The 217,592-nt window shown below is 53.4% G+C and overlaps 2 protein-coding genes across 20 annotated transcripts; one reads left to right on the top strand and one right to left on the bottom strand.

Annotated features, from left to right (window-relative positions):
- Window positions 1-33,737: 33,737 nt before the first annotated feature.
- Window positions 33,738-48,056, top strand: SMLR1 (small leucine rich protein 1). Its single transcript, XM_064170258.1, has 2 exons — window positions 33,738-33,870; window positions 47,984-48,056. The coding sequence occupies exons 1-2, from the start codon at window positions 33,738-33,740 to the stop codon at window positions 48,007-48,009; spliced, it is 159 nt and encodes a 52-aa protein (XP_064026328.1). The 3' UTR covers window positions 48,010-48,056.
- Window positions 41,869-183,792, bottom strand: EPB41L2 (erythrocyte membrane protein band 4.1 like 2). 19 transcript variants are annotated; one of them, XM_064170237.1, is made up of 24 exons: window positions 183,205-183,792; window positions 178,451-178,523; window positions 118,078-118,550; window positions 116,618-116,833; window positions 100,628-100,732; window positions 95,266-95,308; window positions 86,706-86,781; window positions 82,928-83,146; window positions 82,433-82,520; window positions 81,909-82,061; window positions 80,712-80,809; window positions 75,535-75,707; window positions 70,886-71,064; window positions 66,563-66,625; window positions 62,138-62,284; window positions 60,556-60,660; window positions 56,980-57,126; window positions 55,945-55,998; window positions 55,177-55,737; window positions 52,948-53,070; window positions 51,819-51,917; window positions 49,614-49,694; window positions 45,962-46,100; window positions 41,869-43,123 (listed from the first exon to the last, which is right to left on the bottom strand). In XM_064170237.1, exons 3-23 carry the CDS (start codon window positions 118,534-118,536, stop codon window positions 45,993-45,995), a joined length of 3,297 nt encoding a protein of 1,098 aa, XP_064026307.1. In that variant the 5' UTR covers window positions 118,537-118,550; window positions 178,451-178,523; window positions 183,205-183,792; the 3' UTR covers window positions 41,869-43,123; window positions 45,962-45,992. The 19 variants fall into 19 exon arrangements, with proteins under 19 accessions (XP_064026307.1, XP_064026306.1, XP_064026308.1 ...); XM_064170236.1 differs by lacking the exon at window positions 183,205-183,792 and adding an exon at window positions 182,998-183,124; XM_064170238.1 differs by lacking the exons at window positions 62,138-62,284; window positions 183,205-183,792 and adding an exon at window positions 182,998-183,124.
- Window positions 183,793-217,592: the final 33,800 nt, after the last annotated feature.

Here is a 217,592-nt window from a genome sequence, read left to right on the forward strand (position 1 = left end):
AGAGCAGCTGATCTGCAGTGCTGCCCTTTGCAGGGTGTGCCTGTTAGGAAGCTCTTTGCTCAGCTGCAGCCTTCCCAGTGTGCAGCATTCATTCCACACCAGAATCCTTGGCTGGCTGGCACAGAGCTGAGCTGAGCAGCACTAATAACAACCATTGCCAAGAAGGCTAATTATGGTACCCCTTAATTAGGAGCTAGTCAGTGAGACATGCTCATAGGTGCTCCTCAAGGATAAGGCACCTAACATGAAATATGATTTCAATTATGGCAGTGGGAAGCTGCTGGACTGCTGCAAGGTTCCTGCTCAGAGCTCGGGTGAGCAAACTCCACCTTTGCCTTTCTGCATCCAGGAGATCAGAAGCTGCCCAAGGACTTCCACACTGCTCTGGCAGGGGCTTGCTGATCTCCAGAGGTCCCTTCCATCCCCTGTCATTCTGTGACTGCCTGATTCACCATGTGGGAACAAAACAGGGGGAAAGTGTCCTTACAGAAACACAGGATAGGAAGGTTTGAAAGGGACCCCTGGAGATCACTGAGTGCAGCCCCCTGCCAGAGCAGGCTCACCCAGGAACACATCCAGGTGGGTGTGGAAAGTCTCCAGAGATTGAGACTCCACAACCTCTCTGGGTAGCCTGCTCCAGGCCCCCAGCACCCTTAAAGCAGTTCCTCCTCATGGTTAGATGGACCTTCTTGGGTTCCAGTTTGTGCCAGCTGCCCCTTGTCCTGTCACTGGGCACCACTGGGCACAGCCTGGTCCCATCCTCCTGACACCCTCCCTGTAAGTACTGATCAGCACTGATGAGCTCCCCTCAGGCTGCTCTTCTCCAGGTTAACAGCCCCAGGGCTCTCAGCCCTTCCCCATCAGAGATGTTGCAGTCCCCTCAGCATCTTTGTAGGCCTTTGCTGTGCTCTCTCCAGCAAGCCTCTGTCCTTGAACTGGGGAGCCCAGAACTGGACACAGCACTCCAGGTGAGGCTGCACCAGGGCACAGTAAAGGGGCAGGAGAGCCTCCCTTGACCTGCTGGCCACGCTCTGCTGGATGCACCCCAGGGCACCCTTGGCCTCCTCGGCCACCAGGGCACGTTGCTGGCTCCTGCCCATCCTGCTGCCCACCAGCACTGCCAGGTCCTTGTCCTGGTTGGATTCCATTGGATTTCTCCAGCCTGGCCAGGTCACACTGGGTGGCAGCACAGCCTGAGGGGTGTCAGCCTCTGCTCCCAGTTTGGTACTGTCAGCAAACTGGTTGAGGGTGCACTCTGTCCCTTCATCCAGATCAGTGATCAATGTACTGCATGCAGAAGGAAGAAAGGAGCATCCAATACTCCTTCCATGTTACTGCACTGGAATCTAACAGACCAGAACCTGGAACAAAATGAAGACAGTTGTGAGGAGCATTGGGAGTCCTGTAAACAATGAAGCCAAAACTGATCAGTTGTAAGTGTCTCAGGAAGGAAAGACATTGAAATAGCTCCAGAGCAAATCATCTGTGTGCTGGATCAGTCCAGCCCCTGGCCTGCTCTCCTAACCACACCCAGCAGCTCTGCTGCCTGCCCTTTGCTTGCTCAGCTGATTGTATCCACATCTCAGAGTCACAGCACCATGCAGGCTGGCACAGCCCCTCAGCAGCACCAAGCCCAACCTAGAGCCCTGCTCTGCAAGAGCCACCTTAAACCACAGCCCCAAGCACCACAGCCAAACCACCCTGAAACACAGCCAGGATGGGGGACTCCAGCACCTCCCTGGGCAGCTCACCCCAGTCCCTGACCACTCTCTCCATGAAGAACTCTTCCCTTAATGTCCAGTCTAAACCTCCCCAGCCTCAGCTTGAGGCCATTCCCCCTTGCTCTGTCTCCAGTTCCCTGTGAGCAGAGCCCAGCAGCAGCCTCTCCACAGTGTCCCTTCAGGTAGCTGTAGACATCTCCCCATGCACTGCTAAGAAGGGACTGTGGAGTGCTGAGGGTCAGGGCAGCACAGTGCCCCAGGCTTGGGGCAGGGGGGCTGGAAAGCTGCCAGGCAAGAAAGGACCTAGGGTGCTGGATGACAACTAGGTGAAGATGAGCCAGGGTGTGCCCAGGTGGCCAAGAAGGCCAACAGCATCCTGGCCTGGGTCAGCAATACTGTGGGCAGCAGGACCAGGGCAAGCATTGTGCCCCTGTACGTAGTACTGGTGGGGCCACACCCTGAGTACTGGGTTCCATTTGGGTCCCTCACCACAAGAAAGACACTGAGGGGCTGCAGCAGGTCCAGAGCAGGGCAACAGAGCTGAGGAAAGGTCTGGAGAGCAGGGCTGGGGAGGAGCAGCAGAGAGAGCTGGGGGTGTGCAGTGCTTAGCAGGGGAGGCTGAGGGCAGAGCTCAGTGCTCTCTGCAGATCCCCCAGAGCAGGCTGCAGTGAGGTGGGGGTTGGGCTCTGCTCCCTAGCATCAGGTGACAGAAGAAGAATTGGCCTGGAATTGTGCCAGGATGGGGTTAGATAGGAGATGTGGGATTCTTTTTCCTGCAAGAGTGGTCAGGAACAGGCAGAGGCTGCCCAGGGAGGTGGTGGAGTCCCCATCCCTGGAGGTGTCCGGAAGCTTGTGGCCATGGCACATGGTTTGGTGGCCATGGTGGTGCTGGGTTGCTGCTCAGACTGGGTGATCTCAGAGGGCTTTTCCAGCCAAAACAATTCTATGGTTCTATGATGCCAGGATTTTGGCACACTGAGCAGAGGGAGCGAATGTTAAGTGTAAAAGGTCTGTCAGGAACCCAGGATGCTCCTTGCAATCCAAGGGGAGGATTTGCCCTCTCAGAAGTCTGGGAGGTGGCTGCTGAGAACAGGTGTTCCAGTGGCAGAACACTTGCAGGCACTGCTTCTCACTGCAAACACACTGCATGAGTTCCACAGGCACAGGAGGCAGAACCAGGCCTCCTTGCCCTTGTGCAGGGAAAGGATTTCTCTGCTTCTTCTTCTGTGCCATTCCCGACGCAGCTGCTCCGTGCCGGAGAGGTTTCCATAGCAACAGAAGCACATCTTCTACAACAGCAGCTGCTTTCCCCAGGTATTCTTAGCAGCTGGGCATAGCTTAGCCTTTGAAATGAAGCCTCCTGTCTTTATGGAGCTGCACATCCAGAATGAGAAACTCTTTGCACTTGGCTGAGGGGAGGCAGTGGCGATGCCTCCACTCCAGCTAGCAGCTGGATTGCCAGCGGCAGGAAGCTCCTTGCTGTGCCTAGGTGCTTCAGGAGCTTTGAGGCATGTTGCCACTTCTCCCTCTCCTCCCCTCAGGCATTTATTAACCTCACGCCAGCAGAGGCAGGGGGAAGGCAGCAGCATGTGGAGAGGGAGAGCCTTGCCCAACTCATACAGAGAGGCTGTGGCGGAGCAGACTGAGACGAAGGTTTACAACTTGGAGTTAGAAAAGTAGCTGGGGGTGCTGCCTGGCAGCCAGCTGAAGATGAGCCAGTGTGTGCCCAGGTGGCCAAGAAGGCTCATCCCGGCCTGGATCAGCAATGGTGTGGCCAGCAGGACAGCAGGAGTAGGGCAGTGACCATGCCCCTCTACTGGGCATGAATACTGGGTTCAGCTTTGGGCCACTCACATTGAGGAGCTGGAGCAGATGTAGAGAAGTGCAGCAAAGCTGGGGAAGGGTCTGGAGAACAAAGCTGAGGGAGCTGGGGGTGTGCAGTGTGGAGGAGGCTGAAGGCAGAGCTCATTGCCCTTTGCAGCTCCCTGAGAGGAGGCTGCAGTGAGGTGGGGGTTGGGCTCTGCTCCCTGGGATCAGATGATAGGAGAGGAGGAAATGTCCTGAAATTGTGCCAGGGAAGGTTTGGGTTGGAGATGAGGAACAATTTCTTTGCTGCAGGAGTGGTCAGGGATTGGCACAGGCTGCCCAGAAACGTGATGGAGGTGTTCAAGAAATGTGTGGCCATGGCACTTGGGGACATTGTCTGGTGGCAGTGGTGGTGCTGGGTTGATGTTGGACTGGATGATCTCAGAGGGCTTTGCCAGTCAAAGCAGTTCTGCAGTGCTGTGATTCTGTCTGGCAATGCTCCTGCAGGGCCCCCCTGAGAAGGAAATGATCACTTCAGTTTCATCCCCTCCTTGGCGAAGGGATGGCTCCTTGGGCAGTTTCTGAGCACCAAGCCTTTTCTCACCTCTGCTTTAAAGAGTCACTGTAATCCCACCCCTACAGCAGCTCCTTCCCAAGACCTTCCACTCTCTGCTTCCTTGGGCTCACCTCTTTGCCCAGCACTCTGCTAGACTCTGCTGACCTTGTGCTCAGCCTCCACCAGCCACAGCCTTTGGGAGCAGAGGTTTTTGCAGAAGATTTCTCTCTAGAAAGATTTCTTCATCTTCTATTGCAAATGTTTCTTTTGCTCTCATTCACACAGTCTCTCCCCAGGGCAAAGAGCATTTCCTGTTGTGTTTAGCTGCAGCATACATTAACGCTGCTGGAACAGCACAGAAGTCAGGGCAGAGGTCACTGTCCTTGGTTTGGGCAATGAAAACAAAAGGAAAGCACTAAAAACTGTTGCCTGTTCTTTGCCCTTCTCTGGTTTATTCTGAATTCAGGCTGCTCTTTATACTAAGGCTCTTAACCATAAAGGAAGAGAGATTTTCAGTCCAGTCAGCCCTCAGGAGGCAAGAGGCACAACTTCTGCTTGCTGCAAGATGCTGGGTGTGCACAGCCTGGGAGGCTGAGTCCAGACAAGCCCCACACAGCAAGCAGAGCTGGGCCAGTGGCACTGTGGCTCTGCAGACAATTGTCCTCAAGTGTCACAGAACCACAGAACTGTCAGGGCTGAAAGGGACCCCAAGGATCATCTGACTCCAACACCTCCCCCCCCATGGTTGGCCAGAGCCAAATCCAGCCTGGCCTTAAAAACATCCAAGGAGAAGGCTTCCACCACTCCCCTGGGCAACCTGTGCCAGGGTCTCACCACCCTCATGCTGAAGAACTTCTTCCTAGTATCCAAGCTCCATGTGCCCTTCTCTAGCTTGGATCCATTCCCCCCAGTCCTATCACTACCTGACACCCCAAGAAGTCCCTCCCCAGCTTTCCTGTAGCCCCCCTCAGATACTGGAAGGCCACAAGAAGGTCACCTGGGAGCCTCCTCTTCTCCAGACTGAACAGCCCCAACTCTCTCAGCCTGTCCTCAGAGCAGAGCAGCTCCAGCCCTCTGCCCATCCTCGTGGCCCTTCTCATGTTCCAGAAGTCAAAGAAATCAAAGCTCTGCTAGGACCTACCCAGCCTGGCCCAGAGAATTTGACGCTTTTCCTTCAGCTCTAAGAGAGTTCTCCATTGCAAAGCAGCTTTTCCAAGGCTGCTGATGTAACAGGGAGTGCAGATGGCTTCACAACAGACCACCCTGTGCCATGCAGTGTTTGGTAAGTCCCTGTCATGGTTCAACCCCAGGAGCAGCTCAGCCACTCCCTCCCTCCCTCCCTCTCCTCAGATGGGATGGGGCAGAGAATCAGGAGAGTAAAAAGGAGAAAAGTCATGAGATGAAGACATTTTAAGAAGCAAAGCAAAAGGCAGGTGCACAAGCAAAGCAGAGCCAGGAGCTCGTTCACTCCCTCCCACGGTCCAGCAGGTGCTCTGGAGAGCAGGGCTCCATCATGCTTAAAGGTTATTGGGAAGACAAACCCCAAATGATCACCCTCCTCCCTTCTTCTTTCCCTGGTTTGACATCCTGTGGTCTGGAATGTCCCTGTGGTCAGTTGGGGTCAGCTGTCCCAGCTGTGTGTCCCCTCCAGCTTCTTGTGCAGCCAAGGCCACTGCTGGTGGGATGGAGTGAGAGGCAGAAAATAGCTCAGCTCTGTGTCAGCTCAGCAACGGCAAAGCATCCCTGGGTTATTAACACTGTGGTCAGCACAAATTCAAAGCATAGCTACTACAAAGGAAATTACTAACTCTATCCTAGCCAGAACTAGCAGGGTCGAAAGGTCAGAGCTCCCCAGCATCACAGCATCAATCAATCAGATGGGAAAAGAGCTTCAAGATCATCAAGTCCAACCTATCACCTAACTTTATCTAATCAGCTAAACCCTGGCACTAAGTGCCTCATGCAGCCTCCTCTTAAACACCAGGGGTGAGGACTCCACCACCTCCCTGGGCAGCCCATCCCAATGCCAATCACTCTTAGCCATAGAATCACAGAATCAGCCATGTTGGAAGAGAGCTCCAAGCTCAGCCAGCCCAACCTAGCACCCAGCCCTGGCCAAGCAACCAGACCATGGCACTAAGTGCCTCATCCAGGCTTTACTTCAACACCTCCAGCCACAGCCACTCCACCACCTCCCTGGGCAGCCCATTCCAATGCCAATCACTCTCTCTGACAACCACTTCCTAACAACATCCAGCCTGAACCTGCCCTGGCACAGCTTGAGACTGTGTCCCCTTCTTCTGTCCCTGGCTGCCTGGCAGCAGAGCCCAACCCCACCTGGCTACAGCCTCCCTGCAGGCAGCTGCAGGCAGCAATGAGCTCTGCCCTGAGCCTCCTCTGCTGCAGGCTGCACCCCCCCAGCTCCCTCAGCCTCTCCTCACAGGGCTGTGCTCCAGGCCCCTCCCCAGCCTTGCTGCCCTGCTCCAAACACCTTCCAGCACCTCAACATCTCTCTGCAATGGAGAAGCCCAGAACTGGACACAGCACTCAAGGGGTGGCCTGAGCAGTGCTGAGCACAGGGCCAGAAGAACCTCCCTTGTCCTGCTGCCCACACTGCTCCTGAGCCAGCCCAGGATGCCATTGGCTCTGCTGCCCACCTGGGCACTGCTGCCTCAGCTTCAGCTGCCAAGCAGCACCCCCAGGGCCCTCCCTGCCTGGCTGCTCTCAGCCACTCTGGCCCCAGCCTGCAGTGCTGCTTGGGATTGTTGTGGCCAAAGTGCAGAACCCTGCACTTGGCCTTGTTCAATCTCATCCCATTAGCCTCTGCCAGTGCTGAAGCAGCTAGGAAAGAGAGAGGCAGGTTCTGCTGCTGTCATCTGCCTGCTGCTATGTCATGCTGCATGTCTCACCAGGGAGCAAGGACTGCTTTAATTATCAACTCATTAATGCTGAATACTTATTGTGGAGAGCTGGTGCTGTGGGATGTTCCCTAATGGAAAACTGGAGATGAGCCAGCAACGTGCACTGGCAGCCTAGGAGCCAGCTGTGTCCTGGCAGGCATCAAAAGAGGTGTGGGCAGCAGCTCAAGGGAGAATGTTCTGATGCTCTACTCTGCTCTGGTGAGACCTCACCTGGAGTGCTGTGTCCAGCTCTGGAGCTCTCAGCACAGGAGAGACAAGGACCTGTTGGGGGGAGTGCAGAGGAAGGGCACAAAAGTGACTGGGGTCTGGAGCACCTTCCTGGTGAGGGAAGGCTGAGAGCTGAGGCTGTTCAGCTTGGAGGAGAGCAGGAGCCAAGGAGACCTTATTGTGGCCTATCAGTACTGAAAGGGCCTGTAAGAAAGATGAGGACAATCAGCAGGGCCTGTTGTGACAGGACGAGGAGCAATGGCTTTAGTCACTGTCCCTGGAGGTGTTGCAGCCAAGCCTGGCTGGGGCACTTAGTGCCATGGTGTGCTGATTGGCCAGGGCTGGGGGCTAGGCTGGGCTGGCTGAGCTTGGAGCTCTCTTCCAGCCTGGCTGATTCTATGATTCTCTGATAGAGGAGGTTTAGACGAGCTGGGAGGAAGGCAGCTCTTACAGTGAGGGTGCTGAGCTACTGGAAGGAGTTGCCCAGAGAGCAGGGAGATGCCATCCCTTGGACTACTCCAGGTCAGGTTCTCTCGGGCTGTGAGCAACCTGCTGCAGCTGCAGGTGCCCCTGCTGACTCCAGGGGGCTGGACGGGATGAGCTTGAGAGCTCCTTCCCCCCCATTGCCCTCGGCAGCATGACAGTAGGATCAGCTCTGGCCCTGGGGCACGGCTCGGGGGGGCTGGTGGGGAGGCAGGCAGGGAAGGCAGGAGGCACTGGCACCTCTTTCACTTTCAGAGGGTGCTGTCGTGCAGGTGGAAGTGGGTGATGGAGTTCAAAGTGCTGCTGAGCTGGAAGTGAGCAGTCTGTCAGGATTCCTACAGCACCCAGCAAACACAGGCTGGAGAAGAGCTGCAGGACCAACCGATGGCTAACAGCTTCTGATGAGCCAAACCCTGGCACTGAGCCCCGCGCAGCCTCCCCTCAAACACCTCCAGTGGGGTGCAACTGCTGCGGCAGGAGGGGAAGGGTTATTCCTTTGACTTCTGCTTTCCCAAGTGCTACTCTGACCTGTCAGCATCTCTGATGGCCTCATGTGGGTAGTGCAGCCTCTGCAGGGGAGGCCACTCCTCAAACACCGGGTTCGGTTTTGGGCCACTCACTTCAAGGACATTGAAGGGTCCAGAGAAGGGCAACACAGCTGGTGAAGGGCCTTGAAGAACACAGTTCCTGTGAAGAATGGCTGAAGGAGCTGGAGTTGTACAGCCTGGGGAGGAGGAGGCTGAGGGGAGACCTCTTTGCTTTCTACAGCTTCCTCAGAGAAGGCTGGAGCCAGGTGGGGTTGGGCTCTTCCTACATGCAACAGGTGACAGGACAAGAAGAAACAACCTCAAGCTGTGCCAGGGGAGGGTCAGGTTGGGTATCAGAACAGTTTCTCCCTAGCAAGGGTTCTCAGGCACTGGCACAGGCTGCCCAGGGAGCTGCTGCAGTCCCCATCCCTGGAGGGGTTTCAGAGCTGTGTGGATGTGGTGCTGAGGGAGGTGGTTGGGTGGCAGTGGTTGGCAGCAGTGGTGGGGCTGTGAGCTCTGGGGACTGGATGAGCTCAGAGGTCTCTTCCAATGCCCAGAGCTCTATGACTCTACGAACTGAATACACTTACTGATTAGAGTCTGATACCACTCAGGCAGATGATGCCTCCTCTCTGCTCCTTGCTGCCCAAAGCTAAGCCCAGATTGTTCCATCTGCATTAGACAGAAACCCAAAATAAAACTCAGTGTGAGCTTGCTTTTTTGGGGTTGTTTGTTTTAAGCTCTCAGGAGCTCAGTGATGCAGTTTCCAGTTCAGCCTCATGGAAAGCTGAATCAGCTCAAGTGAGGAAACTGAATCAATGACTGAGGGAAGAAACCTCCTGTTACCTGTGCCCAAGGTGCTGTACAGGAGCTGCATGGTAGCTCAGAAACTGCACACTGATCTCTCTTGAGACTGCAGAGCATTCAGTGCCTCTCTTGGTTGGTACAAGCAGCATTTTTCCAGGCTAAAATAACTCCAACCAGAAGTTGCTAATGAGGATGTTTCTTATCTTGTGAACCTGGAAGAAATAAAGCAAGTGCAAAATTCACCCCCTAGAACTCTTCTGAGTTGTCATTTCCAACTAGTTCAAGCAGAGGCTGGAGCTGACCTGGGGAAGGTCAGGCAGCAGAAGCACTCTCTGGCTTTATTTTCTGCTCCTGTCTGGAGGGCTCATGCCAACAGCTGGCCCAGGATGCTGCTGTCACAACCCTGAGATAGGAGCACTTTGCTTTGCTCTGGTGAGACCTCCCCTGCAGTGCTGCATCCAGCTCTGGAACCCTCAATACAGGAAGGAGATGGAGCTGATGGAGCAGGCCCAGAGAAGGCCATGAAAAGATCAGAGGCTTGGAGCACCTCTGCTACGAGGACAGGCTGAGGGAGCTGGGGGTGTGCAGCCTGGAGAAGAAAAGACCCAGGGAGACCTGCAGCCTGCCAGTACCTGAAGGGGGCTACATGAAGGATAGAGAGAGACTGCAGGGACAGGATGAGGGCAATAGCTTCAAATTACAGCAGAGCAGATTGAGGTTAAATGTGAGGAACAAGTTCTGAACCATGAGGGTGTTGGAAGACTGCAGCAGATTGGATCAGGTTGCCCAGAGAGGTGGTTGAGGCCCCTTCCCTGGAGATATTCTAGATGAGGCTGGATAGGGCTCTGAGCACCCTGACCTAGCTGAGGATGTCCTTGCTGAGTGCAGGGCTTGGACTGAACGAGCTTTGGAGGTGCCCTCCAGCCCAGCCCATTCTGCGGTTCTATGATTCAATGAAGCAATGATTCAATGAGTCAGTGATGCTATGATTCAGGGATTCAAAGATTCAATGATTCAGAGATTCAACAATTCAATGATTCAGAGATTCTATGATTCAAAGATTCAATGACTCAAAGATTCAATGACTCAAAGATTCAATGATTCAAAGATTCAGTGATTCAAAGATTCAGTGATTCAATGATTCAGTGATTCAATGATTCAAAGATTCAGTGATTCAATGATTCAGTGACTCAATGATTCAGTGATTCAAAGATTCAATGATTCAGTGATTCAATGATTCAGTGATTCAATGATTCAGTGATTCAGTGATTCAATGATTCAGTGATTCAATGATTCAAAGATTCAGTGATTCAATGATTCAGTGATTCAATGATTCAGTGATTCAATGATTCAGTGATTCAGTGATTCAGTGATTCAGTGGTTCAGTGGTTCAATGATTCAGTGATTCAGTGATTCAATGATTCAAAGATTCAGTGATTCAATGATTCAATGATTCAGTGATTCAGTGGTTCAGTGATTCAATGATTCAGTGATTCAATGATTCAGTGATTCAATGATTCAGTGATTCAATGATTCAGTGATTCAGTGATTCAGTGATTCAGTGATTCAGTGATTCAATGATTCAGTGATTCAGTGATTCAGTGATTCAGTGGTTCAGTGGTTCAATGATTCAGTGATTCAGTGATTCAATGATTCAAAGATTCAGTGATTCAGTGATTCAGTGATTCAGTGGTTCAGTGGTTCAATGATTCAGTGATTCAGTGATTCAGTGGTTCAGTGATTCAATGATTCAGTGATTCAGTGATTCAGTGATTCAGTGATTCAGTGATTCAGTGATTCAATGATTCAGTGGTTCAGTGGTTCAGTGATTCAGTGATTCAGCAGTTCAGTGATTCAGCAGTTCAGTGATTCAGTGATTCAATGATTCAGTGATTCAGTGGTTCAGTGATTCAGTGATTCAATGATTCAGTGATTCAGTGATTCAGTGGTTCAGTGATTCAGTGATTCAGTGGTTCAGTGGTTCAATGATTCAGTGATTCAGTGATTCAGTGGTTCAATGATTCAGTGATTCAGTGATTCAGCAGTTCAGTGATTCAGTGATTCAGTGATTCAATGATTCAGTGATTCAATGATTCAGTGGTTCAGTGGTTCAGTGATTCAATGATTCAGTGATTCAATGATTCAGCGATTCAGTGATTCAGCAGTTCAGTGATTCAGTGATTCAGTGATTCAGTGGTTCAGTGGTTCAGTGATTCAATGATTCAGTGGTTCAGTGGTTCAGTGATTCAATGATTCAGTGGTTCAGTGGTTCAAAGATGCTGTGATTCTATGATCCTGTGACACTGGCTGCCAGGTCCTGTTTGCCTGCAGCACCACAAACACCTGTCTCCGATTAGCCAGGGCTCTGATGAAGCCTGGGTGGCAGGTGGGTGGCAGGTGGTGTGTGTGCACCTCTGCCCTCAGTGGGCAAGCCCCCCGGAGCTGCTGTGACACTACACCTGCTGCACCCTCACAAGCAGGAGCTGTGCCTGGCTGCTGCATTTCTTTCTTGAGCTGCTGCTGTGAGAGCAATGAATGTTTGTTTCCTGCAGGCTTCTGCGCTGGTTTGTTCCTCTTCTCAATGGAGGCAGAAAAAAGCAGGCCTGGAGCATTACAGCAATGACAGCAAAACGCTCTTCAGACAGTACACTTCCCTTTTAAGGCAGCTCTTTGCAGACAATTCGCTCCCCTGAGACTTCAAAGCCAGAGACGCTGTGAGCTGGATAACACCAAATGCCACCAGTGCAAGCCACAGGTGTGCTGAGCGTTTGCTGCCTTCCTTCCCAGGCAGCTCTGAAGGCAGAGAGGCTTTTATTGGCAGCCCTCAGAAGAGCTCCAGGCAGTCTGGAGCAGAAATGCAACCCTGACTTCCACCAGCACTGCCTGCAATCAGTAACTTCAGATATCTCTCTTGCTCCAAGCCAGGCTGCATTGCAGGCACTGTGATGAACTGCCCAGGGAGGTGGTGCAGTCACCTGTCAGTGCCAGGCAAGGGCATGGAACAGGTTGTCTTGAGTGCCATCACACAGCACCTACAGCATGGCCAAGGGATCAGGCCCAGGCATCAGGGGTTTAGGAAGGGCAGGTCCTGCCTGACCAACCTGAGCTCCTTTCATCATCAGGCTCCTGCCTGGTGCATGTGGGGCAGGCTGTGGATGGAGTCTGCCTGGACAGCAGCAAAGCCTTTGGCACTGTCTGCCACACGCAGCTCCTGGCACAGCTGGCAGCTCCTGGCTGGGACAGATACACTCTGGTATGGGTAAAAAACTGGCAGCAGGGCAGGGCCCAGAGAGTGGTGGTGAATGGTGCCACATCCAGCTGGCAGCTGGCACTGGTGCTGTGCCCCAGGGATCAGTGCTGGGCACAGTCCTGTTCAATGTCTTTAGTGATAATCTGGAGCAGGGGATTGAGTCCAGCATCAGTGAGTTTGCAGATGGCACCAAGCTAGGAGCAGCTGTGGAGCTGTTGGAGGGGAGGAGAGCCCTGCAGAGGGACCTGGCCAGGCTGCATGGGTGGGCATAGGCCAAGGGGATGAGATTGAACAAGGCCAAGGGCAGGGTTCTACACTTTGACCACAACAACCCCAAGCAGCACTAGAGGCGGGGGACTGAGTGGCTGAGAGCAGCCAGGCAGAGAGGGAGCTGGGGGTGCTGGGAGAGAGGAGCTGAAGAGGAGGCAGCAGTGCCCAGGTGGGCAGCAGAGCCAATGGCATCCTGGGCTGGCTCAGGAGCAGTGTGGGCAGCAGGACAAGGGAGGTTCTTCTGCCCCAGTGCTCAGCACTGCTCAGGGCACACCTTGAGTGCTGTGTTCAGTTCTGGGCTCCTCAGCTCAAGAGAGATGTTGAGGTGCTGGAAGGTGTTTGTTGAAGGGCAGCAAGGCTGGGGAGGGGCCTGGAGCAGAGCCCTGTGAGGAGAGGCTGAGGGAGCTGGGGGTGTGCAGCCTGCAGCAGAGGAGGCTCAGGGCAGAGCTCATTGCTGCCTGCAGCTGCCTGCAGGGAGGCTGTAGCCAGCTGGGGTTGGGCTCTGCTGCCAGGCACCCAGCACGAGAAGAAAGTGACACAGCCTCAAGCTGTGCCAGGGGAGGTTCAGGCTGGATGTTAGGAGGAAGTTGTTGTCAGAGAGAGTGATTGGCATTGGAATGGGCTGCCCAGGGAGGTGGTGGAGTGGCTGTGCCTAGAGGTATTCAATGCCCCTGGCTGGGGCACTTAGTGCCATGGTCTGGTTGGTTGGGCAGGGCTGGGTGCTAGGTTGGACTCCATGATCTCAGAGGTCTCTTCCAACTTGATTGATTCTGTGATTCTACAAACTCTTAGGTGCTTAGGGAGATGGTTTAAGGTGACTCTTGTAGAGCAGGGTTCTAGGTCAGGCTTGGTGATCCTGAGGGGCTGTGCCAGCCTGCATGGTGCTGTGAATCTGTGAAATGTTGTGCCCCATCTGCTCTCTTTGTTCTCTACTTCCCAGAGTTTTCCAAGGTGATGCTAACCAGGAATCCATCCGTGGAAAGCATTTCTCTTGCCATGTCTGAGCAGTGTGCAGTTTGCCTCTTCCTTTCTTAGCTCCCAACTATCCAGATGCTTCTGGACATAAGAGTCCAAGAAACGATTTAATTTCCAGAGTGCCTTTTCCTGCTCTGCCTGCCTGGTACCTGAGGGGAAGGTGGATTGCACACAGGCTAAGCAGCTGTGTGTGTTTAGCCCAAGAGCAACTTCTTCCAGCTCGAAGATCTATGCCAATTCAACAAGTTCTTTCCCAGGCCTGTTTAGCAGGTTGGCATCTTCATTTTGGTGAGCAGCTGTGGGTGCACTGTGGTCTCTCAACAGTAAGTCTTGAAGCAAAGCAGCTTGAGAGCCAGAGCTGTGCTGTGACAGCATCTGATGTCATTCCACTAAGGGGCACAGTGGTGGGGGTGGAGTGGCCTAAGAAGGGCAGACCCTTCAGACCCCTCAGACCCTGCAATGGCTACAGGAGCTGCACGTGGTTGTGCCTTTGACACTGGTCCCCACAGAACCCTTGGGGCCAAACTGGCTGCAGCTGGCTTGGATGGGCACAGCTCTGCTAGGTAAAGCACTGCTGAGCAAAAGGGCCCAAAGGGAGGTGGGCAGTGGAGCTAAATCCTGCTGGCAGCTGGGCACAAGTGATGCCCTCAGAGCTCAGTGTTGGGACCACTTCTGTTTAACATCCTGACTGATGCCCTTGATGCAGATACAGAGTGTGCCAGCAGTGAGTTCACAGATGGCACCAAATTGGATGGCAGTGTTGATCTGCAGGAGGGCAGGGAGGCTCTGCAGAGGGACTTGGGTAGATTGGATCCATGGCCAATGTCAATGGGATGAGCTCCAACAAGGCCAAATGCCAGGCCCTGCACTTGGGCCACAACAACCCCAAGCAATGCTACAGGCCTGGGACAAAGTGGCTGGCACCTGCCTGCAGAAAGGGACCTGGGGGTGGTCATGGACAAGTGGCTGAACTTGAGCCAGCAGTGCCCAGGTGGCCAAGGAAGCCAAAGGCATCCTGGCTGGGATCAGAAATGCTGTGTCCAGCAGGAGAAGGGAGGGGATTGTGCCCTGTGCTGGGCACTGGTGAGGCCACAGCTTGAGTGTTGTGTCCAGTTTTGGGCAGCTGAACACAAGAGAGCTGTGGAGGTGCTGGGGTGAGAGCAGAGGGGGGCAGGGAAGCTGAGGAAGGGCTGGAGAATAGATCTGATGAGCAACTGAAGGAGCTGGGGATGGTTAGCTTGGAAAGAGGAGGCTGAGGGCAGAGCTCATTGCTGTCTGCAGCTGCCTGAGAGGAGGCTGTGGAGAGGCTGCTGCTGGGCTCTGCTCATCGGTGATAGAACAAGAGGGAATGGCCTCAAGCTACCACTGGGCAGCTTTAGAATGGACATTAAGGAACACTTTCTCCCAGCTCATTCCAGTGGTCAGGCACTGGAACGAGCTGCTCAGGGAGGTGGTGCAGTCACCAGCCCTGGATGTGTTTAGAGGTGGTTTGGACATGGTGCTTGGGGCTGTGGTTTAAGGGCAAACTTTGCAGAGGAGGGATATGGGTTGGGCTTGGTGTCCCTGGGGGGTTTCCAACTGGAATGTTTCTGTGATTCTGTGCCTTGACCCACACCTAGGGAGCATTGCTGGGCAGGATGTGTCCAAATCATGCACTCAGCCCTTCTGGCTGGGTAAACATCTCTCACACTGGGAAAACTTAATCCATGAACTTCACTGCAGGTCCTGGCAGGTTTTGGCCAATGACAGCAGTCTAATAAACAGGTTTTTGGGGGGAGGGAATGCAAGAGGAAACAAGCAAGCAACTAACTCTGAACCAGATGCTGTGAGGATGAAGTTCTTGGCATGGTCTGCAGAGTGGATTATTTGCAGCTCAAGTAAGAAGTCCTGGCAAGACCTCTCTTTGCCAACAACTTCCTCCTCACATCCAGCCTGAACCTGCCCTGCCACAGCTTGAGACTCTGTCCCCTTCTTCTGTCCCTGGGTGCCTGGCAGCAGAGCCCAACCCCACCTGGCTACAGCCTCCCTGCAGGCAGCTGCAGGCAGCAATGAGCTCTGCCCTGAGCCTCCTCTGCTGCAGGCTGCACACCCCCAGCTCCTCAGCCTCTCCTCACAGGGAGATTATAAAAAGAGAGTTCAAAAACCTTTTGCAAAATTACTGCTTGGGAGTCTGACAGGTTCCAGGATCAGCCAATAAGGTGAATCTAAATGCTACAGGAGAGCCATTTGGTGACATTCCTGGACAGCAAAGTGGCTGAGAGCAGCCAGGCAGAGAGGGACCTGGGGATGCTGGTAGAGAGGAGCTGAACATGGGACAAGGGAGATTCTTCTGCCCCTGTGCTCAGCACTGCTCAGGCCGCCCCTGGAGTGCTGTGTCCAGTTCTGGGCTACTCCATTGCAGAGAGCTGTTGAGGTGCTGGAAGGTGTTTGGAGCAGGGCAGCAAGGCTGGGGAGGGGCCTGGAGCACAGCCCTGTGAGGAGAGGCTGAGGGAGCTGGGGGGGTGCAGCCTGCAGCAGAGGAGGCTCAGGGCAGAGCTCATTGCTGTCTGCAGCTGCCTGCAGGGAGGCTGTAGCCAGGTGGGGTTGGGCTCTGCTGCCAGGCACCCAGGGACAGCAACAGAAGAAGGGGACACAGCCTCAAGCTGTGCCAGGGCAGGTTCAGGCTGGATGTGAGGAGGAAGTTGTTGTCAGAGAGAGTGATTGGCACTGGAATGGGCTGCCCAGGGAGGTGGTGGAGTGGCCATGGCTGGAGGTGTTGAAGCCAAGCCTGGCTGGGGCACTTAGTGCCATGGTCTGGTTGGTTGGGCAGGGCTGGGTGCTAGGCTGGGCTGGCTGAGCCTGGAGCTCTCTTCCAACCTGGCTGATTCTGTGATTGTCTTGTTATTAACATGGAAAGAACTGGAAGAGGCCAGAAGCCTTGAAGGCAGCTCAAGAGCCTGGTGAATTCCCCTGGAAAGTGCACAGTCAGATTGCTCTGCTGCTCATTGCCCTCCAGTTGGGCTCTAGCTGCAGGTTAGTCCTCTCACTAATTCTCTCACTCCAAGAAGGACAACAAGGGGCTGGAGCAGGTCCATTGGGGGCAATAAAGCTGGGGAAGGGTCTGGAGAACAAGTTGCCCAGGGAGGTGGTTGAGTTCCCATCCCTGGAGATACTCAAGGTGAGGCTCAACAAGGCTCTGAGCATGGGTGCTTCTGATCACATTGGGTGCTTCTGTGCTCCACAACCTCCCTGGAGATGTTCAGCACCAGGCTGGATGAGGCCTTGAGTGACCTGTTCTAGTGGGAGGTGTCCCTGGCTATGGCAGGTGGAAGTGGCTGAGCTTTGAGGTCCTTTCCAACCCAAACCTTTGATTCCTTGGCTCTGTGACAAAGCTGTCTGGCAGAGAATTTAGATGGAAGGGTTTCATTAGAAAGCTTTGGTGGGAAGAAGCTGGTGACAGATAGCAGCACTGTAATGTTCTGCAAAGGGAAGCAGCCAATGTGCTAAGGGAGGTGGTGCTAGACTGGGTCTTTCCAGTTCATCTGATCATTCCATTTGCTGCTCTCCTGAAAGGAGACTGGAGTGAGGCTGGTCCTGACCTCTTCTCCCAGGTAGCTAACAAGAGGAAATGGCCTCAGGCTGTACCAGGGGAGGTTCAGGTTGGATGTTAGGAAAAAAATGTCTTTGGTGCAAGAGTGGTCAGGGATTGGCTCAGACTGCCCAGGGAGGTGGTGGAGTCCCCGTCCCTGGAGGTGTTCATGAAACCTGTGGGCATGGCACTGTGGGCTGTGGTGTTAGTGGTCATGGAGCTCAGAGGCTCGCAGGGGTTGGAAGGGACCCAGGGAGATTGCAGCAGAAATCAGTAATTGGCTATGAATTATGGCTGTGAGTTTCTGTGTGAAGTTTGTTATTACTCTTCAAAGCTGGGGAAAGGTCCCTGAGCCTCTTCAGGTTTTCAGGGGCAAGAATCAATTGCACAGAACCAAACAGTTTGAACAATCAGAGCTTGGAAAGCAGCAAGGCGAGAACAGGAACCATTCTAACGCCTGTGGAGCCTGGTGGCCACTCCAGCCTACACTCACGGCTCTCCAGTCCCTCAGGAAGAGAGAGGCTTTCAAACCCACCATGGCCCCGGGGTAAAGCACAGATACCTCAGCCAGAGGGCAGAGATGCTGCTAAGCCTCCCCTGGGAGCTGCCTGCACGGGGCCGCCTGGAGCGAGCCGCAGGCGAGGAGAGGCAGCAGGGCTGATGCAGACACAGGCTCCTGGAGGAAGGCTAAAGGCAGCAAGGCTAAGGGCTAAAGGCAGGTGCAGGAAGGCTAAGGGCAGGGGTAGGAAGGCTAAAGGCTAAAGGCAGGTGTAGGAAGGCTAAAGGCAGGTGTAGGAAGGTTAAAGGCAGGGGTAGGAAGGCTAAAGGCAGATGTAGGAAGGCTAAGGGCAGGTGTAAGAAGGCTAAAGGCAGGTGTAGGAAGGCTAAAGGCAGGGGTAGGAAGGCTAAAGGCAGGGGTAAGAAGGCTAAGGGCAGGGGTAGGAAGGCTAAAGGCAGGTGTAAGAAGGCTAAGGGCAGGTGTAAGAAGGCTAAAGGCAGGGGTAGGAAGGCTAAAGGCAGGGGTAGGAAGGCTAAGGGCAGGTGTAAGAAGGCTAAAGGCAGGTGTAGGAAGGCTAAGGGCAGGTGTAAGAAGGCTAAGGGCAGGGGTAGGAAGGCTAAAGGCAGGGGTAGGAAGGCTAAGGGCAGGTGTAAGAAGGCTAAAGGCAGGGGTAGGAAGGCTAAAGGCAGGGGTAAGGAAGGCTAAGGGCAGGGGTAGGAAGGCTAAAGGCAGATGTAGGAAGGCTAAAGGCAGGGGTAGGAAGGCTAAGGGCAGGGGTAAGGAAGGCTAAGGGCAGGGGTAAGGAAGGCTAAGGGCAGGGGTAGGAAGGCTAAGGGCAGGGGTAGGAAGGCTAAGGGCAGGGGTAGGAAGGCTAAAGGCAGGGGTAGGAAGGCTAAGGGCAGGGGTAAGGTAGGCTAAGGGCAGGGGTAAGGAAGGCTAAGGGCAGGGGTAGGAAGGCTAAGGGCAGGGGTAGGAAGGCTAAGGGCAGGGGTAGGAAGGCTAAAGGCAGGGGTAGGAAGGCTAAGGGCAGGGGTAAGGAAGGCTAAGGGCAGGTGTAAGAAGGCTAAAGGCAGGGGTAGGAAGGCTAAGGGCAGGGGTAGGAAGGCTAAAGGCAGGTGTAGGAAGTCTAAGGGCAGGGGTAGGAAGGCTAAGGACAGGTGTAAGAAGGCTAAGGGCAGGGGTAGGAAGGCTAAGGGCAGGGGTAGGAAGGCTAAGGACAGGTGTAAGAAGGCTAAGGGTAGGGGTAGGAAGGCTAAGGGCAGGGGTAGGAAGGCTAAGGGCAGGGGTAGGAAGGCTAAGGGCAGGGGTAGGAAGGCTAAGGACAGGTGTAGGAAGGCTAAGAGCAGGTGTAGGAAGGCTAAGGGCAGGGGTAGGAAGGTGGTTTGCAAAGCATCCCCCTTTACACACTAGGTTTCAAAACCCTCCTGGCCAACAGGCACTGGCACCACCGTCCTGGCCAGCGAGGTCAAAGCTTGGTGCCTCCTTTGCCTGGGCAGGCAGGGTGAGGGCAGCACCAGACACCTGACACGAGGTGCTTACCCCCTAGCCCTCAGGGCTTTGCTGGGGCCAAACCCTTATTGTTTGCTCATTGCTCACTCCCCACAGAAGGAGGAGAGCAAGGGTTAAACCTGACTGGCAGGATTTATACCCTACCAGGACAGAGCTCATCCAGTCCAACCTCCCTGCCAGAGCAGGACCACACAATCCAGCTCAGGGCACACAGGAACACATCCAGACAGGCCTGGAAAGGCTCCAGAGAAGGAGACTCCACAGCCTCTCTGGGCAGCCTGTGCCAGGGCTCTGGGACCCTTCCAGGCAAGAAGTTCCTCCTTGTGTTGAGCTGGAACCTCCTGTGCTGCAGCTTCCATCCACTGCTGCTTGTCCTATCCCAGGGAGCAGTGAGCAGAGTCTGTCCCCCCCTCCTGACCCCCAGCCCTCAGATAGTTATAGACATTGATTAAGTCCCCTCTCAGTCTTCTCTTCTCCAGCCTAAGCAGCCCCAGGTCCCTCAGCCTCTCCTCACCAGGCAGTGCTCCAGTCCCCTCATCATCCTCACAGCCCTCCCTTGGGCCCTCTCCAGCAGATCCCTGTCCCTCTTCTTCTGGGGAGCCCAAAAGTGAAGGCAGTGCTCAAGATGAGGTCTTAGCAGGGCAGAGTAGAGGAGGAGGAGAACCTCCCTTGATCTGCTGGACACATTCTGCTTAATGCCCTCCAGGATCCCATTGGCCTCTTGGCCCCCAGGGCACATTGCTGTGCCATGGATGTTCTCCACCAGCACCCCCAGGTCCCTCTCCTTGGGGCTGCTCTCCAGCAGTCACCTCCCAGCCTGGACTGGTGCAGTTCATTATCCCTGTCCAGATGCAGGACTCTGCACTTGTCCTTGTTGAACCTCATCTGGTTCCTCTGTGCCCAGCTCTGTGCCCAGGTCTCTCTGGATGGCAGCACAGCCTGCAGCTGTCTCAGCCAAGCCTTCAGCTTGGTGTCATCAGCAAACTTGCTGAGCAGACTCTGTCTGGCTGTGCCCTCACCAATGGCATTGATGAAGATGTTGAACAGGACTGACCCCAGCTCTGACCCTGGGGGACACCACTGGTCACAGCTCTCCAGTTGGACCTGGCACCATTCATCACCACCTTCTAAGCTCTGTCTTGTAACCAGTTCCTAACTCACCTCACTGCCTGCTCTTCCATCCCACACTTCCTGAGGTGTCAGGTATGAGGTTGGACTGGAAGGCCCTGGAGGGCTTTTCCATCCTTAATGATCCTATGACTGATTCTATGGTGCAAGCTGATGGCTGATCTCTGGAGCTCCCTCCCAGCCTCTAACATTCTGTGATTCTCTCTAAGGCAAAGCAGTGGGTGCCAAAACTTCAGTGAAGTGCAGAGGGAGCTGAGTGATGGCCATGAGAGAGCAGAGCTGTGTGCTGCCCTCCCTTTGCTCACCCAGCTCCTACCAGAGCTCACTGGCAAGTTGTCCTTCTGACCATCTTAAGTGCTCTGGAAGCCAACAGTAAGTAACCAGCAGACTGAGCCCCATGGAGCTCAAAAGCAGCTGTCCACACTGCCTCTTGGTTTGGCACATACTGCAGGAGGAGAGAGAAACTGATAGGAGGTCCTCTGGGACTGGTGTGGCTGCAATGCAGTAGTTGCTGTTCCCATGCCTGTGGTCAAGATTTTGGTGTAGGGATGCTACAAAGTTATGGTTTTCAGCTTCTAACAGCTGGAATCACAGAGTCACAGTGTCAGGGCTGGAAGGGAACTCCAAACCTCAGCCAGGAGAGCTCCTGCCAAAGCAGCAGCAGCCAGAACAGATCACACAGGAACACATTCAGATGGTCCTTCAATATCTCCAGAGAGGGAGACTCCACAGCCCCCCAGGGCAGCCTCTTCCAGGCTTCTGTCACCCTCACAGGGAAAAAATTCCTGCTCCTGTTTCCATGGAACTTCCTCTGCCTCAGCTTCCAGCACTGCCCCTTGCCCTGTCCCTGGCATCACCCAGCAGAGCTGGCTCCAGCCTCTGGCACTCACCTGCACATCTTTATCAACATGACTGAGGGCTCAACAGGGCTCAGGCTCCTCATCTCCAGGCTAAAGAGCCCCAGCACCCTCAGGCTCTCCTGAGGGTTCCACTGCCTTCAGCATCTTTGTGGCTCTGTGCTGGACTCTCTCAAGCAGTTCTATGTCCTTGACCTGAGGGGCCCAGAACTGGACCCAGTACTCCACATCCAGGTTTGTACTGGATCCAGGTCCAGGTGCAGGCAGGTTTTGTAGCCATTCCAGAATGGAACACTGCAGTCAATGCAGATCATAGAATCATAGACTCAGTCAGGGTTGGAAGGGACCACAAGCATCAGCCAGTTCCAAACCCATTCCAGGCTCTCACCACTCTCATGCTGAAGAACTTCAGGGAGAGTTTGCTTTAAAGCCAAGACCTTAACCAAAGAAAAAATTCCACCCCCCAAAAAAACCTAAACCAAATCAACAAAACAATGAGAACAGAACCAAAGGGAAGAAGCAGAGCAGAGTCAAGCAGCTCCTGTTGGCAGTTGCACACATGGGAATGAAGTCCTGCCATAGCTTGGGAGCGTTTTGCACTCAGAGGTGGCAGAGCAGGCTGCTGCCGCCGGGCACACTGCCAGAGCTCTGCGATTCACTGCCAGCTCCTTTGCGTGGCAGTGGAAAGCTCTGCTGGTGGTTGAAAGCAATATGCACGTCGTGTGGGAGCTGGGCCAAAGCAAGGCAGGGCAGAAGGCTGCAGCAGCAGCTCTGTTCACCATTCTCCTCCATTCTCAGCATGTCATCCCCGAGGCGTTTAGCAGAGCGGTTGTGCTCTCCCCGCTGGGCAGCTGCAGCGCAGGCAGGGGATGCTCCATCGGTGAATGTTCATGGGACAGGAGCAGTGAGGAGCGAATTCCTCTCCTTCCAGAGGGAGCCAAACCCCATCTTGTCCCTGGACTGCAACCAGAAAACTTGGCACCTTCTGGGGAAAGCTGAACCTGCAGCACAGAAAGGCAGAGCCCACTCTGCAGTTTGCTGTGTGGGCATTGCACAGCAGTCACAGTTGTCGAGGGATGTTTTCTTGGCATGTCCCTTGGAGTTAAAGGTAAAGCCTAAAGGATCCCTCTGTGAGATCTCAGCTGGCTCCTGATCTAGCAGTGAAGTGCAAACCTAGCACTGTGAGCTCATCTCGGCCTTGATGGTCCCTCCAGTGGCAGGAGTTTAATCCACGAAAGATTACTGAGCCACCTGAAGTCTGCACTGGAAGCTGAGAGCACCCAAGGAGGCAGCTGTGAGGCTGTGTGCAGAACTGGAGTGGGAGGCTTCACTGCCATTCTGTAACCTCCTCTGCAGCTCAGCCAGGCCCAGCCATGCTTCCTCCCCATCTACAGTCACAGAAACTTGGAACTATTGACTTTGGAAGAGACCTTGGAGCTTATCCAGTGCAGCACTCCCCCAGAGCTCACAGCCCCACCACTGCTGCCAACCACTGCCACTCAACCACCTTCCTCAGCACCACATCCATGCAGCTCTGAAACCCCTCCAGGAAAGGGGACTGCAGCAGCTCCCTGGGCAGCTTGTGCCAGTGCCTGACTGCTTTTGCAGCAAAGAAATTGTTCCTCATCTCCACCTACCCCTCCCCTGGCACAATTTTCTCTCCTTCTGTCACTTAGGGAGCAGAGCCCAAACTCCACCTCACTGCAGCCTCCTCTTAGGGAGCTGCAGAGAGCAATGAGCTCTGCCCTCAGCCTCTTCTCCACCTAATCCCCCCCACCTCCTTCAGCTGCTCCTCCCCAGCCCTGTTCTCCAGACCCTTCCCCAGCTTGGGTGCCTGTGAGAGGGCAGAGTTGTGTGTGATAAGAGCCGGGGGGAGCAGGGCTTGCAGCTCTGCGCATGGGCAGCAGGGAAGGAAAGATGGGACGGAGCAGATTCCCAAATGCAGGAGGAGTTTGGTTCTGCCTGGCTCAGAATCCCGGGATGCACTGGGCACACCTGGCAGAGCTCTGGACACATGCACACTGAGCGCACGGCAGAGGAGTCGAGCGGCACAGATGCGCACGGCGCTGCCGCGGCTGCGTCTGGGGACGCCTGCCCTGAGCCGGCGGCACCCAGCCCTGCCAGCTGCACACGCCGGGAGGCCTGCAGCCAGGGGCATGGGGCGAGCACAGCCTGCCCTCTGACCCACGGAGCTGCTGGCACTGCTCCTCCTGGCTTAGCACTGCAGTTTCTGCCTGGGGCTGCAGCAGGTGAGCCACAGGTATCGTGCATAGGCCTCCCTCCTGATGGTTTGCCTGCCTAAGCTATAATGAAAGCATTGAGTCTGCACCCAGAGCAGGTACCCACGTGTGAGAGTGTTCCCTGCTCCCCAAGAACTCACTGGAGCAGTGCCCTTCTCTGGGCCTGCTCCAGCCCCTCAACAGCCTTCGTGGAGCAAGGGTCCCAGATCTGAACCCAGTACTCAAGGAGTGCCCTCAGCAGTGCTGAGCAGAGGGAGACAGTCCCTTCCCTAGACTTGTTGGCCACACTACTGCTGATCCAGGCCAAGATGCCCTTGGAGCTGTTGACACCTGGGCACTGCTGGCTCATCTTCAGCCATCAATCAACACTCCCAGGCCCTTCTCCACCAGGCTGTTCCCAGCCACTCTGCCCCAGCCTGCACGGTTCGTGGCACTGCTGTGGCCCAGGTGCAGCACTCAGCACTTAGCCTTGTTGAATCCCATACCTCAGCCCATGGATCCAGCCTGTCCAGGCCCCTCTGCAGAGCCTTCCTCCCCCGCTCAGACACCACAGCCACCCAGCTGCACACAGTCCTGCAGCCTTAGTCAGGATGCACTCCGTCAGCCAAGGTGACAGCCCAGGTCTGTTGCTGCAGGACAGGGATCACTAATCCCAGCATTCCCAAGAAGTGCTGGAGTCCCCAGCCCACTATCAGTGCTTTGCACAGCACTTGGAGACCCTTCCAAAGCCCTGCTACCACCTGGAAGGTGGTGGTGCCTACACAGGCACTGCAGGAAGAGAGGAGAACACAGCTCCATGGTGCGGGTGAGTGCTGCGCATCGTCCCAGCACCCTGCCTGCAGGCTGCCCCTGTGACCCCCTGCCTGAGGAGGAGCCCTGGGTGATGGCTGCTGTAGGGAGCCACTGAGACTGCTCACACAGCCAGCTGGGAGTGCAAACAGAGACTGGCAGCAAGGCGACCCCAGCACGGGATTGGCAGACAGAGCTGCAGAGGGGATGGGGGAGAAAAACCACCCAGAACCCCCCCACACGTTTCTATTTGCTGAGGTCTCTGCAGCCTTCCAGCCCAGCAGAGAAGCAGCTTGCTGCAAAGATAAGGACAGAGGAGTGCAGCTCTGCAGCAGCCCTGTTGGCCCTGCAGTGCACACAAGGAAGCTGCCCAGACGCTGCAGGCTGCTCAGCCCTCTCCAGATCCCGGCACGCACCCCGCAGCTGCACAGCAGCACGGCACAGGGGAGGCCACGGAGGCACAGCACCCCTGGCATGTGCTGGCCAGCAGGCTGAGCAGCTACCACATACTGACAGGGCAGGGAACACTGCCTAGGGACACCCACCCAGTACCTCAGAACCACAGCATCACAGAATGGATCAGGCTGGAAGGGATCTCAGAGATCATCTCCTCCAACCCCCCTGCCATGGCCAGGGACACCTCTCAGCCAGATTCTGCTGCTCCAGGCCTCATCCAACCTGGCCTCCAACACCCCCAGGGAGGAGACAGCCACAGCCTCCCCGGGTATCCCATTCCAGAGTCACAGTATCCCAGTATCCCAGTATCACAGTATCACAGTATCACAGTATCACAGTGTCACAGTATCACCAAGGTTGGAAGAGACCTCACAGATCATCAAGTCCAACCCTTTAGCACAGAGCTCAAGGCCAGACCATGGCACCAAGTGCCACGTCCAGTCCTGCCTTGAACAGCTCCAGGGACGGCGACTCCACCACCTCCCCGGGCAGCCCATTCCAGTGTCCAATGACTCTCTCAGGGAAGAACTTTCTCCTCACCTCCAGCCTAAATCTCCCCTGGCACAGCCTGAGGCTGTGTCCTCTTGTTCTGGTGCTGGCCACCTGAGAGAAGAGAGCAACCTCCTCCTGGCCACAACCTCCCCTCAGGTAGTCTCACCACCCTCCTACTGCAGAACTTCTTGCCCTGTCCAATCATCCAGACCATGGCACTAAGTGCCCCAGCCAGGCTTGGCTTCAACACCTCCAGGGTTCTTGTTGTAAAAAACTTCCTCCTGACATCCATCCTGAACCTGCCCTGGCACAGCTTGAGGCTGTGTCCCCTTCTTCTGTTGCTGGGTGCCTGGCAGCAGAGCCCAACCCCACCTGGCTACAGCCTCCCTGCAGGCAGCTGCAGACAGCAATGAGCTCTGCCCTGAGCCTCCTCTGCTGCAGGCTGCACACCCCCAGCTCCCTCAGCCTCTCCTCACAGGGCTGTGCTCCAGGCCCCTTCCCAGCCTTGCTGCCCTTCTCTCAACACCTTCCAGCACCTCAACATCTTTATGCAATGGAGGAGCCCAGAACTGGACACAGCACTCAAGGTGTGGCCTGAGCAGTGCTGAGCACAGGGGCAGAAGAACCTCCCTTGTCCTGCTGCCCACACTGCTCCTGAGCCAGCCCAGGATGCCATTGGCTCTGCTGCCCACCTGGGCACTGCTGCCTCAGCTTCAGCTCCTCTCTCCCAGCACCCCCAGCTCCCTTTCCTCCTGTCTGCTCTCAGCCACTCTGGCCCCAGCCTGTAGTGCTGCTTGGGGTTGTTGTGGCCAAAGTGCAGAACCCTGCACTTGGCCTTGTTCAGTCTCATCCCCTTGGCCTCTGCCCACCCATGCAGCCTGGCCAGGTCCCTCTGCAGGGCTCTCCTACCATCCACAGCTCCACAGCTGCTCCTAGCTTGGTGCCATCTGCAAACTCACTGATGCTGGACTCAATCCCCTGGCCCAGATCATCAATAAGGTGGGATAGGTTGGACTGGATGATCTTGGAGGTCTCTTTCAACTTGGTTGATTCTATGATTCTGATTCTTCCTCAGCTCCAGTCTAACCCTGCTCTGCCTCAGCTCCAAACTATTCCCCCTTGGCCTGGCTGTAGTCACCCTGATGGGAAGTCCCTCTGCAGCCTTCCTGCAGGGTCCCTTCAGGAGCCAGCAGGCAGCAGCTGAGTGCTGCTCTGTGTTCTTACCCTTTTCAACCCCTGGGAACCAAGGTTAGCTTGAGGGCACACTGTGAGTTGGAGCCCTCAGTACATTAAATGCATCTGCAGCTCTTCCTGCCCACCCTTTTCATTTGATCTTGGCTCTTCTGGCTTCTACTCCTCCAAAGGGCCAAGTACCCAAATAGAGACCAGAAATCTCTGCAAGGGCAGCCCCAGGCCAAGCTTGGTGGACAAGGGTGAACTAAACTAATCCCTTTGTAAGTCCCTCCCTGGAGGGAAGCAGGGAGACTCCCATTCTCCTTGTGGAGGGCAAGGGGGCAAACAGTTAACATTTCATGTGGCTGTAGCAGGAGTCACTGAACACTAACACATCCCATTACTGCCTGAGGAGTCCTGAGAGCGATCAAGGCTGAGTGGTGAGTGGTGAGAATTCCTTGGAGAGCAGGAGAGGCTGCTTGGCAGTGGTGGAGCCCTGGAGCAGGCTGCCCAGGGAGGTTGTGGTGTCCACTCTAGAGTCTTTCAAAAGCCACCTGGACATGTTCCTGTGCCACTTGAACTAGGTGAGCCTGCTTTGGCAGAGGAGTTGGGCTCCAGGCTCTCCAGAGAGCCCTTCCAACCCCTGTGATGCTGCAGGGTTTGGTGGTGCAAAACCAGACCCTGAGACCTCGAGAACAACAGGGTAAAGAACTGCTAAAGCTGAGCTCTCTGTTAGGCAGACAAATGGCATCACTGCCAAAGGGAGACAGGGGCAGGATGGCTCAGCTGCTGGTACACAGAGCCTGAGCTGGCAGAGCCATCCTGGCTGCTGCAGGGGCACAGAGTCTTACAGACCTCTGAGGTGCCCACACAAACCCACAAGAAGCATTTCTGTGGCTTCTGCTTGAGCTGCAAATCAGTGTCTCTGGGCATGGCAACAGCAAGAGGCCATAAAGGGAAGGAAGGACCCAAAAAGGCATCTTTTTTTTTTAGGGATTCTTAATTTTTCCTGCAAGAGTGGCCAGGGACTGGCACAGGCTGCCCAGGGAGGTGCTGGAGCTGGCCAAGAAAGGTGTGGCCATGGCACCTGGGGACATAGGATCATGGAATGGGCTGGGTTGGAAGGGACCTCCAAAGCTCATCCAGTTCAACCCCTCTGCAGTCAGCAGGGACATCTCCACTGGACCAGGCTGCCCAGAGCCCTGTCCAGCCTCACCTTGAATATCTCCAAGGATGGGGCCACAACTACCTCCCAGGGCAACCTGTAGCAGTGCTCCAGCAGCCTCCTGGTGCAGAACTTGTTCCTCACATCCAATCTCAATCTGCTCTGCTCTCATTTCAAACCACTGTTGCTTGTCCTGTACCTGCAGGCCTTAGGGAGCAGTCCCTCTGCAGCCCTCTTGTAGCCCCTCCAGGTACTGGCAGGCTGCCCTAAGGTCGCCTTGGAGCCTTCTCCTCTCCAGGCTGAACACTCCCAGCTCCCTCAGCCTCTCCTTGTAGCAGAGGTTCTGCAGCCCTCTGATCATTTTTGTGTCCCTCTTCTGGACCCACTCCTCAGGTCCATGTCCTTCCATGGTGTCCTAGGCTGATGGTTGGAGTCAATAACCTTCGAGGTCTTTTCCAGATGAAACAATTCCACCCTCCTATGACTCTGATTCCTTATTCAGGGAAACAAATGCAGCTGCTGCTTTCTCAAAACACTGCTTGAAGGTCCCAAGGCAGAACATTGCCAGCAACTCTTCCAACTCACCACACACTGCAGGGGGAAAGCCTCTGACAGAGCTGCATGTGGAACTCATCATCTGTTGATGCCAGAGTGAGGGCTGAGCATGAGGTTCTGTGGGTCTGCTGCAGTGTAAGGAAGAGCACCAAGGAGTGTCTGGGAGAGACAGACCCAAAAGCTCATCTCACGCCAGCAGATGGCTGCAACTCGTTACTGCCTCCATGCACAGCATGGAGAGTGCAAAGACAACTCAGCATTTGCCAGGGCTCCAGAGCAGAGCATGCTGAGTGCTGCTGCCTTTGACTTCAGCTCCCACGGCAGGAGGAGATGAGTGCCAAGCGGCACTGACCCAGCCGCAGCTCCTGCTCATGGCGCCAGGGAAGCTGAGCGCTGCTCTCAGAGATCCTCTCTCCGTGGATCTCTCATCCACTGGCAGAGGATGTAGCTGTGCCCACAACACTGCTGAGCACTGCTTGCTAACCTACCACAGCACGGGTGGCTCCGTGGCCAAGTGGAGACCAGACACGAGTGGTGCCCCTCAGGGGTCGGTGCTGGCACCACTGCTGCTCCACATCTCTGCTGGGGACATGGGCAGTGGGACTGGGGCACCCTCAGCAAGTCTGCAGATGACACCAAGCTGTGTGCTGTGGGTGACAGTGCTGCAGGGAAGGACTCATCCAGAGGGGCCTGGACAGGCTGCAGAGCTGGGCCCAAGGCCAAGAGCAAGGTCCTGCAGCTGGGTCAGGACAACCCCAAGCACAAATCCAAGCTGGGCAGAGAATGGCTGAGAGTTGCCCTGCAGAGAAGGCCTTGGGGGTGTCAGCTGGTGCCAAAGTGCCCAGGAGCCAGCACTGGTCACTGGCAGCCCAGAGCCAGCTGTGTGCTGGCTGCAGCCAGAGCACAGGGAGGGGATTCTGCCCCTCTGCTCTGCTCAGCCCTCACCTGCAGCACTGCCTCCAGCTCTGGGATTCAGGTGTAGGGAGGGGCTCTGTAGCACTGGGCTGTGCCAGGCATCAGCCTCCTCCTCTCCACACTGCACACCCCCAGCTCCCTCAGCTGCTCCTCCCCAGCCCTGCTCTCCAGAGCCTTCCCCAGCTTTGTTGCCCTTCTCTGGACCTGCTCCAGCTCCTCAATGTCCTTCTTGGATTGGGGGCTCCAAATCTGACCCCAGGGCTCAAGGTGGCCTCCCCAGTGCTTATTCATTTCACCTCTGCTAGCTTTTGCAAAGCCTTAAGCTCAGTAGGGAGGGGAGCAGAAGCCTCTGATGCTCACAGCAGCACTCAGCTGCTGCAGCCTAGTTAGAGGTAAGGAAAATAAAGGCAAGGCAGGAAGAACACAAAGATTGTTGAAGCAGATAGGAGCTGGAATACAAATCAGCTCCTTAGCATGATTTATGCAGAACAGCTCTTACTTTGGGAAGCAGAGCAGAAGTTTGTCTGATAAAGGCAACCACAGCCTCAGTGCACTCAGGTGTCCTAAGGCACTCCAATTAATCACACACAAAGTGCTCATTAACAAGTAATCACTTTATCAGTAGAGCAGGATTAATGAACTAGCAACTGCTGCAGGGCTCCTCAGCCTCAGAGCCACAGGGCAGTCACTGCTGAGTGCTTCTGAGTGCTTCGTGGCTTGGGTCAGAAGCAGGGTGGGCAGCAGGGACAGGAGGTGCCCATGCCCCTGTGCTCACCACTGCCCAGGCCACCCCTCCAGTGCTGTGCTCAGCTCTGGGCCCCTCACTGCAGGAAGGACACTGAGGGGCTGCAGCCTGTCCAGAGCAGGGCAGTGAGGCTGGAGAAGGGCCTGGAGCAGCTGGGGGTGAGGAGGGGCTGAGGGAGCTGGGGGTGTGCAGGTGCAGAAGAGGAGGCTGAGGGCAGAGCTCATTGCTGTCTGCAGCTCCCTGCAGGGAGGTTGGGGCGAGGAGGGGGCAGCCTCTGCTGCTTGGTGGCAAGAGACAGAAGCAGAGGCAATGGTTCCAAGCTGCCCCAGGGGAGGCTCAGGAAATATCTCTGCACTGGAAGGGTTCTCAAACCTTGTCACAGGCTGCCCAGGGCAGAGCTGCAGTGCCCATCCCTGGGGGTGTGCCAGCAGTGTGGAGCTGGTGCTCAGGGACATGGTTTGATGTTGGCCCTGCACTGGGTCAGGGGTTGGGCTGGATGAGCTTGCAGGGCTCTGCCACCCAGCTGTTTTCTGTGACTTGGCAGCAGAGCCATCTCCATGGTGGAAGAGGCTCCTTCCTAAGCAGCTCCTCACCACCACCCCTCTGTGGCTGTGGTGGAGGGTTGCAAAGTCCTCTTGCAAAGCCCTCATTTATACAAAATTATGGCTCAAAAGGTCATCCATCGAGGAGCCAAAACATTGCCTTCGTCTGCCTGTGTGAGGGCAGCCGCTGTCCCAGCAGCCGTCACAGCCCCTGGGAAGATTCCTCCCCAGAGGGGCAGAAACTGCAAACATGAGCCATTGTTTTGGAACAAAAGGCCTTGGTTCTCAGGCTTTGTGAGCACCCTACACACACCTGCTGGGGGCTGGCCCCTGGGTGGCACCGCAGGTTGTTTGGGTGAAAATGAGCCAATGTGTGAACTAATTATAGCTTTGAACCAATCTGCATTGTTCGCCTATGCTCGCCCGAGTTGGGCTACCACACCTCTTCTGGGCGTTATAAGGGATGCTGCATCTGCCTTAACTGAGCACCCTTCGGGGTCTGCCCTTGCTCACTCACTCACACACGCACGCATTGGCGCAGCCGGGCGCTCGCTCGGCATTCGCATCGCATCGCATGGCATCGCATGGCACCGCATGGCACCGCATGGCACCGCATGGCACCGCATCGCACCGCATCGCACCGCATCGCATTGCACCGCACCGCATCGCACCGCACCGCACTGCACAGCATGGCACCGCATCGCACCGCATCGCACAGCATCGCATCGCATCGCATGGCACCGCATCGCATCGCATGGCACCGCATCGCACCGCATCGCACCGCATCGCACCGCATCGCATTGCATCGCATCGCATCGCACCGCACTGCACCGCATTGCACCGCATCGCATCGCATGGCATCGCATGGCACCGCATCGCATCGCATCGCATCGCACCGCATCGCACCGCACCACACCGCATCGCACCGCATCGCACCGCACCGCACCGCATCGCATCGCATGGCATCGCATGGCATCGCACCGCATTGCATCGCATCGCATCGCATGGCATCGCACCGCACCGCATCGCACCGCATCGCACCGCACCGCACCGCACCGCACCGCATCGCACCGCACCGCATCGCACCGCACCGCACCGCACCGCATCGCACCGCACCGCATCGCACCGCATCGCACCGCATCGCACCGCACGGCATCGCACCGCATCGCATCGCACCGCATCGCACCGCATCGCACCGCACCGCATCGCACCGCATCGCATCGCATGGCATTGCATGGCATCGCACCGCATTGCATCGCATCACACCGCATCGCACCGCATCGCATCACACCGCACCACATCGCATCGCACCGCACCGCATCGCATCGCATCGTCGAAGCCGCAGGCGGCTGGGGCCAGCACGGGTGCAGGCAGCGCTGCCATCCTCGCCCGCCTTCGGGAGCAATGCCCAGCTTGGCCCCGACCTGCAGGAGCTCGGACAGCACCTCCTGATCCACGGTGTTTAGAACTTTTCAGAGCTGGATTCGGGCAGTGAGTAACTGAAACTTGATCTAAGGACTGAGTGATCTCTCAGAGCCTTCCAGTGGAACTCCATCTCAAGCCACAGACTCTCTTCATAAATCCCCTTCAAGCTTGTTGCCAAAAGGTCATTCTGGGTTTGAATTCACAACCACAGACGAAGAACTAGGTGGGGTAGTCACAAACAAGTGTGGGGGAGGGGATCCCTAGTGTTTATAGTAACAAATCATTGACTTTCTTTCAAACTCGGCCTCACATTCCATTCCCCACACCCAAACTCCCCTCCGTGACAGTGGCCTGCTGGCTGTGCCAGCATCCTCCTGGGGGGTGCCCTCACAACAAACTCCATCAGAAAATGGATCCAGTTTAAAAATCATCTTTCCCTCAAGGGCCAGGAGCAGCTTCTGCAGCCTGTCAGCTGGATCAATAACCTGGATCCAGTTTCCAGCTGAAGACACAAATGCTTGTAGTAGGAAAGCAGCACAGCAGAAAATGGGCAGAGTGGAAATTGATGTGAAGTCACCACCCTTGAGAAGTGCAGATGGTCAAAGGCTTGATGCTGATGAGGAGAGCACAGCAGTCAGGCTGTGGGAGCTGGGAAGTGCTCACCAAGCCACTTCCCATCATCTACCAACTGTCCCAGCTGAGAGGAGACTGGCAAGGCCATGGAGCAGGGCATCCTGAGTGCCACTGTGCAGGGCAAGCAGGGCATCAGGCCAGCCAGCCTGGGCTCATGAGGGGCAGGGCCTGCTTGACCAGCCTGACCTCCTTCCACACCAAGGTGCTGCTGAGTGGCTGAGGGATGGGCTGTGGTGGTGTTCACCTGCACTTCTGCAGAGCCTTTGGCACTGTGTCCCACAGCAGCCCTCTGCAGGACCTGGCTGTTGATGGCTGGGCTGGGTGGAGGCTTTGCTGGGATAGGCACTGGCTGGATGGGCCCAGAGCCTGCTGGGGAATGGACTTAAATCCAGCTGGTGACAGTCACCATGGTGTCCCCAGGGCTCAGTGCTGGGCCTCTTCTCTTTAGTGTCTATCAGTGAGCTAGGTGAAGGGTCTGAGGCACCCTCGAGTTTGCAGGTGCACTAAGCTGGGAGGCAGTGCTGATCTGCCAGAGGGCAGGGAGGCTCTGGAGAGGCACTTGGACAGGTTGCATCCATGGGCTGAGGCCAACTGCATGAGGTTCAACAAGGCCAAGGGCTGGGTCCTGCACTTGGATCACAGCAACCTCATGAATGCTCCAGAGTTGGGGCACAGTGGCAGGGGACTGCTCAGCAGGGAAAGACCAGCAGGAGCAGGGCAGGGATTCTGTCCTGCTGGTGAGTCCTGGGGTCAGTTTTGGGTCCTTATGCCAAGAAGGACATTGAGGAGCTGGAGCAGGTCCAGAGAAGGGCAACAAAGCTGGGGAAGGGTCTGGAGAACAGGGCTGGGGAGGAGCAGCTGAGGGAGCTGGGGGTGTGCAGTGTGGGGGAGGCTGAGGGCAGAGCTCAGTGCTCTCTGCAGCTCCCTGAAGGGAGGCTGGAATGAGGTGGGGGTTGAGCTCTGCTCCCCAGTAACCAGTGATAGGGTGAGAGGAAATGGCCTCAAGTTGTACCAGGAGAGGTTTAGTTTGGACATTAGAAGAAACATCTTCACTGAAAGGATTCTCAAACCCTGGAACAGGCTGCCCAGGGGGTGGTGCAGTTCTCATCCCTGCAGACACTCGAGATCAGATGTGATGGGGGCCTGAGCACCTGCCTGGAGCTGCCTCTCCTCACCACAGAGGGGGTGGACAAGGAGACCTGCGAGGGTCCCTTCCTACCTGATGCATTCTGTGGTTCTGGGATCTAGCCAGGAGGTGCTCATGGTCCAGAAGGGCTGCCCAGAGCTGCCACGGGGCAGTGAGCCCTGCCCAGCCCAAGGTGCCAAAGCTGCAGGTGACTTCAGTTGACTGTCCTGGACTCCGTGGTTGGGTAACTTTGCCAGTGGACTCCAGTCCCACGGGAGTCACAGCCTAACAAACAAACCAGAGTCCAGAGGAGATAGCAGCCTGAGCAAAGGGCAGAGAGTGGCTGCACCCGGGGAGACCTGCAGGCTGCTGCTCAGCACAGCTGCCAGCAGGGAGGATGACCCTGAGCTATGTGTTCTCAGTGTTCCTGAAGGAGCTGCCTGGCTACGTGCTCTTTGCTGGGATCTTCATGCCTGTGACTTTACTCCTGCTGCTGCTCATTGCCTACCTCAGGACCAAACTGTCAGAAGGTGAGTCAGGGTTTGGGGCAGACAAAAGTGCTCATTCAGCAGCCTGCCCTGTGCTGGTGCCATTAATTAACATGAAGAGAACTGTGTCCAGTCCTGGGCTCCTCCATTGCAGAGAGATGTTGAGGTGCTGGAAGGTGTTTGGAGCAGGGCAGCAAGGCTGGGGAGGGGCCTGGAGCACAGCCCTGTGAGGAGAGGCTGAGGGAGCTGGGGGTGTGCAGCCTGCAGCAGAAGAGGCTCAGGGCAGAGCTCATTGCTAGTTGCAGCTGCCTGCAGGGAGGCTGTAGCCAGGTGGGGTTGGGCTCTGCTGCCAGGCAGCCAGCAACAGAAGAAGGGGACACAGTCTCAAGCTGTGCCAGGGCAGGTTCAGGCTGGATGTTAGGAGGAAGTTCTTCACAACAAGAACCCTGGAGGTGTTGCAGCCAAGCCTGGCTGGGGCACTTAGTGCCATGGTCTGGTTGGTTGGCCAGGGCTGGGTGCCAGGCTAGGCTGGGCTGGGTGAGCTTGGAGCTCTCTTCCAACCTGGTTGATTCTGTGATTCTATGACCATAAGTGTTGGAAAGCCAGGCTGGATGGAGCTGGAGCAGCCTGTGCTGGTGGGAGGTGTCCCTGCCCATGGCAGCAGGGCTGGAACTGGAGGCTCCTTACAGACCTTGGTAAGAGCTGCATGAAGCTGTGCTGCGTTTTACAGCAGGCTCTGCTGGAGAAAGGTGGCAGGAACTTGCCTAGAGATTGGATTCAGGTCTCAGCTGAGGCCCCCAGTTTCACACAGAACAAGATTTCCCTTGCTCTGCTGCAGAGAGGCAGGCAGCACGGAGAGCAGAGCAGGCAGGGTAAAGTCCAGCTCATTGCCCTCTGCGCTTTCGCTGGGAGCAGGGAGCAGGGAGCAGGGAGCAGCAGCTGCGCTGCAGCAGGAGGTCACTGAGCGCACAGCTGCCTGCGCCCAGGGCACCTGCTCTGGCTCGGGGCGGCCGGGAGCTGCCCTGGTCTGACAGCTGCTTATTCGCACGCAAGAAGCCTGTCCTCAGGCAGAACCACAGCAAGGAGCCGGTGCAGAGTCAGGGCAGCACATCTGGGCGCTGCAGCCCGATGAGCGCACAGAGGAGGCGCAGGGCCAGGGGCAGAGCCGGCAGGGGAGCCCTGAGCACTGCGTGCCCAGTCTGGCCGGGGTGAGCTCTCTGCCCTCCGGGCTCGGGGCCCAGCTGCAGCAGCAAACTCTGCTCTTAGGTGAGGTTTCCAGCTGCCAAGGTCAGTCCTGATGGATGTTCAAAACAGAGTCCCCAGCCAAAGCCCTTCTGAAACACCTCCTGGCACTGTGCCAGGCTTGCTCCCCAGAGCAGCTGCCTCTGGAGCCTTTTCTCCGTTGGCAGTGCCAGGGGAGCCAAGATGACATCCCAGATGCTTCTTGGCACACCTTGGTGAGAACCCAGCCTGGGACAATGCTGTATGGCTGCAGCAGCTCCTCCATGAGCTGGAAGGCAGGGAATGGTTCAGCAGGCAGCCACTCACCCAGAGCTGCCCCAGGCTGTGCCAGCCCAAGGCAAGGGCAGATTTGCCCACCGGAGCAAGGCCAGGGAGGAGACCTCAGCTAGGTGCCAGATGAAGCACTGCAGTTTGTACACTGAGCTCACTCTCCTGAAATCCTGCACACTGGGCACTTGAGCACAGTGCTGGCAGTGAGGAAGGCCTCAAGGATCCAGAAACATGGAATAGATTCACTCCCTGCCCTGTACAGCATCTCCAGCAGATCAAGGGAGGTTCTCCTCCCTCTCTACTCTGCCCTGCTGAGACCTCATCTTGAGCACTGCCTTCACTTTTGGGCTCCCCAGCTCAAGAGGGACAGGGATCTGCTGGAGTGGAGGGCTGGGAGGATGATGAGGGGAGTGGGGCACTGCCTGATGAGGAGAGGCTGAGGGGCCTGGGGCTGCTTAGTCTGGAGAAGAGAAGACTGAGAGGGGATTGGATCAATGTTTATAACTACCTGAGGGCTGGGGGACAGGAAGGGGGGGACAGGCTCTGCTCACTGCTCCCTGGGATAGGACAAGCAGCAGTGGATGGAAGCTGCAGCACAGGAGGTTCCAGCTCAACACAAGGGGGAACTTCTTGCCTGGAAGGGTCCCAGAGCCCTGGCACAGGCTGCCCAGAGAGGCTGTGGAGTCTCCTTCTCTGGAGCCTTTCCAGGCCTGTCTGGATGTGTTCCTGTGTGGCCTGAGCTAGGTCCTGCTCTGGCAGGGGGGTTGGAGTTGATGAGCTCTTTGGGTCCCTTCCAACCCCGGACATGCTGTGAGCCTGAGATCTGTGATCTGTGATCCAGGCACTTAAGCTCCAGGCTCTAATGGAGCTGTTGCCATACAACTGGACACCAGAAGCTACCTTCAGGCTGCTCAGACTCAGATATTTCCTGCTGGAGATGTGCTTGCAGATGCTGGATTCATCACCAAGGAGGCCTGCTCCACAAACCCAGCTCTGCCTGCAGGTAGAAATCATCCTTAGAGCAAGTTGCTGACCTGACTAACATACAACAGCCAGAAAGTGGTATGGTGCCAGCAGATCAGAGTGGCACTGCTGAGAGGGGCAGGAGGGCTCAGTACTGAAAGGGCTGCCTTGAAAAATGTTGAAAGGGAAGCTGCAGAAATGACTGCATCAGGCTTTGGCCAGAAGTGGCAGCTGGAGATCAGTCAGCATGGAACTGCACTGAGGTGGAGCTGAGCCCATTGGAATGGGCTGCCTGGGGAGCTGCTGGAGTCCCCATCCCTGGAGGGCTTTCAGAGCTGCATGGATGTGGTGCTGAGGGAGGTGGCTGAGAGGCAGTGGTTGGCAGCAGTGGTGGGGCTGTGAGCTCTGGGGGAGTATTGGACTGGATAATCTCCAAGGTCTCTTCTAACCTCAACAGTTGTATGATTCCACAAGTCTAAGTAGCTGGAGGAGTAACTTGCCAAAGGAATATTGCTCCTGTGCTTCTCTTTCACCACTGAGAGAATGCCTGAATGGAAGCATCTGGCTGCTCAGCACCCCATGGAGGAGTCTCAGTTTGCAGCCCCCAGGTGTTCTGGCTGGGACTCAAAAGGCTGTCAGATGAATTCCTCTCTATTTAATACTTCATGAATCTCAGTCCCAGCTCTGCCTCTGCTTGATTTGAGACTGTCAGTGTCCAGTCTACCACAACCTCCAGCCAGCTCCACAAAGCATCCCAGCAGCTTTTCCTGTTGAGGCAAGTGGAGCCAGCTTAAGACCATCAGGTGAGCAAAGGGACTCACCACAGCTCAGCCTGGGGGCAGAGCCCTTTAGATGCCAACCCTCCCTCCCTGACAGAACCTCAGGGGTCCTGCAGGCTTTCAGTGTCTGTTTCATAGAATCAGAGAATCAGCCAAGCTGGAAAAGACTTCTAAGATATCAAGCCCAACCTTCCACCCAGCACCTGTGACTGCTGGACCATGCCCCCCAGGCCACAGCTAGTCATCTTCTGAACACCTCCAGAGTGACTCCATCACCTCCCTCTGCAGCCTGTTCCATGCCTCACCAACTCTTAGAGCTCTTAGAGTAACACAAAGATTGCATGACTGAAGCAAGGCTGCTTTGGTTCATTGTTTCTGTGCCACCAGGGGCAGGCTCCATGTCAAAACATCAAACCCCACCTCAAGGTTCCTCACAAAGACATCTGAAGCCAACAGCCGAAGCAGCAGAGGTTTCTCATCAGAGCCAGCAACAAGGGAAGCTAAACCCTTGTGACAGTGTTTGCTTCTAACTGGGGGGGTTTGCTTCTAACTGGGCCCCTCCCCCCCCCGGTTCTCCAAATACTCTCCAAGCCTTGGACACCACCACCCTGAGGATCCTTCTCCTGTCTGGGGAGGGGCTGCTTGCCAGGGCTTGCAGCAATAGGCCCAGGGCAATGGTTTGGAACTGGAGCAGTGCAGATTCAGGTTGGGCAGCAGAAGTTCTGCACAGGGAGGGTGGAACAAGTTGCACAGGGATGTGGTGGAGGCTCCATCCCTGGGGGACATTTAAGATAAGACTTGATGTGGCCCTGGGCAGCCTGACCTAGTGGGAGATGTCCCTGCTACCTGCAGGGACAGTGGACAAGATGACCTTCAAGGGTCCCTGCCAAGCCAGTGTGCCCCTGGGATCTGTTTGCACCACAGGCAGCATTGGGAGGACCAGGGCAGTTTGAAGCTCTCCTGCCCCTGCTGCAGTAAACCAGAATGGGAGCAGCCAGGACGCGCTCAGTGCTCTCCTTGCCATTGCTTAAGGATTTCATCCTGGCTGAAGGCTGCTGGGGGCAGATAAGGTCAGGGTATTTCTGAGTCTACCAACAGAGTGTGTCAGTGCTGCACTGGTCAGAGGCCCAGGCCCAGTTTCACACTCTGAAGACTTCTGGGATCATAAGCAAAGTGATCCTGAGGTGCTGCTTAGGCAGCTTCACTGTACTGAGTTCTTACTGACATCTGCCAGCTCCTTGCCTTTGTGCAGGTGCTCTGCAGGAGCCAGCATGGCTCAGATCCTCATGGATTTGTATGCTCTTGGGTTTATGTTTCAGCTGATCAGGAACTGGCCATGGAACAAGACTCCAGAAAGGTCCTCCTGCATTACTGTGGCCAGTGGCAGAAGCCCAGGAGAGCTGGAGGGAAAGAGAAGAAGCACAAGCACTGAAGGACATCTAAGAGTCATGTCAGGAGGCAAGCTCAGCAGGTCTGAAAAGAACCAACTGCAGATAAACACCAGAGGGGACCAAAAGGGAGAGGGGAAATCAGTGCTGCGATGTGCAAGCAGAGCAGCTGCTGCTGCCCGAGAAGGGCTCCCAACAGTTCTGCTTCCTGACACCAAGCCAAGGGAGCAGAACTTCAGCTCAGGGGGCGCCAGACACCTCCTGCAGTGTGCTCTGCCAGCTCCCCACAGCCACACAAGGCTTGGGGCACACACCTTGCTCACCAGCCCCTCCTTGCCCTGCTGGGCTGTGCGAGGAGGGCAGCCTCCCCCCACTGCAGGGGCACCGAGACCCAGGGAACTGAGCAAGGGAAGGGCAGCTGCTGGCTCTGCTCAGCTTGTAGGCTTGCAGGGGGCTCTGGGTTTGCTTCCATGCTCTGCACCGGGCATGGAAGCAAAACGTAACAGTAAAGGAAACAAAAGGTGTGCTCTGTGCTGCCTGAGACCACAGCAAATGCCCAAGCTGTGACAGGATTCAGTGTTCTGTAAGCCAGAGACTGGTGCAGTGAGGGCAGATGGATGATTGGCTCAACATGGCAACAAACAGGGGCCTGCATCTGGGCCAGGCCAACCCCAGGCTTAGCGTGGAGCGGGTGAGGGAGCTGGGAGCTGGCAGCAGAGCAGCCTGAGGGCTGCCCTCAGTGCTGTGCTAAAGATGTGCAGGGCAGTGTGGGCAGGACACAGCCAGGCTCTGCCCAGGGGTGGCCAAGGGCAGCACGAGGGGCACTGGGGGCAAGCTGGAGCAGAGGAGGTGCCACGGGAACAGGAGGGGAAACTTTGTCAGTGTGAGAGCAAGAAAACACTGGAGCAGGCTGCCCAGGGAGGCTGTGGAGCCTCCTTCCGTGGGGACTTTGAACACCTACTTGTATGTGTTGCTGTGTGCCCTGCCCTGGGTGATGCTGCTCTGGCACGGGCTTGGACTCAATCTCCAGAGGTCCCTTGCCAATGCCTAACCCTGGGTTAGGGGTTAGGATTAGGGTTTAGGGTTATGGGTTAGGGTTCCCAGGGACTGGCACAGGCTGCCCAGGGAGATGGTGGAGTCACCATCCCTGGAAGTGTTTAAAAGCCATTCAGAGGTGGTGCTTGGGATACAGCTTAGTGGTGGAGTAGGGTTAATGGTTGGAGTGGGTGATCTTGGAGATCCTTTCCAAGTGAAGCCATTCCATGGTTCTGCGCTGCAGATATTAAACCAGTAACAACCAAACCTCATCATAACCAGAGAGTGTTCCAGAATCTGCTACTCTTGACTGTCTTCAGCACTGATCACACTTGGGGCTTGCATTTTTTCTGCCTGGCATTGGTTGTTTAATTAGCAGAGTTTTAACCAATGTAGTGAGAGCTGTGCACAAGCAACACTGACCTGAAAGCACTACTGAACAGAAGGCTCTGGTTAATGTTTGAAGAGAGACAGCCCTGAAGGAAAGTGTCTTTGGCTTACAGTGTCTTATACTTGCACTTTTAAGGATCAAATACATCTGCGTTCAAGGCCAGTATGGATCCAGCGCCAAGTAACACACCAGAGCGGCCCAAGCCAACAAGGATTTGAAGCACCAACACTTAACACTTTCCTCCCCTCAAACGAGTTCTGCCTCCCTCCCAACAACAGCTGGAGGACTTCATAGAGCTCTTCCTCACGCACTTCTGTTTGACAAACCCATTCAGACACTCTCCCAAAGGCCTGGACCTCCACTTACACCTCCCAGACTCGCCACCTCCTCAGCAGCCTCCCTGCCCATGCTGTGCTGTGGCTGGGGCAGGGTTCTCCCCTTGCTGAGGGGCAGAACGTCTCTGGTGCTGGAGGGAAGAGCAAGATCACTGCTGCTGTGCTGGGTGTCACTGTGTGCACACGGAGATCACTGTCTGGGTTACTGCTGCTTTAAGTTACCCAAACCAGGAGGCCAACACCCAGGAACTTCTGCTACGCAAGCATGCTGCCAGGTGAGAACAGCGCCAGCAGAAGTGATAAAGGAGGCAGCGAGCAGCAGTATGGGTTGTGTCCCGAAGATCACCGTGCAGCCCAGCTCAGAGCAGCAGAACCTCCTGCAGACTGAGGGCATATTACCTCCTGCTGTGCATCTGAAGGCTGCTTCTCTGCAGCACGGACACCAGGCTGCTGATTGGAACGTGCCTAAAGCCACTGATGGTGTTCAGAACCAGAAGACTGTGCCACCCCTCTGGCAACCCTGCAGATTTCTTGTACCAAATCCTTGCTTTGCAAGGTTCTATGGCCTCTGGAACTGCAGTTATCACAGTATCACAGTATCAGAGTATCATCAGGGTTGGAAGAGACCTCACAGATCATCAAGTCCAACCCTTTACCACAGAGCTCAAGGCCAGACCATGGCACCAAGTGCCACGTCCAGTCCTGCCTTGAACAGCTCCAGGGACGGCGACTCCACCACCTCCCCGGGCAGCCCATTCCAGTGCCCAATGACTCTCTCAGGGAAGAACTTTCTCCTCACCTCCAGCCTAAATCTCCCCTGGTGCAGCCTGAGGCTGTGTCCTCTTGTTCTGGTGCTGGCCACCTGAGAGAAGAGAGCAACCTCCTCCTGGCCACAACCTCCCCTCAGGTAGTTGCAGACAGCAATAAGGTCTGCCCTGAGCCTCCTCTTCTCCAGGCTAACCAATCCCAGCTCCCTCAGCCTCTCCTCGTAGGGCTGTGCTCAAGGCCTCTCCCCAGCCTCGTTGCCCTTCTCTGGACACGCTCAAGCATCTCAATGTCCCTCCTGAACTGGGGGGCCCAGAACTGAACACAGTACTCAAGGTGTGGTCTGAGCAGTGCAGAGTACAGGGGCAGAATGACCTCCCTGCTCCTGCTGGCCACACCATTCCTGATGCAGGCCAGGATGCCACTGGCTCTCTTGGCCACCTGGGCACACTGCTGGCTCATGTTCAGGTGGGTATCAATCAGCACCCCCAGATCCCTCTCTGTCTGGCTGCTCTCAGCCACTCTGACCCCAGCCTGTATCTCTGCATGGGGTTGCTGTGGCCAAAGTGCAGCACCCTGCACTTGGAGCTATTGAAGCCATCCCCTTGGACTCTGCCCATCTGTCCAGGGGGTCAAGGTCCTGCTGCAGAGCCCTTCTGCCCTCCAACCCAGCCACATCTGCCCCCAGCTTGGTGTCATCTGCACACTTGCTGATGACTGACTCCATGCCCTCATCCAGATCATCTATGAAGATGTTAAAGAGGATGGGGCCCAGCACAGATCCCTGAGGGACACCACTAGTGACTGGCTCTCACAACTGCCTTGCCCACCTTCGACATCTTCCAAGTTGATACCTGAGTACTAAAAGGTCATACAGAGAATAAACAACTTTATTTTAGAACAGAATTACAGAAAGCAAAATATCACTTAATACAATTTCAAGCTGCTATAAATCTAATTTGGCATTTTAACTATACACAGAGTCAACAGCAAAAAAACCCAGACCCAAACAGCCCCCTCCCCACAAGAGCAAAGTAACAGTAAAATCCCAGATAATTACCAGGGTTTCTCAGTGGCAGTCTCAAGGGATGGTGCTGCCTGCTTACTTTCTAGAGCCTGCTGGCCAGTATCCTAACCCCCTGCATGGACCAGCAGGCCAAGCCTCTGCCAGGTGCCCTCACTGAGCAACAGGGCAGCTCGGACCTGCAGACAGCTTTCATGGGAGCATTCTACAGTGGGTTCAAGGAATGGAAGTGCTCAAGTTTAGACACAGTAAGAAAAGAAAGCACTAAGGTTTTAAGCTGCCTAGGTCACCTCTTAGAAGAAGAGAAGGAGACTGCTTTGCCTGCCTCCTTCCCTTCCCTGGAATGCTGCAGACAGCAAAAGGTCTGCAAGGAGTTGAGCATTGGCACCCAAGTGCAAAGAGAACACAGTGCTCAGTCAGAAGAAACTTGTCTGCAGCTCCTTCTCCTGCCTGCCGCTCCCCTCTGCTCCACAGAGGAAGGAGGCTAAGTGCAGAAAGAGTTACAGAGAGAGCAGTATAAAATTGACCCAAAGAAGTACAAGTTCTGTTTGTTTCTGTTTCAAAACGCCAGGAAGTGTTTTTATAAAACTCTTAGTTCTGTGATAGCAAAGATTTACCTGAATCACCTGAAAAAATAACAACCACCAGAGGATCTCTAAGTTCCTCCAGCCAGAGACTTCACTTGAAATACTTAGGACAAAAGCCTCTCTACCTCTAAATTAGTCAAGATCCCCTTCCTGCACAGCTACCACGTGCTCCAGTGAACAGTGCCTGCCAGGCTCCTTTTGGTTGGTGTATTGGTGCTGTCCACTTTCATACAGCTAAGAATCAGCTCCACAAATCCCAGTATTTGTGCAGGAGAAGATCATGCCCTCCAACTGCATCGGATAAAAAACAACTCTAAGAAGGTTAACAAGTGGTTATTGGGGGGGGGGGAAAGGAGAAAGGTTGTAAGGGAGAATAGAGCAAAGCTGTAAAACTGGAGTTTGGTGTTGGCATTGAAGGCTGAACAGCTGCAGATGGCTGCCAGGCCTGGGGAGCTGGGTGGAGTGGTGATGGCTTGGAATGGTTACAGTTCTTCACGGGCAGTGTTGCTTTTACTTCTGAAAGAAAAAGGAGAGGGACAATTAGAGAGGCATTCCTAAAGGACACAAGGAGAGAGTCCAACAGGCACTTTCCCCACGTTTGTTCTTCGTAGGAAGTGACCTTAGGCAGGAACCACGAAACACAATTGAGTGAAGCCCACTTCAGTCACTGAGACATAGAGCCACTAAGGCTGGAAAAGGCCTTGAAGATCACCAGGTCCAGCCATAACCCAGCCACCCTGACCGCTGAGCTGTGTCCTGAAGCACCACTTGTACAGCTCCTTGAACACCTCCAGGGACAGGGACTCCAGCCCCTCCCTGGGCAGCCTGTGCCAGTCCCTGACCACTCCTGCAGCAAAGACATTTTTCTAAATGTCCAACTCAGACCTCCCCTGGCCCAACTGAGCCATTTCTTCCTCTTGCCAGATCCCTTCTTGTCTTGTCACTGGTTACTAGGGAGGAGAGACCAACTGCCACCACACTCCAGCCTCCTGGAGCAATGAGGTCTCCCTTCAGCCTCCTCTTCTGCAGCCTAACCAACACCAGCTCCCTCAGCCTCTCCTCATACGATGCCCTCCAAAGCCCTCACTGTCCTCGCTGCTCCTCCCTGGATGCCCTCCAGCACCTCGGTATCTTCCCTACACTGCTGTGCCCAGAACTGCACCCAGGGCTCCTGCAGCAATTCAGTTTCTGTGAATGCTTTCCTTCCCGCAGTGACTTTTCTCCCTCCCCCACCTTCTCAGGGTGCTTTAGCAGTCACCTCTTGCACAGTCTACTGAAAACTGCAATCCACAATCTAGAGCATAAATAAATAAAACCAAAGGGTATTTGATGACTTAAGAACCCCTCAGAGTGCTGAGTCTGTCACTTCTATGGCAGAAAACAAGTCCACACAAGCAGCACTGCCCCAGTCCCTGGGGCAGAGCTTTCATCCCCTCATGAGTAACTGCTCAAAACCTGTGCCATGACTCCAGTGCCTGAATGCCCTGTCCAGAGCCATGTCTGCAGTCCCACCTGCCCTTCACTTTCTGCTGCAGGAGGACACAGGGCCCCAGGTGGTCCCAGCTGCAGGCAGATGTTCAAGGCAGTTCAGGTGGCCTGGGTTTAGAGATCTCAGTTGCCCTGTTAGGGCATCAAAGCTGGGAAAGGGTCTGGAGAACAGGGCTGGGGAGGAGCAGCTGAGGGTGTGCAGTGTGGAGAAGGGCAGGCTGAGGGCAGAGCTCATTGCTCTCTGCAGCTCCCTGAAAGGAGGCTGCAGTGAGGTAGGGGTTGGGCTCTTCTGCCTACTATCAGGTGATAGAAGTAGAGGAAGTGTCCTGACATTGTGCCAGGGTGTGCTAGTTTGAGCACACAGCTCACAGGGGAGGATTAGGTTGGATATGATCTGCAGGAGTGGTCAGGGATTGAAACAGGCTGCCCAGAGAGGTAGAGTCCATCCCTGGAGGTGTTGAAGAAACCCCTGACCATGGCACCTGGGGACATAGCTTAATGGCCATGGTGGGGTCGGTTGACAGCTGGACTCAGTGATCCAGCCCAAACAATTCCATGGTTCTGTGACTTTTTAAGTGACAGGCATCAGCAGACCAACAAGTCAGCAGGCCTCAAATCCAAGAGCAGCATGGTGACATGTCTTCATATTAGTTCTCTTTTATCATCTCATAAACATTTCAGCCCAAAAGCTAAAGAGGACTCAGCCAAACCATCTGACACTCTCTGACACACTGCGAGCACCGTTCCACAGCTGTGTGCTCCATAAGGAAACCTGCAGGAAAGCAGTTTTGCCTCTTGAGATGTGTCAGAACCATCTCTGCTTTTCTAGCTAAGCACAGACACAGCAGCAGCAGCAAAGGTGTCTCCCAACAAAGGCTTAAAACACTGCTTTCAAAAGTTCAATTTTTAATCTCTCCCACTGCTATTTAACTATTCCAAACAAGTCAATCATCAACCAAGTTCAAAACCTCTGAAGCTTCAGTTTGAGGATATCAAGCAGTGTGAGGAGCAAAGGAAGCCTGAAGCTCCACTGATCTCTAAACCAGCAGCGTGTAACCAGTGCCCCAGCAATTTACTGAGTGATCTTTCTGTTGGATCCACCAAGCAGAGTAGGTCTGAGGGGTCTTCTTTCCCCTTTATGAAATGAGAGCTTACTAAACTGACCTGCTTTCAAATACCTCTTTCAACTGGTAAGAGGCTTTAAAGCTTGAGTTTGCAATGCATTTGCCTCCTTGCCTGAGAGAGTGATAAAAGGTTAAGTATTTCTTTGTGTTTAAGGATTAAGAATTAGTTGACTCAATTAAAATGTGCAAGTGTTCACTGCTGGGAATGGCACACAGCACATGCAAGATGTAAGGCAAGGCTGCAACTGGACAGGAAAATGGGACACATCCTTCATGCTCTGCTGAAATAGCCCAGAAGCCCTCCAACATAAATGATAACTTGATATAATAAACAACAGAAACTGCAACTTGATATAATAAACAATATAAACTACAACTGGACATAAACAATATAAACTACAACTCTCATGGCAGAGGGTTGGAGCAGATGACCTCTGAGATCCCCTCCAACCTAAGCCATTCTACGACTGACCAAGCACTGCAGGCTATGCCATGAGAGCACTGTGGCAAAAATGAGACATATACACAGGAACATCTGCAGTGAAAATCAACATCAAACTGGATAGAAGATAAAAAAATCTTAGAGCAGGAGTCCTCTGCAAGTGCCTGTTTGGAGTCACCATGCTGTGGCAGCAGGTATCATCCTGCACTCTTCAAGCTTTTCATTGCAGAGTGCAACAGAAAACTGCTGCTCCATTTTCCTCTGTGAAATGTATCTTTGTACATATTTATATAGGCTTACCTAAAATCACTGCTTGAGGGCATTTTGTATTTTACTCTTCATCTTCCTCAGCAAGTTCAGTTTCTTTGTGCACCACCACTCTTGTCACAGACATGTCTGGGTGCTGTTCTTTGGCTTCTTTTATTGCCTGTGCCAGGGCCTGTAAATGTGTTTGAAAGATGTAACTCAGCAACAGCAAGAGGACATTCATGTGGGGCCACAGAACAAGGGAGCAGCACTGGAAGTTCTGGTATAGTTGTTCAGAACAAAGGATTCCTAAAGCCTGGAAAGGCTCAGGGTAAAAACCAAACCAACAAAAACTAATAACAACAATGGGAAAAAAACCCAAACATATGAAAAAACAACCAACCCAAACCAACCAAACCAACCCAAACCAACCCAAACCAACCAAACAAGAAACCAAGCCAGAAAAAAACCCAACCCAAGCCAAAACAAAGCCCCAACCCAAACCAATAAACCAAGCCAAAACAAAACCCCAACCTGAACCAATAAACCAAGCCAAAACAAAACCCCAACCCAAACCAATAAACCAAGCCAGAACAAAATCTCAACTAAAACCAACGAACCAAACAAAAACAAAACCCCAACCCAAACCAATAAACCAAACAAAAACAAAACCCCAACCTGAACCAATAAACCAAGCCAGAACAAAACCTCAACCCAAACCAATAAACCAAGCCAGAACAAAACCCCAACCTGAACCAATAAACCAAACAAAACCAAAACCCCAACCCAAACCAATAAACCAAGCCAGAACAAAACCTCAACCCAAACTAATAAACCAAGCCAGAACAAAGCCCCAACCCAAACCAATAAACCAAGCCAGAACAAAAACCTGACCCAAAGAAACCCCTCCCCAAAACCAACCAATCCCCCCAAACACAAAATCCAACCATAAGACCCCAGCCAAACTACTGTGTTAAAAATGTACCCCAAATTTCCAGTAGATAACTATCCATAACATTACTCTGGAGCTTACCTAGCCCATTCCAGGGGGCAAAAAGCATTCTTACACCTCAGGGGGTTTGGCACTTACACAACAGCTCTAGCAAATAGAGGCTTAAGAAGAATGCACACTACAGAATGTTAAGATCATGGTACTGAAGCTCTGGGGGAAGAGCAGCACAAAAATGTCTCTCTCAGTACTAGAATCTCCCTTTTCTCCTCTCACCAGGTCAGGAGATCTTCCCTGGCTTAACTCAGGGAAATGCCAATGTAATTACTGCTGTTTCTTACAATCTCTCCTCCACATTTCAAGAACTGAGGGATGTAGCAATGCAAAGAGCTGGCAGTTAGGCTGCATGGTTCCTGCAGGGCCCTGTCCTGGTCTATTCTATACAAGCCTTTACAGGCAACCACAGAAAAGCACCTTCCAAGGCAGAACAGGAGAAAGAGCACTTGGGACCTGTTATTTCCTCCCCAGTCTCAATGTGGTCTCAGTCAGCTGTGTTACTGTTGGAAACCAACATATGACAAAAAAGAGAAGAAACTGGGAGGCATTCTGAGGCAGCAGCAACCTCCCTGCTCACATTAGGATCAGCCACAACTGAAAACAACAATACACTAGGGGCAGGGAAAGTACAGTGCAACACAGAGGTTTATATTCATGTAGCAAAGTGAGGGCTGCACAGAATCACAGAAGGCTTTGGGCTGGAAGGGACTACAGAGATCACCTGCTCCACCCACCCTGCCTCCTGACTACAGCTTGCTCAGGGCCTCATCCAGCCTGGCCTTGAACACCTGCAGGGAGCAGGCATCCACAGCCTCCCTGGGTAGCCTGTGCCAGTGTCTCAACACCCTCATATGGAAGAGCTTCTTCCTCAGCTCCAGTTAACTCTGCTCTGCCTCAGGTTCAAACCATTTTCCCTTGTCCTGTCTCTAGACACCCACATGAAAAGTCTCTCCACAGCTCTCCTGTAGCCCCCTTCAGGTATTGGGAGGCAGCTCTAAGTCCTTCCAGAGTCTTCTCCAGGCTGAACAAGCCCAGCCCCCTCATCCAGTCCATGTATTGTATTTCCTAAGCCACAGGTGGGAGAAGAAATCACTAACTGAAGAGAGCCTGGAAATCCCAGCAGCAGCTACCTGAACAGTTACAGGGTACTGCATTTGACAGCCTAGGAAGGAACTAAGCACAGGAGGTCAGAGAGCATGAGCATGCCTACAATGCCGAGGGCTGCTGAAGCATTCATCCCAACCATTCCTCACTGGCTCCTCCTCCACAGCAGGCCAAGTGCAAGCTCTGCAGTGCGAGTGAGGATTTAAAAGGAAGTGGCTGTTAAGATTTAAACATTGGTGTTTGTAATCAAGCCCTGAACAGTGACACCGACTGAAGCCTCTGTGAAGTTACAGGAAGCAGTACAAGCATTTGCACTCTGGAACTGCAAACTGAAGCATCATTTCCCTATTGAAAACTGTTTTTCTGATGTAGAGAGACAAAAGAATAAACACCCAGCATGTAGTGTGTGCATTTAAAGAGCTCCACATTCACTGCAGAAAAAGTGGTAACAGCTGCTCACTGCTGCTGCTCACTTCAGTGATCAAAACTCCGTTTGGTACTTTTTTATGGTTGACTTTTTTACATCATTACCCTCTTAACTCCAGTCAAAGACAGGCTTAGAGCACGGTCTGGCCTACTCAAAGCAGCCTGTGACCTTTCCAGACATCTGTGCACGGAAGTGCATTGACCATGTCTATGTCCCACAGCAACCAAGAGCCATCTCTGATGCTGAGCAGCCCCAGCATTTAATCATGAGTTTCAAGAAGAGCTTCAACTTGCCAAAAGCCACCTTCTGGATGCAAAGCACAATGTGAATTCAATTGCTCAAGAGCTCTCAGGACATTGCAATCAAGAAGTGCAATGAAATTCTGTCTGATTGAGTTGTGTAGCCTTCACACAGGTGTAAAGTAAGGGAGCTTTGTGCAGCAGGTTGGCTTTTCCATCTGACTGTCAACTCTGTTACTGTCACTTCTTAGGTCAAAATCAGTAAGAACTGAGTAACCATCACCACAGAGAACAGACAACTGCACTTGACTAATTATTTTCCTCTGTGCTGCTTAAATTCAGCCTTCTTAATGGGGCAGGTAGAAGTGATTTTAACCTTGCTTTGTGAGACATGGCTGGAGATGCAAGGTACTTAGAAAAGATGCCAGCAGATCACTGATTGCTTTTGCTGTACAGAACTCTATAAACACAAGGCAAAACCTGTTTTGGATTCCAGCTTTCCTGTGTTTCATGGTTTAAACTCATGCTTTGGTGTGTTTCAAAGCTTGCAGCCAAAAGGAGTGCTGCAGGCAGCTGCTGCTGACACAACACAGCAGACTCTCATCTATGCAGATGCATGTACTGAACCAAGGTGATTTTAGTAGTCCAAATGGCAAAAGCAGCACTAAACAAATGTAGCCTCCTCCAAAAAAAGCAATCCCTGTAACAGCCTGAAACCCCCTCACATATTACCATACAAAGTTACAGGTGGTGCTTGCTCCATTCTCCTTACTCAACAATCACCAACGACTTTGCCACAGTCTCAGGGCCTTTCTATGCCCTCTTACACAACTTCTCTGCCTCCCTCTTATTTCAGGTTTCTGGACTATGCCCCAGGCCTCCCTAGGCCACAGAAGGCACATTCCAGGTGCTGGGAGGTTGCACACTTACCTCATCGTGGTCAATATCTGCATCTCCAGTAATGACGATGCGCTTCTCAATCCTTGTTTCTGACACTCCACCCTTCACCATCTACAGAGGACACACAAGCAGTGAAAACAACACCCTTGTAATCACAGAACACCTTGGCTTGGAAGGGACCTCAGCCATCACCGAGTGCCAGCCTCCTGCCGTGAGCAGGGACACCTCCCACCAGGCCAGGCTGCTCAAGGCCCTGTCCAACCTGGCCTTGATCACCATTTCCCACTGCTCCAAACCTCCCCTCCCTGCTAACAGTGCTGCATCACCCTTTGCATTTGCCACTGTGCATTCAGCCACACTCCAGCAGCTGCTAAACTTGACAAAAAGCAACAGAGAATTCCTTCTGTTAACTGGAGCCCAGGTTTGAGCAGATCCAGATATACAAACTGGAATTCCAGCTTCTTCCATCATCTAAATCTGGCAACAGAGAAACTCCAGGAGTCTCTCCTTTGATTTCAGCCCATCTCTCATGGGCTTCTGAAGAGCTGCACTAGATACAAAGGTAGTCTGGTTTTCAGTTGTGCTGTTCATGAGCCTCAGTGAGATTTCCAACACCCTTTGTGTGGTTGATGGATAAGAGCTTTGTGCTTCGTTTCTTTGCTTCTTACTCTAAGGATTACATTTAGCTGACAGGGAAGCTAACATTTCAGCCTACAGAAAAATCCCCACAGGTGCAGAGTCCTGCCCCTGGGCAGGAATAATAAACTGCAGCAGGACAGGCTGGGAGCTGACTGCTGGAGAGCAGCCCTGTGGAGAGGGAACTGGGGGTCCTGGGGGAAAACAACCATGGCACAACAATGTGCCCTGGGGGCCAAGAGGGCCAATGGGATCCTGGGGGGCATTGAGCAGAGTGTGTCCAGCAGATCAAGAGAGGTTCTCCTCCTCCTCTACTCTGCCCTGCTAAGACCTTGTCTTGAGTACTGCCTTCAGTTTTGGGCTCCCCAGAAGAGGGACAGGGATCTGCTGGAGAGGGTCCAGCAGAGGGCTACGAGGATGATGAGGGGACTGGAGCACTGCCTGGTGAGGAGAGGCTGAGGAACCTGGGTCTGAGGGACCTGGGGCTGCTTAGTCTGGGAAAGAGAAGACTGAGAGGGGATTTGATCAATGTCTATAACTATCTGAGGGCTGGGGGGCAGGAGTGGGGAGCAGGCTCTGCTCACTGCTCCCTGGGATAGGACAAGCAGCAGTGGATGGAAGCTGCAGCACAGGAGGTTCCAGCTCAACACAAGGGGAACTTCTTGACTGTAAGGGTCCCAGAGCCCTGGCACAGGCTGCCCAGAGAGGTTGTGGAGTCTCCTTCTCTGGAGCCTTTCCAGGCCTGTCTGGATGTGCTGCTGTGTGCCCTGAGCTGGATTGTGTGGCCCTGCTCTGGCAGGGGGGTTGGACTGGATAAGCTCTTTGTGTTACTTCCAACCCCTGACACCCTGTGAGCCTGTGAATTGTTTTGGTTGGAAAACCCTCAGAGAGCATCAATTCCATCACCAACCTAACACCACCATGGCCATAAATTAACAGCACAACAATCACCACCACACTTTGGTAGTTCTTCACACACTCTGGCATGAAAGGCAAGACTGAAGAGATGTCTTGCTGGCACTGAGATTCCTTTTCAAGTGTGGAATGCAGAGCAACTCATTCAGCACCAAAAGATGTTTACAAGACAATGCAGTGGTATAGTCTGATTTTAAATGTGCTCTACACATGGGCAGCCCAAAGATCATCAACATAACGATGAGAAAACACTTCAGATTATCCTTACAACTAATGCCATCAGCAGGGCTCCAGAGGAGCTCAGACAGATCACTTACACTACACTTGTAGTCAGTGAATGGTGACAGGGCCAAAAGTATCTTAGGCACATACTCAATTATCAAACACAGAACAAAGTATTAAAACCCCTAAGTATTAAAAAGCCTAAGAATATTTTTCTTCTTCTCCCTGTCCTGTTCCCAGGCAGGAATTTGGGAACAGGGCAGGGAGAAGAAGAAAAATATTCTTAGGGCATCTCTGTTCAAAATCTGTGTACAGAAGGATTAACCCTCACGTAGCTGGAACGAATCCAACCCATTTCCAGTCAGTTTTCTTCAACAGATTAGCAGATATGTGAGAGGAACTTCATGAAAGATTTTATTTTGGGGTGTTGTGAGGGTTTGTTTTTTAGTTCAGAGACTTCACCTTTGTGATGTGTGTAGTTGTGGTAGTAGAAATAGGCTCCGCTGTAATTGTCTGTGTGCTCAGCATCAAATCAGCACCGTCACCAGTACCACCATCAAACTGCAAGGAATTAAAAACATCAGAAGTGCTTCAACACTTTGAACATTGTGCAGAACTTCCTCCTGATGTCCAACCTAAACCTCCCACTCCAGTTTCAAACCACTGCCTCTTGTCCTATCCCCACAGGCCCTTCTGAACAGTCCCTGCCCAGGCTGCCTGTAGGACCCTGCAGGTCCAAGCTGGGCAGCCCAAACTCTCCCAGCCTGTCTTCATAGGAAAGGTTCTGCAGCACTCTGATCATTTTTGTAGTCTCCTCTGGACCCACTCCAGCAGGTCCACACCTCTCTTGTGTTGGGACCCAGAACTGCACAGACTGCTCCAGCTGGGGTCTCAGCAGAGCAGAGGGGCAGGATCCTCTCTCTCCATCTCTGCCCACTCTGCTTTGGATGCAGCCCAGGCTGCCCTTGGCCTTCTGTGCTGCCAGTGCCCACTGCTGGCTCCTGTCCAGCTCTTCACTCACCAGCACCCCCAAGTCCTTCTCTGCAGGGCTGTTCTCAATCTCATCATTCCCCAGCCTGGACTGATACCAAGGATTGCCCCAACCCAGGTGCAGGCCTTTCACTTGGCCTTACTGAACCTCACGAGGTTCTCCTCAGCTCACCTCTCTAGCCTGTCCAGGTCCCTCTGGCTGCCATCCCATCCTTTAGTTCAGTCAGAACTAGAACAGAAGCCATCCAAGCTCACTGAGCCCTGCAAGACTGCTGTTCGGGTTCATTCTTGTGGAAAATGTGTTCTCAAAGTTGCATCTTCCCTTCAGGAGCAATGAGTTAATCAAGTTCTGAGAACTAAAAAAGAGCTCTCTCTATACAGAGAGCCACTAAATCCTTATGTAACCCCCCTGGAACTGCAGAAGCAATGCCATTTGCTCTACAAACACTGCCCTCTCCTAATTCATAGCCAAGGCATCATCTCAGCTGCTAGAAAGAACTTAAAGGCTTTTGAAAAATATCTTTTGGACATTATCTGTTTTGATCTACAAATAACTGGAATAGAACTGAGACTGTAAGCAATAAAACTCCAGACACAATACCTGTGGAGACTCATATGTGATCGTTTTAGTTTCTGTCTGAACAATGGGGACTTCTTTAGTGGAGATTTCAGTTCTCTGTGTGGCATCTGAGATGGTTATCATCTCTGTTTTCACTACTGGAGGCTGTGGTGCAAGAAAGAAGCAATTAACTGAAAAGGCAGGAGGTGGTTTGTAAAGTGGACCAAGATAATAACCAAGTACTCAAGAATATCATAACGAGAAGACAACTATTTGACTGCATTCTCAACCAAAAAGCATGCAATAAATCAGGAAGGTGAAATGAAGATTGACACCAGCCCTCTAGCACCTACAGAATGTGGCAGAATGACTCAACAGCCCAGCCAGCTTGCCAGAGTTCTGTTTCAGCCACCACTACGTATCACAGAAGGCAACTACTCCAACCAAGCTGCACCAGAGAAGAAAATGGGCACGAGAGCAGCACTAGGGGAAAAAAATACCCCCCTAGTTTGCATAAAGAAGCTGATAGTTGGCTCAGATCTCTAAGCTTCATCTTGGAATCAAGCTGGGAAAACACCTATCTCTGCCCTGTCAAAAGTACAAATAAGGATGAGGAATTCCAAGGGACTCCTGTAGAAGTTTAACTTTTTAACATGCACTATTTCTGGAGCAGAAAACCAACTCTGACGATTGGATCTGAAGCAGTCTCCATTCAATGGGTTCTTTTATCCACAAGCCTGAGGAGCCGTTTCACAGAGCTAGCTAGTTAGTGGTGCTCTCTGCAGTGTCACCCAGAGAGCCAGAGAACCTTTCACTCACCCTGCTGCAGCAGACTCCCAATGTACTGAGGAACTTAAAAACATGCGGTAAAGCCTTTCAATATTTCCCTAGACACATCGGTTGCTGTCTCCTCCTCATTTTGTGTGCACACAGAGGGAAACCCAGGACTAAACCCCTTCCCCTGCACAGCAGCCCTTCCCCCAAAACAGCTGCTTTTAGGAAGTGTGAGAGCCTGCAACTTCTCAAGCCTCAGACACTAACTCTTTGCCAGCATCAAGCAGAACAACTGCCTATGCAAACGACAGCTAAGGAAGGACACTGGATTGCAGTGCAAAGAAACAAAGATAAAGTTGCCACCATTACAAGAACTAGCAACTACCCATCCAGCTGCTGGAAAGCTCAGCAGAAGATCAAGCCAGCTCTGCAGAGAGGTGCAGTCCTCTGCTTCGTTTTTGCCCTCTCTGCTGCTTCATGAAGTTTGCCCAGTAATGAACCCTGGAACCTTCTTTAGCAACAAGCCACTGTGACTGGAACCTGGGCATGCTTCTACTGCACTAGAAGACTTCAGAGTAAGATTCACAGAATGGTTTGGGTTGGAAGGGACCTTTAAGATCATCCAGTTCCAACCCCTGCCATGGGCATGGACACCTCCCACCAGCCCAGGTTGCTCAAGGCCTCATCCAGCCTGGCTTTGAATGCCTCCAGGCAGGGGCATGCACAATGTCCCTGGGCAACCTGTGCCAGTGTCTCCCCACCCTCACTCTAAAGAACTTCTTCCTAATAACCCAGCCTCAATCTGCTTTCCTCAAGCTCCAATCCATTGTCTCTCATCCTGTCACTCCCAGCCCCTGTCAAAGTCCCTCCCCAGCTTTCTTGTAGGCTCCCTTCAGGTACTGGAGGCTGCTATAAAGTCTTCTCTACTCCAGGCTGGTTGTGATACCTGCCTCATCCCTTGCCAACACAGTGCTCTGACTGTGCCATCTCTAGCCATACTTATTCCAGCCTCTAAGCCAAAACACTTTCTTGAAAGACAAAAAAAGCAAGAAAAGCAGTGAGTTATGGGGGGTGGGGGGAAATTTGTGAAGGGAGATTTCTTATTTCCATTGCCAATAGCCTTCCAATCACAATTATGTGTCCTGGACGTGTCAAAAACAAGTGACAAATAGACAAGACAAGACTGAGAACACTGGAAACATGTAACTAATAAATATACATCATGTATGTGCATATAAGATTAGGGGGCAGAAAAGGAGATGTCAGTCTTCGGAAGGTTTGCCTTGCTGATCAGTCTCAGTTCCAGCACAAAGTCAGAAACCATAGCTGAAGGAGACAGAACTGCACTGCTCATCAATGGTTTCCCCTTCCAAATGATCTGAATCTTGGTGGATGCCTGAAGAGTTGAAGGGATAGGAGAAGAAGAAAGGCAGGTCTATTTTCACCCCCAGCAGTATCTCTGCTTAATCTACTTGTCAAACTGTTTGTACCATTTACCTCAGAACAACAAATTATTTGTGGTGCAACATCAATGTCAACATGAGACACATCTCCATTGACTTTGAGCTGTTCTTCCTCTTTTTCTTCACCTAAATCTTGCTTAATTTCCTCTGACAAATTCTTCTCTTCTGTAGCTATGGTAACTGCATTTTCCTGGACCACATCTTCAGCTGTACCTGGTGTCTGCTCAACTGGTACATTTAGTGTACTGCCTTCTGGCGTGGCTTCCACAGGCTGCATTTTCTCTTCGTGCTCTTTTCTTTTCATATCTTCCTCTTCTTCCTGTTCTTCCCTGATGACTTCCTCAATTGCCCTATGGTGTGGTTGGTATTCTCCCACCTCTTCATCCTCACTCTCACTACTACTGCTGCTGCTGCTACTATCTGATGGTAATGATGAAGAGTCCTTTTTTGACAGATGCTCCACCTTACAAGTCTCCCCAGCATCAGTGGCAACTTGCACTTTCCCTTTGTTGGTCTCCTCTACGACTAGAGTTTCTTCTATCCCAACCTCTGCCTGCTTCTTCTCCTCCACTATGGCCAGAGTCTCATGTGAACTCTGCACAAAAAACATGATGAGGAAAAACAAAAAGTAGAGTGCATGAATAAATTAAAATGATGGAGACAACATTAGCTGATGGCTGGTTCATGTCATGTAGAAGACAAAAGATGGCTGTGATGGTTAACTGAAAAAGGAAGCAAAGAAAGAATGAAGATGGGTTGGGAGTTAAGAGCCAAACTGAGCTATAGAAAAAATCAGTAGAACCTTATCAGCATCGCTGACTCCAGCACAAGGCCCTTCTGCTCTGGAAGCATGTCTCTGTGAAACAAAAAGCAATCAGAGGACACAAATCAATGCACAACCCTTTGCAACAGCACAACACCCTCCAAGCAAGCTCTGAGCAGATACACAGGTGATACTAGACAGGTACCTGCTAGTCCCTGCAACACACAGAACTAGGCTCATCTGCTGCCACTTCACTGTAACACTCCACAGGGGGTAGGAATTATGGACATAATTAATTGGGAGGATTTAATTACGAAAGGCTGAAAACAGAAGTGTGAATGCAGTGCCCAGCAATGCTACTGAGGAAGTGACTGCTCCGGGTTAAAACAGCAATTAAAGAGCAATAATATTAAGGGAAAAAATTAATTACTTAGCATTCTACAATCAGTTTATTGCCACACAAACCCAAAAGACTTTTCTGTGAGATTGGATTAGTTCTTCACCTTTGCTCTGCTCCCTCAGCAAACCTGACAGAGGAGGGAGGCTGTTCTAGGGGGGTGCTGTCAGAACAGCAGGACAGGATTACCGAGATGATCCCACTAGGATTTAGTTTGCAGTCAAGATGATGCGGTGAAACCAGCTCTGTTAGTGCCTGTCCCACAGCAAGAGGGACCTGAGCTGGGTAGCCCAGGGCGGCCCCCACGCACCCCGCCGCGGGGTGATCCAGTGCATGCTTAGAGAACGGTCTGAAGCCAGAGTCTAGTGCGCAGAAGCCTTTAGTTCAGGTGGTGAGAACACAAAAAGCAGCACATCATCTGCGACTTAATGCTGGCTCCTAGGGCTGCTCACCAAGCCAAGTGCCTGCACAGCACAAGCGCCGGCATCGGCTGACAGCTGCGTGCTGCCCACACCGAAGCGGGCTCTCCTCCCCGGCACAAGCAGCCGGCTTGCCGGCCCTGCCACGGCACAGGGGCGCGGCACAACCCCCTGTGGCCCTGCCTAATCCCTTGAGGGCAGCCGAGCCTCCCCCCACGACCCGCTCCCGGCCCGGCGGCGCCGTGGGGCGCGAAGCACCTGGGGCGGCGGCGCGGCCGAGCCGGCGATCTCCTCCCGCGCAGCGCCCTCTGGTGGGGCCGCGCCGGCGGCGGCGAAGAGCCGTGCGGAGCCCGCGCAAAGGCCCTCCTGACTACACAAAATGGAGGCGATCTCCTCTGCCAGGCTCTGCGCGGGAGAGGCAAGGGAAAGCGTTAGACAGGGGCGGGCGGAGCGGCAGCCACCTACAAAGGAAAGGTTCGGCAGGAGAGAGACGAGACAAAGAGAAAGCGCCGGCTGGGGGAAGGCTGCAGGACAGCGGCACAGCGCTCCCGGGAGCGGAAACGAGCGCAGAGGGTCCGAAAGTGCTGCCAGCACCGCGGTCAGCTGTACGGCAGGCGCCCCCCAGCGAACAATGAACAACATCCACATTCACGGGGTTTTGGAAGGGGACAGACAGCTGCTGTCACCGCCGCACGCAGCCCTGCAGCATGCACGCCCCAGCAGAACGGGCTCCGCGCAGGGCAGCGCGCTGCGGGCACGCACCGGGCACCGCGCACCGGGCACCGCGCACCACGCACCGGGCACCGCGCACCGCGCACCGGGCACCGCGCACCGGGCACCGCGCACCGCGCACCGGGCACCACGCACCGCCCCGCAGCCACAGCAGCAGCCGCAGCGCAGCAGCCACAGCCAGGCCCTGCTCACTGCTCGGCTTTCACTCCTCCCTTTCCAAAACCCATTTTAACATTTCATCCATTTTAATTGAGAGCCTCGGGGCACTCCCACAGGTTTGCCTGGCAGAGTAGGTCCCCACAGCGCTGAAACAAGCTTTGCTCTCTGCTTGGCTCCTAGGTGCTTTGCAAAGTGCTTCAGTAACCTCAGCGAGGTTGTTCCCACTTAAGATTTCTTTTTTCCAAAAGACTTTCCCCATTCTGCTGGGAAAATGTGTTGTACTCACACACACCCAGAGGGTACACATTGCTGTAAAGCATCAATAATCACAGAATCAACCAGGCTGGAAGAGAGCTCCAAGCTCAGCCAGCCCAACCTAGCACCCAGCCCTGCCCAACAAACCAGACCATGGCACTAAGTGCCCCAGCCAGGCTTGGCTGCAACACCTCCAGCCACAGCCACTCCACCACCTCCCTGGGCAGCCCATTCCAATGCCAATCACTCTCTCTGACAACCACTTCCTAACAACATCCAGCCTGAACCTGCCCTGGCACAGCTTGAGGCTGTGTCCCCTTCTTCTGTTGCTGGCTGCCTGGCAGCAGAGCCCAACCCCACCTGGCTACAGCCTCCCTGCAGGCAGCTGCAGGCAGCAATGAGCTCTGCCCTGAGCCTCCTCTGCTGCAGGCTGCACCCCCCCAGCTCCCTCAGCCTCTCCTCACTGGGCTGTGCTCCAGGCCCCTCCCCAGCCTTGCTGCCCTTCTCTCAACACCTTCCAGCACCTCAACATCTCTCTGCAATTGATAATGCTCTTAGTCTACTCTGTCTGCTGTACTCCATTTTCTGTACCTCAGTGGACAATTCAGTGCCACAGATGCGTAAGGGCAGAGCAAAGTTGTAACAGCTGTGTGGGTACAAGCCTCTGGAAAGGCTCAAGTTCTTTGTTCCAGTTTTCCTCCCACAAGCTGCTGTAGGGAGTTGGAAGTAAAGCCTGTTGCAGTGACAAGGCAGCGATGCATTTAACAGCTCACGTGGACATGACACAGACTTGGACAGCATTCACTGATAGATTTGTCCCAGAGAAGAGCACTGCAGAGAGTCACAGAGCAGAGGGAAGCCAGGATGCCATGCGGGCAGCTGCCACCTCGAGGGCTCAGCATCTGAGCAGCAGCTGAGAACCCAAACTGACACAGCTTAGTTGTGCTACTGTGCAGATGCTACAACACTGCTGGCATGCAGAGAACAGAGCAGGAAAAGGCTAAGAGTCCTTTGTGGATTTTTTCCCTGCACTAAATACTTAGAGGTGTCCAGGGAAATTTAACCCGAGTGCAAGGTACAGTTTTGCATCCATGCAGCATTCGCTACCCATCAGGGATCCATCAGTGTTCCTCAGCCTCTCTACCCCTAGTTCCCCATGCCCAACAAACAGTCAAGGATTACATCAAAAGGCAAAAATGTCCATGATGCTCCTTCTACCATACTCTGGTACTGCAGAGCAGATCCACAGGTGGATCTGGTACCAGAGCGTGGCAGAAGGGTCCACAGGGGGATCTGCTCTGCGGTACCAGAGTACGCTAGAAGGGTGCACAGGCAGAAAGGAGTACGCTGAACATTTTTGTGGTAGCACAGTGCAGATCCACCTGTGGTGCCACCTGTGATGCTGTGAGAGAATCACAGAATTGCTCCAGCTGGAAAAGACTTCTAAGGTCACTGAGTCTGTCAGCACCACCATGGCCATTAAGCTATGTCCCAGAGTGCCATGGCCACACATTTTTAACCATGTTTTCTAACTACTCAGAGCAGGAAAAACAAACAAATAAGCTAGGGGAAAAAAAAATCTGTGGTCCACCTGTGCATCTCTCTCCCCCCACCAACGTGCATCATCGAGGCAGGCACATGCTGCCCTTCTTTCTGCAGTTCAGGGACACTGTGCATGCACCTTCTGAAATTTGAGATTTGTAACCCCCCAGTCCCACAAGTTGTTTGCTGATGTATAAATGTAGCCTGCTCCCTGAGGAGGTGTTTAGTGAAGATGATTACATTTCTCTCCAGCGCTGGCATTTCCCCATCACATTACTGCAGTTACAGTGATGGATCAGGGCTGAGAAGGTGTTTACGTTCCTGGCAAATTCTTTCTGGTGCACAGTCAGATGCACTAAGATGAAATCCTCTTTACAAACACAGAGGTGGGATGGATGTAAAGAAAAAAGAAACCCCTGTGACTATTCCTAAGCTAACACTTCACACATTTAGGTGTGACAGGCAGCAAGGTGTCACAGTTGCTGTTAATTAAGTCACAGATGCTGTGTGTTTTCAGAGTACGGAGATGCAGACGTGCAGGAGGGCACATGAGATACACCCACTTCTCATACACAGTCACTCCCAGCCCTTGTCAAAAGTCCCTCCCCAGCTCTCCTGCATCTCCTTCAGGTACTGGAAGGCTGCTCTAAGGTCTCCCTGAAGCCTTCTCTTCTCTGGGCTGAACAGCCCCAACTCTCCCAGCCTGTCCCTCCAGGGGAGTTTCTCTAGCCCTCTGTCAAACATCTGCAGTTACTTCCATCTGGAATGGAAGTAGAGGGTTTGCTGTCATCCCATTCACGTAAGGTCCAAGAACCTCCTGGAGAAAAGCAGTTTATCCTCTCAACAAGCAGCCATTCAGAACCTGGCAGCTTCTTAGCTGCTCAAGCAGAACATCCAGAGAGCCATAAATTGGCTCAGGTTGGAAGGGACCTCAGAGATCATCTACTCCACCCCCCCTGCCACAGGCAGGGGCACCTCTCAGCTAGCCTTGGCACTCGTGTCTGTCGCTGTGTCCTGCACAACCACACATACAGATCCTGCCTGCCAAGTCCTTGTCTTTCAGGGGGAGAAAAAGGAACAAGAAGCAGTGCCCAAGCCAGCCCAGAGCAGACACAGCAGAGAGGCAGTAGGTTTCAGGGCAGCCACCTTGTCAGCTTCCTCTGGTTTGGCTCCAGCAATCCTTGGCATTGCAGTCCATTGCTTCTCCTTCCCAGGCAGCGCCTTCACTTGGAAAATGTGGTCTCCTTTTTTCTATTTGGTTTTCGTTGTATAAAACCAGTGTGAATCAACAAGCAATGAGACAGACACAAACTAGACATCAACATCAACCCACCTGAAACTGACAGGGGGAAAACCAGAACAAGTGATAGAAAAGGACCTGGGGGGTGGGCCCTCAGCTTTGAGACAAAGCAACCAAGACAGAAAATACAGACAACCAGGTAACAAAAATCATGTCACACTTTCACATAAACATCTAATATAAGCAAAAATGGAATGGATCTTTATAGCTCTGAAATGATGTGACAGAGACACAGGAAAACTGGACCAGCATTTATACCTCGGTGTATAACACTATGCATAGGAAGGTTCAGCTCCTACTCGGAAGCCTGAGGATTCCTTTTCTTGGCAGTAATCATAAATTAACAAGAGAGTCATTAAAGAAGTGACCTATAGAGTCAGTGACTGCGTTACCTGTGTGCACATCCTCCCAGCTCAGATTGCTTAAGTGGCTCACTGAAATAATAACTTATTAACAAAAGTCATTTGGCAGCATCCAGCAAGCGTCACCGAGAGCTCACCTCTCTGGGGACCAGAGAGAATAGATTCAGAGAAGGGTTTGGGTTGGAAGGGACCTTAAAGACCACCCAGTTCCAACCCCCCTGCACAGAAAGGGACATCTCCCACTAGCCCAGGTTGCTGAAGGCCCCATCCAGCCTGTCTTGAACACCTCCAGGCAGAGGCATCCACAGCCTCCCCTGGGCAACCTGAGCCAGTGTCTCACCACCCTCATGCTAAAGAGTTTCTTGCTCATCTCCAGGCCAGAAGACCTTCTGGGGGCCAGGACCAGCATACACTTAAGGGGGAAGGGCAGCAGCAGTGGTGAAGGAAAAGGATAAAAAGATGAACAGCTTGCTTTCAAAGACTGATTTGCTCTTCTGCTCCATGAAAGCAGCAAGTAACTCCCCACAGAATGAGAAGCTGCACAGCAGCATGAGGAATGTAGCTGGGTAGTTTCCTTGCCATAAGGATTCGAGATGCTGTTTGTTAAAAAGTGCTGCTTTAAGGTTCAGGTGGGAAGGAGGTGAGAGAAAGAAGCAGAGACATCCATTTCACAGGCTTCTGGAGAGGAAATGTTAACACCTACGTTCAGTGTGTCCCGAAGGAGTCAGCACTGAGGTGTGCTGAGCATCGAAGGTCCTCCTGAAGCTCCACACAGGCTGTGTGGCTATGCACAGAAAGACAGGGGAGAGGAGGGACAAGTTCTGCTGCCACTGAGAAGCTACCTACATCAGGCTATGTAAAGCAGAGTGAAATTGAAGCTGTCCTCAAGACACAGGACAATCCTGCCATCACCTCCTGTTCCCTTGGGATTCTAATGCCGTTGTTCTTGGCACATTAAAGTCGAGTGGTGAGACACTGCTGTGCACTTCATACAAGGACTCTCCCAGGAGCTAGAGAGCAAGCAGAGGGCCGCGGGGCAGCGTGCAGAGGAGCTGAGGTGACATACCCCTGGTGTCTGCGGGGACAGAGCAGTGATGCGGCGCTTCTCCCACGCGCTGGGGCGCGGCTCGGGCGTGGACTCCATGAAATTGCGCTTGAGCTCACTAATGCTAGCCTGGTGCTTCAGCACGTCCTCCTGGGCCTTATCCAGGTCCTGGCAACCACGGCGTGAGACACAGCAGGACAAAACACGACAACAGAACCAAACTTCACTGGACAAAACGAACACAAAGGGGAAAAGAAACGGAAAGCAAACCAAGGAAAGTGCCTTGTGTCTGAGCAGCTGCTCTTTGGGCTGCCTTAGGACAGCTGAAGGCTATGGGGAGAACCAGATTGGCTTAGTTTTGTTTCTGAGGAGCTGCTCTTTGGGCTGCCTTAGGACAGCTGAAGGCTATGGGGAGAACCAGATTGGCTTAGTTTTGTTTCTGAGGAGCTGCTCTTTGGGCTGCCTTAGGACAGCTGAAGGCTATGAGGAGAACCAGACTGGCTTAGTTTTGTTTCTGAGGAGCTGCTCTTTGGGCTGCCTTAGGACAGCTGAAGGCTATGGGGAGAACCAGATTGGCTTAGTTTTGTTTCTGAGGAGCTGCTCTTTGGGCTGCCTTAGGACAGCTGAAGGCTATGGGGAGAACCAGATTGGCTTAGTTTTGTTTCTGAGGAGCTGCTCTTTGGGCTGCCTTAGGACAGCTGAAGGCTATGGGGAGAACCAGATTGGCTTAGTTTTGTTTCTGAGGAGCTGCTCTTTGGGCTGCCTTAAGGCTGTAAGCAACACCGGCTGTTGTTGGGTTTGTTTTTGTAATGAAGGGCCTCTCATACGCTGTTCCTGCCCTATTTTAAAGCAAAAGAAATGTTGTGAATGGGCAAGCCAGAGCTATTTTCATCCCAAACACTGAGCTGCCAGCAGTTTAAAGCAATCAGAGTCTGCAGTAGTTGCTTGCTGTTGTGCTGAATTTGTAAGCACAGAAGCAAACATTTGGGGATATTGCACAAATAAGATGACTGAAGGCAGCTGTAAGGAAGATCAGACCAAAAAGGAACTGGGAAATTGGATCTTTCTTGTTTTTCACTGAAGTGTGACCAAAACCTGCTTAACTTCAGAGGGACAACTCGTTGTGCCTATAATGTAGGCTTCAGCTTACTGGAAGGATTCAGCCCAGACCATTCTATGATTCTATGCTTTAGAAACTTAATTGCATGTTAAAGAACCTGACAGCAGACACAGCTCTGAAGTCCAGATAGGTTTTGTGCATGCCAGTGCTCAAGAGATATTCTGTCTGAGTTGCACTTACATACAGGCAGGTGCCAGAGTGGACAACCACAGTGTACTCACTGAATTCAGGCACTGGAAGAGGCTGCCCAGGGAGGTGGTGGAGTCACCATCCCTGGAGATGCTCCAGAAATGGGTGGGCATGGCACCTGGGGACATGGTTTAATGGCCATGCTGGGGCTGGGGTGAAGGTTGGACTTTTCCAACCCAAACAATGAATTAGATTTTGGGATGATCCTTTGAGCCTAAGCTGCAGCACCTTGTATCAAGTCACTGCAGGCCAGTCTGTAACTTTAGACCAGATACAGAAGCAGGCATAAGGATCAAGAGCTACACAGAAACACAACTGCTCTGGTAAGCAGGCAAAAATAGACTCAGAGAGTCATTAAGGTTGAAAAGCCCTTCAAGATCATCCAGTCCAACCTTCTATGCAACACCTCCATGGCCACTAGACCACGTCTCCAAGTACCATGGCCACAGGTTTCTTGAACACCTCCGGAGAGGGTGACTCCACCATCAACCTGGGCAGCCTGTGCCAGTCCCTGACCACTTGAGCACCTCCAGGGTAGGAGCCTTCACAGCCTTTCTGGGCAACCTGTTCCAGTGCCTCACAGTGGTCATGGTGAAAGTTATCTTCTAATGTCAGACCTTAAACCAAGCTTCTTCCAGTGTGAAACCATCAGCTCCTGCCCTGTCCCTGCATGCCTTTGTAGAAAGCTTTCCTGTAGCCCCCTTCAAATACTGGAATGGCAGCTCTAAGGCCTGCCCAGAGCCTTCTCACAGGGCTCACAGGATATTAGGGGTTGGAAGGCACACAAGGAGATCATCGAGTCCAGCCCCCTGCCAGAGCAGGACAATCCTGTCATCTATACTGTCATCTCATTCTCCTCTCCATCCTTTCCAGGCTGAACAAACCCAACTCTCTTAGCCTGTCCTCACAGAAGTCCTGCAGCCCTCTGGTCATCTTCATGAGACTCTCCTCTGGACCTGCTCTAACAGTTCCATGTCTTTCTTGTGCTGAGGGCTCCAGAGCTGGATACAGTACTGCAGGTGTGGTCTCACATGAGCAGAGCAGAAGGGGAGAATCATGTTCAGGCTCAGGAGCTGTTTGGTGCTGCACACCTGACTCCTAGAGGAGTTTGGGTTGGAAGGGACCTCCAAAGCTCATCTAGTCCAACCCTGCCCCTGCGGTCGGCATCCTTAGCTAGATCAGGCTGCTCAGAGCCTGACGCTGAGTACCTCCAGGGATGGGGCTTGAGCTAGCTCCCTGGGAACCCTGCTCCATCACTGACCACCAAGAACCTCTCCTCTTCTGAAACTCAGTGCTCTCACGTTGTGCCAGGCTCAGTGCTTCACTTTGTGTCCAAGGCTAACAAAGGAGACATTAAGGATGTCTGCATGAAGTCTTTGAGTGACGTTAAACTTTATGCCAGAGAGCTTCTATCACAGCAGTGCTGCTCACAGCAGCCACGACATGACTGTGAAACCTGGCTTGACACAAGGCACCTTTCTTGGACTTGGTGAAGCACATTTAGGCAGTGCACAGTTTCAGGGCTTTACTAAGCAGAGTGTCAGTAGTGATTAAAAGCTGCAGAAAGCCAAAAACATGTTAGTTGGGTTACTGTGAGGTGGGCAGCTACTTGGAGCTGACCAAAGGTAGTGCCTGGGGGTTGTGACACAGGGAATGATCTGTAGCCCCATCTGGATGAACACAACAGAGACAGTGTAGGACAACAACTGTTTGGTTGCTAGCTTCTGTTGTTAACCAGGAGGTAAATGGCACTGCTTCCTGCTACAGACAGCCTGGGTAAGATAGTCCAGACTGACAGAAATGGAGCTCTGTCCGTCAGTGACAAAGCACTGTGCATTAACATGCTGCTCAAAGCTCCCTGCTGCTGCGCAGCTTCAAGGAAAGCCAGCCTTTAGGAAGCATGAATTACTTCCTTTTTAAAGGAGAGATATAAACCAGGGCTTCCAGAACCACATCTGAACGTCCCCTTTACAAGTTTGATCCTGACACATACTTCTCACAGCTCCTAAAATCAACGAGCATCAGATCCAGCATTCATTTTGTCATGCTTCTCCCAATCCTTGTACCTTATTCACTGTTTACTCAGGTAAAGCATTTGATAAAGGTTGGTTAATTAGTCAAAAATAGGAACACTGCTCAGCAGAAGATGCAAATGTTGAGGAGCAATGCACAAAGAAATCCCATTTAGGATCATGAACTGGACTTGTGTGCTTGCTTTATCTAAACAGGGCTAATATTCCCAGCTGCCATCTCAAAAACATCTGGCAAAGACAGAGAAAAGCTTCATTCTGCATTCAGCTGGAGGCCTTGCAGTGGTTTGCTTCTTTCAATGTTAGGTTGGGGATTTTTTGACAGGTGTTTTTTTTTGTTTGAGTTGTGTTTGATTGGTGGGCTTGGGCTGTTTGGTTGGGGTTGGTTTGGATTGGTTGGTTGGATTTTGGCTGGTTGGGTTTGGTTGTTGGTTGTGTTTTGGGTGGTTGGTTGGGGTTTGTTGGGTTGCTGTTGTTTGGTTGGGTTTTGGCTGGCTGGTTGGGGTTTGTTGGGTTGTGGTTGGTTGGGTTTTGGCTGGTTGGGGTTTGTTGGGTTGCGGTTGTTTGGGCGGGTTTTGGCTGGCTGGTTGGGGTTTGTTGGGTTGTGGTTGGTTGGGTTTTGGCTGGCTGGTTGGATTTGGTTGGTTGAGGTTTGTTGGGCTGTGGTTGGTTGGTTGGGTTTTGGCTGGCTGGTTGGGGTTTGGTTGTAGTTGGTTGGTTGGGTTGTGGTTGGTTGGTTGGGTTTTGGCTGGCTGGTTGGGGTTTGTTTGGTTGTGGTTGGTTGGTTGGGTTTGGGCGGGTTTTGGTTGGTTGTGTGGTAGTTGGGTCTGGATGGGTTGTGGTTGGTTGGACTGTGGTTGGTTGGTTGGGTTGTGCTGTGGCTGGCTGGTGAGGGGTTCTGGGGATGGTGTGGTGTCTCTTTTGTTTCTGTGTTGTCGTTGTTGGCTTTAAGCTCAGGAACTGTCATGCTAACATGCAACACTTCCAAGCTGGCTTTGCCCCATGCACTTCATGCACTGTGTGCACAGCAGCCTGCAGGTGACCTCCCATCCCATGCAGCCTGGCAGCCCGTGAGAGAGGAGAGGGTTTCTTATACTACATACAAACCTCCAGCATTAAATTGCTATGTCTGACATAAATATTTTCCTCGTCTACTCTCAAGGAATTGCTCTGTGAAATTAAGCCACATACAAACAAACAAACAAAAAAAATGGATTAAAACAAAATAAATGGAAAACCAAACAGGAAATGCACCAGCAAGTAAAGAACCCCTCACAGTCACAGCTGGATGGAGGAACAAAAGGGTGAGGTGAAAAGGCACTCAATCCACGGCAGGGTCAGGCAGCTCCAGCCAGAGTAACTTGTAAATAAACAAGCAAGCACCTTCTGCTCTGCTTCCTCCTCTTCAGAGCCCACCTACGGGAGCACGTGGCAAAGGACCAAGAAAAGGAGCTGTGAGCAGAGGCTCCCAGAGCAAGGCAGAGGCTTCATCTCTTGGCAGTGCTGCACAGGGTGCTGCATGTCACAGACCTTCGCTGGCCCGGCCCCGGCTGCTGACACTGTTAACCACTTTGGTCTTCCTTCACCTATATGGGCGTAGAATGGCTGAAGGCATACTTGGCATAAGTGGCATGGAAAATGGAAGCTTCACACTGGGTCCCCTTTCTTGCTCTATTTTTCAGTGTTTTCCCAGATGGAAGTTTAAGAATGAGTAAAGAAAAGAAACCAATGATATGTGTAACATCGATGGTAAGCACCTTCAACTCTGTAACAGGCTGATGGGGAGATGGAATCCAACGCACGAGTTCCCTGGGGGAGAGAGCTGGGGAGTGGAGGCAGGCACCTAAATGCTGGATTTACAGACTGCAGGCATTGTTCCAAGAGTGCTGCTCTCTTGGCATGAGTCCTTTGCAATCCAGCCCTCTTCTTAGGTCAGCGGACTCCTCGAGCTGCAGTGCACTCTGCTCTTTTCCCTCTCTTTCCTACAACTGCTCTGCACACCTTAAAGGAGCAACCTTCTATGAAAAGCAAAGCACCTCCTGTTCTTTCCAGAGCTGCAGACACCATCTGCGCAGCTTAGGAAAAGATGCACTGAGAAGTCCACCCTGTGCAAGCACAGGAGTTTGAGGAGGTGTTCCCTTGCTGCCCTTGCTGCTGCAGTTTGGGTGCTGTGTGAAGCACACAGGGTGGCACAGAGCACATTCCTAGGCATTTCTCTCCGATCTGGGGTTCTGCTTTACATCTATCTCACAAATGATGGACTGAATGAGGTGACAGAAAAAATGAGGAAGGCTCTGAAGTGGTGGTTTTCATCCTTTGAGGCTTAGATTGGTGTTTTAAATGACATCACCTTGTACTTGGCACGTTTGCAACATGCAGGTTGCATTGATTTCAGCAGGGTAACAAACGTTGTTCAATGTAGCGTTAATCCCTGGGTTTGATGTTGCCTTGGGTTTGGTTTTCCTTTTAAGATCAAAATAAAAGATTTTTTTTTCTGGTGACACTAAGGACATTTTGTCAACCCCTGCAGGTGATCAGAGCAATCTGTCAGTGTGACTGAGGCTTCTGCACAGCAGTCTTCAAAGTGAATCTCAAAGAATGCTCTGAGACTGCAGTGATTAAAGTCTGACAGGATCTTGCAATCCCAGCTAATGAAGGCAATCAGTCTCCTCGGTTGCTTCGAGAGATTAAGCAAAGCATTGAAAAGCAGTAAATAAACAAACAAAAAATATTAAACAAGATCCCAATGAGGAATAACTAGAAAAAAAAAGGGGCCTTGGATAGCCTCGAGTTTGCACACACCCTTGTGGGGCAGAAATGGCTGAAGTCTGTAACGAGAAGGAAGCTGATTGTAAAACATTCCCTGTTTTGTTTTTTGAGTTCAGCTGTTAGGAATTGCCCTTTTCAGATCTGTTTGGAAGCTTGGAGATGTGCATTTAAGGCAAGCAGCACATCTGGCACAGAGTGCCTGGGACTAACCTCTCCATCGTTGCACAGCACTCTCACTATTCAGATTTAGGTGCTTGGAAACATTTGGAGCTGCAAACTGACTCTAGCTGCAGGGCAGTATCTGGGATCCAGCGAAAGGATGCATGCTGCAGGAACCCAGGCAAACAAAGACAGCCAGCTGCTGACTGAAACTCTGGCAGTGGCAAGTTTCCACGAGCAACACAAGTAAGGAAGATGCAGGGTGTGCTTACAGAGATGCAGGTGTGGAGGAGGAGGTGTGCAAAACTGAGCAAGCCTCTGGGAGAAGGAGCAGAAGAGCTATATGCAAATGTCAGCATTCAAGCAAGAAAATTACACAGCTCCTCTTCCTCTGCTTTGTCACTGAGGTCATTGCCATTAGAGGCACTAAAGGAAGTGACCTTAGGCTCCAGGTAGCAGAGGGACAGAGCGAGAGGAAGGGAAAAGGTGAGCGAGAAAGGAATGGACTGGAACGCAGAGAGAAGCAGCACGAAGATGAGGAGAAAAGAGGGGATGAAGGAAGGAGAGGTAATAGGAACATAGTGCTGGAGGGCAGGTGGGAGGAAAGAGATGCAAACATCAGGAAGGCTGGGGAAAGTGATGTAGCCGTCCTCATCCAGGAGCGAACGGCAGCGGAAGGAGAAGCATCTGATGAGGCTGAGCGAGACGCACAGCTCAGTGCCTCGGTAGGCATCTGGGAGGACCCTGCCCTCCGCAGCAGGGGAGCCTGCGCTAGCTAAGGGCCGCAGAGAGCCACAGGCGTTCGGCGGAGCTGCCTCATTTGCTTTGTGCTCTGGTGTTTCTTTCATGGAACTGCACTCCGAGGTGTCTGTGACGGTAAGGGGGGGCTCCCCTAAGGCATCTTCTTCTGAAATATCTGAAAGCATGTCCACCTCGGGGACAGGGGACAGGTTTCTGAGGTGGGATGACACAGGATGGATGGGCAGGGACGAGGCATGCAGGTGACTGAGCTGAAGAAAAAAATTCTGTGCACAGTGAAAAATGGAAGCACAACAAGATGCAAGTTTGGAGGCACAAGAAGAGGGAAAAAAGAGAAAGTATTGGTTAGTGAAAATTCTACTTGGAAGCAGGAGTAGCTCTGCTCAGACAACAGAAATGCCAGATAAAAACAGAGTCCCCCTGGTGTTTCACAGCAGCCAGCTTGTTCACTTCACTGGCTCATGAAGGGAACCCATCCCCAGTGCTTTGTTCTCAGGCTGCATAAAACTCTGCACTTCTGAACTCCTGAACTTTGGAAGGCCTCCCCCTTCCAGCAGCTGGGAGCACACAGGCATTCAGAGCTTCGGCAGGGAGGGCAGGGCACAGTGCAGTGCAGGCAAGAGAAGCTGGCACTTGGATTCTTGGGTTTGCAACCATTTCCTCTTAGACTGGAAAAAAGCCAGAAAGGGAAAGTCTCTGTGCTAGAGGAGAAAGCAAACTGCTCAGTGTGCCACAAAACTTCACTGAACAGCTTCCTGGAACAACATCCCAGAATAATGGGGGCTGGGTTTGGGGAGTTTTTTCTTTCCTTGGTTAAAATATTGATAGGTGTTGCCACTTTGGAACCAAGCAAGTATCACCACTTCAGCAATCCACAGTAAACTCAGAGCTGTTTGCTTTACCATTCTGCTCCCATAATAAAACTCTGTGTGCCTTTTTCCTGGGCTACTTCAAAATCACTTCAACTGCCAGCAAGCAACAACCAAAACAGTGACTGTCTGAATTTGCTCCTCTCCTAGGCTTGAGTGCAGTGGGAACTGCACAGAGGTACCCCAGGAATCATGGGGAGGTAGCTTGCAAAACTGCTTAAGAACAAAAATCACTCTGTAAATGGGAAGGAAAATTGTAGGGAACTGCTGAAAAGAAAAAGAGAGGAGAGAAAAAGAGAGGCAAAGACAACCCAAGATAAAAGCCAGGTAGCAGAGTTCAGCTGGTAATTTGAAGGAAATGTTTCCCTCAAAGCCTACAAGACCTCAGTGTAATTATTTCTAACTATTCCCCCAGCAGCTTGAAGAAACAAAGCTAAGTGAGGGTTTGCAACAGGATAGCCAAACCCCAGCTGTTACAGGATGAAATAATTCTGCCCTGGCTCCTAAAACAATGCTGCTCCCTCTGGTAACTGAGGGCTCTCAGAACACAGCTCACAGATGCAGTGTGGATGTTAACAGTGTTTGTTTGCAAGTCTAGAACTGGAGGCAATGGCTCAGACATTATTTACCTGTTCAAACCTTTTTCTTCAGCAACTGCTGCAGGCTTACTGAGAATCCAAGTGAGATGTACAGCAATAAAAGCAAGCCCAGGCCAGTGCTGCATCCTCTTTTGCTCACACACACCTCAGGCAGGCCTACAGAAAGCACCTGCCAGTTCTCCTGCAACATCTGTGTGAGGGGCAGGAGTGCAGGCACTGAACACACAGACACACACCACTGCAGCAGAGAACTCTGCTGCCAGTGCCAGCTGTACCTTTCCATCCTGAGTCAGCTCTAACTGGGGGGTTTTGAGTGGGCTTCCATCTTCTTCTTTGCCACCTTCTTTCAGCTTGGCTTGACCAGCAGCTTCAATGTCAAGGATTTTTACTCCAGCAGCCTGCCCTCCTGTAGCAGGGAAGTCTCTTAGACTTAGGTCTGAGATACCCATGGGAGCTATCAGAGAACAAAATAACTTTGGTTAATGGAGGTTAAGTTGCCACTTCTTAACAACATGATTTTAAAGTAACAGAGGGGAAAAACTGGCCCAGGCTGCCCAGAGAGGTAGGAGATGTCCCATCCCTGGAACCATTTCAGGTCAGGGTGTTTGGGGCTTTGAGCAACCTGCTCTAGTTGCAGATGTCCTGCTGACTGTAGGGGATGGGACTAGATGGCCTCTGAAGGTGCCTTCCCACTCAACCTATCCTATGATTCCAGGTGATGCCAGGCACGAGCAGTCCAGGGTAGTTACTGAGTGACTTCTTTCATCTCCTTTGCTTTGCAAAACTCCGGTGGTTCTCACGGCCCTGCTATGAGCAGCAGTGCAGCCTTGCCATATAAAGTGCACTTACTGGGCCGAGGGAAAAACTTGACAGCATCAAGTAGGTATTTAATTATCAACTTTGATTAGTCTGGGAAGGGGAGCCTAAGAGGTGACCTCCTTCCTGGTGACAGAGATGTGCAGGGCAGTGTCGAGAGGACACAGCCAGGATCTGCTCAGGGGTGGCCAAGGGCAGCACCAGGGGCACTGGGGGCAAGCTGGAGCAGAGGAGGTGCCAGGGGAACAGGACGGGAAACTTTATCAGTGTGAGGGTGCTGGAGCCTGGAGCAGGCTGCCCAGAGAGGCTGTGGAGTCTCCTTCCACCTAGGTGGTCCTGCTGTGCTGGGGAGTTGGACTTGATGATCTTTCAAGGTCCCTTCCAACCCAGGCCACTGACAACAGAGGGCATTGCTGTTGGAACTGCATGAACCACCAGAGCAGAAAGGGCAGGAGGCAGCAGTGCTGTGTGCAAATTGCCTGTTCTGAGAGCAGTTTTAATGGAAACAGCCATGCAGAGAACTGTCACAACCTGTGCATTCTGGGCCTGAGCATGACTGCAGAAACAGAAGCTCAGCTGAAGCAAGGCTCCTCCTCCTGACAGGGTTGCGAAAGGTGGAGGGGGGGAGATGGTGATTGTGTATAGGTGAACGTAGTCAAAGCACACGAGTGAAAGGCTTTCAGTTAGGGTTTTTCTCTTACATCATGAATCACAGAATGATAGGGGTTGGAAGGGACCTCCACAAATCACCCAGTCCACCCCCTGCCAGAGCAGGGCACCCAGGGCAGCTCACACAGGAACACCTCCAGATGGGGCTTGAAAGTCTCCATAGAAGGAGACTCCACAGCCTCTCTGGGCAGCCTGCTCCAGGCTCCAGCACCCTCACACCAAACAAGTTTCTCCTCATATTGAGGTGCAACCTTCTGTGCTCCAGTTTGTGTCCACTGCTCCTTGTCCTACCCCAGGACAGCACTGCACAGAGCCTGGTCCCTGCTTCTTGCCCCCCAGCCCTCAGCTATTTGTAACCATTGCTCAGATCTCCTCTCAGCCTTCTCCTCTCCAGGCTACCCAGCCCCAGGGCTCTCAGCCTCTCCTCATAGGAGAGATGTTTCAGTCCCTTCATCATCCTCATAGCCTCTGTCAGACTCTCTCCTGTCCCTCTTGAACTGGGCAGCCCAGAGCTGGCCACAATCCTCCAGATGCTGCTTGTTTCAGAATGTACAGGCTGGCTCAGTCACCACAGCAGGGATGGAAAGGAGAATCCACTCAATACAGCAGCTTCAATAAACACAGCTTTGAGAGAAGTTTACTCCATTTTAGCTTCCTTTACCTTAACTCATCATCCTCTGCACCACATGCAGGTGCCTTTGCTACCTTTGAGGGGCATCCTCTTTGGAAAACACTCTCAGCTTCACATCAGAGACTTCTAAAGGTGCTGAGCAGACAAGGCCAGCAGATGGCAAATGTGGGATTTGGGAGGTCAGGCTTACAGTGCTGATTTCAGCTTCTGATCCCTTCTCAGGCAGCAAGCAGAGGTTTACAGCCTTTATGTTACACAGATTTCTGACTGCTCACAGCAGGTCCAGTTAGAACAGGCTGTTCAGGGACTTGTCCAGTTGAGTTCTGAGCATATCCAAGGTCTTTATAAACAGAGAAAATGAATTCTGAGATGTGTTGTGCCTCGAAGTGAGGGCAGCCCTCACTGCCTCACAGCTGGGCACCTCCAGGAGAAGCGTGACTGGCCTCTTCCTCCCCTCTCTGCAGGTAGTTGTAGACAGCAGTATCTCTCTGAAAGCTTAAGGACCACAGTTCCCTCAGCCTCTCCTCATATGTCATGGGCACCAGGCCCTCTGGCCAGCTCAGTGGCCCTTAGTGGTCTCACTGCAATATGTCAATGCCCATCGAACTCTGGGGAGTGCAACAATAGACACAGTACTCTGGGCAGGGCCTTCAGGAAGTGCTCCATAGACAGGAGCCATTTCTTCTGCTGTGCTGGCTGTGCTCTTGCTAATACAACCCAGAACACAGCTGGGCCTTCTTTGCTCCAAAGGCACACTGGTCACTCATTCAGCTTGTCCAGCCAGAGTCCCCAGACCCTTCTCAGCAAAGCTGCTTCCAGTGCAGGTGTCTCCCAGCACCAGATGGTGCCTGCTGTTCCTCCTCCTCAGCTGCAGGACTTCACCATCATTTTTGTGGAATTTCATAAGATTCCTTTCCCTCCAGCATCCTGCAGCCCCTGCAGTGAGGGTGAGGTGGGAGTGGAGCAAGAGCAGCCCTTGCGAGGCCAAGTATGGGGCTCTGGGTGTGTGGAGGAACAGCGGCTTGGGACAGGCTGCTCACAAGGGGCAGGCAGTGCAAGAGCATCCCCCACACAACTGCTTGGATGAAGTCCACACTCACAGTGTGAACCCACACCTGGGCTGCTTCTTGAGGACACAACAGGATTTGACTTTGAATGAACACAGGTTGGAACAGTGACAGAGCCTGCAGATGACAACAGCAGTGAGATGCCTTCCATGCTGCCAGAACGAGCTGGTTTCACTCGAGATGGAAGCAAAGATGACAGAGGAAACACCAACAAACTAAGAATGATGCTTTAACCTGCCCCAAATGTTGACTGTGATGGTTCTGTAAGAGCAAAAGTTTGGGCCTGAACAAATGTGTGGACACATCTGTATGCATGGAGCCTCAGAAGTGTTTTGGTTGGAAAACGTCTCTGAGCCCATCCAGTCCAACCAGCAACCCAGCCCCACCATGGCCACTAACCATGTCCCACAGTGCCATGGCCACAGGTTTCCAGAACACCTCCCTGGGCAGCCTGTGCCAATCCATGACCACTCTTGCAGCACAGACATTCTCCTCATCTCCAACCTACCCCTCCCCTGGCACAATTGCAGGACATTTCCTCTCCTTCTGTCACTTGATCCTGGGGAGCACAGCCCAATCCTTGCCTCACTGCAGCCTCCTCTCAGGGAGCTGCAGGGCAATGAGGTCACCCCTTAGCCTCCTCCACACTAAACACCCCCAGCTGCTCCTCACCAGCCCTGCTCTCTCACTGAACATCAGCTGCTGGAGGATGCAGTGCTCTAGGTGGGGTCTCACCAAAGCAGAGGGGCAGAATCCCCTCCATGGCCTGCTGATCTCACAGCTTTTGATGCAGTGCAGCACACAGCTGCCTGCTGGGCTGCCAGTGCATAGAGCTGCCTCAAAGACAGGAAAAACAACTTATCTTGCCTTTGCTTTTTAGTGTCAGAGACCCTCTGAGGCCAAAGCAGAGCCCAAAAGACAATACTGACTAAGCAGTTCTAGTGCAGAGTGCAGGCCTGTCCTGTGGAACAGAGAGGAGCAGCAAACAGATGCTGGATGTCCTGCAGGGAATGCCCCACAGCACTGCCACACCATTTCAGCAGTGACCTCACTGAATCTTTAGGGCACCCACACCTAACCAGTAACCAAAGTGGCTGCTCCTTGGATCATTGAGCAGAAATGTGTTGCCAGCAGACTGAGTGAGGTGGTTCTGGCACTTTGCTCTGCTCTGGTGAGACCTCACCTGCAGTGCTGCGTTCAGCTCTGGAGCCTGCAGCATAGGAAGGCCATGGAGCTGATGGGGCAGGTCCAGAGGAAGCCATGAAAATGATCAGGGGATTGGAGCAGCTCTGCTCTGAGCACAGGCTGAGGGTGCTGGGGGTGTTCAGCCTGAAGGCTCCAGGGAGACCTAATAGCAGCCTGCCAGTACCTGAAGGAGGCTGCAGAGAGATTGTTAGCCAAGGCCTGCAGTGACAGGATGAGGGCAATGGCTTCAAACTAGAGCAGAGCAGGTTTAGACTGGATGTTAGGAACAAGTTCCTTACTATGAGGGTGGTGGAACACTGCAGCAGGTTGCCCAGGGAGGTGATTGAAGCTCCTTCCCTGGAGATATTTCAAGGTGAGGCTGGACAGGCTCTGGGCAGCCTGACCCAGCTGCGGCTGTCCCTGCTGAGTGCAGGGGCTGGAGTGGGTGAGCTCTGCAGGTGCCTTCCAGCCCAGCCCACTCTGTGATTCCATGACAGCACCTACAGCATCAGCAGGCTGACTGCTGGTGAGCTCAGAGTGAGAGCAGCCCCCATACCTCCATCCAGGCTCCTGGAGACCCTCTTGCTGGAGGTGCGCTGGAAGTGCGGGGCAGGCCTGTCGATGAGGCTGCTGGCCTGGCGCGACTGCGCCTGCGTGCGCCCGCTGTAGCGGAACTTGGAGCCCAGCGTCAGGAACTTGGCTCTGGGGGGCTGCTCCGGTGACACCAGTCTGAAACACAGCAGAGAGGAGGGAAGTCAGCTGCAAAGGCTTGATTTTGGGTACGTAATGAGGCACTGCAGAGCCGCTTCAGCTGCAGCAAGCTCGCACAGCTCCAGCTCGCCGCGCCTGCCCTGCGCACCAGCTCCGACAACTCTTGTGTGCCCTCAGTTACTGTTTGCAGCTGGACTGCTGCTGGTGGCCACCACACTGCCCACCTGGGATGCTCAGCTGTCACTGCCATCCTGCCTACAGTGCACTTTGTTTGGCAGAAGGCTGAGGCCTTTCCAGGCCTATGAACAGCACCTCTTGGTTCTCTCTACTTGCAGTAGAGGCTGCACATGCCACATCCCTCATGCACTCCGAGGTAACACTACAGCAGCTGCCACCCCTCAGTTAGGGAATGGCATCCCACAGCTACATGGAGAGCTGGATCAAGTGAAAAGAACAGACTGAGGTGGCTGGAGAGTTGCTAGCCAAGTGTAAGAAGTTTTCAACAACTCACTCCTCTCTCCACCTGCAGCTGCAGCAGCTTTTTGCCATCCCACATCTGTTGTCCCTTTGGTGCCAATGGGATGGCAACTGGGTCTGCTTTGCAGCCAGCTGGCATTGGCTGTGTTGGACATGAGGATTCAATCACCTCCCTGGGGAGCCTACTCCAGCCTTGGACAACCCTTTCAGTGAAGAAGTTTCATCTCCTATCCAACCCAAACCTCCCCTAGTGCAACTTGAGGCCATTGCCTTGCCCTGTCACTTGTTACTAAGGAGAAGAAACCAACACAACCTGGCTCCAGCCTCCTTTCAGGGAGCTGTAGAGAGTAATGAGGTCTCCCTCAGCCTCTGCTTCTCCAGACTAAGCTGGAGGTCCCTCAGCTGCTCCTCCCCAGCCCTGTTCTCCAGACCTTCCCCAGCTTGGTTGCCCTTCTCTGGGCCGGCTGCAGTCTCTCAGTCAGTGTCTTTCAGGACTCACCACCAGTGGTGAGTACAGGGGGAAAAATCACTTTCCTCCTGCTGCTGGCCACACACTGCTGATCCAGGCCAGGATGCTGGTGGCCTTCTTGGCCACCTGGGCACAATCTGGCTAAGCTTCCTGGCTGCTGACCAACACCTCCAGGTCTTTCTCTGCTTTGCCCCAAGCCTGAAGTATTCCTAGGGCTGCAGGACCCAGCACCTGACCTTGTTGGACCTCATCCCACTGGCCTTGGCCCATCTCTCCATGCTGTTTCCAAGAGGGTGCATTATGCATTAAGAGGAAGGAGGCTAAGAGGTTTTTTCCAAGGCTCTTTCTGTTCTTTATTTTCCAGTCTTGGCAAGGCTGCAGCATTAACTGCCATTTTTATCCTCCACCCTGCTGAGATAAACTTTTAATCTTTCAATGTGGAAAACCAAGAGGACTAATTACCTCCTTATTAAGGGCTTTTGAATGGGCTTTTTGTCCTGCAAGCTTTATGACACCAAATAAGTGAAGGCTACCATTTTAACATAATCTAGGGAGACACTGAAACATGACAATTTCCAGTAGAGCATCCTAAGCACCATTACCAGCAGGTTTCTGCAGCCATGGGTTAAAATCCAGTTACAGTCTAAAGTTTCCTTAATTAAAAGGTGAATGTAGATACATTCCAGTCACCAATGCCTCTTGGCTGTAACTGTCAATGTAGAATCACAGAATGCTTGGAAGGGACCTTAAATATCATCTACTCCAACCTCGATCCCCCACTGCAAGGCCATCTTCAACTAGATCAGGGAGCTCAGAACCCTGTCCAACCTGTCCTGGAATGTTTCCAGTGGAGCATCTATCATGGCTTTGGGCAACCACTGGGACAAGGGAGGGCATGGAGATGCCACAGAGAAGTCCACACTGAAGGCTACGCAGCAGGTCCGTGGCTGAGCAAAGACCATAGGCACAGATCCCTATTTTGGGGTACCCAGCCAGCTCTGCATCAGCATTGTGTCAGCATGACAGGGTCTGTATTGGTTTGGAGGGGGTTCCAGAGGAGGACAGTAGAAGCACACTGTATGAAAGAGCCCATCCCAGAGCCCCCAAGCTGCTGCAGGCAGGGGAAGCTCTCCTGTGAGGCCAGGCTGAGGAGCTGGGGCTGGGAGCTGGCAGCAGAGCAGCCTGAGGGCTGCCCTCAGTTCTGTGCTAAAGATGTGCAGAGCAGTGTGGGCAGGATGCAGCCAGGCTCTGCCCAGGGGTGGCCAAGGGCAGCACAAGGGGCACTGGGGGCAAGCTGGAGCAGAGGAGGTGCCACGGGAACAGGAGGGGAAACTTTGTCAGTGTGAGGGTGCTGGAGCCTGGAGCAGGCTGCCCAGAGAGGTTATGGAGTCTCCTGCTCTGGAGACTTTCAAAGCCCACCTGGATGTGTTGCTGTGTGCCCTGGCCTGGGTGCCTCTGCTCTGGCAGGGGTTGGACTGGCTGATCCCTGGAGGTCCCTTCCAGCCCCTAAGGTTCTGTGATTCTGTGAATCACTGCACAGCTTCTGGTAAGAAAAACGACTGGATTTTGGTGAATCATTTTGATACATAAATAAAGAGAGGAAAAAAGACCAAGCTCTTGGTGCCCACTGGGCAAACTAAATATCCAGGCTCTTTATACAGGATGGTCTGAAGTTTAATTTGTGTAATTTATCACAGTATCACAGTATCACCAAGGTTGGAAGAGACCTCACAGATCATCAAGTCCAACCCTTTAGCACAGAGCTCAAGGCCAGACCATGGCACCAAGTGCCACGTCCAGTCCTGCCTTGAACAGCTCCAGGGACGGCGACTCCACCACCTCCCCGGGCAGCCCATTCCAGTGTCCAATGACTCTCTCAGGGAAGAACTTTCTCCTCACCTCCAGCCTAAATCTCCCCTGGCACAGCCTGAGGCTGTGTCCTCTTGTTCTGGTGCTGGCCACCTGAGAGAAGAGAGCAACCTCCTCCTGGCCACAACCTCCCCTCAGGTAGTTGTAGACAGCAATGAGGTCTGCCCTGAGCCTCCTCTTCTCCAGGCTAACCAATCCCAGCTCCCTCAGCCTCTCCTCGTAGGGCTGTGCTCAAGGCCTCTCCCCAGCCTCGTCGCCCTTCTCTGGACACACTCAAGCATCTCAATGTCCCTCCTAAACTGGGGGGCCCAGAACTGAACACAGCACTCAAGGTGTGGTCTAAGCAGTGCAGAGTACAGGGGCAGAATGACCTCCCTGCTCCTGCTGGCCACACCATTCCTGATGCAGGCCAGGATGCCACTGGCTCTCTTGGCCACCTGGGCACACTGCTGGCTCATGTTCAGGTGGGTATCAATCAGCACCCCCAGATCCCTCTCTGTCTGGCTGCTCTCAGCCACTCTGACCCCAGCCTGTAGCTCTGCATGGGGTTGTTGTGGCCAAAGTGCAGCACCCTGCACTTGGAGCTATTGAAGCCATCCCCTTGGCCTCTGCCCATCTGTCCAGGCGGTCAAGGTCCTGCTGCAGAGCCCTTCTGCCCTCCAACCCAGCCACATCTGCCCCCAGCTTTAATTCCTGTGCTGTCTGAACTTCCCTTACATTGCAGGGTTTTCATGTCATTTGGGGAAACCTGAAACACTGCAAGAGACAACACAAAAAATGCTACAGTGTTCTACAGGCCATATGAAGAGATCTGGAAGCCAAGTGGTACATCCAGATTGAGTAGAGTTTCTTGCAGGCTTTACACAAGCTCTGCCAGCCTCTTGCACTGTAGCAACTGCCTTCTGCTTTTTTACCCTCTTGACAAAAACAGAGCTGGATTTGTTTTAGCACTTTTAAATCAGGCTGGGAGGTTCTGAGGATTTTCCATGTGGTGACAGCAGCTGAGCATATGACTTACAGAATGGTTCAGTATTTGTCACATCATTCCCACTATGATGTTATTCCTGCTTAGGATAAACCACTTCTGATTGGAATAAAACCCAATTGTTTTGATTATCTCAGAACTCCTCTAGAAAGATTATTTAATAGATCTTAGCACTCCCCACAACTTTCATATTTGCAAATCACAGAATGGGCTGGGCTAGAAGGGACCTGCAAAGCTCATCCTGTCCAACCCCCCTGCAGTCAGCAGGGACATCCTCCACTACATCAGGTTGCTCAGAGCCCTGTCCAGCCTCCCCTTGAGTATCTCCATGGAAGGGGCCTCAACCACCTCCCTGGGCAACCTGCTGCAGTGTTCCACCACTCTCATAGTAAAGAACTTGTTCCTAACATCCAGACTAAATCTGCTCTGCTCTAGTTTGAAGCCATTGCCCTCGTCCTGTCACTGCAGGCCTTTGCAAACTGTCTCTCTGCAGCCTTGCCCCCTTGGCTAAGGATTTGAGTTTTCCCTCTTCAGGTCCACTTTATTCGAGCTTGCCAGCAGAGGAAATCACTGCAGGAGTATTTGAAGAGCACTGATAAACACCTCACTCCTGACAGGGCTGTTTGCTGATTGTGGTAACAGACAGCAGCAGCCAAAGCAGAGTTCAAGTGTTACAAGAATAATAAAAGGGTGGACTATGCATCTTAATAAACTCAACTAATTAATGCAATCAATCATGAAGGAAAAGAATAATCCTCTACCAACATTTACAGTAGAAGGGGACCACAGCAACACCTCCAGGTGTGTTTGAATGCCTCCAGAGATGGAGACTCCTCCAGCTCTCTGGGCAGCCTGCTCCAGTGCTGTGTCACTGAGTCTCAGAATGGTAGGGGTTGGAAGGGGCCTCTGGAGATTGGGTCCCACATCCTCCTCATGTTTGTGCCTGCTACCCCTCGGCCTGTCACTGAGCGGTACTGGCCCTGCCCTGCTGCCACCCATCCCTGAAGTCCTGAGAAGCATTGTTTCAGAGTGAGCACTCTGAAAATGTCACTAAGGCAGTTCAGTGTCCTGGAGACTTTCACAACTGGGAACATGTGGTTAATGAGTGTCAGTGTCTTCAGCCTGAGCTGTTCCTGCCCGGGGAAATGAGAGGCAAAGATCCCTTAAAGCAAGGCCTGAGCACAGCTGGCAGGTGTGGGGGCAGCAGAGCACTCTCACTTACCTGAAGAAGGTATGGTGCTCCACACAGACCTTCCACAGCCTTTTAGCAGCACGATGGTTTGGCAGCTTGAACCCAATAGTGCTCTCAAACTGCTCCAGCTGGAAAGAAGCCACAAAGAAACGAAGCCATTTCCTTAAGCTGCCTCCTGACCAGCAAGTGGAGTTCAAACGGTTCCATTACTGTCACAAGCTGCAGTTCTCCTCTCACAACACTTCCAAAACTCAGTAACAAAAAGGAAATCAGAATTTCCAGCCTAAGAAAATGATACTTGTCAGGCAGCCAGGAAGGGCAATTATCACATTAGCACTTCCTGCCTGCTCTAAGGACTCTTTTGAGAAGTCCAACACTACTTTACAGTTCCTTGCAGATTTTCTGCCCCATGTATTTATTATTAAACTCCAGGAAATAATTGTCCTGCAGCTTGTGCTGCATGTCCTCCCTGGATGCAATGAGATCCACACTGCAGTACTGAGCTTGCCTGGTCTGTTTCACTGCACAATAGTTCCTTAGCAAGAGGATGACATTTCTGCCCCATCAGAGAGCTCAAGCACAATGGATCTGTGCTCTAACACTGACCAAACTACAATGTTAGTACTGCAATATTTGGCTTCAGAAGTCTCTTCTGCTGTATTTATACACACAGTAAGTGCTACCTCCAACATTTCACAGCATCACCTGTAAAAGCATTGCAGTGGTTGGTGTTCTGTTCTATGTGGAGTCACAAGGTGCTCAAATCCTAATGCCCCTTCCCTCAGCTACTCCCACAAGCTTCTAACAGCATTAGAGAAGAAAGCTGAGTCCACTCTTTCACAGCAGCTCACAGAAGGAGTTACCTTGTCCTCCAGGATGGCTGAAGCCTTTGGGTACAGCCTAGCCTAGATGTGCTGCCATTTAGGGAGCAATCAAACTCAGAGAAAAAGAGAAGCTGGCACATTACAGCCAGCAAGAAGCAGGGCAGTGTAACTGATTGTCCTTGGTAACAAAGCCCAAGATTGCTTTTCTGAGCAGAAGAGCAGAGATCTGCTGCTTTGGGCTTATGTCTCCTACAGACCAGCGATTCCTACTGGCAGGAGAATCTGAAGAGGACATTAAAACCTAAGTCTGAGAGGACATCTGGGGAGAAAGAGTGAGGCTGTTTCCCTGTTGCTGGATAGAAAGGAGCTCAGAAAAGAAAGAAGCCAGAAAGGGGCTACTCACTTCTGCTGGCCTGACTTTGATGTAGAAATTACTTCGCTTATAGGAGATCTTCAGGATCTTTGGCCAAGCGAAGCGGTTGATCCGGAGTCTGTCTTTGTAAATGAGCAGCCCGTTAGCACACACCCCCAGCATGATGTCCACACCTTCAGAGTCCTGCCACGGGTGAGACAAGGTCAGAGCGAGCAATTCTCACTGCCATATCTTCAGGGGATAAATCAGCTGGGACTTGCTCCATATTTGAAGCTGGGAGCCCCTGAAGTGTGATGTGACAGTGAGGGGAGGGCTGGAGCACCTCTCCTATGGGGACAGGCTGAGGGAGTCTGGTCTGTTGAGCCTGGAGAAGAGAAGGCTCCAAGGAGACCCTGTGACTCTTAAAGCAGAAATGGACAAGGGAAGGGCCTTGGACTAAGGAACGGCTTCAGATGCCACTGCACATCTCACTGAGGGCACGAAGAGCTTCATTATCTGTACAAATGATGCTCTTCAACACTAACCCAAGCCAAACCCAGCCCAGTCCCCAGTACCTTGGCGTGATGCAAATCCACTCCATACATGGAGAGTCTCTTAGCGTTTTCTAGGAACTGGGAATCCGCCTGTGCTGGAGTCAGGCCCCTAAAAGCATTGAATGAGCCTTGAGTTTGCTGACAAAGGAACTGAGAATCAGAACTGAGCGGAGTCTGCACTTCAGACACAGCAAACCCTCTGCTTGTTCGGCACCAGCAGCAACTGGACCTTGCAGGAAACGTTCTTTTAGAGCAGATTATATCCCCACCTTTGCTCTCCAGTGTTCTAGCTGTGCATGGCTTAGCCTAACGCTGGCGACCAGATCACATTTTCTCCAACAGCTCTCTTCCTAGAAGCTAATTCAAACTGAATGCTTTAAATCATGAAAGGCAGAGGCTGTAGTCACCCAGTGAAAGCTTTCCAAAGTAATGACAGCTCAGCTTAGCAGTTCTGCACCTGCTCTTCAAAGAGCTGACAGAACCATGGCAAAGCAGCAGCATTTCAGCTTCTCCCACCTGTGTGTTTTGTGGAGCTCAGCTACTTTCTCTTCCATTTCTTGAGTCTGGTTGGGTGCAAACTGGAATTCACTGATATAGTCACTGCGGTGCTCCTCCGGGTCATGGTCCCCCAGCTCAGCCTGCAGAGTGTAGGAGCCCAGGAGGGCATGAGTCACAAAGGAGCAGGGCAGGCGGCCGGAGACGATATCCTGGCGGAGCTGTAGGCACAAGAAATATCTGCAAGACAGGGGGGGACAAAAGCCAGAGCAAGACAAAACCAGAACAAGTGTTACCAGCAGCAAGTGTCTGAGAGAGATGGCAGAAGGCAGCAGCATGCAGGTGCCCATAGCAGTGTTTCACATTAACAGTGCACTGCTCATTCGTTGTGCCTTGCACTCTGTGAGGGTTACTGCCACACTTCAGTTCCCTCTGTAAGAATCAATGTCACTTTCACAGCAGTGAGGGGAGCAGGACAAACTCTGATTTCCAACTGGAATGAATGAATAACTGTGTCTAGTTTACAACAAAGGCTGACTCAGGATCTCCCATTGTAGCCTGCAGGTGCCTAATCAAATCCTCATGCATTTCCTTTGACATTTCCCCTTGGCTTCAGAACTGACTTTTTTATCTCCCATGCAGTTCATGAGCTAAGCAAGTTCTGTAGGACACAAGAAATGCTTTTTAGCACTGAACCCATAACTGCCTGCCTTAAACCATGTACGGATAACAGGTTACTATTGCAGGTACTGCAGAGCCTGCCAGTAATTTAACAAGTTAACAATCAGCAGACATGCAGTGCCAGCACAGACTTCAATGAAAATGAAGCCTGACAAGTGAAGCTTAGACTTTAAAGAATCAGCTTTAAGCTATAAGCATAAAAATGCTTTCATCAGGTGAGCACAACTCAAAACCCAACCAACTTGCTGAAGATATTCACACAGAACAGACAGCCTCTGCCCATGCTCTGTGTGCTATGGGTCTCAGCTCTTTGTGGGAATACACAGAACAGTAGGGGTTTGAAGGGGCCTCTGGAGACCAGAGAGACCAACCACCCTGTCAGAGCAGGGGCACCCAGGGCAGCTCACACAGGAACACATCTGGATGGGGCTTGAAAGTCTCCAGAGAAGGAGACTCCACAGCCTCTCTGGGCAGCCTGCTCCAGGCCTCCAGCACCCTCACACCAAACAAGCTTCTCCTCATCTCAAGGTGCAGCTTCCTGGGTTCTAGTTTCTGGGTTCCATTGCTCCTTGTCCTACCCCAGGACAGCACTGCACAGAGCCTGGCCCCTGCTTCTTGTCCCCAGCCCTCAGCTATTTGTAACCATTGCTCAGATCTACTCTCAGCCTTCTCTCTGCAGGGTAACCAGTCCCAGAGCTCTCAGCCTTTCATCCTCACACATGTTCCAGCCCCTTCAGCAGCCTGCTAGCCTCCCTTGAACTCTTTCCAGTAGTTCCCTTTCTCTCTTCAACTGGGGAGCTCGGGAGAGGGCACAACACTCAGTCGTGGTCTCCCTAGGGCAGAGTAGAGGGGGAGGAGAAGCTCCCTAGATCTGCTGGCAGCTCCTCTGAACGCACAGCACAGCTGCGCTCCTGTGCTCTCCCTCTGTGCAGCAGACGGAGCTGATGTGGTGTGCACAAACAGCCTCAGCAGTCTGCTAGCTCCAAAGCAGCACTGCAGAGTTTCAGTTTCCCATCACTCCTGTAAAAATGAGTGCCCCCTCCCTGCCTGGTACCCACTGCTGCTCTTCAGCAGCCTTCTACCCATCATAATCTAGGGATTGCCTAGCTAATACCTAAACCAGCTTTAAGCTCCTCTCCAACCCTACACATTTCATTCTAAGATTTTGGGGGTTTATTAAGGTCTATGTTTTTATCTACTGCCAATGTAACTGTGCTGGTTTGAGGCTAGTTGGAATATTTTAATGAGAGACATTAGATTATTGGCTGTGAAAGAAAAGTAAGGTCTATGTTAGCCACTCATTCTGCTGGGACATAAACAAAGCTAAGGACACAAAGCTAAGTCAGTCTCTGCCTGGCTCTCGCAGTATTAACTCTTCTGCCTGAACCTGCACATTCCCAGCTAATCATTCTGCTCCTAACACCTCTTGCTGACCTTTCCAGAGCACCCTGCATGTAAGGGAGATTCTCAGATAAGGGAGGTGGTGGACAGAAGGTGGAAGGGTGGTTGGGAGCCCCTCCTGAGCACTCTGGCTGCTGGGAGGGGCCTTGCACTTCTGTATCAAGTTGTGTGCTACTGTATGCAGCTGTAAATGTCTGTAAGGTATTGGATATATATGCTTGCAGTTGTCCTAAGCTCTAAAGATAAAGCTTCATTCCTTAACTCCCAGCCACCTGAGTTAGTCTGCCTAATCCAGTGTGTGTGAGGAACTCCAAAACCATCACAATAACATAACTACCTGTCCAGCAAGCCAGCTGACATCATGGCTGCAGCACCTTGGATGCCCTGAGCTTAACTCTGATATAAAAACTGCCCCACCTGCATTTCCTGTCTAGTTAAACAGCAGCCCAACCAGAAACCAGTGGCTTCTCTCAAACACGACTACTCCCATCAACCTCCTGCCCAAATCACATCCTCACTTGCTCACAGATTCAGAGAATGCAGCTGCAGTACCCTGCCATGGGCAGGGACACCTTCCACCAGCCCAGCTTGCTCAAGGCCTCATCCAACCTGGTCCTGAACACCTCCCTGGGCAACCTGTGCCAGTGTCTCTCCACCTCATGCTAAAGAATTTCTTCCTCACCTCCAGTCTCAATCCCTTCTCCCAGCTCAAAGCCAGTCACAGAATCACAGAATCACCCAGGTTGGCAGAGAGCTCCAAGCTCAGCCAGCCCAGCCTAGCACCCAGCCCTGGCCAAGCAACCAGACCATGGCACTAAGTGCCCCAGCCAGGCTTGGCTGCAACACTTCCAGGGTTCTTGTTGTGAAAAACTTCCTCCTAACATCCAGCCTAGACTTGCCCTGGCACAGCTTGAGGCTGTGTCCCCTTCTTCTGTTGCTGGCTGCCTGGCAGCAGAGCCCAACCCCACCTGGCTACAGCCTCCCTGCAGGCAGCTGCAGGCAGCAATGAGCTCTGCCCTGAGCCTCCTCTGCTGCAGGCTGCACACCCCCAGCTCCCTCAGCCTCTCCTCACAGGGCTGTGCTCCAGGCCCCTCCCCAGCCTTGCTGCCCTGCTCTGGGCACCTTCCAGCACCTCAACATCTCTCTGCAATGGAGTAGCCCAGAACTGGACACAGCACTCCAGGGGTGGCCTGAGCAGTGCTGAGCACAGGGGCACAAGAACCTCCCTTGTCCTGCTGCCCACACTGCTCCTGAGCCAGCCCAGGATGCCATTGGCTCTGCTGCCCACCTGGGCACTGCTGCCTCCTCTTAAGCTCCTCTCTCCCAGCACCTCCAGGTGCCTCTCTGCCTGGCTGCTCTCAGCCACTGTGTCCCCAGCCTGTAGTGCTGCTTGGGGTTGTTGTGGCCAAAGTGCAGAATCCTGCACTTGGCCTTGTTAAATCTCACTCAAGTCATTGTCCCTCATCCTACCTCTACAAGTCCTTATCAAAAGTCCCTTCCCAATTTATTTAATTCTTATCTCTCAAGTTTCTTCCTGAAATTCTCACCTTGCCTTTTCAACCAGAATCCCAAAAGCAATTGGTGTGAGAGCATCTGTAGTGTGCTACAGTAACAGCCAAATCTGTTATGGCACCCAGAAAGTGAAGAAGATATTTCACATGGCCTTCAAATTAGAGTAAGAGTGAATTTAAAGCTTGAATTCAGGAGCTCTGCATACCTAGTGATGTCTTCAGTCAGCTGTGAAGGGTCAGGAGGATAAAACTTCACATTAAAGCTGAATACCCAAGGCAAACCTAAACATGGAAAACATCTGGTCATTAATGCCAACCAGCTGAAGCAAAGAGCCTTTCTGCAACAGGCAGCCAGATATATCCTGAAGCACTGAAATCTGGAGGGAAGTGCTTTCCCCTCTCTCTTCACAGTCTGTTAGGAAGAAGCAAGGATTGCTTTCAGTATCAGACAGAAACTCACCTCTGCAGACAGTGCAAGGTTAGCTTTGTAAAGAATGGTTTCCAGTGAGTCACAGCAATATCAGAATCAGTTTTTACTTTGAAAACAACCACAATGTAGGAGCACTCTGGAGACACTCTGTGTTCAAGGACTCTTGCACTGAATTTGTGTTTATTTCCCACTCCTCCATGGCTGACAGTTGTAGAATCACAGAAGTTAGGGGTTAGAAGGGACCTCTGCAGCCCAAGTGCACACCACCCCCCACCAGAACAGGATCATCCAGGGCAGGTCACACAGGAGCACATCCAGATGGGTCTTGAAAGTCTCCAGAGAAGGACTCACAGTATGACAGTATCATCAGGGTTGGAAGAGACCTCACAGATCATCAAGTCCAACCCTTTACCATAGAGCTCAAGGCCAGACCATGGCACCAAGTGCCACGTCCAGTCCTGCCTTGAACAGCTCCAGGGACGGCGACTCCACCACCTCCCCGGGCAGCCCATTCCAGTGTCCAATCAAGATGCTATCCCTAGACAGCAATGTGCCTTGGTGGCTAAGAAGCCAATGTGATCCTGGGGTGCTCTAAGAAGAGTGTGGCCAGCAGATCCAAGCAGGTTCTCCTCCCTCTCTACTCTGCCCTGCTGAGACCTAACCTGTAATACTGTATTGGACTCCCGAGTGCAGGAGGAACAGGGATCTGCTGGGGAGAGTCCAAGGGAGGACTATGAAGATGATGAGGGGCCTGGAGCACTGCCTGGTGAGGAGATGCTGAGGGACCTGGGGCTGCTTAGTCTGGAGAAGAGAAGACTGGGAGGAGATCTAATCAATCCCTGAGGGCTGGGAGTCAAAAGGGACAAGACAGGGACAGGCTCTGCTCACCTGTGCCCTGGCACAAGACAAGAGGCAAGGGATGGAAGCTGCAGCACAGGAGGTTCCACCTCAACATGAGGAAGAACTTCTTGACTGTAAAGGTCCCAGAGCCCTGGCACAGGCTGCCCAGAGAGGCTGTGGAGTCTCCTCCTCTGGAGCCTTTCCAGCCCTGTCTGGATGTGTTCCTGTGTGAGCTGCACTAGATTCTGTGATCCTGCTCTGGCAGGAGGGATGGACTCAAAGATCTCCAGAGGTCCTTCCCAACCCCTAACATTCTGTGAGCCTGTGACCTCAGAGATTATCTAATCCAACCTCCTCACTATGGGCAGGGACACCTCTCAACTGAACTCAGCTGCTCAAGGCCTCATCCAATCTGGCTTTGAACACCCCCAGGGGGGAGTCAGTCACAGTGTCCCTGGGTGACTTATTCCAGTCTCACCACCTTCCTACTGCAGAACCTCTTCCTTAGCTCCAGTCTAATCCTGCTCTGCCTCAGCTTCAAACCATTCCCCCTTGGCCTGGCTTTAGATGCTGTAACAAAAAGTCCCTCTGCAGCCTTCCTGCAGGATCCCTTCAGGCACTGGCAGCAGCTCTAAGGTCCCCTGGAGCCTTCTCTGCAGGCTGCACCCCCCCAGCTCCCTTAGCCTGAGCTCACAGCAGAGCTGCTCCAGCCCTTGTGACTCTCCCTGTACTGTAACAGTGCAAGAGGAATACTCTGAGTGTAAAGCACTGGGAACTTGGCAAAAGCAGAACTTCCCCAATTCCAGCAGATTTTATTCTACAGTGCAAACATACACATGGACAAGTCTGAGAAAGACTTCTACTGTTGCATGAAGCAAATGCAGCTGTGCTTTGCCATGTCCTTTCCAAGCACAAAGCAGGAACACTGCACTGCAGATCTCCTGAACGTTCTGAGGAAATGAGAAGAGAAAGAATGCTCTCAACACTCTGTTTTCTTTCTCTTGCTTCTTTTCTCTTGGTGAAAGATTCAGCAAAAATACTCTTTGGTTAAAAGAAACAAAGGTGAGCAGCCCTTCAGTGCTGAGAACAAGTCCTCAGGAGCACAGGCTATGTGAGCAATTCCAGATGCCTCCTCCTGAATTCCACAGCTAACCCATGTGAAAACTCAAGCAGCTGTAGTTGAGTCTGTGCCAAGTGTTTTCTGAGCAGTTGCTAACCTGGGCAGGCTGCAGAGGTGTGCCCAGGTGAACCTCAGGAGGTTCAACTAGAGCAAGTGCAGGGTTCTGCACATGGGCCAGAACAATCCTCACTCAGAACAGGCTGGGGGAGGAGGTGACAGAAAGCAGCCCTGAGGAAAGGACTTAGGGGTGCTGGTGGGTGAGGAGCTGGACAGGAGCAAGCAGTGTGAGGCTGCAGCACAGAAGGCAAATCACATCCTGGGCTGCATCCAGAGATGTGTTCCCAGCAGATCCAGAGAGGGGATTCTGCCACTTTGCTCTGGTGAGACCTCCCCTGCAGTGCTGCATCCAGCTCTGGAGCCCTCAATACAGGGAGGACACGAAGCTGATGGAGCAGGGCCAGAGAAGGCCATGAGAGTGATCAAGAGGTTGGATCACCTCTGCTGTGAGGACAGGCTGAGGGAGCTGCGGGTGTGCAGCCTGGAGAAGAAGAGGCTCTGGAGAGTCCTTAGAGCTGCCTTCCAGTATCTGAAGGGGCTACAGGAAGGATGGAGTGAAACTGTGTGCAAAGGCCTGCAGTGACAGGACGAGGGCAATGGCTTCAAACCAGAGCAGAGCAGGTTTAGATTGGATGTAAGGAACAAGTTCTGCACCGTGAGGGAGGTGGAACACTGCAGCAGGTTGCCCAGGGAGGTGGCTGAGGCCCCTTCTCTGGAGATATTCAAGGTGAGGCTGGACTGGCTCTGGGCAGCCTGCTCTAGTGGAGGATGTCCCTGCTGACTGCAGGGGCTGGAGTGGGTGAGCTTTGCAGGTGCCTTCCAGCCTGGCCCACTCCATGACTCTGTTTTGCCTGCTGACTGACAGCACATTTATGCCTTGCACAGAGACCAGCAAGGCCACAGCAGAGTGCAGCCTATGTCTGTACTGCTCACTGCAGCATATTGTTCAGAGCTGCAGAGCAGAGGCATACAAACATTATTGTCCTCACACAATATCCATACTATGAGTGGCTGAGACAAAAACTGAGTAAGTGCCTCTGATATTTAAAATGATCTTTAACATTCAGCCCCTGCTAAGGCTTCTCTGTTTTGATGTTTAATAATATGGGCTATAGAAATGTCAGAAGCTTTTCCTAGCCCCCTTGTTACCTTCACAACGCTTCTGTGGCAGCTTTAGGCACATGCTTAGGGAAGAAGAATGCAGCAGACCCAAGCAGCTAGCAGCATGTAATTCATGAGCTTCACATCCCACCCAGACTGGGCAGTCACTGAGGGGGGGTCCAGTAAAGACTTTTTCTGCCTTGAGCTCATGACCATCTCCTGTGTCTCAGCTAACATTCTGGGGCACTGTGTGACTGGACAGATGCAGCTGGCAGAGGCAGATGTAGAAGTGGCTCATGAAAACTAAGAAAACTGCTTAGGTGATTTGTCTTAAACTGCCCTCAAGAAAACTCCAGGCACTAACAGATCACAGGACTGCTTCAGGTGGAAGAGAGCTCCCAGATCCAGTGCAGCCATCACCCAACAAACCATCTCCCACACTGCCATGTCCATGAGTTTCTTGAACCCCTCCAGGGACAGCCACTCCACCACCTCCCTGGGCACTTCCCAGGGCTTGATTTCCTCCAAGCTTGCAGGCTTGGCTGGAGGCCTTTGTCCCTGCAGTGCATTCCAGCACCTGCCAGTTCTAACCCTCTGCTGGTGAGGAACACACCTGAGCGTTCCCTGCTTACCTGCAGGTTGGCATAAGCAGGTTCCAGCTACAGACCCTCGCAGGGGGCCCTTACTGGGCCGCCTGCCTTACCCCCCATGCCTACACCCTTTCTCTACACCTTCAGCCAGGCCAGTTCAAAATGCAGAGTACAGACAGTCCTGCTGGGACTGATCCAGCTCACAAACTCACATGCCTCCAAACTCCAAAATCATTCCATAGTACTAGCAGACACAGAAGCACTTCTGCATCACTCTTCCCTGGGCACAGGTGCTCAGCTCTCCTCACCAGCTACACTCTGGGGTAGTTAACCTGCACCAAGATTAGCTACAACTTGTACAGATCTATAGCTCTTTACATGAAATAGGTGGACAGAGATTTCACCAGGCTGGAGGGAAGGGAAGCTATCCAGAGGGACCTGGACAGGCTTGGGAGGTGGGCCCAAGCCAACCCTATCAAATTCAACGAGGCCAAGTGGGCAGACTCAGAGCTGGACAAAGAGGGACTTGATGAGGTTCAGCAGGGATCAGTGCAGAGCCCTGCACCTGGGAAGGAAAATAAACTGCACCAGGACAGACTGGGAGGTGACTGCTGGAAGCAGCCTGTGGAGAAGGACCTGGGAGTGCTGGTGGGCAGCAACTTCTGCATGGACAGCAATGAGCCCTGGTGGGCAAGAACACCAAGAGTGTCCTGGGAGACATTCAGAAGAGTGTGGCCAGCAGATCCAGGGAGGTTCTCCTGCCCCTCTGCTCTGCCCTGCTGAGACCTCACCTGCAATATTGCATCCAGGTCTGGGCTCCCCAGTTTCAAGAGGGACAGGGATCTGCTGGAGAGAGTCCAAGGGAGGGCTGCAAGGGTGCTGAAGGGACTGCAGCACTGCCTGCTGAGGAGAGGCTGAGAGCCCTGGGGCAGAGAGTCTGCAGAGGAGAAGGCTGAGAGGGATCTGAGCAATGTCTGTCACTAGCTGAGGGCTGGGGGTCAGGAAGGAAGGGATAGAGACAGCCTCTGCTCACCTGTGCCCTGGCACAGGACAAGAGGCAATGGATGGAAGCTGCAGCACAGGAGGTTCCACCTCAACGTGAGGAAGAACTTCTGGATTGTGAGGGTCCAGAGCCCTGGCACAGGCTGCCCAGAGAGGTTGTGGAGTCTTCTTCTCTGGAGCCTTTCCAGCCCTGCCTGGATGTGTTCCTGTGCGACCTGTGCTGGATGCTCTGCTCCTGCTCTGGCAGGGCTGTGGGATTTGATGATATCCAGAGGTCCCTTCCAAGCCCTAACATTCTCTGTGTGAAGTGTAGGTCCTGCATCCAGGCTGGGGCAATCCCAGGCACAAATCCAGGCTGGGCAGAGAACGGCTTGAGAGCAGCCTTGAGAAGGACCTGGGGGTGTTGGCTGATGAATAATTCAGCATGAGGCAGCAATGGTTGCTGGCAGCCCAGAAGGCTCTAGGGAACCCTTAAAGCACCTGTGGTGAGGCTCTAGAACAGGCTGCCCAGGGAGGTTGTGGATGGTGTTCCAGACCACTGGACAGGGCCTTAAGCAACTTGGTCTAGTGTGAGGTGCAGCAAGTGAGCCCTGGATATTGACGGTGGAGCAGAACCATCTGCTTTGTGAGCACTGCAATCAGCCAGGCAGAGCCCTTCCCTAACTCTAACTTCTCTCAGCACTCCAAATCCAAGCTTCCAGACTTCCCAAGTGTTTCACTGCAAAACTCCTGTTACATTATTCTCACAGAATGGGGTTCAGGAATTTACTCCTCTGTGGTCTACTGTGCAGTTTGAAAACAGACCTACTGAACTACAGAGTTATTCTTCTGTACCCTCCTCTTTCCTGAGCAGCTGATTAGGCTGCAGAATACACCACAGAACCAATGCATAAAACCCCAGCAGCAACCAAAAAAGCACCAAAAAACCCCACCAAAACCAACAAAAAACCCACCATAAAATCATGGAATGGTCTGGGCTGGAAGGCACCTCCAAAGCTCATCCAGTCCAACCCCCTGCAGTCAGAGGGACATCCTCAACTAGATCAGGTCACCCAGAGCCCTGTCCAGCCTCGAGTATCTCCATGGAAGGGGTCTCAACCCCGTCCCTGGGCAATCTGTTGCAGTGTTCCACCACTCTCATAGCAAAGGACTTGTTCCTAACATCCAATCTCAATCTGCTTTGCTCTAGTTTGAAGCCATTGCCCTCATCCATTCACTGCAGACTTTTGGATACAGCCTCTCTGCAGCCTTCTCATAGCCCCTTTAGGCACTGGCAGGCAGCTCTAAGGTCTCCCTAGAGCCTTCTCTCCTCCAGGCTGACCAACCCCAGCTCCCTCAGCCTGTCCTCATACCAGAGCTGTTCCAACTCGTTTCAAGTCCATGTCATTTAGTTGGCTAAATATGCCTGCAAGTACCAAAGCCCTACCCAGCTACTATGCTGAGGCCCAGCCTGGCTAGCCCCTCTGGCTGGGTCTCAGTCCCCAGTCTGACCCACTGGATGCCCATTAACAAGAGGATATTGAGAACCATCCTCAGCACAAAAGAGAGAAAGGTCTAAATGCAGAGCCCAAGCTCTGTCACCAGCTGCCTTCCCTGCTGTACCATTTCATCTGTTCTAAGCCACTTCCAAAGGATTACAGAGCACTTCCTCACCTCCCCCAAACTGAACCAAGTCACAAGCACAAGAAGTTTACTCTCTCATTACTCCACTTACTCCTTTCTAAAAAGGCCATGGCTTTCCTGTCACCATAATCATTGTCTCCTCTGATGCCAGTGAACACAGCTGATCCCAGCCCTAGCCAGCCGCAGTGTGATTATATCCACCAGACACCATGGAATCCAGTGGGAGACTAAAGTGCTCTTTGGTTCTCCTCTCAGCCCCCTCTTCAGCATGCATTCACCTCCTGCATGTGCCTGTTCCTTCCCACGCCAGCTGTACTCCCCTTAGGTGGGCACAGCTGACCTCAGATAGACCAGACCAGTCCCATGCTGGGTGCAGAGATGAGCATCCTGGGTGCTCCAAACCATTCCCCCTTGGCCTGGCTCTAGACACCCTCAGCAGAAGCCCCTCTGCAGCCTTCCTGCAGGATCCCTTCAGGCACTGGCAGACAGCTCTAAAGTCTTCTCCTCTCCAGGCTGCACACCCCCAGCTCCCTCAGCCTGTCCTCACAGCAGAGCTGCTCCAGCCCTTGGCTCATCTTTGTTGCCTCCTTTGGACACTCTCCAGCAGCTCTGTGTCCTCCTTCTGCTGGGGATTCCAGAGCTGGAGGCAGGATTGGAAGTGAGGTCTGAGCAAAGCAGAGGAGAGCCAAGGGGCAGAATCACAGAATGTCAGGGGCTGGAAGGGACCTCCAAGCTCAGCCAGGCCAAGCCCTGCCAGAGCAGCAGCACCCAGAGCAGGTCACACAGAACACATCCAGGCAGCTCTGCAATGTCTCCAGAGGGAGACTCCACAGCCCCCCTGGGCAGCCTGTGCCAGGCTCTGGCACCCTCACAGGGAAAAAATTCCTCCTCCTGTTTCCATGGAACTTCCTCTGCCTCAGCTTCCACCACTGCCCCTTGTGCTGTCCCTGGCATCACCCAGCAGAGCTGGCTCCAGCCTCTGGCACTCACCTGCACATCTTTATCAACATGACTGAGGGCAGCCCTCAGGCTTATCCTCCTAACAGAGATGTTCCATTTCCTTCATCTTTGTGGCTCTGTGCTGGGCTCTCTCAAGCAGTTCTACATCTTTCTTGAACTGGGGGGCCCAGAAATGGACACAGTACTTCAGATGTGGCCTCAGCAGGGCAGAGCAGAGGGCAGGAGAACCTCTCTGACCTACTACCCACAGCCCTTCTAACTCACCCCAGGATGGCATTGTCCCTCCTGGCCACCAGAGCACATTGCTGGCTCATGCTCACCCTCCCATCCACCAACACCCCCAGGTCCTTTTCCCCTTTGCTGCCTTCCAGCAGCTCAGGCCCCAACCCATCCTGCCCCCTGGGGTTGTTCTTTCCCAGCTGTCAGACTCTGCCCTTGCCCTTGTTGCATTCCATTCCATCTCTCCCTGCCCACCCCTCCAGCCTGGCTAAGCCTGGCTGAATGCCAGCACAGCCTGAGGGCTCTCAGCCTCTCCACCCAGCTCTGTGCCAGCAGCAAGCTTGCTGACAGTGCCTCTGTGCCCTCAGCCAGGGCAGTGATGAATGCATTGAACAGAACTGGTCCCAGTACTGACCCCTGTGGGACTCCACTAGTTACAGGCCTTTCTTGCCCTGCTGCCTTCATTCCTCTGGCCACAGCTCAGCACACAGCTGCCTCCTGGGCAACTGCTCAGCAACCAATACCCCCAGGGCTTTTTTCTTCAGGGCTAAGATCAGGAGCGTTGATCAATGAGGAGCTCAAGTTTAACAGTGTGGTAATTAACTTCCACAGCACAAGGCTGAGCCACTCTCGCTCTCCTCAGACAGTGCTGAGAAAGAAAAGCTTTGCTCTCTGTTCCAGGGCTGAACACATCACTGCCAGGTACAAGATCATTTTCCTGCTCTAAGTATACAATTCAGTCAACACCCAGGCTGCTCATTTCATGAAGAACAGCTCTGAGAGAGGATAAAAGGAGCAGAACATCTGAATACAGAAGTACTTACTTCGAATTTGTCTCTTGATCTCCTTTGCAGAATCTAGCCAGTTCTGAAAAACAAACACAAAGCAACCAGCAGTCAAAATCTCTTCACCCCAGGATGAAGTCATTTCATGCAGTGCAGCTAAAATGTGTAGTGTTACATAACCAGGCAACTGTGGGCTCTGCTGTTGGAGACAGAACAAGGGAGAGTGGCCTCAGGCTGACACTGGGGGGGTTTAGACTGGACATGAGGAAAAAGTTTTTCATGGAGAGAGTGGTCAGGGAATGAGCTGCCCACGGAGGTGGTGGAGTCACCCACCCTGGGTGCGTTTAGAGGTGTTTGGATGTGGTGCTTGAGGATATGGTTTGAAGTGACTCTTGCAGAGCAGGGTTCTAGGTTGGGCTCAGTGCTCCTGAGGGGCTGTGCCAGCCTGCATGTTTCTCTGTGTGATTCTGTCATTATTATGGTTGGAAAAGACCTCTAAGGTCATCAAACCAAGATGGTTGAGACTTGCTCTATTTAAAACTACCTAGAGAATGCTAAAGCCGAGCACATGATTTGCCTGCACACCTCCCCTGCTCTGCACACAAATGAACCTGGGCAGTGCCACTCCCTTGCTGGCTGCTGCATCCTTCGGGCTCCTCGTGGCCTGCTGCTCTGCAAGGTGGGGGTGAGCTGCAAGCTCCAGAGGACAGAAGCAGCTCTCTCTCATCTCCTTTCACCAACATCAGCAGACTTTGCAGGAATGGCTCTGTAATCTCTGTGACTCTGCTCACACACACAGTCACTCAGGGTGATGCTGCTCTTCAAGTCCAGACTTACAATCCTCACCATTTGTCTTCAGACACACACACTGTAGTTCTGGTACCTAACTGCTAGGGAGAGCCTAAAAGCCAGGCCTTTATCTGACCTCCCCCGAAGCAAAGCTCCCTATGCACATGCAGGATGTTAGCAGTGACACACTGGGCACAGCTCGACCAGAGCATCACAGAGCATCAGGCATTGGAAAGGACCTCTGGAGATCAAGTCCAAACCCCTGCCATAGCAGGGTCACCCAGGAACACATCCAGGTGGGACTTGAAAGTCTCCACAGAAGGAGACTCCACAGCCTCTCTGGGCAGCCTGCTCCAGGCCTCCAGCACCCTCACACCAAACAAGTGAGGTGGAGCTCCCTAGGTTCCAGTTTGTGTCCATTGCTCCTTGTCTTATCCCAGGACACCGCTGCAAAGAGCCTGGCCCCTGCTTCACGCCACCTCAGGTATTTGTAACCACTGCTCAGATCTACTTTCAGCCTTCTCCTCTTGAGGCTAATCAGCCCCGGGGCTCTCAGCCTCTCCTCATCGCAGAGATGTGCCAGGCCCTTCAGCAGCCTCACAGCCTCTGTCTAGCCTGTTCCTATCTCACTTGAACTGGGGAGCCCAGAACTGGACACAATACTCCAGCTGTGGCCTCACCAAGGCAGAGCTGAGGCAGTACAAATGAAGACAGTTTCCAGATGTAGTTGCCTCACCAATAAACCTCAAAATCAGAACTAGTTTGTATCACCTGTGTCTAAGAAGTGGCTCAGAGCATTTCAGTTACTATTCGCCTGTGCAAAGAGTCTGTTTTGTGTCTGATCATCCAAAAACACAATTTGGGGGAATAAGACTTAGGAGAAAGCAGTAACTCAGATAATCCACTTTACTTACTGTACCCAGAGGGGTCAGCAAATAGACTGGGTGAGGGACTGGACACATGAGCCCTTTAACCACAGTGAATGAGAGTTTATTTGGGCAGTGTCTGAGCCTTTACTTCCCCCAGCCAGACCCACAGCAGAGACCCAGGCACACAACCTGCCTGCCAGCAGGACTCAGCACTCTGCAAAGGCAGATGTGCCAAGTGGGAAAGAATTAGCAACTGAGTGGTGAAGCCAAGGACAAGAAGGAGCTCAGTGCCAGCACAAGTGTTGCCAAAGGTGTATCTGTTGGTGTTTCTTAACCTCACCAGGCAGTGCACTCCAGCAGGCAGCTGTGTGCTGGCTGCAGCCAGAGCAGTCAGGGCAGCAGAGCAAAAGAGGGTATTCTGCCCCTTGAAATCTGCTCTGCTCAGGCCTCACCTCCAAACCTGTCCCCAGCAGGAGGAGGACACAGAGCTGCTAGAGAGTCCAGAGGAGGCCACAAAGATGATCCAAGGGTTGGAGCAGCTCTGCTGTGAGCAGAGGCTGAGGGAGCTGGGGGTGTGCACAGCGGAGAAGAGAAGGCTCCAGGGAGACCCTAGACCTGCCTTCCAGTACCTGAAGGAGCTACAGGAGAGCTGCAGAGGGACTTCTGACAGGGCTGGGAGTGACAGGACGAGAGACAATGGCTTCGAGCTGGGAGAGGGGCAACTGAGGCTGGAGATGAGGAAGAAATTCTTCAGAGTGAGGGTGGTGAGACACTGGCACAGGCTGCCCAGGGAGGCTGTGGATTCCCCCTCCCTGGTAGTGTTCAAGGCCAGGGTGAATGAGGCCTTGAGCAACCTGTGCTGGTGGGAGGTGTCCCTGCCCATGGCAGGGGGCTGGAACTGGCTGATCTTCAAGATCCTTTCCAACCCAAACCATGTAGCTGAAGTGAGCCTCAGCTAAAACCATCAGAAGGCTCCTGTGGTCTTCCCCATCTGGGCTTTTCCAGCAGACAGCAGCTTTTCTCCTTAAGCAGAACAAGTGCTATCCAGATTTTCTGGAGCAGTGTCCCAGATCTCTTCCTTTGTAGCCATGTTCTGCACTGCATCTCTCTAAGAACTACGGCAGCTATGAAAAGCAGAGGTCACAGATGTCTTAAAGCAGGAGAAGTTACATACATATCCATATATATATAAAAACTGCCCCTGTAAAAACTGATTTTTTTGCATTTAATCTGTTAACAGCACTTGTCTAGTACAGAGGCTGAGGGAGCTGGAGCTGGGAGCTGGGAAGAGAGGACTTATCCTTGGTTTTCAGTATTGGTATAAACCATATTGCAAAACAATACACAGCTGTATTAGTACAGTCCCAAAGACAATCAGAAGTAGCTTAAACTCCTAATTTACTGCACACCACATCTAAAGTAAGCATTAGGCCATGCTACCTTCTATGCTAGCAGAGAGCCAGGGCTCCTCAGTACATGCTGCTCTCTGTTCCTTAGCTTTCATCGCTATAAAGCAGTACAGAACATGAGAACAATCTCTTCTTTACAGAAGTCAGGCAATTCATTCTGTGATATTCCAAACCTAGGCTAAGCCTACTGGAAGCTGACTTTGTCCCCAGCTTCCATTCCCCCTCTATCAAATAAAACTTGATGCTTATACTCCCTTTAGATGCATAACAGACTGGAGATTAGGAAGAAATTCTTTAGAGTGAGGGTGTGAGACACTGGTAGAGGTTGTCTAGGGAGGCTGTGGATGCCCCTGCCTGGAGGTGTTCAAGGCCAGGTTGGATGAGGCCTTGAGCAGCCTGGGCTGGTGGGAGGTGTCCCTGCCCATGGCAGGGGGTGGGAACTGGATGATGTTGAAGGCCCCTTCCAAGCCAAAGCATTCTGTGAGAATTACAGGGATTGTGTTTTTTACATCCATGGCTTTTGCTATGGATAAAACAAACACTGCTGAAAGAGCCTACCCTGAAACAGACCTCTGCATTCAGGATGGACAGGTCTGCCTTTGGGAACAAAAGTGTCCATGCAGCACTTTGCTCCAGCAGAGTTTGTTTAGTTTGTGACTGGTGAGGTTACAGATGAGTGAAAGCAATGAATTGTCAGAGAACAACAAAGCCTCCTCGCCCTGGACAGAAGTATTTAGTAGAGATCCAGAGGAGCAGCCTTTCCAGCTGCTGCCCAGAGCAGAAGAGCAGAAGCTTTCCAACACTCCTGCAGAGCAATTACCGTGTGAATGGAACATTCATGAACGTCTGAGGGTGCAAGGCAGTGAAACCACTCACTGAACTCTAGAGCAGCAAATCTAGCATTTGCAAACTGAAAGAAATCATTAATGAGCAGTTTGGCCCAAGTGGTCTTGACCTAAGCAGCTTGGACATGTGCACTAAAGCTAACAGAACCCAGTGTGATCTGCAGACAACGACTGCCAGCTGCACACAGCCCTGCCAGAGAGGAGCCAATGGGACTCCTCCTCCAATGGTACCCTGGGGCTGCAGCAGGGAGCAGCTCTAATTCAGCAGGGTGCCTGGCATTCAGTCTCCACACCCCACAGCTGCCACCAGCTTCAACAGCTGGGTCATAAATGGGTGGCTGTGAGGAGTGCACAAGAATGAAGCATTTAGTGCTGACTGCTCCTGGAGGTCGAGGGTTGGTGCTGTGTTCAACTGAAGAGGAAGCAGTTGTAACAGGAGGAAAAAAGCATCACAAAGAGCAGCTACTGAGATGGGAAAAAAGAGAAACATGAACTGGTTTAGGTTGGGACTTCAGAGATCATCTCGTCCAAACTCTCTGCCATGGGCAGGGACACCTCTCAGCTAGACTTGGCTGCTCAAGGCCTCATCCAACCTTGCCTTGAACACTTCCAGGGGGGAGGCATCCACAGCCTCCCTGGGGAGCCTGTGCCAGTGTCTCACCACCCTCATATTGCAGAACTTCCTCAGCTCCACTCTAACCCTGCTCTGCCTCAGCTTCAAACCATTCCCCCTTGGCCTGTCTCAGATCCCCTCAGCACAAGTCCCTCTGCAGCCTTCCTGCAGGATCCCTTCAGGCACTGGCAGGCAGATGTAAGGTCCCTCTGGAGTCTTCTCTGCAGGATGCACACCCCCAGCTCCCTCAGCCTGTGCTCACAGCAGAGCTGCTCCAGCCCTTGCAGCATCTTTGTGGCCTCCTCTGGACTCACTCCACAGCTCTGTGTCCTTCCTCTGATGGGGACACCAGAGCTGGAGGCAGGATTGGAGGTGAGGTCTGAGCAGAGCAGATTCAAGGGGCAGAATACCCTCTTTTGCCCTGCTGCCCACACTGCTCTGGCTGCAGCCAGCACACAGCTGCCTGCTGGGCTGCCTGGGGGCACTGCTGGCTCCTGGGCAGCTGCTCAGCACCCAGCACCCCCTAGGCTCTTTCTTCAGGACTGTTCTCAACCCACTCTGCACCCAGACTGGATTTGTACCTGAGGTCGGCCCAGCCTGCTGTGGGACCTTGAACCCCATGCAGCTGGCACTGGCTCACTTCTCAAGCCTGTCAAGCTCCTTCTGGATGCCATCTCTGCCCTCAAGTGAGTTCCCTGCACCATACAGCTTGGTGTCATCAGCAAACTTGCTGAGGGTGCCTCAACGGCACTGCCCATGTTGCTAACAGCAACATTAACTAGCACTGGACCCAGGACAACAGACCTCAATTGCTCAAGTCAGTGGCAACGTAGAAAGACAGAAAATAAAGCAACCAAGCCCTGCTTGCAGGCTTACCTTCTGTTCTGCATTCTCAAAGAAGAGCAGCCCAAAATAGTCCTTCTCCAGGAGATTGAGATGCTCACACACTTTGTCAAACAGCACTTGGCCTTTTGCTCTTTTCTGAAACACAAACCAAACCCAAATACCATCAGCAAGAGTCTTCATTAAACATACTGCAGCTTTGTGTTCATTTGACCAAAAGAGTGGACTTGAATGCACCAGGGAAACTCAGTCTCTACACTGGTTGAGAGACTTTGCACCACTAAGGAAGTGTCACGAAGTGTTTCTTAGTTTGCCTGGGCCTTTAGTTTTAAAACACTGGAAGACTCCTCCATGGGAGCCAGCTTCATGCCTTAGGATTAGGGAGCAAAGACAGAGCTCTTTACACCTCTCAAGAGGAGAAAAGGAAACACTTGAAAAGAGCTGGAAGTTTAATGGAAGTACTACTCAGAACAACATAAACCACTACAGAAACATCCATAAAGACACAAATCCATAGTCAACCCTGGCCACGGTTCTCCAGAAGAACCTCTTTAGGCTTTCCATAACCTCCCTCTGAATCAGGCCAAAATCCCAGGCCTCATATGCCTCCCCCCACCTCCTCCACCATAGAATCATAGAATCACCCAGGTTGGAAGAGAGCTCCAGGCTCATCCAGCCCAACCTAGCACCCAGCCCTGGCCAATCAACCAGACCATGGCACTAAGTGCCCCAGCCAGGCTTGGCTTCAACACCTCCAGGGACAGTAACTCCACCACCTCCCTGGGCAGCCCATTCCAGTGCCAATCACCTTCTCTGCCAGGAACTTCCTCCTGACATCCAGCCTGAACCTGCCCTGGCACAGCTTGAGGCTGTGTCCTCTTGTTCTGTTGCTGGGTGCCTGGGAGAAGAGACAGCAACGAGGTCACCCCTGAGCCTCCTCTTTTCCAGGCTAAACAAGCCCAGCTTCCTCAGCCTCTCCTCATAGGGCTTGTGCCTCTCTGTCCCCCCCATACCTGAGTGACACAGCTACAAATTCTGCTTGCCAGCCCCAGGGCAAGCCAGGATGCTCCAGGCACAAGCATACAATGGTGGTAGCATTGCTAAGGCTGAACCAGGCCTCAGTCCCCCACAGCAAAGCCAAGGTAAAGCTCTGTGCATCCTCCCGGGAGCAGAGAGGGAGGAAGGAGCAGGAGAACAGCCAGAACTGTCTGTGTTGGTAGAGCTGCAGGGCTCGGGGGAATGGAGTAACAAAAGATTACACTTTCCAGGCTCTCCTGGGTCTATGCAGCTCTGGAGGCCTGCACTCTACACTTGAATACACTGCAGTGCCTGCAGCCCACGACTCTTTGCTACATGATGATCTGCTACAGATGAAAGGACTCCCAGTGTCCACCCCTGCTCCCTGGCACACGCCGAGCTCTGTGCATTCATCTCAGTGACTCTGGCAGACTCCTTTCAAAGAAGACCAAAGCACATCAGCATCTTCAGGAGACAAAAGGAGCAACAAAGCTGCACAAGTCAGTGACGAGACCACAGAGGGAGCACACAAGTGTAAGCAGAACAGAACCAACACAGCCAGCTGCTGACAGTGCAGAGGTTTTGAGGAGCAGAACTTAAGAGGGCTGCCTTCTATGTGTACATTTAGTAACCCTCTCAGTACCAAACAAACCCATCAGATACCCCAAAATCAGGCCCAGTATTAAAGAAGTTCATTTTCCTTCACAGCAGTATTTGTGGAAGCCACTAACAACATCAAGAAAGCGAAGGTGAGGTTATCCCAGGAGGGCAGTTTCAGTAGCACAGTCTGCTGCTGACAGTCACTGCAGCCTCATCACCAGTGTGAGCTCCAGCAGGGTCATGGGGGCAGTGCTGCACCTGGGCCACGACAACCCCACGGATGCCACCAGCCTGGGGCAGGGTGCCTGGAGAGTTACTCAGCAGAGAGGGCCCTGGGGGTGTTGACTGATGGGCGGCTGAAGATGAGCCAGCAGTATGCTCAAGTGGCCAAGAAGGCCAACAGCACCCTGGCCTGGGTCAGGAGTAGTGTGGCCAGCAGACCAAGGGATCTTGTCCAGATCTTACTGTAAAGCCTCCCTCTAGCAGATGGACACAGTCACACAGATTGGTGTCATCTGCAGACTTACTGAGGGTGCCTCAATGCCCTCACCCAGATCACTGATAAAGACAGGCCCTGGTGCTGAACCCTGTGCCCCAGCCAGACTGAGCTCCCCTGGCACTGAGTCTCCCAGCCTGAGCCAGCCCCTTCATGGCTGCTCTGCTATTTGTGGCATCCCCAGTGGGGCCACACCATGGCATTTGCAGAGGTCTGGCAGCTTAAAGGAATTTCTGCAATTGCTTATCCTACAGATTTCAGTGGATTCCACACACCAGTGTGATTCCACAGTCACACCATCAACTGGCCCTGTGTAGGCCCTGGTGACACTGTGGCCATTGTCCCCTGCAGACCAGAGCAGAGTGCTCACAATGTGCCCCAGCCCGGCGCCTGCCCGCGGCTGAGCTCTGCAGCACAAAACACTGAGGCTGGTAGGGAGGAGAGAAAAAGCTATGTGCTGAGCAGATAGCTAAGGCATTGTTGTCTTATTGCCCAAGACCCCAGAGCTTGCCTTATGCAGCATCAGGCTGCTCAGCAGACAGTGCAGCCTCAGAGATCAGAAGATTTCCAAAGAAACAAACCTCCAGAATTAGCACCACTGTGAGGCTGTGGCACAAAGAACTGAGTCACTTTTGAAACCATGGAATCAGAGAACCAGAGAGACCTTTGGGATCACAAAAATGGCCTGGGTTGGAGGGGACCTCCAAAGCTCACCCAGTCCAACCCCTTCTGCAGTCAGCAGGGACATCCTCCACTAGATCAGGTTGCCCAGAGCCCTGTCCAGCCTCAGCTTGAGTATCTTCAGGAAAGGGGCCTCACTACTATGCATGCAGCCCAGGCTGCCATCAACCTTCTGTGCTGCCAATGCCTGCTGCTGGCTCCTGTGTGGCTTCTCACCCCCCAGCAACCCTATGTCCTCCTCTGCAGGGCTGCTCTCAACTTCAGCATCCTCCAGCCTGGACTGATATGAAGATTGCCCTGATCTAGGGACAGGACCTTGCACTTTGCCTTACTGAGCCTCATAATGTTCTCCTGAGCCCACCTCTTCAGCTTGTCCAGGTCCCTTTGGATGGATCCCATCCCTCAGTCTCATCAAGCACACCACTCAGCTTGCTATCATCATCAGACTTGCTGAGGGTGCCCTCAGTCTGCCTGATGAGCAATAGAGGTTGATGCTAATGTAAGGCACTTGTGTACCCAGGAGCAGCCCAATGCACTCTTCAGTAGAGCTTGAGGAAGCCATTGCTTGCAGTCTGGCAAAGGCAAGTCACGAAGCAGGAGCATTCCTGTTTCCTGAGGAATGAGAACTGGAAGAATGAAGGTCAGTACTGGCCACAGACAGGACAAGAAGAGGTGTGTGGTACCCTGGGCTACTTTCAAGAGTATGACCCATCAATGGCAAGCAGATTTTTTGGCTTCAGACTGTTCCATTCTGCTTGGGCAGTGGTGCACGAAAAGTGTCTGCCCAGCACTTGTACTGCATGCATGGAGAGCGGAGAGGTGGCATGCAGCAAGCCTGGAGCTCTACCAAGCACAAGCTACTTGGCTCAGGCAGGAACACCAGGGGACATGGAAGCCAGGGAACGCCAGAGTCCTCTCATCCTACAAACTTGCAACAGCAAAGGCAGCCAGAAAGAGCCAGAGCATGAATGGGCCCCTGGAGGTGCAAGAGCCGCAGGCAACAACCTAGCCGAAATGACACGAAGGAGCCCTGCAAGGGACTGTGCTTAGTGCTAGGGAAGCAAAAAGCACCCAAAAGTGTTGCTACTCCATCCTGGGGGGGAAACTTCCTGTTCTCAGCTGTAGGGCAGATGAGACCATCTTTGGTTGTGCTGGTGCCAGAGGCAAAAGAAACGTTGGTGCCCTCTGCAAGAACTGTGCAGGTATCTAGAGAGCATTTCTGGCTTTTGCGATGGTTTGGGTGTTCCCTGCCCCCCCCCCCCCCCCGTAAGAAAATCACCCAGACTGGGCTCAGCTGATCTGGAAATGGACCACAGCTTTCTATTGACAGCTTAGCACAAGGTACAAGCAGGCATTGACAGTCTGTCCAGAAATGTACCAGTTAAAAGGAATGGAAACACAGCAGCCCTCCCAGAAACCTGAGTCCCCAGGAGGGGCTCCCAACCACCCTTCCACCTCTCCCCACCCCTCTACCGTATGGTAAGACTTTGCCTTACACTCAAAGTAGTTTGGAGGGACAGCCAGGGGGGTTAGGAAGCAGAAGGATTAGTCACACAGATGGCAGGTCAGGTTAGAGAGAAGTTCTTGCAGCCCCAAGAGACAGAGAGTGACTCCCTTAACCATGTTTATGTTCCTGTTCTTACCCACCTCAGCAGGTTTGAGTGCAGCAGACATCACCACTGCTTCCTTTTCACAGCCTAGCATCTCATTCTTCTTATCAAAACATTCTAGCTAGGCTCAAACTAGCACACCTTTGAGACTGCTTCACAGAATCACAGCATGCTCTCAGTTGGAAGGGATCTTGAAGATCACCCAGCTCAAATCTCCCTGCCATGGGCAGGGACACCTCCCACCAGCCCAGCTTGCTCATCCAGCCTGGCCTTGAACACCTCCAGGCAGGGGCATCCACAGCCTCCCTGGGCAGCCTGTGCCAGTGTCTCACTTCACACAAGCCTTACTTCCAGCAGTGTCTGTTGTATTTGGACCATGTGCCAAACCTGAAGCCATCCAGGTCTTTTTTCTAAAGAAAAGATGTTGTGCTTCAAACAGACACCCAAGGTGGTTCAAACACTTGTCTGCACTTGTGACTACTTGGGAAGAAAGATTTGCACATAAGAGGAAAGCAGAGAGAGATTTTTGATACGGGCTGGGACTGACAGGATGAGAGGCAAGGGCTTTAAGCTGGAGGAGGGGAGGTTTAGACTGGAGATGAGGAAGAAATTCTTGAGACTGAGGGTGGTGAAACACTGGCACAGACTGCCCAGGGAGGCTGTGGATGTCCTCTCCCTGGAGGTGTTCAAGGCCAGGCTGGATGAGGCCTTGAGCAGCCTGTGCTGGTGGGAGGGGGTTGGATGCTCCTGAAGGTCCCTTCCAACCCACCCCACTCTGTGATTCCCTGAGAAGCTACAACAAAACATCTGCTCCACGTGAAGCTCAACCAGACATTTCTTCATTTACCATTGAAAGCTGATCTGAACTGTGCAGGAAGCAAACCTCTTCTCCCTTCGCACTAGCAGAGGGAGCGAGCAGAGAAGCTGTGTCAGCTCCGATCCCTTTCACTTGCTCAGACGTGCAGAAAGCGCAGTCCCTGCTGGCAGCTCTTCAGCGCCTTTTGTTGTGAGCATTTCATTAGAGCCTGACTGAACGCAGTAAACAAACCCAACAGATCTTCATCGCTTCTAAGCAGTAATCATTATCCACTTGGCACCTCTTTTTGTTTGTTTAAACTGTGGTAGCCTCTACTGAAACCCAGAGTGGATTTAAAGCAGGAAAACTCAACAATCACAGAAGCCAAATTCAAGGGCAAAATTCCCTCTCAACTACCTAAGAAAGCATAGAACAAGAGGAAAAAATGCAAGTTGCTTTCATGAGGGAGATGAAAATCAAGAGGCACATGTAGGTGACCCAGAAATCATGGAGTGGCTCAGGCTGGAAGTGACCACACAGATCATCTACTCCAACCTCCCTGCCATGGGAAGGGACACCTCTCAACCAGACTTGGTTGCCCAAAGCCTCATCTAACCTGGCCATAAACACCTCCAGGGAGGGGGCATCAACAACCCCTGAGCAGCCTGTTTCACTATCTCACCCTCAAAACAAACAAATGCTACCCAAGGTACAGTCTGAACCTGCTCTCACTCCGCTTCAAGCCATTATCCTGTCGCTAGACACCCCCACGGGTTTCAGTTGTGCCAGGGGAGCTTTAGACTGGGCACCTGGAGAAACTTCTCTCCTGAGAGAGTAGTATGGCACTGGAACAGGCTGTCAGGAGGGGTCACCATCCCTGGAGGTGTTCAAGAACCTGTGGAGCGTCAGGATATGATTTAGTGGTTAACAGTAGTTGGTTTATGGTTGGACTCAATGATCTGAAAGGTCTTTTCCAATCTTAATGATTCTATAATCCCATGAAAAGTCCTTTTCCAGCCCTCCTGTAGTTTACTTTTGGGTATTGGAAAGCTGCTCTATGGTCCACTTGGAGTCTTCTCTATGAGGATATGCTCCCTTAGCCTATCCTCAGAGCAGAGGTGATCCAACCCTTGTGGCTCTCCTGGACTCTTTAAAGATCACTAAGTGACATCTGCTCCCACAGACAGCAGGTATCAGGGCAAAGCCCCAAGTTATGTTATTTGCAGCATGCTAGAAGGTAATGTTTTAATTGCTTCTAGAAAGTTGATCTCAAACATTCCAACCATCTGCTCAGTCAGCTGCCATCACATCTCACCAGTATCACACAATTAATTCACCATCAGCCTCAGTGACCTGACCCTTTACTATGGGTCTGTCACCCCAAGTAAGCACAAAACCAGGGTAATCTACGATTTTGGGGCAGTAAGATTCAGAGTCTTTCATCCTTCCCTACTCTGACAAGTCTCTCTGATACACTCACATGTTGTAACCCCTGGAAGTGAATTGAACTCTTTAAAGAAAGCAGTAAAAGGGAACTACAAGTTCCGAACAGCTCACAGCCCCTGCAGGTTGTTTTAAGTCATGATCCTCCGGAACTACTCCAAACAGTCATCTGCCTCTTCAGTTTAACTCCTCCAGGCACTCATCTATGCCTCTATAGGATCCGGGGCTACATGGATGTTATTTCTGGGCCACTCAGTGCAAGAAAAACTGCAGGGAACTGCTTGGGAGAGTCCACCACAGAGCCACAGAGCTGCTGCAGGCAGTGGAAGCTCTCCTGTGAGGCCAGGCTGAGGGAGCAGAGCAGCCTGAGGGCTGCCCCCAGTGCAGTGCTAAAGATGTGCAGGGCAGTGTCCGGAGGACACAGCCAGGCCCTGCCCAGGAGTGGCCAAGGGCAGCACAAGGAGCACTGAGGGCAAGCTGGAGCAGAGGAGGTGCCATAGGAACAGGAGGGGAACCTTTGTCAGTCTGAGGGTGCTGGAGCCTGCCCAGAGAGGCTGTGGAGTCTCCTTTTGTGAAGGCTTTCCAAACCCACCTGGACGTGTTGCTGTTTGCCCTGCCCTGAGTGACCCTACTCTGGCAGGGGGGAGGTGGGCTTTGTGATCTTTAAGGGTGCCTTCCAACCCCTAACATTCTGTGACATTAATAGCTCTAAGGTTAAGATAAATGAATTGGAGTAATTGCTTCTGCTCTGTGTATGCTTACATGCATAGCATCACAGAATGCAGCGGTTTGGAAGGGCTCCTCAAAGCTCAGCTTGTCCAAGCTCCCGTGCATTCTGCAGGGACACCTCCACCTAGAGCAGCTTGCTCAGGGCCCCGGCGACAGGTCCACATGCAGCCACTCAAATCCACTAACTGCTGCTGCTGCCTCCCTTTCCTTCCCAGAAATGAAAGTGAGGCCCCTGAGCTCTCAGCCAGCCAAAGAGTTCAGTGTGAACATGGGACACAGATGTTTACTGTCCCTTCCAGAGCAGGCTGAGAGACCTCACTGATCACTATGGCTGCCTGAAAAGAGGCTGGGGCCTCTCCTCCCAATTAAATAACAACAGGGCATAAGGAAATGGCCTCGAGCTGTGCCATGGGAGGTTTAGGTTAGACATGAAGAGGAGTTTTTTCCTTGCAGGAGTGGTCAGAAATTGGAAGAGGCTGAGCAGGGAGGTGGAGTCCATATCCTGTACACATAACCTCTCTCCCAGCCCTTGTCAAAAGTCCCTCCCCAGCTCTCCTGCAGCTCCCTTCAGGAACTGGCTTGATTTCTTCTGTCTGTTTGGGTGTGTCTTGGCAGGGGGTGTTTGGTTTGGGGTTTGTTTCTTTGTGGTTGATTTTGTTGGGTTTTTGTTTTGTTTGTCTGTTTTGTTGTGGGTTTGGTTGGTTGGGTTGGGGTTTGTTGCTTACTGATGAAACTTCTTGGGTTCCTAAAGCCCAAAATAAAGCAAGTTTCAAGAGTGGTTGATATCAAAGCTCCTACCTCACAGGATTCAATTCCATAGAGCAAGTAGGCAAGCCAGGGAGTAATCATTTACAGAGCACAGAGACACATTTCACCAACTCGAGCAGCCAGGTCCGCTGGAGATGTATCCCTGGCCATGGCAGGGAGACTGGAGTGGTGTTCAAGGCCAGGCTGGATGAGGCCTTGAGCAACCTGCTCTACTGGGAGGTGTCCCTGCTTATGGCACAGGGGGGTTGGAACTGGATGAGCTTTGAGGTCCCTTCCAACCTAAACCATTTTATGATGCTATGAACTGTCCAAGTTAGCACTGCAGAGATACTGACAGCAGAAATGCCTGCAGTTCATTTCTGGCAAAAAAACAACCAGCCAAAAAAAACCACAACAAAAACCTCAACCAAGACCACAGAACACTGCAGTGAGAATTTGAAACTGCACTGAAGTGCAGAACAGGTTAACCTGGCAAAAGACAGACATTATGCTGACAGGTCATGGCCTTTCCTGGCCAACAGTGGAGTACTTCAGATGTTTTCTGTGCACTGGCATTGAGACAAGCATAGAGTCATAGAATCAGGCAGGTTGGAAGAGAGCTCCAGGCTCATCCAGCCCAACCTAGCACCCAGCCCTGGCCAATCAACCAGGCCATGGCACTAATTGCCCCAGCCAGGCTTGGCTGCAACACCTCCTGGCATGGCGACTCCACCACCTCCCTGGGCAGCCCATTCCAATGCCACTCTCTACTGGACACCTTCCAGCACCTCAACATCGCTCTTGAACTGAGGGGCCCAGAACTGGACACAGCACTCAAGGTGTGCCCTGAGCAGGGCTGAGCACAGGGGCAGAAGAACCTCCCTTGTCCTGCTGCCCACACTGCTCCTGATCCAGGCCAGGATGCCATTGGCTCTGCTGCCCACCTGGGCACTGCTGCCTCAGCTTCAGCTCCTTTCTGCCAGCACCCCCAGCTCCCTCTCTGCCTGGCTGCTCTCAGCCACTCTGGCCCCAGCCTGCAGTGCTGCTTGGGGTTGTTGTGGCCAAAGTGTAGGACCCTGCACTTGGCCTTTTTCAGTCTCATCCCATTGGCCTCTGCCCACCCATGCAGCCTGTCCAGGTCCCTCTGCAGGGCTCTGCTACCTTCCAACAGATCAACACCTGCTCCTAGCTTGGTGTCATCTGCAAACTTACTGATGCTGGACTCAATCTCCTGGTCCAGATCATCAGTAAAGATATTGAACAGGACTTACCTGGGGAAGCTACACTCAAAAAGAACTATAAATCAGGTCCTTCACATTTGCAAGTCCAAAAGCAAAGTAATAAAAAGCACAAAGGTAGATACAAAAAAACCCTGAGGGGAATGATCACAGAAGCAGCTGAAACAGCTGTTTTAATGGTTCTGTAGGAAAAGAATTATTGCCTTCAAGCCCAAACGAGTAAGTTGACAACAGGCAGAAGATCTATTAAGGCAAAACAAAGAGGGCAACAGAACAAGTAAACTGTTCGCAAAGGTGATTAACTTACAGAGTAAGTCTTAAAAAACATCTGAGATGTGCTTTGTTGGAAGCCAAACAGCACCCACACAGGCAAGCCTTGAGGAATGGGAAGGACATGCAGAGACAAGCAGGAAGGAATAGCTCCATTGTCAGTCAACACTTGGTGGTTGTAAAAAGAACTGAAAGGCAATTATCAATACAGAAACCAGGGAAGACGCACAGAAACCAAGGTACAAATGGTCTACAGCAACAGCTGTTGACAGATCAGCAGCTGAAGGGGCTCCAGGAGAGCTGGGGAGGGACTCCTGAAAAGCGCTGGGAGTGACAAGATAAGGGACAATGGCTTTGAGCTGGGAGAGGGGAGAGTGAGAGTGGAGATGAGGAGGAAATTCTCGAGTGAGGGTGGTGAGACACTGGCACAGGCTGCTCAGGGAGGCTGTGGATGCCCCTGCCTGGAGGTGTTCAAGGCCATGTTGGATGAGGCCTTGAGCAGCCTGTGCTGGTGGGAAGTGTCTCTGCCCATGGCAGGGGGTAGGAACTGGATGCTCTTGAAGGTCCCTTCCAACCCAACCCATTCTAGGATTCTCTGTTTTTCCTCACAGTTATTTCACTTACTCTGCACAAGCCCTCTAGCCTCTATTGCTATGAGCTGCAGTAGCCATTGTTCTGTGTGTCAAAAAACAGTTCTTGCTATATCCAGTGAGCTTTGGCTGCAAAACTGGATTTAGGGAATTTGTACCTATACAAGTAAAGAAAGAACCTGGCTTTGACATAGAGGCAGGATGGCAGCATGACAGCAAAGTTTTGTGTTAAGTGCTATGAGTCAAGACTTAATTCTCTCAACATCCAAAATTCAAACTCAACACTATGAAAAATGAAAGATGTTGAAGTGTTTTAAGGCACTGATGCTGAAGAAATGAAGCCACAAGTATGTCCAGAAAGAAATTAAGCTCAGAAAGCAAGAGGGAAGATAAGCAGGACAGAAATCTAACTACCATGAGGACAGCAGCTTGGGGAACAGCTCCTGCTCTACTGAAATGCATTTCTCCCAAAACACACAGGCTGGTGTCTGATGTTCTTGCAGGAAAAGTGGGAAAGGAGATGGACAGGAAAAGGGAATGGAAATCAAAGTACCAAAATGGTCAGAAATGAATCACAGGAAGGCAGCTGTCATCTGAAGGCAGAGCTGGATTGCTTGTCAAAATCAAGGGGAACAGCAGGACATACAAAGCACTGAAGTGTCAGAGCAAAGAGCTGGTCTGGCTCAGGGAGCTCAGCAAGCTGCTCCCGCACAAGCTCTTTAACAGGGCTCTGAGCAACATTATGCCTGACCTCATACAATCCTAGAGTCGTTTGGGAGGGAAAACCCTCCAAGATCATCCAGTCCAACCTTCATCCCAACACCACCATGGCCACTAAACCATGTCCAAAGTGCCACGGCCACAGGCTTCTTGAACACCTCCAGACATGGCGACTTCAGCACCTACCTGGGTAGCCTGTGCCAATCCCTGACCATTCTTGCAGTTTTTTCTCATCTCCAACCTACCCCTCCCCTGGCACGATTCCAGGACATTTCTTCCCCTTCTATCACCTGATCCTAGGGAGCAGAGCCCAACCCCTACCTTACTGCAGCCTCCTTTCAGGGAGCCGTAGAGAGCAGTGAGGTCTCCCCTCAGCCTCCTCCAGGCTAAACAAATCCAGTTCCTTCAGCTGCTCCCCACAAGAGGCTTCTTGTCCTGAAGAGGTTTGGAAAGGATTATTTGCAGCTTCCCTTGCCTGACAGGTGAGCAGTATCCATCTAGCACTGCAGTATGGGACACAGAAGGATTTGTACATAATAAGCAATTACACTGGTAGGAAGCCCAGTGAAGTCCACAAGCAGTTTAGGGACTGACTGACAGACACTGGAAAACGGAAAAGCATCTGAAAAGATGAAAGGCTTCAAGCAGAAGCCTGCACTGCTTCATGGCTTGCGTGTACAACGTCCCAAACTGACCCATTCCCAGCAGACAAATGGGAACAGCTCCAAGGAAACAGCTGGATCTAGGAAATGCCATCAACATCACTGCTTTGACCCCACTTCAATCACAGAATCGTTTCACCCAGAAAATACCTCCAAGATTGAGCCCAACCATAGAATGGCCTAGGCTGGAAGAGACCTGAGAGATCACCTAACCCAGCCTCCCTGCCATGGGCACAGACACCTCTCAACTAGCCCAGCTTACCCAAGGCCCCATCCAACCTGGTCCCCGCCAGGGAGGGGGCATCCACAACCTCTCTGGACAATCCATTCCAGAGTCTTCCTAATATCCACTCTAAACCTATTCTACTTCAGTTTAAATCCATTTCCCCTTGGTCCTGGCGGTGGACACTCTTGTAAAAGTCCCTCTCCAGCCTTCCTGTAGGTTCTCCTCAGGTATTGCATGGCAATTACTCTTCTCCAGGCTGAACAGTTCCAGCTCCTTCTGCCTATCCTCACAGCAGAGGCAGTCCAGCCCTTGGATCACCTTTGTGGCCTCCCCTGGACTCGTTCCAACAGATCTGTGTCTTTCTTATGGTGAGGAAGCCAGAACCAGACGCAGTATTCAAAGTGGAATCCCACAAGAGCAGAGCAAAGAGTCAGAATCCCCTCTCTGGATCTGCTGGCCACTCTCCTCCTGATGCATCCCAGGATACAGGTGGCCTTCTGGGCTGCATGAGCACACTGCCAGCTCATGTTGAGCCTCTCATATATTATTAACTCCAAGTCCTTCTCATCAAGCCAACATCACCACAGCCATGAAAACACATCCCCAAGTGCCATGCCCTCATGGTTCCTGAGCACCTCCAGGGATGGTGACTCCACCACCTCCCTGGGCAGCCTGTGCCAATGCAAACATTCCAAAGAAGGATGTGCAAGACACATTGAGATGCCTGGGTTTAGAGGAGGCACACACTGGAACCACTCCTCAGAAGCCAGATACTGAGTCTAGGCACCACAGCTAGGCAGTTAGTTACAGCATCATGCAAAACACACCACATCTGCTTTCCCCCACTACAAAGAAATGAATCTTCTACGGCAAAGACACAAACATAAAGTGGGATCTGATGTTAGTGAGGAAACTCATGACACTGCACAGCCAAGAGGAACCCTCCACAGAGCTACTAACACGTTGTGCTTCTAATCCTCACTTCAGTCTCCTCGCTGGAACCACCACATTAGGGAGCACTCTGCAGAACTCACTGTTAAAACAATTCCCAACCCCCCAGCAAATGAAGTAGTCAGGCAGCTCCTGGCAGTCTGTACTGCCTCTTCTGCTGGCAGATGTGATGTCAAAGGAGTTTTCTAGGAGAACACAGCCTCCAGAAAGGACTGGCATCTTTGGGGAGACAGTACTGGCCTGCAGTCATCTGCTGCTAAGATATACTTAATGTTATTTCACTGAAACAATATTTGGGATGCAGCTGTTTCCTCCTCTTTTCCTGTACATAATTCCATACAAGATGATCAGAGGGCTGGAGAATCTCCCCTGTGGGGACAGGCTGAGAGAACTGTGATTGTTCAGCCTGGAGAGGAGAAGGCTCCAGGAAGACCTTAGAGCTACATTTCAGTATCTGAAGGGGACCCACAGGAAGGCTGGGGAGGGACTGTTTAGAAGGGCTTGCAGTGATAGGGCAAAGAGCAACAGTTCGAAATGGAGCAGGGCAGATTTAGGTTGGACATCAGCAGGAAGCTGTGAAACACTGGAACAGGTTGCCCAGAGAGGTGGTTGAGGCCCCATTCCTGGAGACATTCAAGCCCAGACTGACCCAGTTAGGAGATGTCCCTACTCACTGCAGGAGGGTTGATCAAGATGCCCTTTGAAGGTCTCTTCCAACCCAATGCAATCAGTAAATATTTCATAATTTAATCTTGACCTAGAATATTAAACAGCTCCTGTTTGACTTCCCATTTGGACATATGAAGGAGCATGAGACACATCTCAGAGCCATAGAAGCCAAGAAGCTGTTTCAGCTTACAATTGCTGTGGCTGTTGGAGATCTTAAGGCAGATAAATACACACAATACCTGACCCAGTGGTTTACAGCTGGGAACAAGAATTCCATGCAGACATGAAAATGTAGAACTAGAACACAAATCACAGGATATGAGGGGTAGGAAGTGACCTCCAAAAAGCATCCAGTCCAACCCCTGCTGGAGCAGGATAACCTGGGGCAGGGCACAGAGGAACACATACGGATTGGTCCTGAAAGTCTCCAGGGAAGATGTGTGCTGGTTTGAGGCTAATTGGAATATTTTAATGAGAGAAATTAGATTACTGGCTGTGAAAAGAAAATAATGGTGATGTCTGTATTGCCCACTGGATTGCTGAGAGACATACAAACACTGAAACAAAGTTTCTCACTCTGTGCCTGCTGCTTGCAGTGTTAACTGTCTCTGCCTGAATCTGTGTAAACTGATCCAATCATTCTCCTTCTAACCTCTCCTCGGCTTTTGGCATCTCACCCCTGCACCTGAGCCCTGTGAGACAAGTGAGGGGGTGGGAAGAAAAGGAGGAGTTAGTTCAGAGCCTTCCTGGGCAGTGCTACTGCTAGGGAGGGATTCTGAATTGCTGTATTACTTCTAACTTGTATATAATTGTACATCTCTGTATGTGCTGTATGGGAATATGTGCTGTAAAACGCAGCTTCTGCTTAACTGCAGCCAGCTGAGCTGGGCTGCTGATGCAAAGGGGGAGGAGGGAAACTCCCAAACCACCACAGTAGGAGACTCCACAGCCTCTCTGGGCAGCCTGCTCCAGGCCTCCAGCACCCTCACACCAAACAAGTTTCTCCTCAACTTGAGGTGCAACTTCCTGGGTTCCAGTTTGTGTCCACTGCTCCTTGTCCTATCTCAAGACGCCACTGCACAGAGCTTGGCCCCTGCTTCTTGACACCCACCCCTCAGGTATTTGCAAGCACTGATCAGATCCTCTCTCAGCTTTCTCCTCTCCAGGCTAACCAGCCCCAGGGCTCTCAGCCTTTCTTCACAGCAGAGATGTTCTAGGCCCTTCAGCATCCTTGTAGCCTTGGTTAGACTCTATAATAATTTTTCTCTGAAGCCAAATTTTAGGCTTCAGTTCTCAAGCTAAGTTAAAAAGAAATAATAAATGAATGACATCCAACCAACTCAACTAGTACCTGTGCCATTTCCTTCAGGAAAACTTTCATCTTTTGCAAAATAAGGCAATTTTGAGCTTGTCAAATGATCACCACTGGAAGGCCTAGATCAGGAAGCGTGCGACCAGCAGGACCAGGGAGGTTCTTCTGCCCTTATGCTCAGCATTGCTCAGGCCACACCTGGAGTGCTGTGTCCAGTTCTGGGCTCCTCCATTCAAGAGAGATGTTGAGGTGCTGGAAGGTGTTTGGAGAAGGGCAGTAAGGCTGGGGAGGGGCCTGGAGCACAGCCCTGTGAGGAGAGGCTGAGGGAGCTGGGGGGTGCAGCCTGCAGAAGAGGAGGCTCAGGGCAGAGCTCATTGCTGTCTGCAGCTGCCTGCAGGGAGGCTGTAGCCAGGTGGGGTTGGGCTCTGCTGCCAGGCAAGCAGCAACAGAACAAGGGGACACAGCCTCAAGCTGTGGTAGGGGAGGTCTAGGCTGGATGTTAGGAGGAAGTTGTTGGCAGAGAGAGTGATTGGCATTGGAATGGGCTGCCCAGGGAGGTGGTGGAGTGGCCATGGCTGGAGGTGTTGAAGCCAAGCCTGGCTGGGGCACTTAGTGCCATGGCTTGGTTGGTTGTCTAGGGCTGGGTGCTAGGTTGGGCTGGAGGAGCTTAGACCTCTCTTCCAGCCTGGTTGATTCTATGATTTATATACTGCATTTCATCTTACTTGCTATCTTACCTCAGAGACATTCTCACTTTCTACAGCTCCCTGACAGGAGGTTGCAGTGAGGTGGGTGTCAATCTCCTCTCTCTAGTATCAGGTGAAAGAAGAAGAGGCAATGGCCTGGAATTGTGCCAGGGGAGGGTTAGACTGGAAATGAGGAAAAATGTCTTTGGTGCAAGAGTCAGGGACTGGCACAGGATGCCCAGGGAGGTGGTGGAGTCCCCATCCCTGGAGTTGTTCAAGAAACCTGTGGCCATGGCACTGTGGGATGTGGTTTGATGGCCATGGTGGTGCTGGGCTGAAGGTTGTACTCTATGATCCTGGAGGTCTTCTCCCACCAAAACAATTCTGTGATTCTATGGAAAGACCTTAGAGATGGAGTTTTAAACTGAAATGTAGCCTGGCCTCTAACTGTGGCAATGTGAATGTAATGAGCTCACTAAAGACACAGAAATGGATTTGTTAAGATCAGTGCAATGAAAGCAAAACATCTTTTTCTCTACAGAGAAAAGAGCTCTTTGTAGAGAGCCTTCTGCTGCCTTACCTCCAGGTCACAGCTGTACTCCATGCCATCCAGAAGCACCACTTTGCAGGGCACGGTTTTGATTTTCTTGGGAGCCTTCTGTGGAAGGGTTTCTGCTTTCGTTTCAGCTGTCTGCACTTCTTTTGTCTCCCTTTTTTCTTCTCCTCCTTCTTGTTTTTCTTCCTTTTCCTCTGCAACTTTCTCTACTTCCACTTCTTTCCCATCTTCTTTGGCAGGCTATATAGAACCCAGTGAAATGATGACAAACTCAGCAAGGTGCTTATACATTTCTCTTAGAAGCTAAAAATAAGGAGTTATATAAGCTAATAATAAGGTTAAGCTTCCATTGAAGTTCTGCATCCAGTAGGTGATTAATAACCAGTGTTAAGGTCCTCCTTTGGGGACCAGAGAGTCTTGCTCTTCAACCAGCCTTTTTTTTTAATCCCCTCTCCTTGAAACGAGATAATTGTAAATGTTTTATTGCCTTTTCTTCCCTCTAACAGCAACAAAGATAACAAGAGTTCTAGGAGCTACACAGACCTAAAAGAAGTGTTCATGGAAGTCAAGTCTCACAAAAAGCTCAGAATGGTTGAGGTTAGAAGGAACATCTTGAGAATCCCTAAGGCCTCTAGAGCTACCTAGGACCATATCCAGTGGGGTTTGAGTGTCCTCACAGATGGGAATGCCACAAACCTGTTGCAGTGTTGGACCCATCAACCTCAGCAGAAAATATTTACTTGTGATGTAGATGGAATTGGATGGTTTGAATTTGTGCCCACTGCCTTATTTAACTGCACTTCATAGCACTGAGAAGAGTCTGGCTCCTTCTCGTTCCCTCCCTTCAGGCAGTTGCGTACAACACACTACTGAGAGTGATCCTTCTCTCCTCACAGGAAAGGTTCTCTGTCCTTCATCACCTTCACCACTCTGGAATGTCAGGTCTGAGCATGAAGCTCTGAGTGCAGCTTTTCTAAAAGCACTGCATTGGGTGGGATTTGCCTTGAACTCAACATCAGCCTCCTAGAAATCACTGCCCTGCCTGCTCCATCCTAAGCAAAGGCTAACACAAAGTGAGATAAGGACTCAGACATACTCCATCTGTTATCTGTTGTGGTACAGTCACTAAGGAGGTATCCACGCTTCAGAGACAAAGCTGACTTAAGAGGCTTCTCCTCTTATCCCTGCTCTTTTCTGCCACAATGATACAGTTCAGAACTCTTCCAACTATGTCCAAGTGTGAGGTTACACTAAAACTGGACATGTAGAGTGACTGCAGTGAAAAATGACCTCTTACAGAGCAGGCACATTTCTAATCAGCCATACTGCTCTTAGCTATACCAACTTAACTGCTCCAGAGGCCAGACAGAAGCTGTCACTTTGACCTGACAGGACCCTAACAAAGCTTTACATGAACGCCATAAATCCTGACTCTGGTCTCACTACAACCATCCCAAAGCACTTATTGGCCTTCCCACACCTACCTGTGTCTCGGCTGCACTGATGGAGTGGTTTTTCTCTTTGCCTGCTTTAGCATTATGCTGATTTTCCTCTGCTGCCTCTTCTGAGCTCTTTCTTGGAGGAGCCACCCCCTCTGGTGTCTGGCACTCACTTTCTTCAACTACTTGCTCTTCTCCTGTGGTCTTCCTCTTGGGCTCCTCTTTGGGCTCTGCCAAGGTGTAGGACTTCTGTTTCTTAAGCCAGGGGGGAAGGAAGCGAGAGAGGCCCTTGCTTTCAGATGGAGCTTTCTCCTTCTTCTGGCTGCTTGGGCTGGTTGGTGCTGGAGCAGGGGAAGAATCCTGAGCTCCTTCAGAGGATGTGCCACTGGACTTCTGATTGTCTGGAGCCTTTGCTGCTTCTTCAGGCTTGTCCTTGGCTTTGTCTGGTCCCAGCTGCTCAGAATCCTTCTTTACTTCAGTCTCTGAGCTGACCTCAGTCGTCATTGTCACAATTTACACTAAAAGAAGTGACAAAACCCAGCTTTGTTACATAGCATCTGACTTTTACATGGTTTGCAGTAGTTTGGTCATGCTAAAAATGATTTCATATTAGAAGTATTTGCAGTAATAACCTACAAGAGCCTCTAGCAAAAGCTTCTGACCTCTGATTGCAGTAACAGTCTCCAGATTTCCTGACTCTTACACCACCTGCAGCAGCAATCTGCAGGAGTTTCTAAGTTAAACCTACCGGGGTTGAGCAAAGGCTGATTGTGACACCTCAGCTGCCAGGCAGAACCAGTGAGCTACAGCTGAGCTGAGCGGCAAACGGAACTGAGTGCTCTGTGGACAGACCCCGACAGCAGCAGGCCCAGCCAGAGCTTCCTCCTCGGGACAAACATCTCAGCGTGCTCACCAAATGCCTTTGGTTTATTGTCAGCTACTCCCGACAGCAGCCAAGGCCATGCCATGGGGGACTGCAGCTCTCCTTCAGCAAGGCTCCCTGGCTGGCCCAGGAGCAGAGGTCAGAGCAGCATGCCCCTGCTCTCACCTACGCGGCAGCGACGCCGCGCTGAGCACGCAGCGACACGCTCCTGCGGCGCGGCTAACGGCAGCGACACGCTCCTGCGGCGCGGCTAACGGCAGCGACACGCTCCTGCGGCGCGGCTAACGGCAGCGACACGCTCCTGCGGCGCGGCTTACGGCAGCGACACGCTCCTGCGGCGCGGCTAACGGCAGCGACACGCTCCTGCGGCGCGGCTAACGGCAGCGACACGCTCCTGCGGCGCCGCTAACGGCAGCGACACGCTCCTGCGGCGCGGCTAACGGCAGCGACACGCTCCTGCGGCGCCGCTAACGGCAGCGACACGCTCCTGCGGCGCGGCTAACGGCAGCGACACGCTCCTGCGGCGCGGCTTACGGCAGCGACACACTCCTGCGGCGCGGCTAACGGCAGCGACACGCTCCTGCGGCGCCGCTAACGGCAGCGACACGCTCCTGCGGCGCGGCTAACGGCAGCGACACGCTCCTGCGGCGCGGCTTACGGCAGCGACACGCTCCTGCGGCGCGGCTAACGGCAGCGACACGCTCCTGCGGCGCGGCTTACGGCAGCGACACGCTCCTGCGGCGCGGCTAACGGCAGCGACACGCTCCTGCGGCACGGCTTACGGAGGTGGCTGTGCAGCCAGGGCAGGGAGCAGCCTGGCACACAGCCAGGGCAGCCAAGGGGAACGCTCCGGGCAGTGACGCTGCACACCGCTTTGAGCCGCGCTTCAGGCCACATGGACACCAGCTCAGACCACAGCGCAGCTGCACTGTGCCTCGAGGCCCCCACAGCACCTGCGGGAGGTGTCCAAACGGGAGCCAAACTGAGTCTTGCCCACGGAGAAAGAGAAGGGCGGGGAGAAATCAAACCAAACGAACAAACCCCACTGAAAGCACAGAGACAAGGCCTGGAGACAAGGCCCAAACAGGCAAGGCCCCGGAAGACAGCGCCAGAGACACAAGGCCCCAGAGACACAAGGCCCCGGGAGACAGCGCCACAGACACAAGGCCCCAGAGACACAAGGCCCAGACACAAGGCCCCAGAGACACAAGGCCCCAGAGACACAAGGCCCCAGAGACACAAGGCCCAGACACAAGGCCCCAGACACAAGACCCCAGAGACACAAGGCCCAGACACAAGGCCCCAGAGACACAAGGCCCCAGACACAAGACCCCAGAGACACAAGGCCCAGACACAAGGCCCCAGAGACACAAGGCCCCAGACACAAGGCCCCAGACACAAGGCCCCAGACACAAGGCCCCAGAGACACAAGGCCCCAGACACAAGGCCCCAGACACAAGGCCCCAGACACAAGGCCCAGACACAGGGCCCAGACACAAGGCCCCAGACACAAGGCCCCAGAGACACAAGGCCCCAGAGACACAAGGCCCCAGAGACACAAGGCCCAGACACAAGGCCCCAGACACAAGGCCCAGACACAAGGCCCCAGACACAAGACCCCAGAGACACAAGGCCCAGACACAAGGCCCCAGAGACACAAGGCCCCAGACACAAGGCCCCAGACACAAGGCCCCAGACACAAGGCCCCAGAGACACAAGGCCCCAGAGACAGGCCCCAGACACAAGACCCAGACACAAGGCTTGATCTGGAAACTCCGTAGCTGTTCTGTCGCTTTGTTAAACTTCAGTATCAAACCCAAACCATTCCCCAGTGGGGAAATTCAAAGTTAGGATCATTTTGGCACCCCCTGAGACTTCTGAATCATTTCCAGCTGAACTATCACACTCCTGCAGCCACTTTTTGTGTCAAGTTTTAATGTTAATAATAAGGTTCTTTTGTGGTGAGGTATCCATACTCGACTCAAGAGAGATGTTGAGGTGCTGGAAGGTGTTTGGAGAAGGGCAGCAAGGCTGGGGAGGGGCCTGGAGCACAGCCCTGTGAGGAGAGGCTGAGGGAGCTGGGGGGGTGCAGCCTGCAGCAGAGGAGGCTCAGGGCAGAGCTCATTGCTGCCTGCAGCTGCCTGCAGGGAGGCTGTAGCCAGGTGGGGTTGGGCTCTGCTGCCAGGCAGCCAGGGACAGAAGAAGGGGACACAGCCTCAAGCTGTGCCAGGGCAGGTTCAGGCTGGATGTTAGGAGGAAGTTGTTGGCAGAGAGAGTGATTGGCATTGGAATGGGCTGCCCAGGGAGGTGGTGGAGTGGCCGTGGCTGGAGGTGTTGCAGCCAAGCCTGGCTGGGGCACTTAGTGCCATGGTCTGGTTGGTTGGGCAGGGCTGGGTGCTAGGCTGGGCTGGCTGAGCTTGGAGCTCTCTGCCAATCCAAACTATTCGGTGATTCTGTTTCTTTTCCCCTGTCTCATCTGCCCCCTCAGCTCCTGCAGGCCGCAGCAGGTGAGGTTCTCCTCAGCCCCACTGCAGCCCACAGCTGTTCCCTCACCCTGCCCCTCCCTCGCTATCCTGCTGGGGAGCGACCAGCGCCGGGCAGAGCTCCCTGCTGCGGGCAGGGCTGAACACTAGGTTCAGTACATGTATCATGGGCAGTGATTTGCACTCCAGCTCAGGCTGGGTGCACTGGCGGAACCCCTCCTCCTTTTGCGTTCTGGTACCTCTTAACGCTTGCGTTTTCACACCAGCATGCCAACCAGAGCCTGCTGGCAGCACAGGCTCCCTGCTTCAGCACCTGCACACACTCTGTTAGCAGATGAAGCAAATTGTGACCCCAGCTGCACCTTTTAGTCATTAACTGTGAGCAAAGATGTGAGGCTCTGAAGGCAAAGGACTCAATTAAACACTAAAGAATGCACCTTTCAACTCTGAGATCCTTAAGGCAGCAGAAAGGCTCAGAGGCCTTGAGCAGCCTGTGCTGGTGGGAGGTGTCCCCGCCCATGGCAGAGAGTTAGAACTGGATGGGCTTGAAGGTCCCTTCCAAGCTAACCCATTCTGTGCACCCAGGGGAGCCAAGTGCCGCTGCCAGTCTGAGCGCTGCTCAGCAGGTGGAGCCATCACAGCTCTCAGAGCCGGCAGCGCACTTCAGAGGTCAGGCTTCCCACAGCATTTCAGATGGAATCCCAATCTCTGACAAGGGATGGAATGCTTTCATGGAAGCATTAACATTCGGTAAACACAACCTCACAGCCAGAGCCACGACACCGCTCCACGAGAGGAGCACACGCACACGAACACGCCTGCGGGCAGCGTGGTCACACAGCCTGAGCTTGTCTCTAACAGCAGCAAGGGCACCCAGCTCTGCCCCAGGAATCCTGTGGCTTCTCAATCCAGTTTCCAGAGCACTCCAGGCACATAATGACAGCTGGCAGACCCAGGAAGCTTTAACAGCAGCTATAAAAACACTTCTTCACCTTAAGCATCCTATTCCCTCGATAACAAGGTCATTATCCCAAGTGTTAGCCCTCCTGTTTGCAGCACCTGCAAGCACACTGTCTCCCTCTCAAACATTCATGCAGGTAGACTACCAGGACAACATTTCTGTCCTTACATGAGTACTGAAGTGCCATCGAGCCTCTCGAGCTAGCTTGCAGAGTGCTAGAAGAATTCTTGCAGGTGCCTCAGCATTCCTTGCCACACACAGGATGCAACAGAAAAACCCTGGGCAGCCCCTAGGCGGGGGGGGGGCTCCAAAGATACCTCTGAAACAATGCAAGGCTAAAACAGTCATAGAATGGGTTGGAAGGAACCTCCAAAGCTCATCCAGTCCAGCCCCTTGCAGTCAGCAGGGACATCCTCTACCAGATCAGGTTACCCAGAGCCCGACAGTCTCTCCCTGAATACCTCCAGGGATGGGACCTCAGCTACTTCCCTGGGCAACCTGTTGCAGTGCTCCTCATGGTGCAGAACTTGTTCCCCACATCCAATTTCAATCTGCTCTCATTTCAAACCACTGCTCTCCTCCTGTCCCTGCAGGCCTTTGCAAGTAGCCCCTGTGAAGCCTGCCTGTAGCCCTTTTCAGCTCCTGGAAGGCCCGCAGTGATACTCAGCAGGGTGACACTGGAGTCCTTCTGAACATCATTATAAAGACAAGAAAATACTCAAAGCTGCAGACAGCAAAGGAGCCGAGCCAGAGGAAGCTCCTTCACCTGACGTGGCAAAGCAAAGCTCTGCAGTCCAGAGTTCTGTGGTGAAAGCACTGCCCACGCTGCCCAGCTTCTGCAGAGCCACTCTAGGGACCTCAGCTCCTCGCCAAGGCCAGGCAGAGTCCAGGAGCACTCCTGTTTGCCAGAAGCTTTCTCTCACCGAAGCAGCACAACAACGCAGCCAGCATTTGTCACCCAAACACTCCCAACTTTTCTCACAACCACACAACCACTTAGGCTGGAAAAGACCTTTAAGGTCATCAAGTCCACCCACGAAACATACACCACCTGCTGCAGCCTGGTGAACACCTTGGCTATTGCCATCCTCACACCGCCAGAAAGGATCGGTTTTAAAGGATAACTCAGCTGAAGAGATGCAACACTCCAGGAGGAATCCATAACACTAAAGACGTGGGAAAGCTTCATTAAACTGCCTTTGTCTGCTGGCGCCAGGGGCAGCTTAAAAAGCACCATCGAACGCTGACAGTCACACCAGAGAGCGCTGCGTGCAAACCGCCTGCATGGGCGGAGAACTGCATCACCTGTGGCACAGCAGCCGTGCTCCAGCATAAGCACAGGGATCCCCAGGGGCAACCAACGCCAAAGAAACCAAAGCCCCAAGAGGAGCAACCAAGCCCCCAACAGCAGCAACCGAGCCCAACCGCAACCCAGCCCCCAACCACAGTAACCAAGCGCCCAACTGCGGCAACCCAGCCCCCAACTGCAGCAACAGAGCCCCCAACCGCAACAGAGCCCCCCAACCGCAGCAACAGAGCCCCCAACCGCAGCAACAGAGCCCCCCAACCGCAGCAACAGAGCCCCCAACCGCAGCAACAGAGCCCCCAACCGCAGCAACAGAGCCCCCAACCGCAACAGAGCGCCCAACTGCAGCAACAGAGCCCCCAACCGCAGCAACAGAGCCCCCAACCGCAACAGAGCACCCAACTGCAGCAACAGAGCCCCTAACCGCAGCAACAGAGCCCCCAACCGCAGCAACAGAGCCCCCAATTGCAGCAACAGAGCCCCTAACCGCAGCAACAGAGCCCCCAACCGCAACAGAGCGCCCAACTGCAGCAACAGAGCCCCCAACCGCAGCAACAGAGCCCCCAACCGCAACAGAGCGCCCAACTGCAGCAACAGAGCCCCCAACCGCAGCAACAGAGCCCCCAACCGCAACAGAGCGCCCAACTGCAGCAACAGAGCCCCCAACCGCAGCAACAGAGCCCCTAACCGCAACAGAGCCCCCAACCGCAGCAACAGAGCCCCCAATTGCAGCAACAGAGCCCCCAACCGCAGCAACAGAGCCCCCAACCGCAACAGAGCGCCCAACTGCAGCAACAGAGCCCCCAACCGCAGCAACAGAGCCCCTAACCGCAACAGAGCCCCCAACCGCAGCAACAGAGCCCCCAATTGCAGCAACAGAGCCCCCAACTGCAGCAACAGAGCCCCCAACCGCAGCAACAGAGCCCCCAATTGCAGCAACAGAGCCCCCAACCACAGCAACAGAGTCCCCAACCGCAACAGAGCGCCCAACTGCAGCAACAGAGCCCCCAATTGCAGCAACAGAGCCCCCAACCGCAGCAACTGAGCCCCCAACTGCAGCAACAGAGCCCCCAACCGCAACCCAGCCCCCAACCGCAGCAACAGAGCCCCCAACCGCAACAGAGCGCCCAACTGCAGCAACAGAGCCCCCAACCGCAACAGAGCGCCCAACTGCAGCAACAGAGCCCCCAACCGCAGCAACAGAGCCCCCAACCGCAACAGAGCGCCCAACTGCAGCAACAGAGCCCCCAACCGCAGCAACAGAGCCCCTAACCGCAACAGAGCCCCCAACCGCAGCAACAGAGCCCCCAATTGCAGCAACAGAGCCCCCAACCGCAGCAACAGAGCCCCCAACCGCAACAGAGCGCCCAACTGCAGCAACAGAGCCCCCAACCGCAGCAACAGAGCCCCTAACCGCAACAGAGCCCCCAACCGCAGCAACAGAGCCCCCAATTGCAGCAACAGAGCCCCCAACTGCAGCAACAGAGCCCCCAACCGCAACAGAGCCCCCAACTGCAGCAACAGAGCCCCCAACCGCAGCAACAGAGCCCCCAACTGCAGCAACAGAGCCCCCAACTGCAGCAACAGAGCCCCCAACCGCAGCAACTGAGCCCCCAACTGCAGCAACAGAGCCCCCAACTGCAGCAACAGAGCCCCCAACCGCAACCAAGCCCCCAACCGCAGCAACAGAGCCCCCAACCGCAACCAAGCCCCCAACTGCAGCAACCCAGCCCCCAACCATAACCAAGCCCCCAACTGCAGTAACCAAGTGCCCAACAGCAGCAACCAAGCGCCCAGCAGCAGCAACCCAGGCCCCAACCACAGTAACCAAGCGCCCAACAGCAGCAACTCAGGCCCCAACCACAGCAATTGAGCATCCAACTGCAGCAACCCAGCCCCCAGCTGCAGCAACTGAGCCTCCAACCACAACCAAGCCCCCAACTGCAGCAACCGAGCCCCCAACCGCAACCCAGGCCTCAACCACAGCAACCGAGCCCCCAACTGCAACCCAGCCCCCAACAGCAGCAACGGAGACCCAAGCGCCCAACCGCAGCAAGCCAGCCCCCAACCACAGCAACCGAGCGCCCAACCGCAGCAACCAAGCCCCCAACAGCACCGAGTCCCCAACAGCAATCAAGCCCCCAGCAGCAGCAGCCAAGCCCCCAGCCACAGCAACTGAGTCCCCAACAGCATCAACCAAGCCCCCAAGCTCTCACCCAAAGAACACCACAAGTGTCAAGCTGTGATGCCCACATGGAACTGTCTTTGCTCACAGTGGAGCAAGCAGGCATTCTCCAGCTCTCAGTGCTGGCTAACATGAGTCTGCTCCTGGTACTTCCACCCTACAAACACTGTGAGACAGGAGGGCAAAGAAAGCCCGAGCAAAGCCCAGCGCCTCCCAGAGCAGCTGCAGCCTGCCCCTCCAGAGCGCACCTCCACAGACGTCCTCTGTTTGTGAAGCAGGTTTTGTGCTGCTCCCCAGCACCGCACTGATGCTCTCAGCCGATGGGAATCCACCAGGCTGTTTCAAAAGCTGTATTGAACAAGAGTGACCCCACCCAAGCCCTGACAGCGCCAGACAAGGACATGCTCAGTGGAAAACTGGGTTTCAGTTCCAAATCCATTTCAGCAGCCAGAGAACGAGCTCGGGTCAAGAGACAGCTCTGTTTTCCTGCTCGCTGTCCAAGCTAGGAACAACACGGCCCGAGAAAAGCCTCTGCCCTGCCTCTCAGATCACCAGGAGGAGCTGACAGTGGGGCTGAACTCTGCCACCTCAAACTCTGACGATAGCCATGACCTGGAGATCACAAAGAGCAGTGAGCAATCCTTTCACAGAATCAGCTCCATGAAAAGCAGCTCCACAGACAAGGACCATGGAGTCCTGGTGGACAGTGACTTATTCACGGGACAGCAATGTGCCCTAAGGCCAAGAAGGCAAAAGGTCTGCTGGGGGGCATTAAGAACCTTCTGGCCAGCAGGTCAAGGGAGGATCTCTTCCTCCTCTGCTCTGCCTCAGTTAGACCACATCTGGAAGACTGTGTCCAGATCTTGAGACCTACTGAAGAGTCCAATGGAGGCTGAGGATGATGAAAGGCCAACAGACCTGAGGCAGGTTAGCCTGGAGAGGAGAAGGCTGAGAGGGGATCTGAGCAATGGTTACAAATAGCTGAGGGCTGGGGGGCAAGAAGCAGGGGCCAGGCTCTGTGCAGTGCTGTCCTGGGGTAGGACATGGAGCAATGAATACAAACTGGGACCCAAGGAGTTGCACCTCAATATGAGGAGAGACTTGTTTGGTGTGAGGGTGCTGGAGGCCTGGAGCAGGCTGCCCAGAGAGGCTGTGGAGTCTCCTTCTGTGGAGACTTTCAATCCCCACCTGGATGTGTCCCTGCGTGCCCTGCCCTGGCGGGGGGAGTGGACTCGGTGATCTCCACAGGTTCTGTCCGACCCCTACTACTCTGTGATTCTTTCCCTGCCAGCTGAGAGGTCCCTGTCAAAGGCTGAGGACGCTGGGATCCCAGCTGCACAGCACTGCTCTGACAAGCAGCCATTTCCTCTCCAGTGCAAACCACACGGAAATTATTAGTGTCTGACAGGGCTAGGAAATGTCCAGCAGCAGGCAGGGGAGGGAAAGCATCACAAGTGCAAGATTCATGGCCAGGAAAAGGAAATGAGAAGAGACTGATCCATTCTTCTGGAGTGACAGACCCTACAGCAGGACACATTTGCAAGTGCTTTTCCCAGCAGCTATCCTCATCAGCTTTACTTGCCCAGGACACGGAGCTGGATGCCCTGCGGCGGCAGACACAATGCAGCTCACACTCCAGCTGTCCCTTGGCTAACCCAGCTTGGGCACAAGGGCCAGGGACCAGTGACATGCACGGGGACAGAGTGCTGTGACATGTACAAGAAGGGAGTTCAATAGACAAATGCTGTTTACAGAGCTTCAGGCAGTAAACAGAGCCACAGAAGTGCCCTTTTTTGGCAGCAGCAGGTCTGTATTCCAGCTCTAAACTGCACTTAGCTGGTGTCAGAGGTAAGCACTGGAGAGAGCAGCTGGGTGATGTTTGCACATTACTGAGAGAAACAAAGAGGTGGAAGAAAGTGACAAAAACGTTAAAGCCATTTCTGCAGGTGGCAGGTGAGGAACCTGCTCTTGCTACTGTTGTTCCAGCGTCACTTTGCTTGCAGCAGGATGCAAGCTGAAGTACAACCATGCAATACAGATACTGCCACCACTTCCTACCACTATCTAAGGCACTTGGCTAAATCACAGAACCACACAACTGCTGAGGTTGGCAGAGACCTCTGAGCTCATCCAGTCCAACACTGCCCCAGAGCTCACAGCCCCACCACTGCTGCCAAACACTGCCACTCAACCACCCTCCTCCAGTACCACATCCACACAGCCTGGATGGGGACTCCAGCACTTCCCTGGGCAGCCCATTCCAATACCAATCTCTCTTTCTGTGAAGAACTTGTTCCAGACTCTCACCACCCTCCTACTGAAGAACTTCTTCCTCAGCTCCAGTCTAACCCTGCTCTGCCACAGCTTTAAACCATTCCCCCATGGCCTGTCTCTAGATACCCTCAGGACAAGTCCCTCTGCAGCCTTCCTGCAGGATCCCTTTAGCCATTGGAAGGCAGCTACAGGGTCCTCCTAGATTCTTCTCCAGGCTGAACACACCTACCCCCTCAGTCTGTCCTCACAGCAGAGCAGCTCCAGCCCTTGGATCATCTCTGTGGCCTCCTCTGGACCTGCTCCTGCTCTCCCACCTCACACCTGCTGGGCAGTGCCTCACAGAATGGCAGGTCTAAGAAGGGATCTCCAGAGATCTGTTCCTAGCTCCGTCCTCAGAGGCCCTCCTGTGCCATGTGTGGAAGAGCTGGGAAGTGTTCTGAATCCCAGACAGCACTTGGAAAAATGGGAGCTGCAGAACGGCCTCACTGGGGACCAAAGTAAAACCTGTTGGTTGTTGTTTCAAATGATAGGACAAGAGACAGTGGCCTGCAGCTGTGCCAGGGGAGGGGTAGGTGGAGATGAGGAAAATGTCTTTGCTGCAGGAGTGGTCAGGGATTGGCACAGGCTGCCCAGGGAGACCTCATCCTTGGAGGTGTTCCAGAAAGGTGTGGCCATGGAGCCATGGTTTAGTGGCCATGGTGGGGTAGGTGGCTTGTTGGACTGGATGATCTCAGAGAGCTTTTGCCAACCTAACACTTCTGTGACCAAGAAAAGATAATTCTGTGCTTTTAGCACTGGGTTTGTGCCTGGACTCAAGCACTTTAGATGTTTATTAGTTATGGAAGCCACGGAGCTGCTCTGTGCTCTCTGCAAAGCCATTCCCAGCAGGCAAGACTGCAGTGTGACCCAGATAACAGCAAACGCTGGGAAGGCCTCGGGGAGTAACTATTTACACCAAGTTTCCTTTGCAGAGCCAGGGAAAGGGACAGATAAGGAAGCTTGGAAAGAGTCATTCAGGAACACTAAGAACAGGGCAGGGAGGAGCACTCACAACTGTGCTGCAGACAAGGCAGAACAGGGAGACAGGTGCCAAGGCAGGGCTGCAGTGACCCCACCCCCTCCCAAGAAATCCAGACTGCCCCCTGCAGAAAAGCCTTTTAGTGCCCCCCAAGAGGGGCAGGGGAGGTTCTTACTGCAAGTATTCAGGCTGAGGTACATACAGGCTTTGCTCTGCCTTCTTGGTCCACAGTTGCAGTTCTCATCCTATACATCCAGAGAAGTTTTGAAGCTCTGAAATGGTCTTAAGGAAACAATTCAAGTGGAATTTCAAGTAGATACAGGAGAGAGTCCAACAGAGGTTACAAGGATGCTGAAGGGAATGAAACATCCATGGAGGACAGCTGAGAGCCCTGGGGCTGCTCAGCCTGGAGAAGAGAAGGCTGAGAGAGGGGATCTGAGCAATGGTTACAAATAGCTGAGGGCTGGGGAGCAAGAAGCAGGGGCCAGGCTCTGTGCAGTGCTGTCCTGGGGTAGGACAAGCAGCAATGGACACAAACTGGGAGCCAGGGAGTTGCAGCTCAAGATGAGGAGAAACTTGTTTGGTGTGAGGGTGCAGGAGCCTGGAGCAGGCTGCCCAGAGAGGTTGTGGCATCTTCAAGCCCCTCCTGGATGCATCCCTGGGTGCCATGATTTAGCAGAGGGGTTGGACTGGATGATCCCTGGAGCTCTCTCTGAAAACCCAAGTTAACAGCAATTTATCTTCTCATCATGTCATTGCATAAACACAGAGAGCCCAACGCCAGCTCCACCCCACCAGCACTCCCAATCTGCACTGCTCTGAAGGCTTCTGTGCCTGTTTTAGAACTCAGCAGTTTGCAATCCTACTTCCCCTGCTATTCTCTATCCTTTGCCTTTAATCTTAGGTCCAAGACATTGTTTGAGCTCACAGGCACAGAGCTCTACACCTTCCTCAATTGCTTTAAACTAGAAATGACTTCTGAGTTAAGTGAAGGGAAATTTGGATAAGCATCAGAACAGACCATATGAACTGGAATTTGTTCCTGGCCATAGCGTGTTGGATAAAAACTGGGGTTGAGGTTTTGGTGGGGTTGGGGGATGAGTTTGCTTGATGGTTCTTGGGTCTTGGTTTGCTGTTGGGTTTGGGTTTCTGTTTGGTGGTGGTGTTTGGGGATTTTTTTTCCCCAAGGGGGAGGAGGTTGATTGTTGTTTGGTTTTTTCACTGTTTATGCCTTGGTTTGTTTGGGTTGGATTTTTTTCTGTTGTTTGATTTGGGCTTTGTTTGTGTGTTTTTGCTTGGACTGTTTTTTGGCTTGCTTAGGTTTTGGTTTGGTTTCCTTTTTTTCTGGGGGGGGGAGGGAGTATTTTGTTTTGTTTCCAAGAGCATATTCTTGTGTAGAACCAATAGGAAGCATTGTTTAACCAGCAGTGCTGTTTAAAATGACACCATGCTCTCTCAGAAACCTCCATCCAAAGCCAACCATTCCCAAAGTGAGGTGGGGAGGATGCAGAGGTAGGCTCAGGACTCCCTCATGAAGCTCAGGAAGGCAAAGTGTAAGGTCCTGCCCCTAGGTCCAGGCAGTCCTTGATATCAGTCCAGACTGGGTGTGAATGTGATTGAGAGCAGCACTGCAGAGGAGGACTTGGGGGTGCTGGTGGGTGAGAAGCTGGACAGGGGCCAGCAACAGGCACTGGCAGCCCAGAAGACCAACGGCAGATGGAGAGAGAGGATTCTGCACCTCTGCTCTACTCTGGTGAGACCTCACCTGCAGTGCTGTGTCCAGTTCTGCAGCACCCAGCATAAGAGGGACATGGAACTCCTGGAGCAGATCCAGCAGGAGACCTCAAAGATGGTCAGATGACTGCAGCAGCTCTGCTAGAGAGGCAGGCTGAAAGAATTCAATCTCTCAGTTTAGGAGAGATGTTGAGGTGCTGGAAGGTGCCCAGAGAAGTGCAGCAAGGCTGGGGAGGGGCCTGGAGCACAGCCCTGTGAGGAGAGGCTGAGGGAGCTGGGGAGGTGCAGCCTGCAGCAGAGGAGGCTCAGGGCAGAGCTCATTGCTGTCTGCAGCTGCCTGCAGGGAGGCTGTAGTCAGGTGGGGTTGGGCTCTGCTGCCAGGCACCCAGGGACAGAAGAAGGGGACACAGCCTCAAGCTGTGGCAGGGCAGGTCTAGGCTGGATGTTAGGAGGAAGTTCCTGGCAGAGAGAGTGATTGGCATTGGAATGGGCTGCCCAGGGAGGTGGTGGAGTGGCTGTGGCTGGAGGTGTTGAAGCCAAGCCTGGCTGGGGCACTTAGTGCCATGGTCTGGGTGCTTGGGCAGGGCTGGGTGCTAGGTTGGGCTGGCTGAGCTTGGAGCTCTCTGCCAACCTGGCTATATGATTTGGAGAGTTGAGGCTGTTCAGCCTGGAAAAGGCTCCAGGGAGACCTTAGAGCTGCATTTCAGTATCTGAAGTGTGCTACAGGAGAGCTAAGGAGAGACTGTTCAGAAGGACATGGGAGGATAGGCTGAGGGCAGTGGTTTGGACCTGGAGCAGGGCAGAGTTAAGTTGGACATCAGAAGGAACACGGTGAGGGTGGTGAAATACTGGAACAGGTCACCTGGGGATGTGGAGGAGACTGCACCTCTGGAGCCATTCAAGATCAGACCCTACATGGCCCTGAGCAGCCTGCTGACGGCAGGGGGTGGACAAGATGACCTTTGAGGGTCTCTTGCAACCCGATGCAATCTGTGGCTGAATGCCAGGGACCAAGAACTGAAGCTTTGGTCTGGATGAATTCTGGGATATGGCAGTGTAAAAATCCTGTCTGGAAGTATGAGGAGCCTCAGAGGAGAGGCTGGAAAGCTCCAGCAGCTGGAGAACGCAGGCGTCTGTGTCTGTGCTCAGCTCCATCTGACAGCCTGGGCTCTGGGAAGCAGGCAGAACACCACGGGGACGAACAGTCAGCAAGACAGGAACGAGGGTGGCTGCAGAAGCAGGGTTAAAAGCAAAGCCTGCTCCTGCAGGAATAGGAACGCCAGCCCAGGGCAGAGAAAGGGAAGACCCCACCGAAGTCGGGAGTACAGGCGGGTGGGGGTGGGAAGGAGCAAACAGGAAACAGACTCCAGAGACAAAACAGGAAAAAAGGTCACGATTGGCTCAGGGGCCAAAAGGCTGCAGCCAGAGCAGCCATGGGGGCAGGGTGGGAAGGCACCAGAAGGCTGGGACGGGCTGAGTTACACTGCAGAGCCTACCCAACACACCACAGCATCTCCCAGCCGGGGTCCTGCAGCAGACCCTCACAACGTCCTGCCCGATACAGTCCTCTAAACCACGGCAGAACTGGTGCCAGGAAGGGCAAATGCAAAGTGAGGCACTGGCAAAAGCAGACCCTGACCATCTGCTGCCCTTGCGCCACACGGGTGTGGAAGGAGGGCACAGAGCTGTGGAGTGAGGCCAGAGGAGGCCACAATGATGCTGCAAGGGCTGAAGCAGCTCTGCTGTGAGCACAGGCTGAGGGAGCTGGGGGGGTGCAGCCTGCAGAGGAGAAGGCTCCAGGGGGACCTCAGAGCTGCTGCCAGTGCCTGAAGGGATCCTGCAGGAAGGCTGCAGAGGGACTTGTGCTGAGGGGGTCTGAGACAGGCCAAGGGGGAATGGTTTGGAGCTGAGGAAGAAGTTCTGCAGTAGGAGGGTGGTGAGAGACTGGCACAGGCTGCTCAAAGAGGCTGTGGCTGCCTCCTGCTGGGAGGTGTTCAAGGCCAGGCTGGATGAGGCCTTGAGCAACCTGGACCCATAGGAGGTGTCCCTGCCCATGGCAGGGGTTGAAGTAGATGATTTCTGAGGTCCCTTCCAGCCTAAGCCATTCTATGGCAGGTTTCCTTTCCAGGAGCCTGACACCACTTCCCACACAATCAAATACCTCACAAGGGGCAACACTTCCAAGAGTCCTCCACCAGCATCCTCATTTTTGTACATTCATTTCAGAACAGGTTTCAACTCCCATTCCCCTGCTGTGATATTTAACAGCAAAGCTCCTCCCAGCACACTAAGTCTTTCTGATCTCAGTTCTAAGCAGCAAGTGCTTGCTTTGGACTGTCCAATGGATCAAAGGGAAAGTTGAACTTCCTGGGAAAACCAGGACACTGCATCCCCAAATCCCTCAATGACATTCTTTTGTCAAGCTCCCTTGAGGTTTTCAGGCGTATGTACACACCCCTAAGTGCTTTGGTTCCACTCAGTGTAAGATTTGAGGCACAATTTAACTCCATCTGTGACTGACCAGCCCCTACATAGCCTTCTTCTGGCTTTCAGCCACAAGGAATTGCATCCCACCTCCTGCTTGCTCAAGCAGCCACCCAACCCCCCCAGCTCTGCGCTTGGTGCCAGTTATGGAGCTGGGTAATTATTAAGTATTAAGTTCTGGCAAGAAATAATCCCAGAGGCTCCCCAGAGAGCCCCAGGCACTGCCAGGACAGAGGAGCACAGGAGAAGGGAGGTCTCGAGGGCTGCTCTCCTGCACTCCAGCACAGTCACAGACCGCACCGGGCTGGAAGGGACCCTCCAAGGGCGTCTTGCCCAAGCCCCTGCACTCAGCAGGGACATCTCCAGCTAGAGTAGGCTGCCCAGGGACACACTGAGTCTGAGCCTCAATGTCTTCAGGGATGAGGCCTCCACCACATCCCTGGGGGACCTACTCTAGCATCTCACCAGCCTCACTGTGAAGAGTTTCCTCCTGATGTCCAACCTGAGTCTACCTTGCTGCAGCTCGAAACTCACGTTCTGTGTAAGAGACATCATCATAGGCTGTACTTTACTTTCAGCTGCACATAAATAACCTCTCCCTGGAGGTATCCAAGGCCAGGCTGGGAGAGGCCTTGAGCAGCCTCTGCTAGTGGAAGGTGTCTGTGTCCAAGGCAGGGTGTTAGAAGTTGCTGATCTTGAAGGTCCCTTCCAGGCAAAACCATTCTGGGATTCTATGAAGGCAGAGATGACTCTCCCCAAAATGCAGTGCTGAGAGCCCACGGGACAGTTGAGCTCTTGCACAGCCATCAGCAATGCTTCTGAGCTTCCTTCAGAAAAGCCTTTGTAACCTGCTCGCAGCTTTAGCCTGAGCTGTGCTCCTAGGCTGTACTACAGGTACTGAGGGGCACCACTGGGCTCTGAGGGTGCTAGGAACTCTACCAAGGTTATGGAACTGCTGCTTTGCTGCTCAAACTGTGACCTGAAGAGAAGCATCTCCAGCTCAATGGCTGCTGAAGGAACTGGCACACAAGTCAGAAGTCTGCTGTCTTCCAGTGATACATTTGCCTGTGAACAGTCCAAGCTCATTTGTGCTTGGAGGACACCCTAAAAACCTGAGGTCAGATTCCTGTTGTAAAGGACAGAGATCAACTACTTCATGAACTGCACACCCCTGTGCACCCAGCCACCACTCACCACACCAGGCACAGCGGAGCCAAATCACCTGCAGCAGGTGAACAAGCTTGTGTTTGGGAATCCACAGAGCCCTTTGGGTTGAAGGCACCCTCCAGATCAGCCAGTCCCACCCCTGTCATGGGCAGGGACACCTCCCACCAGCACAGCTTGCTCAGGGCCTCATCCAGCCTGGCCTGGAACACCTCCAGGCAGGGGACATCTGCAGCCTCCCTGGGCAGCCTGTGCCAGTGTCTCACGACCCTCACTGAAAAGAGTTTCTTCCTCATCTCCACTTGCAACCTCCCCCTCTCCACTTCAATCCATTCCCTCTCATCCTATCACTCCCAGCCCTTGTCAGAAGTCCCTCCCCAGCTCTCCTGAAGCTGCTTCAGGTACTGGCCCTCTGATCATCTTTTCATGGCCTCCTCTGGACTCTGCTCTGCTGAGATACCACCTGCAGCACTGCCTTCAGTGGTGGTGCACAAGGAGAACATGGAACTGTTGGAGAGGGTCCAGAGGAGGCCACCAAGATCAGAAGATCATCTCCACTATGGAGACAGTCTGAGAAAGTTGGAGCTGTTCTGCCTGGAGAAGGCTCCACGGAGACCTCAGAGCAGCCTTCCAGTGCCTGAAGGGGCTGCAGGAGAGCTGGGGAGGGACTTCTGACAAGGGCTGGGAGTAACAGAATGAGGGACAGTGGCTGTGAGCTGGGAGAGGGGAGAGTGAGAGTGGAGAGGAGGAAGAAATTCTCAAGAGTGAGGGTGGTGAGACACTGGCACAGGCTGCCCAGGGAGGCTGTGGATGTCCCTGCCTGGAGGTGTTCAAGGCCAGGCTGGATGAGGCCTTGAGCAAGCTGGGCTGGTGGGAGCTGTCCCTGCCTATGGCAGGGGAGTTGGAATTGGATGATCTTTTAAGGTCCATTCCAACCCTGACCATTCCATAAATCCTAGTCAAAAGGATTTCAAAGCAGCAGAGAAGCTGTAGAATTCTGACTGTGGCAATGTCTTCCCAGGTTGGCACAGTCCATGCTGAGCTGCAGGGCTCAGAGCTGTCACTACAGAGACACAGAGAGCTGGGAAGTGCTGGAGCACAGCGTCCCACAGCTCCGCAGTGGCAGACAGCCTGCCCGAAGCTGCCAGGGGACAGCAGCAGGCTGCTGGGAGCTCTGCTGGCAGGGCGGCCCCCTTGGCACCGTGCGGGCACCCTCCTGCCTTCACAGCAGCCTCATGTATAAACATCTTCATCCTCTTTTCAGTCCCTCCTCTCTGGTACCTTCACTTAATCTCATTTGCCTTTTTTAGAGCCGGGTTCCCGATTACCAGCTAAGTCCTCTGCCTGCCCTGCTTAACTGCAGCAGCATTGCTAGAAAGCCAAGCTGCCAAAGCCTGCCAAAAGCCTGCCTTGCACCGCAGCCCTCGGCAGCTCACCTGGACAGAGAGGGGCAAGAAACAAGTCAGAGTTTTCCTTCAGACTCACAGATCGCATGGGGTTGGAAGGGAGCCTCAGAGGTCCAACACCACTGTGCTCAGCAGGGACACCTCAACTGGAGAAGGCTGCCCAAGGCCACATCAAGTCTGATCTTGAATGCCTCCAGGGACAGGCCTCCACATCTCTGGACAATCTGTTCCAGAACCACTCTCTTTGTGCAGAACTTCCTCCTGATGTCCAACCTAACTCTGCCCTGCTCCAGTTTCAAACCATTGTCCCTCATCCTACAGCCCCTTCTGCACAGTCCCTCCCCAGCTCTCCTGTAGCCCACTTCAGATATTGAAATGCAGCCCTGAGGTCTCCCTGGAGCCTTTTCTTCTCCTGGCTGACAGCCCCAGCTCCCTCAGCCTGTCCCAGTGGCAGAGGTTCTCCAGCCCTCTGAGCATCTTTGTGCTCTTCTCTGGACCCTCTCTACCAGGTCCAGTTCTCTCTCCTGTTGGGGCCCCACAGCTGGCCCCAGCCCTGCAGGTGAGGTCTCCCCAGAGCAGAGCAGAGGGGCAGGATCCTCTCTCCCCATCTCTGCCCATGCTGCTTTGGATGCAGCCCAGGCTGCCCTTGGCCTTCTGTGCTGCCAGTGCCCATTGCTGGCACCTGCCCAGCTTCTCCCCCACCAGCACCCCCAAGTCCTCCTCTGCAGGGCTGCTCCACAGGGGAATAAGCAGAATAAACTGCTCAGGAAATTGCCTGAATGTCTTCCTTCACCAACTGAGCAGGAACTCAGAACCTCAAACACTGTTCAGCCAGTCACAGGTTATGTCAAAGGCAAATTATAATGGGATATAACTGGGAATTTTGTAACATGAATTAGCTTCAGAGATGGACTCAGTGATCTTAAATGTCCCTGCTGGTCTGGGCAATTTCTGGTCCTGTACAATAGCTAACTTGCACTGAGAGCTACTCTGCCTATTACTGAGGATTTGCTTCTGCCCAAAGCAACTGGAAACAGCACAGATAAGACAGCACCATCGAATCCAGCAGGCTGGAATAGAGCTCCAAGCTCATCCAGCCCAGCCTAGCACCCAGCCCTGGCCAATCAACCAGACCATGGCACTAAGTGCCCCAGCCAGGCTTGGCTGCAACACCTCCAGCCACAGCCACTCCACCACCTCCCTGGGCAGCCAATTCCAATGCCAATCACTCTCTCTGACAACAACTTCCTCCTAACATCCAGCCTCAACCTGCCCTGGCACAGCTTGAGGCTGTGTCCCCTTCTTCTGTCCCTGGGTGCCTGGGAGAAAAGACCAACCCCACCTGGCTACAGCCTCCCTTCATTTACTCCAAGCCCCAGTCAGGGGCAGGGACAACTCTCAACTAGACTTGGTTGCCCAAGGCCTCATCCAGTCCAGCCTTGAACACTCCAGGGAGGAGGCATCCACAACCCCCCTGGGCAGCCTGTACCAGAGTCTCACCACCCCTCCTACTGAAGAACTTCTTCCTCAGCTCCAGTCTAACCCTGCTCTGCCTCAGCTTCAAACCACCCCCCCTTGGCCTGGCCCTAGACCCCCTCAGCTAAAGTCCCTCTCCCACTTTTCCTGTACGTTCTCTTCAGGCACTGGCAGGCAGCTCTGCCCCGTGAAACAAAGAGATAATTGACTCTGAGGCTGGAGCAGATCACCAGATTTTCCTGCCCTAATCTCCTGAAGCAGCTTGCTCTGGAAAACCTGTTCTTGATCCACAGCCTACAAAGATTCCACATTCCCTTACTGCAGAGCTCACAGGCATCAAACCAACACTGGAGCTTCTCTCACAGGGCACCTCTTCCAGAACAGTGCCTGGTTAATGGAGATGAAAGTGGAAAGCCTAAATGCTTCTGAAAGCATCTGCCCAACACAACAGCAAGGCAGAGCCCAGCCAGAAGAAGAGGACTGGCTGCTGTGCTGACGCTGCCAGCGACCTGCTTTGCCCCACGGCGGCTGGGATGAATAGCCTGAATCACCAATCCACTTTGGGACTGCTCAATCTGAGCCAGGCTTTGAGCAGCCTGCTGTGCCCCACAGCCCCGGGTAATCCCTGCCCAGGGTAAGAGACCTGCAGAGCAGCAATCTGCCCGTGCCCAGCAGCCAGCAGGGCTCACGCATCCAGAGCAGGGAGAGAAGCAGCATGGAGAGGGAATTCTCTGCCCTGCTGAGACCTCACCTGCAGTGCTGCCTTCAGCTCTGGTGGCCCCAACACAAGAAGGACTTGGAACTGGAGAAGTGGGTCCAGAGGAGACCAGAAAGATTGAGAACCTCCCCTGCGGGGACAGGCTGGGAGAGTTGGGGCTGCTCAGCCTGGAGAACAGAAGGCTCCAGGGAGACCTCAGAGCAGCCTTCCAGTACCTGAAGGGGCTACATGACAGCTGGGTAGGGACTTCTGACAAGGGCTGGGAGTGCCAGGATGAGAGACAATGGATTTGAGCTGGGAGAGGGGAGAGTGAGAGTGGAGATGAGGAAGAAGTTCTTGAGAGTGAGGGCAGTGAGACACTGGCACAGGCTGCCCAGGGAGGTTGTGGATGCCCCTGCCTGGAGGTGCTCATGGCCAGGCTGTGCTGGTGGGAGGTGTCCCTGCCCATGGCAGGGGTTGGAGCTGGATGACTTTGAAGGTCCAATTCTGCACCAACAGAAAAAGTTGCAGGAAAATTAGAGACTCTACAGCCCTGAGCTCAGAGCAGGCTTTACCTGTGGCCAGCAGGAGTTGAGCACTGGTGAGGCCCAGCCTGAGTGCTGGGTTCAGTTCTGGGCACTACAGTGTAAGAAAGACCCTGAGGTGCTGGAGGGTGTCCCAAGGGGAGCAACAGAGCTGGTGAGGGGTTTGGAGGGCATCGTAGCAGGAGCGGCTGAGGGAACTGGAATTGTTTAGTCTGGAGAAGAGGAGGCTGAGGGGAAACCTCACTGTCCTCTACAGCTCCCTGAGAGGAGGCTGCAGTGAGGTGGGGGTTGGGCTATGCTCTCTAATCTCAGGTGATAGAAGAGGAAATGGCCCAAAACTGTGCCAGGGGAGGGTTAGGTTGGAGATCAGGAAAAAAGTCTTTGCTGCAACAGTGGTCAGGGACTGGCACAGGCTGCCCAGGGAGGTGCTGGAGTCCCCATCCCTGGAGGAGATCAAGAAGCTGTAGATGTGCTTCAGGCTAGAGTTTAGTGTTCAGGGTAGGTGGTTTGTGGCTGGACTTGATAGGTCTTTTCCTACCTTAGTGATTGTAGGGTTCTGGGATTTGCAGCCCTGCTGCAGAAGTGGTAGAAACACCACAGGCCTTTGCTTCTTCATGCTGCCCATGCTGCTGCCTTCAGACTGGTTCTAAGCAACCCTTAGCATACCCTTTAGTTAATGAAAAACAAAGGATCAGAGGGGGCAGGTTGGAAGGGACCTTAAGGGACCATGGAAGGAACCAGCATCAATGTTGATAAAGATGTGCAGGTGAGAGCCAGAGGCTGGAGCCAGCTCTGCTGGGTGATACCAGGGACAGCACAAGGGGCAGTGGTGGAAGCTGAGGCAGAGGAAGTTCCATGGAAACAGGAGGAGGAATTTTCTCCCTGAGAGGGTGACAGAGCCTAGCACAGGCTGCCCAGGGGGGCTGTGGAGTCTCCCTCTCTGGAGACATTGCAGAGCTGCCTGGATGTGTTCTGTGTGATCTGCTCTGGGTGCTGCTGCTCTGGCAGGGGTTGGCCTGGCTGAGCTCTGGAGGTCCCTTCCAGCCCCTGACACTCTGGACTCTGTGATCTAGCCCAAGAAACCCACGAGGACAGAGCTCAATTCCCAAAGTCAAGCATTAAGAAGGGGAGATGCCATTTGCCTTCTCACTCCTCCCCAGCACTCCAGGTCTGCAGAAGAAGACAGAATCCTGCAGCTTCTTGGAAGCTGTGCAGTGTTTAATCCCTTTGGGAAACAGTGAGAGGAAAAGGAATGTAAACAGATCTTAAGAAGCTGGGCTGGAGCAAGCTTTTCTTCTCATGGCTGTGAGCACTTCGCTGAGAGTGACCCAAGGAAAGCCCTGCAAAAGTGAGTCAGTGGGAAAAAGCTACTATTTACAAATGCTGCTTAGGGAGAAGGTGGCAGCCCTGTACTGCAGCCTCCCTCTTTGCATTGCTGGGGCAGGCAGTCCTGCAGGCTGCTTCAGCCACAGCTGCTCTGAAAGCCTCCACACCTCCAAGCTCACTCATGAGGTGAACACAGACTCTGCAAAGCCATTTGCTAGAAGTGGTCAAAGTTGTCATTGGAGACCTTGGTGAAGCCCTCCTAAAGCATCAGGAATCAAGTGGAGGTTTGGTCTGAGAAGGATAGCAGCAGGCCACACCTGGGGACATGGTTTAGAGGCCAGGGGGTGTTGGGTTGCAGGTTGGACTCGATGACCTCAGAGAGCTTTTCCACCTGAAACAGCTGTGTGGTTCTGTAAAGCCCTGTGTATGACAAAGCAATGAAACACCTCAGGGTTAGATGCCAACTCTGAGCTGTGCTCTAGAGCTAGCACTGAGCACTTCATGGACCAGACTGGACTTTACTGACAGCTTTCTCTTAAGTAGAAAAAGCATCACAGGATGGCCACAGCTCAAGTGTTGTGTTCAGCATTGGGCACTGAAACACAAGAGATATGGATCTGCTCCAGCACCTCCACAGGAGGGCAGGGAAGTTGTGAAGGGCCTAGAATCTGATGAGGAGCAGCTGAGGGAGCTGGGGATGGTTGGTGTGGGGCAGAAGAGGCTGAGGGCAGAGCTCATTGCTGTCTACAGCTACCTAAAGGGACACTGTGGAGAGGCTGCTGCTGGGCTCTGCTCACAGGTAGCTGGAGACAGAACCAGGGGGAATGGCCTCAAGCTGGGGAGGTTTAGACTGTACAGTAGGAAAAAGTTTTTTCATGGAGAAAGTGGTCAGGGATTGGAATGAGCTGTCCAAGGAGGTGGTGGAATCACCCACCCTGTGCTCCACCACCTCCCTGGAGGTGTCCAGGACGGCTGGATGAGGCCTCGAGTGACCTGTTCTAGTGGGAGATGTCCCTGCCTATGGCAGGGGGTTGGAACTGGCTGAGCTTTGTGGTCCCTTCCAACCTAAACCATTCTATGATTCTATGCTCCTGCATGACCTGCCCTAGGTAGCCTTGATCTGGCAGGGGGTTGGCCAAACATCTCTATTCATGCCAAGAGTGCAGCCACACCGCAGCAGAGAGAATGCTGCACCACAGTTCCCAGTGCTGCTCTGCACACATCCATCGGTGTGTTTGGAACACAGCACGTGAACAGCATCAATACTTGACACACTTCTGCTGAGCTCACCATGCTTCCAAAACTGGCACTGCTGAAATCAAACAAAATCCATGGACCTCCTCTCCACAGCCTTCCTTTTAACAACCCTCTCTCTGGAGAAGGGATATTCTCACAGCTGCCTTCCTCCAGTGGCTCCAAGCAGAAACCAGCAGCGGTTGTAAAGCAGGAGCTGTAAAACTCAGACAGCTGGGCTTGGGGCTGGGGGCTCCACAGAACCATTCAGATTGGAAAACACCCCTGGGATTGCCAGGTCCAACCAAAGACCCTACTCAGAAAAGTTCACACCTAAATCATGTCTCAAATCACCACATCTAAATGACCTCTAAAGCCCTCCAGGGATGGTGACTCCATCCTCTTCCCTGGGCAGCCTCTGCCAGTGCCTGACTACTCTTTCTGTGAGAAAATGCATCCTAATGTCCAGTCTAAAGCTGCCCTGGTGCAGCATTCTGAGCATCCACAGCAGCTGCAGCACAGTTTTGGCCATAGAATGAGCTCTCAAGGCAGGCAGCAAGTGCAGACTTGGCCACTGCACAGAAGCTCTGCCAAACACCTTTCCCTTGTACACAACTGTAGCCCTTACCCTGGTGAGGTAAGAGGGAATGGCCTCAAACTGCAACAGGGCAGGTTTAGACTGGACCTGAGGAAACACTTTTCCACTGAAAGAACAGTCAGACATTGGAGCATTGGAATAGGCTGCCCAGAGGGGTGGTGGAGGCACCATCCCTGGAGGGGTTTAAGGGTTGTTTGGATGTGGTGCTTGGAGATATGGTTTAGGGGTGAACTCTGCAGAGCAGGGTCAGTGGCTGGACTTGACAATCCCAAGGGTCTTTTCCAACCTGAATGATTCTGTGAGATAGCAAATATGTCCTCAGCAAGCAGACAATGAGATGAACATTGGGCAGAATTGGGTATTGCAACTCAGATGTCGAGCAAAAGATGCTCTTAGTATGAACAAGAACCACAATGCACGGAGAAGACCCTCTAAGACCATGAAGTCCAGCCACAACCTAACTCCACCAGGACCACTACCACATCACTACATTTACATGACCCTTAAATAACACCCAGGGATGGGGATGCAGTCACCTCCCTGGGCAGCCTGCTCCAGTCTCTGCTAACCCTTTCACTACAGAGGTTTTTCCTAATGTCCCGTTGTAAATTGGTGCCATCTGCTCTTGGCCTGGCAGGTGTAACTTCAGAAAAGACCAACACCCATCTCTCTGCACTCCCCTTTCAGGTAGTTGCAAAGAATGAGATCTCCTCTCAGCTTCCTCTTCTTCCAGGCTAAAGCCCCCAAGTCCCTCAGCTGCTCCTCCCCAGCCCTGTTCTCCAGAACCTTCCCCAGCTTGGTTGCCCTTCTCTAGACCTGCTCCAGCTCCTCAATGTCTCTTTTGTAGTGAGGGGCCCAAAATTGACACCAGTGCTCAAGGTGTGGCCTCACCAGTTCTGAGTACAGAGTGACAACCACTGCCCTGCCCAGGCTGACCACACTGCTCCTGACCCAGGCCAGAATGGCACTGGCCTTCCTGGCCACACCCTGGCTCATCTTCATGTGGCCATCAAATCAACACAGTTCCCTTTCTACAGAGCAGCTCTGCAGCCACTCTACCCAAGCACACTTGATGCCACCTGCACACCTACTGAGGATGCTTCATCTCCTTGTCAGGCTCTCTGACAAAGACACTGAACAGGAGTGGGTCCTGCACTGAACCCTGGGGGACACCACCTGTGCCTGACCACCAGCTGGATTGAACTTCATTCCCACCAGGCCCAGACAGTGTTTGAGCCAGCAGAGTATGACTGCTACATGGGCATCATCTTCCCAGCTGTAACCCAGGTGTCGCCAGCAGGGGATGACAAGAGAGAGTCAGCCCTGATCCCTGCAGGATCGGCTTCCAAACCTCCTGACCTGGAACAGCACAAGGCTCCAGCCTGCGTCATCCTCTGCACATCCTGGAGAAGCTCCATGACTTGAGCAGCACCACAGAACGTCTTTGGTTTTAACACCAGCTTTCAGCTCATGTTTCAAACCATATGGGCAAGAACGCCCAAGGAATGGCACCAAGCAGACCACTGCTGCCCCGATTCACCCTGGGGCATCTCAATGAGCAGAGCTCCAACAGCACTGTGCACTTAGTGCCCCTCATGCAAATCCCACATGAATCATGGAATCACAGCATGGGCTGGGTTGAAGAGACCTCAAAGCTCATCCAGTTCCAAGCCCCTGCCATGGGCAGGGACACCTCCTACCAGCACTGGGTGCTCAAGGCCTCATCCAGCCTGGCCTTGAACACCTCCAGGCAGGGACATCCACAGCCTCCCTGGGCAGCCTGTGCCAGTGTCTCACTCTCAAGAATTTCTTCCTCATCTCCACTCTCAGTATCCCCTCTCCCAGCTCAAAGCTATCAAAGCATGTTAGAAACTCACAGGTTACCTTCATTTGTTGTATCTTTTGCACTGCAGAGTTCCCCTCTCACTGGATGAGGAACCCTGAGCTGTGCAGAAACACTGCAGTGAAAACGAGCAGTAAATGGCTTAACTGAGTAGTTGAGGTTAAAATGAACAGCTATAAATCCCTGGGTGAACTACCTTTAATAAGCTGAGGGCTTTTTCCCTGCAACAAATGAGATTTTGGGGCCACTTTCTGTAGAAAGGAGGAACAAACCAAATCAACCTTCCAATGACATTTGTGAAGGGCTTGAAACACACAGAATCACAAAGAGAAAGCCACCAAGTCCAATACACATCCCTGCTCTACAAGGCTCACCCTAAACCACATCTCCAAGCACCATGTCCAGACCACCTTTAAACCCTTTTAAACAGTAGCTGGTGACTCCACCACCGCCCTGGCAGTCTCTGTCAGTGCCTGACCCTCTTGCTGGGAAAAATGTTTCCTAATGTCCACCCTGCCTCTGCCCTGCTGCAGTTTGAGGCCATTGCCTCTTGTCCTGTTGCCAATGGCCTGTGAGACCAGCACCAACCTCTCCACAACTCCTCTCAGGCAGCTGTAGACAGCAATGAGGTCTGCCCTCAGCCTCCTCTTCTCCAGGCTAACCATCCCCAGCTCCTTCAGACGCTCATTAGATCTATTCTCCAGCCCTTCCCCAGCTTCCCTGCCCTCCTCTGCTCTCACCCCAGCACCTCCACAGCTCTCTTGTGTTCAGCTGCCCAAAACTGGACACAACACTCGAGCTGTGGCCTCACCAGTGCCCAGCACAGGGCACAATCCCTCCCTGCCCCTGCTGGCCACAGCGTTTCTGATCCTAGACAGGATGACTTCGGCTTTCTTGGCCACCTGAGCATTGCTGGCTCAAGTTCAGCCACTTGTTCATGACCACCCCCAGGTCCCTTTCTGCCAAGCAGAATTCCCTGGCCACTCATGTTGGGAAAAATGCTTCCTAACATGCAGTCTGAACCTGCCCAGTGGCAGCCTGAGCAGGTGATGTATTTGCTGCTAATTTACAGGGACTCAGGGGACCTAACCGAGGTCTGCAGCAGCTAACATTGCAGACGCACTAACATTTCAGCCCCCAAACGGGGCCCATGACATCACGCCCAGCACCTCCTGCAGCGCCCCCCTCTCAGAGCAGGGACACAGAACCGCAGCGTCCCTCCTGCGCCGCCCTGAGCAAACGACGCTTCGTAGCCACCCAAAGAACACGTGCTGCGAGCGCTGCTAACACGGTGCAGCATCTGCGAGCGCTGCTGATGGCATGGCCTCGAGTGCTGCTAACACGGCGCGGCCTCTGCGAGCGCTGCTGATGGCACGGCCTCGAGTGCTGCTAAAACGGCACGGCCCCGGCGAGCGCTGCTATAACGGCGCGGCCCTTTGCGAGCGCTGCTATAACGGCGCGGCCCTTTGCGAGCGCTGCTATAACGGCGCGGCCCTTTGCGAGCGCTGCTATAACGGCGCGGCCCCGGCGAGCGCTGCTATAACGGCGCGGCCCTTTGCGAGCGCTGCTATAACGGCGCGGCCCCGGCGAGCGCTGCTAAAACGGCACGGCCCCGGCGAGCGCTGCTAAAACGGCACGGCCCTTTGCGAGCGCTGCTAAAACGGCACGGCCCCGGCGAGCGCTGCTATAACGGCGCGGCCCTTTGCGAGCGCTGCTATAACGGCGCGGCCCTTTGCGAGCGCTGCTATAACGGCGCGGCCCCGGCGAGCGCTGCTATAACGGCGCGGCCCCGGCGAGCGCTGCTATAACGGCGCGGCCCCGGCGAGCGCTGCTATAACGGCGCGGCCCTTTGCGAGCGCTGCTATAACGGCACGGCCCCGGCGAGCGCTGCTATAACGGCGCGGCCCTTTGCGAGCGCTGCTAAAACGGCACGGCCCTTTGCGAGCGCTGCTAAGACGGCGCGGCCCTTTGCGAGCGCTGCTATAACGGCACGGCCCTTTGCGAGCGCTGCTAAAACGGCACGGCCCTTTGCGAGCGCTGCTATAACGGCACGGCCCCGGCGAGCGCTGCTATAACGGCGCGGCCCTTTGCGAGCGCTGCTATAACGGCGCGGCCCCGGCGAGCGCTGCTAAAACGGCATGGCCCTGGCGAGCGCTGCTAAAACGGCACGGCCCTGGCGAGCGCTGCTAAAACGGCACGGCCCCGGCGAGCGCTGCTATAACGGCACGGCCTCGGCGAGCGCTGCTAAAACGGCGCAGCCCTGGCGAGCGCTGCTAAAACGGCGCGGCCCTGGTGAGTGCTGCTATAACGGCGCGGCCCTTTGCGAGCGCTGCTAACACAGAACGGCCCTTTGTGTGCTAGTTTGAAGCAGGCGAGAACGTTTTGGTAAGAAAAAGTAGACAATTGGCTGTGAAAGGAAAACACTGGTGATGTCTCCTTCCCTCAGAGTCTCGCTGAAGAAGAATGTAAACATTAGATAACACTTTCTCCATTTTATTTTCCCTTTCTGGCTGGCTTCTGGACTCAGCTGCAGCTCCCTAACCTCACTGCCACTAATCTTGCTTCTTAACCTCTTGGCTGAACCTCTTTTCTTCTAGGGATTGGGGTAAGGTTGAGAGGGGTAGGGGGAGGTGCAGGGGTGGTTGAGAGCCCCTCCTGGGGACTCAGGTTTCTGGGAGGGGAGTTGTGTTTCTGTATTACTTTTACCTTGTATATTTCTGTATATAACTGTCTATACTGTAAATCTCTGCCCGTATATTGTGCTAGCTGTAAATAAATAGCTTCATTTATATTCCCAGAGTGCGTCTGAGTTAGCTGGGGTACCTTCTAAAGTGGGGGGGGGGGGGGGGGGGGGGCAAATAACGCCTAAACCACCACACTTTGCAAGCACTAATCCCCTTTGCTGGCTCAGCCCCGGCAGGTGCTGGCAGCTGTGAGCGGCACAGGCCCATGGCGCAGCCCCAGGAGGGCCGTGCAGGGCTGCCGCCAGCAAACCTGCTGCATCCTCTGCCTCGTCCTAGGCTAAACCTGGGAGGTCCACGACTTCTTCCGGCTGCTTTGAAGGGAGGGACAAGGCAAAGCCAAGAGGCAGGAGGTGCAGTGCTGCTGAGTGGGGAGGGATAAGGCAAAGCCAAGAGGCAGGAGGTGCAGTGCTGCTGAGTGGGGAGGGATAAGGCAAAGCCAAGAGGCAGGAGGTGCAGAGCTTGTTCCTAACATCCAATCTAAAACTGCTCTGCTCTAGTTTGAAGCCATTGCCCTCATCCTGTCACTGCAGGCCTGTGCTAACAGTCTCTCTGCAGCCTTCTTGTAGCCTCCTGTAGGTACTGGAAGGCTGCTATTAAGTTCCTGCAGAGCCTCCTCTTCTCCAGGCTGAACACTCCCAGCTCCCTCAACCTGTCCCCTACAGCCAGAATTAACCCACACTGACATCAAATGAATCCATGGCTGCCCAGCCCCTTCCCACACTGTGGAAGAAGCAGCCTTGCTCCAGGTTCAAGAAAGGAAGGAACTGAACCCCCAGAGACTGGTTCCGAGCCAATCACATCAAACCACTCACGCTTCTGTTAGGCTCCCTCTGGAGCCTCCTCTCCTCCAGGCTGAACAACCTTAGCTCCTTCAGCCAGCCCTTGGAGCTGAGGTGCTCCAACTCCCTGACCATAACAGGAATAATCTCATTCAATGAGCCGTTGTGGCCATGAAGCTCAATGCTGTCCTGAGGTGCATCAGGAAAAGTGTGTCCAGCAGGTCTAGAGAGGTTCTCCTCTCCCCATACTGTGCCCTGGTGAGACCACGCCTGGAAAACTGTGCCCAGTTTTGGGCTCCCCAGTTCAAGAGACAGAGATTTGCTGGAGAGAGTCCAACAGAGAGCCACAAGGTTGCTGACAGGAGTGCAGCATCTCTTCTCTGGAGAAAGACTGAGAGCTGAGGCTGTTCAGCTCGGAGAAGAGAAGGCTGCGAGGGTGACTTGATCCCCTCATGCTCATCACTGACAAAGACATTGAGCAGAACAGGCCCCAGTCCTGAGCCCTGAGGAACACCACCTGTGACTAGCCAGCAGCTGGGGTTGGCAGGGCAGAGTGCCATGAAGCAGGCGCTGCCCACCCAGGAGTCACCACAGCTTAGCAGCTGCTGACACTCTGAGCACTTCACAACAGCTACACACAGGAGCAATGCAGGCACACACAGCACTGCCTATCTCCCACAGCAGCCAAGGTTTCCCCAGGAAACAGCTCTCCTGTGAGAGCTGCCAGACACACCTGGTACAGCAGACACTGCTCAGGAAGCCACCTGGGGTAGGACTAATGAGGGTTTGTAAGAATTTGCAGCTGATAATTGTTGAAATGTAATGGTTTAAAAAACCACTTTCATGCAGAGCAGCAGGTGGCAGAGCACTTCACAGCACCCTGCTCCTTCAGGGCCTCACCTAACGGCTGGCTTTGAGCACAGCCTGGTCCAAGAGGGGCAGGGAACTACTGGAAAGAGTCCAGCAGAGGCTACGAGGATGCTGAAGGAGCATCTGTGTGCTGAGGAGAGACCAAGAGCCCTGGGGCTGGGTAGCCTGGAGATGAGCAGGCTGAGAAGAGATCTGAGCAATGGCTACAAACAGCTGAGGGGTGGCGGGCAAGAAGCAGGGGCCAGGCTCTTCTTGGTGGTGCCCTGTAATAGGACAAGGGACAACTGGGATAAGCCGGAAGCCAGGAGGTTCCACCTCACTATAAGGAGAAACTTTGGTGTGAGGGTGCTGGAGGCCTGGAGCAGACTGCCCAGAAAGGTGGAGTCTCCTCCTCTGGAGACTTTCAAGCCACATCTGGATGTGTTCCTGGGTGCCCTGCCCTGGCAGGGAGGCTGGACTTGACCTCCGCAGGTTCCTTCCAGCCACTACTGTTCTGTGATTTAAAGGAAGAGTCAATTACAAACATAGTAGTAAAGAAGTGCCCAAACTGCAGTGCTAACATTTTCAGTTAGGATCTGCAGCTAAATCTAGAAATGCTTCACCTCTGCAAATCTGCAGAGAAGCCAACTGCAGCAGTGTCCCAGCGAGCACTGCAGCCAACTGCAGCAGTGTCCCAGCGAGCACTGCAGCTTCACCTGCCTCTGCTTCTGGCAGCACTGCAATGCTATGAAGGAAGCTATGAGGAACACATGGTGGACATCCCTGGACATCCCTCCACAGCCCCACGTTCATTTGGAGCCATCTGGGCATCCAAAGCAACACAGCATGGCCAGATGGAGAGAGGGGACCCTGCCCCCCTGCTCTGCCGAGACTCACCTGCACTGCTGTGTCCTCAGCTGGGGCACTCAACATGAGTGAGACATGGACCTGATGGGGAGGCTCCAGAGGAGGCCACAAAGATATCATTCAGTTGATGAGGACAGGCTGGGAGGGTTGGGGCTGTTCAGCTTGGAGAAGGGAGACCTTAGAGCAGCATTTCAGTATCTGAAGGGGACCTACAGGGAGGCTGGGGAGGGACTGCTCAGAAGGGCCTGTGGGGACTGGATGAGGGCAGCGGTTTGGAACTGGAGCAGGGCAGGGTTAGGTTGGACACCAGGAGTAAGTTCTGCACAATGAGGGTGGGGAGGCACTGGAAGAGGTCACCTGAAGATGTGCTTGAAGCCCCATCCCTGGAGACACTGAAAATCAAGACTTGATATGGGCCTGGGCAGCCTGCTCCAGTTGGAGATGTCCCTGCTGCCTGCAGGGGGGTTGGACAAGGTGACCTTGGAGGGTCCCTTCCAACCCAATGCCATCTGTGAGTCTGTGAATGTCAGGCACAATGAATACTGAAGATCAGTAGGAGCAAGTAGAAAACTGTTTCAAAGGTAACATCAGCATCTCAAATCTGCCAGCTGACATTTTTAGCAGTAAGCAGCTTCCCGTTGTCATGACAACCATCTCCACCCCAGCAGTCACCAGCTCCTCTGCGTGGATGCTTTCAGCAACCTGAAGACTTCCATGTTAGTTATTTGATTCCTGAAGTCCTGTTCTGAGCAGAGGGGATGGATGGGTTGGGTTAGTCCCTGTGGCCCCAGCACTACCAGAGGTCAAGCACCACGTGTCCCACATTACCTCAGCTTTAGGTTTTGGCCATCCTAGTGAAATACTAAAGCTTTGCCGAGACTCCTCCAGCCTTTTCTCCAGCTCAAGCATATGGACAAGGGGAAGGTTTACAGGGAAGCATTTTACAGCAAAGCAATCAGAGCAGATGCTTAAGAACATGTTGATGAATGCAGCTGCAAAAGCACATCGGAGGCACTGCTGAACATCTCCTTTTCGAGAGCTGTCTGTTCTGGCAGCAGGCACCAGGGAGGGACTAAGATCATTAACCACTGATCTGACCTGAAAGCAGAGGCACAAAGCAGCACAAATTCACAGAACAGGTTCACAGAATGGTTTGGGTTGGAAGGGACCTTCAAGATCATCCAGCTCCAAGCCCCTGCCATGGGCAGGGACACCTCCTGCTAGCCCAGATTGCTCAAGGCCTCACCCAGCCTGGCCTTGAACACCTCCAGGCAGGGGCAGCCACAGCCTCCCTGGGCAGCCTGTGCCAGCGTCTCACCACCCTCACTCCCAAGAACTTCTTCCTCATCTCCACTCTCAGTTTCCCCTCTCCCAGATCACAGCCACTGTCTCTCATCCTGGCACTCCCAGCCCTCGTCAGAAGTCCCTCCCCAGCTCTCCTGGAGCCCCTTCAGGTACTGGAAGGCTGCTCTGAGGTCACTCTGGAGCCTTCTCTTCTCCAGGCTGCACAACCCAAATTCTTCCAGCCTGTCTGTATAGCAGAGCTTCCCCATCCATCTGACCATCTGTGGGGGCTCCTCAGCTGTACCACCAAGACTTTTTCCAGTCCAAATGATTTTTGCAGCAGCAACAGCTGCAGCTATCTCCCACTTCCATCCTTCCTCCCACAGTTTAGGAGCCCCAGTGACTCCTGTCCTGCTGCCCTCATATGCTCCTGATTCCTCTCTGTCCAAACTGTCAACCTTTCAGTGCTCCCCTGAAATCCATCCACAGAAGAGCAGAAGCAGAGCTAAGGTTAGTGCAAGAATCAAGCTCTGCTTTAGCTGACCTCTGCCTCTCCCTTACCTAAGCCTCTGCTACCATAAATGCCAGGACAGGCTTGGGCAGGATGCAGAAGCAAAGGAGTAGGCTCCAGACCTTGCTGTGTGTCAGCCTCCCGAGCCTCTCAAGCAACCCTTGTGCCAAAGCTGCCCGAGTATCAAGCCTGCAGCCAGAGAATCTCAGGCTGGGCTTTCAGGCTGAGGTTTTGCTGCCCTTACCAGCCCTGCACTCCACACAGCAGCTCTGTGACAACACAAAGACAACCCTGCTCTGTACCTTCCCCTTCCAAACCCACTGAAACGATTACTTTGACCCCAGCATCAACTCCTGCTTACAAACGTAGCAATGAAGTCCCAGCAGCTGTTTTGCAAGCCTCTGTCCCATCACTCCTGCCATCTCTGACAGGGTTTACCCAGCTACCAGAACTTCTTTGGCAGTTTGAGGAGGGTGATGTAGGAAATCAGACTGCTACTGCTACCTAAAACACAAAGGAATGAGTTTGTTCCTACTACAGCTACACTCACTGTGAATTATTTCCCTTCCATCTGCTGCCCTGCCCGAGGACACATTTTTCTGTGTTAAAGGCCTCTCCAAGGCTGTGCCACAAATTCCTCATCCCTTCACAGCTGTCCCTCAGTCCACAGCCACATAGGCCCAGGCTAGAGGCAGCTCAGCAATGCCTGCAGGACACCTGCACGCTCCCTCCACTGCTGCTCTTGGTACTTGCAACCAGCACTTCTCAGCCACAGGCTAAAACCTATGAACTGCTCCATGTCCAGGTGCAGAGAGGTGACAAGTGGTGTCCCCCAGGGCTGTACTGGCCCCACTGCTCCACTGCTGTTCAGTGTCTTCCTCAGTGCCACAGACAGTGAGACTCAGGCACCCTCAGCAAGTTTGTTGATGACACCAAGCAGAGTGCTGTGGTTGGTAGGCTTGAAGGACAGGATGGGAGCCATCCAGAGGGAACAGGACAGGCTGCAGAAGTGAGCTGAGGAGAGCCTCATGAGGTTTACTAAGATGAAATGCAGGCTCCTGCACCTGGCCTGGGGCAACCCTCAATACTAATTCAGGCTGGGGCAGAATGAGATTGAGAGCAGCCTGCAGAAAACAACCTGGAGGTGCTGGTAGGTGAGAAGCTGGGCAGAAGCCATCAGTGGCACTGGCAGCCCAGAAGGGCAGTGGCAGCAAAAGCAGCATGGGCAGCAGATGGAGAGAGGAGATTCTGCCCTTCTGCTCGGGGGAGACCTCACCTGCAGGGCTGTGTCCTGCTCTGGGGCCCTCAACACAAGAGAAAACATGGACCTGACGGAAGTGGTCCAGGAGGCACAAGGGTGATCGGAGGGCTGGAGAACCTCCCCTGTGGGGACAGGCTGTTCAGCTTGGAGAAGAGAAGGCTCCAGGGAGACCTTAGAGCAGCCTTCCAGTACCTGAAGGGACCCTACAGGAAGGCTGGGGAGGGACTGCTCAGAAGGGGCTGTGGGGACAGGATGAGGGCAGTGGTTTGGAACTGGAACAAGGCTGGATAACAGGAGGAAGTTCTGCACAGAGTGGTGAAATACTGGAACAGGTTGCCCAGAGAGGTGGTGGAGACCCCAACCCTGGAGACATTCAAGATCAAACTTGATGAGGCCCTGAGCAACCTGATCTAGCTGGAGATGTCCCTGCTGAATGTAGGGAGGTTGGACAAGAGGACCTCCAAGGGTCCCTTCCAACTGAAGCTTCTGTTCTCCACCACCCCTCAGCCATCAGGGGGGTGCAGCTCAGTCAGGATTGCTGCCTCTGCAGACAACTGCCAACAGCAACTTCAGCTGCAGAGCTCTTTTGCTGCCTTAAGCAAGCAGCATTGTTACTTCCAAGCAGGAACAGCAAACAGGTATCTGTTGAGAGGAAGCAGCAGAGATACCTCAGTGATGCTCTGAACTCAGGCTGGATAAAACACCAGCCCTTTATGGTCGTGACTAAGCCATCCTCAATACCTTGATCCTCATAAGATGTGAAACACTCTTCATGGGGCAGATAACTGAGCCCAGGGAATACTCTGAAGTTATTTCAACAGTCCTTTTGCTGGCAGCACTTCAGTGCTCCCCTGGAAGAAAACCATTCCTGTGTTCATCCAGCTCCTTCCCATTCTGGAGAGCAGCTTCCATAGGCACAGTAACCAAGGCTCCTACATGTTGGAGCTTTGACTTCCCCTGCTGCATTTGAGACAAAAGCACAGACTAACAGACAAGCAATAAAAGCAGCCCTGAAGCAAAGAGCTCCAGCAAATTGCTGGTTTCAGACATTTCCCAGATGTAGATAGGGAGCTTAGCACAAAAATATACCACAGCACATGGCTGAGATGAGGTTAAAAAGAATGGCAGTAGCTAAGCTTCCTCTCCATGTTACTAGAATCACAGAAGGGGAGGGGCTGGAGGGGACCTGCAGAGATCACACAGTCCAAGTGCCCTGCCAGAGCAGGGCACCCAGGGCAGGGCACACAGAGACACCTCCAGGTGGGGCTCGAAAGTCTCCACAGAAGGAGACTCCACAACCTCTCTGGGCAGCCTGCTCCAGGCTCCAGCACCCTCACACCAAACAAGTTTCTCCTCACACTGAGGTGCAACTCCCTGGCTCCCAGTTTGTGTCCATTGCTCCTTGTCCTACCCCAGGACAGCACTGCACAGAGCCTGGCCCCTGCTTCTTGCCCCCCAGCCCTCAGCTGTTGGTAACCATTGCTCAGATCCCCTCTCAGCCTTCTCCTCTCCAGGCTGCCCAGCCCTAGGGCTCTCAGCCTTTCTTCACAGGAGAAATGCTTCAGTCTCTTCATCATGCTTCCAGCTCTCCACTGTTAGTTGGTTTTCCATTTCCCTGTTATTCCAACCCTCAAGACCTTCTCAGAGTTTGAGAAAAAATGACTGGCTTTGATGAGCTTCCTTAAAACCCCCAAGACAGCACCAAGAAAAGTCACCACACTCCAAATACATATTCTGGTTTTGGTTACATCCCTCCCAGCAGCAGCTTACAGCCAAGAAGTCATTCAAATATCCTCACAAGTTTGTCCCTTGCCTCTCAAACAATTCACTTCCAAGGGAGTATCCTGGATTTTAAGGTGCAAGCTTCACACACTTGGAAAGAGGTTTTAAATACAATGAAATTTGCTTTAAGACTTAGGTTGAAAACACCTGTGAAGAACCTGGGAGTGCTGGTGGGCAGCAGCTTCTGCATGGACAGCAGTGAGCCCTGGTGGGCAAGAACACCAAGAGTGTCCTGGGGGACATTCAGAAGAGTGTGGCCAGCAGATCCAGGGAGGGTCTCCTGCCCCTCTGATCTGCTGGCTCTACTTGGAATACTGCACCCAGCTCTGGCCTCCCCAGTTCAAGGGGGACAGGGATCTGCTGGAGAGAGTCCAAGGGAGGGCTCCAAGGATGCTGAAGGGACTGCAGCACTGCCTGCTGAGGAGAGGCTGAGAGCCCTGGGGCTGAGAGTCTGCAGAGGAGAAGGCTGAGAGGGATCTGAGCAATGTCTGTCACTAGCTGAGGGCTGGGGGTCAGGAAGGAAGGGACAGAGACAGACTCTGCTCACCTGTGCCCTGGCACAGGACAAGAGGCAATGGATGGAAGCTGCAGCACAGGAGGTTCCACCTCAATATGAGGAAGAACTTCTGGATTGTGAGGGTCCAGAGCCCTGGCACAGGCTGCCCAAAGAGGTTGTGGAGTCTTCTTCTCTGGAGCCTTTCCAGTCCTGTCTGGATGTGTTCCTGTGTGACCTGTGCTGGATGCTCTGCTCCTGCTCTGGCAGGGGGCTTGGATCTGAAGGTGTCCAGAGGTCCCTTCCAACCCCTACCATCCTGTGAGCCTGTGGCTTGGCACTGCTGGTGTCGACCCACAGGCAGATGACAGAACCTCTCTGTAACGGAGTGCTCCCTGCCGCTGCAGCAGCAGAGCTGCTCTCTGCAAATCACTCACCAGCAGCCAACAGCTGAGCTGTGCTGTCACAGCAATCCTCACTGAGCACACTGCCCATGGGGAGTCCTCACTGAGCACACTGCCCATGGGGAGTCCTCACTGAGCACACTGCCCATGGGGAGTCCTCACTGAGCACACTGCCCATGGGGAGTCCAGAGGAACAACCTGCACTAGGAGGTGCTGCAGGCGGAACACAAACCCTCTCCCTCACCTCCCCACGCAGGGGTCTCGCAGCCCGGAAGGTGTATGGCATTTAAAAGCAGTCTGCGAGTCCAGAGGCCTGGTGACTGGCACAGCAGCTCTGGCCAGAGCACACAGAAGCCTCCACAGAACACCAGCTCAGAAGGGACCTCGAGGATCACCTGGTCCAACCTTCCCAGCTAAGCACATCACAGAGTGGTAGGGGCTGGAAGGGACCTCCTGAGACCGCCAAGTCCGAACCTCCTGCCAGAGCAGGGCACCCAGGGCAGGGCACACAGAGACACATCCAGGTGGGGCTTGAATGTCTTCAGAGGAGGAGACTCCACAGCCTCTCTGGGCAGCCTGCTCCAGGCCTCCAGCACCCTCACACCAAACAAGTTCCTCCTCCTCATCTTGAGGGGAAACCTTCTCTGTTCCAGTTTGTGCCCACAGTTCCCTGTCTTAATTGCTGCACACCAGAGAACAGAGCCTGGCCCCAGCCACCCACCCCCACCCCCCAGATATTGATCAGATCCCCTCTCAGCCTTCTCTTCTCCAGACTGAACAGCCCCAGGGCTCCCAGCCTCTCTCCACAGGGGAGATTAGAGGACATGGTTGAACATGTTTGCAGTGAGCTGGCCCAGCACTCTGTCACCACTCCCCAGGGACTTTATTCCAACGCTGAATAGCAAAAAAGGTGAAGAAATGTTCCCTGGTATCCAGCCCCAATCTTCCCAGTGGCAACTTCAACCCATAGAGTGGTCTGGGTTGGAAGAGACCTTAAAGCTCATCCAGTTACAGTCCCTGCCATGGGCAGGGACACCTCCCACCAGCCCAGCTTGCTCAAGGCCTCACCCAGCCTGGCCTTGAACACCTCCAGGCAGGGGCATCCACAGCCTCCCTGGGCAGCCTGTGCCAGTGTCTCACCATCCTCACTCTCAACAATTTCTTCCTCCTCTTCACTCTCACTCTCCCCTCTCCCAGCTCACAGCCACTGTCCCTCATCCTGTCACTCCCAGCCCTTGTCACAAGTCCCTCCCCAGCTCTCCTGGAGCTCCTTCAGGCTGCTCTGAGCTCTCCCTGGAGCCTTCTCTCCTTTTCCTAAGTAGGCTCAACTGGGTTTGCCCCTGTTCTTGTGCAAATGGGGAAGCCACCATCCTGACCAAGGCACAGTTAGCAACACAGATCCAGTCACTGGCTGAGGCTTAGAGTTCAGGACATAGTCTGGCCCCGGAGGAAGCCGAGAGAAGCTGTGGCTGCTGGCAGCAGCGATGGACTCCGCGCTGGGCAGGCAAGGGAGGGCTGCACACAGAATGCCTGGAATGCCTGTGTGGGCAATGCCATCTGCAGTTCTGGGAGCTGCTGCACTCAAACAATGCTCTACAGAAGACCTTTCAGATGCAATCAGAATGCAGGCCATCGGTTCCACCACAGCCAGCCTGGGACAGGCTCCGCCTGCGTGCAGCACTCAGCATATTGAACTAGCACGCAGCAATGGATCACTGCAGCACGACCCTCCCCTCGCCTTGCCCAGCCACTCCTTCTCCCAGGAAGCAGAAGCAGCACAGGAGACCAAGCAGTGCCTATCCTCATGGAGCTTTCTGCCCCACTGCAGGCTCTGGGATTCCTAATCCAAACTGTCTGGGGCTCAGACTGCTGCTAGCGCTGCCTGCGATGCTGGCAGACTGTTCCAGTTACAAAGACAGAAGTATGTGCCAAAGTATGTCCTCCTGCTTGCCAAGCATGTCATCCTGATAGGAAAAGGATTTAGTAACTATGAGACAATTTCCTTTTCCCTTTGCTTCAAAACTGTCTTCTTTCCCACGTGCTTAAGGTCAGAGAAGAAGAAACAGCACAGCTTCCACTTGGAAAGGCAGCAGAGTTCATTCCCTGCCTGGCACTCAGCTGCATCCCACCAAGCACATTCTGCATTTCCCTCAAGTCAGAGGACAACCCCCAGGGCAAGCTCTGGAATCTAACACTGACTCTGTCTCCTCTTCCTCAACACTTTAAAACATGTTCAATATTGGGCTGCCCAGGGAGGTGGTGGAGTGGCTGTGCCTGGAGGTGTGGAAGCCAAGCCTGGCTGGGGCACTTAGTGCCATGGTCTGATTGGTTGGCCAGGGCTGGGTGCTAGGTTGGGCTGGCTGAGCTTGGAGCTCTCTGCCAGCCTGTGTGATTCTATGATACTGGAGAGTTACATTTAGACTGTAGTTTAGGAAGACATTCTCTACAGTGAGGGACTTCTGCCCTTGTCAGGACAAGGGACAATGGCTTTGAGCTGGGAGAGGGGAGATTGAGAATGGAGATGAGGAAGAAATTCTTGAGAGTGAGCATCTTTGTGCTCCACAGCTTCCCTGGAGGTGTTCAAGGCCAGGCTGGATGAGGCCTTGAGCAACCTGTGCTGGTGGGAGGTGTTCCTGCCCGTGGCAGGGGGTTAGACCTGGATGGTTGTTAAGGTCCCTTCCAACCTAAACTAATCTAGGATCTATGTTTTGGCAAGAATTGCCCTAGTTACTGCTGGGTCTGCTCTGGTGTACCAGCAGGTCGTCTCCTGGGCTGAAACAGGATTCCTGTGCAGCACTGCTGGTTTTGTGCTTGGGTCATGGCATACCCTTGGTTAAAACCAGGAGGAGGGAAGTTTGCCACTAACGTTCTGCTGTCACAGACATTCAGTAAGTGGCAGGACAGAGAGAGGTTGAGGGACAGCTGCTGGTGCTTGCAGGAAGCAGATGAAAGCAAGGATGCAGGGAAGGGGAACACATGGGTCAGGGAACCAACGAACAGCATTCAGTTCCATAGAACTGTGGAATTGGCAGGGCTGGGAGGGACCTCAAGGATCATCCAGTTCAGCTGCCCTGCCTTGGGCAGGGACTTTTCCACTAGTTCAGGTTGCCCAGAGCCACATCCAGCCTGGCCTTAAAACCTACCAGTTTGGTGCATTGTGACAGCACAGCAGTGCTCTAGTAACTCATTAAGTATAATCACTCAGAGTGATACAAGCAACTGCTAAGGCTGGGACTTGAAAGGAGTCCTCAAAGCCAAGGGTAGCTAAGCATAAACTCCAAAGCTCTTCTTGAGGACCAAAGGTGCAGGAAGCATTCTGAACTGTTCTTAAAACATCATCCCAGAAGCAGAGAATTCCTTCAGTTGGGAAAGCCCTTTAAGATCACAGAGTCCAAACCTTCCTTGACTCTGACAAGGCTGCTGCTAACCCATGACCCTCAGCACCACTTCTCTGCTTCTTGGACCCACTCCCCACCAGGGATGGGGATTCAGCCTCCTCCCTGGGCAGCCTGTGCCAGCCTTTGGTATCTCAGTGAAGAAGTCTCTCCTAATGCCTGACCTTCATAAGGCTTCCAAAGCAGCAGCCAGCAGCTGTCAGTCAGGTCTAGCAGAGAGAAGGTGGCCACAGGGAAGCACAGGCAGCAAACGACTGAAGTGTTGCTAAGGTAACAACCACCACTGCTTTCTGCCTGACTTCTGCTAGTTCCCATCTCTTCCTGTTTGCAGCAAAGGAGGAAATCAGACCTTTCACTCATGACGAGCTGTCAGGTCACAGTTGCTAAGACATATTCATCTGGGTGAACCTAAAAGCTCACAGAGGACGTGGCAAGCATTTGACAGGAGCTCTGGAGCAGAAGTCACCACACAGTCACTAGTGGTGTCCCTCAGGGATCAGTGCTGGGCCCCATCCTCTTTAACATCTTCATAGATGACCTGGATGAGGGCATGGAGTCAGTCATCAGCAAGTGTGCAGATGTCACCAAGCTGGGGGCAGATGTGGCTGGGTTGGAGGGCAGAAGGGCTCTGCAGCAGGACCTTGACTGCCTGGACAGCTGGGCAGAGTCCAAGGGGATGGCTTCAATAGCTCCAAGTGCAGGGTGCTGCACTTTGGCCACAGCAACCCCATGCAGAGATACAGGCTGGGGTCGGAGTGGCTGGAGAGCAGCCAGACAGAGAGGGATCTGGGGGTCCTGATTGATACCTGCCTGGACATGAGCCAGCAGTGTGCCCAGGTGGCCAAGAGAGCCAGTGGCATCCTGGCCTGCATCAGGAATGGTGTGGCCAGCAGGAGCAGGGAGGTCATTCTGCCCCTGTACTCTGCACTGCTCAGACCACACCTTGAGTGCTGTGTTCAGTTCTGGGCCCCCCAGTTTAGGAGGGACATTGAGATGCTTGAGTGTGTCCAGAGAAGGGTGACGAGGCTGGGGAGAGGCCTTGAGCACAGCCCTACGAGGAGAGGCTGAGGGAGCTGGGATTGGTTAGCCTGGAGAAGAGGAGGCTCAGGGCAGACCTTATTGCTGTCTGCAACTACCTGAGGGGAGGTTGTGGCCAGGAGGAGGTTGCTCTCTTCTCTCAGGTGGCCAGCACCAGAACAAGAGGACACAGCCTCAGGCTGTGCCAGGGGAGATTTAGGCTGGAGGTGAGGAGAAAGTTCTTCCCTGAGAGAGTCATTGGACACTGGAATGGGCTGCCCGGGGAGGTGGTGGAGTCGCCGTCCCTGGAGCTGTTCAAGGCAGGACTGGACGTGGCACTTGGTGCCATGGTCTGGCCTTGAGCTCTGTGCTAAAGGGTTGGACTTGATGATCTGTGAGGTCTCTTCCAACCCTGATAATACTGTGATACAGTGAGTCTGTACAGCAGCAAGGTCTGTCTCACCAGCAGCACTGCCCATTCTTGAAGCAAAGAGCAGGTAAAAGGGCAAAGCACTTCCCAGGGAAAAAGCCTGAAGTAAATCAGAATCCTCAACTGAAACTGGAAGCAACTTTCTGCCTCCCAGCCACAAGACTCATAACTGCCTTAGGTCTAACTGCTGTGCCTCACAGAGTGTTCAAGCCCAATCCCACATCTCCTCAAGACAGAACTATACACAGAAACCACAGAATCACAGCTTGGGTTGGAGAAGCCCTCTACAGCCACTGAGTCCAACCATCAGCCCAACCCCACCATGGCCACTCAACCATGTCCCCACACCTTTCTTATCACCCCCACCTCCCCTAGGCAGCCTGTTCCAATCCCTGACCACTCTTGCAGCAGAAGCAGTTTTCCTCATCTCCAACCTACCCCTCCCCAGCACAATTTCAGGCCATTTCCTCCTGTTCTATTCCCTGATACAAGTGCAAAGGGACCATCCTCCACCTCACTGCAGCCTCCTTGCAGGGCGCTGCAGGGAGCACCACAGAGGTGCTCTGCAGGCTAAGCCAACCCAGCAGAGACCTCCTGCCTGTGCTCCAGCAGCTCAATCATCTGTGTTCCCCAGCAGTCTACCTCACAAGCTAGGCAGAGCTTTGATGCATCTCTGTACATACTCAACAGTAAACTCCACTCTCTGTACTGATTCCCTTCTACCCAGTTACTACCATCTGAAAATCCTTGTGCAAGCCTGGAAGTTGTTCATCAGACCCTCAGACCAGCTAATTATCTAACCAAACTGAGACCAAGGGATGCCAACCACCATCAGGTGTGCTATGGACAGTATGACAAAGACTATTTTGCACAAGGCAACTGAAGCTTTAGTTGCTGGCCTGGCTGCCTGCAGAAACAAGACCCACACAACCATACTGCCTGATCATCTTCCTCTTATCCTTCTCCACCAACGCTTAGACTCAAGGATCAATTTTAACCAGATTTAGCAGTGGTCCAGCAGCCTCAGTAACACTTCAATTCTACAGGACTCCAAGCCAGTTGGTCAAGGGAGACACAAATGAGTGAAGAATGTCTACTACAAACCCCTAAGGAGCTGCTCTGTTTGGCTTACTTGCTCCAGCCAAACACATCCTGACCTTGGGCCACTTGGATGGCTCTGCATCAAGCGTGGTTAGGTGGTAATGGAAGTGGTAGCAGAAAGAGGATCTGACAGCACAGAAATGCTTACTAGTGCCAAGAATCACAGTCCTAGAATGGGTTGGGACCTTGAAGATATCCAGCTTCAAGCCCTCTGCCACAGGCAGGGACAACTTCCACTAGACCAGGTTGCTTAAGGCCCTGTCCAACCTGTTAGAGGGATCTATCATAAGATACCTCAGAGAAGTTCATTTGCAGCCTGTGTAGAGCTTCAGCTGCTAAGTTAAGTTCCTCCACTTGGCAGAAGAGAACAAAGAGTACTGGAACTTGATTTATACTCCTCAAGCCTCTAAGGAAGAGCAAAAGTGAAGAGTCTTTAGCATCGTCCTGCAAGAACTCAGCATACCTGCTTTAGGCCTCTCACCTTGGCACCTCCACCTCTTCTGACGGCTCAGCAGATACCTTTTGGAACGCTCTTGCCCCCCGTGGAGGCAGATGCAGAACGAGACAGACACAAAACTCGTGAGACTACCAAAACTGAACCCAACAGGCAACCTTCAGAAGCCTCGGCACATCAATCTTCACATTCTGGGGAGGTAAAAGCATCATTTTCACCACAATAAATACCTCCCAAAGAGATGATTTTCTGCCTGGCTACAAGCTCCCCTGGAACAGCCTCGCTTGTGCAAGCTGCCAGCAATGGCTTTGGGCAGTCACTAACACCTCTGAGCTAAGAACTTTGCTAACCAGGCAGGCAGCTCAAGCCAGCTCTTACTGCAGGCTGCCTGCCTTGGTCAGAAGGCATCAGTTCTGCTAAGGAACACCGCTGGACTCCTTAGAGGCTCGGTCAGCAGCCGCAAGAGGCAGCAAAGGCGTTTCAGAAGTATTCCAGCTGTACAGTTAAGCGTCTGAAAAATGCCCTAGGGCAGAGGAGGAAACGCAACCCTCCGCGGGAAACAAAGCAGCATCTCACCGAGCAGACAGCGCTGAGCTGACTCAGGTCTTGTGAGCACAAAGCCAGGCCAGAGCAGAGCCGCTGCTCACTGGCGCAGGCTGCCCAGGAGCCAGCTGCCAGCCACACCTCTCAGTGCCAGCCCCGGCACTGGCTGCGAGGCAGCGCCGAGCGAACGGCGGCGGCAGGGGAGCCGCAGCAGCGCCCAGCCCGGAGGGGAGCAAGGACAGCGCATCCCAACGGGGCGCTGCAAGGCTGCAGCGGAGCACAGCTGAGCGACTGCGCAGTCAAAACAGCCACGAACAACAAGGAGGAGAGGGGAAAGACAAAAACAGCCAAGCCAAAGCCCAACAAAAAAATGAACAATCAGCCAAGCAAGAAAGAGCAAGGAAGGGGAGGGGAGGGGAGGGGAGGGGAGGTGCACGCAGCAAGGGAGAGGGCCGGGGGGGAGGGGGGAAGAAAGAGAAGGGAGAGAAAGGGAGTTGGGGGTGAAGAGAAAACTCCAGTCACACCACTTCAGATTCCTCCTTTCCTCTTCCCTTTCACCCCCAGAGTTGTGCCCTCTTTAGCACAGCCACCAGCAATGGTAGCAGGAGCTGAAGCTGAGGCATTTTGTTCCTGCACCCCACACTTCCCTCCTGCTCTCTCTCCTCCCTGTGCAGCAGCAAGCTAAGAACTTACAGCAGGATTTGACCTTTCTGCTAAAAGCTTCTGCCCCCCCAAACCTGAAGAACAGCAGAAGAGGACATCCAAATGATCCAGCTGCAAACACATCCTCTCCTGGCCGAAGCTTGCTGGCCAGACTCTTGCAGGTGTCTGAGCCCTCCGCATGGCTCCCAGCCCTTCAGTGCAGCTGCAGCACCGAGTTCTGCATGCTCCTGAACATGAAGGCTAGCCCATGGCAGTGCTGTGCCAGCATCCAGCCAGGCTAGTGCATGGGCAAGCTGCAGGCACAGAGGAAGGCAAACCCCAGAAGAGAACCAGGCTTCAGCCTAGCAGGGACAGGAGCAACATCTGCCTCCAAACCCAAAGGTCAGAGGCACTGTGGGGGAGCACAGGTAATGTAGTCTGCTTACAGAAGAGCCTTTCTACTGTAATGACAGGATACTGAGGGCTGCAAGGGACCTCCAGAGATCATCCAGTCCAACCCCCTGCCAAAGCAGGGTCACCCAGGGCAGGGCACACAGGAACACATCCAGGTGGGTCTGGAAAGTCTCCAGAGCAGGAGATGCCACAGCCTCTCTGGGCAGCCTGCTCCAAGCCTCCAGCACCCTCACACCAAAGAAGCTTCTCCTTGTGTCAAGGGTTCCAGCCTATTCCAGTTGTCCCTAGTCCTGTTACAGGGCACCACCAAAAAGAGCCTGGCCTCTTTTTGTCCCCCACCCATCTGACACTTTAGACATTTCTCAGATCCCCTCTCAGCCTTCTCTCCAGGCTACCCAGCCCCAGGGCTCTCAGCCTCTCCTCACACAGATGTGCCAGGCCTTCAGCATCCTCCCCCTCTCCAGCAGATCCCTGTCCCTCTTGGAGATCTCAAAACTGGCTACAGCATTCCAGGTGCAGCCTCAGCAGGGCAGGGCTGAGTAGAGGAGAACCTCATCTGCAAAAGTTATGCTGCCTGTTTGTGAACAAAGAACCCTGAGGTGGCTGCTGGGAGCAGAGCTGAAGTCCTGACGGTGAGAGGGCACTGCTGAAGCAGTGCAGCATTTACACCCCCAGCTGTGGATCAGCCTCCAGCTCGATGCTCACAGCAGCAAGAGGCTTTGCACACCTGTGCAGCACAGCACCACCAGAAAATCATTAAGGCAGGAAAAGCCCTCTAAGATCATCAAGTCTGACCTTCTGTCCAGCGTCTCCATGACCACTAGACTATGGCCACAGCCACACACTTCCTGAACACCTCCAGGGGTGGGGACTCACCCTGAGCAGTTTGTTCCAATCCCTCACTCTTGAAAAGAATTTTTTCCTAATGTCCTAAACTTCTCCTGGCACAACTTCAGGCCACTGCAACCTCCTTTCGGGTAGCTGCAGAGAGCTGTCCAGCCTAGACTTCCCCTACTGCTACTCCAGGCCATTTCTTCTCATCACTTCTTAGGAGGGAGGGCAGACAGACCTGCACCTCGCTGCAACCTCCTATCAGGGAGTCAGAGAGCAAGGAGGCCTCCCCTTCTCCAGATGAAACAAGCCCAGCCTTCTGAGCCTCTTCTCACAGTCCTGCTCTTCCATCTCCTCTTCAGATCACTCTCAACTCATCACAAACGTCTCTTTAGCAATGCAAAGCAAAAGCCATCCCCAGTGCTTCAGTAGCACAGGGCTCTGTAAACACCACTGCTGTTTGCTTCAGAGTTCAAGAACAAAATGTCAAGAGAACAGAAGAAAATGAAGTGGGGAGGAAAGCTTACAAAAGGCTTGCTTGGAACTGATGAAGGGGCAAAGAAAATCTGGGGAGCCACACCCTCAGAGGATGAACTGAAAGGGAGGGGAAAGAAACCGCTCAAACCAGTACAGCTGCAGCTGAAACTGAAGGGCAAGCTTCGGATGCTTCACAACCTCCAAACAAAGGCTACAGCTGCTCAGCCTCCACCTTTACAGCCAGGTCTGTTAAGTACCTTCCTCTGTCAAAGGTCACTGGCAGAATCACCACAGTCCTTGGACACTCCATGTACACAGAGCTGCCCCTCTGGCCACAACTGAGGGCCTGAAGAACAAAGCAATTGCAGCCTAGCTTGTGGCCAGATTGCTGCTCAAACCTTTGCACATACCAGCAGCACCAAGCTGGGTGGCAGTGCTGATGTGCTTGAGGGCAGGAAGGCTCTGCAGTGGGACCTGGACAGGTTGCATTGATGGGCTGAAGTCAACTGTATGAGGTTCAACAAGACCAAGTGCTGGGTTCTGCACTTGGGTCACAGCAACCAAATGAAGGCTCCAGGCCTGGGGAAGAGTGGCTGAAACTGCCCAGCAGAGAGAGGTCTGGGGGTGTTGGCCAGCAGCTGGCTGAAGACAAGCCAGGGTGTGCCCAGGTGGCCACCAGCAGCCTGCCCTGGATCAGGATCCAGTGGTGGTACCCCTGTATTTGACACTGGTGAGGCCACACCTTGAGCCCCAGGTTCAGTTTTGGGCTCCTCACTGCAAGGACATTGAGGGGCTGGAGCAGGTTGAGAGCTGAGCAGTGGTGGAGGGTCTGGAGAACAGGGCTGAGGAGAAGCAGCTGAGGGATCTGGGAGTGTTTAGCGTGGAGAAGAGGAGGCTGAAGGGAGCCTTCATTGCTCTCTACAGCTTCCTGAGAGGAGGCTGCAGTCAGGTGGGGGTTGGGCTCTTTCCCCACACAAGTAGTGAGGAGAGGAAGTGGCCTGAGATTGTGCCAGGGGAGGCTTAGGTCAGAGATCAGGAAACATTTCTTCCCTGAAAGGGCTCTCAAAAGCTGGCACAGGCTGCCCAGGGAGAGTTGGCCAAAGCCCCGTCCCTGGAGGTGTTCCCAAGAGGCAGAAATGTGGTGCTAGGGCCATGGGTTAGCAGCAGCCTTGGTAGAGTTAGAGACTGGCTGGGCTGGCTGATGTGAAAGGTCTTGTCCAACCAAAACAATCCTGTGATTCTCCAAGACACAAAGGACCAAAAGCCACACTCTGAGCTCACCAAACCAGACAAAGAGAGGATGAATCACGGCTCAGAAACGCCTCAAGTATCTGCAGCTCCAATCCACTCCTACACAGTGGCACATTTTTTCCTCCATGCCATCATAGCTCAGAGATCACTTCACACTAAGAATACTCTGTAAAAATATCCTTACAAAAAACCACATTTCTGGAATTTTCCTTTCTGCTACTGAAGAGTAGAAATGAGTTAAAATTGTGCTTGCAGGAGAATGGTGGCAAACCTGCTCTGGCTGCTGTTAAAAACCCAACTGATAGCAGCAAGCAGCCAGAGCTGCACAGGTGCAGCTCCCAATAAAGCACAGTCTTGCTCTTCTAGTAAGAGCATTTAACACTCAAGAAGCTTTGACAGGTGCCAGAACTGCTACTTTATGCTGTTGTTTCTCTTTCACTTCATAAAAGCACACACTGCAAAACTCTCCAACTCTGGCTCTGCACAGGAACCAACCCAGCAGGGTTCTGCCACCTCAAAGTTACTCCAGTCCCTGCAACACCAACAAACTTCAGCAAGAGAACTGCCACACAATTATCCGAGCACTGATTATATCCTGGAGCTACCAGATAATAACAGTGAAGCTGAAGGCATCTGGGAAGAGACTTCACTGCACAGACCCAAAATCTTTGCATCTGTGTACAAAATTAGACTCAGCTGAGTCTTTGGGCTGCACCCAAGGCTGTGTGGAGCACATGGGGAGAGTGGATCCTGAGGGAGACCTCACCTGCACCGCTGTGTCAAGCTATGGAACATCCACTGGTTCAGAGGAGGCCACCAAGCTGATCAGAGGGCTGCAGAACCTCCCCTATGGGGACAAGCTGGGAGAGTTGGAGCAGTTCAACCTGGAGGGGGCTCCAGGGAGAGCTCAGAGCAGCCTTCCAGTACACCTAAGGGGCTCCAGGAGAGCTGGGGAGGGACTTTTGACAAGGGCTGAGAGTGCCAAGACAAGGGACAATGGTTTGAACCTGGAGCAGGGGTTGGGCATCAGGAGGAAGTTCTTCACAACAAGGGTGGTGAGACACTGGGGCAGGCTGCCCAGACTGGTGCTCCCCAGCCCTGGAGACACTCAAGGTCAGACTTGATGGGATCCTGAGCAACCTGACCTAGTTGGAGGTGTTCCTGCTGTCTGCAGGGGGGTGGATCTTTAAGGGTCCCTTCCAACCTAACGCCTTTTGCCATGAAACACTACTGCTTTGTGTCCTGGTTCCTAAACCAGGTGGTACCTTCCAGAACTGAAGTGTCACCTGGCAGATCAGAGCACAAAGCACCTTGGAGGTGACTGGCTCCAGCACACTGATGGGAGGCAGAACCTGAAGCTGGTCAGCAGAAGCTGCACTGCTCCAAAAAATGAAGACCTCCACAGCCACAAGAAAGTGAAAAGCACAAACCCAACTTTGTTTCTCCCCCAAGAAAAGAGGGAGCACCTTTGTCCCATCTTATGCCTTCATAAATGAGGGTGGTGGAAAGCAAGCAAGGTTTGGCAAGCCCCAGAACCCATGGACAAAGAGCACCCAACACACTGTGCTGTAGAAGAGTTAATAAAGGAGGAGGTTGTTGTACAAGCTCTACATGCTTGCTGCGCTATTAAGTTTCAGCTCAACTAATTCCACATTGAAAATCATTTCACCTTCCCCAAACAACAAATACCATCAGCACTACAACATTACCTCGAAGTCTAATTAGCAATGGAGTCAACTGCAGTAGAGAACAGCAACCAGTAACAAAGAGAAGCTAGGCCAAAAGAAAGCAGCGTTCAAAGAACATGCATTAACTGCCACTAAAATGGAACATGACTTTACCAACCCCCAAAACATCAACATGTATTTCACTCTGCCTTGAACTGAGGCTGAAAAATGGAAGCACTCTGCCTAGTTCTCATGAACTAGGATCATTTCTTCACCTCTTGTGTACTACAGATGCTCATAGTGATAGAATGGATCAGGTCGGGATGGCCCTCAGAGACCATCTGCTCCAAGCCCCCTGCCATGCCTAGGGACACCTCTCAGCTAGACTCAGCTGCCCAAGGCCTCATCCAGCCTGGCCTTCAACATGCCCAAGCAGGAGGCAGCCACAGCCTCTCTGGACAGCCTGTGCCAGGCTCTCACCACCTTCCTACTGCAGAACTTCTTCCTCAGCTCCAGTCTCACCCTGCTCTGCCTCAGCTCCAAACCATTCCCCCTTGGCCTATCTCCAGACTCCCTCAGCACAAGTCCCTCTGCAGCCTTCCTGCAGGATCCCTTCAGGCACTGGCAGCAGCTCTGAGGTCCCCCTGGAGCCTTCTCCTCTGCAGGCTGCACCCCCCCAGCTCCCTCAGCCTGTGCTCACAGCAGAGCTGCTCCAGCCCTGGCAGCATCTCTGTGGCCTCCTCTGGCCTCACTCCACAGCTCTGTGTCCTTCCTCTGCTGGGTACACCAGAGCTGGAGGCAGGATTGGAGGTGAGGTCTGAGCAGAGCAGAGCCAAGGGGCAGAATGCCCTCTCCTGCCCTGCTGCCCAGGACACAGTTTGCCTTCTAGGCTGCAGGAGCATAGTGAAGGCATACAAAGCAAAGTACTCCTGCCCTGCTTTGATATTTATCCCTGCTGAAAACGCAGCAGTTTTGGCTCTCAAGTGGTGGTTGATCAGAAGCACAGTCCTGCAGCAGGGGCACACAAAGAGATCTCCTCCAGCATGAGCATGTGAAATCCAAAGAGAACCCAAAAAGGCAGAACTTTCTCCCATTTCATTCAACTCCTGTAAGATCTCTTTCTCGTCAACAGCATTTCATGTGAGGTCCCTCACTGCAGTGCTGCTGACCACCTGCCCTAACGGTGACCCACGGCACAGACGACACAGGAGGTCTGCAATGCCTCAGCTCCCTTCCCCTGGGTGCCTGCTCACTCTGAGCTGCAGGGAAGCTGTTTGCCTCACCTAAAGGAGTTTATCCCTCTGCAGTGTCTCTGCTCACTCTGAGCTGCAGGGAAGCTGTTTGCCTCACACCTAAAGGAGTTTATCCCTCTGCAGTGTCTCTGCTCACTCTGAGCTGCAGGGAAGCTGTTTGCCTCACCTAAAGGAGTGTTCCCTCTGCAGTGTCTCTGCTCACTCTGAGCTGCAGGGAAGCTGTTTGCCTCACACCTAAAGGAGTTTATCCCTCTGCAGTGTCTCTGCTCACTCTGAGCTGCAGGGAAGCTGTTTGCCTCACACCTAAAGGAGTTTATCCCTCTGCAGTGTCTCTGCTCACTCTGAGCTGCAGGGAAGCTGTTTGCCTTACACCTAAAGGAGTGTTCCCTCTGCAGTGTCTCTGCTCACTCTGAGCTGCAGGGAAGCTGTTTGCCTTACACCTAAAGGAGTTTATCCCTCTGCAGTGTCTCTGCTCACTCTGAGCTGCAGGGAAGCTGTTTGCCTCACACCTAAAGGAGTTTATCCCTCTGCAGTGTCTCTGCTCACTCTGAGCTGCAGGGAAGCTGTTTGCCTCACCTAAAGGAGTGTTCCCTCTGCAGTGTCTCTGCTCACTCTGAGCTGCAGGGAAGCTGTTTGCCTCACACCTAAAGGAGTGTTCCCTCTGCAGTGTCTCTGCTCACTCTGAGCTGCAGGGAAGCTGTTTGCCTTACACCTAAAGGAGTGTTCCCTCTGCAGTGTCTCTGCTCACTCTGAGCTGCAGGGAAGCTGTTTGCCTCACACCTAAAGGAGTTTTCTCTCTGCAGTGTCTCTGCTCACTCTGAGCTGCAGGGAAGCTGTTTGCCTCACACCTAAAGGAGTTTTCTCTCTACAGTGTCTCTGAACGACCAGAACTTAGTGACACCTCCAAATTTGAAACCATTCCTCCAGAACAGCATCTCCCAGGAATCTGCAGCCAGGAAAAGCTCTGTCACCCAACTCTGCTGACCCAGCCACAGCCCTGCAGGCAGCTCCTTTGGGTTGTGGTTTCAGGGTAGCTTTCCAGCAGGTTGCACTGAATGGGATCTCTGGGAGCACAAACTTTACTCTCCTTTACCATGAGCTGCTACCAGTGTAAGCAGTTCAGCAAGACACAACTATGGACTTACACTGCCCCAGGTGACTGAAACGAAGCTTTGGTCAGGAAGGGAGGGGAAAAGCATCACCAAAACATCCCCAGAAGAATCAGCAGAGATAACCACATCCCTCCAATATCAGTGTTGATGCTCTTAATCACAGCACTTCTTGGACTGGAAGAGCCCTCTAAGAGCATCCAGTCCAACCAGCAACCCAACACCACCATGGCCATCAAACCATGGCCCCAGGTGGCATGGCCACAGGTTTCTTGAACATCCCCAGGGATGGGGACTCCACCTCCTCCATGGGCAGCCTGTGCCAGTGTCTGACCACTCCTGACATAACCAAGAACTCTGAAAAGTAGTCACAAACTACAGAATTATTTGCTGACTCCTGCGCAGCCACTTCAGCAGCTTCTGTGCTGGCCCTTCCAGCCAGCAGCATTTACTGCTGCTGACCTTGGGACATCACAACAGAAAACCCCACCTGCAGTTAGACAATTAACACTGGCAGGAAAGTCTCTTTAATATAATTACTTACATGGAGTATTGAACCATTCAGCCAGATAAGCCAAAGCAAAACTGTATCATGTGTGCAAAGGAGCGAAACAAGAACACTGAGTCATAGAATGGGTTGGCTTGGAAGGGACCTTCCACACCCAGCCCCAGCCCCCTGCCATGGGCAGAGACACTTCCCACCAGCACAGGCTGCTCAAGGCCTCATCCAGCCTGGCCTGGAACACCTCCAAGGAGTGGCATCCACAGCCTGTTCCAGTGTCTCCCTACTCTCACAGTCAATTTCTTCCTCGTCTTCACTCTTAATCTGCCCTCCTCAAGCTTCAAGCCATGGATTTTGGAGTACCCTTTGCAGGCAAGGAAAGATGAACTTCAGCAATCTTATTAACTTCTAAACCAAAGCATAGTCACTTTGTTGCCTTCTTTCTAAAGCCAACAACCAAGCTCCCCTAGGAAGCCAATCTTCCCACATCATTCACCAGCCTAGGATGGATCAAGCCAAAACACTCAGGGCTCAGCGTGACCTAACAGCTCATCCAGTACACTGCTTTGGTCTGGTCCCCTTCCCAGGTTCTAAGGCTGCTGCATATGGCATCTGGCTTGCCCTTTATCTAAGGCATGTGATGACATCCTCCAAACAGCACTGACACTGGGGAACGTTAGGGTAAACCAACCATCCCCAGAGCAGCTCTTGGCTTGGAATGCAAGTAAAGAAAAAGGGGAAAGTGAACAAGAGCTGGAAAGTGTTCTTCTCATAGAGCCAGCCAGGCTGGCAGAGAGCTCCAGGCTGAGCCAGCCCAACCTAGCACCCAGCCCTGCCCAACCAACCAGACCATGGCACTAAGTGCCCCAGCCAGGCTTGGCTTCAACATCTCCAGGGACGGTGCCTCCACCACCTCCCTGGGCAGCCCATTCCAGTGCCAATCACTCTCTCTGCCAACAACTTCCTCCTCACATCCAGCCTAGACCTGCCCTGGCACAGCTTGAGGCTGTGTCCCCTTGTTCTGTCCCTGGCTGCCTGGTAGCAGAGCCCAACCCCACCTGGCTACAGCCTCCCTGCAGGCAGCTGCAGACAGCAATGAGCTCTGCCCTGAGCCTCCTCTGCTGCAGGCTGCACACCCCCAGCTCCCTCAGCCTCTCCTCACAGGGCTGTGCTCCAGGAACCTCAACTTGATGAAAGCAAAAAATAGCTGAAGCAAATCTGTCCCCAACATATCAGCAATGTGTTTTGCTTTCTTCACACTGGCTTTCAAATGCCACTGACAGGCAGTAAATCAGACACAGAATGGCAGGGAGTGGAAGGGACCTGCAGAGATCATCCAGCCCAGCTCCCTGCCAGAGCAGGAGCACCCAGGGCAGGGCACACAGCAACACATCCAGGTGGGGCTCGAAAGTCTCCACAGGAGACTCCACAACCTCTCTGGGCAGCCTGCTCCAGGCTCCAGCACCCTCACACCAAACAAGTTTCTCCTCACACTGAAGTGCAACTCCTTGGCTCCCAGTTTGTGTTCACTGCTCCTTGTCCTACCCCAGGACAGCACTGCACAGAGCCTGGCCCCTGCTTCTTGCCCCCCAGCCCTCAGCTATTTGTAACCATTGCTCAGATCCCCTCTCAGCCTTCTCCTCTCCAGGCTACCCAGCCCCAGGGCTCTCAGCCTCTCCTCAGCACACAGATGTTCCGTAGCCCTCTCAGCATCCTTGTAGCCACCACTGGGCTCTCTAGCAGATTCCTGTCCTCGGTTTGGGGAGCCCAGAGCTGGATATGGCTTTCCAAGTTCAAGCTCCTCAAGGCAGATTAGAGGGAGAGGAGAACCTCCCTAGACCTGCTGGATACTGTGATACTGTGACACACTTTTCCTGATGCACCCCTGGGGACCATTTGTCCTCTTGGCCACAAGGGCACATTGCTGTCCGTGGAGCTGACCACCAGGACTGCAAAGCCCTCCACTGAGCTGCTTCTAGCAGGGCAGCCTGAGGCTGTACTGGTGCAGGGAGATCTTCCTCCCCAGATGCAGGACTCTACACTTGTCCTCAATGAACTATAAACCACTTCTCCCCCTTAGCCCAGTACTTCAAGTCCCACAATTCCTCAAGATCAAGAGTTAAAGCACTTAGGCTTTCCTAGGGTTAGGGTCAGCAGAGTAAAGCACTCTTCTCATTTCTCTAAAGCTTTATTAACTTTCTCAAACACAGAATCTCTTAGATTGGCAGAGCCCTTCAAGCTGCTCGAGTCCAATCATCAGTTTCACACTGACAGGTCCCTGACCAACCCAAAGCCCTCAGCACAACATCTCAGCACTATCAATCCCTATGGTTGCAAAGGACCACCAGGAGCATCCAGTCCTACCTTCATCCCAGCAGCCTTCATCACCAGACCATAGCCTCAAGCACCACATCCACTCTCCTTCTGAACACCTCCAGGGATGGGGACTCCACCACCTCCCTGGGCAGCCTGTGCCAGTGCCTGACCACCTGCTCAGGAAAGAGCTTCCTCCCAACAGCCAACCCAGACCTCCCCTGACACAACTTGAGGACATTTCCTCCTGTGCTATCATCAGTAACTGGGGAGCAGAGACCAGCTCCAGCCTCACTGCAGCCTCCTGTTAGGTAGCTGCAGAGGGCAATAAGGTCTCCTCTCAGCCTCCTCTTCCCCAGGCTAAACACCCCCAGCTCCCTCAGCAGCTCCTCACAGGCCATGTTTGCCAGAGCTCTCCCCAGCCTCATTGCCCTTCTCTGCCCTGCTCCAGCACCTCAGTGTCCCTCCTGTGCTGTGGTGACCCAAACTGGGCACAGCACTCGAGGTGTGGGCTCAGGAGTGCTGAGCACAGGGGCATGAGCACCTCCCTGCTCCTGCTGCTCACACCTTGCTGATCCAGGCCAGGATGCTGTTGGCCTTCTTGCCCACCTGGGCACACTGCTGGCTCATGGTCAGCTCTGGCCACCAACAGCCCCAGGTCCCTTTCCACCAGGCAGTGGAACAAGAACACATGAAGCAGGAACCCACAGCATATCATGGAGATGAGAACTGCTGCTGCCCCTCACACCACCTGTCACGAGAGAGCTGAAGTGGCACAAAGCCTCTCCCCAGCAGGAAGGGCCTCGTGTGGAACACCTGCTGGGACAGCAGATATTTTGTCAGCACCGAGTTTGTGATGGTGTAAGGACAAGAGTCAAACACAGGGTTATGGATCTGCTCCTAAACTTAGAATCATGCAATCAGTCAGGGTTGGAAGGGAGCACAAGGAGCAGCCAGTTCCAACCCCCTAACCACAGGCAGGGACACCTACCCTAGAGCAGGCTGCACACAGCCTCAGCCAGCCTGGCCTCAAACACCTCCAGCCATGGGGCCTCAACCACCTCCCTGGGCAACCCATTCCAGCCTCTCACCACTCTCCTGCTCAACAACTTCCTCCTCACCTCCAGCCTCACTCTCCCCACCTCCAGCTTTGCTCCATTCCCCCCAGTCCTGGCACTCCCTCACAGCCTCAAAAGTCCCTCCCCAGCTTTTTTGGAGCCCACTTCAGATCTTGGCAGGCCACAAGAAGGTCACCTGGGAGCCTCCTCTGCTCCAGCCTGCACAGCCCCAACTCCTTCAGTCTGTGCTCACAGCAGAGCTGCTGCAGCCTCTGAGCATCCTCCTGGCCCTGCTCTGGACATGCTCCAGCACATCCAAATCCTACTTGTAATGGGGGCTCCAGAACTGGATGCAGTACTCCAGGTGGGGTCTCAGCAGAGCACAGCAGAGCAGAGGGGGAGAATCCCCTCCCTGGCCCTGCTGGCCACACTGCTGCTGCTGCAGCCCAGGCTCTGGTTGCTCTCTGGGCTGCAAGTGCACACTGCTGGCTCCTGTTGAGCTTCTCCTCCACCAGCACCCCCAAGGCCTTTTGTTCAGGGCCACTCTCAAGCCTGGCACTGCCCAGCCTGGATCTAGCCTTGCTAAACAAGCATGCTGGGGCGTGCAGGGGAGGGGGCAGTGGTAGCTTGTCTTCAGACTTTCCAGCTCTTCCAAAAGCAGTAGCATCCAGCTACAGCTCTCCCACAGGAATTCTTCAAACATGACATGAGAGTTGGGGCTCTGCAACATGGAGAAGAGAAGGCTCCCAGGAGACCTTGGAGTGGCCTTGCAGGATCTGAAAGGGGCTCCAGGAGGGCTGGGGAGGGACTATTGACAAGGTCTGGGAATGGCAGGAGGAGGAGGAATGGGTTTGAAGTGGCAGAGGGGAGATTGAAAGTGGATGTTAGGAAGAAGTTCTTTAGAGTGTGGGTGGTGAGACACTGGCACAGGTTGCCCAGGGAGGCTGTGGAGCACAGAAGCACTCAAAAGTCATCCCTGCCTTCTGAAGTGGCCCTGGGACTAAATGCAACTGTGGCAATAAAAACAAAGTTAGGTTTTAATGTGCTGCATTTCAACTTTTCTACTGAATGGAATCACAGGATCACAGCACTGTCAGGGTTGGAAGGGACCTCAAAGATCATCCAGTTCCAACCCCCCTGCCACAGGCAGGGACACCTCACACTATATCAGGTTGCTCAGAGCCACATCCAGCCTGGCCTTAAACACCTCCAGAGATGAGGCTTCTACCACCTCCCTGGGCAACCTGTGCCAGGCTCTCACCATCCTCATGGGGAAAAACTTCTTCCTAACATCCAGTCTCAGTCTACCCATTTCTAGCTTTGTTCCACCCCCCTCAGTCCTGACACCCCACAAAGTCCCTTCCCAGCTCTCTTGTAGCCCACTTCAGATACTGAAAGGCTACAATAAGGTCTCCTTTGAGCCTTCTCCAGACTGAACAACCCCAACTCTCTAAGCCTGTCCCCACAGCAGAGCAGCCCCAGCTCTCTGCTTATCCTTCTCTGGACACCTTCCAGCACTTCCAGACCTTTCTGTCCCAGGGGCTTCGGAGCTGGGCACAGTGCTCCAGGTGGGGTCTCAGCAGAGGGTGCAGAGGGGCAGAATCCCCTCCCTCACCTTGCTGCCCAGGCTCTGCTTGCTATCTGGGCTGCCAGTGCACACTGCTGGCTCATGTTGAGCTTCTCACCCACCAACACCCCCAAAGCCTTTTGTTCAGGGCTGCTCTCAAGCCTGGCACTGCCCAGCCTACACCAGTGCCTGGGACTGCCCCAACAGACTGAACCCGTGAGCGGACTTGAGTCTCCAGAAGTTCATCTCACCCTTTGAAAAGAAAACATTTCCATGAGTTTGGAAAAGCTGCAGTGGTCTCCTGTGGTAAGCCACTCTCCTACTCCACAGCTGAGAGCAGGGCAAACGAATCTGTGAGTGCACAGATCTCATTAAACATTAATTGCTCTCTGCCTGTGCCTCAAGCACACACAGGGTAGAGAAAGCACACAGGGAAAGTGAGCCCAAACATCCAGCAGCTTAAGTTAATTAACAGGAGATAATTAGAGATCTAAACCAGGTTTAACACTAAAGGCACTCACACCTGTGGTCTGTGAAGGTGAGCAGCATGGATGTGCAGCCAGCCCAGCCCTGCTCAGAGCAGCTGCTGTGACACTGCAGCACAGAAGTGTTGGCTACAGAGAAGCCCAAGCAGCCTTAACATCAAACATGGGCTTCAGGATCAAGTTTATGATATGACATTCTTGGAGCTTTGGCTGGGGGCTCCCCCCTGCCTCCTCTTGTCCTCCAGACATGGGATTTGCTTCAGCTTCCTGGTGCAATAAGGCAATATCCTACTAGGAAAAGTGCCAGAAGAGCCCTGCAAGGAGGATCCACTCTGGGAGGCCAGTGCCACAGAGCCTGCTGCTCTGCCACCTTTCTTTAAATGACTGATGATGGAACAGCAGTTACAGGATTCTTTCACTACAGCTTCAAAAGCAGTGAGCAAACAGAGGCTAAAACAGGTTCTGTCAGCCAGGGAGACAGCAAACAGTTGTTTCACAACTAACTACCCCACTCACAGTCAGCACACATAGGTGTTGGCTTGCCTCCACCTAATGTACAAACACTGCCTGCACGGTACAAAGGGCTGCAGCTGGAACTGAATCAGAACTTTCACTTCCACCACAGGGATGCTCAAACTCAGAGGAGTTTGCAGGACATGCTCAGCCTGCTCTAAAAGACTTTATTTATGAATCTTTGCTTTTGTCAGCAGCTGGAAGCAATAAAATTGGTTTTCCACATGAGGCCCAAGTACCTATTTTTATCATCAGGTCCTCATTTTGGTTTGATTGTCAGGAGGGGGACACAGAATGCAAAAGTCTGCCTGGTAGGAACTGAGGAGCTTGCACTAAGAATATGTATTTTAAATGCCATACACAGGATAATGGAGCATTGCAAATTAAAAGCTGTTCCATTTTCCACTGTGGTAAGAGAGTGTATCATGCATTTTAAGTACACACTGAAGAATGGTATTAAAAACACAAAACCTCTGCTCTTAGAACTTTGTAGTCAAATTCTTCTCCAGGCCACTAAAAAGAACACCACAGCCAGAGCCTGTACTTCCCAAGCCACAGTAATGGAGCAGCAGCAATTTGCTGAGAGCTGGTGTTACATTTAGCTGTACAACACTACTAATTACAGAGCCATCTCAACCAGCAGCATTTGGTTAGACCCTGCTTTGTCATCAGTGCAAGCAGTTTAAAATGGAGCTCATCTTTCAGAAGGTCCACACTTCTTTTTTTAGCCTGCTTTTATTTTCTGGTAAGTGAGCATCTTTTCCTACAGAAGATTGCTCCAGAAGTGCAGCTTTGCAAACAAAAAACCACACAGACAATGTTAGAAGGGAAGACTCAGACCTAGAGCACCCAAGCAATACTTAGCTCCCTTGAAGCTGTCCTTAGCTAACCCTGGTTTGCAATGCAGTGCTGAAGTCTTCCAGCGACGACCTGACAGAGCACACAGCCTGCAGCAGTAGCAGCAAGGCAAAGTCATGGAATGGTTTAGCTTGGAAGGGACCTCAAACTCATCCAGTTCCAACCCCCTGCCGTAGGCAGGGACACCTCCCACTAGAACAGATCACTCAAGGACTCATCCAGCCTGGTCCTCAGCACCTCCAGGGAGGTTGTGGTTCTGTGCTCCACAACCTCCCTGGGGAACCTGTGCCAGTGTCTCACCACCTTCACTGCAAAGAACTTCTTCCTAACATCCACTTTCAATCTCCCCTCTGCCAGTTCAAACCCATTCCTCCTCCTCCTGTCATTACCAGACCTTGTCAATAGTCTCTCCCCAGCCCTGCTGTAGCTCACTTCAGATCCTGGAAGGCCACTCCAAGATCTCCTCCAAGTCCCAACTGTCTCAGCCTGTGCTCAGAGCAGAGCTGCTGCAGCCCTCTCAGCATCTTGGTGTGCTCCTCTGGACTGGCTCCAACACTTCCATGTCCTTCTTGTGTTGAACTGCACTCAAGTAAGTTAAAAGACCATATCACAGTATTTAGGAAGAGTCCAGGGAGGAAGAACCAAGACAGAGACCAGTAAAAGCAGCAGGGTAGATGTAGCGCCAAGTAAAACACACCATGGCCACTCTAGACACTGACAAAGTCTCTTTAAAGGGAGGATCCTCCTGCAGTGCTCCCTCACAGGAAGGTCTCTGAAGAGCCAAGCTACTACTAATAAAGCACTACATAGATGAGCAGCAGTAGTACTTCATCTCCATCAGAGCAAACCCAAACAGAAAAAGCCAAAACCCACCAGCAGAACTGCCTGCTTCTGACAACATTGAGCTATCCATCAGTCCTCACAAGCCAGCAGAAGTCAGGCCTTCAGAACAGCTCCTGTTTGAGCCCACAGACCATGCCATCATCAGAGGCACTTGTGATGTGCAAAGCACAGAGGAAGCGTCTGAAGTTCTCCACTATGAAACCTCACAAGCACTACCTAGAATTGAGTTCTCTGCTCTCCTAAGAATGAGAAAAGATCCAGCTGCAGCCTTCCCCCACCAAACCACAATCAGCAGGGCACAGAGGGCAAGAAGGCAAAGAGGATTATTTGAGAAAGGAAAGAGGATTTAAGTTTGGTTCAAGTTTTACAGATCAAGTCAATTGATTTCTTCTGTTTCTATTTCCAGAGTATATCAGAAGCAAGGAATCAGACAAGGCACATGAAATGGAGGCACCAAGCCATGAGCTGCAGCTGCAATCAGCAAGTGCAATTGACCAGTGACTGCCAGCAGTGCCCACAGCAGTCGCTGGGCAGGTAGCAGCAGCTGCAGAGCTGCTGGCATGCAGTGTTTGCACAGTGCCCAGACAGCAGTGCAATGGACACAGACCTTCCCCCAGTCTGTTAACACAAGCAAGGCTGAGCTCCTGCTGAGCTGCCCCACTCGCGCTCCACGCCAGCCCCTGCGCGCCTGCCGCACGGAACACAGCCTCTCACCCACCAGCCAAAGGCCAGCTCTGGGATACCACACAGCAGTCCATCAGTGCTCTCCTGGAATGGCCTTCACTCCCTCTGTGCACCTTCACCAAGTACTCAGAGAGGAGGTGAAGCCTAAGGAGGAACGAGCGAGCAGCAGCATCACAGAAGAGTTCATACTACAAACCTCTACATTAAGAACTTCAGACTTGCTCAGAGTCAAAGCATTTACTGTGCCGTTCATGTGCTCTCTCCTGGGTACACATCTGACAGCCTAAACTCTACACATTCCTCACAGCCACTGCAAAAGCACTGGAGAAGGTGAAACAGAGCACAGGGCTTGGCTCACTTAGTCAATTCCTACAGGGGATCTGAAGATATTGACCCCCCCCAAAGACGTATCCGAAGGTACCTTTTGCTCTTCAGAAGATCAGCAGAACACAATCCACTACGGCGAGGGGGGAAGGGCAGAGAATCTTCTTCACCTGTTCAAAAGAAAGTGAATTTTGCAATCAAATTCCACCCAAATGAGAAAGCCAAGTAAGTGACACTGAGCTGTGCTCACAGCAGAAAGGCTGTTTAAAAACGTCAGCACCCCCCACGCAGGAAGAGCAAAGCCACAGCACCTGTGTGGCACAAGTGTGGCAGTTTACAGCAAAGTCTGCTCTGAAAGTCAGGAGGAGTCTTGGCTTTCAATTTAGAGAGCCTGAGGCAAGCTCTTGGGATGCAGCTGGAGCTCTCAGCTACCCCAGCAACCACATGCTCCTTCTGCTTGTCTGCAGCCCCTTTCCTGGGTCCCCTCAGTCGAGCGGCTCCAGACCAGGGCCACAAAGATGCTGCCAGGGCCGGAGCAGCTCTGCTGTGGGCACAGGCTGAGGGGCTGGGGGGGTGCATCCTGCAGAGAAGGCGGCTCCAGGGGGACCTTAGAGCTGCTGCCAGTGCCTGGAGGGCGCTACAAGGAGGCTGCCGAGGGGCTGTTCACAGAGGCCTGCAGGGACAGGACAAGAATGGCAGGAAATGAGAGGAGATTTAGACTGGATGTGAGGAACAAGTTCTGCCCCCAAAACTGAACGTGGCATTGGAGCTGTGGCCTCACTAGTGCCGAGGACAGGGCACGATCACTCCCCTGGCCCTACAGGTCACTACTTCTGCTATCACCTTTTGCACTGAAATTTGCTTCCAACTTCTCCATTACTTTTTCAATTCGTTGTCTACTGCTACTGACCTTCCAAATCTGAATGCTGAAAGTGAACACAATTCCAGACAGAGTCCCACAAGCACCAACTGCAGGAAGACTGCACTGTTAAATGAGGTGCACCAGTAAGACAAAGAACCACAGGTACTTTATGTTACACTCTCAAGAATCCCTTCCTCATCTCCTCTCTCACTCTCCCCTCTCCCAGCTCAGAGCCACTGTCCCTCATCCTGGCACTCCCAAGCCCTTGTCAGAAGTCTCTCCCCAGCTCTCCCGGAGCCCCTTCAGGTACTGGCAGGCTGCTCCAGTTCTCCCTGGAGCCTTCTCTTCCCCAGGCTGAACAGACCCAACTGTCCCATACTGTCCTCATCAGACAAGTGCTCCAGCCCCTTGATCACACTCCTTGGCCAGCCTGGATTTGTGCTTGGGATTTCCCCAGTGTGATTCATATCCTATTGAATACAATCACTCATGCAATTATACTTGGAGCTGCCCTCTGTAAATGAGTGCTGCTCTGCCCAGGGTTGCCACTGGAGCCTCATCAGCAGACATCAACAAGTCAGCCTGGCTTCAAGGACCTGCTTTAGCACCTGCTTAAGTCAGATCAAAAAGTCAGACTTTCACTCTTCAACGGCTATAGTTGCTGGAGACCTCTCAAGTTAGAAGTGCAATAAAATGTACTTCCAAATGAACGAAGCCTGCAAGTCCACTCCATGTGGCCCTGGCTGCTAAGAACTCTCTTCATCTCCCACCCGTGTGCACACAGAACACATCCATTTTTTGAAGCCTTGTCTAGCCCCTTCTCCATGGCATTGTCACAATGAAAGCTCCTCTGCCACAAGTACAAACTGCTGAGATAAGGTCTGAGGTCCATAACCTCTGACAACACAGAAGGGAAGGGCATAGTAAACCCAAGACAACCAAACTCAGAACACTGCAGTTTCAGCAGCTCAGCTTCCCACAGTAGAGGTTAACAGCAGACAGCAAGCGTCACAGCAAGCAGAAATGGAGACCTGTTGAAGGGAGGAGAGCAGCAGATGGAGCAGAACACTTGGGCTGAACCCCTCTCAGGGCTGCTCCTGCGCCACTGCCGGTGCCAGGGTCTGTCCTGTCTGCCCTAGCTGCCATTCACAAAAGCCTCACACCAGAGGATGCTGCTTTATTTTCAGAGCAGTTTCTACCATACAAACATTTGTCCTTTCATCTCCCAGGTCTGCAAACAGGCAAATGTATGCTGCTGCTTTACTTCTTAATGGAATCAGTCACAGAGTGTCAGGGGCTGGAAGGGACCTCCAAAGCTCAGCCAGGCCAAGCCCTGCCAGAGCAGCAGCACCCAGAGCAGGTCACACAGGAACACATCCAGGCAGCTCTGGAATGTCTCCAGAGAGGGAGACTCCACAGCCCCCCCCCGAGCAGCCTGTGCCAGGCTCTGTCACCCTCACAGGGACAAAATTCCTCCTCCTGTTTCCATGGAACTTCCTCTGCCTCAGCTTCCACCACTGCCTCTTGTGCTGGCACTGGGCATCAGCCTGGCTCCAGCCTCTGGCACTCACCTTTACACCTTTATAATGAGGTCACCTCTCAGGCTCCTCTTCTCCAAGCTAAAGAGCCCCAGCTCCCTTGGGCTCTCCCCGCAAGAGATGCTCCATTCCCTTAATTACAGGATGCTGCTTTACTTTCTTAATAGTTTCTCCCACGGAACACTTCTGTCATTTCAAACTCGCCAGGTCCAGGGTCAGAAAGAGGCAAGTGAAGTTGTACAGAGCCACATGCTGGCTGCCCTTCACCGAACACTCTAACAGCCGCCGTGCAAACAGGCAGATGAGGCAGTAAAGCCAAGCAGCACTACAGAACAATGCAACTGCACTAAATTACACCATTTTAATTACAAACGGCTCCTGGCCAGCTTTACACGAAGAAGAGAACGCAACATAACTGAACTGTTTGCTAGCTGCCACTGAAAGCGGGGTCTTAGCTAAGCTTGCTCCCTAGCTGGTTCCTACGTGTTCTTGTCAGTGACACGCTTCAGACGCTGCTGCTGGAGCTCCCAATCAAGATAGCAAACCCTCGAAGCACCTCCCTTTGTGTCAACCAGACATGGCTCACACAGCAGCCTCCTTTCAGCCCCTTCCAACCACGCACAAGCAGGCACAATACTATTAACATCAAAAGGGATTAACTTCAATCCAGTTGGATCCTCACCTGTGGACAGATGCTCCACCAAAACTGTTACCCCAGTGCTAATAGCTCTTTGGAGAGCAGTCAGACTTCAAAGCACTATAATCAAAGACTTACAAAGGGCATCAATAAGAACTTTGGACTCCAATAACATTCCCATTTTTGTTATAGATACCAGCACACAATGCTCACGGAGAGGCCAGGTCATCACACCTTGAAAGGCAGCCTTTCTTTTTTAACTAAAGGAGGTCTACAAGTCTAAAGGGTCTTGTTACAAGGGCTTATAGTGCTAGATGAGAGGCAATGGCTTTGAGCTGGTGAGGGGAGACTTAGACTGGAGAATAAGGAAGAAATTCTTGAGACTAAGCGTGGGGAGACACCGGCACAGGTTGCCCAGGGATCACGTTCTGTGCTTCTGTGCTCCACAACCTCCCTGGAGGTGTTCCAGGCCAGTCTGGATGATGCTCTGAGCAACCTGTGCTGGTGAGAGGTGTCCCTGCCCAGGGATGATTTTGAAGGTCTCTTCCAACCCATACCATTCTATGATAACGAACATAGAGCAAGGTTCACACACTGACTTCCAGTGCTGAAGAGAAAGGGAATCAAGAGGGTACAATCCTCCACAACTCCATCCCCTGCCTTATTACTAATAGCTTCAGCACAGGGTCCCATGAGGCTCATGTCCCTGCAGCTGCTCACTTCACCACAGAGAACAGCCCGAGACGCAAACACGAAGTTATCGGCACGAAGGGTGGAGCTGGAGGACGAAAAAGGGTTTCAAAATCCTCCTCCCCTCGCCCAGCATCTACACGACTGCTGCGGGGGAGAATCCGACAGGCATCGCAGCAGACTCGAGTGCCGAGGTTGAACGCCACACTCCTGCCTGCCTCGGACCCGGAGAGGGGCGACTCAGCTGCGCAGCAGCGGCGGCAGCACGGCCAGCTCTGGCCGGGGCAGCCCAGCGCGCCCGACCCGCTGGGGCTGGCTGCAGGCTGCCAGCGCTGCCCGCGGCGGCAGCCCCGCGAGGGAGATTTGAACCGGAGCAGCGCGGAGCGGCCCCGCACGGCTCGCCCCGCGAGAGTCAGCGCCCAGACCTGCGGGGCACCGGAGGCCGCAAGGGAGAAGCCTGCCTCCCCCCGCCCAAGAGCGCCAGCTGGCCACGGAGAGCAAAGCCCCCGCGGCGCGGAGGGGCTGCGGCACAGAGCGGATCTCCCCCGCCGCGGCCGCCGCTCCGGACACGCTTCCTCGGGGCCGCGGCCGCCCCTTGTCGTCCCCGCTCCGCCCACGGCCCCGGCTGACAGCCCCCCGCCGCCCCCCGCCCGCCCAGCAGCCGCTCGGGGCCGGGCAGGAGGGGGCAGCTCTGTTGTAGGACAAGCGCCCGGCCCTACCCCGGCGGACAGAACGGAGCAGGGGAAAACGCCAACGGATGTGAGGCAAAGGGGCCCCAGCGGCACAGGGCCAAGCCTCACGGCGCTGAGGCCGTTTCGTTCCCTTCGCCTCTACGTCCCCCAAGTCCCTACTACCGGCAAGAGGCTCGCTCCAGGCTACACTCCCCAGAGACCCACTCCCCGCGGACTCAACGGTACCTGTCGCCCGCCTGGCCGCTGCAGCTTCCCCGCTCCCCGCCGGTAGCTGCAGCCCTCCCGCCGCAGCCCCGCGCCCACACCGGGGACTGAAGTTCCCCAGCCGCGGCCGCCAGCCCAGCCCGGGAGAAACCCCCGCGGGCCCCGCCCCGCGGCCAACCCGCGGCCAATCCGCGCCCCGCCCGCCCCCGCGCTCCGCCCCCGCCTCACCCTCAGCGGAGCCTCCCGGCGCCGCCCGCCCCACCATTGGCTGTGGCAGCTGTCAGTCGTCAGCGGCGTTCGCGCCCCTTCTCCTGGCCCGGCAGCGCTGCGGAGGCTGCGGCGTGGCGCGGGCGGGCTGCGGGAGCTCGTACCGGAGGGACGCCGCCGGCGAGCCACGGCCCCGAGCGAGCGAGGCGGTGTGCTGTAGGCAGCGCTTCGCCCTTCCGCGACTGGCCGGTCCTGTCAGCGATGTGTCCGCGTGGACTCGTAACTCGCTGCCGTTACGCGGAACGGGCTCTCGGTGGGCAGTGCAGCGCCGGCGGAAGGCGGCGGTTGCCCTTCTCAACGAGCTTCGCTCAGCGCTCGCCTTGGCGGTTGGCTACGGTTGGGCCTCCCCGTGGGGTGCCTACGGACACGGCGGAGGGAGCTCAGCGCGGGCCGGGCCGGACAGGAGCTTCTCACCGGCGGAGGGGCTGGGGGACAGGGCTGCGGCAGCCTGGGGAGGAGATGGCCTGTGGAGAGCAGGCAGGAAAGGGCTTGGCTGTGCTGCGTGATGGCTGCCTGCGGAACGGCGGCTGCGGACTGCGCTCAGGCTGGCTGTAGGAACAGCTTTTTCACGCCGAGCACTCGAGGGCGTGCCTTGGGGATTTTCCCTGCCCGAGCGGCTACGGCCATGCAGCCTGCTCTGACCGCACAGCAGCCCTGCGTGAGCGCCGGGCTGGGCTAGAGACCTCCTCACACTCCCTAATGATCCGCAGCCTCGGAAGCTGGCACCTACCTAAATACAGGTTCCGAGAGGCTGCTGCGAGCCCGACAGTTATGGCAGACGGATACCCACTGCGGACAAGAGCAGCTGCAGTGATGGAGCCATCCTTGGCATCTTCCTCACCTAAGGGCAAATTAGAGAGGGTCCAGAGGAAGCCACAACGACGATCAGAGCTCTGGAGCACATCTCCTGTGAGGACAGGCCGAAGGAGCTGGTTCTATTCAGCCTGCAGAAGAGAAGGCTCCAGGGAGACCTTAGAGCAGCATTCGAGTACCTGGAGGGGGCTACAGGGAGAGCTGGGGAGGGACTTTTGCTAAGGACTGGGAGTGGCTGGAGGAGAGGGAATGGATTTTGCCTCTGCAGCTGCAGTTCATGCCTTTCGTGCCCTCTAGCCCGTAGTGAACTGCAGACTTGCCGGCTCGCACTGCTGCACGCTGAGCCACGCTTCGGAGCACAGCTGTGCAGCGGAATAGGTAATTCCCATGTCATCTTGGCTCATTTCTAGGAGAGCTGCAAGCATGCAGGGGGAGAAGCTACTGAGTATTCCTTATAGAATGCTGAAAGAATTGTAAGGCATTGTCAAAGATTTCCATGTGATGCCATCTGCCCCACTGCTCGAGTCTGATTTTGTGGAGAGGGTGAGGGATCTGTTTTCACAATGCCAGGCTTCAGATGCTGAAGACTCATTTAGAGTAGTTTACTACTGAAAATGAAGTCAACAGGGAACGTGCCCAAAATATTCTGGGTACTGAAAGTTTGAGACAGGAATCAAGTTCTATCAGACTCTGATTAATATCTGCCACGCTCCTGTGCTTTGCTGAGCCCTCACCTGCAGGGCTGTGTGCAGGCCTGGGGCCCCCAGCACAAGAGAGGGAGGGACCTGATGGAAAGGGTCCTGAGGAGGCCACAAAGATGATCAGGGAGCTGGAGAACCTCCCTTATGGGGACAGGCTGGGAGAATTTGGGCTGTTCAGCCTGGAGGAGAGAAGGCTTTAGGGAAGCCTTTAGGGGTCACCTCAACATCTTAAGGGGACCTGAGGAGGGACTGTTCAGAAAGGCTTGCAGTGACAGGACAAGGGCAATGGTTTGAAACTGGAGCAGGGAAGATTTAGGTTGGACATCAAGAGGAAGTTCTGCACAATGAGAATGGAGAGACACAGGAAGAGGCTGCCCAAAGAGGTAGTTGAAGCTCCAAGCCTGGAGACATTCAAGATCAGACTCGATGTGGCCCTGGGCAGCCTGCTCCATTTGGAAATGCTCCTGCTGCCTGCAGGGGGGTTGAACAAGATTACACTGGAGGGTCCCTTCCAACCCGAGGCAATCTTTGAGTCTTTTCTTAAGCTGCGGTGCCCTGGAAGCAGAAGCAGCCCTGCAGCTCAGGAGTGCTGTGAGGGAAAGAGAAGTCAGCACAGAGAGAGGCAAGGATTGGCAGCAGTGGAGAGCAAGCGGTGCGAGATGTCAGTGCTGACTCCAGCATTGTTCATTCTGCACCCAGGGAAAGAAGTCAGGGGGCAGAAGTGAAAGAAGGCTTTAGAATGTGTGGGCACAAGCAGTTTTGATTCCTCCTGGCTTCATTGCTTGTTGGAATTGTCTTCATCTTTTCTGTATTGTAGCAGATCATTTCAATCAAGCTCAGGAAGCCTTTTCAGTATCTCTTGCTCCACATTCAACACCAGCATAACAAAAGCCTTCAGAGATGGAATATCACTTTTCCTTTCCAGGGAAACCAGTCACTCTGGTTCTCTCTTTGATGCAGCAGATGCTGCAGCTTGCTCCAAATCCCAGTGGGATTTCACCTCTAGATACCTTTTCAATGCAGAACCAGCTCTAAAACTCTATGTGTGCTCATTCCTCAGGTGCTTTAGCATTTCTGTGCATGAAGGAATCAGAATATGCTGCAGCTCCCCCAGGAGATAGTCCCTCAGCCTGAGATGCCTTCATAAAACCAGGAACTGCCATTTGTCATGGGGTTGTTAGGGTTGGAAAAGCCTTCTAAGATCAGCCTTCCCAACACCTCCACAGCCACCAGACCATGTTGTACAGTGCCCCAGCTACTCGATTTCTGAACACCAGGCTCATCTTGCAGCCACAGCAGGAGGTACTTGGTCTCTGCTGCTCTCAGAAGCCACCTGAGCTTGCACTATCCACGCTGCTTTTCCTCACTGCTAGCACCTCTGCAGCTGCCTACTGGCCTGAGCAAGTGCAACTTGCACAGTACCAACAGCTGCCTCTGCCTCGGTCTTGTCTTCAGTAAGGTCCCAAACGTTGCTGAAACAAGTGCAGGGAAGTTGCCAGAGATTACAACAATCAGAGGGTTTAAAATTGCATCATAGAGCCATGGAATTAGTTTTGGTGGGAAAAGCCCTCTAACATCATCCAGTCCAACCAGCAACCCAGTGCCACCATGGCCATCAAACCACGTCCTCAAGTGCCATGGGCACACCTTTCTTCAACGCCTCCAGGCATGGGGACTCACCACCTCCCTGGGCAGTCTGTGCCAGTCCCTGGCCACTCTTGTTCCTCCTCTCCAACCTAACCCTCCCCTGGCACAATTCCAGGCCATTTCCTCTCCTGTCACCTGCTACCCCCACCTGGCTCCAAGTGCCTTTCAGGGAGCTGTAGAGAGCAGTGAGCTCTGCCCTCGGCCTCCTCCAGACTAACCACCCGCAGGTCCCTCAGCTCCTCCCCAGCCCTGTTCTCTAGCTCAGACTCGCTGCTTCTCGCAGCTTTCCTCAGCCAGCCCCGGGCCGCCTGCTGAGAGCCGCAGCCAGCAGAGCCTCCCGGGGATGTTTATTTGTGCTGCTCTCTTCTCATGCTCTTCTTGGGCCGTTTGTTTTTAGACAAGTCTGCTCCTGACAGGCTTTTCTCCACTGATGTGCAGCTTTGGAAGAGTAAACAGCAGTCACGCTGGTTGGGAGAGTGTCCCTGGCCATGGCAGGAGGCTTGGAATGAGGTGATCTCTAAGGTCTCTTCCAACTCAAACCATTCTAGCATCCTGTGACAAATGTCCCAGTTGATGCTGTGTGCTGTCCCTTAACTCTTACTGTCAGCCTTGCATGGCCCAAGGTGTAGAAGCAGAGTGAGGAAACGTCTGGATGTGAAGTATGGAGGTGCTGGAAGGTGTCCAGAGAGGCCACAAGGATGAGCAGAGGGCTGGAGCTGCTCTGCTATGGGGACAGACCGAGAGAGTTGGGGCGGTTCAGTCTGGAGAGAAGGCTCTGGGGAGACCATATTGTGGCTTTTCAGTATCTGAAGGGGGCTACCAGTAAGCTGGGGAGGGACTTTTTGGGCTGTCAGGTAGCGATAGGACTGGGGGGAATGGAGCAAAACTGGAAGTGAGTAGATTCAGATTGGATGTTAGGAAGAAACTCTTCACCATGAGGGTGGTTAGAGCCTGGCACAGGTTGCTCAGGGAGATGGTGGAAGCCTCATCCCTGGGTGTTTTTGAAACCAGGCTGGATGTGGCTCTGGGCAGCCTGATCTAGTGTGAGGTGTCCCTGACCATGGCAGGGTGGGTTGAAGCTGAATGATCCTTGAGGTCCTTTCCAACTCTGACAGCTCTGTGAACCTCTGCACGTCCTGGGCAGCCAAAGGAAGCCTCTGCCATTCTCTGCAGCACATCAGCTGGTGATGTTCACAGCCTGCTCATCCTTAGCAGAGGCCCTGCTGCTGCACCATCACTGGAGAAATGTCAGTCAGCCACTTTGAAATATTCTTCTCCACCCTCTGTCCACTTTCCTGAGTTTATATCTAAATGTTGTGTAGGTGCCACAGTGATTGGAGCTGTCACCAATCTGTTGTTGCACTCAGTATGCAAAATTCCTTGGAAGTGCTGCTCCAACCAGAGCACAATGAACAGAAATAGAAGGCAGCAACTCAGCTGAATGCAAACACAACATGTCCTGAACCTCAGCCTGGAGCTGCAGTCTGTGCAGCTGATGAGCCTGCAGTCAGAGTGGCTGTTTGCTCAGCTCACACCAGCTGCCTGCTTGGCTGTACCTGAAAGACACTTGTGTCCTCCTCTGGAGCACTCGTCCTTCACTCTCCACAGGAGCCCGCTGCAAAAGAGAGCTGAGAGAACCCAGCCAGTGCCAACTCTGCACTGTTTGGTGAAGACTACCCTCAGTAAGTTTGCAGGTAACACTGGACTGGGTGGCAGTGTTGATCTGGTTGAGCACAGGAGGGCTCTGCAGAGGGATCTGGGCAAGCTGGGTGGATGCACTGAGACCAATGAGCCGAGGTTCGTGCTGGGTCCTGCACTTGGGTCACAACAGCCTCCTGAACACTCCAGGATTGGGGCAGAGTGGCAGGAAACTGCCTTGCAGAGAAAGACCTGGGGGTGCTGGGTGACAACAGCTGAAGATGAGCCAGGGTGTGCCCAGGTGGACAAGAAGGGCACCAGCATCCTGGCCTGGATCAGCAGTGGTGTGGCCAGCAGGAGCAGGGCAGGGATTGTGCCCTTGTACTGGGCACTGGTGAGGCCACAGCTTGAGTCCTGGGCTCAGTTTTGGCCTCTTATTCCAAGAAGGACATTGAGGGGCTGGAGGAGGTCCAGAGAAGGGCAGCAAAGCTGGGGAAGGGTCTGGAGAACAGGGCTGGGGAGGAGCATCTGAAGGAGCTGGGGATGTGCAGTGTGGAGGAGGCTGAGGAGAGACCTTACTGCTCTCTACAGCTCCCTGAGAGGAGGCTGCAGTGAGGTGGGGGTTGGGCTCTGCTCCCTAGGTGATAGAAGGAGAGGAACTGGCCTGAAATTGTGCCAGGGGAGGATCAGGTTGGAGATGAGGAAAAATGTCATTGCTGCAGGAGTGGTCAGGGATTGGTGCAGGCTGCCCAGGGAGGTGCTGGAGTCCCCATGCCTGGAGGTGCTGAAGAAATGTGTGGGCATGGCACTGTGGAAGATGGTTTGATGGCCATGCCATGGTGGGGTTGGGTTGCTGGTTGGACTGGATGATCTGAGAGGGCTTTTCCTGCAAAACTCTTCTATGATTCTGTGTTAAAGAATAAGAAAAACTATCTCTACTCAGAGTTACACCACGTGCATGAAGTTATGTGAGAGGGACCCTGTGGCATCACAGGAATGATGATGAGGCTAAGAGTTGGGGCTGTTCAGCCTGGAGAAGAGAAGGCTCCAGAGACACCTCAGAGCACTCTTCCAGTACCTGAGCAGGACCTTACAGGAAGGCTGGGGAGAAGCTGTTTAGAGGGCCTTGGGCCAACAGGAGAAGGGGACAGTGGTTTGAAACTGGAGCAGGGAAGATTTAGGTTGGACATCAGGAGGAGGTTTTTCACAAGGGTGGTGAGACACTGGAACAGGTTGCCCAAGGATGTGCTTGAGGCCCCATGCCTAGACACATTCAAGGTCAAGTTTGGTGGGGCCTTGAGCAACCTGATCTTGTGAAGGATGTCCCTGCTGCCTGCAGGGGGTTGGCCAAGATGACCTTTGAGGGTCCCTTCCAACCCAGTGATTCTGTGATTCTACATTGCCCCTCCATTGGGTTGCTGGTTGAGGAATGCCCCTGCCAGCTGGGCACTTGCACTGTGTGATCCAGCTCTGTGTTTCTGGCAGTGGAGCAGCATTATGGATCTCCTCCGGCCTCAGGTTTAGACATGTCAGGTCCAGCCCAGAACAAGAGACAACTTCTACTGCTGCAGTGCAGACAGGAGTTTCCCTCAGCCCAGCTGTGGTGCTGACAAGGGGCACAGATGCAGCAGTCCCACTGGCAGCTCCTCGGTGGTATCAGCTGAGAAATGCAGCTGTGGAGTTTGGGCACTGCTGGATTCCAGCCTTGCAGGCATTGCCAATGCAGGGACTCCCCTGTGAGTGCACCTTCTGAATTGCTAAGATCCTCCTTGCTTACTGCTCTGCTGGCTTGAGGGGAGTGCACAAGCTGGGACATGTCACCTGTGTAGAAGGAGATGTTGGCTGTCAGGCTGTTCAAGACAAGAAGCTTGCTTCTATCTCTGGAAGAAGAGGCACAGCCTGGGGCCCTTTGTGTCTTTTACAGCAATAGAAGCTATAGTTAGGAGAGATAAATCAAAAACATACAATAGCAACAAATTATTTGGTTGGAAACACCTCCAAGAGCATCCTGTGCAATCTGCAACCCAACCCCACCATGGGCACCAAACCCTGTCCCTAAGTGCCATGGCCACACCTTTCTGGAACCCCTCCAGGCATGGGCACTCCAGCACCTCCCTGAGCAGCCTCTGCCAGTCCCTGGCCACTCTTGCAGCAAACGTTTTTCCTCGTCTCCAACCTAACCCTTCCCTGCACAATTTCAGGCCATTTCCTCTTCTTCTATCACCTGAGGCTAGGGAGAGGAACCCAACTCTCACCTGGCTCAAATCTCCTCTCAGAGAGCTACAGAGAGCAATGAGCTCTGCCCTCAGCCTCCTCTTCTTCACACTGCACACCCCCAGCTCCCTCAGCTGCTCCTCCCCAGCTCTGTTCTCCAGACCCTTCCCCAGCTTTGCTGCCCTTCTCTGGACCTGCTCCAGCCCCTCGGTGCCAATGGCCAAGAAGAGGAGCAGGAGCTGCTGTAAGGTAAATGCAGTGCATTGGAAGCCTTTGTTGCAGTGGGGACAAGAGGAGGGGCTGAGGAGCGCCCGGGGAGCAGGTGATGCTGGCACTGAGGGTGATGGCCAGAGGTGCTGTTGTGCTGTGTCTGTAAGTCCCCCCTTTGTTTGGCTCTGGAGTGTGGCTGAATGTCAAAGTCACGCCGCGGCGCAACTCCCCTGAGCGGAGGAGCCGAGGAGCAGCTCGAAGCCTGCCGCGGTGGGAAGCTGCATTCTCTTGTGCTGCTGCCTGGCAGGGCTGCCCAGCGGCGGCCAGGCGGCTCACAGGCACTGGCACGGCGAAGGGGCAAGTGTTGCTGCAGACCCACAACGGTCTGCAAACAGCCGCAGCCGACGGAAAGACCCAAGCTGGCAGGCAACCCAGGGCTCCAGCGCAGCCCTGCCCGAGGAGGTGGAGCTGAAACCTTGTGTGCTAATGAAGTAGATGCTGGAAGTCATTAGGAAAGAGAAGAGTTTGCTTCCTTCACGGCTGCTCCCTGCCAAGCAGCACAGGCTCCGGGGAAAGCGAAGGATGCCTCTCTCCTGGCGGTCAGTGAAGAGGGCGGCTGCAGAGCTCAGATTTCAGCGCAGATACTGAGATTGCTCCGTTTGTAAGCAATCTCGGGTAGCATTTCCACTTGTTGAAGCACTGATGAAAGCTTCTGGACTTACTGTGGAGAGGACATGTCTTCAGAGAAGCACAGAGTGCCTTGAGTTGGAAGGAGCCTTAAAGATAGAGTCATAGAATCACAGAATGGTTTAGGTTGGAAGGGACCTCAAAGCTCAGCCAGTTCCAACCCCCTGCCACAGGCAGGGACACCTCCCACTAGAACAGGTCACTCAAGGACTCATCCAGCCTGGTCCTCAACACCTCCAGGGAGGCTGTGGAGCACAGAAGCACAGAATGGGCTCCACAACCTCCCTGGGCAACCTGTGCCAGTGTCTCACCACCCTCACCGCAAACAACTTCTTCCTAACATCCACTTTCCATCTCCCCTCTGCCCACTTCAAACCCATTCCTCCTCCTCCTGCCATTCCCAGACCTTGTCAATAGTCCCTCCCCAGCTCTCCTGCAGCCCCCTGCAGATCCTGCAAGGCCACTCCAAGGTCTCCTGGAAGCCTTCTCCTCTCCAGGCTGCACAGCCCCAACTCTCTCAGCCTGTGCTCAGAGCAGAGCTGCTGCAGCCCTCTCAGCATCTTGGTGGCCTGCTCTGCACTGGCTCCAACACTTCCATGTCCTGCTTGTGTTGAGGGCTCCAGAACTTCAGGTGGGGTCTGAGGAGAGCAGAGTAAAGCACATACAGTTCCAAACTCCTGCCATGATCAGGGACACCTCCCACCAGTCCAGGTTGCTCAAGACCTCATCTGACCTGGTCTGAACCACTTCCAGGGATGAAGCATCCACAGCTACTCTGTGCACCCTGTTCAACAAGGCAAAAGCTGTGGTGGATACATCTGGCACATGCACACTACCTACAGCTGTGTAGGTGTAAGGCCATACAGTGAGGAGCATTGGGGATGTGCTAATGCCACCTTGCAGAGCAGCCAAGCTGCTGGCGGAGTCGTACAGCACAGAAGGTGGAAGCTGCCTGCAAGCAGCCTGGGAGAGAGTGCTGTGAGCTCTGGGGGCTGGTGTGGGCAGGGTTAGCTGCAGTGGGTACAAGTGCTGTAAGAATGATAGTCACTGCCAGCTGCCTCGCAGAGGAGCAGCCTACAGATAGCCCAGGGAAGCAGCCTACACCTCCTCTGCGTGGGAACGTGCACAGAACCAGAACTGCTGGGCTTGGAAGAGACCTCTGAGCCCATCCAGTCCAACACTCCCCCAGAGCTCACATCCCCACCACTGCTACTAACCACTGCCACCAAACCACCTCCCTCAGCACCACATCCATACAGTTCTGAAACCCCTCCAGGGATGGGGACTGCAGCAGCTCCCTGGGCAGCCTATGCCAGTGCCTGAGAACCCTTGCTGGGGAGAGATGGATCTTGATATCCAACCTGACCCTCCCTGGCACAGCCTGGGGCTGCTTGCTCCTGTGCTGTCACTTGTTGCACAGTGCTATTGGCCCATCAGGGGACTTCTGTGTGCCTGCAGAAGCTCTGACCTTGGCTCCTGCTTGAGGAAGAGTTCCTAAGCGAGGCCTGGGCACCATCATGCCAATCACTTTTCCTCCTGAAGGTGAAGATTTTCTTGTTTGAACTTTCAGCTTGCAGTGTCCTGGTGAGTGGCAGTGGCTGTGTGAGAGGGCTGCCAGCCTAGCCCAGCTGTGGATTGTTAGCACATCTGACAGGCACTTTCTCAGGGCTGACAGAATCTTGGCCAAAAGGTAGCTGTGCCACCCTGGTCCCATGATCCTCGACAGTAAGGTGGCTGTTCATGGCACAGAGTAGCACCTCCCCTGCACAGTCCTAGAATCACCCAGAACCTGAGAACCAGCTGTGGGCAACCTCACCACCTCCCAGAGTTCATGGAATCAATCAATCAGAGAATGGACTAGGCTGAAAGGGAACTCAGAGATCATCTACTTGGCTATGGCCAAGAGCAGGGACACCTCTCAGCTAGACTTAGATGCCCAAGACCTCATCCAACCTGGATGTTGTTCACCTCCAGGCAGGTGGACCTCCCTGGGCAACCCTCTCCAGAGTCTCACCACCCTCCTACTGAAGAACTTCTTCCTCAGCTCCAGTCTAACCCTGCTTTGACTCACCTTCAAACCATTCCCCCTTGGCCTGCCCCTAGGCACCTTCATGAGAGTTGGGGCTCTGCAGCCTGGAGAAGAGAAGGCTTCCAGGAGACCGTGGAGTGGCCCAAAGGGGGCTCCAGGAGGGGAGAGACTATTGACAAGGTCTGGGAATGCCAGGACAAGAAGGAATGATTCTGAACTAGGAGAGGGGAGACTGAAAGTGGATGTTAGGAAGTTGTTTGCAGTGAGGCTGGTGAGACACTGGCACAGGTTGCCCAGGGAGGTTGTAGGGCACATTCTGTGCTTCTGTGCTCCACAACCTCCCTGGAGGTGTTGGGGACCAGGTTGGATGAGTCCTTGAGTGACCTGTTCTAGTGGGAGGTGTCCCTGCCTGTGGGGGGGAGTTGGCACTGGCTGAGCTTTGAGGTCCCTTCCAACCTAAACCTAAACCTAAACCTAAACCATTCTATTCTATTCTATTCTATTCTATGCTGTGCTATGCTATGCTATGCTATGCTATGCTATGCTATGCTATGCTATGCTATGCTATGCTATGCTGTGCTATGCTATGCTATGCTATGCTATGCTGTGCTATACTGTGCTATGCTATGCTATGCTATGCTATGCTATGCTATGCTATGCTATGCTATGCTATGCTATGCTACGCTACTCCTGTTCTGTTCTGTTCTCAAGGGGTTTGCTGCAAAGCTGCCTAGTGGCTGCACAGGAAATCTCCTGTGGGCAAAGCTATTTTCTAGCTCTGCAAGCAGAGCAAAAATCTGAAGTGTGAACCTAAAGGGCACAGGACTGAGGTCACAGCAGCCCTGGGCCAGCCAATGCAAGCACTAGAGCCCAGTGGCAGGGCTCTGTCAATAGGCAGGTTCTGCCAGCCAGCCCTGGCCGTGGCACAGACAGGGCCCCCCGAGCTGCTCAGAGACAGCAGTGCAGGAGCTGCTGCTGTTCAGTGAGTGCATTAACTCCATTATCTGCCACCGAATCGATGCTGTGACTGACAGCTTTGCAAATCAGATTAGCTTGCAGCCCGTGTGTGACAGCAGCCCGGCTGGGAGTGGGAAATCGTGCGGGGCCCAGCTGAAGGCAGCTGAAGAGCAGCCAGGACGGACCAAAGAGCAGAAGCACCGCTGGTGCGGCCGAGCTGGAAGGGCTGCACCCCAGAGCCGACGGAATGCCGCCGGGATCCCGTTCCCAGCTCCCATCCCATCTCTGCAGCGCTGCTCGCACGCAGCCAGGGGAAGTTCCCACCCAATGACATCAGAGTTTGTCTCTGGCTTAGCCAGCGGAGTTTTTAAAGAGGTCCTGTTTGTTCCGCGGCTGAACTCTTCACCTTTTGATGGGGGCCGAAGGGACAAAGCTGCGAGCGAATGCCCTGGAACTCGGCACTGGCAGGCTCAGCCTTGGGTGGGCTGCGTTCCCTCCTGGGTTACACCCTACCTGCGGTCCCGGCCTGTGAAATCACTTTGCCTGCTGCAGCCCGGGGCAGCGCCGGCTCCTGCCCTGGGAAGCGAGCTCGGAGCGCAGGGGCAGGGCTGCTGCACCGCACCGCACCGCACCGCACCGCACCGCACCGCACCGCACCGCGGAGAGCGCCGGCGGCAAAGCAGAGAGCGCTGGGGCTGTGCTGAGCACGGAGGAGCAGCCCAGGGCAGACAAGGCTGGCTCCCAGGGCAGACAGGGCTGGCTCCCAGGGGCTGCACTGAGCAGAGGAGCATCCCAGCGCAGACAGGGCTGGCTCCCAGGGGCTGCACTGAGCAGAGGAGCATCCCAGCGCAGACAGGGCTGGCTCCCAGGGGCTGCACTGAGCAGAGGAGCATCCCAGCGCAGACAGGGCTGGCTCCCAGGGGCTGCACTGAGCAGAGGAGCATCCCAGCGCAGACAGGGCTGGCTCCCAGGGGCTGCACTGAGCAGAGGAGCATCCCAGCGCAGACAGGGCTGGCTCCCAGGGGCTGCACTGAGCAGAGGAGCATCCCAGCGCAGACAGGGCTGGCTCCCAGGGGCTGCACTGAGCAGAGGAGCAGCCCAGGGCAGACAGGGCTGGCTCCCAGGGGCTGCACTGAGCAGAGGAGCAGCCCAGGGCAGACAGGGCTGGCTCCCAGGGGCTGCACTGAGCAGAGGAGCATCCCAGCGCAGACAGGGCTGGCTCCCAGGGGCTGCACTGAGCAGAGGAGCAGCCCAGGGCAGACAGGGCTGGCTCCCAGGGGCTGCACTGAGCAGAGGAGCAGCCCAGGGCAGACAGGGCTGGCTCCCAGGGGCTGCACTGAGCAGAGGAGCAGCCCAGGGCAGACAGGGCTGGCTCCCAGGGGCTGCACTGAGCAGAGGAGCAGCCCAGGGCAGACAAGGCTGGCTCCCAGGGGCTGCACTGAGCAGAGGAGCATCCCGGGGAGGACAAAGCTGGCTCCCAGGAGCTGCACTGAGCAGAGGAGCAGCCCAGGGCAGACAGGGCTGGCTCCCAGGGGCTGCACTGAGCAGAGGAGCATCCCGGGGAGGACAAGGCTGGCTCCCAGGGGCTGCACTGAGCAGAGGAGCAGCCCAGCGCAGACAGGGCTGGCTCCCAGGGGCTGCACTGAGCAGAGGAGCAGCCCGGGGAGGACAAAGCTGGCTCCCGCAGCACACGGGACAGGGACACACCTTTGTGAGTGAAAACAAAGCCCTCCTGCAGACTGATGCCAGCCTCTCTCCTTCAGCTGCCACAGGGAATTCCCTCGGAATCACAGAACCACTGAAGGGCTGAGGTTGGGAAGGACCTTGAAGACCACCCAGTTCCAAGCCCCTGCCATGGGCAGGGACAGCTCCCACCAGCACAGGTTGCTCAAGGCCTCATCGATGATCTCTTTGGGTCCCTCCCAAGCCCTGACATCCTGTGGTCCTGTGACCCCTGATGAGTCTGTTCCCCTCGGGTGTTAAGAGGGCTTTGAACTCAGAGCTGCCTTCCAATAGCTGAAGGGATCCTGCAGGAAGGCTGCAGAGGGACCTTTCATAGACTCAGAGAGTGGTTCAGGTTGGAAGGGACCTCAAGGCTCATCCAGTTCCAACACCCCTGTGCCATAGGCAGGGACACATCCCACTAGAACAGATTGCTCAAGGCCTCATCCAGCCTGGCCCTCAACACCTCCAGGGAGGTTGTGGAGCACAGAAGCACCCAATGGGATTGAAGAAGATCCCATTGGGTGCTTCTGTGCTCCACAACCTCCCTGGGCAACCTGTGCCAGTGTCTCACCACCCCCACTGAAAAGAACTTCTTTGATCACATTCTCTGCTTCTGTGCTCCACAGCCTCCCTGGAGGTGTCTAAGACCAGGCTGGATGAGGCCTTGAGCAACCTGGGCTGGTGGGAGGTGTCCCTGCCCATGGCAAGGGGTTGGAACTGCATGAACTTTGAGATCCTTTCCAACCCAATCCACACTGATTTCTCTGTCTCATAGCAAGATGAAGTTTGGTCATTAGGAGTCTCCTCTGGTTCCTGCACACTCATTCCATCAGCACCTCAGCTGGGAGAGATGCAGCTCTTTGCACAGCTTGCTTTTGCAGGAAGAATGGGATGACTATTTCAGCTTTCCACACCTGAGCTCCCAATTTCCCTTCTGTGACTTCTTTTTTCACAGATCACCTTCAGGGAAAAGCAGTGGGGAGGAAACAGCCCCACCCCTGGCATCAACTGGCACAGAAAGCTAGTGCCAGTTTTCAAGTGCCAGGGTCCCAGAGGGCACTGAGCTGCCCGTGCACAAGACTAGACTGAACTGCAGAGTGCTGAGGGGGAAGTGTGTGCCTGGAGAGCTCTCTTGGAAGTCCTCTCTGAAGCTCTTGCTTCGGGGCATTGGTTAGCATTGAAAAAGCACACCCTGTGTGGCCGTGACCTTGCCGGGCCAGCTCCATGCCTCCTGGCCCAAAGGATTAATAGCACAGCTCTCAGATCATCTGCAACTTGCTTGACTCAAAGCCCAAAGCTTCACACTCTTCCCATCTGCATTATTCACTTTGCTGGCCAAAGAACATCCATGCTGGGCTCAGTTCCTCCGTGCCAGACCCTTTCACATCACCTCTGTGTATAACATGGTTAACCCAGATGGGTTTTGTGCTGACAGCTTAGCAGGATGCTAACTTGGGTTGTTATCAGGGAGACACAGAATCACAGAGTGCTAGGGGCTGGAAGGGAGCTCCAGGGATCACCCAGTCCAAGCCCCTGCCAGAGCAGGGCACCCAGGGCAGGGCACACAGCAACACATCCAGGTGGGTTCTGAATCTCTCCAGGGCAGGAGACTCCACAGCCTCTCTGGGCAGCCTGCTCCAGGCTCCAGCATCCTCATACTGACAAAGGTTCCCCTCCTGTTCCCCTGGCACCTCCTCTGCTCCAGCTGGCACCCAGTGCCCCTTGTGCTGCCCTTGGCCACCCCTGGGCAGAGCCTGACTGCGTCCTCCCAGCACTGCCCTGCACATCCTTAGCACAGCACTGAGGGCAGCCCTCAGGCTGCTCTGCTGCCGGCTCCCAGCCCCAGCTCCTCAGCCTGGCCTCACAGGAGAGCTTCCCCTGCCTGCAGCAGCCTGGGGGCTCTGGGCTGGGCTCTCTCAAGCAGTTCTCTGAGGTCCTTCTGGAGCTGATGTTCCAGAATTGGACACAATATTCCAGATGTGGCCTCAGCATGGCAGAGGACAGAGGCAGGAGAACCTCTCTGACCTACTCCCCACAGCTCTTCTAATCCACCCCAGGCTGCCCTTGGCCTTCTTGGCCACAAGTGCTCATTGCTGGCTCACAGCCAACCTTCTGTGCACCAGGACCCACAGGTCCCTGTGCTCTGCATGGCTCTCCAATAGCTCAGTCCCCAACCTGTACTGGTCCATGGGGTGGTTCTTTTCTAGGTGCAGGACCCTACCCCTGCCCTTGCTGTATTTCATTCCATCCCCCCTGCCCAGCTCTGCAGCCTGATGCCATTTCATTGCACCCAAGGCAAAGCATCCTTTGCTGCTCACACCTGGGGGCTGGTGGGGTCAGTAGTGGGAAACACTGCTGCTGCCTTCCCCTCAGATGCCCTCCCAGTCCCTAATCCCCAAACCCCACTAATCTGCACTGGGGCTTCCCTGCATTACTGGGGATTAGTGACGTGCTGCCCTGCTGCAGAGCGTGTTTGTGCACTGCTCGAGGACCCTCAGGACAGGCCCTGCCCTCTAATCCCCTCTGCTCTCACCCCTGCTTAGCCCAGTTATGTAAAGAAGGAGGATGACAAATGTGGTGGTGCTTCACAGCCCAGCCCCATGCAGCATGCTGCTGCCTGCCCTGCAGCCAAGCTGCCCTCCAGAACCTTCCACAGGCAGGCCAGGCAGCTCCCCCTGAAAGCAGGCAGCACTGCAGGGCAGGGCTCTGCTCCCTAGGCTCAGGTGGCAGAAGGAGAGGGAATGACCTGAAACTGTGCCAGGGGAGGGGTAGGTCAGAGATGAGGAAAAATGTCTTTGCTGCAGGAGAGGTCAGGGACTGGCACAGGCTGCCCAGGGAGGTGCTGGAGCCCCCACCCCTGGAGGTGTTCAAGAAACCTGTGGCCATGGCACTTGGGGAGATGGTTTGATGGCCATGGTGGGGCTGGGCTGATGCTGGACTGGAGGAGCTTGGAGGTCTCCTGCAGTGCAAACAATTCTGTGATTCTATGACTTTTCTGGTGCTCTCACCCATTCCTTTGCCCAGCAGCAGCCTCTCCAAGCCTGGCAGGAGGCAGTGGTGTTCACCTGGATTCCCCTTGCCTGCACAGCCCTCTCCTGGTGGCTTGGCATCCAGCCTGGCAGCATCACTTACTCTCCCTCTCTCAAATAAAATCAGTAACCTCTCTGCAGGGAAGCCCAACGTGACAGCTTTGGGCCCTGGTTTTGCAAGGTCTGCCAGCAGCCTTCTGGCAAGAGTGGCTCTGGAACAGCTCTCCTCAGCACGAGTCCTTCACAGGAGCCACTGAGCTCCTTCACTCTCATCCTCTGCTTGCTCTCTTCCCTACCCATCACTATCATTGTGTGTCTTTTCCTCCTCTTTTCGGTGGTGACCCAAAGGGCAATTTAGTGTAGGTGAGATCAGGAGGGCTGGCAGAGTCCCTTGCCAGGTTCCTCAAGCTTCTGCTGGTCTTACTGTGCAAGGTGCCCAGCAGCCAGGGCAGTGGCAGCCTCTCATGCCCCTTTCAGGCTGTCAGCCTGCAGTCTCTCTGTGCAGAACTGCCATGGGGAGCTGCCAGTGCCAGGGCAGACACATCCCCAGGGGTGCTGGGGAAGGATGGCAACACAGAGCTGCTTGCTCTTGCTCAGCAAAAAGGGCTGGAGCCAGGCAGTGGAGTATGAAGTGCAGGCTGCAGAGCCAAGAAGCAGGCTGTTGTGAAATGGCAGGGGGGAGACCATGCAAGGAGAAAGGGCAACCAGATGCCCTCCTAAGAGTCCAGCAGCAGCACAGAGACACAAACAGTTGTGCATACAGCTCAAACACTACATTGCAAATCCTCTTAGGTCCTCTTTCATTAGGAGGAGAAACTACAGTAGCTGGGGAAATTTCTGGGTCACTTCTTCAGGGCACAGCCAGGCCTGAAACCTGAAGCCTGTCCTTTGAGATCCTGCACCTCAGACAGCATCACCTGTCCCATCTGCACCCCACAGAGGTGATCAGAGGACAACCTCCCCTGTGGGGACAGGCTGGGAGAGTTGGACTGCTCAGCCTGGAGAAGAGAAGGCTCCAGGAAGAACTTAGAGCTGCCTGCCAGTGCCTGAAAGGGCTGCAGGAGAGCTGGGGAGGGACTTCTGACAAGGGCTGGGAGTGACAGGATGAGGAACAATGGCTGTGAGCTGGGAGAGGGGAGGCTGAGAGTGGAGAGGAGGGAGAAATACTTGAAAATGAGGGTGGTGAGACATTGGCACAGGTTGCCCAGGGAGGTTGTGGAGCACAGAAGCTCTGAATATGATCTTTGATCACACTGGGCGCTTCTGTGCTCCACAACCTCCCTGGAGGTGTTGAGGACCAGGCTGGATGAGGCCTTGAGCAAGCTGTGCTGGTGGGAGGTGTCCCTGCCCATGGCACAGAGGGCTTGGCACTGGATGAGCTTTGAGGTCCCTCACTGCAGTTTTACCTGGTGATTTGGGAGGCTTCCTCAAGGCATCTCTGTTGGACTGTGGACTAGACACAGCACTTTGGGTGAGCCTGCCTTGGCAGGGGCTTGGGCTGGATGATCTTGCAGCGGGGGACAGGGGTGCCAGGGGGCAGCTGTGCCTGTGGCTCACTAAGGCAGCCTGCAGCTGTGCGGAGAAGCAGCAGCCGCACCCCAGGCAGCATGCTCAGACCGCTCCTGCGCTCCTGTGCCCAGGCTCCCTGCTTGCTGCGCCGGCTCAATAATCCCAGCTTGCCTGAGGGCAGTGCCCGCGTCCCCAAACAGCACACATCTGTTCTTCCCCTGCTTGTTTACATGTTCTTCCTCTCCATGTGCCTGCATCAGCCTCCTTTTAAAGACCTCCCTTAATCCTTTGTTTACTTCTCCTGGATGGTTCACAACTGGAACAGTAGTTCAGAGCTGCTTTTAGCCAATCTCTGACCCAGTGCTGGTTGGCTGCTGGGTGGTTTTTAATGTATTAGTGTGCATTAAGGATAGCTCCACCAAGTCACCCAAGGTTAAAACCGGGCTGAGAGGGCAGCACCATGCACCCACACACTGCATGGCAGTGCCACCAAGGAATCCACTCCGATCCCTACTGCAGTGCAGAGGAAGGGGTTTAGGGCAGGGGGGAAAAGCTGATGTAAAGCAGCAACGTAACAGAGGCCTTCAGAGCATCCCTCCAGCTTGTGCTGGCACAATCAGAGTTAAAACACACCTGGAGTTAAGCTGAAAGGCACAGGGAGCTACCTGCAGACACACACTGGGCTCAGCTGAGATGCACATTGGAGTCCAGATTGGATTACACTGGAATACACACGAGATGGAACTGGAATAATACAGAGTGAATTGCACTGGAATTCTGATTGGATTAAATTAGAATACACCTGGAATTACATTGGAATTCAGATTGAACTACATTGGCATCCACATGGAATTAAATTGGAATTCAGATTGAACTACATTGGTATCCACATGGAATTAAATTGGAATTCAGATTGAACTACATTGGAATACACATTGAATTAAGTTGAAATACACATGGAATTAAATGGGAATTCAGGCTGAATTAAATTGGAATACACATGGAATTAAATTGGAATTCAGGCTGAATTGAATTGGAATGCACATTGAATTAAATTGGAATTCAGGCTGGATTGAATTCAAATACACATGGGATTAAATTGGAAGTCAGGTTGAGTGACACTGGAATTCAGGTTGAATTAAATTGGAATACACATGGAATTAAACTGGAATTCAGGATGAATTAAATTGGAATACACATTGAATTAAGTTGGAATAGACATTGAATTAAATTGGAATTCAGGCTGAATTGAATTGGAATGCACATTGAATTAAATTGGAATTCAGGCTGGATTAAATTGGAAGTCAGGTTGAATGACATTGGAATTCAGGTTGAATTAAATTGGAACACACATTGAATTAAGTTGGAATAGAAATTGAATTACATTGAAACACACATGGAATTAAATTGGAATTCAGACTGAATTACATTGGAATTCAGGCTGAATTGAATTGGAATGCACATAGAATTAAATTGGAATTGAGGCTGAATTAAATTCAAATACACATGGGATTAAATAGGAATTCAGGCTGAATGACACTGGAATACACAGAACTAAACTGGAATTCAGATTGAATTAAATTGGAATTGAGGCTGAATTAAATTGAAATACACATGGAATTAAATTGGAATTCAGGTTGAATGACACTGAAATTCAGGTTGAATTAAATTGAAATACACATGGAATTAAATTGGAATTCAGGTTGGATTACATTGGAATGTGGGAATTACAGAACAACTTCAAACTGGCAAAGCATGAGTGTGCAATTAAAACTCAAACCCTAAGGAACTAATTGTTGGGATTGTTATACTGATAGCACTGCTGCTACCACAGCAACACAACCATACAAAATACAGGTAATCAATACAGTAAAAGAAACCAAAAACAGCAGCAGCAACAGCAGCAACAACAACAGCCACAACAGCAGCAGCAACAGCAGCAACGACAACAGCCACAACAGCAGCAGCAACAGCAGCAACGACAACAGCCACAACAGCAGCAGCAACAGCAGCAACGACAACAGCAACAGCAGCAGCAACAGCAGCAACGACAACAGCCACAACAGCAGCAGCAACAGCAGCAACGACAACAGCAACAGCAGCAGCAACAGCAGCAACGACAACAGCCACAACAGCAGCAGCAACAGCAGCAACGACAACAGCCACAACAGCAGCAGCAACAGCAGCAGCAGCAACAACAGCCACAACAGCAGCAGCAACAGCAGCAACGACAACAGCAACAGCAGCAGCAACAGAGCAGCAACAGCAGCAACAGCAGCAGCAGCAACGACAACAGCAGCGACAACAGCCACAACAGCAGCAGCAACAACAACAGCCACAACAGCAACAGCAACGACAACAGCCACAACAGCAGCAGCAACAGCAGCAGCAGCAGCAGCAGCAGCAACAACAGCCACAACAGCAGCAACAGCAGCAGCAGCAACGACAACAGCCACAACAGCAGCAGCAACAGCAGCAGCAGCAACAACAACAGCCACAACAGCAGCAGCAACAGCAGCAGCAGCAACAACAGCCACAGCAGCAGCAACGACAGCGGCAACAGTGGCAACAGCAGCAACAGCAACAAAAGCAGCAAGAAGAGCATCAATAAGAACAGCAGCAGCAACAACAAAAGCAACATCAGCAACAACAGCAGCAACAGCAGCAACAGCAGCAACAATAGCAACAATAGCAACAGCAGCAGCAGCAACAGTACCAACAGCACCGAAAGCAACACAGCAGCAACACAGCAGCAACACAGCAGCAACAACAGCAGCAACAACAGCAGCAAGAATAGTATGTTTATTTCCTTTGTATAGTGACTTAGCAGTGCACATCCTTGGCAAGGGGGTAGGACTCATTGATCTCCAGAGGTCCCCTCCAACTCCTACCATTCAGTGTCTCTGGGAGGCATCTCCTTCCTGTTTCTGATGGCTATAAAGGAGCAAAAAGACTTTGTCCAGCTGTGTATAAATACTATTGCATAATGCTATGCTCCTTGCAGAAGCCATTTCTTCCTGTGGCCAAAGCCCTCTGTTCATTAGCACTGAATGGTATTTATCAGTATTTTTCCTGTTTAGATAATGTGGTCAGTGTTGATAAATTTCACTTGGGTGGAATAGTAGCTGCAGCTTCCCATCAAAAGGGTGATGGCAGTAGCTGTGGGGCTAAATCTCAAAGCACCACTCTGGAGACTTCCTAAGTGATTAGCTCAGAGTATTATCACCCTCCACCATCTGGCTGTCTAGTATGGAAACAATATTAAAGGAATCAGAAGACATCCACAGGCTTCAATACATTGGACACCCAGTGTCACACTGCAGAAAGCCTGGGAGCTAAGTTTAAAGCAGCAAGAGATGTGCTGCAGCTGAAAAGAAGTGAACCAGCAAGAGATGTGCTGCAGCTGAAAAGAAGTGAACCAGCAAGAGATGTGCTGCAGCTGAAAGGAATTCAAACACCAGAGGTGTGTTGAAAGAGAAAAAGAACTAAAGCATCAAGAGATGTGCTGCAGCTGACAAGAATTAAAGCAGCAGGAGACCTGCTGCAACAGAAAAGGATCCTTTCTGCCCGCAGAGAAGACCCAAGTCTGTCCCCCCTGCTTTAATTCCTGGCAAGCAGAGAAAGCCATAGGCATGCATGCCAAGCTAATAGAGCTTAGCACGTATGGGCAGGCTGCATGTTTAGCATGCTAGGAGTGAAATCTGTTCCGGCTAAGAGCCTCACTCGGGTTTGATGTGCCGACAATCAGTTGTTGATGTGTGGGGTGGATTGGAGGCTTTGACTGATCTGTGCTGTGAAGGTTTGGAAGTGAAGCGCTTTGGGTAAGGCAGAATGAAAGAACGAGAGCAATGTCTGCGTTAGAGCCTCAGAGGCCAGCACATAACAACTCTTGTAACTCAGGGTACTGTATAGCTTTGTGGATAAAAATATCCCTTTATAAGGAAGAACAAAAGATGGGCTTCTCCACTCCAGGAACATTACATGGAATAAAGAGCCTCTGAAAACCTCCCCAGCACAGAATGCAAGCCTGTGCTGGCAGACAAAAGTGAAAGCCTATCCTGTTCTCTGTCGCTGTGTCAGATGAGGGCATCAGGGCAGACTCAAAAGTCAGCACGAAGGAAAGAGAAAGGGTGCAGAGGGAAGGGTGGTCAGTTCAGGCCCACAAGCACCTAGATTTCCCCCGTGCAAGCCCAGCATCAGGCTTGTCCCCCTCTGTTTTGCAGAGGTGCAGAGCAAGGAGGCAATTAAAACTGGGCCATCAGATTCCACTCATTGCTAGGTGCTGTGCTCCAGGCTAGTGCAGTCCTGCATCCGCTGCAGAGGAAGGCACAGAAAAAGAAAGGGAGGTCTCTGCCTGCTTCCTTCAAGCTCTTTAGGAAGTTCTTTCTTTACTTCTTTTTTAATGGTTCTCTTGTAACCCCATGATGAAAGTCAAACAGTTTCTTTGTGCTGCCAGAGATGCCTGAGCTGGTGAGCTCTCAACTGCTCATGCCAGGGAAGTTCAGCAGCTCTTAATGAGGAAACAGCAAACGTGTGACTGAGCAGCACAACTAACAGAGCCAGGGCTGGTAACAGTCTGCCTCTTCTGATCCTGACATCTCCTTGCTGCACTGATCTCAGACCCTCTCTCTACTGTGACACCTGCCTGAGACAAAAGACAGCTTAGACTCTCAGGTGGATTCTCAGGTGATAGGACAAGGAAATGGCCTGCAATTGTGCCAGGGGAGGGATAGGTTGGAGATGAGGAAAAAAGTCTTTGCTGCAAGAGCGGTCAGGGATTGGCACAGGCTGCCCAGGGAGGTGGTGGAGTGCCCATCCCTGGAGGTGTTGAAGAAACCTGTGGGCATGGCACTGTGGGACATGGTTTGATGGCCATGGAGGGGTTGGGTTGCTGGTTGGACTGGGTGATCTTTCAGGTCTTTTCCAGCCTCAACACTTCTGTGATTGTGTGGCTGTGGCTAACCTGGAGAAAGGGCAGCAGCAGAGCTGAGCCTACCTTTCCCACTGCTAAAGAGTTCTTGTCCTTCAAGAGCTGTGGGTTTTTCACAGAGCCATTAACGATCTTTAAGCTCGGTGTCCTCCTGTGCACAATGCTGAAACTGGCCACTGCCTTCAGAGCCCAAGAGTGGTGGCTGACAGCACAGGCACATGCACCTCAGGAAGCCAGGCTGTCCAACTGCAGCACTAGCACAGAGCCACAGAACGGTTTGGGTTGGAAGGGACCTCAAAGACCATCTAGCTGCAAGCCCCCTGCCATGCAGTGTGCTGGTTTGCATGCTCAGTACCTCTGCCCACAGTTGCCTGATGGTTACTTATGCTGTCCATGCCAGCCAAGGAATGCAGCAAGTCAGCCCCAGCAAGCAGCCTTTTACCCAGCATTTCAGCTGCTCTGTGGTGACAAGAACCTGGCTTCTCTTCCCACTGGGTGCCAGCTGCTTCACACATGCAGGCTGTGGGTGCATGCAGCACTGTGGGCAGCAAAGGCAGCTGAGGTTCATGGGCTCTGCTCCTGGTCTGACCAGCTCTGCATCGTGCAGAGCACAGCAGCTGTGTGGACAGAGCTGTCCAGGTCACAGTGGCTCCCTACAATGACCAGGACCCCAGGGACCAGTTAAATGTTTCCAACATTCTCATTCTCATCTCTCCCAGGGCAGTGGCACAGGGGCAAATGGACATAGCTGCAGTGGGGACAGGAGCTAGGAGATGAGCCTTAAACTAGTTCTGCTAGCAAAGGGGAATTCATTTTGAGTGTGACATTCTGTCTTGCCTGAAGATACTTTAGTTTGTGTTTTGCTGCAGACTGGATAGAATTTCATCTTGGGCAGGCACAGCACAAGGGCAGGAATCCAGGCCCTGCTGAGAGCAGGAGTAAAATATCCCATGAATTCAACATCTTGGCACTGACTGCACTCCAAGAGCTGGGACAGCAAACCTGTGAAGCCTCATCTGTGGGAAGAACCTCCTCTGCCACCACAGATTCCAGTCATAGCTATGGAAAAGGAATTAGCAGAGGGCCCAAAGGCAAAATTAATGTTGCTCCAGACTCAACTGTCCTGGTCTCCTCAGAAATCGGTTTGGGTGCAAGCCCTTGGAATACGACAGTGCCTGCATTTCCCCCCACAACTGAGGCAAACATGTTATGCCTTTTATTGCAAAGCAGTGTCCCTTAATGCAGACTGTGACCCACTGCCACCACAGCAGCACGAACAGTGCAGGCAGGGGCAGGAGCACCAGAAATGTGAGCAGTTCTGCAGGAAGAAGATCATGGCTTTCAGATGTGAGGGGAAACATCCTGATGGGATAGAGCAGGAGACAGAAAAAGAATTGTCAGCCTCTGTGCACAGCACTCAAGCAGCTGCTAATGACCTTCCATCTGCTGGGTCATAAGGCAAATGACCTGCTCGTGGAGCCCTGGTTCTGGCAAAAATTCCCGTTCCCCGAGCAAGGAGAGCAGTCACCCTTCCAGTCAGCACTCAGCAGGAAGGCACACGAGGGAGGTTCTGGTGAGAAGTGCCTGAAATGCATCTTCCAAGTGACTTTCCTGCTCTTCTGTTCTCTGGCTGATGCCCAGGCATTTCAGCTGCAAGGTAACCCAGTGAGATGTACTTACTGCTGGCCAGGGGCAGCCAGGCTGTGGCTGGAGCAGGAGCACAAGCAGCAGTGGGGTTCTGTGATCCCAAAGGGACATAAACAACCCTGGTACTCCAAAAGCTGCTGCCTCTCCGCAGTGTCTCAGCAGTCTTGTAGCAAGCAGCAGGGGGATTCACCAGCTCTTTGCCAGCACCAACAAGATCTGTGGGTTGGAGCTGTCCCTTGCGGGCGCTGCCGTTCTGTGACACTGTGCTCCTGTGACCAGCACAACTGCAGTAAGAAACAGCCCTTCTGCGGTGGTATCTTGTGGTGCCCTCCTTGCAAAGGGGCCCTCTGCACACTGACGCTGGAAATCAGGGCAAGGCTGTAAAGATGCCACTCTAGAAGAGCAGATTTCAGTAAAATATAAAGGACTTCATCATTCTTCAGGTAATTCCTTCTGGTACAGAGTTGATTTCAGCTTTGCATCCTGGATTTTCACCAACATAGATGTCATCTGGTCAGGGTAATCCCAAGCACAAATCCTGGGCAAGGAGTGGCTCAAGGGCAGCCTTGAGGAGAAGGCCTTGGGGGTGCCACTTGGTGCCAAAGTGCCCAGGAGCCAGCACTGATTGCTGGCAGCCCAGAGGCAGCTGTGTGCTGGCTGCAGCCAGAGCAGGGAGAGCAGCAGCACAGGGAGGAGATTCTGCCTCTCTGCTCTGCTCAGAGCTTGCCTGCAGCACTGCCTCCAGCTCTGGGAACCCAGCATGAGAAGGAGATGGAACTGATGGAGCAGGTTCAGAGAAGGCCACGAAGATGCTCAGAGGGCTGCAGAACCTCTGTTGTGGGGACAGGCTTAGAGAGTTGGGGTTGTTCAGCCTGGAGAAGAGAAGGCTCCAGAGAGACCTTAGAGCAGCCTTCAGTACCTGAAGGGGCTCCAAGAGAGTTGGAGAGGGACTTCTGACAAGGGCTGGGAGTGACAGGACAGGGACAATGGCTGTGAGCTGGGAGAGGGGAGACTGAGAGTGGAGATGAGGGAGAAATTCTTTTCAGTGAGGGCAGTGAGACACTGGCAGAGGTTGCCCAGGGAGGCTGTGATCAAAGATCACATTCTGTGCTCCTGTGATCCACAGCCTCCCTGGTGGGAAGGCTGGATGAGGCCTTGAGCAACCTGTTCTGGTGTGAGGTGTCCCTGCCCATGGCAGGGCACTTGGGACTAGATGACCTTAAAGGTCCCTTCCAGCTCAAACCATTCTGTGATTCTATGGTCTCATGTACTTAAACTGGATCCTTTTCAATGGCACAGGATGGGATGAGCCACACAGAAATCAACATCAGCAAACAGATGTGGAGGAAAGCAGTAAGAGCTGAAAAAAGCCAAGGGCAGGTATCTGCAGGAAGATGTATCTGCTGTAACCTGTGATTTACTGCAGCTCTTAGTGGTTCTTCCTGAAGTGATAAACCAGTAACTTAACCCCAGACTTTAAAACAGAGGGTAAAAAGGGCTCTCAGCTCCTTTCCCACGGCTGGAACTGATGGTACCCATCAGACAAACAGGAAGTTTTCTTGTCCAGTTTTCATTAGATAGATTCTGGTTGTCTTTTACTTGTTTAGTTCTAAAGCAGGGCAGCTCCATCCGAGCTGGCCAGAGTGGGATGCACACAAGGGAGCCATAAGACCTGCCTTAAACAGCTTAGGAGATTGTCTTAGTGCATTACTGGCTCAGCAGTTGTGAGGATTACTGCTGCTGGTGGCCGCGGTTGGGATCTTTCTCTGGCACTATCATAGTAAATGAGTTTAAAGGAGAACACCAGAGGAGTTCTGCCCCTGACACAGCAGAGCCTTTCCAGACAGGAGGGGGCACAGGGAGAGACCTGGATCTGCACCTGCACAGTGCTGCTGGCTGATGTGCACAACTATCCCAGCTGCTTCTGGACAGTGGAAGCAGAGCTGATCCTGCAGGCAGCATCTCCTCTGGGCTGCCAACCCAGCTGGAGGCACAGCAGCTCCAGCCAGGTGCCAGGCAGCTGCCAGTGCCTGCCGCCAGCTGCCCACAGCTAGGCTGTGCCTCTCTGGAGCCCTGCTACTCCTGGCAGCTCCTGTTTCAAAGTCAACTTAGCGCAGAATCGTTAAGGTTGGAGAAGACCTCTAAGATCACCAAGCACAACCTTCCACCCAACACCACCTCCCTGCTGGCCACATCATTGCTGATCCAGGCCAGGATGCTGGTGGCCTTCTTAGCCACCTGGGCACACACACTGGCCCATCTTCAGCCACTGCCAGCCAGCACTCGCAGGTCCTTTTCTGCCAGGCAGCTTCCAGCCACTCTGGTCCAAGCCTGGTGTGTTCAGGAGGTTGCTGTGACCCAGGTGCAGGGCCCATGGATCCAACCTGTCCAGATCCCTCTGCAGAGCCTTCCTACCCTCGAGCACATCAACACTGCCACCCAACTTGCTGCAATCCACACTTACTGAGGGAGCCTCGATCCCCTCACCCAGATCATGGGTGAAGACATGAAGGAGGAGCAGCCCCAGCACTGAGGCCTGGGAACACCACCAGTTAGCTCCATTCCCCACCACTCCTTGGGCCTGGCTGTCAGCCAGTTCTTAACCCAGCAAAGTGCCCACCCATCCAAGCCTGAGCCTCAGGCAGAGGGTGAGGATGCTCCACTCTCAGCAGAGAGATGCTGACTCCCCCAGGGGGAATACAGCCAGACTGACTCAAGCACCCCGAGCCAGATCACAGTGTGCCAGGTGTGAGCATCAGAACTGAGACCTCTGGTTAGGTCAGGAATCCTTTCCTCCTTCAAACACTAAGTTATTGTTTCTCTGAACAGCTCCTGGCAAAGGTACCTTGAGCATCACTGGGGGCTTGGTTTGTATTTCTGCTAACCACAGACAGACATCTTAGGAGCCTGCTGATGGGGCAGCAGCAGGTGGGAGTTTTTGCAGCGTTAGGCCCAGCAACTTCAGAAGTCATGGGGAACATGAAACACTACTGCTTAATTATTTGTTCCTAGGTAGGCTCTGACTTGGCAGAGTCCCAAAGTGGAGGCTGTGAAGCTGTCAGAGCAGTTCTGCTTTGCAGCATGAGCCATAGCCACCAGCAGGTCATTCCCAGGGGCTGAGGGGCAGAGTGATGTTTGAGAAGAGCTGGTGTGGACCAAGCTCTTCCAGGCGGGGGATGGGTATTGAATTTCTGGGCTCCAGGAGGCTTTGCTACAGCCTGAACTGTTGGGCCAGAGCACAAAGCCTTTTCCCTAAACCAGGCAATCACAAAATCCAGGCCATTTCACCCAGGCTGAGCTTTCGAACCATCTCTGCTCTCCAGGGCAGGAGCAAAGCATCTCCAGCACCACCCTTGCGGAGCTGCAGCCTCCCCGTGGAGGAGCCGCGGAGCAGCCACACTCCTGGGCTCAGGGAGCCCCTGGCTGAAGCACGAATGGCTCAGCTGCTGGGGCAGAGTGGCTGCAGAGCTGCTCCAGCCCCAGCTCTGGTGACTGAGGGCCAGCTGAACACGAGCCAGGGTGTGCCCAGGTGGCTACAAAGGCCACTAGCATCCTGGTCTGGACCAGCAATGGTGTGACCAGCAGAGCAGGGAAGTGATTATCCCTCTGTGCTTGGCACTGGTGAAGCCACACTTTGGGTACTGGGTTCAGTTTTGGGGCCCTCACTCCAAGAAGGATACTGAGAGGCTGCAGCAGGTCCAGAGAAGAGGAATAAAGCTGGGGAAGAGCTTTGAGCACAAATCCTGTCAGGAGCACTTGAGGGAGCTGGAGCTGTTTAGGCTTCAGAAGAGCAGGCTGAGAGGACAACCTCATTGCCTCCTACAGCTCCCTGAAGGGTTGGTGCAAGGTGGGGGTTGGGCTCTTCTCACATGCAATAGGTGGCAGAAGATGAAACAGCCTTAAGCTGTGCCAGGGGAAGTTCAGGTTGGATATCAGGACAGCTTCTTCCCAGCAAGGGTTCTCAGGCACTGGCACAGGCTGCCCAGGGAGCTGCTGCAGTCCCCATCCCTGGAGGGGCGTCAGAGCTGCATGGATGTGGTGCTGAGGGAGGTGGTCGAGTGGCAGTGGTCAGCAGCAGTGGTGGGGCTGTGAGCTCTGGGGGAGTGTTGGACTGGATGGGCTCAGAGGTCTCTTCCAACCTCAGCAGTTGTGTGGTTCTGAGACAGGCAAGCACTGCCCAGAAATGTGTATGGGGCTCAGCTCCAGGCAGCACTGCAGGGTTCCAGCAAGAAGAACCTTCCCTTCGTTTCTTTTTAACTGGACTTTCTGCTCTGCAAGCATGCATGAAAGACACAGCTCCTATTCCACAGGCAGCCTGACTTTACAGAAAGTCCACAGACAGGAAAAAAGAGGCAAGGCCACAGATGGAGCCTTGCAGAGCAGTGTCACACACTGCAGCATCTGCAGCTTAGGCAGGTAAGGGAGGCAGGGCTGAAAGGAAGCTTGTGGGTTAAGGGAGAGACAGAAGAGGGAGAGAGGAGAGATGAGCAAGAGACACAAGAGACAGGCAGCTGAGAATGGAGGCTTTTCAGTTTAGTCAGTAAATGCCTATTTCCCCCACCCACATCTGGATAAGATGAATTTTGGACTCTGAGCTGCATTCCTTACTCGCCTGACTCCCAGGACAGTGTCCTTCGCTCAAGGAGTGCAGGATCCAGGGTCTCAGCTATCTGACTTCTGCATCCAGCTGGCAACAGTCCTGAATCCAGAACAAAACCTTCTGCACTGCAGGCAGTGTCTTCTTTTGAAACACAACACTTTCACTCCACTTTTCTCCTGTACATACTTCATAAGCATCTGTTTCAGTCAGAAAAGCAGAACAGCTCCAGGAAGCTGGAGAGTCCAGATGAAGCTTAACTTGGCCTCTGGAGCCAGCAGGTTTAGTGAAGCTCCTGAAAGAGAAAGGTGCTCTGACTGCAGTGCCGAGTCTCTCCTGCTGCAGATCAGTGACGGTTTCCTTTCCAAGTGAATGGTGTCTCACTTGGCAGACTTCTTAGTGGTCTCCAGAATATGCAACTTTTCCAAATTAGGAATATCAAGACCAAGAGGAACAAGATTAGAGTCATAAGAACTGGTCTGAAGGTTGGGCTCGGTGATCTCAGAGGTCTTACCCAGCCGTAATGGTTCTCTGGCTCCAGGAAAATCACTTGTTTTCTGTTTGATAGCTTTGTTTGTATACTTAGAGAAAAGGAAGCTACCTGCTCACCTGACAAGGTGTGAAGTAGAAGTAGTCCCTAGCATTATTCAGTGCCCAGTACTGTTGTTATTCTAGCTGCCCTTTGCTCTGGAGCTGGAGCCATGTACATCACATTGTCTGATGGGACTTGTGCTCCCGAGACAAAGCAGCGAGCAGCTTCCTTTAACCTGCTGGTGGAGCAGCGTGGGGCAGACTGCTGACTGCAGGGCAGACTGCTGACTGCAGGAGGGTGAGGAACTCTGCTGCACGATGAGGAATTACCTAGGTGACTTCGGGTGCATTTTTCTGTGCTGATAGGTGAAAGAAAAAATAGATTAGGAAAACATCTTCTGCCCCTGCTGCTTCAACTGTGTTAGAGGAAACATTCAAACATTCAAACTAGCCCAGTACAATTTGCAGGCAAAGCTCCAGTGATTGCTTTTGTCAGGGAGCAAAGGCTGTGGCAGTTCAAGCTGCAGATGAACACCTGAATAACAATGGCCAGTGCAGAGTCCAAGCTAGTGACAACCACCATGGGCTGTAAGTCAGTGCAGATGTGCATCCAGCTGCTCTTGCCAAAACCCATTTGTCCTAGATGCAGGATTTTACACTTGTCTTTGCTGAACTTCACATAGCAAGCATCTGTTGTTCCAATTCTCCAGCCTGTTGAGGTGCTGGTCTGCGTGCAAGGATGTGGGAAGGGCCCAAGCAGGCTGCTTGCAGAGGCAGAGGGGCAGCCTCTGCCACCATGCTGTCCTGCACTTGCTTCCCCATTGTGCACCACCCTGCAGTGCATCCACTCTAACTCTTCCAGTTTTCTTCCAGCTGAAGTCTGGTGGCACTGCTTCTCTAGCCTTCAGGAACCTGGTTAAAGCCTTCATTTAGAGAATGGACAGATTCATGCTTCCCTTTGCTGGGTGAATCCTCTCTTGACCCAACAGCCACCACTCCTCACAAAGCCCAGAAGAGCCTGGAGGTGGCTGAGACAATACCTTGGCATTAACAGCATTTGAGTGTCTATGCTGATCTTCAGCCTTCAGCATCCATAACAGGTCAGTACCCAGAGGGCAGCCACTGAAGATCTGATGCTCTGGGTAATGAGTTAATATTCCAGCTGATTCCCACAGCTCTGCTCCCTCCTCCTGTGATGTAAATGATCACAGAATCATGGAATGGTTTAGGTTGGAAGGGACCTCAAAGCTCATTCAGTTCCAACTCCCTGCCATAGGCAGGGACACCTCCCACTAGAACAGGTTGCTCAAGGACTCATCCAGCCTGGTCCTCAACACCTCCAGGGAGGTTGTGGAGCAGAGTGCTTCTGTGCTCCACAACCTCCCTGGCCAACCTGTGCCAGTGTCTCGCCACTCTCAACCTGTGTCGGTGTCTCACCACCTTCACTGCAAAGAACTTCTTCCTAACATGCAGTTTCAATCTCCCCTCTGCCAGTTCAAACCCATTCCTCCTTGTCCTGCCATTACAAGACCTTGTCAATAGTTCCTCCTCAGCCTTTCCAAGCCTTCTCCTCTCCAGGCTGCAGAGCCCCAACTCTCTCAGCCTGTGCTCACAGCAGAGCTGCTGCAGCCCTCTCAGCATCTTGGTGGCCTCCTCTGGACAGGCCATGTCTTGCATGTCTTTCTTGTGCTGGGGGCTCCAGAACTGCACACAGGACTCCAGGTAGGGTCTAAGGAGAGCAGTATAAAAGGGGAGAATCCCCTCCCTTGCCCTGCTGGCCAAGCTGCTCTTGCTGCAGCCCTGTTCCTTTTTGCAGTACTCCTTTTCACATTTATCTCCATTCCTCTTCATGTTATCTTGGATGGGAGGCCTGAGGACATGGTCTAACAGTCATGTACAGAGAGATGTTAGGTTCTGGTTGGACTCAGTGACCTTAAAGGCTTTCCCAGGCAGGTGATTCTGTGATTCTATGATTCCCATTCATCTGAGATGTCAATATTCATTGACAGTGATAGGATCTTCCTGTGCTCCTTCCCTTTCAATCCCTCACTGCAGACACTCCAGCCTGTTTTCCTTCTCATCTCTGCACAGGATTACCACAGGGGCTCCTCTGCCTCTCATTTTCCATTCTCTGCAGTTCTGCAGCTCAGCCTTGTCTTGGTTTCTCCAGCAGCTCTCTGGAGAACAGACCATGCTCTGTTCCTCTCCACCTGTGGGAAGCAGCTGCTGCACCAGCAGTGTCAGTACTGGAGCCTCGGTCTGTATTAGTTCTGTGGCAGTCCTCCCTTCTTATCACACCAACTCAAGCTTCCCCTGCAGTCCCCATGCCCTGCCATGACAATGCCTTCAGCTGCCTCCCACATCCTCCACAGTATCCCAGTGTCCTCCTCCGGTACTTAGGCCTCCCTGGAGCACATCCCATTCCGAGCCCTTTCTTTCCTAACCTCCCACAGTGAGTCATGCCCCACGGACTCATAGCTCCCCCATATCTCTTGCTTGACTAAGATAAGACACAGAATGGGCTGCCAGTGTGCAGGACCCATGGTGTGGTGAGCTGAGCAGCGGCCGTGGCCAAACACACGTGCAGCCTTCTTTCTTCTTCCCCTTCTTTGGCAGCTAAAGGACTCTCCATCTTCTCACCAGCACTCAAGAAGTGTGGGAACACCTCAGAATCCTCTGCCAAGTGTGACTGAGGCTGGAGGGTGGGCTGGGGCCGCGAGGTAGGTGAAAGGCTGAGCGTGGGCAGCGCGGCTGCGGAGCAAACACCGCTGCAGAGCCACTCTGCTTCCTCCTCCTGCTGGCGCCACTCTGCTGGCCTGGTGTGGTGGCTTTCTCCCTCCCGGGGCAGCTGTGCTGCAGGGAGGTTAATCACAAACTCTTTAATAAAGGCAAGGCCACAGGAAATTGATCAAGTGCTGGCTTCAGCCCAGCGGTGAAAACCAGTTTGGGCCAGCGCCAGGCCAGTGACCTCTGTAACTCGTGTGGCACTTGGGCAGGCAGAAGAATCACTTCAGCTTCCCGGTCCTCAGCTGAACATTCCCCTCCAAGGAGGCTGGAGCCAGGTAGGGGTTGGGCTCTTCTCACCAGGCTCAGGGCACAAGGAACTGGCCTGATATTCTGCCAGGGCAGGGTTAGGTTGGAGATGAGGAAAAATGTCTTTGATGCAAGAGTGGTCAGGGACTGGCACAGGCTGCCCAGGGAGGTGCTGGAGTCCCCATCCCTGGAGGGGTTCCAGAAAGGTGTGGCCATGGCACAGGGCTGAATGGCCATGGTGGGGTTGGGTCGATGGTTGGACTCAATGATCTCAGAGGGCTTTGCCAATCCAAACAGTCCTGTGACTGTAACTGTTAAGAAGAATATTAAATCCTAACTTATCCAAACGTTGCACTGGACTCCCCTGTCAACTCTACAAACAGAAACACCTAATGAACTGATTGGGAACTGTTACAGATCCCAAGCTGCCTTTCTAATTAATATTGCTAAAACCCTCACACAATGGAGTTTCCATGGGAGTGTATTACCTGCCACTGCTAACAGGCTAGGGAGAGGTGACCACTTAGATATTTAGTCTCCTAAACTATGTCTAGTTCTGGCCTCATCAGCTCAAGGAGCTCAGGGATTTGCTGAAGAGGGGACAGAAGAGAGCTACCAAAATGCTGAGGGTACTGGATGAGGAAAGGCTGAGAGCCCTGGGGCTGCTTAGCCTGGAGAAGAGCAGGCTGAGGGGAGCTCATCAGTACTGATCAATGCTTAAAGGGTGGGTGTCAGGAATAGTATAGAATAGAATCCAACCAGCTTGAAAGAGAGCTCCAAGCTCATCCAGCCCAGCCTAGCACCCAGCCCTAGCCAGTCAACCAGACCATGGCACTAAGTGCCCCAGCCAGGCTTGGCTTCAACACCTCCAGCCACAGCCACTCCACCACCTCCCTGGGCAGCCCATTCCAATGCCAATCACTCTCTCTGCCAACAACTTCCTCCTAACATCCAGCCTGAACCTGCCCTGGCACAGCTTGAGGCTGTGTCCCCTTGCTCTGTCCCTGAGTGCCTGGCAGCAGAGCCCAACCCCACCTGGCTACAGCCTCCCTGCAGGCAGCTGCAGACAGCAATGAGCTCTGCCCTGAGCCTCCTCTTCTGCAGGCTGCACCCCCCCAGCTCCCTCAGCCTCTCCTCACAGGGCTGTGCTCCAGGCCCCTCCCCAGCCTTGCTACCCTGCTCTGGGCACCTTCCAGCACCTCAACGTCTCTCTGGAGTTGAGGAGCCCAGAACTGGACACAGCACTCAAGGATGGGACCAGGTTCTTTCAGTGGTGCTCAGCGATGCGACAAGGGGCAACAAGCACAAACTCCAACATCAGAAGTTCCATCTAAACATGGGGAGGAATTTCTTTATTGTAAGGGTGCTGGAGCTCAGCAGCAGGCTGCCCAGAAGTGGTGAAGTCTCCATCTCTGGAGACACTCAAAACCTGCCTGTCTGTGTTCCTGTGTGAGCTGCCCTAGGTGATCCTGCCTTGGCAGGGGGTTGCACCTAAAGTTCCCTTCCAAGCCCTACCCTCCTGCAGTGGTAGCTGATACACAGCTGAAATGTGCACAAGCCCCAGCCCAAAGCTGCTCCTGGATCCTCACTTTTGTGTCACATCCAGCCTTTGGTCCCCACAGCACTATGCAGACCAAACCGAAGTGCTTGCAAGCAAACATGTAACAGCTCATAGAGTGGTAGAGTATTTCCAGGCAGATTTATCTCCCAGCAGGGCAAGACACCGAGGAGCCAAATACAGCAGCTGCTCTCATTTCCCACCCATCTCTCGGCTTCTCACACCCAGCAGCCTCCTCCCTGCCTTGGTTACTGCGGTTTGCCTTTGCCATCTCTCCTCTTTCCAGAAGTGCGAGCGGGGCTGGCCATGCCCACAGCAGCAACCGGGGCCGCAGGTCTGCTCCGAGCTGCCGAAGCGGCAGCAGGCACTGGACTTGGTGTCCCCCACAGGATGCCGTGACAGCATTTGGCTTCCAGAAGGCACCAAGCCTCGACTCCGGCAGGGAAAAGCCTCTCCCGTGCTTTGCCTCGGAGCAGCAGCTCCTCCAGACGCTGCGGGGCCGCGGGCACACCGCGCGGGGCTGCTGCGTGGGCTGCGGCTTGCAGAACCAGGACCTTGGAGCTAATTTAGAGCCAGACCACAACCGAAGATGTTAATTACTGCTCTGCAGCCCTGGCCTGCAAGTGGCTATTTCGGGGAGGCATCAGCCCAAAGCACTCCCGTCGGCTGCAGCCCTTCCGAGGGAGGTCCGATCTGGAAGCAACATTTCCCTGGAGCCCCGAGAGAAAGCGGGGCCTGCCCACGGGGAGCCCACGGGGAGCCCACGCTCCGGGGCACGCCACCGCGGCAGCCTCCCTGCGGGACGGGCACCGCCGCCAGGGGCACGGCACTGCCGCCAGGGGCACCGCTCCGCCGCCAGGGGCACGGCACTGCCGCCAGGGGCACGGCACTGCC

Source organism: Pogoniulus pusillus, chromosome 33 (genome assembly GCF_015220805.1).
Source record: "Pogoniulus pusillus isolate bPogPus1 chromosome 33, bPogPus1.pri, whole genome shotgun sequence".
Classification (NCBI taxonomy): Eukaryota; Metazoa; Chordata; class Aves; order Piciformes; family Lybiidae; genus Pogoniulus; species Pogoniulus pusillus.

Coding starts and splice junctions, on each gene's coding strand:
- EPB41L2 (XM_064170237.1), bottom strand. CDS start 118,536: ATGACGACTGAGGTCAGCTCAGAGACTGAAGTAAAGAAGGATTCTGAG. Junction 57,127..60,555: donor AACCAGAGGAAGCTGACAAG/GTGGCTGCCCTG, acceptor TCTCCCGCGCAG/AGCCTGGCAGAGGAGATCGC. Junction 53,071..55,176: donor AAATAATTTGTTGTTCTGAG/GTAAATGGTACA, acceptor CTTGCACCACAG/CCTCCAGTAGTGAAAACAGA.
- SMLR1 (XM_064170258.1), top strand. CDS start 33,738: ATGACCCTGAGCTATGTGTTCTCAGTGTTCCTGAAGGAGCTGCCTGGC. Junction 33,871..47,983: donor CAGGACCAAACTGTCAGAAG/GTGAGTCAGGGT, acceptor GTATTTCCTAAG/CCACAGGTGGGAGAAGAAAT.